General features: G+C 40.5%; 2 protein-coding genes and 4 long non-coding RNA genes across 6 annotated transcripts; 5 read left to right on the top strand and 1 right to left on the bottom strand.

Annotated features, from left to right (window-relative positions):
* Positions 1 to 85,101: 85,101 nt before the first annotated feature.
* LOC307150387 lies at positions 85,102 to 87,130 on the top strand. The gene is made up of 3 exons (XR_013819714.1): positions 85,102 to 85,320; positions 86,778 to 86,849; positions 86,981 to 87,130. It is a non-coding gene; the product is annotated as an uncharacterized lncRNA (long non-coding RNA).
* A 5,199-nt stretch (positions 87,131 to 92,329) lies between these two features.
* On the top strand, positions 92,330 to 93,549 carry LOC307150379. Its single transcript, XR_013819711.1, has 4 exons — positions 92,330 to 92,527; positions 92,674 to 92,735; positions 92,888 to 93,045; positions 93,388 to 93,549. It is a non-coding gene; the product is annotated as an uncharacterized lncRNA (long non-coding RNA).
* A 3,719-nt stretch (positions 93,550 to 97,268) lies between these two features.
* LOC307150402 (uncharacterized protein) lies at positions 97,269 to 100,959 on the top strand. Its single transcript, XM_079857613.1, has 6 exons — positions 97,269 to 97,666; positions 98,188 to 98,321; positions 99,050 to 99,197; positions 99,614 to 99,862; positions 99,948 to 100,206; positions 100,412 to 100,959. Exons 1-6 carry the CDS (start codon positions 97,293 to 97,295, stop codon positions 100,610 to 100,612), a joined length of 1,365 nt encoding a protein of 454 aa, XP_079713739.1. The 5' UTR covers positions 97,269 to 97,292; the 3' UTR covers positions 100,613 to 100,959.
* Positions 100,960 to 115,122: 14,163 nt separating this feature from the next.
* LOC307150696 (heparan sulfate glucosamine 3-O-sulfotransferase 3B1-like) lies at positions 115,123 to 248,090 on the bottom strand. The gene is made up of 2 exons (XM_079858129.1): positions 248,047 to 248,090; positions 115,123 to 115,866 (listed from the first exon to the last, which is right to left on the bottom strand). Exon 2 carries the CDS (start codon positions 115,857 to 115,859, stop codon positions 115,251 to 115,253), a length of 609 nt encoding a protein of 202 aa, XP_079714255.1. The 5' UTR covers positions 115,860 to 115,866; positions 248,047 to 248,090; the 3' UTR covers positions 115,123 to 115,250.
* Positions 149,130 to 184,172, top strand: LOC307150701. Its single transcript, XR_013819767.1, has 4 exons — positions 149,130 to 149,457; positions 174,808 to 174,994; positions 180,808 to 180,902; positions 183,960 to 184,172. It is a non-coding gene; the product is annotated as an uncharacterized lncRNA (long non-coding RNA).
* Positions 216,805 to 217,284, top strand: LOC307150705. Its single transcript, XR_013819768.1, has 3 exons — positions 216,805 to 216,884; positions 216,960 to 217,025; positions 217,128 to 217,284. It is a non-coding gene; the product is annotated as an uncharacterized lncRNA (long non-coding RNA).
* Positions 248,091 to 288,358: the final 40,268 nt, after the last annotated feature.

The following is a 288,358-nucleotide window of genomic DNA, read 5'->3' as shown; positions in this document are numbered from 1 at the left end:
AACTGAGAGCACAACTGTTAGTACAGCTGAAACAACTACACCAGCCACAACAACTGAGAGCACAACTGTTAGTGCAGCTGAAACAACTACACCAGCCACAACAACTGACAGCACATCTGTTAGTACAACTGAAACAACAACACCAGCCACAACAACTGAAAGCACAACGGTTAGTATAGTTGAAACAACTACACCAGCCACAACAACTGAGAGCACAACTGTTAGTACAGCTGAAACAACTACACCAGCCACAACAACTGAAAGCACAACTGTTAGTATAGTTGAAACAACTACACCAGCCACAACAACTGAGAGCACAACTGTTAGTACAACTGAAACAACTACACCACCCACAACAACTGAGAGCACAACTGTTAGTACAGCTGAAACAACTATACCAGCAACTACAACTGAGAGAACAACTGTTAGTACAACTGAGACAACTACACCAGCTACAACAACTGAGAGCACAACTGTTAGAACAGCTGAGACAACTACACCAGCTACAACAACTGAGAGCACAACTGTTAGTACAACTGAGACAACTACACCAGCTACAACAACTGAGAGCACAACTGTTAGTACAGCTGAAACAACTACACCAGCAATTACAACTGAGAGCACAACTGTTAGTACAGCTGAAACAACTACACCAGCCACAACAACTGAGAGCACAACCGTTAGTACAGCTGAAACAACTACACCAGCCACAACAACTGACAGCACATCTGTTAGTACAACTGAAACAACTACACCAGCCACAACAACTGAAAGCACAACTGTTAGTATAGTTGAAACAACTACACCAGCCACAACAACTGAGAGCACAACTGTTAGTACAGCTGAAACAACTACACCAGCCACAACAACTGAGAGCAACACTGTTAGTACAACTGAAACAACTACACCAGCCACAACAACTGAAAGCACAACTGTTAGTATAGTTGAAACAACTACACCAGCCACAACAACTGAGAGCACAACTGTTAGTACAGCTGAAACAACTACACCAGCCACAACAACTGAGAGCAACACTGTTAGTACAACTGAAACAACTACACCAGCCACAACAACTGAAAGCACAACTGTTAGTATAGTTGAAACAACTACACCAGCCACAACAACTGAGAGCACAACTGTTAGTACAGCTGAAACAACTACACCAGCCACAACAACTGAGAGCACAACTGTTAGTACAACTGAGACAACTACACCAGCCACAACAACTGAGAGCACAACTGTTAGTACAACTGAGACAACTGCACCAGCCACAACAACTGAGAGCACAACTGTTAGCACAACTGAAACAACTACACCAGCCACAACAACTGAGAGCACAACTTTTAGTACAACTGAGACAACTACACCAGCTACAACAACTGAGAGCACAACTGTTAGTACAACTGAAACAACTACACCAGCCACTACAACTGAGAGCACAACTGTTAGTACAGCTGAAACAACTACACCAGCCACAACAACTGAGAGCACAACAGTTAGTACAACTGAGACAACTACACCAGCTACAACAACTGAGAGCACAACTGTTAGTACAAGTGAAACAACTACACCAGCAACTACAGCTGAGAGCACAACTGTTAGTACAACTGAAACAACTACACCAGCCACAACAACTGAGAGCACAACTGTTAGTACAGCTGAAACAACTACACCAGCAACTACAACTGAGAGAACAACTGTTAGTACAACTGAAACAACTACACCAGCAACTACAACTGAGAGCACAACTGTTAGTACAGCTGAAACAACTACACCAGCCACAACAACTGAGAGCAACACTGTTAGTACAACTGAAACAACTACACCAGCCACAACAACTGAGAGCACAACTGTTAGTACAACTGAGACAACTACACCAGCCACAACAACTGAGAGCACAACTGTTAGTACAACTGAGACAACTACACCAGCCACAATAACTGAGAGCACAACTGTTAGCACAACTGAAACAACTACACCAGCCACAACAACTGAGAGCACAACTGTTAGTACAACTGAGACAACTACACCAGCCACAACAACTGAGAGCACAACTGTTAGTACAACTGAAACAACTACACCAGCCACTACAACTGAGAGCACAACTGTTAGTACAGCTGAAACAACTACACCAGCTTCAACAACTGAGAGCACAACAGTTAGTACAACTGAGACAACTACACCAGCTACAACAACTGAGAGCACAACTGTTAGTATAGTTGAAACAACTACACCAGCCACAACAACTGAGAGCACAACTGTTAGCACAACTGAAACAACTACACCAGCCACAACAACTGAGAGAACAACTGTTAGTACAACTGAGACAACTACACCAGCTACAACAACTGAGAGCACAACTGTTAGAACAGCTGAGACAACTACACCAGCCACAACAACTGAGAGCACAACTGTTAGTACAACTGAGAAAACTACACCAGCTACAACAACTGAGAGCACAACTGTTAGTACAACTGAAACAACTACACGAGCAATTACAACTGAGAGCACAACTGTTAGTACAGCTGAAACAACTACACCAGCCACAACAACTGAGAGCACAACTGTTAGTACAGCTGAAACAACTACACCAGCCACAACAACTGAGAGCACAACTGTTAGTACAGCTGAAACAACTACACCAGCCACAACAACTGACAGCACATCTGTTAGTACAACTGAAACAACTACACCAGCCACAACAACTGAAAGCACAACTGTTAGTGTAGTTGAAACAACTACACCAGCCACAACAACTGAGAGCACAACTGTTAGTACAACTGAAACAACTACACCACCCACAACAACTGAGAGCACAACTGTTAGTACAGCTGAAACAACTACACCAGCAACTACAACTAAGAGAACAACTGTTAGTACAACTGAAACAACTACACCAGCAACTACAACTGAGAGCACAACTGTTAGTACAACTGAGACAACTACACCAGCCACAACAACTGAGAGCACAACTGTTAGTACAGCTGAAACAACTACACCAGCCACAACAACTGAGAGCACAACTGTTAGTACAGCTGAAACAACTACACCAGGCACAACAACTGAGAGCACAACTGTTAGTGCAACTGAGACAACTACACCAGCCAAAACAACTGAGAGCACAACTGTTAGTACAAGTGAAACAACTACACCAGTCACAACAACTGAGAGCACAACTGTTAGTACAACTGAAACAACTACACCAGCCACAACAACTGAGAGCACAACTGTTAGTACAACTGAAACAACTACACCAGCCACAACAACTGAGAGCACAACTGTTAGTACAGCTGAAACAACTACACCAGCCACAACAACTGAAAGCACAACTGTTAGTACAAGTGAAACAACTACACCAGCAACTACAACTGAGAGCACAACTGTTAGTACAACTGAAACAACTACACCAGCCACAACAACTGAGAGCACAACTGTTAGTACAGCTGAAACAACTACACCAGCCACAACAACTGAGAGCACAACTGTTAGTACAGCTGAAACAACTACACCAGCCACAACAACTGAGAGCACAACTGTTAGTACAGCTGAAACAACTACACCAGCAACTACAACTGAGAGAACAACTGTTAGTACAACTGAAACAACTACACCAGCAACTACAACTGAGAGAACAACTGTTAGTACAGCTGAAACAACTACACCAGCCACAACAACTGAGAGCACAACTGTTAGTACAACTGAGACAACTACACCAGCCACAACAACTGAGAGCACAACTGTTAGTACAACTGAGACAACTACACCAGCCACAACAACTGAGAGCACAACTGTTAGCACAACTGAAACAACTACACCAGCCACAACAACTGAGAGCACAACTGTTAGTACAACTGAGACAACTACACCAGCCACAACAACTGAGAGCACAACTGTTAGTACAACTGAGACAACTACACCAGCCACAACAACTGAGAGCACAACTGTTAGCACAACTGAGACAACTACACCACCCACAACAACTGAGAGCACAACTGTTAGTACAGCTGAAACAACTACACCAGCAACTACAACTGAGAGAACAACTGTTAGTACAACTGAAACAACTACACCAGCAACTACAACTGAGATCACAACTGTTAGTACAGCTGTAACAACTACACCAGGCACAACAACTGAGAGCACAACTGTTAGTACAACTGAGACAACTACACCAGCCAAAACAACTGAGAGCACAACTGTTAGTACAAGTGAAACAACTACACCAGTCACAACAACTGAGAGCACAACTGTTAGTACAACTGAAACAACTACACCAGCCACAACAACTGAGAGCACAACTGTTAGTACAACTGAAACAACTACACCAGCCACAACAACTGAGAGCACAACTGTTAGTACAGCTGAAACAACTACACCAGCAACTACAACTGAGAGCACAACTGTTAGTACAACTGAAACAACTACACCAGCCACAACAACTGAGAGCACAACTGTTAGTACAGCTGAAACAACTACACCAGCCACAACAACTGAGAGCACAACTGTTAGTACAGCTGAAACAACTACACCAGCAACTACAACTGAGAGAACAACTGTTAGTACAATTGAAACAACTACACCAGCAACTACAACTGAGAGCACAACTGTTAGTACAGCTGAAACAACTACACCAGCCACAACAACTGAGAGCACAACTGTTAGTACAACTGAGACAACTACACCAGCCACAACAACTGAGAGCACAACTGTTAGTACAACTGAGACAACTACACCAGCCACAACAACTGAGAGCACAACTGTTAGCACAACTGAAACAACTACACCAGCCACAACAACTGAGAGCACAACTGTTAGTACAACTGAGACAACTACACCAGCCACAACAACTGAGAGCACAACTGTTAGTACAACTGAGACAACTACACCAGCCACAACAACTGAGAGCACAACTGTTAGCACAACTGAAACAACTACACCAGCCACAACAACTGAGAGCACAACTGTTAGCACAACTGAAACAACTACACCAGCCACAACAACTGAGAGCACAACTGTTAGTACAGCTGAGACAACTACACCAGCCACAACAACTGAGAGCACAACTGTTAGTACAGCTGAAACAACTACACCAGCCACAACAACTGAGAGCACAACTGTTAGTACAACTGAGACAACTACACCAGCCACAACAACTGAGAGCACAACTGTTAGCACAACTGAAACAACTACACAAGCCACAACAACTGAGAGCACAACTGTTAGTACAACTGAGACAACTACACCAGCCACAACAACTGAGAGCACAACTGTTAGTACAGCTGAAACAACTACACCATCCACAACAACTGACAGCACATCTGTTAGTACAACTGAAACAACTACACCAGCCACAACAACTGAAAGCACAACTGTTAGTATAGTTGAAACAACTACACCAGCCACAACAACTGAGAGCACAACTGTTAGTACAACTGAAACAACTACACCACCCACAACAACTGAGAGCACAACTGTTAGTACAGCTGAAACAACTACACCAGCAACTACAACTGAGAGAACAACTGTTAGTACAACTGAAACAACTACACCAGCAACTACAACTGAGATCACAACTGTTAGTACAGCTGTAACAACTACACCAGGCACAACAACTGAGAGCACAACTGTTAGTACAACTGAGACAACTACACCAGCCAAAACAACTGAGAGCACAACTGTTAGTACAAGTGAAACAACTACACCAGTCACAACAACTGAGAGCACAACTGTTAGTACAACTGAAACAACTACACCAGCCACAACAACTGAGAGCACAACTGTTAGTACAACTGAAACAACTACACCAGCCACAACAACTGAGAGCACAACTGTTAGTACAGCTGAAACAACTACACCAGCCACAACAACTGAGAGCACAACTGTTAGTACAGCTGAAACAACTACACCAGGCACAACAACTGAGAGCACAACTGTTAGTACAACTGAGACAACTACACCAGCCAAAACAACTGAGAGCACAACTGTTAGTACAAGTGAAACAACTACACCAGTCACAACAACTGAGAGCACAACTGTTAGTACAACTGAAACAACTACACCAGCCACAACAACTGAGAGCACAACTGTTAGTACAACTGAAACAACTACAGCAGCCACAACAACTGAGAGCACAACTGTTAGTACAGCTGAAACAACTACACCAGCCACAACAACTGAAAGCACAACTGTTAGTACAAGTGAAACAACTACACCAGCAACTACAACTGAGAGCACAACTGTTAGTACAACTGAAACAACTACACCAGCCACAACAACTGAGAGCACAACTGTTAGTACAGCTGAAACAACTACACCAGCCACAACAACTGAGAGCACAACTGTTAGTACAACTGAAACAACTAAACCACCCACAACAACTGAGAGCACAACTGTTAGTACAGCTGAAACAACTACACCAGCAACTACAACTGAGAGAACAACTGTTAGTACAACTGAAACAACTACACCAGCAACTACAACTGAGATCACAACTGTTAGTACAGCTGAAACAACTACACCAGCCACAACAACTGAGAGCACAACTGTTAGTACAGCTGAAACAACTACACCAGCAACTACAACTGAGAGAACAACTGTTAGTACAACTGAAACAACTACACCAGCAACAACAACTGAGAGCACAACTGTTAGTACAGCTGAAACAACTACACCAGCCACAACAACTGAGAGCACAACTGTTAGTACAGCTGAAACAACTACACCAGCCACAACAACTGAGAGCACAACAGTTAGTACAACTGAGACAACTACACCAGCTACAACAACTGAGAGCACAACTGTTAGTATAGTTGAAACAACTACACCAGCCACAACAACTGAGAGCACAACTGTTAGCACAACTGAAACAACTACACCAGCCACAACAACTGAGAGAACAACTGTTAGTACAACTGAGACAACTACACCAGCTACAACAACTGAGAGCACAACTGTTAGTACAACTGAGACAACTACACCAGCTACAACAACTGAGAGCACAACTGTTAGTACAACTGAAACAACTACACCAGCAATTACAACTGAGAGCACAACTGTTAGTACAGCTGAAACAACTACACCAGCCACAACAACTGAGAGCACAACTGTTAGTACAGCTGAAACAACTACACCAGCCACAACAACTGACAGCACATCTGTTAGTACAACTGAAACAACTACACCAGCCACAACAACTGAAAGCACAACTGTTAGTATAGTTGAAACAACTACACCAGCCACAACAACTGAGAGCACAACTGTTAGTACAACTGAAACAACTACACCACCCACAACAACTGAGAGCACAACTGTTAGTACAACTGAAACAACTACACCAGCAACTACAACTGAGAGCACAACTGTTAGTACAGCTGAAAGAATTACACCAGCCACAACAACTGAGAGCACAACTGTTAGTACAACTGAGACAACTACACCAGCCACAACAACTGAGAGCACAACTGTTAGTACAACTGAGACAACTACACCAGCCACAACAACTGAGAGCACAACTGTTAGCACAACTGAAACAACTACACCAGCCACAACAACTGAGAGCACAACTGTTAGTACAACTGAGACAACTACACCAGACACAACAACTGAGAGCACAACTGTTAGAACAACTGAGACAACTACACCAGCCACAACAACTGAGAGCACAACTGTTAGCACAACTGAAACAACTACACCAGCCACAACAACTGAGAGCACAACTGTTAGTACAGCTGAGACAACTACACCAGCCACAACAACTGAGAGCACAACTGTTAGTACAGCTGAAACAACTACACCAGCCACAACAACTGAGAGCACAACAGTTAGTACAACCGAGACAACTACACCAGCCACAACAACTGAGAGCACAACTGTTAGTACAACTGAAACAACTACACCAGCCACAACAACTGAGAGCACAACTGTTAGTACAACTGAGACAACTACACCAGCCACAACAACTGAGAGCACAACTGTTAGTACAGCTGAAACAACTACACCAGCCACAACAACTGAGAGCACAACTGTTAGTACAACTGAGACAACTACACCAGCCACAACAACTGAGAGCACAACTGTTAGTACAACTGAGACAACTACACCAGCCACAACAACTGAGAGCACAACTGTTAGCACAACTGAAACAACTACACAAGCCACAACAACTGAGAGCACAACTGTTAGTACAACTGAGACAACTACACCAGCCACAACAACTGAGAGCACAACTGTTAGTACAGCTGAAACAACTACACCAGCCACAACAACTGACAGCACATCTGTTAGTACAACTGAAACAACTACACCAGCCACAACAACTGAAAGCACAACTGTTAGTATAGTTGAAACAACTACACCAGCCACAACAACTGAGAGCACAACTGTTAGTACAACTGAAACAACTACACCACCCACAACAACTGAGAGCACAACTGTTAGTACAGCTGAAACAACTACACCAGCAACTACAACTGAGAGAACAACTGTTAGTACAACTGAAACAACTACACCAGCAACTACAACTGAGATCACAACTGTTAGTACAGCTGTAACAACTACACCAGGCACAACAACTGAGAGCACAACTGTTAGTACAACTGAGACAACTACACCAGCCAAAACAACTGAGAGCACAACTGTTAGTACAAGTGAAACAACTGCACCAGTCACAACAACTGAGAGCACAACTGTTAGTACAACTGAAACAACTACACCAGCCACAACAACTGAGAGCACAACTGTTAGTACAACTGAAACAACTACACCAGCCACAACAACTGAGAGCACAACTGTTAGTACAGCTGAAACAACTACACCAGCCACAACAACTGAGAGCACAACTGTTAGTACAACTGAAACAACTACACCAGCCAAAACAACTGAGAGCACAACTGTTAGTACAACTGAGACAACTACACCAGCCACAACAACTGAGAGCACAACTGTTAGTACAGCTGAAACAACTACACCAGGCACAACAACTGAGAGCACAACTGTTAGTACAACTGAGACAACTACACCAGCCAAAACAACTGAGAGCACAACTGTTAGTACAAGTGAAACAACTACACTAGTCACAACAACTGAGAGCACAACTGTTAGTACAACTGAAACAACTACACCAGCCACAACAACTGAGAGCACAACTGTTAGTACAACTGAAACAACTACACCAGCCACAACAACTGAGAGCACAACTGTTAGTACAGCTGAAACAACTACACCAGCCACAACAACTGAAAGCACAACTGTTAGTACAAGTGAAACAACTACACCAGCAACTACAACTGAGAGCACAACTGTTAGTACAACTGAAACAACTACACCAGCCACAACAACTGAGAGCACAACTGTTAGTACAGCTGAAACAACTACACCAGCCACAACAACTGAGAGCACAACTGTTAGTACAACTGAAACAACTAAACCACCCACAACAACTGAGAGCACAACTGTTAGTACAGCTGAAACAACTACACCAGCAACTACAACTGAGAGAACAACTGTTAGTACAACTGAAACAACTACACCAGCAACTACAACTGAGATCACAACTGTTAGTACAGCTGAAACAACTACACCAGCCACAACAACTGAGAGCACAACTGTTAGTACAGCTGAAACAACTTCACCAGCAACTACAACTGAGAGAACAACTGTTAGTACAACTGAAACAACTACACCATCAACTACAACTGAGATCACAACTGTTAGTACAGCTGAAACAACTACACCAGCCACAACAACTGAGAGCACAACTGTTAGTACAGCTGAAACAACTACACCAGCAACTACAACTGAGAGAACAACTGTTAGTACAACTGAAACAACTACACCAGCAACTACAACTGAGAGCACAACTGTTAGTACAGCTGAAACAACTACACCAGCCACAACAACTGAGAGCACAACTGTTAGTACAGCTGAAACAACTTCACCAGCCACAACAACTGAGAGCACAACAGTTAGTACAACTGAGACAACTACACCAGCTACAACAACTGAGAGCACAACTGTTAGTATAGTTGAAACAACTACACCAGCCACAACAACTGAGAGAACAACTGTTAGTACAACTGAGACAACTACACCAGCTACAACAACTGAGAGCACAACTGTTAGAACAGCTGAGACAACTACACCAGCCACAACAACTGAGAGCACAACTGTTAGTACAACTGAGACAACTACACCAGCTACAACAACTGAGAGCACAACTGTTAGTACAACTGAAACAACTACACCAGCAATTACAACTGAGAGCACAACTGTTAGTACAGCTGAAACAACTACACCAGCCACAACAACTGAGAGCACAACTGTTAGTACAGCTGAAACAACTACACCAGCCACAACAACTGACAGCACATCTGTTAGTACAACTGAAACAACTACACCAGCCACAACAAATGAAAGCACAACTGTTAGTATAGTTGAAACAACTACACCAGCCACAACAACTGAGAGCACAACTGTTAGTACAACTGAAACAACTACACCACCCACAACAACTGAGAGCACAACTTTTAGTACAGCTGAAACAACTACACCAGCAACTACAACTGAGAGAACAACTGTTAGTACAACTGAAACAACTACACCAGCAACTACAACTGAGATCACAACTGTTAGTACAGCTGAAACAACTACACCAGGCACAACAACTGAGAGCACAACTGTTAGTACAACAGAGACAACTACACCAGCCAAAACAACAGAGAGCACAACTGTTAGTACAAGTGAAACAACTACACCAGTCACAACAATTGAGAGCACAACTGTTAGTACAACTGAAACAACTACACCAGCCACAACAACTGAGAGCACAACTGTTAGTACAACTGAAACAACTACACCAGCCACAACAACTGAGAGCACAACTGTTAGTACAGCTGAAACAACTACACCAGCCACAACAACTGACAGCACATCTGTTAGTACAACTGAAACAACTACACCAGCCACAACAACTGAGAGCACAACTGTTAGTACAGCTGAAACAACTACACCAGCAACTACAACTGAGAGAACAACTGTTAGTACAACTGAGACAACTACACCAGCCACAACAACTGAGAGCACAACTGTTAGCACAACTGAAACAACTACACCAGCCACAACAACTGAGAGCACAGCTGTTAGTACAGCTGAGACAACTACACCAGCCACAACAACTGAGAGCACAACTGTTAGTACAGCTGAAACAACTACACCAGCCAAAACAACTGAGAGCACAACAGTTAGTACAACCGAGACAACTACACCAGCCACAACAACTGAGAGCACAACTGTTAGTACAACTGAAACAACTACACCAGCCACAACAAATGAGAGCACAACTGTTAGTACAGCTGAAACAACTACACCAGCCACAACAACTGAGAGCACAACTGTTAGTACAACTGAGACAACTACACCAGCCACAACAACTGAGAGCACAACTGTTAGTACAGATGAAACAACTACACCAGCCACAACAACTGAGAGCACAACTGTTAGTACAACTGAGACAACTACACCAGCCACAACAACTGAGAGCACAACTGTTAGTACAACTGAGACAACTACACCAGCCACAACAACTGAGAGCACAACTGTTAGCACAACTGAAACAACTACACAAGCCACAACAACTGAGAGCACAACTTTTAGTACAACTGAGACAACTACACCAGCCACAACAATTGAGAGCACAACTGTTAGTACAGCTGAAACAACTACACCAGCCACAACAACTGAGAGCACATCTGTTAGTACAACTGAAACAACTACACCAGCCACAACAACTGAAAGCACAACTGTTAGTACAACTGAGACAACTACACCAGCCACAACAACTGAGAGCACAACTGTTAGCACAACTGAAACAACTACACAAGCCACAACAACTGAGAGCACAACTGTTAGTACAACTGAGACAACTACACCAGCCACAACAACTGAGAGCACAACTGTTAGTACAACTGAAACAACTACACCAGCCACAACAACTGAGAGCACAACTGTTAGTACAGCTGAAACAACTACACCAGCCACAACAACTGAGAGCACAACTGTTAGTACAGCTGAAACAACTACACCAGCAACTACAACTGAGAGAACAACTGTTAGTACAACTGAAACAACTACACCAGCAACTACAACTGAGAGCAACACTGTTAGTACAACTGAAACAACTACACCAGCCACAACAACTGAGAGCACAACTGTTAGTACAACTGAGACAACTACACCAGCCACAACAACTGAGAGCACAACTGTTAGTACAACTGAGACAACTACACCAGCCACAACAACTGAGAGCACAACTGTTAGCACAACTGAAACAACTACACCAGCCACAACAACTGAGAGCACAACTGTTAGTACAACTGAGACAACTACACCAGCCACAACAACTGAGAGCACAACTGTTAGTACAACTGAAACAACTACACCAGCCACTACAACTGAGAGCACAACTGTTAGTACAGCTGAAACAACTACACCAGCCACAACAACTGAGAGCACAACAGTTAGTACAACTGAGACAACTAAACCAGCTACAACAACTGAGAGCACAACTGTTAGTACAAGTGAAACAACTACACCAGCAACTACAGCTGAGAGCACAATTGTTAGTACAACTGAAACAACTACACCAGCCACAACAACTGAGAGCACAACTGTTAGTACAGCTGAAACAACTACACCAGCAACTACAACTGAGAGAACAACTGTTAGTACAACTGAAACAACTACACCAGCAACTACAACTGAGAGCACAACTGTTAGTACAGCTGAAACAACTACACCAGCCACAACAACTGAGAGTAACACTGTTAGTACAACTGAAACAACTACACCAGCCACAACAACTGAGAGCACAACTGTTAGTACAACTGAGACAACTACACCAGCCACAACAACTGAGAGCACAACTGTTAGTACAGCTGAAACAACTACACCAGCAACTACAACTGAGAGAACAACTGTTAGTACAACTGAAACAACTACACCAGCAACTACAACTGAGATCACAACTGTTAGTACAGCTGTAACAACTACACCAGGCACAACAACTGAGAGCACAACTGTTAGTACAACTGAAACAACTACACCAGTCACAACAACTGAGAGCACAACTGTTAGTACAACTGAAACAACTACACCAGCCACAACAACTGAGAGCACAACTGTTAGTACAACTGAAACAACTACACCAGCCACAACAACTGAGAGCACAACTGTTAGTACAACTGAGACAACTACACCAGCCACAACAACTGAGAGCACAACTGTTAGTACAACTGAGACAACTACAACAGCAACTACAACTGAGAGCACAACTGTTAGTACAACTGAAACAACTACACCAGCCACAACAACTGAGAGCACAACTGTTAGTACAGCTGAAACAACTACACCAGCCACAACAACTGAGAGCAACACTGTTAGTACAACTGAAACAACTACACCAGCCACAACAACTGAGAGCACAACTGTTAGTACAACTGAGACAACTACAACAACTGAGAGCACAACTGTTAGTACAACTGAGACAACTACACCAGCCACAACAACTGAGAGCACAACTGTTAGCACAACTGAAACAACTACACCAGCCACAACAACTGAGAGCACAACTGTTAGTACAACTGAGACAACTACACCAGCCACAACAACTGAGAGCACAACTGTTAGTACAACTGAAACAACTACACCAGCCACTACAACTGAGAGCACAACTGTTAGTACAGCTGAAACAACTACACCAGCCACAACAACTGAGAGCACAACAGTTAGTACAACTGAGACAACTACACCAGCTACAACAACTGAGAGCACAACTGTTAGTACAAGTGAAACAACTACACCAGCAACTACAGCTGAGAGCACAACTGTTAGTACAGCTGAAACAACTACACCAGCCACAACAACTGAGAGCACAACTGTTAGTACAGCTGAAACAACTACACCAGCAACTACAACTGAGAGAACAACTGTTAGTACAACTGAAACAACTACACCAGCAACTACAACTGAGAGCACAACTGTTAGTACAGCTGAAACAACTACACCAGCCACAACAACTGAGAGCAACACTGTTAGTACAACTGAAACAACTACACCAGCCACAACAACTGAGAGCACAACTGTTAGTACAACTGAGACAACTACACCAGCCACAACAACTGAGAGCACAACTGTTAGTACAACTGAGACAACTACACCAGCCACAACAACTGAGAGCACAACTGTTAGTTCAACTCAAACAACTACACCAGCCACAACAACTGAGAGCACAACTGTTAGTACAACTGAGACAACTACACCAGCCACAACAACTGAGAGCACAACTGTTAGTACAACTGAAACAACTACACCAGCCACTACAACTGAGAGCACAACTGTTAGTACAGCTGAAACAACTACACCAGCCACAACAACTGAGAGCACAACAGTTAGTACAACTGAGACAACTACACCAGCTACAACAACTGAGAGCACAACTGTTAGTATAGTTGAAACAACTACACCAGCCACAACAACTGAGAGCACAACTGTTAGCACAACTGAAACAACTACACCAGCCACAACAACTGAGAGCACAACTGTTAGTACAACTGAGACAACTACACCAGCCACAACAACTGAGAGCACAACTGTTAGTACAACTGAGACAACTACAACAGCAACTACAACTGAGAGCACAACTGTTAGTACAACTGAAACAACTACACCAGCCACAACAACTGAGAGCACAACTGTTAGTACAGCTGAAACAACTACACCAGCCACAACAACTGAGAGCAACACTGTTAGTACAACTGAAACAACTACACCAGCCACAACAACTGAGAGCACAACTGTTAGTACAACTGAGACAACTACACCACCCACAACAACTGAGAGCACAACTGTTAGTACAACTGAGACAACTACACCAGCCACAACAACTGAGAGCACAACTGTTAGCACAACTGAAACAACTACACCAGCCACAACAACTGAGAGCACAACTGTTAGTACAACTGAGACAACTACACCAGCCACAACAACTGAGAGCACAACTGTTAGTACAACTGAAACAACTACACCAGCCACTACAACTGAGAGCACAACTGTTAGTACAGCTGAAACAACTACACCAGCCACAACAACTGAGAGCACAACAGTTAGTACAACTGAGACAACTACACCAGCTACAACAACTGAGAGCACAACTGTTAGTACAAGTGAAACAACTACACCAGCAACTACAGCTGAGAGCACAACTGTTAGTACAACTGAAACAACTACACCAGCCACAACAACTGAGAGCACAACTGTTAGTACAACTGAGACAACTACACCAGCCACAACAACTGAGAGCACAACTGTTAGTACAGATGAAACAACTACACCAGCCACAACAACTGAGAGCACAACTGTTAGTACAACTGAGACAACTACACCAGCCACAACAATTGAGAGCACAACTGTTAGTACAGCTGAAACAACTACACCAGCCACAACAACTGAGAGCACATCTGTTAGTACAACTGAAACAACTACACCAGCCACAACAACTGAAAGCACAACTGTTAGTACAACTGAGACAACTACACCAGCCACAACAACTGAGAGCACAACTGTTAGCACAACTGAAACAACTACACAAGCCAAAACAACTGAGAGCACAACTGTTAGTACAACTGAGACAACTACACCAGCCACAACAACTGAGAGCACAACTGTTAGTACAACTGAAACAACTACACCAGCCACAACAACTGAGAGCACAACTGTTAGTACAGCTGAAACAACTACACCAGCCACAACAACTGAGAGCACAACTGTTAGTACAGCTGAAACAACTACACCAGCAACTACAACTGAGAGAACAACTGTTAGTACAACTGAAACAACTACACCAGCAACTACAACTGAGAGCAACACTGTTAGTACAACTGAAACAACTACACCAGCCACAACAACTGAGAGCACAACTGTTAGTACAACTGAGACAACTACACCAGCCACAACAACTGAGAGCACAACTGTTAGTACAACTGAGACAACTACACCAGCCACAACAACTGAGAGCACAACTGTTAGCACAACTGAAACAACTACACCAGCCACAACAACTGAGAGCACAACTGTTAGTACAACTGAGACAACTACACCAGCCACAACAACTGAGAGCACAACTGTTAGTACAACTGAAACAACTACACCAGCCACTACAACTGAGAGCACAACTGTTAGTACAGCTGAAACAACTACACCAGCCACAACAACTGAGAGCACAACAGTTAGTACAACTGAGACAACTAAACCAGCTACAACAACTGAGAGCACAACTGTTAGTACAAGTGAAACAACTACACCAGCAACTACAGCTGAGAGCACAATTGTTAGTACAACTGAAACAACTACACCAGCCACAACAACTGAGAGCACAACTGTTAGTACAGCTGAAACAACTACACCAGCAACTACAACTGAGAGAACAACTGTTAGTACAACTGAAACAACTACACCAGCAACTACAACTGAGAGCACAACTGTTAGTACAGCTGAAACAACTACACCAGCCACAACAACTGAGAGTAACACTGTTAGTACAACTGAAACAACTACACCAGCCACAACAACTGAGAGCACAACTGTTAGTACAACTGAGACAACTACACCAGCCACAACAACTGAGAGCACAACTGTTAGTACAACTGAAACAACTACACCACCCACAACAACTGAGAGCACAACTGTTAGTACAGCTGAAACAACTACACCAGCAACTACAACTGAGAGAACAACTGTTAGTACAACTGAAACAACTACACCAGCAACTACAACTGAGATCACAACTGTTAGTACAGCTGTAACAACTACACCAGGCACAACAACTGAGAGCACAACTGTTAGTACAACTGAAACAACTACACCAGTCACAACAACTGAGAGCACAACTGTTAGTACAACTGAAACAACTACACCAGCCACAACAACTGAGAGCACAACTGTTAGTACAACTGAAACAACTACACCAGCCACAACAACTGAGAGCACAACTGTTAGTACAACTGAGACAACTACACCAGCCACAACAACTGAGAGCACAACTGTTAGTACAACTGAGACAACTACAACAGCAACTACAACTGAGAGCACAACTGTTAGTACAACTGAAACAACTACACCAGCCACAACAACTGAGAGCACAACTGTTAGTACAGCTGAAACAACTACACCAGCCACAACAACTGAGAGCAACACTGTTAGTACAACTGAAACAACTACACCAGCCACAACAACTGAGAGCACAACTGTTAGTACAACTGAGACAACTACACCACCCACAACAACTGAGAGCACAACTGTTAGTACAACTGAGACAACTACACCAGCCACAACAACTGAGAGCACAACTGTTAGCACAACTGAAACAACTACACCAGCCACAACAACTGAGAGCACAACTGTTAGTACAACTGAGACAACTACACCAGCCACAACAACTGAGAGCACAACTGTTAGTACAACTGAAACAACTACACCAGCCACTACAACTGAGAGCACAACTGTTAGTACAGCTGAAACAACTACACCAGCCACAACAACTGAGAGCACAACAGTTAGTACAACTGAGACAACTACACCAGCTACAACAACTGAGAGCACAACTGTTAGTACAAGTGAAACAACTACACCAGCAACTACAGCTGAGAGCACAACTGTTAGTACAACTGAAACAACTACACCAGCCACAACAACTGAGAGCACAACTGTTAGTACAGCTGAAACAACTACACCAGCAACTACAACTGAGAGAACAACTGTTAGTACAACTGAAACAACTACACCAGCAACTACAACTGAGAGCACAACTGTTAGTACAGCTGAAACAACTACACCAGCCACAACAACTGAGAGCAACACTGTTAGTACAACTGAAACAACTACACCAGCCACAACAACTGAGAGCACAACTGTTAGTACAACTGAGACAACTACACCAGCCACAACAACTGAGAGCACAACTGTTAGTACAACTGAGACAACTACACCAGCCACAACAACTGAGAGCACAACTGTTAGTTCAACTCAAACAACTACACCAGCCACAACAACTGAGAGCACAACTGTTAGTACAACTGAGACAACTACACCAGCCACAACAACTGAGAGCACAACTGTTAGTACAACTGAAACAACTACACCAGCCACTACAACTGAGAGCACAACTGTTAGTACAGCTGAAACAACTACACCAGCCACAACAACTGAGAGCACAACAGTTAGTACAACTGAGACAACTACACCAGCTACAACAACTGAGAGCACAACTGTTAGTATAGTTGAAACAACTACACCAGCCACAACAACTGAGAGCACAACTGTTAGCACAACTGAAACAACTACACCAGCCACAACAACTGAGAGCACAACTGTTAGTACAACTGAGACAACTACACCAGCCACAACAACTGAGAGCACAACTGTTAGTACAACTGAGACAACTACAACAGCAACTACAACTGAGAGCACAACTGTTAGTACAACTGAAACAACTACACCAGCCACAACAACTGAGAGCACAACTGTTAGTACAGCTGAAACAACTACACCAGCCACAACAACTGAGAGCAACACTGTTAGTACAACTGAAACAACTACACCAGCCACAACAACTGAGAGCACAACTGTTAGTACAACTGAGACAACTACACCACCCACAACAACTGAGAGCACAACTGTTAGTACAACTGAGACAACTACACCAGCCACAACAACTGAGAGCACAACTGTTAGCACAACTGAAACAACTACACCAGCCACAACAACTGAGAGCACATTTGTTAGTACAACTGAGACAACTACACCAGCCACAACAACTGAGAGCACAACTGTTAGTACAACTGAAACAACTACACCAGCCACTACAACTGAGAGCACAACTGTTAGTACAGCTGAAACAACTACACCAGCCACAACAACTGAGAGCACAACAGTTAGTACAACTGAGACAACTACACCAGCTACAACAACTGAGAGCACAACTGTTAGTACAAGTGAAACAACTACACCAGCAACTACAGCTGAGAGCACAACTGTTAGTACAACTGAAACAACTACACCAGCCACAACAACTGAGAGCACAACTGTTAGTACAGCTGAAACAACTACACCAGCAACTACAACTGAGAGAACAACTGTTAGTACAACTGAAACAACTACACCAGCAACTACAACTGAGAGCACAACTGTTAGTACAGCTGAAACAACTACACCAGCCACAACAACTGAGAGCAACACTGTTAGTACAACTGAAACAACTACACCAGCCACAACAACTGAGAGCACAACTGTTAGTACAACTGAGACAACTACACCAGCCACAACAACTGAGAGCACAACTGTTAGTACAACTGAGACAACTACACCAGCCACAACAACTGAGAGCACAACTGTTAGTTCAACTCAAACAACTACACCAGCCACAACAACTGAGAGCACAACTGTTAGTACAACTGAGACAACTACACCAGCCACAACAACTGAGAGCACAACTGTTAGTACAACTGAAACAACTACACCAGCCACTACAACTGAGAGCACAACTGTTAGTACAGCTGAAACAACTACACCAGCCACAACAACTGAGAGCACAACAGTTAGTACAACTGAGACAACTACACCAGCTACAACAACTGAGAGCACAACTGTTAGTATAGTTGAAACAACTACACCAGCCACAACAACTGAGAGCACAACTGTTAGCACAACTGAAACAACTACACCAGCCACAACAACTGAGAGCACAACTGTTAGTACAACTGAGACAACTACACCAGCTACAACAACTGAGAGCACAACTGTTAGAACAGCTGAGACAACTACACCAGCCACAACAACTGAGAGCACAACTGTTAGTACAACTGAGACAACTACACCAGCCACAACAACTGAGAGCACAACTGTTAGCACAACTGAAACAACTACACCAGCCACAACAACTGAGAGCACAACTGTTAGAACAGCTGAGACAACTACACCAGCCACAACAACTGAGAGCACAACTGTTAGTACAGCTGAAACAACTACACCAGCCACAACAACTGAGAGCACAACAGTTAGTACAACTGAGACAACTACACCAGCCACAACAACTGAGAGCACAACTGTTAGTACAACTGAAACAACTACACCAGCCACAACAACTGAGAGCACAACTGTTAGTACAGCTGAAAAAACTACACCAGCCACAACAACTGAGAGCACAACTGTTAGTATAGTTGAAACAACTACACCAGCCACAACAACTGAGAGCACAACTGTTAGTACAGCTGAAACAACTACACCAGCCACAACAACTGAGAGCACAACTGTTAGTATAGTTGAAACAACTACACCAGCCACAGCAACTGAGAGCACAACAGTTAGTACAACTGTTAGTACAGCTGAAACAACATCACCAGTCACAACAACTGAGAGCACAACTGTTAGTACAGCTGAAACAAGTACACCAGCCACAACAACTGATAGCACAACAGTTAGTACAACTGTTAGTACAGCTGAAACAAGTACACCAGCTACAACTGAGAGCAGAACTGTTAGTACAGCTGAAACAACTACACCAGCCACAACAACTGACAGCACAACTGTTAGTACAGCTGAAACAACTACATCAGCCACAACAACTGAGAGCACAACTGTTAGTACTGCTGAAACTACACCAGCACCAACAACAACTCTCGCTGTAGTACAAATAATTCTGGTGTTCCGCTCTGAAGCTGAATTTACAGATGACCTCAGTGATTCAAAGTCTGATGCTTTTAACAACAGGGCTCTGCTTGTTCAGCAATATGTGAGTGAAAACCCACATACTCTGTTCACTATATAATCCTTGAGTGAATAAACAGCAATTATATTTAATTACAAACATTACATATTTATCATGCATAGCCTATACATAAGTGGTTATTGTAACTGCCTTTATTTTTTTTACAGTTAAAAGCCTTCTACAATAAATATCGCTCCTTCCTAAGAGTCTCCGTCCTACTATTCAGGTAAATACATTACATTGTAATGCTGCATATTTTATCTACACTGCTTATGTGTGCTGATTTTATATGCAGTGCCAAGAGTGCAATTAATACATGAGGTGGGGATAATAAGAATGGTTTCCAAATGACAGTGTTTCTAAATAATTTATTCCAGCAAGGGGTCAGTCATTACCACAACAAGACTCACTTTCGATGCTACACAGGATGTGCCATCAAATACAGAAATTGCCTATGCATTATTGAGAGACACAGCAACTGTCAATGCCCTTAATATAACTTTTAATTCAGTTGACGTTAATGGTACAGGTAGGTCTGACAACACATAAAAGCAAATTGTCTAAATAATTTCTCTCTCTCTCTCTCTCTCTCTCTCTCTCTCTCTCTCTCTCTCTCTCTCTCTCTCTTTATCTATCTATCTATCAATCTATCTATCTATCTATCTATCTATCTATCTATCTATCTATCTATCTATCTATCTATCTATCTATCTATCTATCTATACTGTGTGTGTGTGTGTCTGTGTGTGTGTGTGTGTGTGTGTGTGAAAGTGTACAGTTAAAACAAAGTGTTAAATCAAAGATAGTTTTAGCTGAACTTAAAATTATTTGGAAATTAATAATGACTTACACAAGTATTCTTAAAAACATCAATCTCCATACTACTTCTTTCTTTTGTCAGTGCTGTCACGAGTTCCATCTAAACTGTTCATTTTTTTCCTGTATCAGAATATACAATGGTAACACCCTCTACTGCTGAACCAACAACAGAATACTCAACAGCCACAACAACTATTGATGTATCATCCACCACTAGTGCAGCAGATTCTACAACAGAGTCACAAACAATATTGACTACTGAATTTGAGAGCACAATTGCTAGTACAACTGAAACAACTACACCAGTCACAACAACTGAGAGCACAACTGTTAGTACAGCTGAAACAACTACACCAGCCACAACAACTGAGAGCACAACTGTTAGTACAGCTGAAACAACTACACCAGTCACAACAACTGAGAGCACAACTGTTAGTACAGCTGAATCAACAACACCAGCCACAACAACTGAGAGCACAACTGTTAGTACAGCTGAAACAACTACACCAGCCACAACAACTGAGAGCACAGCTGTTAGTACAGCTGAAACAACTACACCAGCCACAACAACTGAGAGCACAACTGTTAGTACAACTGAATCAACAACACCAGCCAGAACAACTGAGAGCACAACTGTTAGTACAGCTGAAACAACAACACTAGCCACAACACCTGAGAGCACAACTGTTAGTACAACTGAAACAACTACACCAGCCACAACAACTGAGAGCACAACTGATAGTACAACTGAATCAACAACACCAGCCACAACAACTGAAAGCACAACTGTTAGTACAACTGAAACAACTACACCAGCCACAACAACTGAAAGCACAACTGTTTCTACAGCTGAATCAACAACACCAGCCACAACAACTGAGAGCACAACTCTTAGTACAACTGAAACAACTACACCAGCCACAACAATTGAGAGCACAACTGTTAGTACAACTGAAACAACTACACCAGCCACTACAACCGAGATCACAACTGTTAGTACAGCTGAATCAACAACACCAGCCACAACAACTGAGAGCACAACTCTTAGTACAACTGAAACAACTACACCAGCCACAACAACTGAGAGCACAACTGTTAGTATAGTTGAAACAACTACACCAGCCACAACAACTGAGAGCACAACTGTTAGTACAACTGAAACAACTACACCACCCACAACAACTGAGAGCACAACTGTTAGTACAGCTGAAACAACTACACCAGCAACTACAACTGAGAGAACAACTGTTAGTACAACTGAAACAACTACACCAGCAACTACAACTGAGAGCACAACTGTTAGTATAGCTGAAACAACTACACCAGGCAAAACAACTGAGAGCACAACTGTTAGTACAACTGAGACAACTACACCAGCCAAAACAACTGAGAGCACAACTGTTAGTACAACTGAAACAACTACACCAGCCACAACAACTGAAAGCACAACTGTTTCTACAGCTGAATCAACAACACCAGCCATAACAACTGAGAGCACAACTCTTAGTACAACTGAAACAACTACACCAGCCACAACAACTGAGAGCACAACTGTTAGTACAACTGAAACAACTACACCAGCCACAACAACTGAGAGCACAACTGTTAGTACAGCTGAATCAACAACACCAGCCACAACAACTGAGAGCACAACTCTTAGTACAACTGAAACAACTACACCAGCCACAACAACTGAAAGCACAACTGTTAGTACAACTGAAACAACTACACCACGCACAACAACTGAAAGCACAACTGTTAGTACAACTGAAACAACTACACCACCCACAACAACTGAGAGCACAACTGTTTCTACAGCTGAATCAACAACACCAGCCACAACAACTGAGAGCACAACTGTTAGTACAACTGAATCAACAACACCAGCCACAACAACTGAAAGCACAACTGTTAGTACAACTGAAACAACTACACCACGCACAACAACTGAAAGCACAACTGTTAGTACAACTGAAACAACTACACCACCCACAACAACTGAGAGCACATCTGTTGGTACAACTGAATCAACAACACCAGCCACAACAACTGAGAGCACAACTGTTAGTACAACTGAATCAACAACACCAGCCACAACAACTGAGAGCACAACTCTTAGTACAGCTGAAACAACTACACCAGCCACAACAACTGAAAGCACAACTGTTATTACAACTGAAACAACTACACCAGCCACGACTGAGAGCACAACTGTTAGTACAGCTGAATCAACAACACCAGCCACAACAACTGAAAGCACAACTGTTAGTACAACTGAAACAACTACACCAGCCACAACTGAGAGCACAACTGTTAGTACAACTGAGACAACTACACCAGCCACAACAACTGAGAGCACAACTCTTAGTACAACTGAGACAACTACACCAGCCACATCAACTGAGAGCACAACTGTTAGTACATCTGAGACAACTACACCAGCCACAACAACTGAGAGCAAAACTGTTAGTACAACTGAAACAACTACACCAGCCACAACAACTGAAAGCACAAATGTTAGTACAACTGAGACAACTACACCAGCCACATCAACTGAGAGCAAAACTGTTAGTACAACTGAAACAACTACACCAGCCACAACAACTGAAAGCACAACTGTTAGTACAACTGAGACAACTACACCAGCCACAACAACTGAGAGCAAAACTGTTAGTACAACTGAAACAACTACACCAGCCACAACAACTGAAAGCACAACTGTTAGTACAACTGAGACAACTACACCAGCCACATCAACTGAGAGCAAAACTGTTAGTACAACTGAATCAACACCCGCCACAACAACTGAAAGCACAACTCTTAGTACAACTGAGACAACTACACCAGCCACATCAACTGAGAGCACAACTGTTAGTACATCTGAGACAACTACACCAGCCACAACAACTGAGAGCAAAACTGTTAGTACAACTGAAACAACACCAGCCACAACAACTGAAAGCACAACTGTTAGTACAACTGAATCAACACCAGCCACAACAACTGAAAGCACAACTGTTAGTACAACTGAAACAACTACACCAGCCACAACTGAGAGCACAACTGTTAGTACAACTGAGACAACTACACCAGCCACAACAACTGAGAGCACAACTCTTAGTACAACTGAGACAACTACACCAGCCACTTCAACTGAGAGCACAACTGTTAGTACAACTGACACAACTACACCAGCCACAACAACTGAGAGCACAACTGTTAGTACAACTGAGACAACTACACCAGCCACGTCAACTGAGAGCACAACTGTTAGTCCAACTGAAACAACTACATCAGCCACAACAACTGAGAGCACAACTGTTAGTACAGCTGAAACAACTACACCAGCCACAACAACTAAGAGCACAACTGCTATTACAGTTGAAATAATTACACCAACCATAACAACTGAGAGCACAACTGTTAGTACAGCTGAAACAACTACACCAGTCACAAAAACTGAGAGCACAACTGTTAGTAAAGCTGAAACAATTACACCAGTCACAACAACTGAGAGCACAACTGTTAGTACAACTGAGATAACTACACCATTCACAACAACTGAGAGCACAACTGTTAGTACAGCTGAAACAACTACACCAGCCACAACAACTGAGAGCACAACTGTTAGTACAGCTGAAACAACTACACCAGCCACAACAACTGAGAGCACAACTGTTAGTACAACTGAAACAACTACAGCAGCCACAACAACTGAGAGCACATCTGTTAGTACAACTGAGACAACTACACCAGCCACAACAACTGAAAGCACAACTGTTAGTACAACTGAGACAACTACACCAGCCACAACAACTGAGAGCACAACTGTTAGTACAGCTGAAACAACTACACCAGCCACAACAACTGAGAGCACAACTGTTAGTACAGCTGAAACAACTACACCAGCCACAACAACTGAGAGCACAACTGTTATTACAACTGAGACAACTACACCAGCCACATCAACTGAGAGCACAACTGTTAGTACAACTGAAACAACTACACCAGCCACAACAACTGAGAGCACAACTGTTAGTACAACTGAGACAACTACAGCAGCCACAACAACTGAGAGCAAAACTGTTAGTACAGCTGAGACAACTACAGCAGCCACAACAACTGAGAGCACAACTGTTAGTACAGCTGAGACAACTACACCAGCCACAACAACTGAGAGCACAACTGTTAGTACAACTGAAACAACTACACCAGCCACAACAACTGAGAGCACAACTGTTAGTACAGCTGAAACAACTACACCAGCCACAACAACTGAAAGCACAACTGTTAGTACAGCTGAAACAACAAAACCAGCTACATCAACTGAGAGCACAACTGTTAGTACAGCTGAAACAACTGCACCTGCCACAACAACTGTTAGTACAGCTGAGACAACTACACCAGCCACAACAACTGAGAGCACAACTGTTAGTACAACTGAAACAACTACACCAGCCACAACAACTGAGAGCACAACTGTTAGTACAGCTGAAACAAGTACACCAGCCACAATAACTGAGAGCACAACTATTGGTACAGCTGAAACAACTACACCAGCCACAACAACTGAAAGCACAACTGTTAGTACAGCTGAAACAACAAAACCAGCTACATCAACTGAGAGCACAACTGTTAGTACAACTGAAACAACTACACCAGCCACAACAACTGAAAGCACAACTGTTAGTACAGCTGAAACAACAAAACCTGCCACAACAACTGAGAGCACAACTGTTAGTACAACTGAGACAACTACACCAGCCACAACTGAGAGCACAACTGTTAGTACAACTGAAAGCACAACTGTTAGTACAGCTGAATCAACAACACCAGCCACAACAACTGAAAGCACAACTGTTAGTACAACTGAATCAACAACACCAGCCACAACAACTGAAAGCACAACTGTTAGTACAACTGAAACAACTACACCAGCCACAACAACTGAGAGCACAACTGTTATTACAACTGAAATAACTACACCAGCCACAACAACTGAAAGCACAACTGTTAGTCCAACTGAAACAACTACATCAGCCACAACAACTGAGAGCACAACTGTTAGTACAGCTGAAACAACTACACCAGCCACAACAACTAAGAGCACAACTGCTATTACAGTTGAAATAATTACACCAACCACAACAACTGAGAGCACAACTGTTAGTACAGCTGAAACAACTACACCATTCACAACAACTGAGAGCACAACTGTTAGTACAGCTGAAACAACTACACCAGCCACAACAACTGAGAGCACAACTGTTAGTACAGCTGAAACAACTACACCAGCCACAACAACTGAGAGCACAACTGTTAGTACAACTGAAACAACTACAGCAGCCACAACAACTGAGAGCACATCTGTTAGTACAACTGAGACAACTACACCAGCCACAACAACTGAAAGCACAACTGTTAGTACAACTGAGACAACTACACCAGCCACAACAACTGAGAGCACAACTGTTAGTACAGCTGAAACAACTACACCAGCCACAACAACTGAGAGCACAACTGTTAGTACAACTGAAACAACTACACCAGCCACAACAACTGAGAGCACAACTGTTATTACAACTGAGACAACTACACCAGCCACATCAACTGAGAGCACAACTGTTAGTACAACTGAAACAACTACACCAGCCACAACAACTGAGAGCACAACTGTTAGTACAACTGAGACAACTACAGCAGCCACAACAACTGAGAGCACAACTGTTAGTACAGCTGAAACAAGTACACCAGCCACATCAACTGAGAGCACAACTGTTAGTACAACTGAGACAACTACACCAGCCACAACAACTGAGAGTACAACTGTTAGTACAACTGAAACAACTACACCAGCCACAATAACTGAGAGCACAACTGTTAGTACAGCTGAAACAACTGCACCAGCCACATCAACTGAGAGCACAACTGTTAGTACAACTGAGACAACTACCCCAGCCACAACAACTGAGAGCACAACTGTTAGTACAACTGAGACAACTACACCAGCCACAACAACTGAGAGCACAACTGTTATTACAACTGAAACAACTACACCAGCCACAACAACTGAGAGCACAACTGTTAGTACAGCTGAAACAACTGCACCAGCCACATCAACTGAGAGCACAACTGTTAGTACAACTGAGACAACTACCCCAGCCACAACAACTGAGAGCACAACTGTTAGTACAACTGAGACAACTACACCAGCCACAACAACTGAGAGCACAACTGTTAGTACAACTGAAACAACTACACCAGCCACAACAACTGAGAGCACAACTGTTAGTACAAGTGAAACAACTACACCAGTCACAACAACTGAGAGCACAACTGTTAGTACAACTGAAACAACTACACCAGCCACAACAACTGAGAGCACAACTGTTAGTACAACTGAAACAACTACACCAGCCACAACAACTGAGAGCACAACTGTTAGTACAGCTGAAACAACTACATCCGCCACAACAACTGAGAGCACAACTGTTAGAACAACTGAAACAACTACAGCAGCCACAACAACTGAGAGCACATCTGTTAGTACAACTGAGACAACTACACCAGCCACAACAACTGAAAGCACAACTGTTAGTACAACTGAGACAACTACACCAGCCACAACAACTGAGAGCACAACTGTTAGTACAGCTGAAACAACTACACCAGCCACAACAACTGAGAGCACAACTGTTAGTACAACTGAAACAACTACACCAGCCACAACAACTGAGAGCACAACTGTTATTACAACTGAGACAACTACACCAGCCACAACAACTGAAAGCACAACTGTTAGTCCAACTGAAACAACTACATCAGCCACAACAACTGAGAGCACAACTGTTAGTACAGCTGAAACAACTACACCAGCCACAACAACTGAGAGCACAACTGTTAGTACAACTGAAACAACTACACCAGCCACAACAACTGAGAGCACAACTGTTAGTACAGCTGAAACAACTGCACCAGCCACATCAACTGAGAGCACAACTGTTAGTACAACTGAGACAACTACCCCAGCCACAACAACTGAGAGCACAACTGTTAGTACAACTGAGACAACTACACCAGCCACAACAACTGAGAGCACAACTGTTAGTACAACTGAAACAACTACACCAGCCACAACAACTGAGAGCACAACTGTTAGTACAAGTGAAACAACTACACCAGTCACAACAACTGAGAGCACAACTGTTAGTACAACTGAAACAACTACACAAGCCACAACAACTGAGAGCACAACTGTTAGTACAACTGAAACAACTACACCAGCCACAACAACTGAGAGCACAACTGTTAGTACAGCTGAAACAACTACACCCGCCACAACAACTGAGAGCACAACTGTTAGTACAACTGAAACAACTACAGCAGCCACAACAACTGAGAGCACATCTGTTAGTACAACTGAGACAACTACACCAGCCACAACAACTGAAAGCACAACTGTTAGTACAACTGAGACAACTACACCAGCCACAACAACTGAGAGCACAACTGTTAGTACAACTGAGACAACTACACCAGCCACAACAACTGAGAGCACAACTGTTATTACAACTGAGACAACTACACCAGCCACATCAACTGAGAGCACAACTGTTAGTACAACTGAGACAACTACCCCAGCCACAACAACTGAGAGCACAACTGTTAGTACAACTGAGACAACTACACCAGCCACAACAACTGAGAGCACAACTGTTAGTACAACTGAAACAACTACATCAGCCACAACAACTGAGAGCACAACTGTTAGTACAACTGAGACAACTACCCCAGCCACAACAACTGAGAGCACAACTGTTAGTACAACTGAGACAACTACACCAGCCACAACAACTGAGAGCACAACTGTTAGTACAACTGAAACAACTACACCAGCCACAACAACTGAGAGCACAACTGTTAGTACAGCTGAAACAACTACACCACCCACAACAACTGAGAGCACAACTGTTAGTACAGCTGAAACAACTACACCAGCAACTACAACTGAGATCACAACTGTTAGTACAAGTGAAACAACTACACCAGAAACTACAACTGAGAGCACAACTGTTAGTACAACTGAAACAACTACACCAGCCACAACAACTGAGAGCAAAACTGTTAGTACAACTGAAACAACTACACCAGCCACTACAACTGAGAGCACAACTGTTAGTACAGCTGAAACAACTACACCAGCCACAACAACTGAGAGCACAACTGTTAGTACAGCTGAAACAACTACACCAGCCACAACAACTGAGAGCACAACTGCTAGTACAGCTGAAACAACTACACCACCCACAACAACTGAGAGCACAACTTTTACTACAACTGAAACAACTACACCAGCCACAACAACTGAGAGCACAACTGTTAGTATAGTTAAAACAACTACACCAGCCACAACAACTGAGAGCACAACCGTTAGTACATCTGAGACAACTACACCAGCCAAAACAACTGAGAGCACAACTGTTAGTACAACTGAAACAACTACACCACCCACAACAACTGAGAGCACAACTGTTAGTACAACTGAGACAACTACAGCAGCCACAACAACTGAGAGCACAACTGTTATTACAACTGAGACAACTACACCAGCCACAACAACTGACAGCACAACTGTTAGTACAACTGAAACAACAACACCAGCCACAACAACTGAAAGCACAACTGTTAGTACAACTGAAACAACACCAGCCACAATAACTGAAAGCACAACTGTTAGTACAGCTGAATCAACAACACCAGCCACAACAACTGAAAGCACAACTCTTAGTACAGCTGAAACAACTACACCAGCCACAACAACTGAAAGCACAACTGTTAGTACAACTGAAACAACTACACCAGCAACTACAACTGAGAGCACAACTGTTAGTACAGCTGAAACAACTACACCAGCCACAACAACTGAGAGCACAACTGTTAGTACAACTGAGACAACTACACCAGCTACAACAACTGAGAGCACAACTGTTAGTACAACTGAATCAACAACACCAGCCACAACTGAGAGCACAACTGTTAGTACAACTGAAACAACACCAGCCACAATAACTGAAAGCACAACTGTTAGTACAGCTGAATCAACAACACCAGCCACAACAACTGAAAGCACAACTCTTAGTACAGCTGAAACAACTACACCAGCCACAACAACTGAAAGCACAACTGTTAGTACAACTGAAACAACTACACCAGCCACAACTGAGAGCACAACTGTTAGTACAACTGAAAGCACAACTGTTAGTACAGCTGAATCAACAACACCAGCCACAACAACTGAAAGCACAACTGTTAGTACAACTGAATCAACAACACCAGCCAAAACAACTGAAAGCACAGCTGTTAGTACAACTGAAACAACTACACCAGCCACAACAACTGAGAGCACAACTGTTATTACAACTGAAATAACTACACCAGCCACAACAACTGAAAGCACAACTGTTAGTCCAACTGAAACAACTACATCAGCCACAACAACTGAGAGCACAACTGTTAGTACAGCTGAAACAACTACACCAGCCACAACAACTAAGAGCACAACTGTTAGTACAGCTGAAACAACTACACCAACCACAACAACTGAGAGCACAACTGTTAGTACAGCTGAAACAACTACACCAGTCACAAAAACTGAGAGCACAACTGTTAGTAAAGCTGAAACAACTACACCAGTCACAACAACTGAGAGCACAACTGTTAGTACAGCTGAAACAACTACACCAGTCACAACAACTGAGAGCACAACTGTTAGTACAGCTGAAACAACTACACCAGCCACAACAACTGAGAGCACAACTGTTAGTACAACTGAAACAACTACACCAGCCACAACAACTGAAAGCACAACTGTTAGTACAACTGAGACAACTACACCAGCCACATCAACTGAGAGCAAAACTGTTAGTACAACTGAATCAACACCAGCCACAACAACTGAAAGCACAACTCTTAGTACAACTGAGACAACTACACCAGCCACATCAACTGAGAGCACAACTGTTAGTACATCTGAGACAACTACACCAGCCACAACAACTGAGAGCAAAACTGTTAGTACAACTGAAACAACACCAGCCACAACAACTGAAAGCACAACTGTTAGTACAACTGAATCAACACCAGCCACAACAACTGAAAGCACAACTGTTAGTACAACTGAAACAACTACACCAGCCACAACTGAGAGCACAACTGTTAGTACAACTGAGACAACTACACCAGCCACAACAACTGAGAGCACAACTCTTAGTACAACTGAGACAACTACACCAGCCACTTCAACTGAGAGCACAACTGTTAGTACAACTGACACAACTACACCAGCCACAACAACTGAGAGCACAACTGTTAGTACAACTGAGACAACTACACCAGCCACGTCAACTGAGAGCACAACTGTTAGTCCAACTGAAACAACTACATCAGCCACAACAACTGAGAGCACAACTGTTAGTACAGCTGAAACAACTACACCAGCCACAACAACTAAGAGCACAACTGCTATTACAGTTGAAATAATTACACCAACCATAACAACTGAGAGCACAACTGTTAGTACAGCTGAAACAACTACACCAGTCACAAAAACTGAGAGCACAACTGTTAGTAAAGCTGAAACAATTACACCAGTCACAACAACTGAGAGCACAACTGTTAGTACAGCTGAAACAACTACACCAGTCACAACAACTGAGAGCACAACTGTTAGTACAACTGAGATAACTACACCATTCACAACAACTGAGAGCACAACTGTTAGTACAGCTGAAACAACTACACCAGCCACAACAACTGAGAGCACAACTGTTAGTACAGTTGAAACAACTACACCAGCCACAACAACTGAGAGCACAACTGTTAGTACAACTGAAACAACTACAGCAGCCACAACAACTGAGAGCACATCTGTTAGTACAACTGAGACAACTACACCAGCCACAACAACTGAAAGCACAACTGTTAGTACAACTGAGACAACTACACCAGCCACAACAACTGAGAGCACAACTGTTAGTACAGCTGAAACAACTACACCAGCCACAACAACTGAGAGCACAACTGTTAGTACAGCTGAAACAACTACACCAGCCACAACAACTGAGAGCACAACTGTTATTACAACTGAGACAACTACACCAGCCACATCAACTGAGAGCACAACTGTTAGTACAACTGAAACAACTACACCAGCCACAACAACTGAGAGCACAACTGTTAGTACAACTGAGACAACTACAGCAGCCACAACAACTGAGAGCACAACTGTTAGTAGAGCTGAGACAACTACAGCAGCCACAACAACTGAGAGCACAACTGTTAGTACAGCTGAGACAACTACACCAGCCACAACAACTGAGAGCACAACTGTTAGTACAACTGAAACAACTACACCAGCCACAACAACTGAGAGCACAACTGTTAGTACAACTGAGACAACTACACCAGCCACATCAACTGAGAGCACAACTGTTAGTACAACTGAGACAACTACCCCAGCCACAACAACTGAGAGCACAACTGTTAGTACAACTGAGACAACTACACCAGCCACAACAACTGAGAGCACAACTGTTAGTACAACTGAAACAACTACATCAGCCACAACAACTGAGAGCACAACTGTTAGTACAACTGAGACAACTACCCCAGCCACAACAACTGAGAGCACAACTGTTAGTACAACTGAGACAACTACACCAGCCACAACAACTGAGAGCACAACTGTTAGTACAACTGAAACAACTACACCAGCCACAACAACTGAGAGCACAACTGTTAGTACAGCTGAAACAACTACACCACCCACAACAACTGAGAGCACAACTGTTAGTACAGCTGAAACAACTACACCAGCAACTACAACTGAGATCACAACTGTTAGTACAAGTGAAACAACTACACCAGAAACTACAACTGAGAGCACAACTGTTAGTACAACTGAAACAACTACACCAGCCACAACAACTGAGAGCAAAACTGTTAGTACAACTGAAACAACTACACCAGCCACTACAACTGAGAGCACAACTGTTAGTACAGCTGAAACAACTACACCAGCCACAACAACTGAGAGCACAACTGTTAGTACAGCTGAAACAACTACACCAGCCACAACAACTGAGAGCACAACTGCTAGTACAGCTGAAACAACTACACCACCCACAACAACTGAGAGCACAACTTTTACTACAACTGAAACAACTACACCAGCCACAACAACTGAGAGCACAACTGTTAGTATAGTTAAAACAACTACACCAGCCACAACAACTGAGAGCACAACCGTTAGTACATCTGAGACAACTACACCAGCCACAACAACTGAGAGCACAACTGTTAGTACAACTGAAACAACTACACCACCCACAACAACTGAGAGCACAACTGTTAGTACAACTGAGACAACTACAGCAGCCACAACAACTGAGAGCACAACTGTTATTACAACTGAGACAACTACACCAGCCACAACAACTGACAGCACAACTGTTAGTACAACTGAAACAACAACACCAGCCACAACAACTGAAAGCACAACTGTTAGTACAACTGAAACAACACCAGCCACAATAACTGAAAGCACAACTGTTAGTACAGCTGAATCAACAACACCAGCCACAACAACTGAAAGCACAACTCTTAGTACAGCTGAAACAACTACACCAGCCACAACAACTGAAAGCACAACTGTTAGTACAGCTGAAACAACTACACCAGTCACAAAAACTGAGAGCACAACTGTTAGTAAAGCTGAAACAACTACACCAGTCACAACAACTGAGAGCACAACTGTTAGTACAGCTGAAACAACTACACCAGTCACAACAACTGAGAGCACAACTGTTAGTACAGCTGAAACAACTACACCAGCCACAACAACTGAGAGCACAACTGTTAGTACAACTGAAACAACTACACCAGCCACAACAACTGAAAGCACAACTGTTAGTACAACTGAGACAACTACACCAGCCACATCAACTGAGAGCAAAACTGTTAGTACAACTGAATCAACACCAGCCACAACAACTGAAAGCACAACTCTTAGTACAACTGAGACAACTACACCAGCCACATCAACTGAGAGCACAACTGTTAGTACATCTGAGACAACTACACCAGCCACAACAACTGAGAGCAAAACTGTTAGTACAACTGAAACAACACCAGCCACAACAACTGAAAGCACAACTGTTAGTACAACTGAATCAACACCAGCCACAACAACTGAAAGCACAACTGTTAGTACAACTGAAACAACTACACCAGCCACAACTGAGAGCACAACTGTTAGTACAACTGAGACAACTACACCAGCCACAACAACTGAGAGCACAACTCTTAGTACAACTGAGACAACTACACCAGCCACTTCAACTGAGAGCACAACTGTTAGTACAACTGACACAACTACACCAGCCACAACAACTGAGAGCACAACTGTTAGTACAACTGAGACAACTACACCAGCCACGTCAACTGAGAGCACAACTGTTAGTCCAACTGAAACAACTACATCAGCCACAACAACTGAGAGCACAACTGTTAGTACAGCTGAAACAACTACACCAGCCACAACAACTAAGAGCACAACTGCTATTACAGTTGAAATAATTACACCAACCATAACAACTGAGAGCACAACTGTTAGTACAGCTGAAACAACTACACCAGTCACAAAAACTGAGAGCACAACTGTTAGTACAAGTGAAACAACTACACCAGAAACTACAACTGAGAGCACAACTGTTAGTACAACTGAAACAACTACACCAGCCACAACAACTGAGAGCACAACTGTTAGTACAACTGAAACAACTACACCAGCCACAACAACTGAGAGCACAACTGTTAGTACAACTGAAACAACTACAGCAGCCACAACAACTGAGAGCACATCTGTTAGTACAACTGAGACAACTACACCAGCCACAACAACTGAAAGCACAACTGTTAGTACAACTGAGACAACTACACCAGCCACAACAACTGAGAGCACAACTGTTAGTCCAACTGAAACAACTACATCAGCCACAACAACTGAGAGCACAACTGTTAGTACAGCTGAAACAACTACACCAGCCACAACAACTAAGAGCACAACTGCTATTACAGTTGAAATAATTACACCAACCATAACAACTGAGAGCACAACTGTTAGTACAGCTGAAACAACTACACCAGTCACAAAAACTGAGAGCACAACTGTTAGTACAAGTGAAACAACTACACCAGAAACTACAACTGAGAGCACAACTGTTAGTACAGCTGAAACAACTACACCAGCCACAACAACTGAGAGCACAACTGTTAGTACAGTTGAAACAACTACACCAGCCACAACAACTGAGAGCACAACTGTTAGTACAACTGAAACAACTACAGCAGCCACAACAACTGAGAGCACATCTGTTAGTACAACTGAGACAACTACACCAGCCACAACAACTGAAAGCACAACTGTTAGTACAACTGAGACAACTACACCAGCCACAACAACTGAGAGCACAACTGTTAGTACAGCTGAAACAACTACACCAGCCACAACAACTGAGAGCACAACTGTTAGTACAGCTGAAACAACTACACCAGCCACAACAACTGAGAGCACAACTGTTATTACAACTGAGACAACTACACCAGCCACATCAACTGAGAGCACAACTGTTAGTACAACTGAAACAACTACACCAGCCACAACAACTGAGAGCACAACTGTTAGTACAACTGAGACAACTACAGCAGCCACAACAACTGAGAGCACAACTGTTAGTACAGCTGAGACAACTACAGCAGCCACAACAACTGAGAGCACAACTGTTAGTACAGCTGAGACAACTACACCAGCCACAACAACTGAGAGCACAACTGTTAGTACAACTGAAACAACTACACCAGCCACAACAACTGAGAGCACAACTGTTAGTACAACTGAGACAACTACACCAGCCACATCAACTGAGAGCACAACTGTTAGTACAACTGAGACAACTACCCCAGCCACAACAACTGAGAGCACAACTGTTAGTACAACTGAGACAACTACACCAGCCACAACAACTGAGAGCACAACTGTTAGTACAACTGAAACAACTACATCAGCCACAACAACTGAGAGCACAACTGTTAGTACAACTGAGACAACTACCCCAGCCACAACAACTGAGAGCACAACTGTTAGTACAACTGAGACAACTACACCAGCCACAACAACTGAGAGCACAACTGTTAGTACAACTGAAACAACTACACCAGCCACAACAACTGAGAGCACAACTGTTAGTACAGCTGAAACAACTACACCACCCACAACAACTGAGAGCACAACTGTTAGTACAGCTGAAACAACTACACCAGCAACTACAACTGAGATCACAACTGTTAGTACAAGTGAAACAACTACACCAGAAACTACAACTGAGAGCACAACTGTTAGTACAACTGAAACAACTACACCAGCCACAACAACTGAGAGCAAAACTGTTAGTACAACTGAAACAACTACACCAGCCACTACAACTGAGAGCACAACTGTTAGTACAGCTGAAACAACTACACCAGCCACAACAACTGAGAGCACAACTGTTAGTACAGCTGAAACAACTACACCAGCCACAACAACTGAGAGCACAACTGCTAGTACAGCTGAAACAACTACACCACCCACAACAACTGAGAGCACAACTTTTACTACAACTGAAACAACTACACCAGCCACAACAACTGAGAGCACAACTGTTAGTATAGTTAAAACAACTACACCAGCCACAACAACTGAGAGCACAACCGTTAGTACATCTGAGACAACTACACCAGCCACAACAACTGAGAGCACAACTGTTAGTACAACTGAAACAACTACACCACCCACAACAACTGAGAGCACAACTGTTAGTACAACTGAGACAACTACAGCAGCCACAACAACTGAGAGCACAACTGTTATTACAACTGAGACAACTACACCAGCCACAACAACTGACAGCACAACTGTTAGTACAACTGAAACAACAACACCAGCCACAACAACTGAAAGCACAACTGTTAGTACAACTGAAACAACACCAGCCACAATAACTGAAAGCACAACTGTTAGTACAGCTGAATCAACAACACCAGCCACAACAACTGAAAGCACAACTCTTAGTACAGCTGAAACAACTACACCAGCCACAACAACTGAAAGCACAACTGTTAGTACAACTGAAACAACTACACCAGCAACTACAACTGAGAGCACAACTGTTAGTACAGCTGAAACAACTACACCAGCCACAACAACTGAGAGCACAACTGTTAGTACAACTGAGACAACTACACCAGCTACAACAACTGAGAGCACAACTGTTAGTACAACTGAATCAACAACACCAGCCACAACTGAGAGCACAACTGTTAGTACAACTGAAACAACACCAGCCACAATAACTGAAAGCACAACTGTTAGTACAGCTGAATCAACAACACCAGCCACAACAACTGAAAGCACAACTCTTAGTACAGCTGAAACAACTACACCAGCCACAACAACTGAAAGCACAACTGTTAGTACAACTGAAACAACTACACCAGCCACAACTGAGAGCACAACTGTTAGTACAACTGAAAGCACAACTGTTAGTACAGCTGAATCAACAACACCAGCCACAACAACTGAAAGCACAACTGTTAGTACAACTGAATCAACAACACCAGCCAAAACAACTGAAAGCACAGCTGTTAGTACAACTGAAACAACTACACCAGCCACAACAACTGAGAGCACAACTGTTAGTACAGCTGAAACAACTACACCAGCCACAACAACTAAGAGCACAACTGTTAGTACAGCTGAAACAACTACACCAACCACAACAACTGAGAGCACAACTGTTAGTACAGCTGAAACAACTACACCAGTCACAAAAACTGAGAGCACAACTGTTAGTAAAGCTGAAACAACTACACCAGTCACAACAACTGAGAGCACAACTGTTAGTACAGCTGAAACAACTACACCAGTCACAACAACTGAGAGCACAACTGTTAGTACAGCTGAAACAACTACACCAGCCACAACAACTGAGAGCACAACTGTTAGTACAACTGAAACAACTACACCAGCCACAACAACTGAAAGCACAACTGTTAGTACAACTGAGACAACTACACCAGCCACATCAACTGAGAGCAAAACTGTTAGTACAACTGAATCAACACCAGCCACAACAACTGAAAGCACAACTCTTAGTACAACTGAGACAACTACACCAGCCACATCAACTGAGAGCACAACTGTTAGTACATCTGAGACAACTACACCAGCCACAACAACTGAGAGCAAAACTGTTAGTACAACTGAAACAACACCAGCCACAACAACTGAAAGCACAACTGTTAGTACAACTGAATCAACACCAGCCACAACAACTGAAAGCACAACTGTTAGTACAACTGAAACAACTACACCAGCCACAACTGAGAGCACAACTGTTAGTACAACTGAGACAACTACACCAGCCACAACAACTGAGAGCACAACTCTTAGTACAACTGAGACAACTACACCAGCCACTTCAACTGAGAGCACAACTGTTAGTACAACTGACACAACTACACCAGCCACAACAACTGAGAGCACAACTGTTAGTACAACTGAGACAACTACACCAGCCACGTCAACTGAGAGCACAACTGTTAGTCCAACTGAAACAACTACATCAGCCACAACAACTGAGAGCACAACTGTTAGTACAGCTGAAACAACTACACCAGCCACAACAACTAAGAGCACAACTGCTATTACAGTTGAAATAATTACACCAACCATAACAACTGAGAGCACAACTGTTAGTACAGCTGAAACAACTACACCAGTCACAAAAACTGAGAGCACAACTGTTAGTAAAGCTGAAACAATTACACCAGTCACAACAACTGAGAGCACAACTGTTAGTACAGCTGAAACAACTACACCAGTCACAACAACTGAGAGCACAACTGTTAGTACAACTGAGATAACTACACCATTCACAACAACTGAGAGCACAACTGTTAGTACAGCTGAAACAACTACACCAGCCACAACAACTGAGAGCACAACTGTTAGTACAGCTGAAACAACTACACCAGCCACAACAACTGAGAGCACAACTGTTAGTACAACTGAAACAACTACAGCAGCCACAACAACTGAGAGCACATCTGTTAGTACAACTGAGACAACTACACCAGCCACAACAACTGAAAGCACAACTGTTAGTACAACTGAGACAACTACACCAGCCACAACAACTGAGAGCACAACTGTTAGTACAGCTGAAACAACTACACCAGCCACAACAACTGAGAGCACAACTGTTAGTACAGCTGAAACAACTACACCAGCCACAACAACTGAGAGCACAACTGTTATTACAACTGAGACAACTACACCAGCCACATCAACTGAGAGCACAACTGTTAGTACAACTGAAACAACTACACCAGCCACAACAACTGAGAGCACAACTGTTAGTACAACTGAGACAACTACAGCAGCCACAACAACTGAGAGCACAACTGTTAGTACAGCTGAGACAACTACAGCAGCCACAACAACTGAGAGCACAACTGTTAGTACAGCTGAGACAACTACACCAGCCACAACAACTGAGAGCACAACTGTTAGTACAACTGAAACAACTACACCAGCCAAAACAACTGAGAGCACAACTGTTAGTACAGCTGAAACAACTACACCAGCCACAACAACTGAAAGCACAACTGTTAGTACAGCTGAAACAACAAAACCAGCTACATCAACTGAGAGCACAACTGTTAGTACAGCTGAAACAACTGCACCTGCCACAACAACTGAGAGCACAACTGTTAGTACAGCTGAGACAACTACACCAGCCACAACAACTGAGAGCACAACTGTTAGTACAACTGAAACAACTACACCAGCCACAACAACTGAGAGCACAACTGTTAGTACAGCTGAAACAAGTACACCAGCCACAATAACTGAGAGCACAACTATTGGTACAGCTGAAACAACTACACCAGCCACAACAACTGAAAGCACAACTGTTAGTACAGCTGAAACAACAAAACCAGCTACATCAACTGAGAGCACAACTGTTAGTACAACTGAAACAACTACACCAGCCACAACAACTGAAAGCACAACTGTTAGTACAGCTGAAACAACAAAACCTGCCACAACAACTGAGAGCACAACTGTTAGTACAACTGAGACAACTACCCCAGCCACAACAACTGAGAGCACAACTGTTAGTACAACTGAAAGCACAACTGTTAGTACAGCTGAATCAACAACACCAGCCACAACAACTGAAAGCACAACTGTTAGTACAACTGAATCAACAACACCAGCCACAACAACTGAAAGCACAACTGTTAGTACAACTGAAACAACTACACCAGCCACAACAACTGAGAGCACAACTGTTATTACAACTGAAATAACTACACCAGCCACAACAACTGAAAGCACAACTGTTAGTCCAACTGAAACAACTACATCAGCCACAACAACTGAGAGCACAACTGTTAGTACAGCTGAAACAACTACACCAGCCACAACAACTAAGAGCACAACTGCTATTACAGTTGAAATAATTACACCAACCACAACAACTGAGAGCACAACTGTTAGTACAGCTGAAACAACTACACCATTCACAACAACTGAGAGCACAACTGTTAGTACAGCTGAAACAACTACACCAGCCACAACAACTGAGAGCACAACTGTTAGTACAACTGAGACAACTACACCAGCCACAACAACTGAGAGCACAACTGTTAGTACAACTGAAACAACTACACCAGCCACAACAACTGAGAGCACAACTGTTAGTACAGCTGAAACAACTGCACCAGCCACATCAACTGAGAGCACAACTGTTAGTACAACTGAGACAACTACCCCAGCCACAACAACTGAGAGCACAACTGTTAGTACAACTGAGACAACTACACCAGCCACAACAACTGAGAGCACAACTGTTAGTACAACTGAAACAACTACACCAGCCACAACAACTGAGAGCACAACTGTTAGTACAAGTGAAACAACTACACCAGTCACAACAACTGAGAGCACAACTGTTAGTACAACTGAAACAACTACACCAGCCACAACAACTGAGAGCACAACTGTTAGTACAACTGAAACAACTACACCAGCCACAACAACTGAGAGCACAACTGTTAGTACAGCTGAAACAACTACATCCGCCACAACAACTGAGAGCACAACTGTTAGAACAACTGAAACAACTACAGCAGCCACAACAACTGAGAGCACATCTGTTAGTACAACTGAGACAACTACACCAGCCACAACAACTGAAAGCACAACTGTTAGTACAACTGAGACAACTACACCAGCCACAACAACTGAGAGCACAACTGTTAGTACAGCTGAAACAACTACACCAGCCACAACAACTGAGAGCACAACTGTTAGTACAACTGAAACAACTACACCAGCCACAACAACTGAGAGCACAACTGTTATTACAACTGAGACAACTACACCAGCCACATCAACTGAGAGCACAACTGTTAGTACAACTGAAACAACTACACCAGCCACAACAACTGAGAGCACAACTGTTAGTACAGCTGAAACAACTACACCAGCCACAACAACTGAGAGCACAACTGTTAGTACAACTGAGACAACTACACCAGCCACAACAACTGAGAGCACAACTGTTAGTACAACTGAGACAACTACACCAGCCACAACAACTGAGAGCACAACTGTTAGCACAACTGAAACAACTACACAAGCCACAACAACTGAGAGCACAACTGTTAGTACAACTGAGACAACTACACCAGCCACAACAACTGAGAGCACAACTGTTAGTACAGCTGAAACAACTACACCAGCCACAACAACTGAGAGCACAACTGTTAGTACAACTGAAACAACTACACCACCCACAACAACTGAGAGCACAACTGTTATTACAGCTGAAACAACTACATCAGCCACAACAACTGAGAGCACAACTGTTAGTACAGCTGAAACAACTACATCAGCCACAACAACTGAGAGCACAACTGTTAGTACAGCTGAAACAACTGCACCAGCCACAACAACTGAGAGCACAACTGTTAGTACAACTGAGACAACTACACCAGCCACAACAACTGAGAGCACAACTGTTAGTACAACTGAAACAACTACACCAGCCACAACAACTGAGAGCACAACTGTTAGTACAGCTGAAACAACTACACCAGCCACAAGAACTGAGAGCACAACTGTTAGTACAGCTGAAAGAAATACACCAGCCACAAGAACTGAGAGCACAACTATTAGTACAGCTGAAACAACTACACCAGCCACAACAACTGAAAGCACAACTGTTAGTACAGCTGAAACAACTACACCAGCCACAACTGAGAGCACAACTGTTAGTACAACTGAAAGCACAACTGTTAGTACAGCTGAATCAACAACACCAGCCACAACTGAAAGCACAACTGTTGGTACAACTGAATCAACAACACCAGCCACAACAACTGAAAGCACAACTGTTAGTACAACTGAAACAACTACACCAGCCACAACAACTGAGAGCACAACTGTTATTACAACTGAAATAACTACACCAGCCACAACAACTGAAAGCACAACTGTTAGTCCAACTGAAACAACTACATCAGCCACAACAACTGAGAGCACAACTGTTAGTACAGCTGAAACAACTACACCAGCCACAACAACTGAGAGCACAACTGTTAGTACAACTGAAACAACTGCACCAGCCACAACAACTGAGAGCACAACTGTTAGTACAGCTGAAACAACTGCACCAGCCACATCAACTGAGAGCACAACTGTTAGTACAACTGAGACAACTACCCCAGCCACAACAACTGAGAGCACAACTGTTAGTACAACTGAGACAACTACACCAGCCACAACAACTGAGAGCACAACTGTTAGTCCAACTGAGACAACTACACCAGCCACAACAACTGAGAGCACAACTGTTAGTACAGCTGAAACAACTGCACCAGCCACATCAACTGAGAGCACAACTGTTAGTACAACTGAGACAACTACCCCAGCCACAACAACTGAGAGCACAACTGTTAGTACAACTGAGACAACTACACCAGCCACAACAACTGAGAGCACAACTGTTAGTACAACTGAAACAACTACACCAGCCACAACAACTGAGAGCACAACTGTTAGTACAAGTGAAACAACTACACCAGTCACAACAACTGAGAGCACAACTGTTAGTACAACTGAAACAACTACACCAGCCACAACAACTGAGAGCACAACTGTTAGTACAACTGAAACAACTACACCAGCCACAACAACTGAGAGCACAACTGTTAGTACAGCTGAAACAACTACACCCGCCACAACAACTGAGAGCACAACTGTTAGTACAACTGAAACAACTACAGCAGCCACAACAACTGAGAGCACATCTGTTAGTACAACTGAGACAACTACACCAGCCACAACAACTGAAAGCACAACTGTTAGTACAACTGAGACAACTACACCAGCCACAACAACTGAGAGCACAACTGTTAGTACAACTGAGACAACTACACCAGCCACAACAACTGAGAGCACAACTGTTATTACAACTGAGACAACTACACCAGCCACATCAACTGAGAGCACAACTGTTAGTACAACTGAGACAACTACCCCAGCCACAACAACTGAGAGCACAACTGTTAGTACAACTGAGACAACTACACCAGCCACAACAACTGAGAGCACAACTGTTAGTACAACTGAAACAACTACATCAGCCACAACAACTGAGAGCACAACTGTTAGTACAACTGAGACAACTACCCCAGCCACAACAACTGAGAGCACAACTGTTAGTACAACTGAGACAACTACACCAGCCACAACAACTGAGAGCACAACTGTTAGTACAACTGAAACAACTACACCAGCCACAACAACTGAGAGCACAACTGTTAGTACAGCTGAAACAACTACACCACCCACAACAACTGAGAGCACAACTGTTAGTACAGCTGAAACAACTACACCAGCAACTACAACTGAGATCACAACTGTTAGTACAAGTGAAACAACTACACCAGAAACTACAACTGAGAGCACAACTGTTAGTACAACTGAAACAACTACACCAGCCACAACAACTGAGAGCAAAACTGTTAGTACAACTGAAACAACTACACCAGCCACTACAACTGAGAGCACAACTGTTAGTACAGCTGAAACAACTACACCAGCCACAACAACTGAGAGCACAACTGTTAGTACAGCTGAAACAACTACACCAGCCACAACAACTGAGAGCACAACTGCTAGTACAGCTGAAACAACTACACCACCCACAACAACTGAGAGCACAACTTTTACTACAACTGAAACAACTACACCAGCCACAACAACTGAGAGCACAACTGTTAGTATAGTTAAAACAACTACACCAGCCACAACAACTGAGAGCACAACCGTTAGTACATCTGAGACAACTACACCAGCCACAACAACTGAGAGCACAACTGTTAGTACAACTGAAACAACTACACCACCCACAACAACTGAGAGCACAACTGTTAGTACAACTGAGACAACTACAGCAGCCACAACAACTGAGAGCACAACTGTTATTACAACTGAGACAACTACACCAGCCACAACAACTGACAGCACAACTGTTAGTACAACTGAAACAACAACACCAGCCACAACAACTGAAAGCACAACTGTTAGTACAACTGAAACAACACCAGCCACAATAACTGAAAGCACAACTGTTAGTACAGCTGAATCAACAACACCAGCCACAACAACTGAAAGCACAACTCTTAGTACAGCTGAAACAACTACACCAGCCACAACAACTGAAAGCACAACTGTTAGTACAGCTGAAACAACAACACCAGCCACAACAACTGAAAGCACAACTGTTAGTACAACTGAATCAACAACACCAGCCACAACTGAGAGCACAACTGTTAGTACAACTGAAACAACACCAGCCACAATAACTGAAAGCACAACTGTTAGTACAGCTGAATCAACAACACCAGCCACAACAACTGAAAGCACAACTCTTAGTACAGCTGAAACAACTACACCAGCCACAACAACTGAAAGCACAACTGTTAGTACAACTGAAACAACTACACCAGCCACAACTGAGAGCACAACTGTTAGTACAACTGAAAGCACAACTGTTAGTACAGCTGAATCAACAACACCAGCCACAACAACTGAAAGCACAACTGTTAGTACAACTGAATCAACAACACCAGCCAAAACAACTGAAAGCACAACTGTTAGTACAACTGAAACAACTACACCAGCCACAACAACTGAGAGCACAACTGTTATTACAACTGAAATAACTACACCAGCCACAACAACTGAAAGCACAACTGTTAGTCCAACTGAAACAACTACATCAGCCACAACAACTGAGAGCACAACTGTTAGTACAGCTGAAACAACTACACCAGCCACAACAACTAAGAGCACAACTGTTAGTACAGCTGAAACAACTACACCAACCACAACAACTGAGAGCACAACTGTTAGTACAGCTGAAACAACTACACCAGTCACAAAAACTGAGAGCACAACTGTTAGTAAAGCTGAAACAACTACACCAGTCACAACAACTGAGAGCACAACTGTTAGTACAGCTGAAACAACTACACCAGTCACAACAACTGAGAGCACAACTGTTAGTACAGCTGAAACAACTACACCAGCCACAACAACTGAGAGCACAACTGTTATTACAACTGAAATAATTACACCAACCACAACAACTGAGAGCACAACTGTTAGTACAGCTGAAACAACAACACCAGCCAAAACAACTGAAAGCACAACTGTTAGTACAACTGAAACAACTACACCAGCCACAACAACTGAGAGCACAACTGTTAGTCCAACTGAAACAACTACATCAGCCACAACAACTGAGAGCACAACTGTTAGTACAGCTGAAATAATTACACCAACCACAACAACTGAGAGCACAACTGTTAGTACAGCTGAAACAACTACACCAGCCACAACAACTGAGAGCACAACTGTTAGTCCAACTGAAACAACTACACCAGTCACAAAAACTGAGAGCACAACTGTTAGTACAGCTGAAACAACTACACCAGCCACAACAACTGAGAGCACAACTGTTATTACAACTGAAATAACTACACCAGCCACAACAACTGAAAGCACAACTGTTAGTACAACTGAAACAACTACATCAGCCACAACAACTGAAAGCACAACTGTTAGTCCAACTGAAACAACTACATCAGCCACAACAACTGAGAGCACAACTGTTAGTACAGCTGAAATAATTACACCAACCACAACAACTGAGAGCACAACTGTTAGTACAGCTGAAACAACTACACCAACCACAACAACTGAGAGCACAACTGTTAGTACAGCTGAAACAACTACACCAGTCACAAAAACTGAGAGCACAACTGTTAGTAAAGCTGAAACAACTACATCAGCCACAACAACTGAAAGCACAACTGTTAGTCCAACTGAAACAACTACATCAGCCACAACAACTGAGAGCACAACTGTTAGTACAGCTGAAATAATTACACCAACCACAACAACTGAGAGCACAACTGTTAGTACAGCTGAAACAACTACACCAACCACAACAACTGAGAGCACAACTGTTAGTACAGCTGAAACAACTACACCAGTCACAACAACTGAGAGCACAACTGTTAGTACAGCTGAAACAACTACACCAGCCACAACAACTGAGAGCACAACTGTTATTACAACTGAAATAACTACACCAGCCACAACAACTGAAAGCACAACTGTTAGTACAACTGAAACAACTACATCAGCCACAACAACTGAGAGCACAACTGTTAGTACAGCTGAAACAATTATACCAGCCACAACAACTAAGAGCACAACTGTTAGTACAGCTGAAACAACTACACCAGCCACAACAACTAAGAGCACAACTGTTAGTACAGCTGAAATAACTACACCAGCCACAACAACTGAAAGCACAACTGTTAGTACAGCTGAAACAATTACACCAGCAACAACAACTGAGAGTACAACTATTAGTACAACTGAAACAACTACACCATCCACAACAACTGAGAGCACAACTGTTAGTACAACTGGAACAACTACACCATTCACAACAACTGAGAGCACAACTATTAGTACAACTGAAACAACTACACCAGCCACAACAACTGAGAGCACAACTGTTAGTTCAACTGCAACAACTACAACAGCCACAACAACTGAGAGCACAACTGTTAGTTCAACTGCAACAACTACACCAGCCACATCAACTGTTAGTACAACTGAAACAACTACACCAGCCACATCAACTGTTAGTTCAACTGCAACAACTACACCAGCCACTTCAACTGAGAGCACAACTGTTAGTTCAACTGCAACAATTACACCAGTTACATCAACTGTTAGTACAACTGAAACAACTACACCAGCCACATCAACTGAAAGCACAACTGTTAGTTCAACTGCAACAACTACACCAGCCACATCAACTGTTAGTTCAACTGCAACAACTACACCAGCCACTTCAACTGAGAGCACAACTGTTAGTACAACTGAAACAACTACACCAGCCACATCAACTGTTAGTACAACTGAAACAACTACACCAGCCACATCAACTGAAAGCACAACTGTTAGTTCAACTGCAACAACTACACCAGCCACATCAACTGTTAGTACAACTGAAACAACTACACCAGCCACAACATCTGTTAGTACAACTGAAACAACTACACCAGCCACATCAACTGAAAGCACAACTGTTAGTTCAACTGCAACAACTACACCAGCCACATCAACTGTTAGTACAACTGAAACAACTACACCAGCCACATCAACTGTTAGTACAACTGAAACAACTACACCAGCCACATCAACTGAAAGCACAACTGTTAGTTCAACTGCAACAACTACACCAGCCACATCAACTGTTAGTACAACTGAAACAACTACACCAGCCACATCAACTGTTAGTACAACTGAAACAACTACACCAGCCACATCAACTGTTAGTTCAACTGCAACAACTACACCAGCCACTTCAACTGTTAGTACAACTGAAACAACTACACCAGCCACATCAACTGTTAGTACAACTGAAACAACTACACCAGCCACATCAACTGAAAGCACAACTGTTAGTTCAACTGCAACAACTACACCAGCCACATCAACTGTTAGTACAACTGAAACAACTACACCAGCCACAACAACTGTTAGTACAACTGAAACAACTACACCAGCCACATCAACTGTTAGTACAACTGAAACAACTACACCAGCCACATCAACTGTTAGTTCAACTGCAACAACTACACCAGCCACTTCAACTGAGAGCACAACTGTTAGTTCAACTGCAACAACTACACTAGCCACATCAACTGTTAGTACAACTTCACCAACTACACCAGCCACATCAACTGTTAGTACAATTGAAACAACTACACCAGCCACATCAACTGTTAGTACAACTGAAACAACTACACCAGCCACATCAACTGAAAGCAAAACTGTTAGTTCAACTGCAACAACTACACCAGCCAGAACAACTGAGAGCACAACTGTTAGTTCAACTGTAACAACTAAACCACCCACAACAACTGTTAGTACAACTGAAACAACTACACCAGCCACATCAGCTGTTAGTACAACTGAAACAACTTCACCAGCAACAACAACAGAATCATCATTAGCCACAACAACTCCTACTGCAACATCCACCACTAGTGTAACAGAAACATCTACAACAATAAAATCGTCTACAATTACATCAACTTTTGCTGATAACTCCACTAGTTCCACCAGCAGTGGAGCAGTTACTACAACAGTGCAACCAACAGCTTCTTCATTCAACTTGATGACTCTCTCCTCAACAGCCTTTAAAAATACAACTCTTAGTACAGCCGAAATGTCTACAAGACCAACGACATCATTATCAGCGCTCATTACAAATATCACAAGTAGAGAAAATGACACAAGACCAAAAACAACAACTTCTGTTTTTACTTCATTAACTCCCTCTTCAACTACCTTTAACACAACGACTGGTAGTACAACTAGAACATCAACAAAATCATTTGCCTCAACCACTAATACAACCACTGCCACAACCACTAACAGCACTGCCTCAACCACTAACACAACAACAACAAGACCCTTGACATCTTCCACAACTCAAGTGGTTACAATTACAACAACAGAATTTGTACCTGTGTATATAACAGATCTGGTTTTCCGCTCTTTGGACACATTTATTCTTGAACTCAACGATTCAAACTCTCAGGTCTTCAAGGAAAGGGCTCTGCTTGTCATTACACAGGTGAGTTAAAATTAACATGAAAAAATAGATCATATCTTGACTGTACCTATTTAGGCCAAATCCAAGAGTTTGTTAGGGTATTATACTTGTTTAAATTGAGTAGTTTACCATAAATAAATGATTTTTTTATTTTTTTAATAATATACCTCTGGAAATCAAGTTATCATAAACTGTTGTTTCACAAACAAACGAACAAAAAGTTAATTCTGATTGTGGTTGTGACTCCCTATATGTTACAGCTTGAACCAATCTACAGAAAAAAATATCCTTCCTTCATCAGAGTGATTGTCATAAGTTTCAGGTAAAAATGAAATATTGCAACGCTCCTTTTTATGTGCGCTGTGTGTGTCAGTGTTCTTGAAAAAACAAACAAACAAGAGAATGCAGTATACAGTACTTATTATATAATGGTAATATTAAGGAATCCTACCGTATGTGACATTTTTCTATACTGTATATTCCAGACAAGGGTCAATCATCACAACAACACAACTGATTTTCAACTCCACGGTAACTCTCCCATCAGTTCAAGAGATTTCAGACACCCTTCTGACAGCAGTGGGAGAAGGAGGTGCCAGTCCACTGAATATACTTCCTGGATCAATTTCAGTCAATGGTTCAGGTAAGTTTACATTTTAAAACATATCTTGCACATTTGCAAGGCCTCAGAAACGGTCTTGCACTTTTGCTCCATAGAATAGTCATACGGATATAAGAATATGACACACAAAACATACAGTACATTTGGACTGGAATTAAATTTTTTTTTTTTAAAAGGTCCTAAGACCTTATATTCTGTTTATCTAATTTGTTCATCTTTTTCTTAGTTATTGCTACGACTGTAGCTGCTTCAACTACAGTTTCAAGTGGATTAAAGATTGAATCCAGTCTGCTCCGAACAACATGGCTCATTATTATGGCAATAATATTAAGGCTTTTTCTATAGATCATTTAACAATGAATCAACTAAGGATGTGATTTAATTAAAGCATGCTCTAACGAATTTGTTAGAGCATGCTTTGTATGTTTATTATGCATTATTTACAGTTGTAGCTCACTCTTAATATATATATTAGATGGAAATAATAATAAATGGCATATGATTGATATAACTTGCATTGATTTTCAAGGGCACAATTTGTAAAGAGAGAAATTATTATATATTAATCAATGGCTGTTGAAATCAATCCTATTTAGATTTTTTCCTTACAGTATTTTCATATGTAATGCTTTTGTTCAGCTCACTGCAGGTTAAATGCTCTTTATTCTCTTTTGTCTAGTATATGACATTGCAAGATCTTTTTTTTTTTTTTTAATAATCAAACAAACATATTTATTGAGTTCATATAATCCAAAATTGTTTGAAATGAAATGAGAAAGAGACGAAAATCAAGAAAATTTAGAAAAAAAATAAAAAACACATTTTTTATGTATTTGTTTACATCTAAATAAATGCATGTGTATATATCCACAATGAACTTATAATATATGGTTATTTTAAAAATGTATATGAAAAGTATGTATATTTATTTAAAATGTACAAGGTTTAATGTCAATTTAAATAAAGTCTTGATGCAACTTAAACCTGTGCACAATTTCTTCCATTTCAAACGGAATCTCTCAGGGCTCTTTATAGCTCTGTTAGGGGTTAACAGTTTAGGACCCAAGGACCAGATGTTTGAAAGAAGAAAAAAATAAGTTTTACTGAAGATAGTTGGCAGTTTCATCAGCAGAAGTCAGCTTCAAGACTCACACAGGAGTTCGTAGGCCGCCCCGCTTACAGTTACAAAGATCACAGCAGTTATACCATTTCCAAGGTCTAAACTACGTCATTGCTTACAGGTTGAATGATTCTGATTGGCTAAGAAATTGATAAACATAGTAATTTTCCACACATATACAGATAGACAGAAGCATATCTCCATAGATTATGCCGCTGACACTCGGACCCTGAAGTTAGGCACGTCGTGACTTTCCAGGTCGCAGATTTGGGTTACTGGGTGCCAGCATGTCTCGAACAACAACTCAGTCAATCTCCAACAATGCTGGTGGTTCCTTAACCTGTAAGCAAGAAGACTAACACACACACACCCGACACACATTTGGCCAGGCTCTTAACTATAAACAGGAGTCTCGTCTCAAAACATCAGGATAACAAGTTCTTTCTCTCAGGATAGGACACTTTAGTCTAAATGGAAAGCATAGGCTTTAAATGTCAAATGGTCCCTTAAACTATAGACTTCAATGACCCTATCTGTTTTAACATGTTAAAGACCTTTCTCAAACACAAAACCAGTCCCTATTTCATTTCTGGAAGCCGGAATAAATAGGCAAGCTTTGTTACTGCATTCAGATATCAAATACTGACATTAAAGAATGCATGAAAAGAACATTTCAGTAATCACACTGGTAACTTCTATAACAAAGTAAAATCTCCAGAGAAGTTATTCAACTCATTTGATATTTAGAACGAAAAAATATTGATTAATACCTTAATTATAATCACTCATTACATATATACATTGAAGCAGCAGTGGATTCCAATCCACCCCCTTCAGCTCCATTGAATATAATTATAAACTAAAAATGAAGGACTATGAGAAGATTTAATGCATTAATGAGGCCTGTTTTTTTTTCTCTCTCTCTCTCTCTTTATAGCAACATGACAAGTACTTAAGACATGGTAACAAGACATGTTTATGATATTAATGAGTTTAATTGATTGAAGGATTTTTTAACGTAACACACCTCTGACAGCTGAGTGGTCCACATAATATTATGTTCCTTACTTTACTTAACAATAGCCACTTAAACCACCTTACTAGCAATTTTATTAATTTTTATTTTTATAGAAATTGTATAGCCAGAGTGGGTAAATGACTGGAAAAGTAATGAAAGTGTCTTTAAAAAAAAACAACAACAAAAAAAACAACTCTCTTTAAAAAGTGTTTGAAATATTCTTAGTGTTGCAGCCAGTCGCTGACGCGCTCAAACATAACTCCTCGAGTCCGTTTCATTCCATTGAAGTTTTTTATTGCATGTCATGTGAATAATTGTACCTGAATTTCCAGTGGTTTTATTGTCCTACCGTACAGCAGGGAGGGTGATGGAGCTTTCAGTAAATAATCCAAAGCTTGTTACGGGATAAATGATCGGTCAAAGAAAATATACGGCTGCACCTCGCTAGCCACGACAAATCACTTTCAAAAAAACCGCGCTCCATGTTAGATTGAACCCATAAAACAGGTGCTGCAGTCACCTGTTTGCTGGTGGGCGGGTTCAGTAACGCACGCCTCCATGTTGCACTCATAGAAAAGCAAAATCAAAGCACTATTAAAGCAAAAAAATCTGAATATAAACAAATGTAACATAACCACACCAAACTATTGTTAACAAAACACATTATTATCATAATTCGACTCAAACCATAATAAAGAAAGCAAATCTGGCTCCAACATACCGGCCCCCAATTGTTCTGTGAAAAAACAGTACAATTACAAACATACTATAGGAGACAGATAATATTTACAGAAATGTACATCCAGCTTACCAACACACTCCTTTTTTTGTTAATTTTTTTTTTTTTTTTTTAGTATACATTTTTTTTTTTTTTTAGTAGACGCAACGCATCAGTTCATAAAAAATCAGTTCATCAAAAATCAGTGTAAAAGTCAAGTGAAAGAGCAAGAGAAAAGAGAGGGACAGAGAGATAGAAAAAGAGATAGAAAGAAGGCTCGTCAATCTCAGTCAGTGGCTTCCAGAAGTAAGGCAAGTTTTGAGATCGGCCTTATCAAGGTGCTGGTCTTGGTTTGCACCTCTACTTGTCTCACAAACCCCCTTCTATCTGGCAAAGTTCGGGTTACGCGGCCCATGAGCCACGAGTTCTTTGGAGCAGAGTCATCCACTATCAATATAATGTCTCCAACAGCAAGATTTCTCTGTTTTGTTATCCACTTCTGTCTCTCTTGTAACTCTGGCAAATATTCTTTTGTCCACCTCTTCCAGAAAAGATTTGCCATGTACTGCACTTGGCGCCATCTCCTCTTGCCATTGCAGTCATTTGAACTGAATACACCAGGTGGTAGGGAAGGCTTTCCTCTGAGAAGTAAGAGGTGGTTTGGTGTGAGAGGCTCCAAGTCTAGAGGGTCGTCAGAAGCTTTGCAAATGGGTCTGTCATTGATTATGGCTTCAACTTCACATAGTAAAGTAGCCAATCCTTCCTCATCCAGAGCCTGTTCTTGCAACAGGGCTCTAAGAACGCGTCTGACAGTTCTTATTGGTCTTTCCCAAATTTCACCATGATGGGATCCAGTGGGTGGGTTGAAAGTCCAGGATATGCCCCTTTTGAGCAATGCGGCATGGATCTTTGAATTGTCCAGATCTTGAATGGACTCTCGCAAGTCTCGTTCTGCTCTTACGAGGTTCGTCCCATTGTCTGATCTGATGGTCTTGACCATACCCCGTCTGGCAATAAATCGCCGTATAGCATTAATGCACAAGTCAGCGTTCAATGTATTGGCGACTTCCAAGTGTACAGCTCTGATGTTTAAGCATGTAAAGATCACACCATACCGTTTCAATGTAGTCCGTCCTCTTTTGATTTCAAAAGGTCCAAAGTAGTCGATGCCTACATTGGTAAATGGTGGTTCGTCCGGTGATAGTCTTTCTTGAGGCAAGTCCGACATGTACTGTTTAACTCTGACACAGCTTTCTCTTCTGCAGTGGACGCATTTGCTGATCACATTCCTAACTGCAGAGTTGGCCTTTGGTATCCAATACTTCTGTCTTAAACGTGAAAGTGTAAGGTTTCGACCACTGTGTCCGACAGTTTCATGAGCATGCCTAACAATGAGTGTCGTCACATGATGGTGTCTTGGCAGAATGGCTGGATGCTTGGCTTCAGATGGCATTTCGGACCTTACCAACCTTCCACCGACTCTTATTACACCGTCTTGAAGAGTAGGGGTAAGCTTTTGTATGTGACTGTTCTTTTTCACAGTCATTCCTTTTGTCAGACATTCCAGTTCATGTTTGTACTCCATAGATTGACAGAATTGCACTATAGCTTTTTCAGCATCCTGCAATGTTTCCACACACAGTAAACCTTTACTGCATCCTTCCACTTCAAGTGGCTCTTTACTTTCCTTTTTCTGTTTCCAAATCCTTTTCAGTTCTCCCTTTATCATCAACATCCAAGCAACAGCTTTGCATAGACGATGCCAGTCTGAGTAGTGAGTGATGAATTTTGTGATTGTTTTTGCAGATTCGTCCAAGGTGGAAATACTGATAGTGAACACTTTCACTTCTGGATCGTGTTGTGTCAGTCAATGTGATCTCTGGGAACTGTGGCCACTCTGCCTCCGGTTGCTGCAAGAATGCAGGGCCTTGTATCCACTTAGATTGTAAGAATTGTGTTGCAGACAAGCCTCTTGATGCACTATCAGCAGGGTTTATAGTGCCTTTGACATACCTCCACTGTGTTACTTCCGATGCTGCACGGATGATGGCAACTCTGTTGGCAACGAAAGTACGAAATCTAGATGTTTCATTTCGTATGTATTTGAGTACAGAGGTACTGTCTGTCCAGAAAACAGAAGGCTCCAGAGGGAGTTCAAGCTCTTCTTGCAGCACTTTGTCCATTCGTATTGCCATTGCAGCGGCTGTGAGCTCAAGCCTTGGGATGGTAATGGGTTTCAATGGCACCACTCTGGCCTTGCCCATGATAAAGGCACAACAAATCTCATGCTCATGATTTACAAGCCGTAGGTAAAATACAGTGCCAAAACCACTCTCACTCGCGTCTGCGAAATGATGAAGCTGTCCAGATATGAGGCCTCCAAACTGCTCAGGTGTGAAGCATCTCCTGACTTGGACATTCTCTAATAGAGACAGGTTGGATACCCATGTCAGCCATCTTTTTTCCAGATGTTCAGGTATTTGGTCGTCCCATCCTAGCTTCAAGCCACACAGTTCTTGCAATACCTGTTTTGCAACGAGGATGACAGGTGCCAACATACCTAGAGGATCATATATAGAGCTTATCATAGACAACAAGCCCCTTCTTGTCAATGGAACGTCTTTGAGTTGGATTTTGAAGACAAACGAGTCAGACTGCACACACCATTGAACTCCAAGAGCTCTTTCAATAGGCAATGCATCCTTGTCCAAGTCTAAGTCTTTCAGCTCCTGAGTTAAGCTTTGCTCTGGAAGGGATGCAAGCAATGTTCGGCTATTACTAACCCATTTGTTCAGCGTGAAACCACCTGAGGCACACAGTTGGGTGAGTTGTCCTGCAAATTGTACTGCCTCTTGCTCGGTATTCACAGACTTTAAGCAGTCGTCCACATAAAAATTCCTGAGCACAGTGTGTGTAACATCTGGGTCAAATTTGCCAATATTGTCTCTGGCACATTGCTGCAATGCAAAAGTCGCACAGCTTGGAGAAGATGTAGCCCCAAAGATGTGCACGACCATTTTGTATTCTTCAAGAGCCATGTCCAAGTCCCCATCAGGCCACCACAAGAATCTCAAGAGATCCGAGTCTTCCTCGGATACATGCAGCTGATGAAACATGGCTTCAACATCGGTAATGAAGGCAACAGGATTTTGGCGAAATCTAGTGAGGACCCCAATGAGATTGTTGGTGAGATCCGGGCCTTGTAGAAGTCACGAGTTTAGAGACACACCTTAGTAGGTAGCTCCACAATCAAATACTACCCTCAGTTTGAGTTTTTTAGGGTGGTACACCCCGTGGTGAGGAATATACCACTTTCGTCCTTCATTTGTCCTCTTTTGCTCCTCCTCTGATGGTATTTGGACTGCAAAGCCTTTTCTCAGAGTTTCAGCCATGAATGTTTTGTAGTCCTCATAGAATTTGTTGTTTCTCAACATCTTCCTCTTTAGACTTATAGCTCTTTGCTCAGCAAGGCAGCGGTTATTGGGAAATGCCACATCTGCATCCTTCAAGGGCAGTCCAATGCTGTAATGTCCTTCATGCAGTTTCACAGAGTTAGAGACCAACTGCATGAACATTTTATCCTCTTGAGACATCTCCAAATGCTCCACCTGCTGGCGCTCTGGGAAATCTACTTTCATTTGTTGCTGCAGCAATTCCTCAATTTTCACTACAGAAATTCTGTTTGCAGTAACATCCTTCTATGTGCTTTTCATGAGGGGTCCATTAACTGTCCATCCCAGAGTTGTTTTTATTGCATAGGGACCATTTCCCTGGCGGTTAATTATCCGCCATGGTTCCAATGCCTTAGGAACATTGTTTCCGATGAGTAGACCAATTTCTGCATTTATCTGTGGAATGTTCACATCATGGAGATATTCCCATTGAGCAATATCTTCCTGATTGGGGATGTTTTCAGCCTTTACAGGAATGTCAGGGTGCGAATATATCTCTGGCAAGTCAAAGAAGTCATCATTGTCCAGTCCACTGATTTCCATGTCTGCCACCACAGATGCATCAACCACTTTTTCCTTGTTCATTGTTCTTAACAAGATTCTTGTCCTTTTTCCAGTTGTCTGCAGTTGCCTCAGAAGGGATTCTGTGCAGAAGCTTGCAGAGCTCCCAGGGTCCATAAAGGCATGTGTGCAAATTACTTTGTCACTTTTCTTTAGTTTGACTTTAACCGGCACTATGGCAAGCTTGCATGCCGTGTCTCCGGCCCCAGTTTCTCTCCACATGTCTGCTTGACTTGTGTAGGTCTGAACATTGGCTATAGCCCCGTCAGTCTTCTGCACACTGGTCTTGTTGATGTGCAAGATAGTAGGATGCTTAAGAGAGCATACATGACAGGTAAGCCTACTTTGGCAATGTTTGCTCATGTGACCTACATCAAAACATCCAAAACATACTCCTTTTTTCCAAAGGAATTCCAATTTCTGTTCATGATTTTTGCTTTTCAGCTGTTTGCAAGAGCTTAGATGATGATCTGCACAGCAAAACAAACACTCTTTCACCATTTTCTTTTGTGTTACAGGACTGCTGCTACTCACCGGCTCCGCACTGGTTGCAAACCCAGTAAATCCATGTCTGGGCCTTCTTTCTCTGAGCATTGTTGTCTGTGCAGGTTCAGGTTTTCTTGCTTGTGTGGCATTCAGACTTCCAAACAACGGATGTGACAAGATCCTAGATTGTTGGGTCATGAAGTCTGTCAAGTCTGAAAACATTGCTCTACGGCCATTAACCTGTTAAGCCCGTAAACCCGGTACCGGGTTGGAATTGCGTTATTAAGATCGTTATTACGATCGTCCTTTAATATTTAAAGGTCCTGATGAAACATTAACAGTCATATGTGATATCATTACAAAGCTTAGAGCCTCTAATTTTCACACAAAACCATCATTTTTTCATTCATTTTACATATCGCATCATTTAAATGTTTAAATTCCTCCACCCGCAACCGAAATACCGATCAAAAGTAAGTGTGATTATGAATATGAATATTGATGTCATTGGTCAAATTAGATGAACAAAGGCAAGTCATATATCAAACAAAAGCTTTCTTTCTCAGGATTTTTGCTATATGGTTTATTTAGTTGACATAATACAACAGATCAAATGATTGCAGAATGAGTCGCGAAGTACATCTTTGATCTTTGTAAACAAACTAGGAGAAACGTTGCATTTCATCTCCAATTACAGCATGTCTGAGCTAAAAGTAGTCAAAAAGATACATAGACTTTCACCTTAGACTGTTTTCTTCAAAATGAGTCCATTTTCACCTTTATGTGAGTTTCGCTTGAGAAATAATCCATCGTTATGTCTCATTTAGTCCAGTAATGCAGGATCCTTATGAAAATGGCAGTCGATCCACATGATATGTCCACATGATATATGTTATCGCCGACGGATGATGACGAACTACGCATCATTGGAAAGCTAATGATCTCACCATTACGTGAACATGTCGTGGACACACCTTTCCTCTAAACCAACCAGAGTCTGAGATATTCAGCGCGCAATTTTACCTATATTCTGCGGCGCGCAGTTTGGACGCATTTAGAGTCGTGCACGCATTACAGTGCTCACTCTCGCACTCATTCACAAAATGTTAGACACATAATATTTTTTTCAGTGTTTGGTGACATCTAGTGGAATCAAATGGAACTTATAATAGGTAGCTGTTGCACACAATACCACAGTTATACACTTTCAAAGAAAGATTCAATGGAAAAAACACACAAAAGCGCCTACTTTTTTGTGTGTTTCTTTTGATATTTTAAACACATACAATAGTTTTTATTACATTTGACACTTGATTTTGTTTGTTTAAATGGTTTCCTATAAAATGACACCAATATTTTGCATTTACTTCACTGTATGTGGGTAAGGGGAGCCATCAGATTTGGGTATGTCCAATTTCATTCGGAATTCCAAAATTACCCAAAGAGTTTAAAGGGGGGGTGAAATGCTCATTTTCACTCAATCTCCTGTTAATCTTGAGTACCTATAGAGTAGTATTGCATCCTTCATATCTCCAAAAAGTCTTTAGTTTTATTATATTTATAACAGAAAAGATAGGCTGTACCGAGTCTTTCCGGAAAAAACCGAGCGTCTGGAGGCGGGTCGTGTGGGCAAAGCCAGAGCCATAGAGAGAATCCGTCGATCTGGGCTTTGTTTATAAAACATTCATCGTCGAAATGCAGGGAACAAACAGCATCCACTGTTCCTAACGCTGGGTTCTTTGGTAAGCTTTCCCTCACATCCAAAAACACACTTTGGAGACACTATGCAGCGCTGCCGATGATTTCCAGTTGAAGCGCGTTGAGGTGCGCGGTCTCGCTCTCCTCTAGTCGACGTGTGCGCGGCCGCGCTTTTCCAGGAGAAATGCTCATATAAGGAGTTCCACTCTGGTCTACGTCATTAGATCCACGGTCGAAAAAAAAACAGCCGAAACTTGTACCAACCCGGAAGTAAGATTTTCGGCACAGAAATTCTCCGTTATATGTCCAAAATATTTTTAAAAAACTTTGGCCATGTTAAGCATGAGAATCCATCTCTTTAACACTGTAAACAACTCTGAATACATGAAACACCATTGTACCCCCCCTTTAAGGGGTTAAGTTCCTGTAATTCATAAGCTTTTACTCGCCATCATTCTTGGATTTTGTATGGCAGTTTACTGAGAATGGCCTTCAAATTAGTTGGATGATCCAATTCTTCCAAGTACTGAACAGAAGACATAGCACTCAGACAACCATTGGGAAACACAGAATAAGTTTGTAATGCATCTGCATCCTCAGATCTAATCAATGGCCATTTGAGCACTTTATTCAGATATGAAGTGGCAATATTGTGCTCATCACCAAAGTGTCTTTTGAGAAGTTCCTTGGCTTTGGCATAACCTCGTTCCGGATCCATGAATTGGCAACTGCGCACAAGTTCTCTGGGTTGGCCAGCTGTAAATTGCTCCAGAAAATACAGCCTATCCTGATTGTTTTTAGTTTTCTTTTCAATTCCATAATCAAAAGCTCTTATGAAGAATTACAACTGATGGTAAGGAGTGTTGACCTTGTTGTGTAATGAAAGTTTCTGTAATTTTGTTTTGTTTTTCCATTAAAGTCATGACATCGTCAAATTCATTCCTTTTGGTTGTGTTTTGCAACACTGGAGGTTGTTGGTATTGTTTATCTTGTGGAAGTGTTAAATGGTCAACAGCTTTACGTGCATCTGCACCACGTGCTGCATATCCATGTTGAATATTTGGTAGAGCTTGAGAAGTAGAAGGCTTTGGATTCTGATGAGATGCAACATTTCTCTGTTCTCTACTGCCACCTACTGGAGGTAGGCTGGCAGGTGCAACGTAACTGGGATCCAAAGGTGCATAATGAGTCTGAAAAGGGGGGATTTTTGAACGAACAGATAAATCCTTTGCTGGTATGGCAGGTTTCCTTTGAGTGGATGTAGCTGGTTGAAAATTGTATGGTATGTTCCTTTCCAAAATTAATGGCAGTTGTGTGAACACAGGTGTTAATTGTTCTGCGTCCTCATCAAAAGTATGATGGTCAGAGTTGACTGTTCCAGTTGCCTGATGAGACAATCCAGTTTCTATGTTCTCATTTTGATTCATTCTTTCAGGGACAACGTGTTGCATTTCGTATCCTTTCACAAGGTTCAACTTTGCTGTATTTACAGCCATCTTAGTTTTTAACTCAAGCTCCTCCTTTTCAGCTTTGAGTGCAGCTTCCCTTCTCTCAAGAGCTTGCTTCTGTTGAAGAGCTTCTGCTTTAACAACCAGTTCCACTTTTTCACTTTCAAGTTGCACTTTAAGAGAAGCAATAGACGACTTGGATGAGGTAGAAGACCTTGATGACCGTGAGTAATGTTTAGATGACCGTGATGACCATGAGTGCTTTGATTTCACTTGGGAAATACTGTCTTTGGGACCAATATCATCCAGACCAGCAGCAATATCAGCAGTAACAGGAGCATCGACCATAACAGGAGCGTCACCAGTGTTTGCAATTTCATTTTCTGCCCCCTCAGCCTCATCATCAGTCATTTTTGTTTGCGACAACCATTTTTCAGCATAATTTTTAAATTCATTTATGACAGTCATTTTTGGCAAAAACCATTCATTTTGATCAATTTCAGCATTGTTTGGTGACAACAGCATTTTAATTGACTCATTTACTTCGTGCAAGTCATTATAAGCTTTATCAAACTCAGTTCCCATATTTAACTGGACTGTTTCCACGTTTTGTGCATCATTCATTAATGCCATGATTTCGTTTTTCTTTCTCGTCAAAACGCCCATTTTTGCACGTCGAGACGCTTTCAGTTTTGCCAGTCTCTCACTTTGATCAGCGTTATCATGACTCTCTTCCTCCATGTTCAATTAATCTCGTTTTACAACTCAAATATTTTCTCATTGCACTCCCAAATCTCAAACAGAAACGTCAGGAACTTCATATTCACAACGTGCGGGCTTGTTCATTCATTCAGCTGAGTTTTTTTTTTTTTTTTTTTTTTTTTTTTTTTTTTATTGCATGAACAACATTTACAGAACATGAACAAAAAAATAAAATAAAATTACAAAAAAGTACATAAATAAAAATAAAGATGCCAGGGTTAAAGATACACAAACACACAATACAAAAATTGTATGAAAACAAAACTAAATAGACCAAACAAACAATAAAAGGCTTTGACATTTCACAAAATCTGAAAAGTATTCAACAAATACATGGTTTTAACAGCTTTTTTGTTTGTACTGTCCTTAATGGAAACCATATAATTTTCTAATTCTTTCAATAGCACAGAAAAAAAAGGTTTCTGATTAGTAAATTTACATCGATGAATATGAAACTTAACTAAAATAATCAAAAGATTAATAATATACTCTTCCTTTACCAGACTCTTTTCATATGGGAAAAAACCAAATATAACATGTTCGTATAGCAAAAGAAAATTAAATCCAAATTTGTTATTTATAAATTTAGAAACTTCCCACCACAACCTTTTGGTGTATTGACAGTGCCAAAAAATATGAGGTACAGTTTCTGGTTGCAAATAACAAAATGAACAATTTACATCTATGTCTTTTTTAAATTTGGATAGAAAATGTTTAGCAGGATAAAATTTATGCAGTATCTTAAATGAAATTTCTTTGACCTTATTTGTAATCATATATTTATTAGGTAACAACCAGACCTTACTCCAATTAATATTTCCAATAAACCTTGACCAATAGGAAATGACATATGGTTTACCGACTAGCTCTTTTTGAAAAAGGGAGCGTATAGCCTTATTATTTTTGCTTGTCGAAAAACAAACTTTACCACAAATCGTATCAACTAGATGCAATAAAGACATACGTTTAGAGTATGAAATACCTCTACATAAAGAGACAATACCCGAAGAGATAGCACCAATTACAGAGGCAAATTCTTTAGGGGAAACAGGGAAGTTGAAGTATGAAAGAAACTCATTATATTGGCTTTCCAATGCCGTTGCCGTTGATGATAGGAGTATGCAAGTTTAGAACGCGTACAAACAGAGTCCATACAGACGGATGTAGATGCATATAAAATGTCTCTTTATTGCTTGTGCTCCATTACACATGATCGCAAACTTACTGTGACCTTTCCTTGTCCACATGTACACCCAAAGCCATACCTTATGGACCGCATACAACTAAAATCCACCTTACAAGCTACTCTGTCGTGCGGTCAAAAACTGTGTGCTTCCTAATCACCAACGCACACACCTGTTTCTCAGGGGATCTACTTATACACAGCACCACCCAGTGGACAAAAACGTTACTATCCCAAAAAATGGCTCCTACACACCGGCCCCTTAATTGAATATGACATATTGGCATAACAATTACAAATTCATACAAAATGGAGCCATACATACCAATTCAAGTTTTGTACCAATGTATGAAATGTATGACAAAAAACACTTGTTGAATGCCCTATTTTAGTCTACTTCTAATAAAAGGCTAAGCTTGCTAATTGGACGTTCTAAGATATTGCTTTTAGTTTGAACTTTTACTGAACGTACCAAGCCCTTTTTGTCAGGGAAGGTCTCCACGACTTTTCCAAGTAGCCATGAACCACGTGGTGCAGTAGAATCAGCAATAATCACAATGTCTCCAGGGGAAAAACTTCTTCGTTCTTTGTTCCACTTTTGTCGCTTTTGCAACAAGAGTAAGTATTCCTGTACCCATCGTTTCCAAAAGAGATTGGAAATATATTGCACCTGTCTCCATCTCTTTTTGGCATACAGATCAGATCTTTCAAACAACCCAGGCGGTAACGCAGGATTTCCTCTCATAAGCAGGATGTGATTGGGCGTGAGGGCTTCCAAGTCGCTAGGATCGTTGGATAGTTTAGAGATCGGTCGATCGTTCAAAATAGTTTCGGCTTCACACAAGACAGTCTGCAGGGCCTCGTCATCCAATGTTTGTTGCCGAAGGACTGCACAAAGAATTTGTCTCACCATTCGAATTATGCGCTCCCATACTCCACCGAAATGAGAGCCTGTAGGAGGATTGAAGCTCCATTGAACTCCCTTCTGCAGTAAGGCCCTTTGAACCCTTTCATTGTTTAATGCAGTAAGTGCCTCCTTCAACTCCCGCTCGGCTCCGATGAAATTTGTCCCATTAACAGACCTCATGTGAATGACCTGTCCACGACGACAGACAAATCTGCGTAAGGCATTAATACATGAGTCTGTATCTAGGGAGTATGCCATTTCCAAATGGACAGCTCTACTTGCCATACAAGTAAAAATCACTCCATAGCGCTTCACTTTACTTCGTCCCCTTTTTACTTCAATAGGCCCGAAAAAATCCACTCCAACGTTAGTAAAAGGTGGCAGGTCAGGGGTGATCCTTTCCACTGGAAGGTCTGCCATCTTCTGTTCACCCAACTTCCTTTTATAACGTCTACAGATGACACACTTGGAAATGATCTTTCTTGCAACAGAGTTGGCGTTTGTAATCCAATACTTGAACCGGAGCTTGGAAAGCATCTGATTTCTGCCACTATGCCCCAACTCTTCATGAATATCTCGAAGTATGAGATGAGACACATGCTGATCTTTAGATAGCAAGATGGGATGTTTCATTTCGATCGGCATAGCTGACTTACCAAGTCTTCCTCCCACTAGCAACAGTCCATCACACAATACAGGATCCAGACTATAAACATTACTGTTTCTTTTAACACCAACGTTTCTACCCTTGAGTTCAGCAATTTCCTCTTGGAATTGTTCCTGTTGACAGAAACGAATTATGCCATGCTCAGCCATAGAAAGATCCTCCACTGTCAAACTTTGTCTGCCCAGAGATGCTTTAAATTCCTGTAACTTTACATCCACCGCGACACTGTCAATCTGCCCCAAAGATAACTCCTTTCGTTTACGTCTCAGCTCCATCAGAAGTTTCTGCAGTTTCAAATACCAAGCAACTGCAACTTTTAGACGTTTCCATTCTGAGAAGAAATGAATAAGTTGACTTGTGGCATTCTGTCTATTCTGTACAACCATAGCACTGACTTTTAACCCTTTAATCTCTGGGTCATCAGTCGATATCAGATCACTTGTTGGAAAGTGTGTCTCACTCGGCTTCAAGAGAAAACTGGGACCATCAATCCATCGCTTATTACTCAGAAAATCTTTTGCTTTCAAACCACGAGATGCATCATCTGCTGGATTTTCTTTAGTGGGCACGTATCTCCACTGTTGAGGTTGTGTTCTGTCTCTTATGTACGACACCCTATTACCAACGAATGTATGAAACCGTTTGTCTTCATTCTTGATGTAATTAAGGACAGTCATGCTGTCAGTCCAAAAGACCGAATCTTCCAATGAAAGTTGCAGCTCCCTTTTTAGCATGACGTCAACTTTGACAGCCAGGACAGCCGCTGTAAGCTCCAAACGATGTATGGTCACCAGTTTTAGTGGTGTAACTCTGGCTTTGCCCAGCAAGAAAGCCACATGTACCTTGTTTGCACTATTATGCATCTTAATATAGGAAACTGTGCCGTATCCATCTTCGCAAGCATCGGCAAAGTGATGTAAACAAACATAGGAGGGCAATTCAAATTCCATAGGTTTAAAACATCGGTTTACCTGGAATCCTGCCATTCTGTCCAATTCGAAAATCCAATGGTTCCATTTCTTCTGGTGGATCGATGGTATAGCATCATCCCAACCCAAGTTCTGTCTGCACAACTCCTGCAAAAGTACCTTAGCAGGCAGAATAAGTGGTGCCAGAAAACCCAAGGGATCAAAGACGGAGCTTGCCACCGATAAAATGCCTCTCCTAGTGCATGGTTGACTTTTCAAGGAAGTCTTGAATTGAAAGGTGTCGGTTTCCACACTCCACTGAAGACCTAAAGCTCTCTCAACAGGCAATTTGTCCCGATCCAGATCTAGTTGCTGTATATCCTTAGCTCGGTGTTCCTCAGAAACTGACTGCAACACTTTGCGACTGTTGCTGATCCATTTTGTTAAACAGAAACCTCCTTTTTGACAGAGAACAGTAAGATTAGCAACCATAGAAATGGCCACTTCCTCAGAAGAGACGCTCTTCAGACAGTCGTCTACGTAAAAGTTATTGTTAATGGTGTCAATTACTTCAGCTGGAAAGTCTGCTTGATTGTCCTTTGCGGTCTGTCTCAAGGCATAACAAGCACAGCTCGGAGAAGACACAGCTCCAAAAAGATGAACTGTCATCCTAAATACGATGGGTTCTCTTGCCAAGTTTCCATCAGGCCACCACAAGAACCGAAGAAAATCTACCTCTTCTTCAGCCACTTTAACTTGATAGAACATTGCTTCAATGTCAGCCATGAAGGCTACTGGCTCTTGCCTGAATCTCATCAGCACACCTACCAAAGAATTGGTAAGGTTAGGGCCTTGCAACAATTGACTATTAAGTGATGTTCCTTTATAAGTTGCTCCACAGTCGAACACAACTCTCAGTGATCCCTTCTTGGGATGAAACACCCCGTGATGAGGAATGTACCAAACCTTGCCATCCACACGATCTAATTGGTGAGCTGGTACCTTCTCTGCATAACCTTTAAGCGCAACATCAGCAAGAAGATGAGAGTACTGTTCATGAAACCCTTTGTTTCTTTCCAGTTTCCTTTTCAGACCATTTAATCGTTGCCTAGCGACACAGAAGTTATCAGGTAACATGACATTACCAGTCTTGAATGGCAACTGTAGGCTATAATGTCCATCCTGGAGCATGACACTGCGGGTCATTATGTTCACAAACCGAAGATCTTCTCTTGACATTTCTTCCTTATCAGCAGTCCTTTCGTGAAATCATAATTAAACTGATTGTTGAGCATCTCTTCCAATTTAACCACAGAAATTCTGTTAACAGTAACCGCAGAATGCCCAGCTTCATTCTTGTGGTCACCGTTTCCCTCCAAGGTCCCATTAACAACCCATCCCAGTAGGGTTTTAATGGCAAATGGCCCATTACCATGACTGTTTATTATTTCATATGGCTCAATCACATTAGCTGCATTAGTTCCAATCAGTAAATCAACGCCTGCTTGAATGTGTGGTATCTTAACCTTGTCCATGTATGACCATTTGGATAACTCCTCCTGAGTAATGATGTTTTCAGAGTCGACAGGCATCTTCTGCTGTGTATATACGGCAGGAAGTGGGAAGAAACGGTTGGTATCTATTCCACTGATTTCCAGTCCGTCGATAACATTGCAGGAGACAGACTTTTCCTGACCCATGGTACGAAGAAGAATGTTGACCCTCTTTCCGCTCAGCTTCAGCTCTTTCAGTAGATGTTCTGAACAAAAGGTAGCTGAGCTTCCCGGGTCCAGAAAAGCATAGGTCTGCATCACGTTGTCACCTTTTATAGCTTTTACCTGAACGGGTATGATTGGCATCAAACTCCTCTCATTACCGGCCCCTGTATGACCGCAAGTTTGAGCAGACACTACTTTACGCCCTTTCTCCAACTCTTTCCCAGATACCTCCTTGCGATAGATGTGCAGGATAGTTGGATGCACTTCTCCACAAACCTCACATATCAAACGATTGTCACACTCCTTACTCATATGTCCTGTCTTTAGACAGCCAAAACAAATTCCCTTGGCTTTCAAGAACTCAATCTTGTCTCGTTGAGTCTTCTTCTTCAAAGTAAAACATCTTTCCAATGGATGTTGATTTGCACAGAACAAACAGTTTCCATTAGACTTAGATACAGGGCAGTATCCTTGCTGTACTGACCCAATGTCAGTCTTCTTATTTGGAATTGAAACAGCAACATCAGTGGCAAAACTATTCCCTTTAAATGTCTTGCGTACTTGGGTTTTGAATTTACCCGTGCCCTGTTTGTCCTGGATATCTCCAAACACAGGATCAGATGCCACCCTGACCTGTTTTTCAATAAACTCAACAATGTGTGAGAACTTTGCTCTGCCTTGACTGGACTCCATAATCTCACAAGCCTGAGCCCTCCATTGCTCTCTCAGCCTGTAAGGTAACTTTGTAACAATGATCTTCATGTTGCTAGGCATGTTAAGTTCTTGCATGTATGAAAGTTCATCGATGGTATTGCAACATGTACGCAAGAACAAAGCATAAGCCTGTAATCCCTGCACATCCTCTGCCTTTAAAGCGGGCCAGCCCAAGGCTTTCTCCAGATAGGCAGTAGATACCTTGAATTCATTGCCAAAATGTTCTTGTAGTAATCTTTTGGCCAATGCATAGCCTCTGTCTGGGGCCATATGCTGGCAACTGCGGACCAGATCTTTAGGCTGTCCTCTTGTAAACTGTTCGAGAAAATACAGACGATCCTTTTCATTATTAGTTTTCTCTTCAATGCCATGTTCAAACGCTCTGATAAATGCAATATACTGCAATGGGTCACCATCGAATACTGGGATCTCTCTTTTTGGTAAGATACGAGGATTTCCTTGCTGTTGAATGAGATAAGATGTTAATTCTTCTTGTCTTTTTAAGACTTCAAACAGTGGATCACCATAGCGAGGAAGAGCATGTGCCATTTGATCGACTCCCATATTGCTTTGTTGCACTTAAGCAGAATATTGGAAATCAGATTGTTGAGCTGTATGGAATATTTGTTGATTTCTCCATCCTTTCCTTTGATTCTCTGTTATGACTCGCGATACAGAGAGATCAGCTGCTCCAGCTGTATTCGATGGCTTTGAATTCACTGATACATATTCGTTTGCATCGGGATTCAAACACTTTGGCCGAGAAGAATCAAACTTAAGGTTATCAGTTTTATTAATCCCAATTGATTTTGATCTTGAATTGCGTGAACATTTGCTTGGATTATCAGACCTTTGCAACACAGCAATCTTTGCGTTTGAAGCTGCTATTTGAGCATCCAACTCCAATTGTTCCTTTTTCTGTCTCAAGTCCTCCTCCTGAGCTTCAATTGCATGCTTGGCCTTCAATGCAGCAGCTTGTGCCATAAGTGCAGCCTTTTCTGCCTCCGCTTGAATGCATGAAGATGCTATAGATGAACTGCGGTGTGAGCTGTGTTTACTACGTTTGGAGGTAGCATAGGACACGTTTGAGACGCTGTCTCCAGGACCAACATCACTACATACTTCACCCATTTCAGAGCTTTTCTGACCTTTTGCTATGTCTGATAACCATTTGTTCACCCGTTCAATTAACTCGTTATTTGGTATCATTTTGGCTTTAAACCATATTTCATGTTTTTCAGCTTCATCCACAGGTAAAATAACCAACAATGACTCGTGAGCTTCTTTAGCCTCTGAACATAACCTCACAAAATCTTCATAAGGCAAGCGTACCTCAGGTTCATACTCTTTGTTTTCATAGATTAACCTGTTAATTGACTCTATTAGTTTCTGAGCCTTGTTTAACTTAGCTTTTCTTAAATTTTGCAAAGTGTCAAGTTTTTCCATTAAAGCCTTAGCTGTTAATTTAACAGGTCTTTTCCCTCTTTCAAACTCGTTTTCAACATTAGACAGGTTTTGATTTGACTCATTAAACCCTTTAGCATTCATAGACATTTCGTTTTCCATTTTGCAAACAGCTGTGAACAAACATACAATTCAAACACACAAACAATGTTCGTCTGTCTTTGGCAACCAATGCATTGGAATTACGCAAATGTGTGCACACAATATCACATGGCCATGTTAATGCTGCAACAACGTACCTACAATCCAGTCGAACGATCGGCCCTTTAAACGGCCAGATGAGCGCGTGGTAATCCAATGATGACACCAACGAGAGAGGGAAATCTAATCCAAACGAATCCACCGAGTACAATCCAGCCAGACGTGTTGACGAGACGATCCTCACGTGCAGAAACAGAGAGACTTTATCCAAACAGCCTCCCTCGGTCCATTGAAACAAGCGTGTTGACTTTTACTCCAGATGATCTCCTTTATCCAGTGAAGCAGAGTTTTTGACTTTTATATTGGCTTTCCAATGCCGTTGCCGTTGATGATAGGAGTATGCAAGTTTAGAACGCGTACAAACAGAGTCCATACAGACGGATGTAGATGCATATAAAATGTCTCTTTATTGCTTGTGCTCCATTACACATGATCGCAAACTTACTGTGACCTTTCCTTGTCCACATGTACACCCAAAGCCATACCTTATGGACCGCATACAACTAAAATCCACCTTACAAGCTACTCTGTCGTGCGGTCAAAAACTGTGTGCTTCCTAATCACCAACGCACACACCTGTTGCTCAGGGGATCTACTTATACACAGCACCACCCAGTGGACAAAAACGTTACTATCCCAAAAAATGGCTCCTACACTCATCATAAGTCATTAAATACCCTTGATAATTCAACAACTGTCCAACCACAAGAATGCCCTCATCAAACCAAGTTTTCAAAAATATACTCTTATGTTTGTACAAAATATTACCATTATTCCAGATGTAATAATGATGTGGAGAAAAATTATGCTTGTAAATTAACTTCCAAGCCAAAAGTGCTTGCCTATGAAAAGCTGACAGTTTAACAGGAAGTTTCTCGATTCTGTAATCACACATAAGCAAAAATGGAAGACCACCAAGTTTGTCAAAAACCGTTTTAGAAATTATATTCCACACCGAATCAGTGTTTTTTAGAAAATATTTCAACCAGTTAATTTTGAAAGTGTTATTTAAAATAGAAAAATCTAAATAATCAAGCCCACCATTTTTATATGAATTAACAACTACAGATTTTCTAATATAGTGTATACGGTTTTTCCACAAAAAATTCAGCATAATTTGATCGATTATCTTATTTATTTTATTATCCGAGTGTATTGAGGAAGCTACATAAGTAAGCCTAGAAATACCTTCCGCTTTAGCCAGCAGAACCCGACCTTTGAGAGACAAGTCTCTCTGCAACCAAATATTAAATCTATTCTTTACTTTTTTAATCACCGGGTCGAAATTTTGTGAGATTCTCTCCTTCTCATTTTTAACCATTACCATACCCAAATAAGTTGGAGCATCCTTTACAGGGATATTACAAATAGTTCTGGAATGGCAACTTTTTAAAGCAAATAGTTCACATTTTTGTAAATTAAGGCAAAGACCGGAGGCACTGGAAAAAATTTCAATGATCTTGACAGCTGATTGAATTTGATCAGTATTTTTCAGGAAAAGAGCTGTGTCATCCGCCAACTGACTTATCAGGACACTTCTCTCTTCAACTTGAATTCCTTTTAAATTGGATGATTGGATAAAATAACAAAACACCTGAGCAACAATAAAAAAAAGGTAAACAGAAACTGGGCAGCCTTGCCTAACTCCTCTTTGCAAATCAAATCTTTGAGTAGTGCCATTATTTAATTTCACAGAACTATTTCCCCCTGCATAAAGAGTTTTCATGGCATTACAGAAATAAGCCCCAAACCCAAAGTGTTCTAAACAGTAGAAAATAAAAGGATGCTCAACAGAATCGAAGGCTTTGAAAAAGTCCAAAAAAAGTATAAAGCTATCATCTTTTATAAGGTCAGAATAATCAATAAGATCAAAAATAAGTCTAATATTGTTACATATATGACGGTTTCTCATAAACCCAGATTGATTTTCATCAATAATGGAATCTAACACTAATTTGAATCTTTGGGCAAATACCTGAGCAAATATTTTATAGTCATTATTCAACAGACTAATGGGTCTCCAATTATCAATAAGCAACAAATCTTTCTTGGGCTTAGGAATCAAACAAATTATACCTTGCGTCATAGTTGTAGGAAGCTGTGAGCACTGTAAGCTTTCAGAGTATACTTCAAAAAGAAACGGGGCAAGAATCTCAGAAAACTGCTTATAGAACTCCGTAGTAATTCCATCATTACCAGGTGATTTATTACACTTTAAACGTTCAATAGCTTGCTTAATTTCCGTAATAGTTATTGGAAAATCACATAATTTTTGGTCCTCCTCAGTAATTGTTTTTACATTCTTAAGCTGTTTACAGAAAGAAGTCATACTATTCTCACTGAATTTAGAAGTGTATAAATTAGAGTAATAATTATAGCAAAAGCTAGAAATTGCTTCAACATTATCTGTAATAGATCCATTAATATTCATTTTAGAAATAGAATTTAGTTTAGCCCTCGACTTTTCAAGATTAAAAAAATAAGCAGACATCTGCTCTCCATGCTCTAACCATTTTTGTCTTGATCGAATAAAAGCACCTTGTGCTTGCATTTTGTACATATTATCGAGCTCATTTTGCAGCTCTGTTAGACGCAATCTCTGTCCTTCTACCAGGTCCACCTCAGAAATGTTAGAAATAGCTAAGATTTCACTAACCACTTTCTCTTCCATAAGACGTTGTGATTTAACTAATGTGCTACTAGACTTCCTCAAATATTTTCCAATTTCAAATTTTAATAATTCCCAATTATGACTAAATAACCCTTCCTTTTTAGCTTTAATCCAATAATAATTAATGAGTTTTTCCAATTCCTGTTTAACTGCACTTAATTTAAGCAAAGAGCTATTCATTTTCCAGTATGAATTATATTTGTTACAATTTGTGTTTGGAGAAATATTAATTGTAATTAATATAGCCTTATGGTCGGTTAATGGTGTTGGCAAAACATTAACCAAAATATTATTCCCATCAAAATGGTTAGAGATAAGCCAAAAATCAATCCTAGAACGTCTACTGCCATCCTTGTTACTCCAAGTATACACAATATCGTCTAAATTTTTCTCTCTCCATATATCAATTAGATGAAATCTGTTCATAAACAGTTTCAAATTAGTATTTAAATTTGAAGGTCGTCTTGGAGGCCACCTATCTAATGACTTAAATGATTTAAAACAACATTGAAATCACCCCCTATAATTAAATAAGAATCAGGAAATTTGAATAACCAATGTGTAAGTCTTTCCTCCAACAAACATAATAACTGGTCATTATCAGATTTACAATTATATCCATAGATATTAACTACTATAAAAATGACACTAAAACATTTTATAATTAAGCATATAAAGTGGCCATTTTCATCACTATCCGCATGCAAAACCTCACCTCTATAGTTATTTTTCAGGCAAGAAACCCCTGCTGAGTGTTCTGTTCCATGAGATAGCCAAATGTCACTACCCCATTGTGATCATTCTTGAAAAAATACAAAGTCATTATTAAATCTCTTAGTGAACAAAAACAAAGCCTTACGCTTAACGTTATCTCTTAAACCCCTGGCATTCAAAGATATAATGGAAAATGACATAAACAACAAAGTTAACTCTGAAACAACAAAACAACTTATAACCTCTTATAACAGTCAGTATATTAAAATAAAGTTGGCAAAAAGGTCAACCACATAATATAGCACCATAAAGACTTGTATTTTGTGCAAATAAGCATCTCTTCAATAAAGAAAAAAAATAAAATAAAAAAATTCTCGCTTCAACCACTGAAACAGTAACTGTCCAAAAGTGCAAATATGCATATAAGATCACGCAAACACGCGTCTTATGTCTTCAACACTTAAACAGAATGCAACATGTCTTCAACAGCATTAGTTCCCAACTCAGTTGACCGTGAGGAGAATTTCACCTTGCCCTTGTACAAAGGCTCTGCCTCCAACAAAGTAAGCAGTTTTCCCAGCCGCTCGAGCTTTTTGAACTTCCGGCCACAGCTTCATCCTTCTCTCGCGATCTCCTTTGGAAAAGTCCTCTCTGAACTGCAAACCCTTGTCCCGCAAATACGAGGAGCTTTTGGCAGCCTTCCAAACTGCATCTCTGTAGGAGCGCGTGGAAAACTGTAGTATGGTTGCTCTAGGCCTACCGCTGCTCTGCTGCGCACTCCCGAGACGGTGAACAACATCAATGGCACCTGGAAGCTTATCACTTTCGCTGGGAAGAACAGCTCGACAAATCTTGATGACTTCTAGACGAATATTTTCATCAGCTGCCTCTGGAATGTCTATGATCTTCAGGTTGCCCCGTCTCATGTAGGTTTCTAGATCATCCATTCTTCTCTCCATTTTGTTAACCGGCTGTTCAATTTGATCCACGCGTCTCTCCAAGCACACCACCTTTGCTGTGACAGTCTTTAAATCAGACGACACAACATCCACTTTTTCTCTCAGGTCAGAGATCTTTCGCTCTATCGCGTCAGAGCGGCAGTTAATCAGCTGCGTTATGTTCGCCAGCTGAGAGGAAATATCAACACTCGTATTATCACTGGCCTTTTTTTTAGCATCTGGTGGCTTGCTTGGAGTAGCAGGCAGAGCTGGGAACTCCTCTTCTGCCAGGCTAAATGAATCCTCTTCGCTCATGCTGACAACATAATCATGCCCACTAACCATTGAGATTGTGCTTGTGCTAGCAGCACTAGCATTACCCTTTTCCTTTTCAGAACACGCTGAAAGCCCTCTTTTACGAACCATGGTGAAGCAAAATGAAGTTGTCAAAGATGTGTCGTGGATTTTTTCCTAAACCTAACTATCCGGCTCTATCTATTGGTTCCCGTCCCTGACGTCCCCACTCTATAGATCACCGGACTACCTGGCTCTATTTATTGGTTCCCGTTCTTCACGTCCCCACTCTATAGATCACCAGCTTTTAACTTAACCTAACTACCTAGGTCTCGTCTCCTGGCGACGACCCTACTCGGGTAGCTGATTTCTGAGTATCGTCTCCTGGCGACGTCCTCACTTTGAAATCTTACCTAATCTAACTTGTTTTCCCTAAACCTAGTTTTCTAAACTAGCTTCCTACCTAAACTAGCTTCCTGCGCAGGAATAAATTGACAAACAGACCTGCAAATATCCTTTAAATGCTTTAATCACGGCCAGGAGATCTTCCCGAGCAGTTCTCAGGGAATCTCTCCCAAGAAACAAGGCCGGAGGATCTCAGACAAATTCCATTGAGAATCCCACCGAAAAATACATATACAACAGTTTTTATAGAATAGAGGTATGGCATAAATTTCATGCTGCATTACATAATTTCCCCACTACTTGATTGGTTCTTCATATGCAAACCCCTCTGTTACTAGGTAAAGCAAACTCTGATCTTGTGATTACTTATCACAAGGTTTTAATGATGACTTAATTTTGTTCTAACAGACTTGTCTAGTTTCACTTCCCATAACTATTTTATTTTTACCCGTAGACACATACTCAGAGTCACAAGTTTTTCCCCAAAGAGTTTTGACACATTAAAAGCATATGAATGTTATTCCTGCAAGAAAAACAAATGTTAGTTGATTAATTAAAGTTGATTAATTAAAATCCACCACAGATGCAACAGACTATTACAGCTCAATAAAGAACCAGGACATCTAATTACTGCTTATAAGCACATTTATAGGACAACTTGGTGCAAGCACTCAAAATTGCGACCGTTCAGGCTGCCATCTTGGTCACGCCCCCCCATTCAGCTGAGATCGCTGCAAACTTTATCAATGAAATGACATCTGATGTTTAAAGACGCGCATCCAATGAGAATAGCGAATTTTAGTTCATTCAAGCAGAGTAGCAGGCCCACGATATGTTGAGATTTGCAAACAGAAGATCGGGTACAACTTAGTTCAAGCAAACAATTCCTTCTTCCAAATGTTCATGTTCTTTCTAAGGTTAGCAGGCAACACAAGCCAATTTTCTTTGACTATGAAATATTCTTAGTTGCAGCCAGTCGCTGATGCGCTCAAACATAACTCCTCGTTTCATTCCATTGAAGTTTTTTATTGCATGTCATGTGAATAATTGTACCTGAATTTCCAGTGGTTTTATTGTCCTACCGTACAGTAGGGATGGCTGACGCGAAACAGTCGTTCCGAAGCTTTGCGAGATCCCGAAGCGCAGATGGTTCAAAACACTGATCCGAAGCGTGATTCAAAACACCCATGTCACGTGACTATGGCCAAACGAAGCCTCGAAGTGTTTCACTAAGTGTTTCATCAGGTGTGGTCCGCCGAATCAGCGTTTGATTGACACGGTCGGGAACAGACCACGCAATCGCACATCTGTATAAAAGTGAAATCAACGCATATTGACCTCGTGGGTTTTTGTGAGAGGAGTTTGATTTTGAGATAGTGGATTTTTGGTGATATAGTGACATAGTAGGCTAGTCCTTCCACAGCAGAGAAATTAATATTTTTGAATAAAAATCTCTAAAAAAGTGAGACATTGTGGCTTGATTTCTTTTATTAATATTCATTTTGCAGGACCAAAATAACATTATGCACAGTGAGGAGCCTATAGGTTACAAGCTTCACATATTAGAAAAATACAATAATAAAAAAACAACACATTTTTTTTAATGGCTCATCAAGGTTGTTTCAGATCAACACCTGCAAGTGACCACTAGGTGTCACCGTTGAGACAGGTGTCGGATTGATTCGAAGCCTCGAAACAATATGGCCCATTTGGTTCAACTGTTTCATTGCTTCACAAAGCCTCGATCTGCCCACCACTACCGTACAGCAGGGAGGGTGATGGAGCTTTCAGTAAATAATCCAAAGCTTGTTACGGGATAAATGAGCGGTCAAAGAAAATATACGGCTGCACCTCGCTAGCCACGACAAATCACTTTCAAAAAAACCGCGCTCCGTGTTAGATTGAACCCATAAAACAGGTGCTGCAGTCACCTGTTTGCTGGTGGGCGGGTTCAGTAACGCACGCCTCCATGTTGCACTCATAGAAAAGCAAAACCAAAGCAATATTAAAGCAAAAAAAAATCTGAATATAAACAAATGTAACATAACCACACCAAACTATTGTTAACAAAACACATTATTATCATAATTCGACTCAAACCATAATAAAGAAAGCAAATCTGGCTCCAACAGTGTTTTTTGCATATATGTTTTTTTTATATCACCCTCTTTATTCAGGTACTGTACCACTTGCAAACAGTGAAAAGCATTTAAAAAAGAAAATATGGTGTACACTCTCAAATACTCTCATATGATCCATTTTCATCAACAACAAAATAATAAAGAGAAGCACTCAGTAAAATGAAATGCTAATAGTTTTGTTTTGTTTTGTTTTTTGTTTTTTTTAATCTCAGGTCTACATTCGTACATGCCATATTATACTTAACCCTTGTATGGTGTTCGGGTCTGTTGGACCCGATTTCATTTTTTATCAAAAGAAAAATGATACAATTAATTCTTTTTTCAAACTGAGACTCATTGGCCTTGGCTCATTTTCTGTGAGGAATATATATCAGAACACATTTTCAATGAAAACACACTGTAACACACTGACTGTACTTATAGCCTATTGCTTGTAATTGGGATGAAGTAAACATCTGTTGAGTATTTTAACATAACTTTTTTGATTGTGTTGAATTAAAAACCCAAAAATGCAGCGGGTCCACCAGACCCACGAACACTGGCTGAGTAACAAAAATATGAACACCACACAAGGGTTAATAGATATTGAGGTGTTTATGTACAGTACTGTCAATCTTAACATCAAACACCGTATTGTGGTGACTTATTTTTGTATACTTCCTCTACTAGGTATTGTCATTGTCACGGTGTGGGTTTGTGTCTTGTTCTTGTCTGTCATGTGTTCCCCTGTCTTTTCATGTTTAGCTGTCTCCCGTTATGTTGATTAGTCTTCCCAGGTGTCTTTGATTAGCCACGCCCCCTTGTTATCTTGTTTAGCTTGTTTGCCTTTGTATTTAAGCCCTGTGTCTAGTTCAGTCTTTGTGAGTTCTTGATGTTGTTATGTTGCATGGTGTCTGTTCTGTCACGGAGTCTTAGTTCAAGTTTATTCTTAGTCATAATTCAAGTTTATTTAATAAAACACTGTTGCATTTGGATCCTGCTTACTGCCTCTGCATCATAACAGAAGAGCTCACCACAAAATGGATCCAGCAGTTGTTAGCAACCAGGCCCTGAGAATTTTTTTTGCGTGGGAACGCAAATAACTTTGCGAGGGAACGCAAAAGTTTTGCGTGGGAACGCAAAGTTTCTCGGGGGAACGCAAAGGTTTTGCAAGGGAACGCAAAAGATTTGAAAAAAAAAATTTCTCCCAGCCTAAAATTTTTTCCACCACCACGTCCCTTTAGGGGCTCCGTAAATATCTATATGGAGGACAGAATATCAAAGGTTTGGAGGGTGGGCTCTTCTGATTCAGACCAGTATGTAACAACCAAGAACACCATTAACTAGCCTACATAGCAATCCACTAAAAACAACTGAGAAGCAACTGCATAGCAATGCTCTGACAAGGCTGTTTTTCATGATTCCAAGTCCAACTGCATTGTGCAAGTTGTCCAGCAGACGGCGCTTTTCTTCCCTGAATCTCTCCGGGTACAGTGTGTCATTTACAATCTTATCTGCAGTCTCCTGTTTGGTTGATCAGGGTGTGGAATGAAACAAGAAAGTTGAAGTTGATCGAGACGCTGAAAATACAAGTATCATGATCATCAAGTTTGATATTATTCTTATTGTACTACTTTTAATTTCCTGAAGGTAATACCGGTTTTTCTATGAAAACCAATGGTGTTAAAATGTTTGAATCGAGGAATGCGGAAATTTAATCTGATTTTCTTTATTGACGGATTTCAATAAAGTTCTGCATTGTTACTGTAATGAATATTCATGAAAATTCTGTCTATATTCCAAGTCTATTGGACATCGGCTGTTATAGATGAAAGAAAATTACATTATAACCTAACTATGCTGGTGAACGATCAATTCATCTGCTGTCATTCAAAATCCACTGATTATTAGAAATCTGGAAGTTTAAGGCAAAAACAAAAGTGCTGCATGGGGTATAAAATCTCAGTGCTCTTTGGTTGTGGGATAGTATATCTCTGAAGACAAGAATTCCAAGGCACTCGAATGTCAGTGAAAAAAGTTAAAAAGCCTTTATTTCATTCTTGGCTTGCTTTAAAAATTGGTGAGAAGTACACCTACGGCTACATGCCTTCATCAGGGTGTGTATAACAAACAACGTCTCAGTTCATTTAACAACAGCTAATTAATCAAATTAGAGACACCTGGTCACTCTGTGTAAAGCAACTAGAAGAGAGAGATAGAGAAAAAAAGAAGAAAAAAAAAAAGAAAAAGAAATTCGGAGAGTATCTCACACAAAAGTCATAAAGTATAAAAATATCATCATAAATATAAAGCAAGAGGAAAAAAAAAGAAAAGAAAAGAAAAAAAAAGGCAGGAAATTCAAATTGCATCTCTTACACAAGTCATAAAGTGTGAAACTATCATTATACATATAATGCATGAGAGAAAAAAAACAACATCTCACACAAAAGTAATAAATCATGAAAATATAATCATAAAAATAATGCATAAGAGAAAAAAAAATGTAAACAACATCAAGAACATTAACACAACACACAATTCAACAAACACATTCAATATTATACATACTCAATGAATCACCTCCTTGTATGAATCAACACTGGTCAAAATACATCCACCTGATAAATGTATACATCAGATAATTTGCAGTGAAACTATTTTTCCAAGAGAGAAAAAAACAAAAACAAAAACAAACAAAAAAAAACCTTACAGAAATGGTACAAAGTCTAGCTCTCCGTTTAAGCCTGGAAATGTAGTTGCTTTCAAAGTATAAATCCAGAAAGACTCTCTGTAACAACCTGTAACAATCCAGATTTATTAGAAATCTGGATTTTATACAATTCCACTATATCTAGACTGGATCATCATCCATTCAGGCTATCAATACAATACTGTAGGTGGCACCATGTCATTTTAAATGCACATCTATGCTCTAAAAATGCTGGGTTGTTTCACCCTTGTTTGAGTCAAATATACACTCTAAAAACTGCTGGGTTAAAAAATAACCCAACCTTAACCACACCGCTGGGTCACTATTGGACAGAACACGCGCTGGGTTGGTTTGACCCAAGTGCTGGGTTTTACCATTTAACCCATATTTCTGGGTCATTCATTTGACCCAACCAGTGGGTGGAATTAACCCTCTTGCTGGGTTAAGTCCTACTTATATGCTGGGTTATTTCGTGTCTCATTGCCTTAATAAAATTAGTAACAAATATTTGTTATATTACGAATATAAAATAATTATTGTCTCTGTAATACAACAAACCAGAGAGGCCACTGTAAATTTGATTTAAATCTCGTTTAATTGTTTTTTTTAAAAACATTTTTAATACATATCTTTAATAATTTTTATACAATTATTACAATTATACAATGTATACTTCTAAGGTAATAAAAACATAACGTTCATTAAGTAAGGTCTTTATACACCACTGAAAACATAGTTATGTAGGCCTATATGATATTGCATTTCTGTCAACAGATCCTCGTAAATATTACACAATGCACCTTTAAAAGTCATTAAGCAACTCATTTGAACTTATATGATTACGATTTCATTTATTAAGATGTGTTGATTTATTAAGAACAGCAACAAACATTTAAAATGCGACTAAATATCACGTGGGCCTGAAACAACTGTTGTCCTCAAATTTTACAGAGGAGGACTCTTTCCATTAATTTGATACAAGGTATGCTGGAGAAACTCCCAGGTGGGGAAACACTGCTTTGTGTATTTAACATCAAAAACAAAAAAAGCTTTGAAACAAAGATGAACAGCCTTCAGCAAAGACTCGGTCTCGATGGTGTGGCCTGGAACAATGGCAAAGGTCTGACATGTCCTCCTCGTCTCATCCTTGAGGCACAGAATATGCAGCAATGCTCCAGTCATCTCATTTTGTGAATATTCAACCATGTTGGTCCCCACCTGTTGATTAAACACAATCACTTAGAGTGTTGCAATATAACTAACATGCAAGTTAAGCTTTTTTTTTTTGTGGAAGTATCAAAAAAATGTTATTGCAAACATTACCAAATATGACTAAATGTGGCAAACAAACAAAATGTCTATTTAAATTCATTATTTGCAAACTGAATTATAGTAATAAAAGAGTACTTTGGACTAATATTTTCAACATTTAGGCAATAAAAGTAAAAATATTACTGTAGCTGTATATTACTGTAATGTTGATAGTGTCTTTCTTTAACATTAAAACTCACAAACCAACAAAGCTGCTCGTTAATCTCCTGACTGGCAGCCCTGATGATCGCCACGCTTAGATAATGTTACACAATAAAATGAAAGATGACATGCATGGTAGGGTATCATGTAAGTCTACATTTTTTAAGTTTTAAATATTGACGATCATTCTTAATAATTTTCTTCTCAAAACTGGCACCTGTCCATTGACAATCCAGGCGGAAATTCTTTAAACTGTTGCCTACTAACCAGGTCACAATGTGACGGCGCGTATCGTGATGTTATTCCTCAGTTCATTTTTTTCTGAACAATCCCGACAGACATTACAGAAGACACACGCAAGAGGAGACTATGCTGGAACTTACCCCAGTCGCTTCTTCTGACGAGTATTTATACAATATACCAGCAGACTTTCCACACACAACTCACTAGCTAGTAGCTACAATAGCCTCGAGACTAATTTCCCGCAATTTTACGTGCAAGCCCTGTGAGGGACTAAAATTATACCGCGCTTGTATGGATTTCATTCAAAACGCTTTCCTCACTTTTAAATACACAACGTCCACAATGAATACGATAATTACGTGATGAATTTACAATTTAAACTGCATATTTTAAAAAGGCTGCTGATATAGGCCTAGCTGGTTTACAATTAAGGATTTAACGATGCAGAATTTTGTCAACAAATCTAACCGGCTAACTTAGCTGTGGCTATTTAGGTTTCACAGAATAAATACGTTACCCCTCGCACTTCCATATCAAAGACTGTATGTTGAACAGTGAAATTAGCTTGCAGTTACCACAACTTTTTAAAAATATAGGTAAACATTATTAACTTACCATAAAACACTGCCTGCTCCGGTGTGGCCTGCTCCTCGAGTCTGAAGTGAAGATCCAGAAAGTTCCGCAAAGAATAAACCGGTTGCTGGGTCAAAATAACCCAACCAACTGTTTATTTGTAAATAACCCCCTTACAACTCATTTGACCCAGCATGAGCAACCCAATAATGTGTTTACAGTACCCCAAACAACCCAATATTTTGACCCAGCACAATCAACCCAACAATGTGTTTACAGAAACAACCCAGCATTTTTTTGAGTGTAGACAAACCCAACAGCTGGTTTACTTTTTTTTTTTTTTTTTTTTTTGCCTTTTGCCTTTTGCAATTATTATTATTATTATTATTATTATTATTATTATTATTATTCCTTCATTCTCATGTACGCAGATTTGTTTATGAAGACATTATAACATAGCTTTTGTCTTCCAAGTGTTGCAGTTTAAGGAAGTTATGGGTGTTCACCTTTACCCACCACACGTAGGACTCATGCCATAGACTTGATTGTAATGAGAAGAATGACAACAACCTCACTTGACTTGATCATAAAAGATGGCACTTAAAATCAAATGACTGTACTTATTCTTTTATTATAGCCCACTTACAGCTATACTTAGTAAAATGTCTCTCCTCTTCAATTCAACAAACGTCATTTCATGAAATAATTTTTTATATTTTACACAACCTAAATTGTTGGTTTTCCTATTATAACAAGACAACACATTTCAAGAAGATTCTTTCAAAAGGAAAACTGTCATCTCTTCGATAAAGTATAAATCTAATTTTGAGGAAACATAAGCTCACCGAATTTTTCAGAAATGTCTAATAGCCCTATAATGATTTTAAATGTAGCTTAATAAAACCATTTAGGCTGTAGTCATATTTTCAAACAAATTAGGTAAACATGAAGCCTTCTGATTAAGAAAAAGGACAAATTAAATGATAGTGAGTTCATGTCAGAAGCTCCACAGATTTGATTTTCAGGTGTATTTTTACATTTTACATTTTTCTCTATACCATATAAAAGACACTGTGCGTCATTATCCTTTTATGTCAAACATTCCTCTAAAGCAGTTAATTAAAATACATTGTCTGTCTGAATAATTGTTATTATAAGTCTAGAATAGATTTTTAGATTTTTTTTTTATAGAATAGAAACAATTGTTTTAAATAATAAAAAAAGAGCCATTTAGAAGGGGTTTATTTTTTTTACCACAATTATGTAAGGAAAAGTTGTAGAATATATTTATAAACTTGGTTTAGGAAATACACCAGGTTTATAGAATACTAAAAATATGCATGTCTCTGCACTACAAGTTTATCTGTTGAGTGTTGGGGCCAGTGACGCTTTCTTTGAGAATGACTGAGGTAAAACGCTCTTAGAAACGTCAAGGAAGTCGGTGAAACTGTGTCATAATGTGAGGAATGCTTAGGTAAACCTGGAGTCTTTTGTTTGACCTCTTGTTTAGTCATCTCACATGTGTAGAAATCATGATTATCAGGATAAGTGGGATCCTTAAAAAGTACATGCTCCACGATCATCAGAATATATAGTCTCAATCTGCCTGTATAATTAATGGGAAACTCTGTTTTTGATGTTGTTGTTTTTTGAAAAGTTTAAACTTTTTGTGTAATTTTCTATTTTCTTTCCACTAAAAGGCTATTCATGCAGTAATAACGACAAAGTCAAAGATTTATTCCTAAACCAAATTGTATGCAAGTGTTATTAAGGAATTGCTCTGTCCCGTGAATGACATACATTTATGTGAATGACATAAATTAAAAATGAGAAACAATATGGCTTTGTCAAGTTATTCAACAGTTTCTATAAATACGCCTGGCTATAATTCCTCTGATGGTCTTCGTTTAGCAGTCACACTGGGGGCCTTCCCGGTCATAAATGACCGGACACCTAAAAATGAAACTTCCTCCATCCCAGTAAAAACCAATGCAATTTATTTTTGTTCTATAATATTTATTCTTTTTAATTTAGAATTTTGAGACAATTTGATTGAACTTATTAATATTTATGCAATATTTATAGTCCATTTTTTGCCATTGAAAATAATGATTTTATTTTATTTATTTTTTTATTTATTTTTAAAAAAAAAATTCTATGCAGTATTTTCAGGTAAAATAGAGACTAGGCTTTCAGAAAAAAAATAAAATAAAATAAAAATTCATCAATTTATTAATCATAAAATTAAATTAAACATGATATTGCATGGGTTTACCACTAGATGCCTGTATAGCTCTAAATGGAGATGTTTGTGAATTCTAGTTGTTTTTGGACCAAATTACTTACTTTTAAGATGTGGATTGAATGTATTTTTTTTAGAAATTCTCAAATAATACTTTTTGCCAAGGTTTATAACATTTTATTAATTATTATTTTAATAATTTTAATAATTATTATATTAATTATATATACATATATTAATTATAATTATTATTTATTTTATGTTTTTCACTCTTGATGTTTTAGAGCTTCACCCCTTCATTGCTGAGCACTTTTTTTCTGCATCGTGGCTGATTTGTAGAGAATTTTTGTGTTTTTGTCAATTTCCCATTCATTTCCTATGGGGGTAATTTTGACCGAAGACCAAAATCATGACTAATTTTTTTACGACCACTTAGCATGCTCGGATCATGAACTCAAATTTTTTTGTGTGTTCACATACCTAATGCCAGAAAAGTCACCAAGTTTCGTAACATTCTGATGAAGCTGTGATTTTTAAAAATTCAAAACAGATTTTTGTAATCTGAATTTATTGGTGTGTATGTGTATAAGCGTGTGTTTGTATGTGTGTGTGTGTGGGTGGGTGTGAATTTTTTGCACTCTTGATGTTGTAGAGTGTCACCCCTTTACTGCGGTGTACTTTTTTTTAGAATCGTGTCCGATTTGTAGATTGTACAGACAAAAATTCAGAGAATTTTTGTGTTTTTGTAAATTTCCCATTCATTTCCTATGGGTCGGTCATTTTTGACCGAAGACCACGAGTGTGACTCTTTTTGTTTACGACCACTTAGCATGCTCGGATCATGACCTCAATTTTTTTTTGTATTCACATACCTAATGCCAGAAAAGTCACCAAGTTTCATAACCTTCCGATGAAGCTGTGATTTTTAAAATTTCAAAACAGAAAATTATTCGGTCAGAAATGACCGAGGACCATCAGAGGGTTAATTGTTGCGCAAACCACACCTTTTAGACACCCACAATACAAAAGATAAAAAAAAAAAAATCTCACGGTGTCTGGCAAGGTACATTCCATATAGCTTATCTGTGCATATCAGGGAAGTAAAAAAGCCCAATCAGGACGTCATTGAGTGGTATTTAAGAAGAAGCGGCACAGGTTATTCAGGAGACGTGAAAAATTGGAGTACTAGTACTTAAGTAGGCTACTTACCAGTGCTTAAAGCCACTGTGACGACAGCGGATTACAAACCAACATTATAATAATCTACCCAAGAATTGGTAAGGATATTTTATTTCCCTAAATATATTTGTGTTAATTATATATTTATATTATAAAGTTCTTTTTATTGCTGGAAATAGTGCAAAGAGACATAATAAATATTAAAGCATTTCTATGTTAATGACATATTGAATATAATATGATAAAATGTACCAGGTTTTTTTGTCTTTGACAGAGATTGGAGTTGTCTATTTTGTATAAAATGTGTCTGGTCAGAATATTTAAGCGGTCACAGGAAACTGCAGTTACAGTATGATATTCTGTTCACAAAGTAATTAATTTATCTTGATATTGATTAGAAAACGTATTATCTATTGGACATGCCCATTATCAGGCATCCATTTGTTTACTGAACCATTTGTGTTTAATATTAAGGAGTTATAATAAGACAATATTGTAGTTTGGATAGCGATTATCAATTGGAATTTGCGTTCAATTTTGTGTGATAAATAGAAGTTAAAAACTAATCATGATGTCAAGATGTATGGTGTCCAAAATCCTTCAGTTGGAGTAGAACAAGGACATGAATAGATAAGTGTTAATTCTAGAGTGTAAACTTTTGCATGGTAATTTACTGTCATTTCTGATGTTGGGTAGAGGGTGGAGAATTGTCCAAATAATTTAATAGTTTGTGGATTAAGTTTATTCTAACTGATGTTGTTTCTTAACTGCATCTGATGTTGGTGTCTGGCATTGTCTGACATTTGTTACAGTAAAGTGTGATATATATGCTTATGAATGTATGTAGATTGCTACAAAGTCTGTTACTGAATACAAATTACAAAATAAAAATTGTAGTTAGTAATCTAATGTATTACATTACACATTTTAGGTAATATACTTTACTTTTTGATTACTTTTGACCTACCTCATTTATCTATTGAAGCTTGCTTCTGCCCCGGAATGAAAAAAAAGAAATAATGATCTCACAATTCTGAGATTATATCTGAATTTGAGAAATAAAGTCATGATAAAATAAGTCATGTGATAAGATTTCCGTGAGACGTTCCCTATTGATGATAAAATTTGTCCTTGATTTCAGTTGAAAATGTACCACTTTAAAACACTATGGAGAAAGTCAAACATGATCTAAAACAGCCACATAAACTAAAAAAAAAAACCTTATAAAATGAGGGGAAATCATCATCCTACACCAACATAAATTCGAAAGCTTTAGAAAACTATGGCCACCTTTACTATAATTTATCATGTTCTATTGTATTTATTGTGGTAAATTTTGACTAACTTGTAGAATTTATAATAGATAATCCACTGGGACCTTGTTAAATGATTCACACTTCAACACCCCTCAATGTTCAAACTAAAACAACTTGGAACTGAGGGAGACACCCATATTTGGGAGTGCCGGCACTATTTTCCCACTTCAAGCATTGACTGTGTATAAATAGTGTACTGTATGTGTATATAAACTTTGTGCATATTGCTTGCTTTGCAGACTCTTATCGTCACCACTGGACTTTTCCCAGAATGAAGAGGAAAGCTTTTATTATCATATGCATTTTTATTGGTAGGTGAATTTAATCATACTCAGAAAAAACAATAATATTGCTTCAATACACTTGTGGGTAAAATATACAAGTGCAAAATATGAAATAGAAAAAAACTTTAAAAGTACACTAACTTTTTGTTTTTTTCTAGCAACAGTCCAAAATGCAACAACTCTGACCACAACATATTCAACATCATCTGTTAGTACAGCTGACACAGCAACTCCCCCAGCTACAACATTGTCATCAGCAGTCACAACAATTCTTGCTGAAACATCCACCAGTACTGTAGTTACCACAACACCACCACAAACAACAGCTGAATCCTCCACAACACCTACAACAACAGCAGTGTCCTCAGCAACCACTACAGTTCCTGCTGGAACATCCACCACTACAGTAGGAGAAACCACAACACCACAAACTACTGTTACAACAGCTGAATCCGCCACAACAACTACAACAGCAGTGTCCTCAACAACCACTACAGTTCCTGTTGAAACATCCACCAGTACAGCAGGAGAAACCACAACAACACCACAAACTACTGTTACAACAGCTGAATCCTCCACAACACCTACAACAATAGCAGTGTCCTCAACAACCACTACAGTTCCTGCTGGAACATCCACCACTACAGTAGGAGAAACCACAACAACACCACAAACTACTGTTACCACAGCTGAATCCTCCACAACACCTACAACAACAACAGTGTCCTCAGCAACCATTACAGTTCCTGCTGGAACATCCACCACTACAGTAGGAGAAACCACAACAACACCACAAACTACTGTTACCACAGCTGAATCCTCCACAACACCTACAACAACAACAGTGTCCTCAGCAACCATTACAGTTCCTGCTGGAACATCCACCACTACAACAGGAGAAACCACAACAACACCACAAACTACTGTTACAACAGCTGAATCCTCCACAACACCTACAACAATAGCAGTGTCCTCAACAACCACTACAGTTCCTGCTGGAACATCCACCACTACAGTAGGAGAAACCACAACAACACCACAAACTACTGTTACCACAGCTGAATCCTCCACAACACCTACAACAACAACAGTGTCCTCAGCAACCATTACAGTTCCTGCTGGAACATCCACCACTACAGCAGGAGAAATCACAACAACACCACAAACTACTGTTACCACAGCTGAATCCTCCACAACACCTACAACAACAACAGTGTCCTCAGCAACCATTACAGTTCCTGCTGGAACATCCACCACTACAGCAGGAGAAATCACAACAACACCACAAACTACTGTTACAACAGCTGAATCCTCCACAACACCTACAACAATAGCAGTGTCCTCAACAACCACTACAGTTCCTGCTGGAACATCCACCACTACAGTAGGAGAATCTACAACAACACCACAAACTACTGTTACAACAGCTGAATCCTCCACAACACCTACAACAACAACAACAGTGTCCTCAACAACCATTACAGTTCCTGTTATAACATCCACCACTACAGTAGGAGAAACCACAACACCACCACAAACTACTGTTACAACAGCTGAATCCTCCACAACACCTACAACAACAACAGTGTCCTCAGCAACCATTACAGTTCCTGCTGGAACATCCACCACTACAGCAGGAGAAATCACAACAACACCACAAACTACTGTTACAACAGCTGAATCCTCCACAACACCTACAACAATAGCAGTGTCCTCAACAACCACTACAGTTCCTGCTGGAACATCCACCACTACAGTAGGAGAAACCACAACAACACCACAAACTACTGTTACAACAGCTGAATCCTCCACAACACCTACAACAATAGCAGTGTCCTCAACAACCACTACAGTTCCTGCTGGAACATCCACCACTACAGTAGGAGAATCTACAACAACACCACAAACTACTGTTACAACAGCTGAATCCTCCACAACACCTACAACAACAACAACAGTGTCCTCAACAACCATTACAGTTCCTGTTATAACATCCACCACTACAGTAGGAGAAACCACAACAACACCACAAACTACTGTTACAACAACTGAATCCGCCACAACACCTACAACAACAGTGTACTCAGCAACCACTACAGTTCCTGTTGAAACATCCACCAGTACAGTAGGAGAAACCACAACAACACCACAAACTACTGTTACAACAGCTGAATCCTCCACAACACCTACAACAACAACAGTGTCCTCAACAACCACTACAGTTCCTGTTGAAACATCCACCACTACAGCAGGAGAAACCACAACAAGACCACAAACTACTGTTACAACAACTGAATCCGCCACAACACCTACAACAACAGCAGTGTCCTCAACAACCACTACAGTTCCTGCTGGAACATCCACCAGGGGTCCGTTCTTCGTACGTGGCTAACTCACTTAGCTGGATTTGATTGTTGGCGATTTGGCATGATCTTGGATTGTTTGGTTCTTTGAAGCTCATCCTAGACTTATTGTCATAGCAACAGGTGCGCAATCTTAAACCTGCTCGCGAGCAGGCTTATTTCATGTTAACAGGATTAGATCCCGGATTCATAAACGGAGCTGATACGGGAAGTCCAGCGCAGCGCGATAGTGCACTTTCTGAGATATAGCCTATATTTTTTCTCGTGTTCGTGAGATTGTCGTTTTTTGTCGCTTTTAGGTTTAAAAAACAGTTTTAGTTTTTTTGTGGCATTTCCAAGCCACTTAAGACCCAATGTTGTAAAGCAGTTTTTTTTTTTTTGGCTATCATAATTTTTTATGAAGACCATGCCGATTACAGATATGTCACTCAGGCTTCACTAACGTGATTGGTAGCCTACCATAGACTATAGGCTAGCTAGACCATAGAATGCCATCAAGGCCTCAGTGAAGGGGATTATGTGAACAGAAAGGGGATTCACAATGTTAATGTGCAGCTATTGGGATTCTTAATATTCCAGAATTAGTAATATTAAATAAAATTTAAAAAAAGGCAGTTGACTAAAATCTTCCATATCACAAATGTTACCCTGGACCACAAAACCAGTCTGTGTAATTTTTTTAAATTGAGATTTATACATCATCTGAAAGCTGAATACACGTTATGATAGGACAATATTTGGCCGAGATACAACTATTTGAAAATCTGGAATCTGAGGATGCAAAAAAATCGAAATATTGAGAAAATCGCCTTTAAAGTTGACCATTTCTATTGGCGATAGTGCTGCATCCATTCACACAAATAAATGTTTTATATATTTAAGGTGGGAAATTTACAAAATATCTTCATGGAACATGATCTTTACTTAATATCCTAATGATTTTTGACATAAAAGAAAAATCTATCATTTTGACCCATACAATGTTTTGTTGGCTATTGCCACAAATATACCCGTGCAACATAAGACTTGTTTTGTGATCCAGGGTCACAAATGTGAAAGCAAGATGGCCAGGATCTGTGCATGACTTAAGAATTTTCAGAGATTCACATTTATGCACATTATTTGAAAGTGGTAAGTTCCACAATTAAATATCAAGCTCACTGTATTACATACACTTATGCTGATCCTAACAGAACTGCATTTTTTCATAGGTGATTATGACATGTTCCTGCCTGCAGACAGGTGTTTTATGACCCCATTCCCTGACCCAAACCAGTTACAATGCAGCTCTAGCCAGGACAAGAGCACACAATGAAATGAACTTTGGCTAACTAAAGGGAAGATTTCAGTGTCTGAAATGTCTGAGGGTTGCACACCTGACAGGGCCTGTGATGTTGTTGCATGTGCCATATTACACAACATTGCCAAAAAAAAAAAAAAAAAACTTTTCATTGAATGTTTAATAAAAGACAAATATGCTTAGTTCCTTGAGTTTTATTTCAATTGTTATTTGTAAAGAAAAGCCAGTGGTCTAGTCAAGAGCCTGCAACAAGAGATATTAGACACATGCCTCATGCAACAAATAAAAAGGAAAAGTTGGCTATACACTGCCCACCTGTAGGCCTATGTCTCCTCTGTCTGTGCAGACTCTTCTGTAGGCCTTTCTGTAGATGTGGAATCCTGCAACTTATATTGCAGCCATAAAGCATACAAGTATAAATTAAGTAAAGTTATTTATGCACTTGCAGGTAGGCTAGTTCCTCCATATGACAGTTATCTGAGAGGGTTTATTCACTGTCCAGTGCAATGGAAACAAATGGACATTACAAAGTCTTATACTTTCTTTCCTTTGGAAAGTTAGAAAATGTCCTTACTGCACATATTTCAGCCACAAAAGAGGAAAACACAATGTCATTACAATGAACTACACTGGGGAAAAATGTGATCAATAACTCATGGCAAAATATTTTTACATGAACATAAGTTTATCAGTTTTCACTTTCACAAGTCAAAGCAATTCATCATTGCTCAAGATTTAACAGTTGAAATGACTATACAGCCTTAATTTAATGCAGCAAAAATGATTTGTGTAGGCTACTAAGATCTTTTCTCAGCCTTTTTCTTGGTTGCTTTTATAAACAGAACACCATTTATTTAACAGTGCCTTTTATAAAAGAGACTATAATATAACAAAAAATTACCATTATGTAGAATATTTTTGTACTTCACTTTTATTTGTTCCCATGTTCTAGTGTGGTGACTCTGACATTACAATGCACAAAGTAATTATGCAATTATTAAAATACAAAAATATAGGCTAATAAGTGATAAAAACATCTAACATGGCCACTTATAACGGATTTAAATTGTCTGCTAATTTTTGCCAGCCCTCTCTCCTGGCTTTTGCAGATTTTGAGGTGTTCCCTGGCGTTTTGATTAAACATTAAAATTCCGAATAAACTTCGACTATTAGTTCTTGCTCTGCTGAGGAGAAAAACTGAGCGCGCTCTTTGGCCACGCTGAGCAGCCAATAGCAGCGTTGCTGATCAATGTTTCTACTATCGATACATATCCCCTTTTAACCAGCGCATGAACGCGCAGTTATCTCAGATAACTCAATCCAGCGATACTAATCATATCCGGCAAGTGTGTTCGAAGAACCGAGTTAGCCAGATCATGATTCGCACGATGATATCATCTTGGATGTGTCATTTGATCTCGGATGTAATAAGCAACGTACGAAGAACGGGCCCCACTACAGTAGGAGAATCTACAACAACACCACAAACTACTGTTACAACAGCTGAATCCTCCACAACACCTACAACAATAGCAGTGTCCTCAACAACCACTACAGTTCCTGCTGGAACATCCACCACTACAGTAGGAGAATCTACAACAACACCACAAACTACTGTTACAACAGCTGAATCCGCCACATCACCTACAACAACAACAACAGTGTCCTCAACAACCATTACAGTTCCTGCTGGAACATCCACCAGTACAGTAGGAGAAACCACAACAACACCACAAACTACTGTTACAACAGCTGAATCCACCACAACACCTACAACAATAGCAGTGTCCTCAGCAACCACTACAGTTCCTGTTGAAACATCCACCACTACAGCAGGAGAATCTACAACAGCATCTACAGTTTCAACCGCATCTACAGTTTCTACAACTTCTACAACCACTACATCTTCCATAACAACTACTGCAGAAATACCTACGGTGTTAACAGATCTGGTGTTTCGCTCTTCTGACACATTTATAGAAGCACTCAACAACCAAAACACTGAGGAGTACCAGAATAGGTCTAAGCTTGTCATAAATCAGGTGAGTTCAAATCTATTTACTGAATTTACTGGAACACACTAAATGATACTTGATTTTTAAGCTTATAGTTAAAAGAAGAGACAATAATAATGTAAACAACACTCATGTATTAATTGATGTCTGTAATTGTTTATTATCTGTTCCAGCTTGAAGGAATTTACAGACCCAAGTATGTTAACTTGCTCAGAGTGATTGTCATAGGATTCAGGTAAATACACCATATTGCAATGCTGCTTATTGTGTGTGTGTGTGTGTGTGTGTGTGTGTGTGTGTGTGTGTGTGTGTGTGTGTGTGTGAAAGAGTGAGTAAAAAAGAAAGAGAATTTAAGCTAACAATTATTTCAACATTTATATATTCCAGCCCAGGGTCAATCATCACAACAACTCAAATAGTCTTCAGATTCGACCAACCAGTCCCCTCCGTTCAAGAGATTTCAAACACCCTCTTGACAGCAGTTGGAGAAGGAGGTGTCGATCTACTGAAAATAATTCCTGGATCAGTTTCAGTCAATGGTTCAGGTAAGCTCTATTACTCCATAGATTTAAAGTCTTTAATAACTTTAGTATAATGGAAATCGGACACACAAAACCTAATTTTTACTATTCATCTATATTTGTTATTGTTTTTTCCTAATTTTCACTGTAGTGACATTGTACTTACTCAAATAAGTACTGAGTGATATTAATTAACTGCATGTACTTACTATAGAGTTACGGTTAGGGTACATAATGCCCTATGTACTGCATGTACTATAGTAAGTACATGTAGTAAACGTGTAACTACTTCACCTTAAGAAAAATTATAACCAAAAAAAGCTTTCTATTGGGATATCCAATTAATTTGCATATCTTTTATTACAGCTTCAACTACAACTATAGCTCCTATGGCAACTACAGCTTCAAGTGGATTAAAGATTGAATCCAGTTTGCTCCAAGCAACATGCCTCATTATTATGTCTAAAATATTTAGGCTTTTCCTATAGATCCCTTAACCATATATCCAACCAACAGAATACAACTAGACCCGATGTAATAAATTAAACAAAGATCAAATGTATTTCTTATTATAAGGTAGGCCTATAGCCTATAGTATTTGCCATTGTATCACTCTCTTAAATAATGGTATAGGGCAATATAAAGATAAGCTTGATGTAGTGTTCCTTAAGAATACAATTTCAGATATTTGTTAAACAGCAGGCTGTTTTCTAGAGGAAGTGGATCTTTTTCCTCATGCATTTTCTAATGTTTGTTTTCAAATTTTTAAATATTATAAAAGTTGTTTGTTTAGTTGTTTTTAGGATAACTACTGGTTATACTATTTATAAATGTTGTAATGTGTCATTTTATTTCAATCAAATAAAAATATTTATTGTTTATATGGTTCAAAATATTTTGCTTTCATTGCTAAACGTGTGTCAGGTGTTTAGAGAATTTAACAATTAATTAATTAAATGAATTGCTGTTGATGCAAATAGATTTATCAGAAGATTTTAGAAATTCGTAAAGGAGGTAGCGGGTTGTGGTGAGAAACAACAGACAACACAAGTAATGCCGCGTTCCAGGCAACCTGTAACCCGTGTTTTTCCAACTCGTAACTGGGAGTACATCGATCTAGTACGAGTTCACGGGTGGGAAGTCACGGGTTTGACTGCCGTTCTAGTGCACTTTCACGGGTATAAGGTTGGAAAAACACGGGTTACAGGTTGCCTGGAACGCTACAAAGTCGTGGTTTGAAGTCGTGATTTACGTGCTCAAAAACCTGCCTGGAACGCAGCATAAGATGCAAACTGGTATGTAATTAGATTTCCAGTGAGAATAATAAACAGGTTAAATACAATAGCAGGCAATAATACAAATCTCAAGCATGGAAATCTCCCCTTGAGAGTGCACTCTACTTTTATCCCAAAAAGAAAAGAAATGTACAGACCGGTAAATGCAATGACAAAAGGAAATAAAATGAAAGAAACAAAAAAATAATGAATAAAGTTGTGGTTTCTTTTTTTTTAAACACTTTGCTCAAAATATCACAAATATCAATTTCAATCAAATGTATGGCTTTGGGTAACCATATACACCATCAAGAGTGTTCAATGCTCTTCAAAGCACTGATCAGTTTCCTGTCAGTCCCTGTATTTGTCAATCTCGAAAGGGTACTTAATAGTCTCTCATAGGAATTGTCTTGCTTAAAGGGTTAGTTCACCCAAAAATGAAAATTCTGTCAGTAATTACTCACCCTCATGTTGTTCCAACCGCGTAAGACCTTCGTTCATCTTCGGAACACAAATTAAGATATTTTTGATGAAATCAGAGCTATGACTCACTCCTCCATAGGCTGCTATGTGACCGAAACTTGCTGGCCCAGAAAAGTTATTAAAGAGATCGTTAATATAGTCCAAGTGACTCCAGTGGCTCAATCTTAAGTATATCAAGCGACGAGAATACTTTTTGTGCGCAAAAACAAACAAAAATAACGACTTTATTCCACTTTTCATTTCCTTCTCTCTGGGCCTCGTAGTGTTTTTGCGCTGCGCGTCTGTGTTGCACGTCATCACGCATCACACACATGACCGGCGTCGGCCAATAGTGAGCCTACGTGGTGACGTGAACAGACGCGCTGCGCAAAAAGACTACGCGAACCAACTAGAGGCCCAGAGAGAAGGAAATGAAAAGTGGAATAAAGTCGTTATTTTTGTTTGTTTTTGAGCACAAAAAGTATTCTCGTCGCTTGATATACTTAAGATTGAGCCACTGGAGTCACTTGGACTATATTAACGATCTCTTTGATGACTTTTCTGGGCCAGCAAGTTTCGGTCACATAGCAGCCTATGGAGGAGTGAGACATAGCTCAGATTTCATCAAAAATATCTTAATTTGTGTTCCGAAGATGAACGAAGGTCTTACGCGGTTGGAACAACATGAGGGTGAGTAATTACTGACAGAATTTTCATTTTTGGGTGAACTAACCCTTTAAAGCAAGACTGGAGAAGGAAAGAAAGGATATTGTCCTCTTCTTTATGAATTGTTGTCCTTTTTCTCTGTAGCAGATTCGGGTGGCTCGCCATCAAACGTAAAATTTCACAGGATATCGCAGAAGATCACAATCCGTAGAACCAAGGAAAGAATAGAAATACAAGGAAGAAGAAAAGAAGAAACAAAGAAAAAACCTGGCCTGATCACAGACCAGAGCATTAATTTAGTGATTTCAGAAATAATTTCACATCAAAGATCAAAACAATCAAAATAAACAATTAAACACACAACTATGTGTTTCAAGACATTATATATTACACTAATTTACCTCTAGAACAATCCTATTCGTCTTTCTCACACAGGCGCATGTGACCAATAATGGCGCCGGTGAACTGAAATGGAGGAATAACCACGCGGTTCACTATGACCACACTTATACTCATTTAGAATGAAATAGTAAAATTAAACAATAGAACATAGCAATATTAATTTTTCACAAGAACATTTAATCCTATATTAATCATTTACCTCTATATCAATCGTCTTTTGCTTTCACCCAAGCTCGTCTCACAGGCACGCGTCGGCCAGCAATGGCGTCGGTGAACGAGGAGTAGCCATGCGATTCACTATATAAGCCTGGAGTGAAATGTGACTCAACAACATTCACTCAGCTTCTCCATACGCTGCACGGTATGAAATTAATCAAATTAAAGTTTTTCTACTTTTCTTCTAACTATATACTTTTAACTTTGATCGACTCAAGTCTTCCCTCAGCTCTCGCTCTTCGTTGCGCAGGTGCGTCCACACACACAGCGCGTGATGACGAAGCGCGCTCATTGGTCAATCACAAATCAACTAATAATAACTTAAAACTTCAACTGTTTTACTTAAATCGTTTTTACACATCACTTTTCAACTTTTATTAGGGGAAAATCATATAACTAAATTGTGTAAATTAAATAATTAACTTTATTTAACCTGTGTTACACATGGCTTCTTATGTAGCCTACACAATTAAATGTTATAATGCAACTAGTCACATTTTCGTCATTCTGCATAATGGTTAAACCGATTATAATGATTATTTTGTTAAAAAAATAAATAATTGTTGTTATTTTAAAAATGTATTAAGTCGCAGCAAACAGCGCAAGCGGCTTGTGACAGAAAACAGACTGGCTGAAGGACACTTTCATTTAAAAGGTAACTAAACCCCTGGTCAGAGCCTGACTCCACCCATATGGAGGACCAGGAGTGCCACTTAAAAATAAAATGAAGAATCAATTTATCAATTTAATAATTCAAACATAAAAATGTATATAATTAAATCACTTTTAAATGGACAAATTAATAGACATTTTTAAAGTTGTTTATTTTATTCATGTTTTAAAATGTATTTTAATAAAACCATAAAACAATAAATAAATAAAAACATTTTAAATGTATGAATAAATAGACACATTTAAAATTGTTTTTTTAATTCATGTTTTTAAACGTGGATTAATAAAACAATAAAAAGTACATTAATAAATCGTTTAAATTGGCAAACCTTTTCTCTCTCTATTTGCCAGATGCTTTTCTTTGTCGTTTTGCCAAATGCTTTTCTTTATCCATTTGTCAATCGAGTTAAAAAAATGCCATTGGACAGTACACACGTGGGATCAACCAATCAACTTTCGCCTCAATTTGAAGCGCCAAACTGTCATTGGACAGTTCGAGATCAAGGCTTTATCCCGCTTTAATTTACTTCTGTGGGCTTCTGTGGCGCCATTCTTGAACGGTATAATTGTTGTGCAAAAATGTCTGGTGGATCTGATCGTGTTTGGAAAGGGATTGTGGATGATTTGCTAGCTTTAGCTGATTTCTGCGAAAGAAATTCTCCTCTCGATCATCATTTTGTATATAGGAGAGTTTCACAGTTGAGGGAAGACGTTGCAAACGCAGCGGATAATTGTGGCTGTACAATTAATGGAAGGATTTGGGTCACGTTTGATGAGGCACAGAGTGTCATTCAACGTCTGAGTCCCTCGGACTGTAGCAGCCGTCACGCTATTGCTGTTCCAAGCATTCTTGAACAACACCAGTTGTTGGATGTACCAGCAGAAGAGACGGCAAGATGTATCGGTGTGTCGCTAAGGACAGTCCGACGAAAACTTGCACGTGATGGCTTAAGGTATGTAAAAAGAAAATGTTGTAACTTTATCAATGTTTCCAGAAAGAATATTGCGTTTAACTACAGCGGTCAATCGCATGACTGACCTTATGTAAGGGATACAATCGTTTTTAAATCAATAAACTCCCTTTTAAATCAATATTTTGTGTCAAATTATGAATACAATTGTGAATACAACCCCTTCAGGCTGATTCAAGACCCCTTCGCTTTCGCTATAACAACCGCCTTATCCCTTACATATAAGGTTACAGCATGTAGAAACCATATACGGTAGAAATAAACATTAGGCTGGATATTTACTACAGTTAAGTTGGTTACGTGAAGAGGAGGAGGAGGAGGAGGAGGAGGAGGAGGAGGAGGGGTGGGGGGGTGGGGGGCGGGTTGGTGAGACGGCTCTCGAATGTATGTGAGTGCTTTAAAGGGCAGTGAAGTCGGAATTTGTTAAAATATTATAATATAATTGTATTATGTAAAACTTGTGTGTAATGCCTTACTATAATTAAAACATGCTTTGTTTTTAGGAAACGTGACTTGTACACCTCCATTACGAATGAGGAGTTGGATAGAATAGTGGCGGAAATACACCACAGATACCCCAATGCTGGCTACAAGATGATCTTGGGACACATAAGATCCAGGCAACTTCATATTCAAAGTAGGAAATGTAGCAAATATTAACATTTTAATAATCTAATGTCTCATCCAAGTTTGAAATTAACAGATATTTTCGGCCTTTTTTCTTTTGGCTGAAAACCAATAATGCCATTTTGGCTGAAAAATTTCGGCAGCTGAAATTTTGTTGCATCCCTACCATTGGCTTTTTCCATTTAAACCTTTACAAAATTCCTTTTTGTATGTTTTTGGGATTATTCCTATATAATCCGATAAATAGGATTTAATGGTGTTTCATTGGTCCCCATCTGCCAGAAAACATCCCACCAATAGTATCCATCACATACCAGTAGGCACTATTATAGTTTCCATTATAACCAATAAAACCATTCAATTTTCTATTGTGTTTTGGGCAGGCAAATGTGGGTGAAAAAATAACAGTGACGAGTGACAGCAAATCACTTGCCAAGTTATGTTTCACTTTAATGGGAAGATTAAATCAAACCAGCACAAATTGAGCGCAATTACTCAATGCGTGAGTCATATACTGTATGTTTTAAATACAGTCTAATTGCACATCATCTGCATGTATCTGATGTACTTTAACATAGATAGCCATCACTACGCAAGAAATAACAATGCGCCGCTAGTTCATTTGAGTCAGATTTAAATTATGTAAAACTTGCTTAAAAAGGCATCCAAAATGTGCAGTTTCCCTTAAAAAAAATGCAAGATCTAACATATGAATATTATTGTTATAATCTGTTGCAGGACACAGGGTTTTAGCATCATTAAGACGAGTAGATCCGGAAGGAATGGAACTGCGCAGGTTACGTCTTAGGACGGCCCGACGCCGACGTTACAGTGTACCAGCTCCCAACAGTGTGTGGCACATTGATGGGAATCATAAACTTATTCGGTTGGTGTTAAGCATTTTTTTGGTAAAGTTAATGGTTAATGATGCTAATGTCTAGGGTCACACATAATCTGCTCTCTTACACACCTAAATATAATCCTTTACACATGTCTACATAAAAAAATTCCCATCAGTCACAAAGTTATATTATATTCTGATAGATCTGAAAGAATACATGCAAAAAAGTCTGCATGCATGATCTTGCCCTACTTGTTATATGTAATGATTTCATGTTATGCTTTTATTAACATAAGTGAATATGTGGTTTAGGAAGAAAGCCATTCCTTAAAACCTTTCCTGTACTATTGGACACAAAAGCATGTTCAGTGTTGTAGCCATTGCATAGTTTTTGTGTGCGACAAGTTATTTAATACATGTTGTATTCTTAAATGAGTAACTTTAAATACTTAAATTTGCAGATGGAGAATTGTTATCCATGGGGGAATCGACGGCTTTTCCCGGCTTGTGGCGTACTTAAAAGTTGCCACAAACAACAAGGCTCAAACAGTGCTGCAAAGCTTCCTGTCTGCTGTACAAATATATGGTGTTCCCTCTAGAGTGCGTTCTGACAAGGGGGGAGAAAATGTAATGGTTGCCCGCTTCATGATAAGAACCAGAGGAGCAAACAGACATTCACACATCACAGGAAGAAGTGTGCACAACCAGAGGTAGGCTTGTTAACTTGTAGCCACATGAATAGCGTTTTCCTTCGCTGAACTGTTTGAAGTTGAAGTTTGTTTTTTTTTATGTAAGAATTGAGCGGTTGTGGAGAGATGTCTTTGACCAAGTAACAGACCTCTTCTACACCACCTTTCGTCGGTTGGAAGATGAAGGATGGCATAATCCGGACCAGGAAGTGGACTTGTTTGCCTTGCACTGGTCTTACATGCCACAAATTCAGAGGCATCTACAAGAATTTCGGAGTGCCTGGAATAGTCACAGTCTAAGATCTGCTGGCAACAGAACTCCACTGCAGCTTTGGTCAAATCATGAGAAGGAAGGCTCAAATCAGGTAATTATGCAGTGGGTTTAGTTAATTACTTTGCTTTTATAGAAGGATGGCCCATTTTTTTTTTTTTTTTCATTTATTATTTCTTCACTGATAAATTGACACTGGAAAATCTATGAGTAAAAATGTAAACTTAAGTACTGATCAATTAATTTAATTTTTTTAATTAAGTTTTCTAAATGATTTATTCATATTGAAACTGTTGTAGATTGACATTGATGATGAAGTCAGGGAAGATATTCAAGGGCAACAAGCAGAAGGTGTTCATGTTCCTGAGTTGGATCTGCCTCGAGGCTTGACCGAAGAAGAGCTGGCAACACTACCAAACCCGGATGTACCTTTCTCAGATGCATTATCTGTCTACATGGAAACCGTTCTTGCTGTAAAACAAATGATTGGTGAATCATAGTCTTCTCTTTTAAAGGTTTAAAATACTTTAGGCTGAGATATTGTATATGTGCATATCAGAAAGACATTGTATTTGTTGATCAGGAATCACAGACACAGTAATATCTGAAAAAGCATTTCATTTAATCTTTTTTATGCGTTAACACGCTGTAAACAACATTTTAAACTCATTAAAAGTTGGAATTAACAATGTCAGTATGACGAGATTAACTCATGCATCAATTATTAATGTGTTAATGTTTATATTAGGGTTTTTTTGCTAATGCTTTCAGCAATGAACAAATCTTGTAGTATGAACTTGACTGGTTATAGTGCATTGTCACTGAGCAATAAAACAGCTGAACAACTAACATTTCATGTTGTCAAAAAAAACATAGCATTTTCAAACAACAATGCATTTAAACTCCACCTCTAATGAAATTTACCCCATATTTTACTCACCCTCATGCCATCCTAGGTGTATGACGTTTTCCTTTCTTCAGCCAGACACAATTGGAGTAATAAATACAGTTCTGACTGTTCATAGCTTTGTGATAAACAATTCAATATGAACTGCTAGGATTTTGTTAAATGTTACTCCACATGTGTTTGGCTGAAGAAAGGAAGATGTTGTACACCTATGATGGCATGAGGGTGAGTAAATTATGGGGTAAATTTCATTCATGGTTTAACTATTCCTTTTTAAAGGGATACTCCACTTTAAGATGAAAATTCTGTCATCATATACTCACCCTCATGTTGTTCCAAACCTGTATGAAATTCTTTCTTCTGCTGAACAGAAAGGAAGACATTTAGAAGAATGTCAGTAACCAGACAGTTTCTGGTCCAATTGACTTCCATTGTAGGAAAAAAATATATACAATGGAAGTCAATAGTACCAAAAACTGTCTGGTGTCACTAATCTTGCATCTCAATGATCGCATTACATTTACAGGAACTAGTTTCTCAGCAGCGGCAAAATTTTACTTTGCTCTGGTTAGTACTGCGCCGAAAAGTACAGAAAACACAGAACAGAAGCGCACTACAGTTGGAGCTAGCTAGTAGTAGTCTCGGTTGCCTAGGTAACTTAATATCACTCTGCCGCTGCTGTAGACTGTGCTAATAAATACAGGGAACAAAGTATAACTATTGCAATGAGATGAAAGGGTAGTTTGATTTCTAACATTATTCTCTCAACAGACATTTACATCGATAGTCTGGCGTTATAATTTATTTGCTTTTGGTGTACTGTGGAGTGGGTAAAACTGTTTTAATGGCAGGCTAGCAGTTACCGTTGACTCGCGCTAGCCTAGCACCGGCGAACTATGCACCTGGGAGGACTGGGTGAAAATTTTTGAACACTGTCTCCACTGATAAATAACACCCAGGCTAACTTGGAAATGAGGTCCGATGTCCAAAATCCTGAACCACCCCTTTAAGATGATTGTGCGTTAAGCGTCTGCGACTTACTTTCACTTTGATTTGCGATAGTTTGCACGTTGGCTTGATGCTCAGCTGCTCATCTGCGGTGATGCGTTCTGCACTGCAGTAGCGCCGTCATATCTGGCTATAACATGACATATAGCCTATAACACGCTCTCACACGTTTATTTTTTAGCATTGTTGGGAGGAGTAAAATTTACATATGTGGTTTCAAAAACCACCAGATGCATTTACTCTTGTCCAGTTTCGTCTGGAATGCGGCCCAGACCACCTCCTGATGTGGTTTGAGCGATCGGATTCAAATCCGTGTCGAACGCGTTTTGGAGGGCATTTACACCTGGTCTTTTCACGATCGGATAGCAATCCAATCAGAGAAAACGCATGAAGTGGCAAGGTGTAGGCCTAAACAGCCCCCAAGACAGCACACCACACACTAACAGATTTATTCACAAACAACCAGATTCCCGAGTGTGAATATGGGAATTCGCACAAAATCTCTCGTGGTCAAACGTGACTTTAGAGTAAACAAACATGGCGGACGACAGGCAAGAAGAAATGGTGATGATCGTGTTTGGACTCCTTTTTACAGAAAAATGTTTGGATGATGTCATGTTGCATGGGCGCCGTAAAGGGGTGGAAGGTTAGGACGATTCTAAGGGCCCAGGCTGATTTAGGGCCCAGAAGAGCAGACCCCCTTTTTCTTTTCTTATTTCTTTTCTCTTTTTTATACATACATTAAATGTGCTAGGGCCCCTCATGCACTAAATGTGTATTTTATCCGTTTTGTCCGTAAGTACATAGATTTAATATTTAAAAAAATAATGTATTTACTGTTTCAGTCACACCCCTCCCCCTCACAATGGTTCATTCCACCTGCGCTGTCCGAGCTACGATCGCTAGTGTAGCGTCTCTTGCTTATTGCACTTGCTATGATGCAGCGCAGACAGTGACACACGCAGGCATGTCACATCAAAAGTCAGGGCATCAAAAACGGAAAGAAAAGAAGGAAAGAGAAGACAGAGAACGCCGAAGTCGACAGTATGTCACACAGTTTTTCAAAAAGAAAGGTAGCTTGCCCTATTCCTGTATTCCAAAACTTATTTTTGTTGCTACATGACCTGCCTTTATCTAGCTAGCTTAGTAAAATAATTACTGAATTATGATTTACATCCAACAATAATAACATCTCTGCTGTCTCCGGGTTATCATGTCTCGTAGACAGATTCAGCGGCTGCTGCACACCCACGTCCTCCTTCCCCCACGTCCCCCGTCCCCGTCTCAGCCGAACAAGGTGAGCCTGAGCGCGAAACTTCACGAAGATTGAACCCCCTAAACATGTCTTATCTACTGTGTTCGCCACATGATGATAACTTTACAAAACAAAAAGTAATCTACACGCTTCAAAAATTACAAAATCAGTTTGCCGTGTAAGATGCAGCTGCAGAGTATTTTTGGGCAGGTCTGCATAGTTTTGCGAATATTTTGCACACTGCCTGTGACCGTTATCTGAGAAAAAAATTATCTGAGGTCTGCTATGTTGCAGGATAGACTTTGTCTGTCACGGTATGCAGAGAGAGAGAATCCAAAAGGCGAAAAGCAGGTAAATAGCTTTTTAATGGAAATAAGGCAAAGCCGCTATGGCCGATCAAACAAAGGAAGTTCAAAATATAAATGTTCTGGTAGAGAGTGAGAGAAACTCAAGCGGCAACTGAAGCGGCAGGTCCGGAAGGCTTGTGAATAGCGAGACCAGGAAAGCTGGTGAGGTGTCGGACCCTCTGCGACTCTCCACAGCTGGTAACTGGGCAAAGCACAAGTCAGGTAACACACAGCAGATACAGACCGGACTGGACTGGACTGGACTGGACTGGACTGGACTGGACTGGACTGGACTGGACTGGACTGGACTGGACTGGACTGGACTGGACTGATCTTCTGTTGGTAGAACACAAGAGTCAGCATTTACATGACTATAATAATCCGACAGAGAAGAGGAGAAAGATAGAGCTAGAAATAGAGAGACTAATGACAGGAGATAGAGAACAGGTGTGAGGATGAGAGAACGAGGAACAGCTGAAGGAGATAACGGGTGAGTGAGAGATAACAGAGAAACAGGAACAGAAAGAAGCCAGCAGATGGAGACAGAGATAGAAAAAAGAAAAGAACCAGGATCATGACATTGTCACCTTGCCATACTATCCATTGAAAGCAAACTGGCAAGAAAGCTGAACTTTGATGATTTGATACATGATTTTGCCAGAAGAAAGGCACGCCGCTGGGCCATTATAAAGTGATGTTGAACATAACTTTGTTAGACCTGGATAACAAACAGTTGATGTCTGGTTCAGTACTTGTTTAGTCCTGGACTGATTTAACTATGGGTTAGTTCTAGCTGATGTTTCCTGATTGAGCAGTTTGACCCAGCTAAAGCTTGTTCATGTAAAGTATATGTCAGTATGTGTACATTATGTTCTGTTGTGCTTGCAATTGCAATTGAGATAATAAATGTTCTCCCTTTTATGTAAACAAGTACATATTTCTATATTTTTTTCTTGTTTTTGTAGGCTTTGTACTCATCTTTAGACATTTTAACTATGCAATGTGCTAAGTATCTTTTTTAAAGTATACAGGGCATGTTTATTGGGTTTAATTTTATCTGTAAAAAATGTAGGGGGCCCAGAAATTTTGGTTTCCATAGGGCCCAGAATTTCTGGCGGCACCCCTGCATGTTGCTTTCATCAGCTCACTTTCTGATTTGGTATCGTTTCATTCCACGGTGACAATCTACAGAGTACAGAGTGTTTGTCCTCGGGGTTCGCACCACACAACGGGATTTCTGATCAACATGTTGGATATTTACGATTTGAGAGCGGTACGGCTCCAACATTCTTCCGAGCACATTCACTCTTAATACACATCACACCATCACCTGTTGAACCATCAAGCATATAAAGAAATTCCAAGATGGCTCTTTCCATCTGATGAAATGAAAAAAAAAAATAATTCTTTAAAGGGGACATATCATGCTAAATGCACTTTTTTAGCCCTTAAATGCATTTTGTTGTATATTTGGAGTGTTTAGAAGTACAGAAAAGATTAAATTATTCTCTTCAGGTGCTTCGTTGATATCTTTATATTCTGTTTTGGTCATATTTTTCAACCTGTTCCGATTTTTCTGTTATCTATGACGTTTTTTGAACTATCATGTCACAGTATTTGCAGCGGAACTGCCAAATAAGGACATTGACTTCCGGCCCAACACTTCGAGCGATCCTCCATTATTATTTCTCGCTGCAATTTTGTAGTCCAAGCTAAAGGATGCAGAAGTTATGAGAGGGTAAGTTAAAATGTTCGGTTGTTGGATGTAGTAACCCACACGCTTCATTACACCGTCTAATGTAGATGAACTGCCGCGCTTGTGGCGCATGTTTAACTGAAAGAACGAGCAGAGAGAGAGAGACCCGGTCTCGCGCGCGCTCGCACTCTCTCTCGGAGCCGGGCGAAAGTGTAAACAAGACATCACCGTCTCCAAACTAGACGCTGTCTTGCTCTCTCTCCCTCGCACATATTAATCAAAATAAATCGACACGGTGGTAAAAGGTCGGAAGACCAAAGTTTCATGTATAAATACAGTAACACACCATTGCGATACATCCATATGAAGACGTTGTTCTGCAGGTTCGTCGTCTTCATTTTCATCTCGCTCCGGCTCCAACTCTGGCTCGAACATCTAAGGCTGGCTGGACAAGTCTTCCGTTGTTGACATTTTGTTAATAACGTGTGAATAAAAAGTTTCTGTGCCGCTAGATAATCCTATCTCTGCTATCAGACTACAAAAATGGCCGAACGGGGTGGAGTTGAACCTCTGCATCCTGGAGAGGGGGCGGGGTATGAAGTGTCTCAATTGTATTTAAAGAGACCGCACCAAAACAAGTTGCTCTCAGACGCACATCAGAAAAGGGGTAGAAAGGGGGCCCGTGGAGCTATAATAATGAGGAATTCAGACCCAAGCATTGCAGTTCCGCTTTATATAGACCACAAATGTATGATTTATATGTAAAAAGGAACAATTTAAAAGCATGATATGTCTCCTTTAACAAGGATGTCCCTGATTAAAAATGATCAGTGTTGGGTGTAACGCGTTACCAAGGGCGTAGGTTTGATTTTGAAATTGGTGGGGACGGGGACATCCCCTGAAGCTGAGCTGCATCTGTCATTAAAGGGACAGTTCACCCAAAAATGAACATTCTGTCATCATTTACTCACCCTCAAGTTGTTTTAAACCTGTATGAATTTCTTTCTTCTTCTGAACACAAAAGAATATATTTTGAAGAATGTCGGTAACCAGACAGTTGATGGACCCCATTGACTTCCATAGTAGAAAAAAACCCTCAATACTGGTTACCGACATTCTTCAAAATATCTTCTTGTGTTCAGCAGAAGAAAGAAATGCATACAGGTTTGAAAAAACTTGAGGGTGAGTAAATGATGGCAGAATTTTCATTTAAAAGTGAACTTACAGCAATTAACTGTTGGCATATTTGTTTCACATCAATAATGTCCAGTTTGTCCTGTTGGACACGACACACAGCAATACTGTTAAGTGTCACTTACGAGCCATTGTTCTGAGCCATGTTTTCAGTGTCCTAAGAGCACTGACACTTCTTTCAGCCTCAGCTGATGAGACTGGGATGACAAGGGTTTCAACTTCATCAAACATTCCTCTCATTTCAACAAGATCAAGCAATGTTGTGTTTTTATGTTTTATGGGGACTTTTTACAGACATAATGATTTTATACTGTACAAACGGTATATTATATCCCCCTCTAACCCTGCCTATCACAGAAAACTTTCTGCATTTTTACATTTTCAGCTGTTTTCCAAAAATAAATAAATCCCCACAAGGACAAGTATTTCGGATATTGCCATCTTTGTGGTGACATTTTGTCCCTATAATGTAGTGTTACACACACACACTTAAAGCTACACTGCGTAACTTTTTTTGTTGATTCTTAGCAAAAAACACTTAGTTCTTTCAAAAATATATGTGCTCATTAATGTATATTTACTTCTTTCAAGTAATAAAGTATTCTCTTAAGTTTATAATCTGCCATTGAAAGTACATACGGGTGAGGGGTTCGTATGCCGGTCACTATGAAGGTAAATCAGTAGCAAAACTCGAGAGCACGTAGATGTGAATTTGAGAACTTGTACAATAAATATTCGTACTTGTACATGAACATTTACACTCACAGCTCAAATGTGAAAACTTGTAAAATAAAAATCTGAAGTTGAATGTTGAAATTTGCACTCGCAGACAATAGTCACAAACCTGTATTCTGAATCTGAAGCTGCAGACAAGTAGACACAAATGTGTAAAATGCCATTCACAGAAATACAACGACAGACACAAACTTGTAATATATATTTTGCGTTTAATCTTACATTCACATTCGCGGTACAACCTCCATTAGGCACTTGCAACTTCTCAAATCTGTCACTGCAAGTTCAAATTTCGCGCCTTGACTTTTGCTACTCTTTTCACGATATATCAGGTGCAAAACTAACTTGTGCACTTGAAACTCAGAGGCGGTGAGAGAGAAAGGGGGCGGGAGGAGGGGGGGGGGGGGGGGGTCAAAGGAGCCGTTTTATTGGTTGGCACCTAGCCAATGAAATGGGACTTCGATGATGTCACGAAACCCACGTGCACTGAAACGCTATTAGTCTGCTCTTGAGAAGCTGCGCTGGCTGACTGCTCTATATCTTCTGTTCCCCTATCTGACCACTGCTTTATTAATCTCACCTTGAAACCCAGTAATAATCACAAACGAAACAAGGGTTATTGGAAACTCAATGCCAGCTTGTTACAATCCGAAACGTATAGCCAAGGGGTTAAAGACATAATTTATGAAATTATTACTCAAGACTCCAACCTTCTGTCTTATTGCTCCAAATGGGAATTTTTAAAATTCAGAATAAGAAACTTTTCAGTATCTTTCAGTAAACAATTGCAACAATCTGCCCTTTTAGAGGAGACCAATTTGACAAGAGAGATAAGTCTCTAAACATGCTTACGGATACTGACAAAAGAAAATTACTTACACTACAAACCAAATTAGATAATATAAATACAAGAAAAGCAAATGGAGCCTTCATCCGATCCAGAGCAAAATGGATCGAGGAAGGAGAAAGAAACTCTTCTTATTTCTGTAGATTAGAGAAAACTTGCCAGGAAAGAAATAACATGGGAACACTGGTCATTAATGAAAATGAATGCTCTGATCCTAAAACTATATCCAATGAAGTTTATTCCTTTTACAGCAACTTATATTCTTCTAGATTCTCAGCTAATGCAACAGAGTCCTTCTTTAATAAAATCAGAGATTTTATTCCCCAGATAAATGAGGACTTCCAAAATACATGCGAGGCAGAGATCACGTATAAGGAGCTTGAAAAGGCGTTGCAATGTCTGACTTCTGACTGCTCCCCTGGCCCAGACGGCCTGACAGCTAACTTTTATAAACATTTCTGGGAGCATATCAAAGCATTTGAAACACTTAAAGAAGCTTTAAACAACCAATCACTTCCACAGACGTTGAGGCAAGGTGTAATTGTTCTCATTCCAAAACCAAACAAAGATCCCAAAGTCTTGGACAATTGGAGACCGATAGCACTATTAAACAATGATTATAAATCAATCAGACCTTAAAGAGGGTCTTCCTCAAATAATAAGTGACACCCAATCAGGATTTATGAGAGGTAGATCAATACACAATAACGCTCGCCTTGTCCTTGATTTACTTGAGTATAATGAGCATAAAGGACGATGGCTTTATCCTTTTTTTGGATTTTTATAAGGCGTTTGACACAGTAGAACACCCCTTTATTTTTAAGGCTCTGGAACTCTGTGGTTTTGGGGAAAAACATATTCATTTTATTGATGCCTTAAAATTAATTGAAGCCCCTTTACTGTTGTTTTATTACTTTTTTATCCTTTGTTATTTTATCTATTGCTTATTATTTATTTATTTATTTATTTATTTATCATTATTTTACTTTAATTTACTTTCTTCTCCCTAAAGTGTGTATGTATTTTTACGTGCTCCGTTTCCTGTTAGCACTGATATTTTTGTGAATTCTGACTAAGCCAGTTATTGTTGTAAATTTTACACCTCAATAAAAAAAAAGAAAAAGAAAAAAAGAAAAAAGAAAAGAAGCTGTGCTGGCTGAGTTCTCAGGCTACTCTCGAATCGCTCTCGCGGTACTTTGATGGCATACGCCACAGTCACGTGGCGTCGGCGCTGTGTCAAGTCGGACAAAATTTCTAACCAGCATGTCTGCTTCAAGTCAGCCGCCGATCGGTCTGCGCAGAGCTGCATGAAGTCAAACAAGCCTAATGTTTACCTGTTGCCGAGCCCCGACTTCACGTAGTGATTAGGCTTGTTTGAGATGCGCCTTATTGCCTCGCCTGAAATGTATGCGAGAGTAGGCGGCTGCAGTGAGGGGAGGAGTGAAAAAAGCGCAGGCAAGCCGGACAGTTACTCTCTTCTCGCAGTGGATCAGACACCTGCGAGATCAAAGATGGATATCGCGGGATTCACGCTCGTGCACAGTGTTGCTAATAAACTGGATGTAATTTAAGTTATGTTGCTTTTATATGAAAATATGAACAAGACACCCAAAGTACTTATTTAATTCCATTCCAAATACGTGTTTATCCATCATTTTTTACTTTAATACAGACATATATTTATATATATATATATATATATATTTATATATATATATTTTATATATATATATATATATATATATATATAATGACATCACATAACCCATATAGAGATCCCACTGTCAGAAAGTTTGGGAATATTCGCTCATAATTTATAGCCTACACATAAAAACATGATATCAGAGTTTTAAAATCAAACATTTTAAAAGAGAACAATACAACATGGTTGTTTAACCAATGAGCATTAAGCTGTGTCGTCAGCAAGTCGTTTCCCATCGTGCTTTTGATCAGCGCAGTCGGTGGAGAGCAACTGCGCTCGACTGCAGAATCCGACACGTCCACCTTGCCTCGTGAGAGTTTTTTTACATGCGTCAGCAAGACATCAAAGCAAGGCGGACCGCACTCGGACACATTTCTAACCGGCATGCATCTCGCGCTGATCACCGGTGACACTTAAGGGGAATAGTTCTGCCATTATTTGCTCTATTAAATAATTATTGCTTATTTCCTCATGTCGCTACAAACCCGCATGCTGGCATCTCTTTCATGGGACACAAAATAATTTTTGAAGAACGCACATTCTGCAATGTTCTTACATGTTTATTTATATTTCAAACTCAAAGTATGAGGTTTAAATTTATATTAATACACATCTATATTAATAATGTGTAAAGGAAACATTTTTAGGTCATGTGAACTGGTCAAATTTTTTTTACGCTATTTCACCATTTTAAATCACTTTTTGACTTCACTAGTTGCTCTTAAAAGTCTTTCAGAGACAAAATAAAATATTTAAAGTGTGTATATACATGCCTATATATACTGTATAACTACGTATATATATATATATATATATATATATATACACTAAGCAATGACAAAATTGTATTTTGGCTATTCTTTTATTTTAGTATAATTGAGATACTATTAGTACTATCAACAGTTTGAATTAGTTTTTATTTTTATATATTTCTACATTTTAGTTAAACATTTAGTAAATAAAACATTTTTATTATTATTGTTAACATGTAATATAAATTTTATTCATTTTTATTTCAGTTTTAGTTATTTTAGTACATCAAGAAAAGCAAAAACAAAACAAAAAATGAAAAGGAGAAATGATTCCTTGGCATACTGAGAAAAAGTGAAAAACAAGTTTCACTTTATTTAATAAATCTGCTTTTAATTGATTTGCCAACTCTACCATTCACATTTGACAGTTTTGCTTTACAAGGACACTGTAAAATAAAGCATTACCCTTTTTGTAAGTTAATTTAGCTATTTTTTACTTTCATATAAAATAGCTATATATATTTATATATATATAAACCCCTGCACTGTGTATGGATTGTATTTTCTTTCTTTTTATTGTATCTATTTAATATTGTGCCAAATAAACTAAACAAACTTATCAAAACTGCAGCTTCATTCTCAATAACCTTAAACTGATAAATAGTCTGAACTCTTGTGTGGTTGTCAACAGGAATATCATGAATATCAGTGTGTTAGGTACTTAAGAGTCTCTCCAACACTTGAATGCTGATACTTGACCTTTATTTCAGGGTCACCAGTCGTTCTTTTTAAGCCAAGGAGTTGAAAAGTTTTAATCTGATGGAGATTTTAGCACTTTTAGCACTAATCTCACTGTAGTCCAGAGCTCTGACAGCAAGATCTGAACATCAGCCATCACGAAACACAAAGAGAGAGCTGAAGACACACACACAGAGAGAGAGAGAGAGAGTCTGGTGAGATGAAGAGGCCGAAGCGAAGCCTGTTTGCATTTGAATGCAGTCAGTCAGCTGCAGAACAGGATAACATCTCAGCTTTCGCTGATTTGGTTCTGGCCAAAGGGACACAAAGAAGACTTTACAAGAGGGAAGCACTGCTGTCATCCTGAACTTTTGATAATTTAGCCAATGTTATGAAATGAGTAGATGATAGTTTGTATTTCTTTCAGATTGCTTCTCATAAATAGACACCTCAGGTAACTTCAAACTGATGAAAAGCATGAAAGACCTCTAAGTGTATGTGTTTTCACCTAGAATAAAACAGTAACATTGTGAAATATTATTACAGTTAATTGTAACTTTTTTCTAATGTAAAATTTTGTGGAAATCATGATACATTTTATTTTTCAGGATTCTTTGATGAATAGAAAGTTCAAAAGAACAGCATTTATCTGTTTATCTTTTGTCACTTTTGATTAATTTAATGCAAACCTGCCCGAATAAAAGTATTACTTTCTTTTTCTTCTTCTTCTTCTTCTTAAAAAAAAAAATCTTACTGAGCCCAAACTTTCCCAAAATCCCCGAAAACATTTTTCTGTTGCTCGGGGCATGATAAAAAGATAATGTTAAAGAAATACTAAATAGGGAACTGTGTGTCTTTTCAGTATAGATTAAAATCATGCTTTAGGCTCTCCACGTCTTCATATAAACCCACACGAGCCACGTTAATCTATCAGGATTTGGAAAATGCTGTAAATCCTCCATTAAATAACATTTTATGGATGTTTGGAAGCGAGCAGCACTCGATCTGGATTAAATCATAGTGACGGGGGACTAAATGGATGATGGCACACCGCAGTGGAACTATAAACTTAAACAGACAATTATTGATTTTGATATTTTTTTAGGAATGAAGAGTCTGTGTCTCGATCGGTAACATTAATGCAGGGAGAGAAGGGTCTGTGTGGCCGGCTTTGGTGGTCAGCGCTTTAATATGGTATGGTGTGGGAGGTCATCCAGGAGTCAAGGGTCAAAGATTACCATCCTAAAGGTCTCTATGACCCTTGCAAATTGATTGCTTACACATCAGAAATCTTCAGCTCAGAATGTCAACTTCACATTTAGCCTGGCCGGCACTGACAGCTACACTCGTTTACATCTTCCTCTTTCCATTTTCGTCACTGGAACACTGAAAACAGTTTAGTTGTGAAATGTATATAACACACACACACACACACACACTTATATGTGCGCTTCTTGGCAATATAAATGTTTTCTACTAATTATGTACTGTCGTGGATTTTTCCCTAAACCTAACTATCTGGGGCGTCTGCACTCGACACCTGCCTTAATATCCGGGGCGTCTACACTCGACACCTGCCTTAATATCCCTGGCGTCTACACTCGACACCTGCCTTAATATCCCTGGCGTCTACACTCGACACCAATACCTTAACTCTCTGGCTCTGGCGTCTTCAGTCGACAACTGGCCAAGTTTCTAACTAACTTGCTTCCCTAAACTAGCTTCCTGCGCAGGAATAAATTGACAAACAGACCTGCAAATGTCCTTTAAATGCTTTAATCACGGCCAGGAGATCTTCCCGAGCAGTTCTCAGGGAATCTCTCCCAAGAAGCAAGGCCGGAGGATCTCAGACAAATTCCATTGAGAATCCCACCGAAAAACACATATACAACAGTTTTTATAGTAAAGAGGTATGACTTAAATTTCATACTGCATTACATAATTTCCCCACTATTTGATTGGTTCTTCATATGCAAACCCCTCTGTTACTAGGTAAAGCAAACTCTGATCTTGTGATTACTTATCACAAGGTTTTAATGATGACTTAATTTGTTCTAACAGACTGTCTAGTTTCACTTCTCCTTTTTGTTATTAATATACATAGACACATACTGTCACAAGTCACAAGTTTTTCCCCAAAGAGTTTGGACACATTAAAAGCATATGAATGTTGTTCCTGCAAGAAAAACAAATGTTAGTTGATTAATTAACGTTGATCAATTAAAATTCATTCACAGTACATTATCTCTATACACCGTAAAACTTATTGATCAGCAATTACAAACCTCAGCAATATTTGATCACAGAGAACAGTAAAATGAATAAAATGTGTGCAGACACTGTTTCTATCATGTTTATTTATTATAATGTTTGTAGAAAAAAAGCTGCTCATTGATTTCAATATATATTTGGACACTGACAAATCAAAAAAATCATAAATATAAATGATAGCAATTTACAGCAGAAGCAGATCTTTGTTTTCAGTCAGCAGATATTGTCTTAAGAATAATGCATAGTCCAGTATTTGTCCCTGTATAATTATTGAGAAAATCAGCTATTTAAAATAAGACGGGGGTTAAATAGCTCTAATTCACTATGAAACCATATCCTAAGAGAAATATACGAATAATCATCTGTCGTTTATTTGGTGATTAAAGTTTATGTTGAACGTTCGCTGGTTCCTGTCTCCTCCTTCCCTGAGCCTTTAACGTTTATTACATGCCTGTTTTAAATCCATTTAATGATGAGGAGTGTTTGAGTGAGGAAGTAATGTTTCAATGCATTAATTTAGGGTTTAAAATACACTTAATATTTGAGAACAACACTTGAACTGACTTGAGCTGAGTAACGACACTATTGACAGTCTTCTGCCAAGCTGCTTATAGCTGATTTGAACTCATTTTACAATTTAAACTTTTACACAGTAAACTTTACACAGAACTCAACTGAATTGAGCTTGACTGAACTGAATTAACAGTTTGTAGAGATGCTTTTCAAATCAGAATTAGAATATATATATTTGATGAAGTTTGCACCATTGATTCTCTTACCATGAAGCAGCTTTAAAACAATCTGTATTATATAAAACGCTATATTAGAGCCCCTAAAAGTGACATGTTGATTGAAAAAAAATAAGAACTGGGAGGGAAAAATATATTTAAATATAGCTATTTAAATAATAGTGACTTGATTTTTTGCTTCTCACTAGCCCCTTTCACACAGCAATCCTGGTAAATTACAAAATTGCCAGAATGACTTTACCAGTATACACAAATATGCTGTTCACACAAGCAACTTTTTACCGGTAAGAGATCATTCACACATCCGCCCACATGAGGAGAAGTGCTTTAGTTTCACTATCTGTTCAATTTGACAACATTTTAGACGTCTGAGTGAAAGGTGTAAGGGGATGATCAAACAGAAAGCGTGTTTGCTCTTAAAAACACGAGATGCGCATAATAGTATCCAACTGCAGAGCCGCAGCGCTGACGAAAGGAAAAGAAGGTCGGGTCTCGAGTACAACACGTTGAAAAAGCTCAGAGACGTGGTGCCACAGTCAAAGATGATTGCATATTTAAATAGAAAAAGTATTAAAAAGCTTACTGTAAACTCACTGAGTAATCAAGTCATCTCAATTAGAACTTTATGATTGGCCCAAAGCAGAGTTCTTGTAAGTGATCATACCGGTAATCTTCATTCTGCATTCACACAGAGTATGTGTATTACTGGTAAATAAGGGAATTTATGGGTATTTTTGAAAAGGTCCTGTTCACACACGATCTATTATTGGTAATTTACCAGTAAAGACTGAATGTGTGAAAGGGGCTTTTGTCTTTTTGGGCCAGAACACACAATATGCACCATGAGCTTTGACTGTACACACTGTGAAGGTGCTGAAAATCACTAGACAGTTTCATAGCTTTCTGCATTATCAAAAAGGGTACTGGCAGCAACTCTTTACTCCCAGCCAAAGTCCTGGCCAGTCATCTGGTAGAACTTCATGTTGAAAGGCCTGTAGAAATCCCTGAGTCTGTGCAGCACCTCCGGCGGGATGTGCGGATGTGGTCTTCCTTTCGTCTTCCCCAAGCATCGCGGTCTGCTGCTCCCCTCCGGCTTTTTGAGGCACGGGAAGCCTTTAGTCTGGTTAAAGTAGAAGTGCTTATTGGTCACCACTCGTTTGAGTCCCAGGAAATCCTGCACCCTGCCCATTTCTCCCGCCGGATCCGTCACCAGCTTCTCGCCGCTCACGAAGAGAAGCTGCGCGAGCGGGAAATACCTGAGCCAGTTCTCCAGGTGTTTGGAGTAGATGCCGATCCTCACGGCGCTCCAGGACGTGTCGATCAGACCCGTGGTGGAGTTCTTAAAGACCAGGTTCTGGAAAGATGGCAGGCCGGGGTTTTTGGTCAGAGTCTGAGTGTAGTCTGACACGGCCCGGGTCACGGGGTCACGGCGGACCACCACAATGAGTTTGCGGCTCATGGAGAAAACTCGGGAAGGGGCTTCACGTGTGATGAAGTAGCTGGGTGTCTTCTCCATAGTTATCTGGCCGTCTAAAGTACGAGGCATTAGGTTCCTACAGAAAGAGAATGTAGAGAAAGTGTCATAATGGAGGTCACTAAATGGTTTGAAACACCTAAATATTGCCAATATGCATTAGAGTTTTAAAGTGTTTGTATAATGCTCATTTACAAGTTTATAACTTCATTTGTGTGGTCTGGTAGATACATTTACATGATTTTTACATGAAATGTTCTTTGAGGACGGGCCAAAGTTGCCACGGTATGTGAAATGAGCAAATGGGTTCCAGAAGTAAAAATCCCATTCATTTTATCCATAGGGGAATTGATTTTTAACCATAACTTATAACCCGTTAAAAACAGACATACTGTAAGCGACCAGGTTGTTAAACGATGGTATATGCTTAGGCAGAAGCCATCAGTCTACATTATTTCAACTTGTTTAAAAATATTATTCCAGGAAAGAAATCTCCACCAACCAGACAATGAAAATAAATGAATGAAAAAATGAATGGGAAAATGCTTCCAGAACCAAGGCCTTAAGCATGTTGATAAAGCTACACTCTAATAAGGCACAAGTATAAAAAAATATGTATGCATTATGGGATTGTCTTATTGTCTTTTCTTTTCTGTCATTATTTACTCAACCTCATGTTGTTCCAAACCTGTATGACTTACTTTTTTTTTCTGTGTAACACAGACTAACTTACCTTGAAGAAGTCATACATGTTTGGTTTGGAATGACATGAGCATGAAAGAAATGATGACAGAATTTAAATGTCTGAAAGGACTGTGCCTTTAGGGATGCTGCATTAGAATCTGGCCAAATCATAATTATGCTGGCTTTCAGAACAGCATTTGCATTTGGAGTGCACATAAATGTCGTCTAAATAGGCAGTTCACTAGGTTTTGGGACAGAAACTATGTGTAGCTTCACCTATGTTGTCCAAACTAAATATTGAACTGCAATTTTAAGCAATTCTGCTAAATGAAAAACTTTATTAAAAGTGACTCTGGAGATGTGATAATTGCCACCATTTTCAGCTTTCGCCAGCGGATGAAGCTGTCACAAAGGTTCAGTTCATTATGATGAAAGATGTTCTTTTTATTATCAAAAATATAAAACAAGCACGTCTCTGATGAGGTCACTGTTGAATTACTCACTCTGTCCTGAGTAATGCAAAGTGTTGTTAAATAAACATTAAAGTTGACTTTATTAAAAGCCAGCCTAGTGGAATGAACGAGAAGGGAGTGGTGAGTTACTAAGAAAGAAAAAAGACGAAACCATGACAGCTCTTAGCAGTCATTTCCTGATGCGTTTCATCCCCAGAACGCCTGAGCACATTTTGTGCTGATTTGATGATTTTTACGAGATCCTCGTTTAACAGTTTAATAGTTTTAATAGTTAAAGCTATAGTAGGTAATGTTGGAGAGCTAGCAAGATTTGAAAGCGGCACCTCTTCTAAGCTCCACCCCCTCCCGTCAGTACTCTGTCCAAAGCTACGCCCCCACAAACATGAACGTGCATCCACAGTCGGAGTCAGCTGCAGGTCACAGGAAAGCCGAGTATTTTTGTCATGTTGGAATAAATATTTTGAAATGATAAATGCCTTTCCTTTACCATTTCAGCATAAACAAGCTATTACTTTTCTTACCTCCTTACATGCTAAATGAATAATGACAATGAATGTGGTATAACACTTTTTGTTTTATAAAAAAAAAAAAAAAACGAACAAGAGAGACCTAAGAGAAATACTTTTTTAAGTAAGTATCTGTACTTTCGCTGCTTTTGATTGTCATAAACAATCTGTATTTACATATAATAAATAAGAAATATATATATATATATATATATATATATATATATATATATATATATATATATATATATATATATATATATATATATATATATATAAGAAAAGGAGTGTCCAGGGATGACTGACAGGTCAGGCTTTGCATGAGGCGTCGTCTGCTGTGGTGATCTACTCCTTTGGCAGTGATTTACCTTTAGGAAGAATATCACAATTACACATCTGACAATAATTACTGCATCTCAAAGACACACAATGAATGACAACACAACTTTGTTTCCATTTCACACAGTAACAAACATTTCTTCTCGTAGCTAACAAAACACATAACAGTTATGCCACATCACCACAGTTGTCCCGTTTATAAGCAATATATTAACGTAATTTTATCACAATTATAATGCAGACACTTGCGACTATGGCTGTGCAATATGTTCAAAATGTCATGTCCTAAAAGTCAGATAAGCAGACCTGTAACGCAACTGGCTTACACCGACAGAGAAGCTAATGTTAGCATTGGGCTAATACTAGCTACAAAAGTAGCTACGTTGCCTAACGTAACATATATCATGGAAATAACAAATCCCCCCGAAGCAAAACAAATAATTACCTGTTCAGCAGAAAGATCGCAACCTCGGCATCGCTTTTCAGCTCCCTCAGTTGTCTCCACCGTTCAAATGCTGCAATGTTGACGCGAGTTTGTCCTCTGGCTTTATCCAGTGCCTGTTTTGTTGCAGCCTTTTCTGCCTCCGATTTTCTTTTTTTAGGCTTTTTATCAGGGCGAGCGGTTACCAGCAAAGCTGGCATTGGTAGATTTTGCTGCATTTTCTCTTCCATTGTGCCGCAAACTCCTGCTTACTCGGTGTAGTGAGCTGAATGTTTCCGGGAACGGTGACATGTGTTGAGTGCACGCAGGGCAGCGCGCGCAGTGGGGCTCGGGCACGAGACATGAAGGCAGCTGATTGGTTCTTTACATTCGCACCGAATGGCAGTGATTGGTCAGAGTTTTTACTGTCCTGCAGCTGCTACAGAGGTCTGATTTTTTTCATTCCTTTTTCTGAACACATAATGTATTGACTACTCTCAGGATGGAAGGACCATTTCACCCAGTATAAAAAAAGTGTTTCTGAACAGGATTACCTACCCTAGCTTTAAGTCTGTTAGTCAATGTTTTCGACAAGATTTTAAAATCAACACATAACAGTGAAACTTGTCTCCAGTTTTTTAGGCATCCAAGGTCACCTTTTTTGGGGATCAATGTCAACATTGCTCTCCGGCAACTTAAAGGCAGAGTCCCTCCATTAATGCATCCTAAAAGGACATCATACAAATCTTGGCCCATTAGTTTCCAAAAGGATTTGTAAAATTCCACTGAAAGTCCATCTAACCCAGGTGACTTCCCGAGGCTCAACTCCTGAACAGCCTGTGAAACCTCAGAAAAGGTTAAAGGATTGTCAAGCTTTAACCTTTCATCCTCTGAAATGTTTGGCAAATCCTGTAAAAATTGGTCTGTTGTTGAGTCATCACACTGGTCAGAACAATACAAGTCCTCATAAAAAGAAATTGCACGAGACTGAATCTCTTGTTGATTAGTTGTCACTCGGCCATTTGGAAGTTTCAATTGATGAAATTGTTTTTGCTCCCTTGGCTTTTTTTCAAGTCCAAAAAAAAAAAAAAAAGTGGTGGGACTGTCCATTTCATTAAGTTGGGAAAATCTAGTTCTTAAAAAAGCAAATTTTCCTCTTTCCTCCAACAGATTTTTCAACAGAAGCTTATTCTCTGTGATGTGATCAACAGCAGTTAAGTCATCACGAACATTCCTGACGCTTTGTTCAAGGATGCTTTGTTCGAGAATCTTCATTTCTTCTTTTAGGCTTCCGATACTTTGTGCAGTATATTGTTGGCAAAAGATCTTTATATGGACTTTGCCAATATCCCACCATTGACTTAGTGACTTAAATCTATTATTCTCTTCTCTCCAAGATTCCCAGAAAATATTGAAAGATTGAAGAAAATTGTGATCTTGTAAAAGTCTATTATTGAAATGCCACTGTGATTTATAGATTTTAGAAGATACAACAGAGACAGACATTGAAAAATAATGGTGATCAGAGAGAAAAGAGGGAGAAATACAACTATTAAAAAACCTATATCTGTGTCTTTTTCTAACATAGAACCGATCTAATCTGGCTCCAGACAATCTATTTGAATTTCTCTTTAACCAAGTATATTGTCTAACCCCAGGAAAAGCCTCCCTCCATAAATCAACAAGGTCATGGTAATCAATCAGGTTTTTCAAAATTCCAGCAGAATGGATGGGGTTCATCATGATTCCGATCTAAAAATGGATTTATTGTACAATTAAAATGCTTAATGCTTACCTTGTAAAGTCATCTTTGCAGAGACATTTAAAGATTGACAATCTGCATTCAACACCATGTGTGTGTGGCGCCTAAAAGACATTATATGCTTCAACTCAGGGTTTATTAGGCCAAGAGGAATCATCTTTATAGGCCCCACTAATTTGCCGTAGCGAACAAGTAAGCCCTCTAATGAGTCATTAGGAATAAACGGGGGTTAGATAACATCACTTTTTTTGCCAGATTAGACAGCGGTAAAACTGACAAGAAAACATCCCTTACAGACAAACCACGCTCAACCAAACCGTCTACCATAGACTCATCTTTAAGAAAGACAACAATGGCTTTATTCATTCTAGATGCCGATAAGATATTACGCGCAACTCATCTCCAATAGCATTTAAAACATCTTCGACTGTGATTGATTCGTCCGGTGTAGCAGTCGATTCTGTTCCCTACAGGAATTTGTGTTCCCCCTCAAAGAGGCATGTCTGCGCATGCTTAGCAGATGCATCAAACCACAACTGGAAGTACGGAAAGCGAAAAAGGCCAAAAGCATTGGCGCACCATTCAATTGTCAGCATAATAAAATGGTTCTCACACTCCAGTAATATTTCTGACAAAACAAAACAAACTCAATGCCTCATATGATTGTCTTTATATTATTATGTCTGTATTATTTATAAAGATTGCAAAACGTCAGAGATGACAGGTTTATGAAATACAACTTTGTAAACAGTATACAAAATGTATTAATATGTTAAATGTCACCAAAATACACATGAAAAAAAAAAAAAAGATTTTATCATATTATTGTCAAAAGGTAAACATTTTCAGGTGACACCTTTTATGTTCCCTGTATGAAAATAAATAAATAAATAAATAAATATGAATAAAACCATATTGCTATTTTTCTTTAATATTTTTCACATGCAAGATACATGGGTGCAACATAACATTCTAGTAATTAATTAACAATTTCTGAGGGCACTAATTAGCTTTAATTAATCAAGTTAATCAATGGTGTTATAAATTGGGGAGATGACCACACAACATTGTCACCTGAATTTCTGTTCTTGCTGGCACATTCCAACAATGGATCCAAAAATGTATGAGGAAATCATGAGCTATAAAACTCAAGGCACATATCCATTTGGTATAAAAAAAGACCATAAATATGTGATTCGCAGACGTTGCTCCAATTTCCAAATTCATGGTAAGTAATCTATTCTAAATTATAATTATTTTTGAAAGTGAAGATAACATAACTCCACAGACAGGAGTGAGGTATAGTAATACACCAAGACTTGATAGAAACAAAAAACCCATACTTGTCCATGGACTATAGCCTTCTTGGCAAATAGATCATAAAATATTAACTATCCTGCAATTTCAGTTTAAAATATCCTATTTCTTTCATTAGGCATTCAGAACCTCCGTGCAGGTTATTGTTTAGACTTTACTAACAATAAAGCTATTTCAATAGATGGTCAACTTTACTACATCTCCTCAAAAAAATTGTATAGGTTTGAGGAAAAAAGTGGTCATTGGACAAAAAGAGGCCAACCAAATATTCACAGAATGCCATGCCAGCCCCTATGGAGCACACTGTGGAACAGAAAAAAACAAGCTTGCCATTAAGCGAAGTTCTACTGGCCTGGAATGGGGGTGGACATTGATAATGGGTAAATACTAAATTATTCCTTTCTAACTTTGTTGTGAAACATATGAATGTATTATGTTTTGGAATGCATTTCTCATGTGCTTATTTCTGAACATCAGGTTTTGCAGTGTGCCCAGTGCCAATTTAGCAGACTGTCCATCAAGCAGGAGCCCAAGTACATCCCAATATCTGTAAGCTTGTCCCAGTGGCGTAGGTTTGATTTTGAAATTGGTGGGGATGGGGACATCAATATAAATATATTTTAAGTTTTGATCGAAATTATTGCTAAGGATATATCAGTGTCACTGGATATTGGTAGGGACACGTCCCTAGCGTCCCTACTAAATTCTACGCCCCTGGCTTGTCCACAGATGTGCATAGGATTTGAGACTGGTATTTCATGAGTGCACATAATTTAAATGTATTTATTTTAATTAAGGTGGATAAGCCTCTGGAACTGCTAGGCATGGATTTAGTGGGGAAAGCACACGTCAACACTACACTACAGTTTTGCCGAAGAAGACAGTTCAGTTTAGATCAGTTTAACAAAACGAAGCAGTAAAGTGCTAAAAAAATGAGTTCAGAAAGTGAAGGTGAGGACAGTGGAGGGGCGAAGAGGAAGGTTCATAGTTTAATTATGGTCTAGTTCAAAATGTGGACTGTCGGCATATAAGTTAAGTAGCCAGACTTCCTCCAGTTAGTGTGAGCGTATTACACAGCTTGTTTAAATTGGCTGTAAAATATTTGGAAAATAAAATAGTTGGAAAATAGCTATATTTTATGCATTTAATTCGTGTACGATAATTTTTCTCAAAAAACGATAATTTTGAGGTTTTGGTACGATACTTCGACATTTCTAATCTGGCAACACTGGAGTAGAGTAGTGTTGTTCCGGTGTCAGTCTGTCATCTGCTGAAACGCTGTCGAGATGCATTGTCCACTCTGCACTTGTTAATAAAGATTCAAAGAAATTTACCTCCATGTCTCCACATTTATGATGCACCAAAGGATATCACATAAATGGCGACGAGGATAAAAAGGCACTATGGAACCAGGCTGAAAATTGTACATGCAGAGAAGGGCAGACTGTGGATAAACACGACGGCAGCGCTGGTAGGAACGGTGAGCCCTTTTGACGGTGAGACACAATTATGGGAGGAATACAGTGAAATGCTGGAATTTTTCTTTCAAGCAAACGAGATTACCGACGCTGATAAAAAGAAAGCAGTGCTATTAAGTGGGGTAGGTGCAGCCAATTATAGTTTGTTGAGAAGTTTTCTGTGTCCCATGACTCCAGGGGAGAAAACATATGGGGAGTTGATAAGCGTGCTCAAAGCTCATTTCAATCCAAAGCCGAGTGAAATTGTGCAAAGATATCAGTGTAATTCACGCACACGGAAGAATGGAGAGACTGTTGCTGACTATGTGGCGGAGTTGAAAAAATTAGCACAACATTGTGAGTACGGGGCAACGCTTTCGCAAATGCTGCGTGACAGACTTGTGTGTGGAGTGAATGATGACAGGATGCAGAGACGGATATTGTTGGAAGTGGACTTAAACTTCGAGAAAGCACTTAATATCTGTCAAGCAATGGAGTCGGCAAACAAAAATGTAAAAGATTTACAAGGAATGTTAACAGATGAGACAGCGCAAGCAACGAGGATGCTGAAAGGACAAACATCGGTGCATAGAGTGTATTCAGCGGAAAAGAAAGGCCCAAAAAAAGACTTTGTGTGTTACAGATGCAAAGGAAATCATGCGCCCGAGGAATGCAGGTTTGTGAATGAACTCTGTCATAAATGTTGGAAGCGTGGACACATAAAATGAGCATGCAGGTCGAAGCAAGCTGGGGCTAGTTCACAGAAAGCACCGTTCAAAGGACAAAGAGTGGAGAGAAAGGAAAAAGAGAAAGGTAGGAGGTCACATTTAGTAAAAGAGGAGGAAGTGAGTGATGCAGAGGATGCAAGCGACATCAATACAATTTACAGTGTATCACAAAGCCTACCTAAAGTGGCTCCTATCACACAAAAGTTAAAGGTGAATGGCATGGAAGTGGAGTTTGAAGTTGACACAGGATGTGGTGTCACAATCATCAGCAAGGAGCAATACTCCAAACTATGGAAAAGAATAGACATGCCCGAGTGGAGATCATGCAATCTGAACTTGAAGACATATACATAAGATGGGGGGGATGGGACAAGTCACAGGAAGAGTGATATGCCAGGAAGTAGAAAACAAAACTGGCGATGGTCGTAGTAGAAGGGGCAGGGCCAAATTTGTTGGGCCGTGGCTGGCTAAGAGACTTAGGGCTGCTGCCACAGCTGGTAAATAAAGTAACAACAACTCCAGCTCTAAAATTGTCAGATGTTTTAGACAGGCACACTGAAGTGTTCAAAGAAGAGCTGGGACAGCTTAAAGGCACCACAGCGAACATTCATGTTAACCCCGAAGCCCAGCCACGATTCTATAAGCCTCGACGTTTACCCTTCGCAGTAAAACCCCTGGTGGAGGCAGAGCTTCAAAGTTATAGAACCAGTACAGTTTTCAGAATGGGCAGCACCCATTGTACCTGTGAGGAAGCCAGATGGCTCAATTCGAATTTGTGGGGATTATAAACTCACAGTCAACAGAGCATCCAGTGTGGAACAATATCCTATTCCTAAAGTGGATGATTTGTTTGCACAGTTAGGGCAGAAATTCTCAAAGCTGGACATGAGCCATGCGTATCAGCAGATCATGCTTGACACAAGTGCAAAGAAATATGTCACTATCAATACACACAAAGGACTGTACACTTACTGTAGGTTACCATTCGGGGTAGCGTCAAGCCCAGCCATCTTCCAACGCACCATGGAACGAATCTTGCAAAACATGCCACACGTCACAGTTTATTTGGATGACATTTTAGTCAAAGGGACTAGTGACGAAGAACATCTAAGAAACCTGGACGAGGTATTGTCTCGGCTAAAAAGAAGTGGGCTGAGGCTGAAACGCAGCAAGTGTGAGATCCTTGGAGAGGAGGTGATATTTCTAGGTCACAAATCAGTGCCGCAGGTGTGCAACCAGTCGCAGAAAAAGTCAAAGCGATCCAGGAAGCCCCCACACCGCAGTCTGTGAGTGAACTGAAGGCTTATTTAGGCCTGTTGAACTATTATCATAAGTTCCTGCCTAGTCTATCCACCTTGTTAGCACCATTACATGCACTGTTGAGGAAGGAGACAAAATGGACATGGGGCTCTGAACAAAAAGAAGCCTTCGAGAAGTCAAAAGATCTTCGGATTTGTGTCACGAACACTGAATGCAGCTGAGAAGTATTACTCTCAATTAGAGAAGGAAGGTCTAGCTGTCATTTTTGGTGCAAAGAAATTCCACACATACTTGTATGGGAGGCAGTTCACCATTGTAACGGATCACAAACCGTTGATTTCATTATTTAATGAACTGAGAGAAGTGCCACAAATGGCATCGCCATGTATACAGAGATGGGCTGTGACATTGGGTGGATACGAATACACCATTGTTTACAAAGCTGGCAAGGAACATCAAAATGCTGATGGACTAAGCAGACTGCCTTTAACAGAGAAAGGAGTAGAGACTCAAGCGGAGGAAGAAAGAGTACTCCTACTTGAAGAAAATGATGTGCCCCTTGTCAAAGCAGAACAAGTGAGAAAATGGACAGACAAAGATGCAGTTTTAGCTCGAGTGCGAGAGTATGTGCTCAGAGGATGGCCAAAGAGAATGGACGAGTCCGTTTTAGGAGCATATACTAAGAAACGAGAGGAACTCAGTGTACAGGGAGGCTGTGTTCTGTGGGTAGCGCGAGTGGTGATTCCCCCGCCGGGCCGCGCAGCTCTATTGAAACAATTACACATCAATCACCCTGGAATAACCCGAATGAAAGGTTTGGCACAAAGTTACATGTGGTTGCCACAGATGGACGCGGAAATAGAAGGCATGGTAAAAACTTGTGCCACATGCCAAGAGAATAGAAATTCTCCACCCTGTGCACCTTTACATCTGTGGGAGGTGCCAAATCTGCCATGGAGAAGAATCCACATTGATTATGCTGGTCCGTGGTTAGGGAGAATGTTTTTAATCGTAGTGGATGCCTACTCTAAATGGCTAGACGTGTTCCCGTTAAACAAGTCTACCTCTGCTGTAACCATTCAATGCCTGAGACAAAGTTTTAGCCAACATGGGATACCTGAAATGGTGGTGTCGGATAATGGCAATAGTTTCACAAGTGCAGAGTTCCAAGAGTTCATGGCCCGAAATGGCATCAAACACATCACCACAGCACCGTATCATGCAGCTTCTAATGGACTGGCTGAACGGGTGGTGCAAACGTTCAAAAGTCTAATGAAGAAGAGCACAGGAGATTCCATTGAGACAAAGCTTGCTAAAGCATTGTTCAGTTACAGGATCACACCACAGTCGACTACTGGGAAATCTCCTGCGGAACTGTTGTGTGGAAGAAAACTAAGGTCTACCTTGGATCTCATCCATCCTGACTTTAAAAGTCAAGTGCAGGAAAAACAGCTGAAGCAAAAATTTTACCATGATCGACATGCTAAAAAGAGACAGGTGACTGAAGGTGACCAAGTGTACACTAAGAACTTTGGTTCAGGGCCTATCTGGATTCCTGGCACAGTTCAGAAACAGATGGGACCGGTGTCCTGTACTGTTGCACTTGGAAATGGCCAGATAGTGCGCCGGCACAAAGATCAAGTGAGGAACAGGCATGTTGTGCCTTCAGAGGAAACTCTGGAGTTGGAGGAAACATCTAAGATAGAGGGGGACGAGTTAATATCAATCGCGGGTGTCACAATTTCCAAAAACACTAATGTGAAGCAGACAGAGGAAACGACCAAGGAGGTGTTAAGGTCAGAAACTCCTTTGGTGAAAGACAATTTAGAGTTAAGGAGGTTGACGAGACAGAAGAAGACTCCGAGTTACTTACATGACTATGAGTAGCAGAGGTGGGTAGTAACGAAGTACATTTACTTCGTTACATTTACTTGAGTACTTTTTTGGAAAATTTTTACTTTTAAGAGTAGATTTAAATGTGGGTACTTTTACTTTAACTCGAGTACATTTCTAATGAAAAAACTGTACTTTTACTTCGTTACGTTGGGCGACGTTCATCTTGTTACTTTATTTTAATGCAATATGTGTTGTTAAATGCGTAGTTTATTCCAAGCGCACTGTATCTTTTTTTCTGGGCTTGAGCGATGCTCAATTCACAAATGAATCACTCTTTTGAGTCGATTCTGTTCAAAGACTTCATCAAACAACAAGTTAGATCTGTCTAAATCGGTTCGCGAATCAGTTTGAATTATCTGTTCAGTTCCTGCACGCACTGAATCGTCTGAAGCGATTTCAATTCACACTCGACTCGGAGTCGTTTAAGGACATCAAGAGCGTTAGATGAAGTGGCAGTGGACCTACAGTACAGTCAGTGAGAGCAAATCTTCAAATGTATCATATTTTTGCCAGCAATGAAGATCTTTGTTAGTTGAACATCTTCGTAAGCTGTCTGTGAATGAATGATTCCACAGGACGATACATTCGATTTCATTTCACTCAGGTAATACATTTTACAACCAAACAGATTATTAGGCCACGATAGCACTACTAGAAAGTATGACATTACCTGTTTTTTGGACATATACATTCATTTATACATTAAATAAGCTACCATTGTTCACAGTTTATGAACACCCGCCATCCCGCGGTAGTTTGTGTGTACTGTTGCGCAGTGGTGTGCGAACTCGACTTGAAAACGAATGCCTTTGCCTGCCGTAGACACAGTTAACCAGTTTAAACATGCTTGCAGAAATATACATTTGATTATATTTTGGAGAACAGACAGAAGAAGATCCGTCGATGTACTTTTATTTGTTTTTTTTGTGTTCAGATGTTAAGTAGCAGTCATGAGCGCGAGCACATGTGAAGAGTTTTAACTCGTTCTTCTCTGTGTCAATTACATGCCTTTGAATGCAACACTCTGCAGATTCACTTTATTTCGACATTGTCTAATAATCCAAATGTATAAGTTACTATTATACAAACCAATGGACAGGCAATGATTTTCGGGCTATACAGATGGCAGAAATAATGCTTACGCCTCTCTTCTGTTTTTGTTGCAAAGATAGCTACTTATGATAATAATAGTCATTTAAATAAAAAAAAAAATCTAAATAAAATCGTTTTATATATACATATATATATATATATGACGACTTCAAAGGCAAAAGCCTCTAAGTACCATCTGAAATTTTCTTCTAAAAGAGCATTTTTATCAAGCTTGTATGTTTATGTTGTTATTTCACTTAAATGGCAATGAAAAGTACCTAAATTAATTGTCACTAAAGTGAAATTACTGAACTTAAATATACGAGCTTGATAAAAATGCTCTTTTAGAAGAAAATTTCAGATGGCACTCAGAGGCTTTTGCATCATGAAGTCTTCATATATATGTATATATATATATATATATGCACTGCATAAAGTGCATCTACGCGGGTTCACGCAGTCTTTCCTCCCTCACCGCTGAATGCCAGCGATTACTAATTCGTGAAATGCACTCCCGCTGGTTGAGCGCGGTAAAGTTCGTTTTAGGTTCGATATTAGCCGGACATTTGTTCTATAGGGTCGGTAGTCTAACAAAGATATCAATAGCAAGATTAGTTTTAACATTATGTGACCATTGTATATCGACATGATGAAAATATTAATTCAAAATCATTCGTGCATTAATGCTGCATAATTATACCTGAGAATGCTTTGACGAGTTTCCACAGCGCACGATGCTAAAGGGAACGTCTGCCAATTCCACCAACTGCGGTAAACGTAGTCTATAATTTGTATTATTTAAAATTACTTTTAACATTTAAAAACAGACGTTTTCAAATTCCAAAGCTTGCAGAAGGTTCCTAATGGCAACACTGACTTAGGCTACAGCTTTCCTGGTAGCCTTGAGTGAATTAACTTGTCTAAGAAAATGATTCATAAAACGTATAAATATCAGTTGAGCCTATGTTTACTTTCGTCACTGACACAGACGAAAATGAAAAGACTAAGTTCAGCTTTAGGAGGGGATCTAAACAGGCCAGGATAAGAAGACTGAGAGAAAAATAAATATGAAGATGAGGAGAGAGCAGGTATTGACATATAATCTAATGACAAGGTTTTAAAGCTAGCCAATTTCTTATAATTTTTTTGGCCTTCAAAAGTCCTTAATTGCACATATGTAGATCAGAGAAATCCAAATTTTCTCGGAGGAGCATGCCCCCCAACCCCCTGACTACACCGGGGCCTTGAGTCTTGTTGCCCAGGGCACAGGAAATTGTTAATCCGGCCCTGGGCCTAGGATCCGAAGTAACTAGGAACTCGCTACTTGAGTAGTTTTTTCATTGGATACTTTTTTACTCTTACTCAAGTAACTATTAAGATTATTACTTTTACTTTGAGTAAATATTTCTATAAGTACTTGTACTTTTACTTGAGTACAGTTTTTGGATACTCTACCCACCTCTGATGAGTAGTTAGAAGTGAGTTCCCCAGCCACAGGGCAAGAGCTGAGCTGTACTGTACACATATTAATTATTGTTTGAATCATTTTTATATATGTTGCCAGGGTTGAGAGAGTATACTTAAAATTAGTATTTAGTGGTTTTTTTTTTTTTTTTTTCTCACTCAGGTGTGTACATGTTTGTATGTATCTTATATTTGTCACGGGTGACAAAATGCTGGGAAAAGCGGAACCTTTTTTTTTTCTTTCCATGCTCCCCGAGGGGAATTATTTTGGTGTAACGCCTCACTCCGGTTCCGGGTGTAGCGGAGATATTAGCTGTGTCCCAATGTGAAGACTGCATCCTTCGAAGGCTGCGGACTTCAAACGATGCAGCCTATGCGTCCTCCGAACGACGCTCCATGTAGCCTTAGTAGGATTTCCTAATTGTGCAGCCAGGTGTTCCCGATTACCGCTCCAGGCGCCAAGCAACGGTGCGAGAGTATGCTGCCATCCTGATAATTCATTTGATATAATTGAGTAAACTCTATGGAGCCAGAATTGGCTATTGTCATTTTTATGTTTTATATTTTACTGGAGGACATGGTATTAAGGATGTTTCAGGTCATGTACTTTCGGCTTAGCCGAAGATTCAAATGTTCATTTATATCTTACCTTGATGCGATTTTGTAGGCTAGTGTATTCTTTAAATGGGCCTTGGTAAATATATTTACACAGGTTTTCAACCCTATTTGAATATAAAACTCAGTTGAATATAAAAAGTCCAGTGCGAATGTTACTCCCGCTCTTCATTGGCAGCTGTCAGTCACTGTTGCTAGGCGACAAGAACAGTCCTCCGTAGGCTAGACCGGTCCGAGCGCTTCAGATGCGCCCTTTGAAATGGGACGGAGCTGTAGTTAGCAACAATTTGTTAATATTGTGACAATAGGCCTACATTTACTTTAATTTTCAAAATAACCAGTGGTGGTATGTAAGGAACTACATCGTTAATACTCGAAGTGATTTTCCCACACAGGACAGCAACACCAGTGGCGATTCTAGGGGGTGGCCTGGGGTGGCCGGGGCCACCCCTGAAAGCTCATTGGCCACCCCTGTGGCCACCCCAGATCTGATAGGTAGTTGGTCAAGTTCGTCAACACAAGAAATGAGAAATGTTGTCAATCAATGATGACAGCTGATCAACTGATTTAGGGCCAGTTCAATTTTTTTAACTAACACAGTAACGGTCAAACTGAGACTTTGAGAGCTGATTTCTGCTCAGCGGACGTTTGGCCATGCAGGTCAGGTGACTTATGAGATGAAAGTACGTGCGCTGCACGGTGCACCTGCTGCTGCTAGTCCGTGAAACAAGAGGACGGTGACGGTCACACAGTTGCAACAATACAACAACAATAAAAACGCTGGAATCAGTCGATTGAGAGGTATGGTCGGGACCCAACGCAGCAGAGTGCGGCTCGGGAATATAGATCTGATGGCCGAGTGCGGGCACGGGCGGTAATGCACTCGTGTGTGCTGGTTGCGGGAGAGTAAAACGATTCGCGGGACTCCCGCAAAATAGAATCTATAAAATAGAATCTATTATCTATAAATTGAACATCTAAAAACAAATAAATTGTCATTCATCTGTTGCACAAAAGCAACAAGAACAACTAAAACAAAATAGAAACGATTTACAGGCCAGAGTCTCTATTTATAACATGTTTGCAACAATGTAGCCAATCACAGACATATGTGTTGATTTCTTGAACGCAGTGGCCAATCAGAGGCATTTAAGATAGAATCCCCTCACAACTCAAAATGGACTTTTTGTTCAGTGCTGATTTCTGCATAAGCTACTGGCAAATCATCTGATTATAGCAAACAAAGTGTATATATTATGAAAGATTAATTATGCAGCCAGTTTCATTGATAATAACAGAGATTTGTGAGATCACGATGAACTGAGATGTCAGCTTTTTAGGAATTATTAAGGGAGAAATCCGTCCTGCGCAGGTCTCTAATGTAGACTTTAAAAAGTAAGTAAGAATCTAAGTAAGAATCTTTATTGTCAATGTATATCAAGTATACAATGAAATTGCAATGCTCTACGGCCAGTGCATAATAAATATAAAAATTGTTAAAACAATAAATAAATATATAAAAAATATAAGACAGAATTTAAGAATATATAAGACAGAGACTACAGCTCACTCCATATTGTCCACATGTGTTATGAATTGAAAAACAAACGACTAACATTATATTTACATTAAAAGTAGCCTAGGCTGCAATCTAGTGTATGTGAACCTTTTTGCAGATAAACACAAGTGCATTTTCAGACAAGTTAATGGACAAGTTAATTGAGTAGCCTAAATCATATTCCCACTACGGTAATTAATAACAGACTATAGTAAACACATTTCCTAAATAGGCCTGTGACTGTATCTTACATTTTATGAAATAGTACCATTATTTAAAAATAAAGTTTGCACTTTGTTACTATTATTAAAATCCTCTATTGTTCATAAGAGTTTGAAGGTTTACATAACATTACTTTATAGTAGGCTATAAATGGCCACCCCACTCTAGTTTTGTGTCCCATCTTGGCCACCCCAGTAAAAATGTCCTGGATACGCCACTGAGCAACACTACAAAATTATGTTATTTTACAATATGATGCATTGTTTTACAATAAACTACACAAAAGTATATAGTTTAAATGTATCAACCTTGAAAATATTCAGAAGTAAAATGCAACATATGCAGTAATATAAAAGCAGAACCATCATAAAAACCCTGACAAGGTTTTTTTCCTGCAGAATTCCTTTACTTTTACTCTTGATGCCTTAAGTACATTACAGTATGCAAGATAATTTTGCTTAACTAAGGTTTAAAATATATGACTAGTAGTTTTTCCCCAATGCGGTATTAGTGGTTATTAAAAGTACTTTAGTGTAATAAAGTATCTCAATATTTATTCCATGAGTCAGCCCTGCAAACCTGTTGGTAGACAACTTCACTGGATAGTGAAAATATGCAATCAAACACTCTGAAGACCATCCCAGATGATGTCCCACCAGCAGGAGGCCTTACCCGGGTCTCTACTGTGGAGCCCATCCCAGTCCAGCAGCACACTAGGGTCTCCCACTCAGCTGAATAAAAGTCTACATCATTTTTTCTTATTTTATGTACTGTAAATTTAAATGTTTATGTTGATTTTGAGATGTTTAACGTATGTTGTAAATAGTTGTGGGAAAAACGTTATAGAAGAATTTTTCATGTAGAAATTATGACTGTGACTGTGAAAAACTGAAAAATAAACAATGTCCAGAGCAATGAATTCTCTTTTATTTACACATTTAAAGTTGCATTTTTTTTTTTTCCTTTTAAAAAATATAAGTGAAAAAAGTTAAAGAATATATATATATACATATTTCTCAATCATTCTTTCAAGAAGAGAAAACAGCCTGTCCATTCTCTCCAGTGCTCTCCTCGCCTCTGCAGTCCCATGTCTTCTCTAATCAAGTCCAAAAACTCGTCCCCTCTGCTGATGCTGGTGCTGCTGCTACCCCTGGCTCCTCCTCTTCTTGGTCACACACAGCTGAACTCGGCCCTGGTGTGTCCTCAGGGATTGAGGCAATGAGGGTGCAATCATCTCATCCATGAGGACAAACCAGGGCCAAGTTTCAGCAGTGGGTTTCCCACTCACACCCTCTCCTGTCCCAGGACACGTGCAATCCTAAGGCAGAGCAAAATAACCATGGCTTTTTAACAACAACAGCACATACATTTCAGCAAAGATGTGATCTCAACTTTCTTACTATGTATTTTTAAAATCATATTCATGTTCAGAAATCATATTCATGAATACTCAAATTTGGTTAAAACCTTTGTAGACATAGCAGCACTACAAAAACACATACAAGTGAAACCCCATTGCCTTATCTACAGCTTTTCCTATTGTTGTGGGCTTTATAGGGTGAGTGATATTTCTTATTCACACAAGTTAGATAGACTAGTGCAAATATTACAATAAAATTTAATTTAATTTATTTAGTTTATTTATTTATTTTAAATTGCAGTTTAATAAATTGAGCTGTCTGCTCCTTGCTCCCTGAAACAATTATTAAACTATTAGCTCAAGTTTTGCATCAGACCACCTGACAAATGAAGCCACCACGCAATGGTGACGAAGGAGTTATGGTTAAGTTTATAAGAAAGAAAAACTTGTGGCTTTTAACTCAGGTTTCACTAGCTATTTGAGTAAATGAAAACATAATACTTACATTTAAATGTGAATTTGCCGTCCACCAGCGAACTCTCGGCCGTCATTTATTTATTTATTTATTAATAAAAATGCTGTCGTCACCGCCGCGCGATGAATTATGGGGTAGAATAGGGTAAGATAGTCCGCAAAGTGTCCATTTATGTATCCTTCCTTTCACGGGGAAACGAAGGGTGCATTTGGCGTCGCTTTAGCCTTCGTCGCGCCGCGATGACGCAACCGGCCTTCGAATACGGACTTCGGAGGATGCAGAATTGAATTGGGACAGCCTTCATCGCGCCGCGGTGACGCAATCGGCCTTCAAATGCGACCTCCGAAGTGTGCAGCCTTTGAATTGGGACATCCTTCGTCGCTCCGCTGTGACGTTTCGACGCGCCGCTGTGACGCAATCGGCCTTCAAATACGGCCTTCGGAGGATGCAGACTTCACATTGGGACACAGCTATTGTCCAAACTAATTACCGCCGATGCACGACAGGTGTGAGGGAGAGAGGAGCGGTGTTTGCACAGGCTTTCCGCTTCACAAGAGGAGGATAAAAGAGCCATTCGAAGTCGAGTTGAGGTCGGCCCTTACGTCGCATGTTGGGAAAATTATGGAACGGATGATTGTAGAAAGAATGACATTTTATATAGAAAGTAAATATCTTTTATCCCCTTATCAAAGTGGGTTTAGGAAAGGACGGGGAACAATGGACTCTGTGGTTTGCTTGGAAACAGAAATTAGGAAAGCTATGATAAATAAGGAATCGGTTATGGCAGTTTTCTTGGATGTGGAAAAAGCTTATGATATGGTATGGAAAGAGGGGCTATTGATTAAATTAGATAAAATGGGTATTAAGGGAAGAGTTTTTAATTGGGTCAAAAGTTTTTTATCTGAAAGGTATATTCAGGTTAAAATTGGTGCTTCAGTGTCTAATAAATTCAAAGTGGATAATGGCACCCCGCAGGGTAGTGTGATAAGCCCATTACTTTTCTCTATTATGATTAATGATGTTTTTAGTAAAATAAGGTATGATATTGGGAAATCATTATTTGCTGATGACGCTGCCCTTTGGAAAAATGGTAAGAGCTTGTTGTTAGTTCAAGAGAAGATACAGGAAGCTGTAGGTTTAATTGAAGAATGGTCTTATTCATGGGGTTTTAAATTTTCAGTGGAAAAGACAAAGATGATGGTTTTTACTCAAAAGAGGGATAGGGTGGCTAAGGTGTTATTGTATGGGAATCAAATTGAGCAGGTAAATTACTTTCGGTTTTTAGGGGTAACATTTGACTCTAAACTAACTTGGACAGAGCAGGTAAGGATAGTAGAGGAAAAGTGTAAGAAGATTTTAAATATAATGAGGTGCTTAACTGGGATAGAGTGGGGTTCTAGTAAAGGAGCCTTAAGAGGGATATATGTGGCTTTAGTAAGACCAGTGATTGAATATGGAAGTATAGTGTTTAGATCTGCATCGAAAACATCATTAAAGAGACTGGAAATTATACAAAATCAAGCACTACGAATTTGTTGTGGAGCCATAAGGTCCTCTCCGGCTTGTGCAGTGCAAGTTGAGGTGGGCGAGCTTCCATTAAGTTTAAGATTTGAGCAACTGATGATGAACTATTGGACTAATCTAAAAGGGCATAATGAAAGATGGCATCCTACAGTTAAATGTCTTATTCCTTGTTGGGAAAGTGGGAAGGCTAAGATAGAATGTTTTGCTTGGGCATCTAGTAAAATAGCAATTGAAATGAAATTGCTGGAGAATAAGTTCAGTCCTATTGTTCCTTTTTCAAGTACGCCGCCTTGGTTGTTTTCGCCACTAATTATAGACTTCAATATTCAAGGAGAAATAAAAAGACTTAATGGGAAAGGAAACTGGGTAGAAAAAGTGGAGGACAGAATAAGGTCTATATATAATTCATTTATAGCTGCATTTACGGATGGTTCAAAAGATCCTAAGAGTGGTGTTACTGGTTTTGCATTCACTATTCCAGAATTAAAGATAAATGTTAAGGAAAGAACCTCTGATCATTTGACAGTATTTACTGTGGAAATGTTAGCTATTTTAAGGGTATTACAGTGGGTAGAGGAAAACAAAATTACCAAGGTGCTAATTTGCTCGGATAGTTTATCAGCATTAATGTCTCTTCAGTCGTTTTCATCTAATAGTAGACTTGATATTGTGTACGAAATTTATGAGACTGTATATAGACTGCAACATAGTAATGCAGCGGTCAGAGTTTTGTGGATTCCAGCTCATAGGGGGATTGAGGGAAATGAGACAGCAGATATGTTGGCTAAGCAAGCTTTGAAACTCGACAGAATTACAAAAGTGGCACTAAGTAAAGCTGAAGTTAAAGAAAAAATAAAGGAAAATATTATGAAGACATGGCAGAGACAATGGGATGAAGGGAAGAAAGGGCGACATTTGTACAATATTGTGCAAGAAGTAGGGAAAAGGAAATTTATAGATCGATGTACTAGAGAAAGTAGCATTATTTCGAGGTTGAAATTAGGACATACTGGATTAAATAAAACTATGTATTTATTGAAAAAGCACCCTTCAGGTTTGTGTGATTGTGGAGGGGGAGAGGAATCAGTTGAACATGTGATTAGTGAATGTGTTAAATATGGAAATCAAAGGATAAAATTAAAAGAGGAATTACTGAAATTTGGGGAAAATGTGTTGAACCTTAAAAATCTTTTTAAAATTGGAGAGCAGGTAATGGGAGCTTTGTTTAACTTCTTGAAAGAAACTGGTTTAATGAAAAGGATTTAATTGAGTGGTGAAGTTATTATAAAGGTAGAAGGTAAAGTGAGTTTTTTTTTTTTTTTTTTGTCGCTTGTGATGCTTGCATTTTTGGCCCACACTCCAGCACAGTAGGTGGCGGTTATGCACCTTAAATGTCGGTTGCCACCCGCCAATAAAAAAAAGAAAGAAGAAGAAGAAGAAGAAGAAGAGTTGAGGTCGAGGTTGGAACTGGTAAAAGTCAATCGGTGTTCAGTTGATCAGTTGTTTGGCTGGGTCTCTGTCGTTGTGTTTTGGGGTAGAAGATCTCCTGTTGAGTGCTTACATTTGATGCTGTAATCCTGGAAATTCGTGTAAGTGAAGAACTGCCATTGGAGTCTGTCGTTTAGAGCTGCTTGTGGAATATTACTGGATTGAACTGCTGCTTGGATCTGCGCTGGAAGAGGAAGCGAGAAAGATAAGTGAATTAATTACATCGTTGAATCAAATGTAAAGCTTGAAGAAAAGACTGTGAATGTGAAATTTACTATTGAGGAGGACATCTGTTTCAGATACGCTGGAGAGGAATTGAGAGTTGAATATTTCCATTGAAATGCATGGATGAAGCGAGGCTTCTGATCAGCCCTACTGTGTGAGTGATTTGCAGTTGTTTGCCTTACCTGATGCACGCTGAATTAATGCTGTGGATTTGTAGTGAACACGAGTGCTGTGTGCTATGCTGAGAAGAGTCTCCCAATGCCTGCTTTCATTCTTGTGAAATGATCTACTTGTCTCCATCTAAATCCCAGAACGATACAACTGAACTGGTGAAGTAATGCTTTGTACTGTCCTCTCTTCCACTGAATATTGTCGTGAAGTAATTCCTCATTGAAGGCTCCTGTTAATCCTCTCCCTCTCTCTGGAAGTACAAGTCTCGTGAAGAACCGTATGGCTGTGGAAAAGTCTGAATCATTATACTTACTGACCGAGCTCTGAAGATGTACAACATCGCTGGTAAAGCTGCCTATTGAGTCTCTCGTTAATGTCTGATGAAAGAGAAGATGTTAAGAGAAGAAACCTTACCTGTTACCTACCGTCTGAGTCCTGCAGATGTGCAGCAACGCTGTGAAGTGAGTTTTAAAGTCACAATTCCCCTCTCACGTTCTGATAAGAGAAGCTGCTGTTAAGAGAAGAAATCTTACCTGTTACCTACCGTCTGAGTCCTGCAGATGTGCAGCAACGCTGTGAAGTAAGTTTTAAAGACACGATTTCCCTTGCATGTCCTGATAAGAGAATCTGCTGCTGGGCGAAGAAACATTGCCTGTTACTTACCGTCTGAATCCTGCAGATGTGCAGCAACGCTGTGGAGTAAGCCTTCCCAGCCACTAGTACACCATTGGGTCTCGAAGACAGTGGATAATCGATCCAGCGACTACTCCGGTCGAATAGCCTTAGAAGACAAGAGTTGCTTATTCTTTCCTCAAGTTGATTATTATTCAATAAAGATTGTTACTTGTGAACTCAATTACTTGCCTCCTCCTTTGTCCGTCTGTTGCGTGCCTGTGGTGTCGGCTCCTCACGGTGGTGTCTGGAGTCAGGGGCGGCTGGTCATCCGAGTCCGCCCCGGCCTGCACCGGTGACACATTAGTTAAAAGTGTTAGGGTAGGGAATTTGTTTTACAAACAGTTTTTGTTATATTGATTGAAGCTCTCTTCACATCAATAAAAGGTCTAAATATTAAAACATGGATATCTTCTGTGAAAGTCTCAGGACCAAAAAATATTCGTACAATGATACGATGGTGCTCAGAATAACCTTTATTTAACCATGAGAGAACCTCACTGAGATTAAAATCTCTTAAACAGGAGTGTCCTGGCCAAGATAGGTGGCCCAGTTATACAAATACACATATAACAATAAAACAATACACAATAAGATATCATTAAAAGTACAATCTATGTACTTATGCTGGATGATCTAATGTTACTGGTGGGCAGCAAAACTGGCCAAAGCTTTAAAAAATGATTGTGATTTTAACGGTAAAAGACTGTAAAACTGCTACAGTGAAAAACTGTTTGATTTAGTGTAGTAAATCAGTAAAATACTGTTAAATTTAAGGATTTTGGAAGTGAAAAAAAAAAAAAAAAAACCGTAAATTGACATTCCCACAATTCCATGTGTGACACTTCATATTTGATGTAGCCTATGTTTTGTTGAAATAACTATGTTTCTTCATTTTTCTTAGTTTTTTCTAATCATTTAAGTACATTAGGGTTTTATGTTATATATTTAATGTTGTTAAATTAATGTTTATCACATTTTTTTTTTTTTTTTATTGTTGGATGCAACCACAGGAACCAGTCAATAAAAACAATGAAAATTGACATTCAGCATTGCATAAACAGAAGATTAAACCTAAAATAAAGCCACAAAACTTGGTTGCATCAAGTTTTGCCTTAAAAGGTATGCAATACTGTATCCTTAATGCATCTGAGATTCAGGATGTGTCACAGTTTCTGGAAATCGTCCAGTATCAGGACAATGCTAAATGCCCACAAACGCCTGACATAAATTTACAGTATTTTACAAATTTGGCAGAAGGACCCTGGGGAAAAAAGTCCTGGCACAGTGTATATTCAATGAACTATATGCTATGGTGGTGTGTGCAATGAATACAGTTTCTGTGACAAATGTGTAACTGCTGACTGAACCAAAGCCAAAGAGCAAAACTACATTTATAAAACCGATGTAAATTTATATGTGACCAGATAGCGTCTCTGCAGCTCCTATAGACATCTCAATGCACACATGCAGGAATATAAAAGTAAAAACAGATTGTACAATGGAAATCTGTTCAAATATGCACCACACAGAATTTTAAGTGACTCAATATGGAGTGTGTAGCAGCATAATGAAGCTTTAAGACCGGCCTGGAGGAAACCACATCCCTGGCTGAAACCACATCCCTGGCTTGGTGAACAGCCCACCGTATGAGCAGCTTTAACAGTCAGTCGCAGAAGAACGACTGCAGCTGCACAATTCAGAGGTTAATGTCTTCAACCACTTTTTTTTTTTTTTTTCGCCTGATTAATCATACTTTTTTATTGGAAGTATTCAAGAGGGATATACTGGGCTTTTCTCTATATTTCAGCAGTAGAAGACGAGGCATTTCTGCTGAGAAGCCATGCATCAAAAACAACTATCTATGCCGTTGTGGTTAGTGAACAACTTGGGACAAGCCTAAGCTTTCTTTCTCTTGGCCTAGACAGTAACTTACCCACTCCAAGTTATTCCTTAGGAAATTATTCTCCAGCTAACCACATCATAAAAATAATAATAACGAAAAATAAAAAAATTCATAAGCAAAGCTAAACGCATTTCTCACAGACTTACAACTCAGCCAGGTGTGTCCATGAAAGACACACAGAAAGTAAAAAATAACGGGCACTATAGTGGATTAAGCTAGCCAATCAGAAACCCTCTCTGTCAGTCATGATTTTGCATATTCAGATTTGCTGACAGGATTATCTTAAGTACATTTGGAGGGTGGGGTTTTGAAGAGAGGGCGTGCAGATGAAATGAGCAACATAGCAGAAGCTTACAAAGCAGCTGAAATTGCTTCCCAAAATTTTGTTCCTGTGTTTATCAAATTATTAGGTTAATGAAACACTATTAAAAATAAAGGTTCCCAAAGAGGGGGTTTCCCAGAAATCCCATAGAAGAATTTTTGGTTACCCAAAGAACCTTTCAGTGAATGTTTTTCTTAGTGTGAACAGTCTAAAGAACCTTTTTCCCCACTATAAAGAACCTTTTGTGGAGTGGAAAGATTCCATGGATTCTTCACGGGAACAATCAATAAAAAACCTTCTTTTTTTTTTTTTTTATAGGCCTCTTTTCCAATGCAATTTCTTTTTATATCTGAGATCTGTTAAGATTGTTTAGTGCCACATATAAACAGATCTCCTATCATTATTATCAAGAGACCCTGCATTTGGTGCAACAAATTGTTTTAGGACATGATGGTTTTCATCAGTTGCTTCCTGACTGTTCTTCTTCATTACGACTCTGAGGATATAGATAACTCATCTATCTCTGTTCTGCAGCGCTGATGGTTTCTTCCACACCACTACCCTCAGCCCTGATCAATCAATGGCTAGTTTAATGTTAGAGATCTGGGTCATATGGGAAATCAAGCCTGTCAAATCGGCACTCTGACTTTGTGAAATGTATGGCTTTAATATCTAAATTGAATGTGTAATGCAAAATGTAAATGTATTCATTAGCATCAGACACAGATTAACTGAAGAAACATGTGCTGAAGATTGAGTGCTAACGCTTTTTCTAAGACAGTTTGTTGGAATTCTGCCTAAATATCAACTGTTGTTTTAAGGCATTTCTTCTGGAATTTATTTTATGACAAATTTGCAAAAAACTAGATGTACCGCATCGCGGTACAAAATATGACCGCCGCTCAGGCCTGCACTGGCTTTCCACAAAAATAAATGACGTGGAGTAATTTGGCTGTATTGCGTGTTTATGTATATACCTAAAAAAAGTAGTAGTATGTGCATGTCTGTCTGTGTGTGTGTGTGTGTGTGTGTGTGTATGTGTGTGTGTTTGTGTATGTGTGTGTCTGTGTGTGTGTGTGTGTGTGTCTATGCGTGTATGTATGTGTGCGTACATGTGTGCGCATGTGTGTTTGTGTGTGTGTGTCTGTGCATGTGGATTTGTATGTGTGTGTATGGGTGTGTGTCTGTGCGTGTGGATGTCAGTGTGTGTGCATGCTTGCGTTTGTTTGTATTCCTGCATGTGTGTGTGTGACAGTATCATCCTAAACCAGCAACCCTTCGCTCAACAGCACCATCTACAGGCCGATGAGTGTACAGTCACTAAATGTGCACATAAATGAATTTATTTTATACCCCCCCATGGATGAAATTCTACGAAACTTAGCAGAGGATACCCCCAGAGGATGTCAAGTTAATCATACACATGAAATATGGTGCAGTTCTGAACATCTCCACTGAAGATAGGGGCGATTAAAGCAGAATAATATTGCATTTTCATTTTTTATGGGAGGGGCGCAAATCACAAATGAGTGATTATGGGCTAGGTTGATGTGGGCCCTTAAGAGCAACATACCATAAAAATTTCTTCATCCTCGGTGCCACGGTTCAGGTAGTTATTTAGGAAAAACTGCATTTTTTTGGGTTTGGGGGGGCCCAGCGCGGGGGGGGGGGGGGGGGGGGGGGGGGGGGGGGGTGGAGTGGCCCCCGGGGACCAAACGAAATTTTTCCGTAGAAGTCTAGTGGGGCTACATGCCCACCAAATTTCATGTTCCCCGGTGTTTCGGTGTCCCTGGTATCGTTGACGAAAAATTTACGGGGGCCCCAGCGCAGGGGGGAAGTGGCCCCCGGGGACCAAACGAAATTTTTCCGTAAAAGTCTAGTAGACCAACATACCATAAAAATGTATTCATCCTCGGTGCCACGGTTCAGGTAGTTATTTAGGAAAAACTGCATTTTTTTGGGTTTGGGGGGGCCCAGCACGGGGGGGGAGTGGCCCCCGGGGACCAAACGAAATTTTTCCGTAGAAGTCTAGTGGGGCTACATGCCCACCAAATTTCATGTTCCCCGGTGCTTCGGTGTCCCTGGTATCGTTGACGAAAAATTTACGGGGGCCCCAGCGCGGGGGGGGGGGGGGGGGGGGTTTGCCCCCGGGGACCAAACGAAATTTTTCCGTAAAAGTCTAGTAGACCAACATACCATAAAAATTTCTTCATCCTCGGTGCCACGGTTCAGGTAGTTATTTAGGAAAAACTGCATTTTTTTTGGGTTTGGGGGGGCCCAGCGTGGGGGGGGAGTGGCCCCCGGGGACCAAACGAAATTTTTCCGTAGAAGTCTAGTGGGGCTACATGCCCACCAAATTTCATGTTCCCCGGTGTTTCGGTGTCCCTGGTATCGTTGACGAAAAATTTACGGGGGCCCCAGCGCGGGGGGGGGGAAGTGGCCCCCAGGGACCAAACGAAATTTTTCCGTAAAAGTCTATTAGACCAACATACCATAAAAATTTCTTCATCCTCGGTGCCACGGTTCAGGTAGTTATTTAGGAAAAACTGCATTTTTTGGGGTTTGAGGGGGCCCAGCTCGGGGGGGGAGTGGCCCCCGGGGACCAAACGAAATTTTTCCTTAGAAGTCTAGTGGGGCTACATGCCCACCAAATTTCATGTTCCCCGGTGCTTCGGTGTCCCTGGTATCGTTGACGAAAAATTTACGGGGGCCCCAGCGCGGGGGGGGGGAGTGGCCACCGGGGACCAAACGAAATTTTTCCGTAAAAGTCTAGTAGACCAACATACCATAAAAATGTCTTCATCCTCGGTGCCACGGTTCAGGTAGTTATTTAGGAAAAACTGCATTTTTTTGGGTTTGGGGGGGCCCAGCGCGGGGGGGGAGTGGCCCCCAGGGACCAAACGAAATTTTTCCTTTGAAGTCTAGTGGGGCTACATGCCCACCAAATTTCATGTTCCCCGGTGCTTCGGTGTCCCTGGTATCGTTGACGAAAAATTCAGTAAGGTGACGGAAAAAAAAAAAAAAAAAAACTTTGACAATCCCTATATGACCGCTTTCGCTAGCTACGCTAGCGGCGGTCATAATAAATATCAAATTCTTTCTAAAATTCTGAAATAATTAAATGTATATGTATATGTATATGTATATGTATATGTATGTATGTATGTATGTATGTATGTATATATATATATATTTATATACAGTGTATCAACTTCAGTCGTTTAAATAATAAATATCTTTCCTCATCATTTCTAAGAGTCTTCTGTGACAGCACTCACAAGACAAAAGATAAACCTATATCCATCACAAAAGAGTATTCTCTTAAAACACGGGTCTTAAAGCATAGACCTTTAGCCAAGCACCTCGGAGCATCATAAAGAATCTCAAGAGCTGAAAGGCAGCAGCAGTTTGTCAGCGAGACTGAATATGCACAGGTTAATTAACTGTCTCTATGCTTAAGTGCAATACAGTTGCAAGGAAGAATCGATAATCAGCACGTCTGCATTCATCATTGATTGGGAGGCGACTTTTATTCCACACAGTGATTTATGGAGTCATGAAAAGGTGCAACCAGAGTCGGGTGGGGGAGGAAGGATTTTTATGGATTAATGAACAGAATTAAAGAACATGTAATGGATGGACATGTTAATCAGAACATATTAGCCATTCATGAGAAAAAAAGTAGCAATAAAAAATATAGAAACAGCTTTCAGAAGGTTTTTATGATCTTCAGGTTATAGAAATAAGTTACAATTCTTTCTAAAATATTATAATTATTATATAATTACATTGATTTGATTGCATATAATACAATTTAATATTTGTTACTTATAATAATTAATAAATAATACAAAAATTCAAGTTTTTTATACGATTACGAAAATAGAGTATTTAGACATTTTTCACTGTTGTAGATTACTATTTGTTAACAATGTAAATTAAAATAAAATGACAAAATAAATAATCAAATTAAAATGTTTGACTAAACACCTGTATACTATGTATGCAATTTGAATGTACAATGTACAATATTTCACATAGTCATGACCTTTTAATGAGTAAAGAATATGAAGACCTAGTCTCTCTCTCTCTCTCTCTCTCTCTCTCTCTCTCTCTCTCTCTCTCTCTCTCTCTCTCTCTCTCTCTCTCTCTCTCTCTCTCTCTCTCTCTCACACACACACACACACACACACACACACTCCTCCATGTAGGGCTTCCAGCTGGCATGCACAATAGCTCAGCTGTCATTACACATCTGCACACACACAGAATACCAGTGGTGTTGACAAGACTGATATTGAATTATACGTTAGAAAAACCCCGTACATGGGTTGATTGTTTACATAAGGCTGTCACCACATGCTGGAACAAATGTGTGCAAGTGCGTGAAAGAGAGAGAAATCATCAGGCTAAGCCTCAAAGTCGCTTCACAAGCTATAGCTGTCTTCAGCAGAGAGGAAATGCATCATAAATGGTCCATGTCTATGATTATTAACTCCATAATAAAAACTCTATCTTCATTTACTCACCCTCATGTCATTCCAAACCCATTCAGGTTCTATCAAAAAAATAACAGTATACGAATTTGGAAAGTGAGAAAATAATGACAGATTTTCATTTAGGCCCAAAGTAGGAAAGACGTGTATAAGATATGATTCCCATGTGTCTGCTTTCAGGTTGGATGAGATGAGAGACAGAGAGACAGTCAATCCACAGACATTATATTGACAGAGGGCTGAATGTCCTGCCGATGAGACATGACTCTAAACTGGGCCGGTTATTGACAGGTGATGAACCAAGTGGCATTCAAATAGAGAGGAAGAATCAACTGCTGATCATGCAGACACACGTATAACTGCTTGATGGACAGTCTGAACATGCCGTTTTATAAGAAGTCTCAGTGTGAAAACTCTTTTGATGAGTTAATTAAACCAATAATCTGGGCTGGAAGACTTTACGACAGAAACTTTATGTGCCTCAGATATGCATTTCAATCTGGATAAATTACAATGTCTGTTATAAAATTGGGCTTAAAACTTCTGGTGGCTCACTTAATTACCACTCTTAACATTGGTTTTGATAATCCCTATAGCCCTATAGTATAAATATGATAATCGCCTGACTCCTGAGGAAACTCTTTAGTCCCTAAGTTGTTTGACACAGAAAGATTGATGTAAGTGTCATAGCCTGAAGCTCGCTGCCGCTTCTCATCTTCCACGTCTGTCGCGTCCTGATCGAGGAGCTCGCGCACGACGGAGCCGTTCCCGTGCGCGTCCGGCTGGAGTTTTTCCCTTCCTTTGGGAAAAGTTTGCTTCTGAAACTCTGATGCACGTGGACTCGGCATGGAATCGCAGTATCCAGTGAGACAGTAGAATAAATAGGTGAATATAAGGATCATGGTAAAGAACACGGACACCTTGGAATGCGCTTTCAGGTGTCCGAAGTCGAAACTCGTTGTCCAACATCCCATGAGTGTCTTTGCTTCGCAAGACATAACACGTTAAACGGAGGAATCATGCCGTATTAAATGTAAAAGAGTGACTTTTGGTTTGCAAGACTGAACATTTAGTGAGATTTACTCACGCATTAAAATCACTAAATCAAATGCACAGCATTTGCGCGATCATGTTTTATCCATAGATGTAACATAACGAATTATAACTTGTCATGTTCTCTTTGTTGAACTGACTTCTTTGGCTTGGAGTCTCGCAGTCGTGCAGCTTCGGGTGACCAGGGTTACCCATTCATCTCCCACCCGTTTTTAGTGGGAATCCACGCCCTGCCTTCCGAGTCCCACCCCTTTTCCTCAAATTGCTTTTATGACTTTCCTAAGCAGTTACAAATCCATTAAGTACTGTTAAATCGATGAGAGTTAGAGAGCTTGTTTTATTTGCGGATAAGAAAAGAACAGGTCAAAGTTCACAGCTCTTACTGCATAAGAGAGATAGTGAAATGTTATCTCTGGTATTTTTATGGCATGTACTTTCCTACATAGGCAGTGGAGATGAAGAGGTCAGTCAGTGAGCGACACCTGTCCTGCAGGCCACACACTCGGCGGAGACAGTCTGTTCCTTCATCTGGTCTCTGGTGACTTAAAACTTAGCAAATCACAATCACCTCAGTTCACACACACACACACACACACACACACACACACACACACACACACACACACACACACACACACATGTCTGATTCACTATCTTTGTGGGGACTCTCCATAGACGTAATGGTTTTTATACCGTACAAACTGTACATTCTATCCCCTTACACTGCCCCTGCCCCTAAACCTACCCATCACAGGAAACATTCTGCATTTTTACTTTCTCAAAACAACTCATCCTGTGTGATTTATAAGCCTTTTGAAAAGTGGGGACCGCTGGCTGGTCCCCACAATGTAGGTGATCTCAGGTTTTACTATTCTTATGAGGACATTTGGTCCCCACAATGTAATATAAACAAGGGCACACATACACACACACACACACACACACACACACACACTACACTAGAATATTGATTTTAAAGTACTTTTTAGACTATGTTTGACTGTTCCAATAAAATAAACAATATGACAATAACATAAAAATAAATAACAAATAAACCAGGGGTTTTCAAACTTTGTAAATAAAAAGTATAGCCTTATTTATATTTTAAGAAGGGGACCCCTGCAAAGGTATAACCATATTTGAGGTTTCATATTTTTAATACATTCATTTATACTGAGGACACCCTTGTAAAAAATATGTATATATAGCCTACCAAAATCTATTTGATACATTTATTTTTTTATTTAAGTATACTACAAATAAATGTACATATTTATAATATAAATACCCTGCAACTGTACTTTTGGTATACTAAATTGATATATGTATATAAAGTCTGCTAAATTGTAATAAATAATTTTGTATTTGATGCACTGTAGTTTTCTGGAAAGGAAAAGGCCCAACTAAAGATATAATATACGTAAGTGTATTTGATTGTGCTAAAATTGAACTATACTTTAGGAACACTTTAAATATCTTGCATTTAAAGACTGATTTTATACAGTGAACATACTGTCCTTAATAATAGTGATATTAAAACACATTTTAGGCTTAATATAAAGAAATGTGCATTGTGCAATGAAGAAGTAGACCTACTCTAATAGTTTGATTATTATATTTATATCAGTAAGTCTCAAGCAATATGTCAGTAAATATGTTAATGAATTGTACTATTGTACTGAAATAAGTTTAAAATATATATGTATGAAATAAATGTATTTTAAATACATTTTGGTATAGGTTTTCTTTCACATAGGGTATGGAGAAATACAAACAGCAAGTGTGGTATTATAAACACGACAATTGACTAACAAATAATTTACTTTTATTTATAATAAAACAAAAGCAAATGATTAAAATACTGTCTATTTACTTACTGTAGATTATAAGAAAAGCTATTTCACTTCAATTCAGATTTCACAATAAATATTATTATAAATCAGGTTTACAGAGAGATGCTGCTAAATACTCTGAACAAAACAAAAAAAATTCCCTCCAAAAATCTAGTCAGTATTTTCTCCCAAAACTTCTAAAATCGATTTGCCAAGCGTTTTCTCTCAAATTTTCAATGGACCCCTTATGAATTTGAAAATCACTGCTCTTAATATTCAAGACTTACTTTGCTGTACACACAACCCTTAAAGGGACAGCTCACCCAAAATACTCACCCTCAATTTGTTCCAAACCTGTATGGTGTTGCGTATGAGTTTCTTTTTTCTGCTGAACACAAAATAAGATGAAGAATGTCAGTAAACAGTTGATGGACACCATTGTCTTCCATATTATGAAAATAAATACAGAAGCAGAAGAAAGAAATTAATACAGGTTTGGACTTGAGGGTGAGTAAATGATGACAGAATTTTAATTTTTGGGTGAACTATCCCTCTAATTGGAGTTTGGAACAGTAATATATTTATACATATTTTTTTCTCTGAATTGTGCAGCTCAAATAAGGGTTTTTGGTGAAAAAGATGCACAATCGCCCTCACAATTACAGATGCTTTTCTGCCAGTCTCGAAATTGTTCAGAAAAAAAGATGATTTTGGCAACACAGTCTTACTTTGGTTGACAATCTTTACTCTTGTTAACGCTGCAGGACAGGTGTCATTATGGTCCAGACTCTACGGAGCCTGCAGCAAGGCTAAAAACAACACTGCCTAACAGTGGCCAAACACTCTGTCCACAGCACCCCCGTGACAAACTAACGATCATGTCATAAAATGGGATCATTAAGACTTTACAGCAATACTGGACAGTTCTAGACTCAAAACCTCTTCTAGCTTCCGGCAACAGCATGTTGATTCTACAAAAACAATGAAATCAACAAGCTGTCCCTATACATAAGCTACTCTTGTTTCATGGCTTTTCTGCAATCGACTCGGCATAATTCTGGAAATCCTATCACACGGGTCTACAACAAACTTTCTAGACCTACACTCTTAAAATGAAAGTTTTTTTATTGACATCTATGGCTTCATGAAAAACCTTTCCATCGCACAAAAGGTTCTTTATAGTGACAAAAGGGTCAAAGTAAAAGTAAAAAATGGTTCCCCTTTTGGAAGATTTCTTTTTAAAACTGTAGAAGTTTAATAGAGAGTTTTAGTTGTATTACTTTTCTAAGCAAGCATTTCAAGACAAAAAATCTGCAAATATTCCCATATATTTACATTTAAAGGAGACACAAGAAATCTATAGAGACCATGATATTAGAGATATTGACATTGGCCAGAGAATCCACCCAGATTACAATGAAGCATTGTCAGTTTAGGTTATCAGTTTGGGTTATCATACACAGACCTATATGAGATAACCATTGTCTGCATGAGGGATAAAAAAGGCAGTTCTGAAGACGAATAAGTGTTTCATAAGTGTTTTCATAATAAGTGTTTCAGGCTACATATTTGAGGAAGACCACCAGGGAGCTGCCACCCACAAACACGTGACTGATGACCTGGCAACCTTTCCACTCAGCGTATTATAGTTCAAGACAAAATTATATCATTATTTATCATTATAAAATGTCACTTAAAATGAGCTCAAGCTTACCAGAGCTGTCAACAAGACAACAGTTGAAAAACAAGCCATATAATTATTTAAAAGGGCTTTTATTATTATTACACAGTATATTTGATAGATCTCAAATAAGCAATACTGATCTGAGAGGAATCATTTACAGTTGATTTCATAATGCGTGTAAAAACATAAACAGCAGCAGCCAAACCAGTTCTTTACTAGTGAACTCTGGCAACCTCGGAGCGTGTCAGTATATTGTTCGCTCGCTCAAAGCTATGCACTGCTACAGGTCTGACTGGTTACACAAGATTAAAAATAAAACTTCTTTTGGTTTGTCAAATTTATTGAAGGCAAGGTATTTTGCCTCCAACTGGCTGTTTATGCGTCATCTAGCCTATTTGAGATACCATTTAGAAGATGCTTGTCATTCGCATTGACTGAACACTAAATGCAGGAACAGTGTTCACTGGAATAACTTGAGGATAAATGCTTTCCTTTAGGTCAAAAGTCTAGTTAAGTCACCCTCATTTATATAGAGCTGTTGGAAAGGCGGAGCTTAGCGCACCTGTCAATCATCGTCCTGAGGTAAAATGAAGCTAAAGAAAAACTCGTACGGGACCGGGAGAAATAACCCTTATTTTGTGTGCTAAAGTGTGCGTCTATTACTGATTGTGAGTATCCGTTTTGATCAGCAGACAATCATTATTAATCATAGTATTTCATTTTGAGGCAATTTGGTATTTGTCCGCTGTTATGGAGGTAGTTTGAGTGAACAGTGTGAGAACTAAGATAGCGCGTTCAGCGCATTCACGAGCTGTGTTTACAATATAATATCACAGTTGAGGATATCGTCAGCCTGTTCCGTACCTGTTTATTCATGTTACTATAATACTATACTTAATTATTTGTTAGTTCTTTTGGGGAGTTCTGTATAGTGCGCTGTGTGATATTCATTGTCAGTTTATGGACACTTTCGGTTTCAACGTGCCTATTATGTTTACTTAAACAATAACAGCGCCAAATTGCGTTGTATTGGTCAATGGGAAGTTGAGTTATGTGCATATTATAACATTGTATTGTGTAATGCAATGTGATGTATAGTGTGATTTATTTTGATATAACAGTCAAGTCATGTTATAGCCTATTGATTATTTCTTTATTTATGTTGAACCACACATACATGCCTCACACAGACAAACGAATCCTCAGTGTTCAATAAACCCCTTTGATCGAATCAGACTGTCCTGATCCATTCCTGTGTTCTGATCGACACACCAAGAGGAAGGCTAGAGACATTAGAACCACCCCAGAACACAATCCTGATCTAACTATTTAACAAGGGCTTTATATAATACAGATTGTTTCAAAGCATGCAGCTTTACAGTGATAACAGGAAAATAATGCATTTCGGCTGTTGTTCAGCTGAAATCAGTCACTGTTGATTCAGTTCTGTTGTAAAGATATATATGCCGTACAAATATACCAACAAATGGGGTGGGAGGGTGGGCATCCTGGACTCCAGGACGGTCCAGGCGGAGCAGGCTGGTCAGGGGGCCATGGCAGAACCGACCCTTTGGGCAGCCATGGCGGAGAAGACCCTTCGGGCGGCCATGGCGGAGACGACCCTTCGGGCGGCCATGGCGGAGATGACCCTTTGGGCTGCCATGGCGGAGACGACCTTAAAGTTAGAGCTTATTTAGAGATATCAGCCGAATGGCTTAGTGCAGGCGCTAACGGATCCTAGGCTGTCTCTTGTAAATTACCGCACTAATAATGGCCAGAATGGTACCAAACTTCTACAGTAGTACAAATAGGTTCTGTACTCATAAAACGAGGCATTGGAAAGTTTGTAAGTACATCAGGAGTTTATTTAAATAACACTTGCCTGGCGGCTCATGCTACTGCTAACCTGGACGTCGAGGTCACTTCCGTGATTTGGGAAAAGCCCGTAAAAGTCCTGGCAGAAAGCGATGCATAAGGATGTAGTCATCCGGCTGATTTCTGATGGCTTGTTTGGCTCGAGGTCATGGTGCAAAGGACCCTAGGTAGATTTTTACTCCGAACCATCCCTTTAAACAAGAGACTGGCAACAACATCAAACGAACATACTGTAAACAAAACACTGCAGTTTTCTGAAGAAATGAAAGTAAAAAGAACAATAGAAACGGCAAGAGAATGAAACAAAAACCTGTGCTGTCTTATTTCTATTTCAGGGACAGGTTAATGCACTGGGTATCGTAAACATATATATCTTGTAAAAACTATTGTTTATTTTGATTTTGTTTAATCCATTGCATTAACTAATGTTAGCAAAGTGAAAATTATTGTAAAGTGTTATCATGCTTGTTTTTTAGCAAATGTCCTTAATCACCTTCAGCCAGATGTGGCATTTGTTTTCACAGCTGGGGAGGTGTTTCTTCAATATTGCATGCCTGCACATACACACGAACACACATGCATAAACTTGTGCACTTTATACTGACACTCAAACACAATTTAATCTGCATGCTCAATCAGTAAAGGGTGAATGAGGGCAGATCGCATCAGCTAATGGTTCAGAAACAGCAGCACATGTCGTGATAACATGTGTAGAATTATAAGGTTCTATCTCCACTTTTGGTCGAAATTGAGTTTTTGACATAATCTGATCCATTAGGTGTTTATTAATGCCTGTGTGGTGTTATTTTTGTAAAAAAATATTTTGTTAGTAGTTATTAATAAAATAAAAAGGTTCCATCTCTCCATTGCCAGCTGGGATGTAAAAACTTTGATGCTCAATATCTCAGAACTACCCTAAACGGAGATAGAACCTTATAATTCTAAGCTCACGATGTACAGAACTTTACAAAGTCACCTGCCTCATAATGCAGAAGAGATAAGTGCGGACTACCTATTCTGCACAACACCTGGATATTCTGGCATCTTAGGGATCACCCACAACAGCTAGTTATTAGTTTAAGACTTTGAAGGTTTTAAAGACAAAAAGTGTCTAGCATTCAATGCACTGCTGCGATTGCCTGAAAAACACTGTGTATTTCTTGGACCTCAACACAGTGTTTGCACATGAAAGCTGAAGTCTATGGTGGCAAAGTCAGTCTTCTCTACAGTGTATGGTATGGAAGGCCTGTAGTTAGCCTTAAGTATAGGGAAGACATGAATTACATTACAGTGGATGGGTGTAGCAGTCAAGAAAAAGAGGAGAAGGAGAGAAAAGTAGAAAGAGAGAGAGACTCAAAGGGATTTTCAATTGGCATGTCGGGGCAGTACATCTTGCAAAGTACCTTGGAACCTTAAAGGTAAAGTGTGTAATTTCTGTGGCGGAAACAGAATTTCTAAAGTAATAATCTCTGTTTTTTAAGAAGTTTTGTGTTTGGCGCCGCTAGTAGTGGAAATAGTATTGAAATCACAGGTAACACTTTACAATACGGGTGCACTAATAAGCATTAATTAATGCTTAACTAATGCACAGATAATCATGTGTTAATGTATGACTCATTAAGAACTAAACCATTAATTAATGATTACTGTATCAGTAACTAATAAAGATTCTAAATGACTAATAGATTAAGTAATATATGAATTGTTATTAATTAAATGTGTCATAATGTATTAATTCCTTAATAACTTATTTTATTAACTAAAAGTGTAAATTAATACGTTAATACCACAGTTGGTCAAGGCAATGTACTTCAACTTCCAGTTGTCTGCTTTAATTAATCATTAACTAATAATTTGCAAATGTATCATTATGTTATGACTTTACTTGTTGAGGCACATAACTATTAACTAATTGTTAAGTAATATGCCATTTTGGTTTTGACATCCACACTAAGCCATGGATTTAAATCTCCAACCATCTACAACCAAGATTTCACTGAGTCTGATGAACCTTGTTGTTCATGCACAGGAATATGTCAGGTTAAGCTTGAGGTCGTGGTACACTGAGAACATGCGGTCGAGTGCTGCTATTTCATAACACTGTGTCTGGACTGGACAAAGACAACAGAGCGTCCATTATAGTCAGTGATACTACAGTGGCACTACCCCGACAGTAAACCGATGCCACACTCTATTTCTGACGTACTCCGAGCTCTTGCGCTAGTTCTGTTACGAAGGACAAATGGACTTGCGATCGTCTGTCATGTCCAGTGTAGAGCTGGTCTCGTCCAGTGTAAACACAGTGTAGCAGTAAGGAGTTCAGATTCTGGTGTGCTGATATTTGTGTGCAGCCCAACTCACCCATCCTTCACACACATTCACGGACATTACATTCACTGCATGTGCAAACTGTCAAAACCAAAATGGCATATTACTTAACAATTAGTTAATAGTCATGTGCCTCAACAAGTAAAGTCACAACATAATGATACATTTGCAAATCATTAGTTAATGATTAATTAAAGTAGACAACTGGAAGTTGAAGTACATTGCTTTTTACCAACTGTGGTAATTAACGCATTAATTTACACTTTTAGGTTAAAAAAATAAGTTATTAAGGAATTAATACATTATGAAACATTTAATTAATAACAATTCATATATTACTTAATCTATTAATCATTTAGAATCTTTATTAGTTACTGATGCAGTAATCATTAATTAATGGTTTAGTTCTTCATGAGTCATACACTAACACATGATTATCTGTGCATTAGTTAAAGGTTGTATCAGTGATTTCAGGCCCAAAAATAAATGATCACATTCATCTAATCTTTCCTAACGATCCGCTAGCTGCCCGCCCCATAAGCATGCCGTCAAAAGCGGGCAGCTAGCGGATCGTTAGGAAAGATAAGATGAATGTGATCATTTATTTTTGGGCCTGAAATCACTGATACAACCTTTAAGCATGAATTAATGCTTATTAGTGCACCCGTATTGTAAAGTGTTACCAAATTACACACTTCACAAGTCAATGTGAAACGCGGTTCACCATTTTACTCCTGTACTCTGCTGTATTTGCAACTGAAATGGGATATAAAAAAAATATATTAGAGCTACATTAGCCACGTTTCCATTACCCTTCAAATTGAAATTGCGAATTGAAAATATGCCCAATGGAATGGCACAATTTCGCAAAAACAAAAAAAAGTTTTTATGCTCGCATGAGGTGGTTTTTCAGGCAATTCGAAAAAGGAATATTTTGCAAAACTGCAATGGAAACAGTTTTTTCACATTTACAGGTCACCTGGCATACATAAAAGTCACATGATTATTATTTAAAGAAGGAGCGGTATGTTTGGACAGAAGACGAGAAAGAGTTTTTCATTAAACTCATAAAAGACAAAAGTATTACGGGAACACTGGATTCTAAACAACAAAGAAATGCCACAATTTATCAAGACCTTGAAGCAGACATGAGGGAGAAACACCTCATACGTGCCGCTCCAAGGTATAAGGGGCTTTCCTTGCTATTAAAGCTTGGAAAACACACCTACGTCTCCTTCGATGAAAAATAATGGTTAGTGCGGTGACTGGTATATACGTAAACCTACCAACGTCCTTTGCCATGATTTTTGGAATGACTTATCGTGAGAGGAAAAAATGACCATTTAGCATATAACATATGTTAATGGAAACTCCGTCATTTCGCAATCGTTTTTTTTATCGACATTTAGAAAATATGGCAAAAGTTTTGCGCAAATCGTCTCGGGTTACGACTGTAACCCTTGTTCCCTGAGAAAGGGAACGAGAACTGCGTCGAATGACACTTTGGGGGAACGCCCCTCAGCATAGCGCCTCTGAAGTATGAATGAAACTAAACCAATCCTGATTGGTGTTGCGTCATGACGTAATGTGTGACGGCATATGCGGAAGCTACAAAAGGACGCCGGCACACAACAGAGATAGCTTCTGTGATGAAGCAAGCGCTCCCAGGCAGGGAGAGGCGTGACGAAGGGACGCAGTTCTCGTTCCCTTTCTCAGGGAACAAGGGTTACAGTCGTAACCCGAGACGTTCCCTTTCGAGTGAACTCGAACTGCGTCGAATGACACTTTGGGGGAACGAGTACCCACTATGCCACAACGAGCCCTGCCTGTCCTAGTGTGAAGCTGCGCACAGGCACACTTAGGACGAGAGCACAAAGGTGCCAGGTGTCGATGTAATGTCCAGGCTGTAAAATCTAATAAAAGTGTGAGGGGTGGCCCATCCTGCTGCATCGCAGACTTCTTGGATCGGGGCCCCTGAGAGGAGGGCTCTAGAGGACGCCATGCCTCTGGTAGAGTGAGCCCTCACGGCCAGAGGTGAAGGCAAATTGTGCACCTGGTAGGCCATAGATATAGCATGGACAATCCAGTTGCTAATGGTCTGTTTTGAAGCAGGAAGCCCTTTCTTGGGCGACCCGAAACACACTAACAACTGGTCTGACTTCCGCCATGAGGAGGACCTCTGGATATATATTTTGAGCGCTCTGACAGGGCAGAGCAGATGAAGTCTCTCCTCATCCGCCGTCACGTGAGGTGGAGGATGAAAAGCCTGCAGAACTGTAGGCCGTGCCACATTAGATGGCACCTTAGGCAAATAGCCTGGCCTAGGATGTAGAATGGCTTTGACGTTACCTGGAGCAAACTCCAGGCACCCGTTGGAAATAGAGAGCGCATGGAGATCTCCTACCCTCCTCAGAGAAGTAATGGCCAACAAGAAAGCCACCTTTAGAGAAAGGTTCTTGGCCTCAGCCGACTCCAGCGGTTCGAAGGGGGCCTCAACCAACCCTTCGAGAACCACCGCCAGGTCCCAAGTGGGAATCCTGGTACGAGCCGCAGGTCTCATCCTCCAAGCCCCACGGAGGAAACGTGCGACCAACTGCTGTCTCCCCAGAGGCCCATCACTCAGAGGAGCGTGGAAAGCCGAAATGGCAGCCACGTACACCTTGAGAGTGGACGGGGTAAGACCAGCCGAGAAGCGATCTTGGAGGAACTCCAGCACTGAAGCCACTGGGCAGTTAACTGGGTCCACCTCATGCTCTCTGCACCATATGGTGAAAACATTCCATTTTAGGCCGTACAGTTTCCTCGTGGAGGGAGCTCTAGAGCTGAGTATGGTCTCTACTACTCCTGCTGACAGGCCAGCCTCTCGGTACTGTGCCCCCTCAGGGGCCAGACCCACAGTTTCCATAGTTCGGGCCGAGGGTGAAATATTGAGCCCTCTGCCTGTGTCAGCAGGTCCCTCCTGATGGGAAGCTCCCATGGAGGGCCGTCGAGGAGTGATATTATGTCTGAGAACCATACTCGGGCCGGCCACAACGGGGCTACCAATAATAGACTGATCCCGTCGCGACGAACCCTCTCTAGAACTCCCGGGAGCAGAGCGATCGGGGGAAATGCATACAGACGCAGCCTCGGCCACGTCTGTACCATGGCATCCAACCCCAGCGGGGCTGGATGTGTGAGGGAGAACCACAGTGGACAGTGAGTCGTCTCTCGAGACGCGAATAGATCCACTTCCACTGGGCCGAACCTCTGACATATTAACTCCACCACCTCGGGATGGAGTCTCCATTCCCCGGGCCTCAGCCCCTGCCTCGACAGGATGTCTGCTCCCTGATTCTGATTCCCTGGGATGTATGTTGCTTTGAGAGACAACAATTTCCCCTGGGACCACAGGAGGATCTGATGCGCCAGTCTGCATAGAGGGCGAGACCTCAGACCCCCTTGATGGTTTATATAGGCGACCACCGACATATTGTCCGTCCTCACAAGGACGTGATGACCCTTGAGGTCCAGCAGGAACACTGCCAACATTTCCAGGCAGTTTATATGCCAGGAGGAATGATGGTCCTGCCATAGACCTCTCATAAAGCGGTTGTCCATGACCGCGCCCCAGCCTGTGAGAGAGGCGTCTGTCGAAACGGCTTTCCGGCGACATGACGCTCCCAGCACGGGACCTTGGGACAGAAACCAAGCTCTCTTCCACATAGATAGGGAACGAAGGCATCTGCGCGTAACCCTGATCATGCGAAATGGGTTTCCCCTCGGGGAGAACCCCTTGGTTTTCAACCACCACTGCAGGGGCCTCATGTGCAGGAGACCGAATGGAATGATATTGGATGCTGCTGCCATGAGACATAACACTCTCTGAAAATGTTTTACAGTAATGGCCTGGCCTAGCTTTATCCTGGTCACCATGGCCAGGATGGATTCGATCCGTGCAGGAGACAATTGTGCCCGCATCGTGACCGAATCCCACACCACTCCCAGAAACGTGGTTCTCTGGGCTGGTGCCAACACGCTCTTTTTCGTGTTGAGTCTCAACCCCAGGCTCTGGATGTGGGCAAGGATGACATCTCGATGCCGAACTGCCAGCTCTTGTGACTGGGCCAGGATCAGCCAGTCGTCGATATAATTGAGGACCCTGATACCCTGAAGCCTCAGCGGTGCTAGAGCTACGTCCATACATTTTGTAAATGTGCGAGGGGAGAGAGCTAGGCCGAATGGAAGAACCCGATATTGGTACGCTTCGCCCCCGAAAGCGAACCTCAGGAACCTCCTGTGAGACGGAAGGATGGAAATGTGGAAGTATGCGTCCTTCAGATCTATCGTGACAAACCAATCCTCGGATTGAATTTGGCTCACGATAATGGGAATAGTGAGCATCTTGAACCTGAATCTCCTCAGAGAACGATTCAAATGCCTGAGATCTATTATCGGACGCAACCCCCCATCCTTCTTGGGAACTATGAAGTAGCGGCTGTAAAACCCGGACTCCCTGTCTGGAGGAGGAATACGTTCTATAGCCTCCTTTACCAGCAGGGAATTTACTTCTTGTTCCAATACCCGACTCTGCTCTGGGTCGACTACAGTCCAGACCACCCCGTTGAACTTTGGTGGGCGGGAACCGAACTGTAGTCTGTACCCCTTTTGAATGGTGCGCAGAGCCCAAGGAGAAATATTCGTGAGATTTTTCCATGCATCGAAATACTCTACTAAGGGAACCAGCCTCTCGAGGCTGGCTTCGGGTATTAATCGGGATTCGTTCTTGGCCCCCTGAAGCGGATCTCCGGCAGGGTTCGACCGAAAACGATTCTCGATGTGCGGACGCGAGTGCTGCCTGGCCGCAAGCCTGTGGGGCGGACAGTGCAGGGCGCGTTCGCTGGAAACCGATGCGTCCCGAAGCGCACTTGGCGGCTGGAAGTCGACATCGATTTCCTGCGGGCTCCGTGGAGGAGGCGACCTCGATCGCTCCCCCACGGGTTGGGCCGCCTGCAGAGGACCTAGGCTGGCTAGGACCTCTTTGTCGAAGCCTTTTTCGCCTGCAGGACGGCCCTCAGGTCGCCCTGCTTAGGTTGAGGCTTCGGCTGAGAGCGTCGTCTATGCCCCCATGCTGTTTGAGGGGGGGCTCTAGAAGCGACGCTCTCCTTTTGCGCCTGTCTATAGGCGGAGGAGCTGGTGGATGGCTGCGGCTGCCCACTGGGGGCAGGCTTCTTAGGCTTGGAGTGGCGAGGGAGATATTGTCTGAAGGCTGCAGATTGTTTCTTCGCCTCCTGAAACCTGTCGACGACGGTGTTTACTGAGTCGCCGAACAGGCCAGAAGGCGAAATCGGGGCATCAAGGAGGAAAGCCCTGTCTTCCTCCTTGATGCCCGACAGATTTAACCATAGGTGCCTCTCCGAGACCACCATTGCCACCATGGAACGGCCAATCGTACGGGCCGTCTCCTTGGTGACTCGGAAAGACAAATCTGCAGCCTTCCTCAACTCCGCAATATCTTCCGGAGTTGGCCCCTTGCCCTCATCAATATCCTTAAGAAGGTCGGCCTGGTACGCTTGTAGTACTGCCATTGTATGCAGACTAGCACCAGCCCGACCCGCAGCCATATAAGCCCTGCCCACTAACGATGATGTTTCACGGCACGGTTTAGTGGACAGCACCGGGGTTTTCAGGGATGATGCAGACTCGGGGGCTAAATAGGTGGCAAGCGGCTGTTCCACCCGAGGCATCATCCCATAACCGTTCTCTCGCCCCCCCCAAAATATTACTATAATTTAAAACAGGGGGGTTGGACACGCGAGATGAGTGTGGCTTGTTCCACGATTTACACAACTCGTTGTGTAAATCGGGAAAGAACGGCAAACCCCGATGATGAGGTTGCTCTCTGTGCTGCAGGAAACGCTCGTCCAACTTGCTTTTAATAAGCGTTTCCTGCCTCTCATGTGGCCAACTGATATTAAGACGGGCCACTGCACGAGAGACAACCTCCACCAGCTCCTCATATGCGGGGATATGGGGTGGCGAATCATCCCCAAAATCCCCGCCTTCGATGCTGAGCACGTCTACTTCCTCAGAAGCAGACAGCTCAAGCATCGGGCTCTCCACTCGTGCGGTAGAAGCCGCCGAGCAGGCTTCCGCGCGAGGAGGGAGAGCATCGGAACTGGCGGATGAATCACGAGAGCGTGCCTCGGCAGTCTCGGGATCCCCCGCCAGATCCATTTGCGAGCCCCATGAAGAGCGTTGCCGCGCCGCCTCAGCGAACGCGGGTCCCGCACCACGAGGCTCGCGAGCCTGGCCATCATCATCGAAGATGGCCAGATGGGAGCGCAGCACACGGATTGTTAATTTTTCACAATCCTCGCAAGCAGCCGCCTCGAGAGCTGCCCGCGCGTGCTGCGCTCCCAAACAGTGTACACACAGTTGGTGTGTGTCCCCACCCGTGATATAACGTGGGCAGGGATGCACACACCTCCTGTATCTGCTTTTACTCGCCATTTATATATATGCTTTGTGACTGTGACAAACAACGCCAAATATGACATACAAGAACAGAGAGCGCTTGCTGAAGAACAGAAAGCTATCTCTGTTGTGTGCCGGCGTCCTTTTGTAGCTTCCGCATATGCCTTCACACATTACGTCATGACGCAACACCAATCAGGATTGGTTTAGTTTCATTCATACTTCAGAGGCGCTACGCTGAGGGGCGTTCCCCCAAAGTGTCATTCGACGCAGTTCGAGTTCCCTCGAAAGGGAACTGTACTGGAAACGCGGATTCTGTATCCATCTGAAATTGACCGGTAAAAGTGGGAGTCACCAGAATTGAGCAGAAGTGTTGAAAAAATAAGAGGGATTCATAATGTCATCTGAAAAAAAAAAAAAAAGTATTTCTGAGGCAAAGGAAGTTATAACGTGATTGAAGAATAAAATGATAAATAATTATTTTCTTTGGAATGATCCACACTGATGAATTGTTCAAAATAAGACTCAGAACATGTATTAATTAATTTAATTTTGAATACGTTAATTCTAAGGTCAGAAAACATTTATCAGAATTGAGATGTTGAATGAGAGAGCAAACAACCATGTACAGTAGTCGATCCATAAATCCCTGACTCCAATAAAACATTTTTAATATAGCAGTTAACTGTAGTAAAGTGCTTTTTTATTATCCAATAAATGTCAGTTGTTTTAACAGTTTTAATAATCATCAAATGATTCTTTCTGTGCTGTTATTTCAATATTTCCAAAATTAAAAGAGCTTTTTTAAATACACTTAGAGCTTATAGACCACTATACACGGTTTTAGATGTGTATACAAGAGAGGAAAAAAATAATAATGTTCATGCCAGAGGAGGCTAAATTGGAGTTTGAATGAAGAGAATGACTTTTTTTCAGATTTAGTTTTAAAAACTACACTGTATTTTCTCCCCGTGGCCAATAAAATTAAAGTTACTTTATTAAATATTCATTCATGAACATTTTCAGTTGTATGTGACTCTTGGTGATTTTATGGGCCATCTCCCAATCATTAGTGATGATTTTTCTGGGGTAGGTCACCAGGGTCTTTCTTCAACCCTCCTCATTACATGGCTTGGGACACACACACACACACACACACAAGCTATAAGGAGGAGAGGAGAGAGAGAGTGATAGAGCCAATTCAGTGCATGGGGATTATTAGGAGGCCATGATTGGCAATGGCCGATGGAGGGAATGTGGCCAGGATTACCAGGGGTTACACCCCAACTCTTTACGAGAAGTGCCATGGGATTTTTAATGACCACAGAGAGTCAGGACCTCGGTTTCTTTTGACAGTATAGTGTCACTGACACTATACTGGCGCCCCCTACTGGCCTCACTAACACCTCTTCCAGCAGCAACCTGGTTTTCCCAGGAGTCTCCCATCCAGGTACTGACCAGGCTCAGCCCTGCTTAGCTTCAGTGGGCAACCAGTCTTGGGCTACAGGGTGATATGGCTGCTGGACACATGGGCTGTGTCCCAATTCAAAGGCAACATGCTACTCTGACGTCAAAGGCCACACCTTCGAAGGTCGGACTGAGCGTTGTCAAATGGGACGGTCTAGCCTACAGAGGACTGTTCTTGTCGCCTATCCACTGTGACAGCTGTCGTTGACAATAATGTCTGTACTGGCCTTTTTTGAAAGTTATACTCAACTGCCTAAATAAAAAACATGGTCACCGTGGCCCATTTATGTACATAATAAAGCATATAAATGATATAAAATTGCCTCTTGGTATGATGTAAGTTAACACTTGAACCGCTTTATATATATAAATATATTATTCTTTATTTTTTCATTGTATCATTAGACAAATTAGATTATTCAAGTAAGTGGATGAGACTGCGAAGGGTCCATCTGTTGCATCCTGGCAATCCATGAAATGAAGGGCACATTTCGAGCCATAAGTTAACCATATCGACACCACCCTTTAACCAGAAACCCCAAAACTGAGCCATAACCCAGCCTAATCTTACCCAAACCATGTGAACAAATAAGGCACAAGAAAATTCAATTCTCAAAAATAGTTTATTTAACAATAGGCACAAGCCAATAATAATAAATTATTATTTTCTATTTTTTTTAGTACATTCAAAGCTTAACATCTTATTACCACCTCAAAGTGCATTTATTTTCAAAATGTTCTGGTCTGTCTTAAACAGTAGTTTACTTATTGTAGTAATGCACAAGCCAAAAAATAAATAAAAATCTCCTCCATCTCTATCAGGAGCAAGCTGAAGCCATCTTTGTATTGTTGCTTCTATCTCCTGATCAGTGGCATGTGTCAGACGATTTTTTCACGGCATCTTTACAGACCGACAAAATCTATTTCCTCGCTGGCACACCTTCCCTGTTATCAGTCTCAGAGAACATTTGTTGTAATCCTTTTTTTTTTTTTTTTTTGCTGAACTGTGCTTATCTATTTGAGATTCAGATCTGTGGCAGGTGCTCAGACAGCTAATACTCCTGTCCTTTACATACCTGCTTTGAAGTGCTACATCACAAAAAAAAAATAATATATTTTCTATGTTCTTGAGTTGCAGCACAGATCTTTTGATGGATTGTTCATTTGTGACCCTGGACCACAAAACCAGTCACATGGGTCCATTTTTGAAATTGAGATAAGCTTTCCATTGATGAATGGTTTGTTGTCATTATATATGACAATATTTGGCTGAGATACAACTATTTGAAAATCTGTAATCTGTTGGTGCAAAAAAAAAACCCCGAAACATTGAGAAAATCACCTTTAAATTTGTCAATTTATGTTCGCAATTGTTCTGCATTCACATACAAAAATAAATGTTTTATATATGTACAGTAGGAAATTTACAAAATATCATCATGGAACATGATCTTTACTTAATATCCTAATCATTTTTGACATAAAAGAAAAATCAATAATTTTGACCCATACAATGTATTGTTGGCTATTGCCACAAATATACCCGTGCGACTTGTGATGTGATCCAGGGTTACATTTGATCTATAGCCACTTTTGTGCTTAGGGGGGCAAAAAAAATAAATAAATAAATGCATATATACAGTATATATACAGTATATGCCAAAATGAACTTTTTAGCCTTATCTACCAACACTGCACTGTTAAATGGCGCTGTACACAGTACAGTAAAAACAGTACAGCAGTACAGTACAGCTGCAGTACAGCAGCACAGTACTGTAAAAACCTACAGTTAAAAAAAAAAAAAAAAAACCTGCATTTTTATATTTAGTCAAGTCATGTCAAGTCATCTTCATGTTTTGGCTTTACAGCGGTTCTTTAAGAAAGCCATTTTCCAGCTAAAGTTAGTTTTGATTGATTCGCTTCCGTCGCAACGATCATTTGTTATTAAATTAGGGGCCGCTAAGACGACACCATTCTCTCTACACAAACTTTTAACGCGAACCTGCGAGAAACGCTGATGGTGTTCACATGCGCATTAATAATTGGTTCTATAGTTATGTGCGTTTGAATATATGTGCGCAGGTTTGTAATTCCCTACAAACCAAGCCTAAACAAAGTACTGGTGTTTCCTTATAATTTTGATACAGAATTTTATTTTATTTTATCGATTCGGTGTAGATACGCAAATTGAGTTTTCTCAACGCTTTATCTGTAGAGTGGTAAAGGGATCCTCCATAGGGAGAGACTAGTTGGCACTTCAGCACTGCATTGTCATCGGGTCCAGGCGAAGGTCCTTCATCAGATCTGGATACAGCCTGGATCCGGCAGGCTGCGGGAAAACCTCGGAATAAACAAAGACACTAAAATTTGCGTAGATGCCATTCTTCTCATGATGTAACGAGTACATCAGGATTTATGGGAAGTTTTCCCGGTTCCAGCTGACCTAATCTATGCAGCCTAACATTGAATTATAGAAGTCTATAATGTGTTATGTGAATGCTAGGTCAAAGAGATGTGTCTTTAATCTAGCTTTGAACTGACAGAGTGTGTCTGCTTCCCAGACAATGGTAGGAAGACTGTTCCAAAGTTTTGGCGCTAAATAGGAAAAGGATCTACCGCCAGCAGTCGATTTTGATATTCTAGGTATTATTAACTGGCCGGAATTTTGAAATCGCAATAGACGTGAAGGACTATAATGCGTTAAAGGGGCATTCCACCCATTTGAACATTGTTTTTTATTTAAAGTGGGTCATATATGTAGTCGAAATGTGAAATAAATTTTGAATTTGGTGCCTTCGTGACCGAGGAAAGACAAAAAATAACTTCAGGACGCATTTGTATGAAAGACAACAACTCCCACAATGCACCACACTGCACAGCTCCGCAAGCCACTCCCACTAATCCAGAACAGCGCATATCTGCCTTTAAGAGAAATCACTCTTCCGTCTACAAGGCTAGCTACCACTAGAGCTTGAAATTCATTTCACATTCACACAAAATGTCTAGTTAGTTGGCGAACTCATTAGTGCATTACTCCTTGTTTGTATTTCTTTCGAAAAGGTGAATTATTGCATGGTACCTGGATGTTCAGTCAGAACATATGCGGTGCGAAACTAGGATAGTTCTCAACATAAACGTCCGTGTCCTCGTCTGATTCAGAGATTTCGTCCAGGAGAAATTGTCATCGTTGAAATTCTTTGCCGCAGACGGACTCTATCTCTGTGTTCGTAGTTGCATAGTGAGATCACCGGCGCCACCAGTCCGCCCTAACTCGAGCCAGTCCGGGCTCCTCGTCCGCAGCAGGCAGGTCTTCTGCCTCGGTTGCTCTTCGCTATAATGCGGCTTGTAAAGGTAGCCACAAACACCTGATTCAAGCATCAGACTTCCGAAATCCTCTTCTTCTATATCATATTGAGCACTCTCCTCCGCTATTGCCATAACTTTACATCTGTCTCCACAGCGCCTGTTAGCTTAGCTTCAAACAAGATGGAGGATATTGCTTTCAGTTTCAGAGAGTAAAGTCCCACCCACTGATCTGTAATAGGTCTGTAGCGTGAGCGGGTCCCGCCCCCTGGGAAAGATGAGGAACGAGTGTCTGTAGTCTCAACAGAAATCCCCCCCTCTTACACTTCCTCCTACAATGACGCAAAATGACGATTTTTGCGTCATTGTAGGAGGAAGTGTAAGAGGTAAATAACGGATTTCTCCCGTCTCGGGAAAATGAGAGAGTGTTGCACGACCATTCAATAGTATGACTGGGTTTCTAACAATGCAAAGCTTAATGCAAATGGGTGGAGTGTCCCTTTAAGAGCTCGCTCAAGTACTGCGGAGCTAAACCATTAATGCTTTGTAAGTAATCAGCAATATTTTAAAATTGATGCAATGTTTAATAGGGAGCCAATGCAGTTTTGACAGAACTGGGCTAATATGGTCCTACTTCCTGGTTCTGGTAAGAACTCGAGCTGCTGCGTTTTGAACTAGCTGTAGTTTGTTTATTAAGCGTGCAGGGCAACCACCCAGTAGAGCATTACAATAATCTAGCCTTGAGGTCATGAACGCATGAACTAATTGTTCCGCATTTGTCAATGAGAGCATATGGCGTAATTTAGATATATTTTTAAGATGGAAAAATGCGGTTTTACAGATACTAGACACGTGACTTTCAAATGAATGATTGGTATCAAAGAGCACACCCAGGTTCCTAACCGACGACGAAGACTTAACAGAGCAGCCATCAAGTGTTAGACAGTATTCTAGGTTAGTACGTGAGGACGTTTTTTGTCCTAATAATTAGAATCTCTGTTTTTTCAGAATTTAGAAGTAGGAAATTACGAGTCATCCATTTTTTTATATCAGCTATGCATTCCGTTAATTTTGTGAATTGGTAAGTTTCGTTAGGTTTTGAAGAAATATAGAGCTGAGTATCGTCGGCATAACAGTGAAAGCTAATTCCATGTTTCCTAATGATATCTCCTAATGGTAGCATGTACAGAGTGAACAGCAACGGTCCTAGTACTGAGCCTTGTGGTACGCCATACTGAACTTGTGATCGATAAGACATCTCTTCATTTACTGCTACAAACTGATAACGGTCAGATAAGTATGATTTAAACCATGCTAGTGCAATTCCACTAATGCCAACATAGTTTTCTAGTCTATTTAAAAGAATGTTGTGGTCAATGGTGTCAAATGCAGCACTAAGATCGAGTAACACTAATAGAGAGATACAACCAAGATTGGATGATAAGAGCAAATCATTTGTGACTCTAATGAGAGCAGTCTCGGTACTGTGGTACGGTCTAAATCCTGACTGAAAATCCTCGCAGATATCATTTCTTTCTAGAAAGGAACACAGTTGTGAAGATACTGCTTTTTCTAAAATCTATGACAGAAAAGGTAGATTCAAGATCGGCCTGTAATTGACTAATTCTGTAGGATCAAGTTGTGTTTTTTTAACAAGAGGTTTAATCATAGCCAGCTTAAAGTTTTTTGGTACGTATCCTAGAGACAAAGATGAATTAATGATATTAAGAAGAGGATCTATGACCTCTGGGAGCATCTCTTTCAGTAGCTTAGTCGGTATAGGGTCTAACATACATGTTGTCGATTTAGATGATTTAACGAATTTAGTAAATTCTTCCTCTTCTATAGCAACGAATGAATCAAATTTTTCCTCAGGGAGACTACAATGCACTGCCTGATGTAATAGACGGTTGCATAGTTATAATTTTGTCCCTGATATTATCAATCTTATAAGTAAAGAAGTTCATAAAGTCATTACTGCTGTGTTGTTTGGAAACTTCGGTGCTTGAAGCTTTATTTTTCGTTAGTTTAGCCACCGTTTCAAATAAATACCTAGGATTTTGTTTATTTTCTTCTAATAGGGTTGAAAAATAAGCAGATCTTGCAGCTTTTAAAGCCTCTCTGTATGCAATCGAGCTCTCTTTCCATGAAATGCGAAATATATATATGCTAGTGCAATTCCACTAATGCCAACATAGTTTTCTAGTCTATTTAAAAGAATGTTGTGGTCAATGGTGTCAAATGCAGCACTAAGATCGAGTAACACTAATAGAGAGATACAACCAAGATTGGATGATAAGAGCAAATCATTTGTGACTCTAATGAGAGCAGTCTCGGTACTGTGGTACGGTCTAAATCCTGACTGAAAATCCTCGCAGATATCATTTCTTTCTAGAAAGGAACACAGTTGTGAAGATACTGCTTTTTCTAAAATCTATGACAGAAAAGGTAGATTCAAGATCGGCCTGTAATTGACTAATTCTGTAGGATCAAGTTGTGTTTTTTTAACAAGAGGTTTAATCATAGCCAGCTTAAAGTTTTTTGGTACGTATCCTAGAGACAAAGATGAATTAATGATATTAAGAAGAGGATCTATGACCTCTGGGAGCATCTCTTTCAGTAGCTTAGTCGGTATAGGGTCTAACATACATGTTGTCGATTTAGATGATTTAACGAATTTAGTCAATTCTTCCTCTTCTATAGCAACGAATGAATCAAATTTTTCCTCAGGGAGACTACAATGCACTGCCTGATGTAATAGACGGTTGCATAGTTATAATTTTGTCCCTGATATTATCAATCTTATAAGTAAAGAAGTTCATAAAGTCATTACTGCTGTGTTGTTTGGAAACTTCGGTGCTTGAAGCTTTATTTTTCATTAGTTTAGCCACCGTTTCAAATAAATACCTAGGATTTTGTTTATTTTCTTCTAATAGGGTTGAAAAATAAGCAGATCTTGCAGCTTTTAAAGCCTCTCTGTATGCAATCGAGCTCTCTTTCCATGAAATGCGAAATATATATAAAGGATTAAAATTATTATTTTAATTATTATTTCGCTTTTATTTAGGATTATTTAGCTTTTTTCCCCTGACAAACATCCCAGGTCATTATGTCACTCACAGCATCATGCCTCTAAAAGAAAAAAAACCTTTCTTTACATGCATGTTTTGGTGGTGTAATGTAAGTTATATCTACTTTTTTACTCACCAAAGCCAAATTTGAATCACTTTTGGCACTTAGAGTTCATTTTGGACCCTGCAGGGGGAATGCAGCATATCATGAAAGGCATTTTTTTATTATAGATCTCTAAGTGAACAGAGGTGGCATACAAGTTCAAATGATCACAAGGTGTTGACAACCTGATGCACAAAGATTCAGAAGTAACAATTTGTAGAAAATAGAACGCCTACAATCAAATGTCACGATGAAAGGAATGTCACAACGTTCCTAAGCTACATTATTTGCTGTTGTTGAATCACATTGCACAACCTATAGTGTCACTTTCACACCAAATTAATAGGTACAGGTTCAGTGGTAATATTATGAGTTCCTTAGGAACGATGCTTGAATGTTAGCTTCTTTGTGATGATTTTCTCTGCATTGTGATTTATACAGGTGTTTATGTCAGTAAAAATTATGCTCAGACAAGTAAAGAGCTATCATTCTCATGCAAGTTGCCAGGTTTAGGTTTGGTTAATCTCCTACCAGTGATATTACATATTACACAGAAGTCAAGCCTGCCCTCTTCTGGAACGATTCAAGCTAATTTGAGAAAAGGCCAAGTGTATTCATACTACAACAAATATTATTAATTTATCAAACACTGGGCCAGATATTGTGTTAGTGCTGTACATATTATTATATAAGTATAAGTATATACTTGGAGGCCACATTCCCTCCATCGGCCATTGCCAATCATGGCCTCTTAATAATCCCCATCCACTGAATTGGCTCTATCACTCTTTCTCTCCTCTCCACCTATAGTTTGTGTGTGTGTGTGTGTGTGTGTGTGTGTGTGTGTGTGTGTGTGTGTGTGTGTGTGTGTGTGTGTGTGTGTGTGTGTGTGTGTGTGTGTGTGTGTGTGTGTGTGCGTGTGCGTCTGTGTCTGTCTGTGTATGTGTCCGTCCCAAGCCATGTAATGAGGAGGTTTGAAGAAAGACCTGGTGACCTACCCCGGAAAAGTATATATTGGGGCGGCAGTGGCTCAGTGGTTCGTGTAGGTTGTCTACAAACCCCGGTTCCAACTGACCAAGTGTCGAGATGTCCATGAACAACAGGCACACAACATCATATGACATTGATATTCAGTTGAATTTTGGTTGCGACGTCGGATGACTAAAATCCAACATCACCTCAACGTCTAATGTCAACGTTAAGCTGACGCCCAATACCGACGTCAGCTGAAGTTGATATTTTGTTGTTTTTAGGTTGTGTTGTAAAGTTACCCAAAATCCAACATCTCTATGACATCATAATGGTAATGTCCACACAACGTCAAATTCTAACATCATTAGACGTTGATATTTTGTTGGTTTTAGGTTGTGGTATTAACTAACCAAAATACAACGTCAAGCCAACGTCTCCTGACAAGGTCATATTTGCGTCAAACACTGACATTTAGTCGTGAGGTATGGTGACCAAACCCCAACGTCACCTTGACATCATAATGTTAATGTCCACTAAACGTCAAATTCTAACATCATTAGACGTTGATATTTTGTTGGTTTTAGGTTGTGGCATTAACTAACCAAAATACAACATCAAGCCAACGTCATATTTGCGTCAAACACTGACATTTAGTCGTGAGGTATGGTGACCAAACCCCAACGTCATCTTGACGTCATAATGTTGACGCCCGCACAACGTCAAATTCTAACATCATTAGATGTTGATATTTTGTTGGTTTTAGGTTCTTCTTGGATCCTAAAATCTGTACCCAACCCAAATCACTTCTTACCCAAACCTGACGTGCATAAATTATTTTATTTAAAGAAAAACCCAACCCGAGTCAGACCCGAGTCCAACCCAACCCGACAGCATTTCTTTTCTAACCTGACTGGACCCAAACATAAATGGCACTGACGTGTGCACAGCAAAGTCTGTCAAGAAGAATCCCGGTGTCCTTCTGACTTATTTGGCCGCTGCTCCATTATTCATTTATTTACTTGAAGCCCTACATGAACACGCAGTGTAATGAAGCGAGTGCCTTTTCCTGATGGATCTCATAGTTACAATGGATTTCTGTGTGCAAGGTTACAAACATTTGTTCCTTTTCTACACGCATTTCTAAAAAAATTCACTTGACATGAACGCGCAAGTACGTGCGAAGTGCTGAAATGTCAATCACTCATCACTGTAACTTCAGTACATCCTATAATTTAATTGTATCTTATACCTGACCTTAAGATGATCGTTGAAACGGTAGGCAAAAAAGTGGAGCAACATCTAAATGCGCAAGCAACCTTACGTAGAGTCCATTGCATGTAGAAGTGCGGATTCAGAGAGAACTTAATAACGCTGTCATAGAATTGTTTTAAATAGCTAATAAAGTTTTGTTAAATGCCTGACATTTTAAAAGAATTCGGGTCTTCTCAGGTCCATATTGAAAAAGCACATTTAGATGCCAGAGACCCGAGGCCACTAATACCGAACCCGACCTGTGTCCAAGGCACTCGTTTAAGTTTTAGACCCGAACTCGAGTTTTCGGATCAAAGTGCACCCGTGAAGACCTCTAGCATGGTAACCAAAACCCAACGTCTCCTTAACGTTGTAATGGTAATGTCCACACAAGGTCAAATTCGAACATCATTAGACGTTGAAGTTTTGTTGGTTTTAGGTTGTGATATTAACTAATCAAAATCCAACAGATATCCAAAATCCTCAAGATAACGTCCTACTGACGTCAAAAACTGACAGTCATGAGGTATATGATGACCAAAACCCAAGGTCTCTTTAACATCATATTGACATCAAATACTGACATTTAGTCGTGAGGTATGGTGACCAAAACCCAACGTCTTCTTGATGTCATTATGGTAACATCCACACAACATCAAAGTCTAACATCATTAGATGTGACATTTTACAATTTACTTGTGACATTAACTTACCAAAATCAAACGTCAAGCCAACGTCATATTCACGTCAAACACTGACATTTCGTCATGAGGTATGGTGACCAAAACCCAACGTCTCCTAAACAACAATGTTAACATCCACACAACATGAAATTCTAACATCATTAGACACTGATATATTTTGGGGTTTTAAGTTGTGTTGTAAAGTAACATAAATTCAACATATTTCCAACATCAACATCTGCTAATTCTAACATACCTAGATATTTTCTTGGTTTTAAGTTGTGTTGTAAAATACAACACTGTGCCAACGTCTCAAGCTAACGTCATATTGATGTCAAATACTAAATGTGAATGAATGTGTTGTTGGGTCACAATCTCACTTCTAAATTGTTGTGAGGTATGGTGGTCTAAACCCAGCTATGTCACAATGTTAACATCTAGACAAACAACATTCCATTATTAGATGTTGTTGTTTTGTTGACTGCACATCATGGTTACTAACCAAAACACAAACGTCAGCATGCTAATGTACATATACATCTAAAATAGGATACAGGCAACATTAGACATATTTGATATGATTTCAGTTGTGGTGTTGGGTAAGATAAATCAATGTCTAAAATACCCCAACTTCATACTTATGTATAATACAGACTGAAGTCTTTGTGACCTAGTAAATGTCAAGCTTCCTGTAAGCATGGCTCTTTATTTTATTTAAGGTGATAGTTCAGATTATCCATAGATTTTCTGGTCCATGCAAGTGTAATAGATCAAGCTGACCTAGTGTGTTCCCTGTCAGAAGAACAAGCTCGACTTCACCAGGACAGGAGTGTGCTGATCTAAAATGAATGAACTACCTGAAGCAAGCAACTGAAAGACTGTCGTGCGCACAACAACACACATTGGTTCGGGATTTATTAATGGTTTATACTTATTTCTACAATTATATAATGAATCCTAAACCACCTTGTGTTGTTTTGCATTTTTTTAATATAAATATATCAGCTGGGTTGCTGCTCAAAATTATGTTGTTTGCAGGTGTATCCACTTTATTCATTTTGGAGCAGCACACTCCCAGTAAGGTGTTCTCACAAGAGAAAATACTTTATGGTTCAAATTGGGATGATCTACATTATGGAACAGCAAATACATTGTGTGGGTGAAATGTGAACTACCTCTTTAAGTTGTGCCTTTGGGTAATGATCAAAATCTCCTAAGTCACAATACAGCAGTTTGTCAGCGACTAATGAATACAGGTAGTGACAGCGTAACAGTAATCAACATCTGTATAGCATAAGTCAAACCACCTGACAAATGTTTTAGCTGTTTTATCAGGGCTACTTATCAGGTGAGTTGGACCTCATGACCCTGAAATTTTGGTTATAGCGTTTATAACACATGGCCTTAATTTGGATTCCATGAGACACAGACGTACATTGCATCCATAATTTATTTATCAAGTTGTGCTTCATAACAGTGCAGCTGTCAGACAAACGCAGTAATTATTATTAGTATACAATAATGATGATAATATGAACAACAATAATAATAAAATCAATTTAGCCTATTGACGTGTGTAAAAAAAAAAAAAAAAAAATTGCAGGTAACCCAAGAAATTTGAAATGAATTCCTAACCAATCACAACTAGGCATCAATTTGAAATTAATTCCTAACCAATCACAGTTAGGCATCAAAGACCTCACTCCAGCTGTTGTACTGCGCGGGCTGGGCACTGCATAGTGCACACATTTCAACATCCTGACACACCTGCTGTGGACGATGAGTGAACACAGATAAGGAAAATATAAATAGATATGGGTGTTTATTAGGTTTTTTTCTCGTTTTTTTTCCCCTTTTCTGTGAGGCAGCAATGGATTTTTGTGAACTGTCGCGATTTTCCACCTAGCCTACTATTTAACTACCAGAGTACCTTTAATAATGTAGTTAAAAGTGACTTAAATATAATAACTATATAGTACAAGTAGCCTAGTGATAGGAAAGTCGCCTCAGCGCACATTTTTCTGACTGAACTGCACGTGCGCCGGCTGTCCGGTTATAGAGCTGTCCCACCCATCCGTAAAACCCCAAGTGGACCTCTAGGTTGAAAAATCGTCAATGCAAGTGAATGGGAGAAAATAATTATTTTCTGATCCCGTTTGAATTGTGCCATGAATGTGAACATATGTTGTCTGTGAATTTTTTATATAATTTTTCATGTTACGAGTTTGACAGTATATTGTTGATTATTTGGCTAGCAGTTGTGGAAAAGACATAACGAGAAAGACTACATGTCGCCTATGTGACGTCACCCCATAACACATTTTCCCTCCACTTGTCAAATCACGGTGCTAATGCTGCGATAATTTATGGAGACAGATGGAGATGCCTGTGTGTTTTGTACCCAAATGTCACCATTCAAACCAAATGGGCTGTTCTTTCTTCAGATTCGCGTCGAAAGCAGCGAAGAGTTGTAGTCCACAAAGTGCTCTCACACAAAGTCTAACCGTATCAAACTTCTACCAGCTAAATTGTAGCATTCTTTACAAGAAAAATTATATAAAAAATTCACAGACAACATATGTTCACATTCATGGCAAAATTCAAACGGGACCAGAAAATAATTATTTTCTCCCATTCACTTGCATTGACGATTGTTTTACGGATGGGCGGGACTTACCAGCTCTATAGGCCGCAGTTGTTGGGGGAGTCGGGGAAACGTGACTAGCACGTGAAATAAATGCATTCATTTATATCAATTTTACGGAGCCCTCCACATGACACGCATAATAGTGGCCATAGGTGTCCTTTGCCGTGGATTCTAGATCACTTTATTGTGTAAAATGTGCTAGTCACTAGTGGGTCAATTTAAAGTGTCAAAAGATTTTCGACATGCCAATTTTAAAATACAAAAAATAATAATATCTATTACAATTGTTCTAACATTAAGACTGTTGTGTACACATAACTACTGAGTGTTTATTCATATAGATGAATTGGTCGTAGCCTTAAAAAATGTCATGTGGTGCGAACGTGATTTATCTTATTTTATTTCCTTAACATGCTTAATAATTTATTTTTTTACAAGTTCTGGTAACACTTTACAATACGGGTGCACTAATAGGCATTAATTCATTCTTAACTAATGCAGAGATAATCATGAGTTAAAGGGATACTTCAGGATTTAGCATTAAGCTTTGTATTAGTAGAAAAACTGTAGTATTTTCGAATTACTGTGCTTTCCACCCTCATATCCCCCTGAGAGGAGAGATTTATGTATTTTTTATCTGGAAAAAATCCTCCGATGACGCAAAAATCGTCATATTGCGTCATCGGAGGATTTTTTGGCCAGAGGCTAAAGACTGCAGCCAGTAGGAGGAGCTGTTCCGCATTTGTTCAACCCGCCCATAGAGGGTGGGATCTCACTCACAGAATGTACACATAGTTCAGCCGTCTTTCTTTGGAAGCTAAGTTAACAGGCTCTTGTTCTGTGGAGAAAACTGAGTAGTAGGGGTTACCATCCTCTTTTTCCTGGACATGTCCAGCCGTCGAGATCGTCCAAAATGTCCGGGATTCTGCTTTTGCTTTCTGCAGTCGCCATTCATTGTTTACATGCACACCTTTTGTTTCAATCTAACTGAATTCATTCCGATTGGTGAATCTGAATGTAGTGTTTACATGAACGCTAAACAAGTGATCGGTTGATGTGCGTTTTAACATTGCTAAGAAAATTCCCGCTCCTCCGTGAGAGATGCGAGACTGGGGCGTCTCAGTAATGACGCCACCGGCCTCGCGCCGTTCTCCCGCGGCCCTCAGCCTCGTCCTGCTCGCCACAGTAAACATAATGAATGGCGACTGTAGAACGCAAAAGCCGAATCCCGGACATTTTGGGCGATCTCGAAATCCAGGGCAAACTCATCACGGAGACTCGCTAGTAGCCTAACCTTGTTGTTTTCAACTGCGCTCTCTTACCGGTAGGCGTGGCTTGGGAGTGGCCTCCTAGGGCAGCGAAGCAAGTGCATTCTGGGAGTTGTTGTCTTTCATCCACATAAGCCAAAAATACATTTTCTGGCTTTTCTTAGTCTAGAAAGCTCCAAATTCAAAAATAATTTCACATTTCTTCTACATAAATGACCTATTTTAAATACACATTCATCTTTCCAGAGGTGAAGTATCCCTTTAATGTATGACACAATTATTACTGCATCAGCAACTAATATGGAGTCTAAATGATTAATAGATGAATTAATATAATAGTAATTAATTAAATCTGTCATAATGTATTAATTCCATAATAATATATTTTATTAACTAATAGTGTCAATTAATGTGTTCATTACCACAATGGGTCAAAGCTAATGATTTGCAAAGGTATCATTATGTGTCCATTAACTAATTGTTAAGTAATATGTCATAGTAAAATCCATAGTGTGGATGTCAAAACCAAAATGACATATTACAATTAGTTAATCATTTGTCTTAAGCTGTAAATTTACTCTATGATTCTTGTAGCCCCCCGGCAAATTCAGGAGCCCATCTCAGAAAAGCAGACCAGACCACCTTCTCAGGGAGGACCATCTCTCCAAACAAAACAAAGTCGAAGATTTTGGCAGGTGAACAGGTTCACCTGTTGATCAGCAATCTACGCAAAGTCAACCAACACATGGGAAACATTCCCCGTACCCAATCCCAGAATCAAGTAAGTATATAGTAGTAGTTGTGTGTGTGTGTGTGTGTGTGTAGAAATGTCAAATCATTTGAATGGGTTAGTGTTAAAAACTTAGACCCACTTAAGGGCCCATGTCATCCTCAGTTATAATATAAGGGAAAAATATGATTTGTGCATTTTACTTTTGCTTTCAAATTGGCAGCAATTGCTTGAATGGTGGGTTCTGTCACAAATACAGCCTCTGTGGTTCCCTCCGATCACCATCAGCGGGAACCATCTCCCGAGTATTAACTCTTTTCGAACTCCATTTCCCATAATTCCCGTGTCTGGGATTGATCACCTTCACAGGTGTTACTCATTATTATGACTATTTAAGCCAGCTTCTCCTACTTCTCCTCGCGAAGTCTTGTTTTGCCTTGCTAACATTTCTGAGCGTTTCCCCGTATTCTGTCTTGTTGATTTACCTGGACTGTTTATCGTCTCTGACCCATTTCTGCCTGCCTACCGACCTAGTGCTTCGTTTATCTGGATTATCCCTCTGTCTGCCTGCCGCCTGTCCTGTTTATTACTTCTGTTCTACGATTACGAGTTACGATCTGTCTACGCTGTTGTATCCACTGTTGTTTGACCCACGCCTGTTTGACTATTCTTTTGAAGTATCTAATAAAGCTGCACATGGATTCCAATCAGCCTGAGTCTCCGTTACAGAAGACTTCGCCACACACAGATCCAGCGGCTTTCCAACAATTCTCCACAGAGCTAAGCGCTCAAGCCTCTGTCTTGGCAGTACACCAACAACAGCTCGTTCGTCTCACCTCGCTCACGGAGGACCTGGGCAAAACGCTTCAAGCCATCCACCCGTTACTAACTGAACGCGGTATCCCTCCGCCCAGCCAGCCACCATCAGCCGCCGTTTCCACGCCACCGATCACCGCTGCCAGTCCACGCTTGGCGTTCCCCGAGAAGTTTGACGGTTCGCCCACCAAATGTAAGGGTTTTTTACTCCAATGCAAGATGTTTGTTAAACAACAACCATTGCTATATCCCACTGAGGACAGTCGCATAGCTTTTGTTTGCTCCTTGCTCACGGGAAAAGCTTTAGATTGGGCGACCGCAGTTTGGAGTGAGGATTCTGCTACGTTTCCCTCCTTCACTGATTTTCTGCAACGCTTCAGGGAGGTGTTCGAACATCCGACAGGCGGTAAAGAGGTTGGTGAACAGTTATTAGCACTTCGACAAGGAACGAGCTCTGTCGCTGAATATGCTTTAACGTTTCGGACACTCTCTGCTCAGACTGGCTGGCAAGAATCTCCTCTTAAACTGCTGTTTCGTAAGGGATTGAATACCGATCTGCAATCCGAACTGGCATGTCGGGATGAGGATAAAACTCTTGATCAATTCATTGAGCTGGCCATACGGGTGGATAATGTAGTGAGAGTTCGACGTCCCTTCCGTCAGTTTAGTCCCACTGTTGCACAGACGTCTGAGACCGAACCCATGCAAATCGGAGTTACACAAGTTACACATCTCAGCACGGAGGAGAGAGAGAGACGCATACAGCAAAATTTGTGTCTCTATTGCGGTCTTCCGGGCCACATGAGATCCAACTGTCCCACTCGACCTCCACGCAGATCCACTATGGTGAGTAAATCTGCCATTCAATCTACTAGTTTTGAAATACCTGTGTCAGTTGAAATTAGTGGTCTAACTATCCATACTGATGCACTCATAGACTCAGGAGCTGCTGGTAATTTTATGGACCTGTCGTTTGCTAAAATTCATCATATTCCTCTTGTTCCCTGTGAATCTCATGTGGCAGTGGCGGCATTAGATGGACGTCCGTTGGGTTCCGGTCAGATACAATTCATCACACAGGCCATCTCACTCACCATCGGAGTCCTGCACACAGAAACCATACGCTTCTTCATTTTCCAATCTCCGCGCAATCCGATCATCCTGGGTCTCCCCTGGCTAGAATCACACAACCCCAGTATCTCCTGGACGGACAAACAAATTAAGCAGTGGTCAGATTTCTGCCATCAACATTGCCTGCCTCCATCAATTCAATCCACATCTCTGAAGGAACCACCAACCACACAACTCCCAGAGGTATACCGAGATTTGGCTGAAGCCTTCAGTCAGTCCAGAGCCACTCACCTACCACCTCATCGGTCCAGTGACTGTGCTATAGACCTGCTGCCAGGTACAGTTCCACCCAAGGGGAGGGTGTTTCCACTATCTCAACCCGAATCAGAGGCTATGCAGGCATATATTGATGAGGAATTAACCAAGGGGTTCATTCGTCCCTCTACTTCACCAGCATCCGCAGGATTCTTCTTCGTAAAGAAGAAGGATGGGGGTCTCCGTCCTTGCATCGACTACAGAGGTCTCAATGACATTACTGTCAAGTTCCGCTATCCGTTACCGCTAGTACCAGCCGCCCTCGAGCAGCTCCGTAAGGCTAAAATCTTCACTAAACTTGATCTACGCAGCGCTTACAATCTAATTCGCATCCGGGAGGGTGATGAGTGGAAGACCGCCTTCTCCACGACGACTGGGCACTATGAATACCGGGTAATGCCCTTCGGCCTGGCCAACAGTCCCTCTGTCTTTCAGGCGTTAATCAACGACGTGTTCCGGGACATGCTGAATCGTTATGTCATAGTCTATATTGACGATATCCTCATTTATTCCGATTCCCTGGAGGAACATCTGAACCACGTTCGTGCTGTATTGCAACGTCTGATCTCCCATCAGCTATACGCCAAAGCAGAGAAGTGTGAGTTTCATCAATCCACAATATCATTTCTGGGCTACATCATCAGTGCAGGCGGGATAGCTATGGATGATAAGAAGGTTCAGTCAGTCCTTAACTGGCCCCAACCAAGAACGCTTAAAGAGATGCAACGCTTCCTAGGATTTGCCAACTTTTACCGAAGGTTCATTCGAAATTTCAGTTCAGTTGCAGCCCCATTAACCTCCATGACCAAGAGGGGACAACAACGTCTATCTTGGACTCCTGAGGCCATCAAAGCTTTCCAAAACCTTAAGGAGAGATTTACCTCAGCCCCCATTCTGCATCACCCGGACCCGGACCGTGAATTCGTTGTGGAGGTGGATGCGTCCAACACGGGTCTCGGCGCTGTCCTCTCCCAGCGTCATGGTGAGCCGCCCAAGTTATATCCATGTGCTTTCTATTCACGTAAACTCAATGCAGCCGAACAAAACTATGATGTAGGAAACCGTGAGCTTCTGGCCATGAAGGCCGCTTTCGAGGAATGGCGTCATTGGCTAGAGGGCTCCAAATTTCCCTTTTCCGTACTCACCGATCATCGAAATCTCGAATACCTCAAAACTGCCAAAAGACTCAATTACAGACACTCAAGATGGGCTTTGTTTTTCACCCGCTTCAATTTCACCGTCACCTATCGACCTGGCTCACGCAACACCAAGGCGGATGCACTATCACGTTTACACGAATCTTCCACATCTCCGACTACCAACGAATCCATCATTCCCACTTCCATAATTCTCGCACCAGTACTATGGGACATCATGACCGAGATCTCGGAAGCCCACACCAGGGAACCACCACCAGCTGAATGCCCACTAGATCGCACCTATGTTCCGCAGGCATTGCGTCAGAGAGTCCTTCAACAGGTCCATACCTCTCTCAGCTCTGGTCATCCAGGCATCACAGCCACCGTACAACTTCTGACCAATCGCTTCTGGTGGCCGTCCTTACAGGCCGATACTATTCAGTACATACACAATTGCCAGATCTGCAACACTACTAAGTCCTCACATCAACTACCTGCCGGCCTTCTTCAACCTCTGCCTATACCACAAAGACCATGGTCTCACATAGCCTTGGATTTCATTACGGATCTGCCAGTCTCCAGGGGTCACACCACCATTCTCACAGTCGTAGATCGATTCTCCAAATCCTGTCGCCTGATCCCTCTACCCAAACTACCCTCTGCTCTAGAAACTGCTGAAACCCTCTGTGAACAGGTCTTCAGGTTATATGGTCTTCCTGAAGACATTGTATCTGACCGGGGCCCTCAATTCACCTCCCGCGTTTGGTCTGCCTTCTGCAAGATGCTAAATATAAACGTCAGTCTAACGTCTGGATACCACCCTCAGGCCAACGGCCAGACCGAACGCCTGAACCAAGAACTGATCCGCTTTCTTCGATCATACTGCCACCGCAACCAGTCTGATTGGAGCCGCTATCTGTTGTGGGCCGAGTACGCTCAAAACTCCCTTCGCAAGCCTGCCACTAACCTCACCCCATTCCAATGTGTGCTGGGATACCAACCACCACTCTTCCCGTGGTCCGGCGAGCCCTCCAACCTACCTGCAGTTAATGCATGGATCCAACGTTGCGAAGCAACCTAGGACGCAGCTCATGTCCATCTTCAAAGAGCTGTTCGTCGAACCAAGGAACAAGCGGACCGCCATCGACGTCCCAGTCCGGTATACCAACCCGGCCAGTGGGTCTGGTTATCCACCCGCAGACAACCTTGCAAGAAGCTCAATCCCAGGTTCGTAGGTCCCTTTCAAATCACTAAACAGATCACACCAGTTTCATTCCGTCTATCTTTGCCTTCTGAATACCGTATCTCACCCACTTTTCATGTCTCTCTGCTCAAGCCCGCTGGTGGACCGAGAGGAGCGGAGATCCAGGAGGAGGCTGGTGACCAGAGGGCTCCCTCCATCATCATCAACGGCGAGGAGGTCTATCGTGTCAGAGAAATTCTGGACTCTCGTCGCCGGGGTAGAATTCTGCAATACCTCGTGGATTGGGAGGGGTATGGTCCCGAGGAACGCTCCTGGGTCGACGCCGTCGACATTCTGGACCCCTCACTCACCACTGACTTTCATAATGCTCATCCTGATCGACCTGCCCCAAGGCCCAGAGGTAGACCCCGGCGACGGTTACCTCCTCGTGTCAGGAGCCACTCGCAAGGGGGGGGCTCTGTCACAAATACAGCCTCTGTGGTTCCCTCCGATCACCATCAGCGGGAACCATCTCCCGAGTATTAACTCTTTTCGAACTCCATTTCCCATAATTCCCGTGTCTGGGATTGATCACCTTCACAGGTGTTACTCATTATTATGACTATTTAAGCCAGCTTCTCCTACTTCTCCTCGCGAAGTCTTGTTTTGCCTTGCTAACATTTCTGAGCGTTTCCCCGTATTCTGTCTTGTTGATTTACCTGGACTGTTTATCGTCTCTGACCCATTTCTGCCTGCCTACCGACCTAGTGCTTCGTTTATCTGGATTATCCCTCTGTCTGCCTGCCGCCTGTCCTGTTTATTACTTCTGTTCTACGATTACGAGTTACGATCTGTCTACGCTGTTGTATCCACTGTTGTTTGACCCACGCCTGTTTGACTATTCTTTTGAAGTATCTAATAAAGCTGCACATGGATTCCAATCAGCCTGAGTCTCCGTTACAGGTTCATTATTGATCTTAATGTAAAACAAAACAATACAGTACAATGACAAACTTGCTTAAATAGGCACTTTTACATTTCGTTTTCAAACCTAAATCTTCCGTCATCATCTCGTCAGTCAGCTCCTCACTAACGCTGCATTGAGCAGACAATTTCAGGTTTTAAGTGTAGCGTCTGTTCTGTAACTTTTTCAACCTTTTAGGACCCACACTAAAACGTTGTGTTTTTGCTCACCCCCGAAAGTGTCAATTTTAACATGTTATAAAACCAGTGTGACATCAAGATATGACAAACCTACTAAACTATAACAACCGCTTCATAATGTGTTGTATATAATTAATTATTTGGACATTTAAATCCTCTTTCTTTTGTATCCACAGGTTGATGACAAATGAGGTAATGGCCAGTTTCAATATGAAGTGTGGGAAGGGGAAGCTTGCCTTCACCAAGCTCCATCTTTACAATGTTGTCACAGGTAAAAAAACAAAACAAAAAAAAAAGTACCTTTCCGTTTGATATCTTTAATTTTTCAGAACTCTAACGTAGGGGTGGGCAATCTGACAATTTTATATCGTGATCGATCTTGAAGACGTCCACGTTCGACTTTTCAAGCGAGTCTTGGAGATCGCAAACTTTTATGTCCTCATAACAGCAGGACTTTTATTTTGACGATAATGTGTCCCCAGTGAAGCTGACTTTTATTTTTACTGGCGACCCTGAGCACACAGCGCTCCTATTCTTCGTCTTCATTAGTTTATGGTCTCTGTTTAACAGTTTTGTCTAATACGTTACTGGATAGAACCTGTTGTTGGATAGAACAAAAAGTAAACTGTATATGAAAAAGTATTATAGTGTTTGCTTTTATATTATTTGTAACAGAAAGGCAAACACTATTAATACTTTCTCATTTACCATGAGCATTCAGCAAATATACGCATTTATATCATTTAAACAAATCTTTGAATATTTAAAAAACATTTAATTTCACAGTCCTTGCAGACTTAGTCGAATCCAGCTGTCAGATATTCTGAAGTGTGCATAGACGGTCAGTCCGTGTGAATTAGTTCAGCTTCACTGGGGACACATGATCGACAAACTTTAAACCCTTGATTTCAAACTATGCTGGGGCTATATTCAGTTGCCCTCTGTCATATTCATGTCATTTACACTGTGTGCTAAATGTAAAATGAGTGTCACCATGTCTTTATTTGAAAAAAATATGATTCGTAGTGCGCACAAACTTACTTGAGTGCCCAGTTAAAGGACAAGTTCGGTATTTTACATTTAAAGGCCTGTTTTCAGATCATTTCTGATGAAATAGAACGGTTAGGATTGAAATTTGGACACATGCTGCTGGCACCCCAGCAGCATACTATGCATCCTGATAAAGTTCCCTTGGCCTTGGAATTAAAATAGCCCCACATCATCACATAGCCTTCACCATACCTAGAGATTGGCATGGTTTTATTTCAGATAGCCTAATAGCTGGTTTGATTTGCATTGAGAGATGATCTTATGGAAAGTACTCCATGCCAATCTCTAGGTATGGTGAAGGCTATGTGATGATGTGGGGCTATTTTAATTCCAAAGGCCAAGGGAACTTTATCAGGATGCATAGTCTCCTGGATCCATGAAGTAACTGGCCTTTAAAAATAAAAATCTGCCTGCCTCTATGAGAATTTAACATAGGGGTGTCCAAACTTATGCACCCTGTATTTTAAGGAAGAACATTTATTTATTTACGATACATTATTCACTCACAAAAAAAATTGGTGTCCTTAAAGGTTGGATTTTTCCTAATTTTTTTAATTAAGGCATTAAGTTCAATTTCCAAAAGATGATTTTTTATTCCTCTTTTTAGTCAACTTGTAACGGTGGCAGCCCCAAATCAAATTTGACTCAATAAATTTAAATTGTTCGGGCGCCAGACAAGTAAAACTTGTCAAGTAAAAAAAAAAATATAATGAAGTTAAATTTCCCCGAAGATAACTCAAACCACTGTTACACAAAAAACGAAAATAAATTCCTTCAAATACCCACAATAATATAGAATAGGGCTTAAATGACACACAGTCAGAGATTGAAGGGTTTGGTCAAAAATATATTTTATGAAAACGTTTTGCAAAAAAACAATAAAAAAAAAACAATAAATAAAAATAAACTACAAAGTTAAATTTTCACAGAGTCTGTATTTTTTTCTTTTACCTCACATGACAAATAACAAAAGATGCAAGGCAAACAGACAGTAAGTAGGTTGCTGTTCAAGTTCAGTTCAAGATTTCACAAACAACAACAAAATCACGATAGTCCTTGATTCACCATCATGTCTTAAAGTTCGTTCTTTTTTTTCAAACTCAGTTTGTGTTCAATTTTCAACCAAAATAAAGAAATGAAAGAAAAAAAACTCAAAGAAAAATAAATACTTCAAACGAGTGTTTGTGTATGGGTGTGTGCGTGTACAATGAGCGTGTATGTGTGTGTGTGTGGTGGTGGCTGCGTGAAGCAGTCTGTGTAGCGGCCGCAAATCCTGGGCCGGGGAAAGAGTTTGGAGACTTGGCGTGAGTTTGGAAACTTTTGGCGTGAGTTTGGAAACTTTTGGCGTGAGGTTAAAAGATGATGGACATCACCACTAGTACCCGAGGCAGGCGAACGAACCAGGCTGGATTGTGTTGCACCAGGCAGGCGAACGAACCATGCAGTAGAGCTCAATTTCTCCGTCACTTTGGCGATCGCACCCAGTCAGAGCATGCACAGAGATTCCAGCAAAGAATAGTACGACCTTCAGCTTCAGGTAGCGTGTGTCCCACTCCGATAACAACCTACACTTTGTTTTGTTTTTACTCGTGCCTCCTCTTCTGTTTCTAGCTCTCTTTTATATTAAATTTCCTCATTGGTTTCCGCCCATTAGAAAAAATGAAAAGCTGATATGGATTTCTTCCATATCGCCACAAACTTTAGCATGGGTGTCTAAACTTATGCATATCACTGTATATAGGATGTCCTACCGTTTGTCAATACATTTGCATACCTCTACGCAACTTGTTTGCAAAAACAAACATGTCATCAGCATGTTCATTGTGCAGAGAAAGTGAGAATAGATGCCAAACATTAGCAGTTCCTCTTGAACCAACAAGTGAAAAAGGTTTTATTTAAAAAAAAAAAAAAACTGATGACATTATATTATTGCAAAATGTTTTTTTTTTTTTTTTGTTGCTTTTTTTCATTATTCACATTCATTATTATTGTTATGTCTCACCAGTGACTAAGACATGAGGTAATCTAAAAGCGTTGCACTTTCCTCCACCAACTCTGTCTCTCCTCCTGGCTCTTTGCAGAGGAGGCATGGCTTTGGAGACACTCTGAAGGGAGGGTGGGATCGTATGCTTTCAAAGCTAGCTTGCTATTGCTAGCCTCTGTGAAATTTCCCACCCTAGCTTTAAGACTGTTTGCAATATTTATTGTTTTAATGCTTACTGTAGTGCATCATATCCTATATTCCCCATACATTTTAATTTTCTAATATTTCTTACAGAGAGTGTCCAGAGGACTTCAAAGGAGACGGAGGCAAACATTGGAGCGGTTGTCGCCTTATGTTTAAAAAATATGCCCCAGACAGGGTGGGCGGAGGTGGCAGGAAAAACATTTGTACGATTTTAGAATAAGGATAATGTTAAATATAAATGGTTATTGTTGAAATCCTTCTGTTAAAATAATGTAAATAAAATAAAATAAAAGGTTATTTTATAATCCATTTAATTTCTTTGTCATTTATCTAATAAACAACATTTGTGGATTCCAGTTTCACTAAGATTTTTAAGTTACTTTTCTGTTTGCTCTTGTCTTAAGATAAATACTTTTGGGTTGTCTCGCATTGGATCTTGACCTCTCTTCGATCTTGTTGTTACATGAAGTTTCATGTATGTTGATTTTTATTTTACAACGAAAACCTGGCTTTGCTAAAAGTTTGATGTCATGCCAACAAAATAACCATATATTTCTTTAAAGGGATAGTTCACTTTGAAATTAAATTTTGGTATGTTTTAGCTTACCTCAAGGGCATCCAAGATGTAGGTGTCTTTTTTTCCGCAGTAGTTTCAATTTTGATATTTTTAGGTCAAAACGTTCTTGTCTGTCAGTCATTTAATACAGGTCTGTGGTCACTGTCTCAAAGAGCATGCACAGAGTCCAAATTAAAACAATTCCCCATCGTCCAAATTAAACAATTCCCCATCGTAAGAACACATTGATGGCCTAAGACACGAAACGAGCGGTTTGTGTGAGAAAACGAACAGTATTTATATCGTTTTTACCTCTTATACACAGTAGGGTGCATCAAAAAACACAATTCTTGAATTTTGATATGGCTGGGTGCTAAAAGTGTTCCAATATATGTAGAAACAACACATGCAAAATATTTTTCCAGTACATGATGATTTAGGGGTGCCACCGCACATCTGTTTTTGTTGGATAAAGTGGTTAACAGTGCTCAATGGTCACCATGGAGATCTGAGGTAAACAATACTACAGCTCAAGAAAACTGAGGTGATCTTTCTGTTTGAGGTGATCTTTCTGTGTGGGGTATGTATTATTACATATTACTATCATATCTGTAGTTGTGTCTTTGTATACTTATTTATCCTAAGTCATTTAAGTCATATTTATAGGTATTTGGTGCTCATTACATCTATCTAACGTTAGCTAGCAACAGTTTGCTAACCACAGTTAGCTATCTATGTTAGCTAAGCTATTAAGCTTAACATCAACAGTATTCTAGAGTGGACAATGTCATATTCAGAGTATACAGTGGGGAGAACAAGTAGTTGATACACTGCCGATTTTGCAGGTTTTCCTACTTACAAAGCATGTAGAGGTCTGTATTATCATAGGTACACTTCAACTGTGAGAGACGGAATCTAAAACAAAAATCCAGAAAATCACATTGTATGATTTTTAAATAATTTGCATTTTATTGCATGACATAAGTATTTGATCACCTACCAACCAGTAAGAATTCCGGCTCTCACAGAACTGTTAGTTTTTCTTTAAGAAGCCTTCCTGTTCTCCACTCATTACCTGTATTAACTGCACCGGTTTGAACTCGTTACCTGTATAAAAGACACCTGTCCACACACTCAATCAAACAGACTCCAACCTCTCCACAATGGCCAAGACCAGAGAGCTGTGTAAGGACTTCAGGGATAAAATTGTAGACCTGCACAAGGCTGGGATGGGCTACAGGACAATAGGCAAGCAGCTTGGTGAGAAGGCAACAACTGTTGGCGCAATTATTAGAAAATGGAAGAAGTTCAAGATGACGGTCAGTCTCCCTCGGTCTGGGGCACCATGCAAGATCTCACCTCGTGGGGCATCAATGATCATGAGGAAGGTGAGGGATCAGCCCAGAACTACATGGCAGGACCTGGTCAATGACCTGAAGAGAGCTGGCACCACAGTCTCAAGGAAAAACCATTAGTAACACATTACACCGTCATGGATTAAAATCCTGCAGTGCACGCAAGGTCCCCCTGCTCAAGCCAGCGCATGTCCAGGCCCGTCTGAAGTTTGCCAATGACCATCTGGATGATCCAGAGGAGGAATGGGGGAAGGTCATGTGGTCTGATGAGACAAAAATAGAGCTTTTTGGTCTAAACTCCACTCGCCATGTTTGGAGGAAAAAGAAGGATGAGTACAACCCCAAGAACACCATCCCAACCGTGAAACATGGAGGTGGAAACGTCATTCTTTGGGGATGCTTTTCTGCAAAGGGGACAGGACGGCTGCACCGTATTGAGGGGAGGATGGATGGGCCATGTATCGCGAGATCTTGGCCAACAACCTCCTTCCCTCAGTAAGAGCATTGAAGATGGGTCGTGGCTGGGTCTTCCAACATGACAACGACCTGAAACACACAGCCAGGGCAACTAAGGAGTGGCTCCGTAAGAAGCATCTCAAAGTCCTGGAGTGGCCTAGCCAGTCTCCAGACCTGAACCCAATAGAAAATCTTTGGAGGGAGCTGAAAGTCCGTATTGCCCAGCGACAGCACCGAAACCTGAAGGATCTGGAGAAGGTCTGTATGGAGGAGTGGGCCAGAATCCCTGCTGCAGTGTGTGCAAACCTGGTCAAGAACTACAGGAAACGTATGATCTCTGTAATTGCAAACAAAGGTTTCTGTACCAAAAATTAAGATGCAATAAAATGCAAATTAATTACTTAAAAATCATACAATGTGATTTTCTGAATTTTTGTTTTAGATTCCGTCACTCACAGTTGAAGAGTACCTATGATCAAAATTACAGACACTTCTACATGCTTTGTAAGTGGGAAAACCTGAAAAATCTGCAGTGTATCAAATACTTGTTCTCCCCACTGTAGATGACTCATGTGTATTGAGAGTAGCATTGTAGTTGTTACATTAAATTAACAGGGTAAGGCCACGTGAACATGTCCCATTGACCTCCATTCATTTTGTCTATAGGACAAATGAATGGAGAATCTTGAAAGTTGAATTCAAGAACGGTTTGACCAAAAAATATCAAAATTGAAACTACTGCGGAAACAAAGACACCTACATCTTGGATGCCCTTGAGGTAAACTAAAACATACCAACATTTAATTTCAAAGTGAACTATCCCTTTAAGTTGGAATTTGACAGCTGATGTTGTGTTTTGAATGATATCTGGCCCAACATGTGAGTTTGATGTCTAGCTTAACATTGGGTTCTGACGTCAAACTGATTTCCATTTTCAACCAAAATGCAACCTCCAACATGGGAGGTTTACCCAACATCGAGTTGACGTTATAACCCAACGTCAGACTGACGTTTACTTTCAATGTTGGACAGACATTGCATTTTGGTTGAAAATGATAATCAGGTTGACATCATAACCCAACGTTAGATTGACGTCTAAATCAAACGTTGGATAGACATTGCATTTTGGTTGAAAATGAAAATCGGGTTAACGTCATAACCCAACATCAGAATGACGTCAATATCCAACGTAGGAAAGACGTTGCATTTTGGTTGAAAATGAAAATCGGGTTGACGTCATAACCCAACGTCAGTCTGACGTAAATATCCAACGTTGGAAAGACGTTGCATTTTGGTTGAAAATGAAAATCGGGTTGATGTCATAACCCAACATCAGTCTGACGTCAATATCCAACGTAGGAAAGATGTTGCATTTTGGTTGAAAATGAAAATCGGGTTGACGTCATAACCCAACGTCAGTCTGACGTCAGTATCCAACATTGGAAAGACGTTGCATTTTGATTGAAAATGAAAATCGGGTTGACGTCATAACCAAACGTCAGAGTGACGTCAACTTCCAACGTTGGACAGACGTTGGATATTGACGTCAGACTGACGTTGGGTTTTGACGTCAACCCGATTTTCATATCCAACTAAAATCAAACGTCTGTCCAACGTTGGAGTCCAACGTCAAAATGATGTTGAACTGACGTCCAGTGCCTGCTGGGCACCTAACCCCAGTTGCTCCCGACGAGCTAGATGGCGCCTTGCATGGCTGACACCGCCGTCGGTGTATGAATGAGTGAATGAATGGGTGAATGTGAGGCAATATTAAAAGCGCTTTGGTGGCCATAGGTCTGTTGAAAGCGCTATATAAATGCAGTCCATTTACCAAGTGTGTGAAAATCAGATGCACAGCCTTTGATAACCATGTTTATTTTGTTGTGAAAACTATGGTTAAGGTAAATAATAAAAAACAACCATACCATAGAATTGTGCTTGTGAAATGTAATGGTTTGTGACTACATTTGGATCATGACCCCACCATTTGAGAACCACTTGGCTATAAAACATTAGCACTACATTTAGGATTTATTTATCATCTCTGTACCCATTGTTGATTGTCTTGTGTGTCACTTCTATGGTAGATTAAATAGGGTGGAGCTGGCATAGTGGTTACGGCTGGTAACCACAGGGTTGAACTTTCTGTGCTGGTTTTTGGAGGGGAAACGTGTGGATTTCATGTGGTCATCATATTTACGTGTATGGGAGCACCATAGGTTTTGAAACAGCCTACATTTTGCATGTCATCTTTCATATATATATATATATATATATATATATATATATATATATATATATATATATATATATATACTGTGGGAATTTCTTATGTGACTCTGCCAATTTACTATAACTGTGTGTTGACATACATGTACATGTATACATGTAGCTCATCAGGTTTGTTTACCTTTCGCACTTTACACATTCTGTCTTTCTAAATGAAAGAGAAATCAGTTTATTGTAATGTATTGTTTATTGTAACAATATTGAACAATTAGTTGGCCTTTTCTATTAATGCGAGGACAAGATATGTGTCACACACTCTCTCAATTATACTGTGTACTGTTTTGTCAGGTAATGTAAGTAATATATATATATATATATATATATATATATATATATATATACACACCAATTAAGAAATTATTAGTGTGGCACGCAGGTGATGCTCATTAGCAATTATTAGCCCCCGTGTATCACGCCACTCCAATGTAGCAAAGTTGATAAATAAAAACTATTGTACAAATTATTTTTTGAAAAAATTCTCCTTTAAGGCGTTTTTGACAGGTGGCAGAAACTTTTTACAGTAGGCCACTGTATCTTTGCAGGTTGGTTACAAAATGTAGAGATCTGAAATATTATCTTTCTGTGGCAGAATAGCTATATTATATCAAAATCAACTCCATAGGTCAGAATTTCCATAGGTTCCATCCACCATAACATTAAAATTATCTCAAAGAAAACGGGCAAATTTGTGCCCAGGGTATCTGTTCATCCAGTGACTGAACTAAAAACAAAAGAGATATCACAGTATCATGTTCAGTACAAGCACTTTGTATAATTTAAGCTTGTATTGTTAACTCTGAGTGATGCTAAGAATATTTTTTATAATAAATACATCTTTCAAGCTATACAGTAAAATATTTTATCAAATATTGTTGTGGACAATGAGGGGACCTTGAAGTCAAAAAGACTGAGATCTCTTACTGTTTGGCCAATTATATTGTTATCCATGTTAACTGGTATAATCTGGACACCCCTTAATTGCATTCGAGTCATGCGCCTGTGTGTCACCTTTTCAAAGTCTAGTTGAAAGATATGCTAATCAAAAATACAAGTATCCTGCTAGTCAAGTTTGATATAGTTTCTTGTTATTTTAAAACATGACAGCAGCAACAATACTTTAGAACTGAACTTCCCGAATAAAATGCCAATGCTTGCGAAACAACAAAAAAGAGCCACTCCTGAGAAAGTGTGTCATGAGTATGAGTCAGCGAGGACAACAAATTTGACAAGCCTACATCTTTGCAATAGTTTGCTGCGTGGGTATGTCCTTAATGTATTTGAGCTTGGGTTATGCAGTACATTTTTTTCTGACTGCAATTCACTAAAGGAATTCACTAAATTCACCTAAGTAGGGGGAGACCGGGTATGGTTGTAACATTTTTTACTTCAGTATACTTAACTCACTGATTTTTTTTGGCTATAGTGCTGAAACTTTTATACAAAGTACCCGAAATTGTTTACTACAAAAGGCACCAATTCAAACCTCTGTACAAATATCACAGCCCCTATGAGTTAATGTCAAATACATGGTGTGCCTTTGTTACAACCCACCCCACTACCGTGCCCGGTGTATAGGTTGTAATACTGAGGCAAGTTGTAACAATTAGACAAAAGAAGCAAAAACAGTGGCCACACCATGAAATATGTGTCAAAAACAGGTTTATTGACACAATCCAAAAGAATAATCTAAAACAATGCCTCTCTCTCTATGACTGACCATAACTTATCCACTTTCCGTTTTGAGTGTGTGCATGTGTGCGTGTAAATTAGTCTCCCAGAACTATTATTAACTATTAGATCTTAACAATATTTATGCTTATGTGGCAAGAAGCGGAATTGGCTCTCAATAAATAATCTACCTTATGGTGATAATTGTCGACTACGCCACCCCAGAATACTGGGGACTAACAGCCCTAAGGGCGCACAGGTTCGTTGATCAAAGGATGAGTGAGGAGACGTGAGTCATATTGAAAAAAAAAGAGAAGTACACTTTTATTTATCAACATTGAAAGTATAAATAATTAAAACGTCACAGCAAGATTCTTAGAATCAATTTTACAGTAACGTGCACAATATGTACCAGACACATATAACAACCACAAACCTATATTTAAATTGAGCTAGTTGACCAGGAGTGGAGGCACCTGGAGACACGGGCTAGCTGCCTCAATTAGAAGAACCCCAGGAACCCAACTAGGTGTAAATCACCACACGCTAACAGCTAGCCTCCCCACTCCAGTACCCCCAACTCCTGCACAGAAAATAAATATAAACCCAACAAACTTATAAAAGACAAATATAACACAGCAAACAAAAACAAAACACAAATGACTTATCTTAAGGAAACAAAGAGAAATTAAAAGCACAACTTCACTGAGACTCAGCAATTATAAATTACAATGCACAGAATATGAAGTATGAAAAACAATAAACATTCATAAACTCAATATGCTGATGCACAATCAGAAGATCAAGCAGGTGGCAGCTGGTGAAGACAGACCAGCCAGCAAGCCGCACCAGCCCCGACCCAGGCGCGTCACGACACCGCAACAACATGCACACAGTTACTATAAACTAAACGTAGAGGCAAAACAGCAACGTAGTCACAATTAGGCGCTTCACGAGTTAATATTGACGCTCAATCCCATTGAGTAGGCAGGGAGGACCCTCAGATCGCAGGATGGTCATCGTAAACAAACCATTCATGGTCGCACACTATGCGGGAATGCAGCCGCTCGATCCGAACAGTCATCGTAAACAAACCATTCATGGTCGCACACTATACGGGAATGCAGCCGCTCGATCCGAAACATACCGCTGTGATAAGTAGACAGCGAGCGCACAGCAGACGGAAGACAAGGACACAGTCTAAACCGTCGACGGCAACAGATGACATGACGGCAATACCAAGACGCATATCCGGTCGCCAAAACGCACTTTTATACTCCATACAAGGGCAGCCAATAAGCCACACGCATGCGCACGATCTCCCAATAGGTGGAGTTATTCCACCCTGCTACACTTAAGCCGTTTCTCAATACCAAGTACGCAAAGTTCGGACTTGGGTCCTTGGCAGTTCGGACTTGACAAGTTCGACTCAGGAGAACGAACTCCCGAGGACGGGAGGACACAAGTCCGATAATTCTGCAAATGGAACAGCGGCGTACTTGATCGCGTCACTCAGCTCGCTCTGGCTACACCGGTTATCTCTGTATCTAGGCTACAAATAAAACAAAATATGTTATAAACCACCACTCTGCCTCTTTTCATTTAAAAAAATCTTAAACATAATGGCCAGTGGCCACACAAATGTGGTTCAGGCAACGCAATTGATTATCTTCACTGCATATTTATAACAACACGAAATATAAAGCACAACCCTGACTCTTGATGAATGATGAATAAAAAAAAACATAATATTGATCATTAAAACTAACATTTAGCAAAAAGAGACAGGGTTGTGTCATTTTATTTTATTATAGTATGTACATACAGTGAAGAGAATGTAGGCAACATGTAGGCTATAATAAAATATTTTATATGTTTTAAATATATAAAATAAAATGACATAACCTTTTTTTGTTAAATGTCAGTTTTAATGATCAATAATAACCATTACAAAAGTATTAGTAGCCTAAAAGGTATAAGAAGCTATACAATAGTAAAGCAAACGATTCAGTCAAACAAAAGTCAGCTCTCTAGGCTACAACGTTAAAGTTAAATTGACTAAATAAAGCTATGAAACTTCACTTTGCCCTCAGCTTAACGTTTTGCCAGGGAACAATTGAAGAGTTCAGATGCAAAAGCCTCTAAATGCCGTCTGAAATTTTCTTATAGAATGATCATTTTTATCAAGCTTGTATATTTAAATTCAATAATTTCACTTAAATGGCAATGAAGATTACCTATTAATTGTCATTTAAGTGAAATTACTGAACTTAAATATAAAAGCTTGATAAAAATGATCATTCTATAAGAAAATTTCAGATGGCATTTAGAGGTTTTTGCATCTGAACTCTTCAATTATAGATTAATGAGACAAATTAAATAAATAAATAAATCGCCCGTTAGATATACACAAGACGATTTATATCTCACGTTAAACCACTAGACTAGAGACATCCGAGCTAGCGGCAAGTCAGCACTCAGCAGCACTAGCCGAGAGAGGCTGTTCTCGGCGGGGTACGAGCGCCGGGCGTCCGATTGCCTGGTTCTCACAACTCCGAAACCGTCAGATCAAATTTTCAAATAGGCGCTATCTTTATAAATAAACCAAAGATTTGATCTTTAAACAACTACATTCTCGCCTGAAATACTCTTAAAACTACATTTCGTGACACAATTACAGCAGTATTTTTAAATTACGCGGGGTTTCTCCTCTGCTATTGACGCTTGCTGGTTGGTGTGAGATGCATTCTGGGATACCTGGCTGTCTCAAGTTCGCACAAGTCACCTCTCGATGCATCCTCGGTAAAAGGGGCGGATCAAGAACACATCCGGGGATTTGAACTGGACTTGGCTAGATGTGAACTTTGAATTGGAACAGTACTTGGGCAGCGACTGATGACGTTTCACAAGTCCACAAGAACACAAGTACAGACAAGAGCGCATATTGAGAAACGGCTTTAGTTAAGACTCGACTCCAGTGTACCTGTGTAAAGAATGTTTTTTTTAAGTCTAACAAAAACTCTCTAATTCTCATCGTCACAATGGTGACAAATGAAAGTTTTTAACCCTATAGTGCAGGCTTGGTGGGCCCAGAGACTGCATAGGGCACATTTTATGCCTAGATTTTGGGCTGTCCTAGACGAAAGATGACCAATCGTGGTGATTTGTGGCAGAGATGCTCACAAGTCTCTGAGCTAGAGTCCAAGTCAAGTCTCAAGTCTCTGAGCTAGAGTCCAAGTCAAGTCTCAAGTCTTTGAGCTAGAGTCCAAGTCAAGTCTCAAGTCTCTTGTCGTTATAATAAGTGTGCATTACGTACAGCGACCCATCCAGGCTGCTTAGAACACTGCATAGCTATAAGGAATTCAAAGCATGTAATATGTTATTATGACTTTATTTATTAGCATACAGTATCAGCTTTGATTTTGGTATATAATCAGTGTAAACAGGCTATTGCAACATGACAAAAACTGAATTTTATTAGGTTTAGTGGCAACATGTTACAATGTTAACATGGTACAATTTCTGGTAAGCTACATTTTGTTATTATTGCTTGACACAAATTTTACGATTTCAATTAAATTTAATTCTTGTGATTTGATTTAATATTTGGATAAATATTAGGTACACAATATAGGTGTTAATTTTTCTCAAGAAAAAAAAAAAACTCACCTAATGATGTAAACATAGCTACAAAGAGCCCTATCAACTGGTAGTATTACTTGGTTAAAAATAACTCAAATTAAATATAATGCATTTTTTTATTATAATAACTACTTTAGTAAAAGTAAAATAAAATGCGTCAAATAAAAATATAATAAATACGTAATATTGTACACATATTTAGCAAAATACTCTCTATAGCTCTTTTTTTTTCTAGCCAACTAATGTGATAGCCCATATTATGGTCATTAAATGGCTTTTCTGAGGTAAATGTTATGTGACATATTTGTTCTCCAGCTGTTTTATTGACCCTTTTCCGCGGATGAAAAACACTGATTGATCGATATCATGTATGAGGATGGAATATACATTTCGGTAAGTTGTACTGTATCGTTCAGTGTTCGTGTTTATTTACTATTAGCTAGTAGAAAGCGCCGGTTCACGTGCCGTTATAGGGATCTGTCACGTCACATTTACAAGCGCCAAAACGGTATTTATTGTTTGAATTTCGTAATAGAATTGACAGAATTTGAGAGCTGAGTAATGGAGCAAGTAACAACCTGAGTAAGTAGGCTAACCTACTCTGTCTAGTCTGTCGGTCTCCATGTCCTCTTTGCTTCGCGATTTTTCTGTGCGTGAGAAAATGGATGTGTGGCGTGAGAGCGTGTGAAAAGTGTCAATCGCGTTTTATTAGTCTTACGGTGAATGCGTGACAGTTGGCAGCTCTGTTGAAGTTTTTAAACCCAAAGCTTACGATGAATGGCACAGCAGCCAGCGGCCGGTGCAGTCGACATGTTTGTTGTCCTCTCATGTGTGGCCGCGCGCAGCAGATACATAGTAGCCTACTTCACGTGTTACGTAGGCAGGTTATAGGTAACGGAGGGAGGGGAATAACAGCAAGCTCATCAGACGTTTCCTAAAAATAAACATTGTTCACGAGTCCCGCAGCTCGAGTCCGAGTCGAGTCTGAAGTCTTTCGAGGATGAGTCTCAAGTCGAGTCTGAAGTCACTGTGTGTGCGACTTAAGTCGCACTCGAGTCCGAGTCTCAAACTCGAGTCCCCATCTCTGATTTGTGGCTCCTAAACGGTGGTCGTACAGTGAGAGAGGTTCAAAGACGCCCATTGTCACGGTCTTGCGACCAAAGATAGACTACAATAATTTTCTGAGAGTGTCACAATCTTACAGTGTGTTTGCTGCTACGACCTACATTTACTGACTAGCCAATAAAAAAGTAACATGAAATGGTGTATTGATCAACGCGACATGGCACGAAAACTTAAAACTACTTACCTCAAGCTCCATTTGCAAAATCGGCATGTCAAGTTGGCCTCTTTTCCCAAGCCATGACAGCATCCATATTCTCCTCTTTTTTCAGCGCACATAAAAATCACAATTGCCAAAGTGCGATTCATCTTGCTCTATTTTCTTTACTATTAGCACATGCTGATGACGTTTTATTCTTCTATACTAACTTCCGTCGTAGCCTACGATTCAATGTCATCATCATACAGTCTACATGCATGTCATACCCAAGTTTATTAGATCCATGTCGTACAGTGTGATTTGTAATGATCTTACAGGATTGCTGAAATCACACTCTAGCAGGGATTACCCAGACTTCCTTTGGCTCTGAGCTTTTCATTGTCTACGTTCTCATAATTCTCTTCACTGGCTTTCAGCATTGTCTTCACAACTGATCTGCCCTCCTTTGTAACCCCATTAGTTGCTTTAAAAAAAAAGTGGGCAGGCACACCTCTATCTGTATCTCTTTTCATTTTCTTGGCATTCTGCAAAATTATTAAAAACAAACTGTTCTTAGTTGTTAGCAAGGGGATGGATGTAAGTTAACACTTTTAAAAGTTGCGTTACTTTTTTCTTTATTAAATCTGCATGTGCCTATTTCCAGCCTTGACAACCATTCATATAGGATCCGGGAGGATGTGGCTAAACAATGAAATTATCATAGCTTATCCCTGATTGATGGAATTGGTGGTTTTACAACCCTCCCCATGTTACAACCATACCCAGTCTCCCCTATGAGGAACGTTTCATTAAATAAAGTTTCCTGCGGTTGAGATACATCATGCAAACCTACGGAGCCCCTAAAGGGATGTGGTTGTGGAAAAAAAATTAGGATGGGAGAATTTTTTTTTTCCAAATCTTTTGCGTTCCCACGCAAAACTTTTGCATTCCCCCGAGAAACTTTGTGTTCCCTTTCAAAAGCTACAATTGATGGTGCGCTGCTTAGCGCATTGGGAACGTCTTTAATCGTGACCTGCTGTGAATATAGTGTGTAAACCAAGCCGCAATCTCCCTGTCTCTCTCTTGAAACACGGAAGTGAATTAAACAGCAATTCATCAACTGTCCGCTTGAGGCTGGCTGCAAAAGTGAGTCAAATCTGCATCTCCCCCATGTTAAAATGCCCAACTTTACAGCAGAAAAAAACATGTTTACAGCCTGGAGCAAAAAAGTGGCTTTGGTCTATACAGCTAATTTTGCCCTTCATGACAATTGTGAGGGGGGTGAATTTTTTTATAACTCATCCGTTTAATTTATATTAAGCCAAATTTCTGCATAATTAAGGGTGTCCACTTTTGAGTGACAGGTGGATTCCCGCTGCAGTGGTCATTAGGCATCATTAGCCGTTTGTCTGCTGTTTGTTAGCCATCACATTACCTCAGCTAATTGTCTGACTGTAAAAATAAATACAATCGGGAGTGACGCGCTACCAAGATGGCGACGGTCGGCCACGCCCACTTTAGGCTTCAAAAACGGTCTTCAGAAACCTACGGGTGACGTCACGGACACTACGTCCATATTTTTTTACAGTCTATGGTGTAAACACGTTGATGGAATCAACCGGAAGTAATATAGCCTCGGTCGGTGACATCATCGGCGCGCACCCGCGACACAAGGCTATAATTAGATGAGCCACAGGTGCATCGTCAGGTCTTTTGTCTTCAGAGACCTCTCTGTGTTTGGTGTGCAAGCATCTATTTCCTCTCTGTCTACTACAGATCTTGGTTAGGAGATATTTAGTTTTACATCTGGCAGTGTGCAGATTTTTTCTCTTTCTCATCTCTGAACGATCTAATAAAAGAGTTTAAAAGTCAAAAAGAGAAATGAGTCAGCAAAGTAAGCGCTGTGTCCCTCCATGTTCTCGTCCTATGTCAGAACTGGATACACACGCTTACTGCTTTGTGTGTTTGGGGTAGGAGCATGCGATCACTGCATTGGAGTCAGGAGAGTACGAGCATTGTGAACTGTTCACAGTTAAGATGCTTCGTGCTCGTCTTGGCTACTTTCAGTCCGCACCCGCATTAACATCGTGGGGCTCCCAAATGGATTTGGCTGACGAGCAAGAGACGGGTCCGTCCCTTTCGCTTGCTCACTCACCAGATCCACAAGTTCCCTCGCGTGATCCCAAAGTGCACCCCGGTGCTTCTTCGGCTCACGCAGGGGACGATGATGAATCTCTTGGGTCTACAGACTTCGAGCAGCCAACCTCTGAGCATTCCTCGCACGTCGATAAGTCCGTCGAGGAATTACTCGAGGTGGTTACTGTTACCTCCAGTATCTCTTCACCCGGGAGTTCTAGCCAGAGTTTGCCAACAAGGGTCTTGCCTCTTACTGATAGCGGCGCGTTGGCCGAACAGAGTATGGTCCTCAGAGATAATATCTCTCCTCGACGGCTCGCCATGGGCGATTCCTTACCTAGGCTATATTACCTTCTGTCCCAGGCAGAGGGCACGATATTCCATGCCAGGCCCAACCTGTGGAACTTTCATGTTTGGCCCCTGATGGGTACCAACTTAGGGACACTGGGCTTTCGCCTGCCGTTATTGAGACCATTCAAAGAGACCTCCTCTACTAGAAAGAGTTATGCCAACAAATGGGGTGTCTTTGAAAGGTGAAACGTACATAATGCAGATCCGGTCAACTGCCAGATTGCTTCAGTTCTGGACTTCCTGCAGGAAAAATTATCAACAGGCACATGCCCCGCCACTCTCAAGGTTTATGTGGCCGCTCTTTCGGCTTGCCACGCCTTGGTTGACGGGGTGCCACTCGGGAGACATCCTCTGGTCGCTCGCTTCATTCGTGGGGCCAGATGACTGAGGCCTCCCGTAAGAACCAAGATCCCTTCATGGGACTTAGCTATAGTCCTCGAGGGTCTGGAGACCCCCTTGGAACCTATATTGGAACCTATAACCTTGGAACCTAGAAAAGATATTTGCGTTCCCACGCAAAACCTGTTTTGAGCTCGGACAGACACTTCCTGTTCCTGTTTACAATCACAGTAACCTAAACAACGAGCTACAACCCAATTCTCCTCAAAACGAGCTTTATAATATAATTTTGTCTCTAACCAGCCGAATGAGAGACAAGTCCAAATAAGGGGCCGTCTACAAAGTGCAAATCCCAAAATCCTTCTGCACATTTTATATTATTAAACATATTCAGTAGCTTCACTGTGACACACTGTACTGTCACCAAATTCAGTTCACACATCACTGCTCTCCTGCTGGTTATACTACAATACTTAGTTTGATAAAATAAAATAAAAAAGCATAATTTTTATGATTATTTATTATGAAATAAAATCAATAACTTAATTTTATACCTTTTTAGAAAAAAATATTCAATAACTTCACACTGTTATACAGAGTAATGCCATCAAATTCAGTAAGCAAATATAATGCAAAACCTATGGTTGTAACTATTATGTTAGCTGCGTACGGTACCAATATAATTTGTGTAAAGAATAGGCCTACTTATTTTTTATGTGCAATTACTTCCCAAACTAAGTGTTGTATAACCAACATTAGAGCAGTGATGTGTGAACGAAATTTGGTGTGTTACAGTGAAGTTATTGAATATTTTTCATAATATAAAATGTGCAAAAGCAGTGTAGTATGACCACCATTGATGTGTAAACTGAATTGGGTGGCCCTACATTTTGTAACATTGAAGTTAATGACTATTTTTGTATTTTTGACTATGAGTTGATGCTGTAGTAGTTTTTTGGGTTATATTGCACTTTGCAGACGGTCCCTTCGAACTTGTCTCTCAGCCGCCTGCTCATAGAGATCCATTTAGCCAATATTATAAAAGCTTGTTTTGAGGATAATTGGGTTGTAGCTCGTTGTCTAGGTTACTGTGATTGTAAAGGTGTCCTTTGTGTTTTAACAACGTTTAGCTCAAGAATAGGGAAGTTCGAATAGCCTATGTGAATATTGCCAACTTTACTGAACTCCTTGAGTTAAGCACTGACCGCATTTCTTTATATTTGAATCCAAGTTCAAACACTATGAAACGCTCCATTAACGTACGGAGCTCTGAAACACTGCCAGCGGGACATTAAACAGGAAGTGTCTGTCCGAGCTCACAACAGGGGCACGTTCAAGTTCAAAACGGTGCGCAACGTTTTGCTACGTTTTCCGGGTTGAACGTCATGTTTCCTGGAAACGGCGTGCACCGGTGTGCAACGGGTTTTGAGATCAAGCGGCAACCTCCCCGTCTCTCTCTTGAAACCAACACGGAAGTGAGTTAAACTGCAATTCATTGACTAGCCGCTTGAGGCTGTTGTCAAAAGGGAGTCAAATCTGTATCTCCCCCATGTTAAAATGCCAAATTTTACAGCAGAAAAAAACGTGTTTACAGCCTGGTGTCTGTATGTGGCTTTGGTCTATACAGCTAAGTTTGCCCTTCATGACAACTGTGAGGGGGGTGAATTTTTTTATAACTCATCCGTTTAGTTGATTAATATTTAAAGTTCTGCATAATTAAGGGTGTGGCGTGGCCACTTGAGTGACAGGTGGATTGCCGCTGATGTCAATGCTAGCCGTTTGTCTGCTGTTAGCCGCACTTCACCTCAGCAAATTTTAGCTGCTGAACTTGCCATCTCTGCAGTGTTTGTGCTTTTTTTCGGGATTATTTCATACAATTTAATACACCCATTACTTCGCCCACGGTTTAGGATTCCGTCGTTGTCGTCGAGTATCGTTCGAGAGAACAACCAGCGCTGTATTTCAGTTGTTTTCCTCTGTGAACATGCACTAATGGATGTCTGACAATTTCGTTGGTTTTTGGGGTTTTCAGATTTAAAAACGTCAATAAAGGCTCGTTCGTTCTGCCCTGCGGGAACAGATAGATTATATGCTGTACCGTCAGATGAAATCATGCAGGCTTCGGCGCTTTCTCCGTCCGTGCAATAAATGCACATCCACGAATGAGTGCGGATTTTCTAGCTCATTTACTTGATCTTCATAGGCAGTATATCTATGATTTAACCCATTTGAGAGGTGGCCAAAATCAGAATTTAAAATGTACTGAATAAGCTCTCTACGAACTTGACGAGCGATGCCGCGCTGACGGACCAAAGACTATAAAAAAAGTGACTGACGTATGCACAAATCACTGTCACACACACACACACACACACTCAAGAGTAATATTAACTTAAGTTACTGCATAATACATTTTCAACTAGCAGAATAGTACAGAATCACGATACACAGTCTCACTTGTAGCCATGTCTTTTAACTATTATAATATTTCGAAGGGCAAAAATAGGAACTTTTAATTGGCTTTACATCATCAACTGTCACTAGCGCGAGGCCCTGTGCAGTCGCGACTTGGTACTGTAAGCAGCATAACGTTATAGCATTACCTCCTTAGAGCCATAGAGAGAAAGAGTTGCGACACTCTTTGATGTCGCCGCTATGGCTGTCACGTGGTTCATGTAAGCCCCAATAGTTCCAAAACATACGCTGGCTGTCATGTTCTTCTATGGGACAGACAGCAGCGATTGCATTATTGAACGGTAAATATAAAATAAAACACACGCCCAAGTACTTTTTCAGCTGTTATTGCATTATTGCATTTTATTAATATCAGTTTTGCATTTGGAGATAAGTTTTAGGCTATATTTTTGGAGGGAAAAGCTTAGTGTTCATGTTCGCATGGGTAGTAGCACTGGCTTTAGCGGCTCTAACTTAACTATTCCATATCATTCATCTAATGATGGACGTCTCATGATATTTATTTCTGGGCTGTATTAGGCTATTGATTCCTGTGATTTTGCTTATAAATTCCAATTCAGCCATTAGCCTACCTTCGTGATCACGCAAAGAGGTCTGCCGTGGCGGTCCGTTCAGAGTTCGCTTAAATATTTTTTATTAAACAATGACAGACAACAAAAATGTGTGCTTGTGTGAGTGTGTGTGAACAAGAAAAACAAAAACCAGGGGCAGGTGATCCATGAAACTGACAGGACTGGTGATGGTCATAACAATCCTAGAGGTCCAGCATTGTTCTCACAAGCCGCTTCACTCAAGACAATAAAACATAATGAAAAGTTAGTATATCCCAAAAAATTAAATAAAATAAAAGTCGCTATAAAGGTGGTAGCGATTCATTACCGAACTCTTACTGTCACAGCTGACGAAGTCGCACTAGCTAGCAGGCAGTGCTTGAAAATTGGTTGAAACAACCAACATAAAATATAAATAATTACGCTGTGCATGTACAAATGAAGACCAGTATAAGCATCGCAAAGGGCCTCTGATACAATATAGACAGTTGACAATTCAAAAGAGGTTGATATTTCAGCAACTTAACTCTGGAACAACTCGACGCGCAGCAATGCAAGTGAATGGTGTCCAACGCCCAAGTGACAGTGTTTGGAACTATTCCGATCTTCAAATCCCGGAAGTAGGCGGTTAAAAGCGGCGCCATTTTTTACAACGGAGGTCTATGGGAGTGTCGCAACTCTTTCTCTCTATGGCTCTGTACCTCCCCAGCCTGAGCTAACCATAGACAGTATATGAGCTAACTGATTTCAGATAGACAGGCTCCTGAGCTCCACTCACGCCCCGCCTCTTTGCCCATTTTCTGTTATCCGGGAGTGACGCGAGGTGACGCGAGGCCAAGATGGCGACGGCCGGCTCCGCCCACTTTAGGCTTCAAAAACGGTCTTCAGAAACCTACGGGTGACGTCACGGATACTACGTCCATATTTTTTTACAGTCTATGTTTGAGATACGTTTTCTCTTGTTTGGTGGGTGTGTCAGAACTGCAGTCCAATCAGCACAGCAGCAACATGTATATAAAGCACGTGGTATTAAAGTGAACTCGCCAATGGGTTCAAGGAAAGTAATTTACAAATGTGTTCGATGCAGCTCGGTATACGCAACAACTGAGGATATTAGAAGACATGTTTGTCGTAAGTTTTATTGTAATATAGGATATCAACATAATGATGTAGTTGTTTATATTTTTAGCTTCATTGCAAGTGTATGATATTTGTTATAGAAATAAACAATGGTAATTAAGTGCTTTTCCTTAAAAATAGAAAGAAAATACAGGGTATTAAAACAGTATGAACTACAAATAAAGTCAGTATGTGAGGCTAAATAGATGTGTTTTAGTCTGAATAGGGTATATGTCGAACGTCGCATTACGAAACCGGAAAACAGAACGCATCGCTTCCGGTTCAGGTCTTTTGTATGTGCTTCTTGCATTTTTTTACTGTTTTACTCAAGATAACTTAAAAGGAGCGAGCAAAGATGATCATAACCAATGTCCCTCGCATGTGAAGATCGATATTTAAAAGTAAAAAAAAAATATATATCTTCACACTAACGTTTAGATATTTAAATAGAATAAAACGCCAATAACAAAGTGAGATAGGTAGGTTAGCTGATTACCTTAAAATTCCATAGATATCGGCGTCAGTTCATACGGCTGTTAACACTTTCTATGACAAGCGGATGCGATGAGACCAGGTTTCCGGTTTCGTCATGCGACGTTCGACATATACCCTATTAGGTAAGATGTGTGCTTCCATTTCAGTTTCAGCAATCCCTTCACTCGATTGGGATGTTCTTTTTTGTTCTGGGCGGCAAGTGCAGTAACTGTAACATCGGGCATATTTTGTAGTATTAAACACATATTTATACCGACTTCATCAGGCTCAGAAAATTCTTCACAAAGAATGGCCTTCTCAGCTGCCATAGTTGCAACTCTTGCGTCATCAGAACAGTGTGTTCAACGCGTCACCGTTTCTGTCTAAAAAACGTTGTGCAACGTTTTGTCGGGGCTGAACGCAGCCCAGGTTTCGCGTGGGAACGCAAATATACGGTGGCCGAGAGAGCTCAACGCGCTGCAACTGAAGAAAACACATGCAAATAGAAAAACACCTGCAAATTAAGAAAACATCTTCATCAGTTTCACAACACATGTGTGCTCCAAATACTCACAACACAACCAAATACAGAAACGCGATGCAAAAGTTCACAACACAAACAAATACAAAAACGCGCTGCAAATAGAACAGAACACAACGGAAATGTTTCCGGGGAACCCAATAAGTGACGGACCCGGCTGGGACGTGCTTACAGCAAAGAGTATAGAGCATCACAGTCCCGCCCACAGCCGGTGCCCGAAGTAAAAATTCAATACAATTTCTCCATTGACAGTTGGGGTATAAGCCATAAAAACGTAACCATACATGGTAGACTTAAAACCAGCTACGGCTGTACTAAGCGATTGTATATGCTCATATAACTGCCAAAAGTTCATGGGGCACTAACCTTGTTTTGAGATAAATGCCTTTTATTCGCGATGTCTTGGAGAAGTACTTCATTACCCACAATCCTGAACAATCCCACAATCCCACAGTGATGCATCTGATTGGTGGAGCTCGTGTAACTGTCTGGTTAAACCCCGCGAAAGTCCGTGAAGACTGAAGATCATAAAAAAAAAAAAACTTGTGTTGCGTTTTTTGCACGGTAGATTGTGCAATCATGATCTCCTTGGCTGCCATGATGGCTTTTTTCAAGGAGGAAAACAAAAGTGTTAAAAGGGGTGAAAACCACTTCAAATCGGGTCATGTAGTTGAGTGTAGCGTGTCGGAGGGTCAGCTTGTGGGTTTTGTAAGGGCCAGCATGAGGGACAAGACTTACAAAGTTGTGGTGAGTTTTGCAGGGAGATGGCAACGTTAGTTAGCATTATCGTTCACTTTAGCTAGGCTACTGTAGCCTTCATATGGTATGAGTCATATCAAGCATTTTATGATGCCACTGTCAAAACAATATTTAGCTTAGGCATACCCAGAGCCATAGAGAGCTCTTCATGCATTTACTGAACATTTGTGTAATAATTCATGGCAAGTTAATAAACTGAATATGATGCACTTTCTGGTTTGCTGACCATCACTTTTTAATTTTCACTTGTTGTTATTAAGAAAATACATTAAATGTTATTAAAATTAAGGATGAAGTATAACTTCATGAATACAGTAAAATGAGCATTGACCACAAGTGGGAAATTGTTGAGGCATTTGTCAGCAACCTGCCCGTGGGCCGCTGAAACTGATGAGCAGAACGCCGCGGACCGCCAGATCGTGGCATCATGTGTTGATCACTGAGCGGTGATTGCAGTCAGGTGCAAAGGTACAAAGCACTGCACCATGTTGCTAACGTTATCGTTAACCGCTTTTCACACACGCACACAATATAAAATACACGATGATAAATATAAAATACAATACACAATACCTATAAAAAACACTATTATTTACATGATTACTACTGAAAGAACTGCTATAAACTGCACAAGAAAAAGTTCGCGGGGCTGTCGTCAAATTTGAAAGTCGCTCTAAAGGCTCTTTCGCGGTTGTGGCTTCAGTCAACTTCAGTGAGGCGCGGTGGTTTATGGGATGAGTAGTTCCTTCGCTCGGAAATGAAAATATGTACACAGTCTTGTACCTTTGGCTTTTTTTGAATTTTCTTGTCGTTTTTTCACTCGAAATGATATGTTGTATGCCTATGAGTTCAGCCGTAGCTGGTTATCCTCAGACATGCTCTAAAACTCTTTAGATACGGATTTTCCAAAACGTCAATGGGAGAAATGAATGGGAAATTTACTTCCGGCACCTAAGCGCTCTCGGGCTGTGGGCGGGACTGTGATGCTCTATAGAAGCCCAAGAGGCGAAACTCAATAGAACGCTCCATAGCAACAGTTGCCCCCATGACGTGACGGCGCGGCCGCCATTATGGACTGAAAACTGAAGGAAAACGCCGAAAAATAATGGGAGTCAATGGCACTGAACCAACTTAACATAACAAAAACTTAACATAACTTTTTTTTTTTTCTGGCCGTCATATCTAAATATGGCCTAATTACCCTTAGGAAAATAGTATTTTGGGACAAAATATTACTATAGAAGTACTATAAGACTGCTATAGAAATACTATAGCGGCTCTAGGATACTAACTTAGAGATACACTACATACTTCTGTGATGTTCTGTAATACCTCTATAATATTTTAAAGCTGCTATAGTATTTCTATTGTAGTCTTATCGTACTTCTATAGTATGTCCCAAATTACTATAGTATTCCTATAAGATTACTATAATATTTTGTCCCAAAATACTATAAGATTCCTATAGCACTTTTTCGTAAGGGTATGTCCCCCACCGAATCGGCTTCATTAGCCTACCACTTACGGCTTGCAAAGATACAATTATAAAATTACTGCAAACCTTTAATCTATCAATATTTATGTTCTATTATGCATTTTCCTTGTTATATGAATAATAGAAATTCATGAAATAATATATAGGCAGACACACAGTAATAAGATATTTATTCAAATGTTGATTTTGAAATTAGTGAACATCACCATATATATGATTTGGAAAAATAAATAAATAAAAATAAATAAAATTATAATTGGGCTTCTATACTCTTTGCTTACAGCTGTCTACTTTTATTATTATTTAATTTTTTTGCAAAACATACAGAGATGACACGTTTATGACATACAACTTTGTATACAATATACAAAATGAATTTACAATATGTTCAACGTCATAAGAATACTAAAAAGAACAATGAGCTGAAGACTAAAATAAATAAATAAATAAAAAAAGAGAGAGAAAAAGAACATGAGGGAAAGACATTAATCTATACATCAGTTACATTGTACACATTTTGTCATGTTATGTTAACATAAGTGGTAACACTTTACGGTAAGGGTACATGAATTATCATGAATTCATGTATAAATTCATGCATGAAATATGCATTAATTCATGCATTATTATCTCATGAATCATCAGGAACTAATCAGAACAGTGACTTCATGGATGAACAACACCTTAATTAAAACATTAACTAAGATGAGTACATCATCATGAATTATGATTTATTACGCATGATCATGATGTTTTCTTTGTTCACACAAAAAATTGGTCTTTACCACCCATTGTGGATAAAGCTATGGTTATGGTACATGAATCATCATGAATTCATGCATAAAAAAGTATTAATTCATGCATGCAAGACTACTCTTCGAATTATTAAAGGAATGTACAAAAATCCACATTATCTAATGCATGCATACAGGCTAGAACAGTATATCAATTAATGTGAGAACTTTTTTTCTGAATTATGATCTGAGTTATCCAGCATGTTCATGTCTTCTTCATAGCCTGCAGGTAAATGGACAGACCCCAAAATTGGCCAATCACAGCACATAACATACGAATTCTGTTGGCGTTCAAATACTAGTCATCATTAACTAAGCATTATTTATCAATGATTTCATCATGTGTGTGGCCCCTCAACTAAAGTGGTGACTTGGTGCTTTGAAACACTGATGAACAATGTGTTTTCATTATGATCTGAGTTATCCAGCATGTTCATGTCTTCTTCATAGCCTGCAGGTAAATGGACAGACCCCCAAATTGGCCAATCACAGCACATAACATACGAATTATGTTGGCATTCAAATACAGTAGTCATCATTAACTAAGCATTATTTATCAATGACTTCATCATGTGTGTGGCCCCTCAACTAAAGTGGTGACTTGGTGCTTTGAAACACTGATGAACAATGTGGCATAACTGTGAAATTACATGAATATGAACATGAAAGTTCAAGTCTTTGCAAACAATGTACTGTGGACAAATGGACTTTGATCTTAACTGTACTGCTTTATTCTTAAACGGTATAAACCAGTTAAAAACCATAAAGCTGTTTAAAAAAAAAGTTTCACAAACAGCTTGATCTCTATTTGGGTAAAGAGTCACCTTTTAACGTATAAAGCAACTGATGTGACTCCTCCATATCATGAAATTGTAACAGCTTTATGGTTTTGTAAAGAGTTTTCAGATATACAGGCACTTAAAATAAAGTTCATGGTGTATACTGAATTCCTTCTCAGCTCTTTCCAGCTGTTGATTTAACTGGTTTATACCGTTTGGTTTCAGAATAAAGCAGTAAAGTTACATAACATTATTACGATTTTACAGCTAAAAAACGTACGTTAAACTATTTACGAATATTTCATATCATAAAGATATCTGTATAATTTCCCTTTTACCATTTAATAGATTATAAATGTACGATCCCTTAACCCTAACTCCACACCTAAACATACCCATTTTATAGATAATATTAAAAGGATAAAACGTAATGGACAGATATGTGTAGGGAAATGGCAGCTTTATTAACAATGTAGCATTAAAAGATAGTTTGAGCCACTAATCCTACCCCTACCCCTAAACCTAACCATTTCTTAAAACTACGTAACTACAATTATAAATTAAAACAACAGACAGACAATCACAATTAATCATTTATTTATTGAGAAAATGTCAAAACCGGTACCAAAAGTCGTTCACATGACGATGTGTCGCAGTCCTCTCTGGCAGTATATAATAGTTATGTATGAGGTAACGTTACAGAGCAGAATTTAAGTTATTAATCCATGAAAATGTTAATCCGGTTTCGGTTCGCTGTTCGCTCTGTGAAGGCGCGCGCGCGCGCTTCTCCATTTCAAATGTAGTACACAACAAACACGGCATGTCGCAATCTGTGACGAAGCATGCGAGAGCCAATGAGCGTTTGATATCACTGCCGTAAAACATGTCGTAACGCTTCGGGCGCAATTTTTGAATTTGAATTCACCACGAGCGCGGGATGCCGGGATTTGACGTTGACGGTCTCTGCCGAGAAATGGAGATGAAGATCACTGGATAAAGGGCTGCATTTGGATCTGTTTCTTGCAAACAACGTATGGATTCTAAAGATTTGGATCACATTAAGCTAATAAAATTGATTTCTTTTGTGAATTTATGTTGTGTTTTAGTGTATTATGTGTCAAAATATTAATGCCACGATTTTAATATGCATAAGTTAAATAGGAATACGCCTAAATTTGTACGTCGTTGTTTGTATACGTTGTTTATAAGTAAATAAATTACGTTTTTGTGCTGTCCACTGTCAGTATTATACGTTTCTGTGTGTATAAAACATAAATAAATGTACGTATGGTAGAACTACACTTTACTCATGAGATCACGTTGCAAGTTAAGATCAAAGTCCATTTGTGTCCACAGTACATTGTTTGCAAAGGCTTGAACTTTCATGCTCATATTCATGTCATTTCACAGTTATGCCACATTGTTCATCAGTGTTTCAAAGCACCAAGTCACCACTTTAGTTGAGGGGCCACACACATGATGAAGTCATTGATAAATAATGCTTAGTTAATGATGACTACTGTATTTGAATGCCAACAGAATTCGTATGTTATGTGCTGTGATTGGCCAATTTGGGGGTCTGTCCATTTACCTGCAGGCTATGAAGAAGACATGAACATGCTGGATAACTCAGATCATAATGAAAACACATTGTTCATCAGTGTTTCAAAGCACCAAGTCACCACTTTAGTTGAGGGGCCACACACATGATGAAATCATTGATAAATAATGCTTAGTTAATGATGACTAGTATTTGAACACCAACAGAATTCGTATGTTATGTGCTGTGATTGGCCAATTTGGGGGTCTGTCCATTTACCTGCAGGCTATGAAGAAGACATGAACATGCTGGATAACTCAGATCATAATTCAGAAAAAAAGTTCTCACATTAATTGATATACTGTTCTAGCCTGTATGCATGCATTAGATAATGTGGATTTTTGTACATTCCTTTAATAATTCGAAGAGTAGTCTTGCATGCATGAATTAATACTTTTTTATGCATGAATTCATGATGATTCATGTACCATAACCATAGCTTTATCCACAGTGGGTGGTAAAGACCAATTTTTTGTGTGAACAAAGAAAACATCATGATCATGCGTAATAAATCATAATTCATGATGATGTACTCATCTTAGTTAATGTTTTAATTAAGGTGTTGTTCATCCATGAAGTCATGAATGAAAAACGTTGAACTCGTGTTAGTTCCTGATGATTCATGAGATATTAATGCATGAATTAATGCATATTTCATGCATGAATTTATACATGAATTCATGATAATTCATGTACCCTTACCGTAAAGTGTTACCAAATAAGTTTCATAAGAAATGTTAGAATGCATAGATATCATATAAAGGGGCTAGATGTCTCGTCCGCGCTGCTGGCCAATGGAGCTCGACATCCGCACACGGCGGCCATCTTACGACAGGGTGCTCGCTCACTCATAACATGGTGCATGTACTTTTAAATAACCATAACTTGCTCAATTTTCTACCGATTTTCAAACGGTTTGGTTTGTTATAAACGTCAGAGATGTAGCTATTATACTGCATACATATGAATAATTATGTTCAAAATGTTTAAGCATTCAGAATTATAGCCACGTTAATAACGTTTGTAAGAAACCAAACCGTTTGTAAATCCGTCCAGATTTCAGCGAGATAAGAGGATTTGTGTGCGTGCTGCTCACTCACCTTAAAGGGATAGTTCAGGATTTTAGACATGAATCTCTATAGCTTCCCCATAAGCAGTGTGGTGCATTGACCATGACTTACCCCCGACAGCGTCCTGTGAGCCGAGCTCCGGTCCAGTTTTGGTCAAGATGAAATTAGTCCGGCAAGTTTGCTGGGGTCACGGCAATAAAGCTTTTTTCTTCTCAAATCAATATGTGTTCAAAAGAGTGATATATTTGCGTCACTAAAACGTTGTCTATGGAGAGGTCAGACCTCGTAATGGCTTGGCACTATTTTCTCCCCTGTCATATCACTGCGCGCTGCCGCTACCTACAGCCAGCTGCGAGCTGCGCAGGCGCACACCACTTTTTCAGTTGTTCGGCAGTGTTTACAGCAGTGTTTACGTGCTCAGAACAGCTACACGAACGAGCTAACATAGCTACTCACCAAGAGCGATCAGTTTGTACAAGCTCCAGCTTCAACTTGTTCAACTTCTCTGTCCATCCTTTCTGTCCTTTCTAACTCCATCTGGCGTAACTCGTCATCTGTGTATTCAGGTTCGTAAAGATATCCTTTTGGCTGTGTGTCGAAGTCAATGTTGTCATCGTCGCTGCTGTAGTCAGACATGTTATCGTTCTCTTTACGAGCTGTAAACAAAGTGACACGTGCGCGGCTCCCAGCTGGCTGTAGGTAGCGGCAGCGCGCAGTGATATGACGGGGAAGAAAATAGTGCCAAGCCATTACGAGGTCTGACCTCTCCATAGACAGCGGTTTTGTGCTGTAAATATATCACTCTTTTGAACACATATTGATTTGAGAAGAAAAAAGCTTTATTGCCGTGACCCCAGCAAACTTGCCGGACTAATTTCATCTTGACCAAAACTGGACCGGAGCTCGGCTCACAGGACGCTGTCGGGGGTAAGTCATGGTCAATGCACCACACTGCTTATGGGGAAGCTATAGAGATTCATGTCTAAAATCCTGAACTATCCCTTTAATTCACAGAGCCCTGTCCTAAGATGGCCGCCGGTGATGCCGGAAGTGACTCCGCCTTAAGACATCTAGCCTTTATATGATATCTATGTTAGAATGCAGCTAGGGTCCAAATATGAGACGGCAAGTTTTAAAGTTGAGACACTCACACACAGATATAACGCATATTTTAAAAACTTTGTTGTATAAAATGTATTTATTTGCAACAGTTATGTTAACAGCAATAATACTATATTTCTGGTAAGAACAGCTTCAGCTGATGGACACGCTGCATTGTCATGGGAACATCCCATTTGAAAATAATGAGAAAATTACGTTGTCTTTCGTTGCTCCCTTCATCAACATTATGGCACACAAGTGCCCCGCTCCCTCCAAAGTGCCAAATTCAAGGGCTCTGCCGTCTGCCCTTTTAAGAGAGTAAGGCATAGGTAAAGCTTGCGAGCAAGAACAGAGAATGTCTAATAGGAAGAGAATTGGCACTCTCTGCTTACTTCCGGTTTCTGGACTGGCTGCAGTAACACGTCTCTGTCCATGCGGGGGCGCTCGCAGGCGAGTGCAGAATGAATGGAGGTCTATGGCGAAAAACCCTCAAAATCCACTTTTCTCAGGATATAATTTTTTGTCTAGTAATTTGAATGTTGTATTCGAAAGGAGATGCAAAGAAATTACACATTGCTGGGTGTTAGATTTTTTAGAGTCACTTATTTGGTTTAAAAAGTCTTTTAAAATGTCAATGACGTCAGAATGCTGACGTCATTAGCAGAATGCTAGCGTGTTATGGGCAAAAACAACTCAACCTGTAAGAAATCGAAAAGAAATAAGTACTCGTTCATTCAACTTTCGACCTATAACCCATGTTGAACTTGCAAAACCTACAATAAAATCTGAGATTTCTCAACGGCAATCGGGTGAAAGAGACACATTTAGCCGTCTAGCCCCATAGACTCCCATTCAGTCTGCACTCGCCCGCGATCACCTCCAGTGGAATTCTAATGGAACTGCAACCAAGATTGATACAATGGGGCTAATAGCAGAGAATGTCTAATAGGAAGAGAATTGGCACTCTCTGCTTACTTCCGGTTTCTGGACTGGCTGCAGTAACTCGTCTCTGTCCATGCGGGGGCGCTCGCAGGCGAGTGCAGAATGAATGGAGGTCTATGGCGAAAAACCCTCAAAATCCACTTTTCTCAGGATATAATTTTTTGTCTAGTAATTTGAATGTTGTATTCGAAAGGAGATGCAAAGAAATTACACATTGCTGGGTGTTAGATTTTTTAGAGTCACTTATTTGGTTTAAAAAGTCTTTTAAAATGTCAATGACGTCAGAATGCTGACGTCATTAGCAGAATGCTAGCGTGTTATGGGCAACAACAACTCAACCTGTAAGAAATCGAAAAGAAATAAGTACTCGTTCATTCAACTTTCGACCTATAACCCATGTTGAACTTGCAAAACCTACAATAAAATCTGAGATTTCTCAACGGCAATCGGGTGAAAGAGACACATTTAGCCGTCTAGCCCCATAGACTCCCATTCAGTCTGCACTCGCCCGCGATCACCTCCAGTGGAATTCTAATGGAACTGCAACCAGGATCGATACAATGGGGCTAATAGGAAGTGCCAAGGCTCTCCGTAGACGGGCTCTGCTAATAGGAAGTGCCAAGGCTCTCCGTAGACGGGCTCTGGCAATAAGCACGTCCCAGCCGTCCGTCCGTCACTTATTGGGTTCCCCGGAAACATTTCCGTTGTGTTCAGTCCTATTTGCAGAGCGTTTCTGTATTTGTTTGTGTTGTGAACTTTTGCAGAGCATTTCTGTATTTGGTTGTGTTGTGAGTATTTGGAGCACACATGTGTTGTGAAACTGATGAAGATGTTTTCTTAATTTGCGGGTGTTTTTTTCTATTTGCATGTGTTTTCTTCAGTTGCAGCGCGTTGAGCTCTCTTGGCCACCGTACTAATATCTTTGCGAGGGAACGCAAAAGTTTTACGAGGGAATGCAAAAGTTTTGCGAGGGAATGCAAAAGATTTGAAAAAAAAAAAAAAAAAAGATCCCATCCTACATTTTTTCCACCACCACATCCCTTTGGGGGCTCCGTACAAACCAGTTTGTCATGAATTAATTGATAGTTTTTAAAAGATGTCTGGTAATGTATGGGATCAATATCCCGTCAAAAGGATTGCGGTCACGGATGAAAAAATAATAAGCGTGAATAAAAAAATTAAAAACACATGTAAAAATATATTGCACAAACTGGAAAAAAGCAAAATGATCAGAATAGCAAACAAACTGGTCACGGATCGAAATATAATAAGCGTAAATCAAAAAATAACAAACATGAATAAAAGCTTTACGCACTAAAAAAACTTAAACTTAAAGTATAATGTTTTCTTAAATATTTTGGTTTCCTTGATTTTTATTACTCTATACCAGGTGTCACCAACCCTGCTCCTGGAGGGCTACAGTCCTGCAGATTTCAGCTCCAACCCCAATCAAACACACCTGGACCAGCTAATCAAGCTGTTCAGGGTTGCTTGATAATTACAGGCAGGTGTGTTGGAACAGGGTTGGACCTAAAGTCTGCAGGACAGTAGCCCTCCAGGAGCAGGGTTGGTGACACCTGCTCTATACTTTGTGCTTACTTTTTTGTACGCTTGTGCTGTTTTTCTCTTTGCTCTTCTTTCCACGTTCTGCGCTTGCTCTTCCAAATGTTGCCGTTCAAGTTTCATGTAAATTAGGGTGGGCTTAAGCGTCACCATTGGTCTACTAGTTCTAGATTGACAGCTCCTCCTCTAGCCAATCAATCGAAGAGGTGAGTTGACGTCATTCCAATGCGACCCATGACTACTGATGCTATTGTATTTGTAACGGTCACCAACTGGAGTGCCCTTGAGGACCAGAGGGCACTCCACACCAGACTCTCACGTTCACTCATCAGACTACATCTCCCATCATTCTCTGCCTGGACTCATCAGCACTCATTATCACATTCACCTGTAGCTCATCTTCTTGTTTAGTTCACCCCTTATAAGCCTGGTTCAGCCCTTCACTCACTGCGAAGTTTTGTATGTTGTTGCACTGCACTTCTGAGCGTTTTCCTGGGTTTCTTGTCTCTTGTTTTTTTTTGGATTTCTTGCCTGTCCCGTGGATTACTCTTGTGCCTCTGATCCCTGCCTGTTTTGTTTTGTTTTGTTTTGTTTTGTTTGTTTGTTTGTTGGTTTGTTTGGACTGTCTTTCTGTGCTTGACCCTCTGCTTGTTGGATTACGATTCTGGATAACCCCTTTAATAAAAGCTGCATTTGGATCCTCTACCCTCATGTCTCAGAGCAGTTCGTAACAGTATTGATATGCAGTGATTTATTACATACTTATTGAGTTTACTTACATAGCTATGTAAGGCCCGATATATTGGTCCAATCTGCCGGTCCGCCAATACACGGGGAAGGTTATCACGTGCTCTGTCCTCACTCATGCAGAGTATTGGTTGGTTAAATTTACAATACATTTAGTTATGTATTCTCTCGTTAATTCATCTGACTCCATAAATGAAAGGGTTTTAATGATATCTGTGGATCATTAATCATGGGTGAATGTTTGACTATTCCGTTTAACTCTTCAATGAAAATAATATCAAAGTCAGTTAGAATAATCAAATGTAACAATTTATTATGTCAGGTAAATGTATCATGCCAATTCCATAATCAATTCAAAGATAATCGATACAAAACATCAAATGCTCTGGAATAGAGAGAAGATGCAAACCCAACATTAAGAAATACGTGAGGCTGAGAGATCTATATCTCTCAGCCTAACGGACCGATCTGAAGTACAGAAAAAGGCCCCGAACTCTCTGCTGCATCTCATTAAATAGTCAGACCTCTTTCACATGGAAACATGTGCTAACAAAAGAAATTTGCATGCAGTGGTCGCACCTTCATGGGGGTGGGTGACCATTTGCTTGAGAGACCACCTTCCTTTGTAAGTCAGTTATCCATAAACTCTTAAAACCTTATTACCTTTTTATTTTATCTATCTGGATATGAGATATCTGTACCACTCACTTTGAGACATTTCAAATGACACCAAAAACATAACAGTCAATGATAAACATTCACATTAAACCATATTCTTGTGTGAGTTCTTAGTAGTTTGCGGAAGTGAGGTCGTATGGGGGAGGTCAAATGGTAATTAGCCCTTTGTCTCAGACCAGGGCCTCAACCAGTATTTTCAGTCTTACAGCTACATAATTGCATATTAATACTTTAGGATTAATGTTTTAAATATAGTTTTACATGAAAATTAGCAACAGCAACATGAAAATTATTTAAAAGATAAGGGATAGATAACGTAGTTTGCCTATGTTGCTGCCGTCCTGCAGAGTTTATCTTTAACTCTGATAAAAACCTCACCTGTCTGTAGTATTAATAATCCAGAAGACAATGATTAGCTGGTTCAGGTGTGTTTGATCAGGGTTGGAGGTAACTCTGCACCCAGGACCGACATTGCAGATCCTTGTTAAAGATTAAATATGAAAGTAAAACAGCCAGTAGGTGTTGGCAAGTTACTGTCTTTACGAGTGAGTCATTTGTTCAAACTTCTCTTTCAAATCGGGAATTCTCTGATGAAACACTGTTGTGTTGCTCGGAGAAGATCGACTCTCGTGGTGCCAGGTCCAGAGGTAAGTGCCTTAAAGGTGAATATGATGGATCGTCAGACAAGCACAACTGTGGCAGGTCGTCGTTAGGATGACGAATTTAACGAAAACGGATCGCCAGGTAGACGTACATACCATTAACAGGTCACAATTTTTAATGTGTTTAAAGTTTTTATTCATGCTTGTTATTTTTTGATTCACGCTTTTTATATTTTGATCCATGACCACATTGTTTGCTATTCTGATCATTTTGCATTCTTTTTTTCAGTTTGTGCAATTATTTTTTACATGTGTTTTTAAATGTTCGATTTACGCTTATTATTCCGTGACCGCAAAACTTTTGACGGGATATTGATCCCATAGTTATGAGCTGCATTTCTTTATTTTAAAATATGCATACAAATTCACTTCTTGCATATTTGTTGACATTGGCTGCGTCCGAAACCACCTACTTCCCTACTATATAGTAGATGAAAAACAGTGCAGTATGTGACAAAATTAATTATGTCTGAATTCACAGTACTCATAAAACAGTAGGTAAACACTGTAGGTATCTGGATGACATACTTTTACCAGTGAGATTCTTAAGTGTGCATACAATGAACACTTTACTAGGCCACAGGAGAGGATTTGTGAATGGCAGGGAAGCAACACAACTGACGCTGGTTGGTCACATGATAATGACAACATGAATTACAATGTCCGAATTACATTCATACTACACACACTCATATATAGAACATAATGTTTTAGTGGTTGTGAAGTAATTACTTGTTCAAAGTAAGTACTACTCAAGAGAGTATGCGATTTCGGACACAGACAATGCAACAAGGAAAACAGGAATTAAACACAGGAAATGAATCCAGAAACAATAGGAACAGAAAAAAAACACTTCAACATAAGAGTCCACAAACATAAGACGGGGAACACAAGACCATAAACATGACATGTCCATTCCATCAGATGATATTTATAGAAAATATTGATAACATTATGACTGTCGTAATATAGAAATTATGAATTGGGGCTCAGGTTAGGAAGCAGACAGAATGGCTAAATCGACCGTCTGCTAGCAGTCCAAGGTCAGATAAATCCCATCACATAGAGCCTCTTTCATCATCATATAGAGACTGTGTCTGTTCCCCGAATTAGGTCATACAAAAAACTTTCAAACCCATCTAAGGGTAATAATTTAATTGATGTTCAACAAATAAAAAACAGATATAATACAAATGAGCAAATGATAAAGCTTGGGTTGCTGAATATTAGATCCCTTACTTCAAAAGCACTTATTTTTTAATGATATTGTAATGGGGTGACCCTTCTAGGGTTTTCCGTTCTGTGTAGGTGGATGGAGCTGGGCAGAAGTTAAGCTCACGGCCCCTTTAAAAATGCGGAGATTCCCTTTTACTTCCGTTTTCTCTCCGGCATGGTACGCTCACGGCCCTTTAAAAACGCGGAGATTTCCTTTTACTTCCGTTTTCCTTTCGGCATGGTACGCAGGCTGCATTCTTTTGTGTCGCAAAAGCAATCTATTATGCATCAAGCATTGAGTGTGTATTAAGTGTTGTAGACCTGCATAAGTTGGAAATCCCTTTTTTAACTTTTGCCGTGGGCCTGTGGATGTTCAATTGCATTAACATATATCAAGGTATGTTACTGCATTGATATGTTGCTGCAATTATTCTTTAATAGCGCCGTTTTTAATGATGACTCGTTTATATAGTGTGATCGAGGCAGTATTGGTGGTTTGTTCACCGTTCTCACCGAGGGCCAGTCAATTGTGCTGCAGGTAAGTTTATATGGTATTTTGTAAGTTGTTTGTTAACCAGAGATGTAATTTTAGATATAGTGTATGCGTGGTTAATGACCAAATTGAGTAACTATTTTATAGAAATCTGCCCGCTGTTGTTTTGCTGCTGTGTGGCGGCTCGTTACTGCGACCCGTGGTGCTGTGCTGCGAAGACTGAAGAGGGTGCGCGCTCAAGTCCCACCACGGACTACTGTGATTTAGAAGCGCACGTGTGTGTTGATGCGAACGTGTGTTTGTGCGAGCGCAGTCAGCGCACGGTTGTGTGAGCGGGGTTTTATGTGTGTGTGCGTGTGTGTTGATGCGAGCGTGTGTTCGTGTGAACACGTTTGATGTGAACGAGTCTTTATTTAAGTGTGTGTTGAGGCGAGTGCGTATTTGAGTGAGCTCGGTGTGAACGCGTGTTTGTGGTGGCGTGTGTGTGTATGGAAGTGTGTGTGCGTGTGCTGAGATGATTAGGTATTGAATTATTTATTTGTTATATTGGTTGATTTAATTGTATTTTCTTTAATTTGATATTTCTCTTTTTGTTTCTTTTTTATTTTTTTTTTATTTTTTTTGTGGCTAATTGTGTTCTTGAGTACTGTGGGTGGTTATTGCCACCGCTCTTATCTACTGTCAATTCCTTTACAACTACCATGGGCTATTAGCTGCTGGGATTGGGAGGATTTATTTAATCCATTTATACTTTGTTGTTTATTGTGTGGATTGTGATTTTTGGTTATACATTTGCATGAAGGTGTGAATTGAGGTGGTTTGAATTTAATTTATTTGGATATTTTGTTTTCATTTTTCTTTCTCTTTCCCAAATGTGACTTATCCCAAGGGATATTGCTATTGATATTGACTGTCCAAGATCCAATTTTACAGGTGGCCACTTTATGACTTATTCTTTTCTTTTGTGTGAATGTTGTTGTATTTGTAACTTGTGTATTTTTCTATATTTTTTGTATGATTATCCTTTTACTACTTTGGTGTCAAATAAAGATTGTACGCATCTCTGCTTGTTTTTTCCATTTATTTGGAAACCCTGTAGTTGGGAGCATTTACAAAACATATTCTATATCTTAGGTGGCAATAGCCTCTGCTCACAATATGACTACAGACTATAACCTAGATGTGCTGTGTTTGACAGAAACCTGGCTAAAACCAAACGATTACATTACTTTGAATGTGTCCACCCCGCAAGATTACTGTTATAAACATGAGCCTCGTCTGAAAGGCAAAGGGGGAGGTGTTGCTGTAATTTATAGTGAAATTTTTAGAATTACTAGAAGTCTAGTTTCAAATATAATTCTTTTGAAGTGTTGGTGCTTAATATAGCAATATATAGTGTAAATGATAAATCACTTTTGAGATTTGTGCTGGCTACTGTATACAGGCCACCAGAGCACCATACAGACTTTATCAAAGAATTTGCTGACTTTCTATCAGAGTTAGTACTGGCTGCAGATAAAGTCCTAATTGTTGGTGATTTTAATATAACGAAAAAGATGCATTGGGATTGGCATTTAAAAACATTCTTAACTCTATTGGAGTTAGACAACACGTGTCAGGACCTACTCATTGTCGTAATCATACTCTAGATCTAATATTATCACATGGAATCAATGTTGATGCCGTTGAAATTCTGCAGCAGAGCGATGACATCTCAGATCATTATCTAGTCTTGTGTAAAATTCATTTAGCCAAGGCTGCAAAGCCGACTACTGTTGTGAATTTGGCTCTTTTCTTTAATTTATTTCTCTTTTTTCCCCCCCATATATATATATGTACAGTACTACATATTCCACAATTCCAAGCAGACTACACTACTAAATATAGTACACTACATTACACATACACCCCCTGGTTAAGGTCTATGGGTGCTTCTCAATATCCCTCCTCGTCTCCTCTCTCCTCCGTCCTCCATCCTATGACCCGGAAACCGATCGAGCACAGCCATCTTGAAGGACATCTCAATTCTCTAATTGCACCGCGAGGAGTCGAGGATCGAGGAGTCAGGAGGCTTCCTGAGGAGTCGTGAGTGAGGATACACAGGTGTATCCTATACGGAAGAGTTTTATCGACTAAAACGTGACGCACGTATAAATTCTCCTCCCCCTTCACATCGGTCACAATCATTTTGATTTATACTTTACTTTTGCTGTTTATATAAACCACACATCTCACATATTTCAACAGGGTATCTTTCTTTATTATTATTTATTATGCATTTCTTAAGTAAACAAATTTCAACAACATAAGGGCAGATCCTCTGAGCGCTGCTGATGACGCGATGAAGTGACGCTCGAGTGATCAAGTATTCCAATGTATAAAAAAAGCTTTCATTCGATCCCTCCGTCCTCGCGTCTTTTCCTTGCAGCCTTCCCTCGCATCCTACAGGGGGTGGAGCTGAGACGCGAGGAAAGGAAGCGAGGAGAGGAAACGAGGATACACAAATAAGAATTGAGAAGCACCCTATAAGTAGGCCTCACTTCCTTCCTTAGTTTTTTTTGCATTGGTGAGGTGTGGGTGTTTGAATGGAGACCCAACCATGTCATTTGGGTCCTTTCCTTAAGATGCGTTAAGTAAGTTTGTTTTTGCCAATTGTATTGTTTGAATTTATTTATTTCAATTGTTTGGATTGAGTATATATATGTTATGTTTGATGAATTATATGACTTTGATTTCCTTTATTGTATCGTTTGTAGTGACTTAAAACCATCTTGTACATCCAATCCATCCTGTCCATCTGTTAAGGGGGGGGGGGTGAAATGCTATTTCATGCATACTGAGTTTTTTACACTGGTAAAGAGTTGGATTCCCATGCTAAACATGGACAAAGTTTCAAAAACTAAGTTGTACGTTTGAAGGAGTATTTTTGTTCCAAAAATACTCCTTCCGGTTTGTCACAAGTTTCGGAAAGTTTTTTTCGAGTATGGCTCTGTCTTACGTAAGATAGGGCGGAATTTCCTTATATGGGTCCTAAGGGCACTTCTCCGGTAAGATCGCGGCCGCGCGCGCACTCGTAGACCAGAGCAAGAGAGTGAAAGCAGTTCGCCATCAAAGCGCCCTGCCCGGCTTTTGGGAAGTCAATGTCACCAAAGAAGTGTGTTTTTGGTTGCCAGGGCAAGACAACCCTGCACAGATTCCCAAAGAACCCAGCGTTAAGGAACCCGTGGATGGAGTTTGTTTTCCTGAGCATAAACGGAGTTGTGTAAGACTTTTGTTCCCTGCATTTCGACGATGATTGTTTTATAAACAAAGCCCAGATCTACGGATTTGCAGATCGTCTAATGCTTAAGGATCGAGCAGTCACAATGATAAAGGTTCGCGGTCGTGCGTTGGAACCGGACGGTGAGTAAAACTGTTTGTTGAACAAATGTCTCTGTGTGTTGTCACTAGCTTGGCGCGTTAGCACAGCTAAGCTTCGCCCACACGGCCCGCCCCCAGCCGCTCGGTTTTTTCCGGAAAGACTCGGTACAGCCTATCTTTATGTTAAAAATGTAATAAAACAAAATACTTTTTGGAGATATGAAGGATGCAATATTACTCTATAGGTACTCAAGATTAACAGGAGATTGAGTGAAAATGAGCATTTCACCCCCCCTTTAACGTCTATTTACAACGTGTGAATCTGCAATCCCTGAACTTTATGCCATGTGAATTACCCAAGACTTAATCATCTTGAACTGAAAATAAAAGAGAGCAAAGGACTGGTATTTGTCCCGTGTTTTAATCAGACACGCCATCAGAAACCTAAAATTCTCGGGACAGCAGCATTTGTCCAAATTTTAATCTTAACCGTTCTATTTCATCAGAAACGATCTGTAAACAGGGCTTTAAGTGTAAAATACCGAACTTGTCCTTTAAGGGTATGCTTGGAGAGATGATGTCTAGAATGTCACAGTTAGTTGTTTCTTCTAAACATTCTGAATTTTCTGTGTCTTTTGATGATGCTTCTGATGATGATGAAAATGCCTTTGCTAATGCATCTATTGTTCAAGAATTGTGTGCATGTATTAAGAAAGCTGAACAGAAATCAACCTGTGAGAAATGTAATTCCTCAACTGTTCCTTCATTGCTTCCATTGAGTAGGCCTAGTTCTTTGCCTCTTCCTCCTTCCTCACTGTTACGTAGTCCACCCCAACATATGCACACACATGAGATAACATCACAACTACAATCAAGTAGTATGTTACAACCTTCTATTGTTCCATTGGTTCCTGAGCCTTCTAATAGTCATTCCCTTCAAGTGCAAACATCACCAGTGTTGGTACAACCACCTGGTTCACCACAGCCTGGTTTACCATGTAGCCCTTTTTCCCCTTACATAGCTCATACTCAGTTATCCTCACAAGTAACATCAGCACAATTATCACCTCAGCCTCGGTATGCTGTTTCCCAGTATTCACAGCCATTAGGACCATCTTCTAGCTTGGCGATTCCTCATGTATCCTCAGCTAATGTAGGTCCTCATATTCAATCACAGTCTGTAGGTTATGTAGGGAATCCTGTTGTACAACATCCTGCCCCGTACATTCAACCAATTGTTCCCACAACTGCAATTCCATTTCCTCATCCTTATCCATATTCCCAGCCATATTATGCTTCATATCCTGTTCCTTCCTATCCTACTTCTCGTGTTCAGGGACCTTCCTTTCCTTTCTTGGTGAATGACGACCCCCAAGAATTTGCAATGTTGCAGTTAGCCTTGACAAATTTGTTGTCACTCCATGAGCCAGAACATTACAAATTCCATATCTTGCTGGATCATTTAAAATTTTCTCCAGCTCGTGATCTAGCTCTAGTTTATGCTAACGATCCTAGGCCTTACAGTATGGCTCTTTTGGCACTACAACAGAAATATGGGCAACCACATCAACTAGTTTTGAGAGAAATCAAAGCCATTCTAGCTCTCCCCAAGGTGAGACCAGGTGACAGCAGAGCATTTAGTAGCTTCGCACTAAAGGTTCGAGCTTTGGTTGGCATGCTCCAATCTTTGGGCCAAGACCAAGTTAAGTCCGAATTATCCTGCGCTTCTCATGTACAGCAGCTACTCAGTAAACTACCCACAGACCATGTGACCAACTTTGCCCGTTATGCCCGTACGATCCTAAAGGGTCAAAGCTACAACCTGATTAACTTTTCCGCCTGGCTCCAAGAAGAGGCTGAGTGTCAAGCAATGGCTGATCAGGTTAGTGACTTTCCAAAACCACTCTTGAGTAAACCTCAACCAAAGTCCTATGTTAACACTCAAACAGTCTTGTACGGAGGCAACGGTAATTCTGATGTGCCAAGATCCACAAATAAGAAACCCCAGAATTTGAGAGATGGTGAATTGAGTTCCAAGTATTCATGCGCATATTGTTCCAGTAGAGATAATTTCATTGGCCTGTGCCCCTCTTTTAGATCTCTAGAAGACACCAGGAAGGATGCATGGATTAGAGAGAACAAAAGATGCTGGAGATGTGGGCTTAACCATCTAGCTGTCAACTGTGACTTGAGAAAACCCTGTCCACAGTGCAAAGGCAGACATCTTGGTATCCTTCATGGAGTCAATTGTCGTGATCAGGATAACGGTACATTCTATCTTAGTCGCCTTGGAGGTTCTGGCAAGGTACTGCTTAAAGTTGTTGAAGTACTTCTCCATTATAAAGGCAGATCCTTGCAAACCTATGCCATCCTGGATGATGGATCGGAACGTACCATGTTGCTACCTCAAGCATCTGATTATTTGGGCCTTACTGGGGTAACTGAGTCTGTAATTGTTAGAACTGTACGTCAAGACACTCTTGCACTTGAAGGCTCTTCTGTAACCTTTGAAATATCCTCCATGGCCAATCCAGAAAAGAAGTATTCCATTTCCAATGCCTTTTCTGCTGCAAGATTGGGGCCGGCAGAACAGACTTACCCTGTTGAGATCTTGCAGAGACGTTTCAGACATCTTCGAGTCTTACCCCTTCCAGCCTTTGCTAATGTCCAACCACTTATTCTTATTGGTGCAGACTACCCACACCTGATAAATCCAATTGATCAGGTGCATTTTGGGCCTCCTAAATCCCCAGCTGCAATTCAGACCAGGTTAGGCTGGGTACTTCAAGGCCCAATACCAATTCCTAACACTGATGAGATGCAGTGTCTCTTTACCATCGCTAATCCACTAGAAGAACTTCGCCATGATGGAGAAATTATGGAAAGTAGACATCCTTCCTTTCAGAAATGAGAAAGTCATTACTAGGTCCTAGCAGGACCAAGAAGCTATGGACTTGTTGGGCTCCAGGTCTAAAAGAGTTGATGTGGATGGTGTGCAAAGATATGCCACTCCGTTATTGCGTGCTGCCTCCGCCATGAGGTTACGAGCCTCACCAAATGCAGTTATGTCTTCCCTCAGATGTATCGAGCGACGCCTCCAAAGAGATCCTAAAACTGCTACTGTGTATGACCAGGAAATTGCTAAGTTGAAGGAGTCCGGTTACCAAAGTGGAACTTTCTCATGACTCATCTAATGAATCATGGTATATTCCTCATCATATTGTGGAGCATAATGGGAAAAAAAAGAATAGTCTTCAATTGCTCCTATCAATATAAAGGTGTGTCACTTAACAGTCAACTTCTTCCTGGTCCACAATTGGGCCCTTCCTTACTTGGTGTCTTACTCCGGTTTCGTCAGTGCCCAGTGGCAATTAGTGGGGACATAAAATCCATGTTCCATCAAGTAAGGCTACTACCAGAAGACTCGTTCTCTTGTACGCTTCCTGTGGCGCAACATGCAGAGGTCAAATCCACCTGACATCTACGAATGGCAAGTTTTGCCCTTTGGGACAGTATGTAGTCCATGTTGCGCAACATATGCTCTACAAAGGCAAGTTCCTTGATCATCAAGAAGGATATGAAGATATAGTGAATTCTGTACTTCAGTCATTCTATGTGGACAACTGTTTAGAGAGTTTCCCAAATGTGCAAACTGCTAAGAACTTCCTAGACCGAATGCATTCTTTACTGATGAGTGGAGGATTTGAAATCAGACAGTGGGCAAGTAACCAGCCTGATGTTGTCAGACATCTTCCTCCTGAAGCCAGGTCTGAGAGTGCTGAACTGTGGATCAATCAAGATCGTTTGGATCCTAAAGAAGGAGCTCTGGGTCTGAGTTGGCACTGTCCCTCTGATTCATTAGGGTATCGATCCCGAACTGTGGAGTATAAAACCACAACCCTGCGCAATATATATATATAAAGTCCTCGCCAGTCAGTATGATCCCTTGGGTTACATAACCCCCTTTACAATGCGAGCTAAAGTCATCATACAACAATGCTGGATGAAGTCCCGGGGCTGGGATGATCCCCTTATGCCAGATCCTATTCAACAGGCCTGGAAGGCTTGGGAAACTGAGCTCCCTGACCTGTCATTGATACAGCTTCCTCGTTGTTATTTAACTTTACCTTCCAACCAAATCACATCCAGAGAGTTGCATATTTTTTGCAACGCTTCAGAGAGCGCATATGGGTCAGTAGCCTATTTGCGAATGGAAACTGACAAGGGTGTGGTACATACTTCCTTCATCATGGCAAGATCTCGAGTTGCCCCCAAAAGGCAAATATCCATCCCTCGTCTTGAACTTCGCACTGCTCTAACAGGTGCACAGCTTTGTAAACTCCTGCAGAATGAATTGACTAATCCTTTGACAAATATTGTCCTATGGTCCGATTCGACAACTGTCTTGTCTTGGCTGCACTCCCTCTCCTGTTGTTACAAAGTTTTTGTAGCTAATAGAGTCACTGAAATCCTGGAACTCACTGATCCCTCTTCTTGGAGGTATATTCCTTCTGCACAGAATCCAGCAGATGACATTACAAGAGGTAAAACTGTTGTTGAGCTAGCCAAACCTGATCATAGATGGCGACAAGGTCCAATGTTTCTGAAATTTTCTCCACATGAATGGCCTAAAAATCTAGTATCTAGATCTGCTAGTCCTGATCCTGAGCTCCGCAAACCACTCTTTTGTGGGTTAACACAATTGGATGATTTTGTACTCCCAGATCCTTCCTGTTTCAAATCATGGTCAGAGCTACAGTTCGCAACAAATGAGTTACTGCGACGACATAGGGAGGACCCTTGTGACGCCTCTTCAGTCCAAAATCTTCTTTTGAGACAAGCCCAGCGACAAAGTTTTCCCTCTGAGTACCAGTGTTTAAAGGAAGGAAAGCCCATTGAACCTCAGAGTTGTCTCCTTACACTTTCTCCTGAATTCAATGAAGAAACAGGACTTATTGTAGTGGGTGGTAAGCTCAGACGTGTAGAGGATATGGAACCTGGAATGGTTTACCCAATCATCCTCGACCCCAAACATCCATGATCCCATTTAATTATCAAGGACTGCGACGAGAAACTTTTCCACCCTGGTCCAGAGAGAGTTTTCTCAGAACTTCGGCGCAATTACTGGATAATTAGAGGGAGACAAGCCGTAAAAAAAACATCAGTGGTCTTGTTTACAATGTAGGAAGTGGAGAGCTAAACCATCTATCCCTCAAATGTCAGATCTTCCACTCTCCAAGCTCCGGTTGTTCAAACCTCCCTTTTGGTCCACAGGAATGGACTGTTTTGGTCCCTTCCATGTCAATATTGGCCGTGGAACGGAGAAGAGATGGGGCATTCCGTTTAAGTGCCAGACCACTCGATGTCTGCATCTTGATTTGTTGAGCAGTTTAGATGTGGACAGCTTTCTAATGGCCCTACGCCGTTTCATTTCCAGGAGAGGTAGGCCGTATGAGATTCTTTGTGATCAAGGAAGTAATTTCCGTGGAGCTGCAAGATAATTAAAGGAAGCTTTCCAGAACCTTACCACTGAGTTACAAGTCAAGCTGGAAAATCAGCAGATTAAATTCAAGTTTAATCCACCACAAGCCCCTCATTTTGGGGGGTCATGGGAAAGAGAGGTCCGTTCGGTTAAAACAGCTTTGCGGGTGGTACTTGGCAGTCAAACCGTATCAGAGGAAGTCCTACGGACCGTTTTGACAGAAGTTGAAGGAGTGTTAAACTCAAAGCCACTTGGTTACGCCTCTTCAAACATTTCAGACCTTGACCCCATCACTCCAAATCTCCTCCTCATGGGGCGGCGAGATTCTTCTCTACCTCAGGTGATTTATGCCAACACTAAGCTCCTTGGCCGCAGATCTTGGCGCCAGCCAGGTCCTCGTTGACCAGTTTTGAACCTCCTTTATCTGATATAATTTACCAGGTCAGCAGCTCCGTCAAAAATGGAATCGAGAACAGCCTAATCTAAATGACTCTGCTGTCGTGTTAGTAGTTGATTCTCAACTTCCAAGAGCATCATGGCCCATTGGCAGGGTAATACTTCTCCTACCTAGTCAGGATGGGCGTGTCAGAGTAGCTGAGATTGTTATTAATGGAAAAACGTATGTACGTCCAGTTGCTAAGTTGATTCCATTCCCTGAAACAGATGAGTAATAGCAAATACATCACTGTATTTGGGGGCGGCTGTTGTGTTTTTCCCATATATATATGTACTACATATTCCACAATTCCAAGCAGACTACACTACTAAATATAGTACACTACATTACCCATACACCCCCTGGTTAAGGTCTATAAGTAGGCCTCACTTCCTTCCTTTGTTTTTTTTTTTTTGCATTGGTGAGGTGTGGGTGTTTGAATGGAGACCCAACCATGTCCTTTGAGTCCTTTCCTTAAGATGCGTTAAGTAAGTTTGTTTTTGCCAATTGTATTGTTTGAATTTATTTATTTCAATTGTTTGGATTGAGTATATATATGTTATGTTTGATGAATTATATGACTTTGATTTCCTTTATTGTATCGTTTGTAGTGACTTAAAACCATCTTGTACATCCAATCCATCCTGTCCATCTGTTAACATCTGTCTATTTACAACGTGTGAATCTGCAATCCCTGAACTTTATGCCATGTGAATTACCCAAGACTTAATCATCTTGAACTGAAAATAAAAGGGAGCAAAGGACTGGTATTTGTCCCGTGTTTTAATCAGACACGCCATCAAGTTTCTACAACTCTGACGAACTTTGGGTATTTAACATCTGATATCCAATAACTATGTGTTACAAATATGTTAGACCTATGACTTCTGCCACTAAAGATTGCTTTACTAATAAACTTCCTGATCAGTTTCATCATCTCAGCATCCCAGATAGCTTAAAAGAACTCGATATTGCGACAGAAACTTTTAACTCTCTCTTTTCCAGCACTTTAGACACAGTTGCTCCGTTGCGCTTTAAGAAGATTAGAGAAAATAGTCCAACACCATGGTACAACGAGCACACTCGGGCCCTTAAGAAAGCAGGCAGAAAAATGGAGCACAACTGGAAGAAAACAAAACTAGAGGTATTTTGCATTTCATGGAAAGACAGGCCTTAAAAGCTGCTTGTGGAGCAGCTTTAAGGCCTTAAAAGCTGCTTGATCTGCTTATTTCTCTACCCTATTAGAAGACAATAAACAACACCCTAGGTATTTATTTGAAACAGTGGCTAAACTAATGAAAAATAAAGCTTCAAGCCCAAAAGTTTCCAAGCAGCACAGCAGTAATGACTTTATGAACTTCTTCACTTATAAGATTGAAAACATCAGGGAGAAAATTATTACTATGCAACCGTCTACTACAGTATCGCATAAGGGAGTGCATTGTAGTCTCCCTAAGGAAAATTCGATTCATTCATTGCTATAGAATAGGAAGAATTCGCCAAACTCGTTAAATCATCTAAATTGACAACATGTACAGTGGGGAGAACAAGTATTTGATACACTGCCGATTTTGCAGGTTTTCCCACTTACAAAGCATGTAGAAGTCTTTAATTTTTATCATAAGTACTCTTCAACTGTGAGTGACGGAATCTAAAACAAAAATCCAGAAAATCACATTGTATGTGTCACGGTTCACACAGGGAACAGACGAGATGGTAAGTTTAATATGTTTATTAGCAGAATGGATCGGACACAGCGTGAATGGTGAGTAAACAGGAAGTAGAGAATCAGATGAAGCTTAACTGAATGGTAACCAAGTCTCTCTCTCTTTCTTATCCAGATGAAGTTTCTGATGACGGAATGAAGACTGGCTGAAGAGGATCGGGATCAACGGTGAGTATGCAGGTAGGTAAAGTCGTGTAGGAAGGGAGTCTGTGTGTCTTGTATTAACGTGTATAGACGAGACCAGACGAAGAGTGAAGGGAGAGTGCTGAATATATAGGGCTTGTTAACGAGGGAGTGCAGGTGATGATGATGGCTGAATGAGTGCAGGTGTGCCAAGGAGGATGATGGGAAGTGTAGTGCACACACAGATGAGGAAGAAGACGGTGAATGTGACAGTATGATTTTTAAGTAATTTGCATTTTATTGCATGACATAAGTATTTGATACATCAGAAAAGCAGAACTTAATATTTGGTACAGAAACCTTTGTTTGCAATTACAGAGATAATACGTTTCCTGTAGTTTTTGACCAGGTTTGCACACACTGCAGCAGGGATTTTGGCCCACTCCTCCATACAGACCATCTCCAGATCCTTCAGGTTTCGGGGCTGTCGCTGGGCAATACAGACTTTCAGCTCCCTCCAAAGATTTTCTATTGGGTTCAGGTCTGGCTAGGCCACTCCAGGACCTTGAGATGCTTCTTATGGAGCCACTCCTTAGTTGCCCTGGCTGTGTGTTTTGGGTCGTTGTCATGCTGGAAGACCCAGCCACGACCCATCTTCAATGCTCTTACTGAGGGAAGGAGGTTGTTGGCCAAGATCTCGCGATACATGGCCCCATCCATCCTCACATCAATACGGTGCAGTCGTCCTGTCCCCTTTGCAGAAAAGCATCCCCAAAGAATGATGTTTCCACCTCCATGCTTCACGGTTGGGATGGTGTTCTTGGGGTTGTACTCATCTTTCTTCTTCCTCCAAACACGGCGAGTGGAGTTTAGACCCAAAAAGCTCTATTTCTGTCTCATCAGACCACATAACCTTCTCCCATTCCTCCTCTGGATCATCCAGATGGTCATTGGCAAACTTCAGACGGGCCTGGACATGCGCTGGCTTGAGCAGGGGGACCTTGCGTGCACTGCAGGATTTTAATCCATGACGGCGTAGTGTGTTACTAATGGTATTCTTTGAGACTGTGGTCCCAGCTCTCTTCAGGTCATTAGCCGCGTTTCCACTGTCGGGCCAGGGCCGGGCCAGGGCTTTAAACGGGCCGTGCCGGGCTAATAGCCTCGGGCCAATAGCACCGGGCCTGCGTTTCCACTGTCGGGCCAGAAGCTCCACAGCGCTTCACTAAAACACGCCCGTAACACGCCTCTCTGGAACAACGCCACACTAACCCATCCTTTCACCAACAAATGGAAGTTTTATCAGAAAACTAATCAGAAATCACTGGAAACAGCGTTGAAAACAAACACGATAAAAGCGGCCGTTTGCTAGCATTTTTTTTGTTTGTTTACTTGAATATTAAAAACCCATGCATCGATGTTTTACCACAGATTTACAATAAAAAGTGATACATTGATAATAATGAATTAATTTATGTCAAAATTGCACATTAGTCACTCAGAAATAAATTACCGTTAGGTCTATTTCACAAAAGAAAGAGGACACACTTACTTTTTCAGTCGCGTCTGTTTCTTTATCATATTTACATCACATTTAGAAAAAAATGATAATTTCTACAACTTTATGCCACGACCTGAGGAGCTTTAGCAATCTCTCGACTCCCATACAGATATTTCAGTCAGAGAAACAGAGGAAGCTCCCGAAAAAAAAGTTACTTTATTTTATGATAGTCCGGTTTAAAGAGACGAGACGTAGGCTATGACAGATAAAATAAAAACATGACTGTCATAGCCTTTAATGTTGGTCTGATTTCTTCAAGCGTTCGCTATGTTTTTTTTTATATGCGTATCTTCAAGCGTTTACTATGTTTACTATGGTAACGGTTAGCGCGCATAGTCTTTTGCATCACAAACAGAAGGCATTCAAACATGAACGCGAGTTAAATTATTTTATTTTTAAGTCTTTAATGCTGACAGAATCATCCGGCGCTGGTAAACTCCTCCTCTGTTGGTAACCACTCCTCTAGCCCGAGCTGGCCCGCTTTGGCCCAAGGTATTCGACGGGCCAGAAATCCTGGCCGTTGGCCTCGAGTAAGCCCCGATCCAGCCCCGGAAGTGACAGTGGAAACGCGACTGGCCCTGGCACGCACTAGCACGGCCCGGCCCTGGCCCGACAGTGGAAACGCGGCTATTGACCAGACCTTGCCGTGTAGTTCTGGGCTGATCCCTCACCTTCCTCGTGATCATTGATGCTCCACGAGGTGAGATCTTGCATGGTGCCCCAGTGCCCGGTCATCTTGAACTTCTTCCATTTTCTAATAATTGCGCCAACAATTGTTGACTTCTCACCAAGTTGCTTGCCTATTGTCCTGTAGCCCATCCCAGCTTTTTGCAGGTCTACAATTGTATCCCTGATGTCCTTACACAGCTCTCTGGTCTTGGCCATTGTGGAGAGGTTGGAGTCTGTTTGATTGAGTGTGTGGACAGGTGTCTTTTATACAGGTAACGAGTTCAAACAGGTGCAGTTAATACAGGTAACAAGTTCAAACAGGTGCAGTTAATACAGGTAATGAGTGGAGAACAAAATCGGCAGTGTATCAAATACTTGTTCTCCCCACTGTATGTTAGACCCTATACCGACTAAGCTACTGAAAGAGATGCTTCCAGAGGTCATAAATCCTCTTCTTAATATCATTAATTCATCTTTGTCATTAGGATACGTACCAAAATTTTTTAAGCTGGCTATGATTAAACCGCTTGTTAAAAAAACGCAACTTTTTTTAGAATTAGTCAATTACTGGCCGATCTCGAATCTACATTTTCTAGATACTAGAAAAGGTGGTATCCTCACAACTATGTTCCTTTTTAGAAAGAAATGATATCTGAAAGGATTTTCAGTCAGGATGTAGACCGTACCATAGTACTGAGACAGTTCTCATTAGTGTTACAAATGATTTGCTCTTTTCATCCATATTAGTGTTACTCGATCTTAGTCCTGCATTTGATACTATTGACGACAACATTCTTTTAAATAGACTCGAAAATTCTGTTGGCATTAGTGGAATTGCATTAGCATGGTTTAAACTTATCTGACCGTTATCAGTGAGTAGCAGTAAATGAAGAGATGTCTTATCGATCACAAGTTCAGTATGGCGTACCACAAGGCTCAGTACTAGGACCGTTTCTGTTCACTCTGTACATTCTACCCTTGGGAGATATCATTAGGAAGCATGGCATTAGTTTTCACTGTTATGCTGATGATACTCAGCTCTATATCTCTTCACGCCCTGACGAAACTTACCAATTCACAAAATTAACGGAATGCATAGCTGATATAAAAAATTGGATGACTAGTAATTTCCTACTACTTAATTCTGAAAAAACGGAGATTCTAATTATTGGACAAAAAACTTCCTCACATAATAATCTAGAAAACTGTCTAACACTTGATTGCTGTATTGACTCTGTCAAGTCTTCATCGTCGGTTAGGAACCTGGGTGTACTCTTTGATACCAATCTTTCATTTGAAAGTCACGTGTCTAGTATCTGTAAAACCACATTTTTCCATCTTAAAAATATATCTAAATTACGTCATATGCTCTCATTGACAAATGCGGAACAATTAGTTCATGCGTTTATGACATCAAGGCTAGATTATTGTAATGCTATTATGGGTGGTTGCCCTGCACGCTTAATAAACTACAGCTGTACGTTCACACCGCCGCCGACTTGAGCTTCCAAAGTTACCGGAAGTCATTCATTTTCAATGGAAGCTGGCTTCTCTCAGCTGCATGGAGCGTCAAATCCATCGGCGTCGCGTTTTGGGCGTTTTGAGCGACCAGAGCGTCAATCAGAAAGTTTAAAGTAGCTCAACTTTATGGTAATGAGCTATGAAGCGGGTTCAGCGGCAAGCAGCGGCAAAACGCCAGCAACCAATCGGAATATAGACGTCCTTCGCGCTGGCTGATTCCGGAGAAACATACAATGTAAACTTTCGTTCCTACCAAAACATTAGTTCCGAGAAAATGGAGGAGAAGCTGATCATCGCCGTTGCTGGGTTTCCTATTATTATCGGATTAATTGCACAGTTTAACCATCATAGAGTGAAAGTTTATCATTTGCAGGTGTTTTTAAGTCCTGTCAGTTTAACAGGGTGCGCTTGACAGGGCATATATAAGAACGAGCAGAGAGAGCGAGAGAGAGCCCCGGCCACGCGCGCGCACTCACTATTATTAATAATAATAATAATAATAATAATAATAATAATAATAATAATAATAATTGCTAATTATTCTTTTTTTCCCGACCAAATGTGACCAAAACGGTTATAAAAATGCTGTCATTATAAAAGGTTTCTAGTGTCAATGTATTGCTTGTTTTTTCTGTTTACATTTCATGGTGTGACACTTCTCTTCTCCCATGATCGAAAATAGAATGCTGCTACGTCAGAGCGGCCAAAGCGCCAACAAGCTTCCCCGTACTTTTTGACAAGCGTCCTTGACAGGGCGGCCAGAGCTTCTTTGCAGCTCAAGTCGGCGGCGGTGTGAACGTACAGCAACTGGTCCAAAACGCAGCAGCTCGAGTTTATACCAAAACCAGGAAGTATGACCATATTAGCCCTGTTCTGTCAACACTGCATTGGCTCCCTATCAAACATCATCTAAATTTTTAAATATTGCTGATTACTTACAAAGCACTAAATGGTTTAGCTCTGCAGTACTTGAACGAGCGCTTAACCCATTATAGTCAAGTCAAGTCAAGTTTATTTATATAGCGCTTTTCACAATACAGATTGTATCAAAGCAGCTTCACAGTATTAAATTAAAATAATACATCAATGTTTGTTTCTAGTGGAAAACGTCCACGTTTGGTAATGCTGATCAATAGTATTGTTGATTGATTAATTCATTAAATATCCCCAACTGAGCAAACCAAAGGCAACAGTGGCAAGGAACCGAAAAAACTCCATCAGGTGACCTGATGGAGAAAAAAAAAAAACCTTGGGAGAACCCAGGCTCAGTCGGGGGCCAGTTCTCCTCTGGCATCTATGAACTAGAGGTCGGATTTAACTGTAAGATTAAAAGTATTATATGAATGCCTGGCTGAAGAGATGCGTCTTTAATCTAGTTTTAAACTGGGAGAGCGAGTCTGAGCAACGAACAGTATCTGGAAGACTATTCCAGAGTTTTGGAGCTAAATGTGAAAATGCTCTCCCTCCTTTGGTGGACCTAGATATCCTAGGTATGACCAAAAGCCTCGAATTTAGTGATCTTAAAGAGCGCAATGGATTATAGGGCGATAGAAGGTCCGTTAAATAGACTGGAGTTAAGCTGTTTAGGGCTGTTTAGGGCTTTATAAGTCAGTAGCAATACCTTGTAATTAATACGGAACTTTATAGGTAACCAATGTAGTGATGATAAAATTGGTGTTATATGATCATATTTTTTTGATCTAGTAAGAACTCTAGCAGCGGCATTTTGGACTAACTGTAGCTTGTTTATTAAGGATGCAGGACAACCGACTAATAAAGCATTACAGTAATCTAGTCTCGATGTCATGAATGCATGAACTAACTTTTCTGCATCAGAAACTGATAGCATGTTACGTAGCTTAGCAATGTTTCTAAGGTGGAAAAAGGCTGTTCTTGTAACATGAAATATGATTTTCAAAAGACAGGTTGCAGTCTAGTATAACACCCAGGAGCCGGTTGCACCAACAGGGCTTTACTAAGCCTGGTCCTAACTGCTAAGTAGGTCTTAGTTAAGACCAGTCTTTAAAGCTGACTTAACGTCAGTTGCATCAACCAAACTTAAGCCTAGGCTTAACTACGCCTGGTCTTAGCGTTGCGCGTTCATGTGAATGACCACGGAACTATAGCAGTTGACTAGCAGCGTGCGTTGCTAGGTTACGCTGTAAACTATCTTCCGCTGTTTTGTTAACTTGTAGCCGTATCAGTCGACACGCGGTGGATTTGTGGACATTAATCATGTCTCCAACAGTGTTTTGAAACGCACCATTTGCATAAAAACATAGCGCTATTAACAGCTGTACTGCTGGTGTCAATGCTGCGTTGTGGTTAGACACAAACTGTAACTGTTTATCTCTCCGACAGAATCGAAACCTCATTGTAACAATGTAAACGTCCAATGGATTGCTTCTGTCCCTAATAACTCTCTCCCGTCTAATTTTTTGTGATTGATACATGTATCCCTTGTGCTTTTTGTTTAATAATAATAATAATAATAATAATAATAAAAACTCTCTCCCGTCTAAAAGCCCGCTATGTCTTTACTGCTGAGTTATCAAGTGGTTACTATAGAAACGCTATCTGTCGGATAACGGCTATTAACGCTATTATATGCCTAGATTTTGAATTTACACCTGCTACTGACTAGGCGTAAGATTTACGTCCGGTCTTAGTGAGAAGAGGATTTAAGCCTGGATGGTGCAACTGTCGTAACTTTTAGGTCGGACTTAGAATGCTGAGTTAAGACCTACTTACCTTAAGACCAGACGTAAGCCCTGTTGGTGCAACCGGCTCCTGGTCTTTTACTGTAGAGGACAAAGTGACAGGACATCCTACTATGTTAAAGTTGTAGTGTGAGAGGTTTTGTGGGTGTTTTTTTGAACCGATGATTAGTACCTCTCTCTTGTCTGGATTTAATAAAAGAAAATTGCACGTCATCCAATCTTTTATATCTTTAACACACTCTGTCAATTATAGTCCTTCACGTCTATTGCGATCTTAAAATTCCGGCCAGTTGATAATACCTAGAATATCAAAATCGACTGCTGGCAGTAGATCCTTTTCCTATTTAGCACCAAAACTTTGGAACAATCTTCCTAACATTGTCAGGGAAGCAGACACACTCTGTCAGTTCAAAGCTAGACTAAAAACACATCTCTTTGACCTAGCATACGCATAACACATTATAGACTTCTATAATTCAATGTTAGGCTGCATAGATTAGGTCAGCCGGAACCGGGAACACTCCCCATAAATCCTGATGTACTCGTTACATAATAAGAAGAATGGCGTCTATGCTAATATTAGTCTCTCTGTTTATCCCGAGGTTTACCGCAGTCCGCCGGATCCAGGCTGTATCCAGATCTAATGAAGGACCTGCGCCTGGACGCGACAACAACACAGTCCTGAAGTGTCAACTAGTCTCTCCCCTGTGAAGGCCTCCCTCCCCTCCCTTTACCTCTCTACAGATAAAGCATTGTCGGGATAATTCCGGTTTGCATGGCTACGCGAAAGCGATAAAAATTCTGTATTCTATATAAATTTTGTATTCTGTATTATAAAGGCCAGACAGGTGGTTTGTTGAGGGTTGATTTGTATAGGACTACACGCCTGCGCACATATACTCAAACGCACATACCTATAGACTGAACTCGTGGTGTGCATGTGCACGCCATCAGCGTTCTCACTGGTTCGCGTTTTTGAAGTTTGCGCAGAAAGAACTTAAAGTCCCTGTAAAGTCAAAATTAAGTATGTGTTCTGAGTTTGTCACACCACAGAAAAATGTGTTATTAGCCACCCAGCCAAATTTGAATGATAAAAAAAAGCAGCCAAGTAAATAAAATAAGCTATCAAAATCTTGAAAAAATTAGCAGTGGTCACTGCTCTCAAACGCTGGTGGCGTGTCCGCTGGCTGCGCTGAAACCATGCCCACTCGCGGGAAAGATGACTCGCGGGCACGCACTGCCGATGATGGCACCAGTTGTCGGCGCGACGGGAGGATGAAAGCCGAGGCGGGAGATAGTCGGCTCGGCCCCATTTACCAGTAACAGCGTATTATCAGGGTATTCCAGTTGTCTCCGACGAAAGTTTATAAAACTATCCTGTGTAAAATGATCACTACAGAGGCGGGTGTTGGTGGTGATCCTCGATCAGCTCTCCATCAAGGTGGCTCTTCACAAAATTAATCCACCTCTTGTTGATGTGATCGTTGTTCGGAAATTTAAATGAGGACGCCGATCTGTTTTGTAAGTGATCGCATCCAGGTAATATGCATTTCCGTGACGAAGGCATAGCTAGCTAGCAAACTGTAGGCTGAAGTAAATAATACTGACAGTAACTTGCGATTGAGCGGCGAACTGATAGGCGAGGGGGCAGCCTCAGGGGCTCCAGTGCGTCATCAAGTATGGGCGTGTCCAGGAGCTCAGGGGCTCCAGTGCGTCATCGAGCCCCCGTTTTAGCCCCGCCCAAAAAATCCGGAACACAGCAATGGTGAAAAACTGTTTAACGGTCTAACTCCACAATTCAGTACTTCACAGTTCACAGTCTTTGTAATATGTTTAAGCATAACATTTCTAACATTTTTAATGTGTTTAGAATTTCTTTTAGAATTGCCTTTACAGGGACTTTAAGAGTTTTCTGTTAAAACGGTGTCATGTAAGCTGCCCCTAAGTTAATAGCTAATGATCGTTGCAATGGAAGTGAATCAGTTAAAACTAACTTTAGCTGGACAATAACTTTATTCTAGAGCTGCTATAAAGCCAAAACAATCTCTGTTACTTTAATTTCCTATTATCAATGTAAAGCCGCTTTGTAAAAATAGTGTAGTATTGCATCCTCCATATCTCCAAAGAGTCTTTAGTTTTAGCAGATTTATAAAAGACTAATACAGCTGTACCGATTCTTTCCGAAAACAGTCAAGCTCCTAGAGGCGTGCCGTGCCCATACAAGGACTTCCGCTCTTTATGATATCATTCAGTACCATACTCGAAAAAAAACTTTCTGAAACTTACGTCCAACTCATTTTTTGGAACTTTGGCCTTGTTTAGCATGAAAATTCAACTCTTTAACAGTGTAAATAAGTCAGAATAGCATTAGACATCCCAATGTTAAAATCAGCAAAATTATGCATTAGTCATTGCTAACATAATTAAAAGCTTCATTAAAAACCGACAATCAGTAATTTGTGCAGTTCATCTTAAAATTTTCTTTGTATTGCAGATCCACAATGTGTGAGAATGGAAACGTAGTGCTGATGAAGGTTTGTGAGGTAAAGTAAAGATTACTGTTACTAGGAAACTCAGAATAGAAGACCAGGAGATTTGGTTGTATGGGGCATCTCGCCCGGGGGGCGGGGTTACATCCTGCGCCACATCTCTCATGCGGGTTCTCGTCGACTAGGGTCAGCGCGCACCAGCGGGGACCCGTCAAAGATTCTATAGTTTTTCCAACCGTCTCTGGACTCGTCTGTTGAGTGGGAAGTTAACGTTACCCTGTGTACATCTTTTTGCACGATGGAGGGTAAGTTTTTATTTTATTGTTTTCCTGTTTAGTTAAGATTTCGACTGTTAGATAGAGTTAGATAGATTAGCTAGATAGAGTAATCTTGACCAACTTCAAATTACGTGGTGCAAACCTGTCCTCTTTCGGTGACCATAGTTATTGTAAGACTTTTCTAAACGTAATTATTACAGTATAATTTACTGCTAGCTAACTTGGTTTAAAATGCTAACGTTAGGTAATCTTGGCCAACTTCAAATTACGTGCAAACCTGTCCTCTTTTGGTGAAAATAGTTATTGTAAGACTTTTTTTAAACTTCTCACCCCTGTAGTCTTACAGAAGCCTCATCTGGTTTGCACCCCTGGTTTGTGTTAACGAAATATTAATGTTTTATAGATCTGCCTTGGATCTGCCCACAGCAAGAAGCTGTGAGGGTAGTGAGTCAGAGGATGATTTGAAGTGTGTTTTCACAAGAATGGTCAAAGGGATGAGAGTCATTAACATAGTTTTTTTATATTTTAGATATGACACATACAGTGTAAAAGGCGATGCCTCCAGAACTACAAAAGAAGAGGCTATGAAAAGGCTAAAAGAGGATTTGGCTCAGGGGAGTCCACCAACATCTTCCTTCATACATGTCCGGATTCCGCTGGTAGAAGCTCATTTGAATCACATTATCGACAAAGGGTGTTGCTTTGGGAGGCAAATTCATCCCAAAGTGCGGGATAAAATACATGAGATGGTGGGATTGGGTATTACATCTGTCGCATTTGTTAAAAGAGCCCTAAAACAGTATGTATTGAAGGACCTGTGTCCCAATGACCAGCAGAGACCTTTTGAGGAAGACCAGGCCTACTTTCCTTCAAACATACAGAGCCACATACACATAGCCTTAGTGGCAGGCCGGTACTCCGCACTTGACCAGGAAAACCTAGAAAGAAAGATTGCTCAATGGGTGGAGGAAGGGCAGGGTAATCACTTTTTCTTCAGAAAGTGCACCGCTGGAGAAGATGGACAATCAAATCAGTTCCTCTTTGTCCACCAAAACCAAAAGCAAGCCAGGCTCCTTCAGCGATACGGGGACATGGTTTTACTTGATGCAACCTATAAAACTTCAAAATACTCTTTACCTCTTTTTTTTTTTTGGTTGTGAGAACAAATGTGGGTTATAAACCTGTTGCGGAATTCATATGCGAGACTGAAACAACCAGATCAATCACAGAAGCCCTTGAACTCCTGAAGAGATGGAACCCTGAGTGGAGACCAAGATATTTCATGACTGACTACAGGTTAGGGTACCACAGACTAATGCTTAAACGTGGCCTAAAACCCCCCTATTTTCCCTAGAGCCTTCTGCTAGATTATGATATCTGTTTAGTTCTACTTTGTTTTTCAGCATGTTTTTGTTGTTTGTCATTTCTTAGCTAATACTTACTGCAGCACTTTGAGATCTGTTTCAGATGTAAAGAGCTACACAATACAATGCATCATCATTATTATTATTATTATTATTATTACAGTGAACAGGAAATGCAGGCCATTGCCCAGGTATTCCCTACAGCGGAGACACACCTGTGCACCTTCCACCGGGAACAGGCCTGGCTCAGGTGGACAAAAGATGGTGAGTCCTGGCTCCAAGTCTAGATAGGCACACACACACACACACACACACACACACACACACACACACACACACACACACACATACACACACACACACACACACACACACACACACACACACACACACACACACACACACACTCACACACTCACTATGTAGTTAAAAATATCTTAAAATCCTGAGTAAAACCTGTTCTATGTAAGGGATAATGGATGACACGGTGGTCTGTTAACATAAATTAATGCACGGTCGAGGTTGTAAGACGGCCCCGACGCAAAGCGGAGGGCCGTTTAAACCTCGTAAGTGCATTAGTTTATGTTAACAGACCACCGTGGAGTCCATTATCCCGCTTATTCCACTGTTGCCACTTGCGCTGTGTTCATTTCATGTTACAATTTAAATGTTTTAATCGCTAAAACGGTCTTGTTTGTAGAACTACTTTCTTCCGACACATATCAACTAATTTCTCAACTTGCAGGACAAACTGCCGTTACTAATTCTAAATGGATGGTTGCTACGGCCAAAGGCCAGTCGTTAGTTCTATCTCTCCCGTTGTCAAGCGGGCGTATCCCAAGATTCTGATGAACTTTAGCTTTGAAACATCGCTATTTTATTTAGCCTGCTGCCATCCATCTAGCTAAAAGCCACCTCTGTCATATTCTACAATGTTGCTATGTTCTGAACGTCTGCATTTTACAGTTTGGATACAACGTGACAGTTAATTTAAACTTCACAATGAGTTCGGCGAAGTAATATACAAGTGTGATACGGCCAAAAATATGGATCTACTTCATAGGTGTTCAAATAACATAATGTTAATGGTTGTTCTAAATTACGTAGGACAATGGGAAATTCAACCAAGCAGTGGAATAAGTAGATGTAATGAATATGTTTTGTTTAATTGTGAAATACAATGCGAATTACTGATTTAATGACCAAATAATTGTGACTTTAGGGAAGAATAGCCTTGCCGACAGGGAACAGGGAGAACTGTTACATCTTCTTCGCAGCATTGCTTGGGCCAGAACAGAAGAGAGCTGCTTGGTAGCGATAGAGAATTTAAGGGAGAGTAGAATATACCAAGACAGTGAAAAAGTGAGGACGTACGTCGAACAGTGGTGGATTTCCATCAAAGAGGTAATATTGTCAAGTGCTAGGATTAACTAGGCTAATAGATGAACATTTCTAAAGAAGAAAGGGTGAGTTGGTGGTTAGTTAAGATAGATAGATAGATAGATAGATAGATAGATAGATAGATAGATAGATAGATAGATAGATAGATAGATAGATAGATAGATAGATACTTTATTGATCCCCAAGGGGAAATTCAAGACTTCAACAAAATAATTCTGAGTACTGAATCCAAAGGGAGGGGGGTGTTATATATTTTTAGATTGAATTATTAAGTGTTCTTCTGGTTCCTTTTCAGAAATGGTGCAGAGCTTATGCTCCAGACGGCTTCAATGTTTCAGTGACCACAAACAATGGCGTGGAAACAATTAACAAAAATCTCAAAGCATTTATTTAAAGATCTCTGGCACTGGGACAGTGTGTTCTCTCGTCGAAACTATTGTAACACAATTCATCCCAGAAAAAAACAAAGGCTACGAGAGCCTAAATTACCGGTATAGAACATGCCACAAAGCATACAGCAAGGATGTACCAGCCTTTCTCCAAAACCGTCCGAGAGAAATTGTCCTACACTGTCTGAAGAACATCACTGCAGCTTCCCATTTCAGTGCCCAGGATATAGTGGAGAGAAATGATGGTACATGTCTTGTCAGGAGTGAGCAGTCAAACACATTTCATTCTGTGGACCTCACAAAGCCGTCTTGTGAATGTGAAGCTTTTCAACTTTCTTACCTTCCCTGCAAGCACATTTTTGCCATTTTTAGTAACACAAAGCACTCATGGGATTCCCTGCCCCTTATTTACACACTGTCTCCATATCTGACACTTGATACATTTGACGATGTAAGAGGGGTAGATGGATCCAGTGGAGCACAGAGCCTGGAGAATGGAGAAGCACAGAGCCTGATGCAAGTTGGAAGCCGAGGGGCAGAGAGCACAGAAGATGGAACAGAGAGCCTGGTGCACGACGAAGGGGCAGAGAGCCTGGAAGATGGAGTAGGCTGCCGGGTGCACGATGAAGGAGCAGTGAGCCTAAAAGACATTATGCCACAGCGGATCAAATCTGCACAACTTAAATTGAGAGAAGAACTAAAGATGTTTAGTGATGACACATATTTATGCAACGACCTGGAAACTCTCACAAGGTCAACAGAAGTACTGATCAATCTAAGAAAATCATTTGTAACCCAGTGCAGAAGAGAAAATGGCCTCATGTTAAATAACCAAAAGGAAATAGTTATGGTTAGAAAGGACTCTGAAGTTCTTCGGGCTCTTCCAGCTAATAAACGAAGGGTAGCAAAAACCAAGAAAAGGAAATGAAACCAGGGTATGTTATTTTTCTGCTGGTTATATTTTGTTAAAATGTTAACATTAAGCCATTGGTCCAGTTGTCCATTGCTCCCATTGCTATCTGTAACAGGTAGGACTTAATTATATTTGCACACTTTAAGTCCTAACCCTAAGCTCTTCTTCACATGTTGTAGGACTCGATCCTCTTCCGGCTTCGAGCAACACAGAAGGCGCACCAGGTCTCCTGACAGACAGACAAGTCTCTCATGCTTCCATGGGCAACACAAGCAACGCCTGGGTCAAGAAGCCTGGTGAATAGGACCTGTACTGAAGGATCAGCACAGCCACACTGCTTCACTATGTCTTGTGACTGCCCTGTGAATGAGTCTGGTTCTTCAGCGTTGTGGTCAAACTGGAGGTCTGGGGGTTCAAAGCCAGGTGTCATGACAGCTCTGTCTTTTCCCTACAGGTGTCAGGAGTAGGATGGCTTACCGTGAGGTCTTGAGAGGCGTGTCAGGTTTCAGCCGTTGGAGGCCCACCAGTTAGATGACCCCCTGTGTGAGTGTTGCCAGAGATGGGTGAAGCCCTAGCATGTGGATCTCCACAGGAAGGAGAGGTATGGTAGTGGTGGGGTGTGTGAGAGACACCCCTGTGCACCCAGCGCATGGACAGGCCTCCTGAAGCGTAGGAGTCTGTGACAGGGTGCTTTCCATAGTGGTTGAGGATGTACTCTGATGGTGATGCCAACTAGACATGTTAACATGCATTAATATGAAACGCGACGTGGCCATTGTAATTAAGGCTACAGCACATCTTGTACAACTTAAACCCTTGGTAGCTAGGTAACTAGGTTCACTAAACAAAGACTATGGAAATTAAACATCACTTTTCCATCAAAAAACGTGTAGTAAAAAAACATAACTTATTCGATTTAAGACCTAGGTTCGCTAGCTAGTTCTGTGCCTGCCTGTGTGCGCTATGGTGCGCGCTGACCCTGGTCGACGAGAACCCGCATGAGAGATGTGACGCAGGACGTAACCCCGCCCCCCCGGGCGAGATGCCCCAAAATTTATGAGTCCCTTGTATCTTCAGCAGGATTCATTATTGAGAGGACGAGCTGTTGGTGGCTGCAGTCATCAAGTCTAACTAAGACAGTGTACATTGTAGTTTATATAGATTTTAGTGGGAAGTGCTTAGATATGGAGACGCATGCAAATGAAGTGTCCAGGTTTAGGAACCCGCCCTAGACTCCAGAGTGTTACCAATCCCAATCAAATCAGCATAACTATTCAACGACTGGGACACGGGGCTCCAAAAGCCATTTAAAGACAAAGGGTGTGAGTCTCAGTAATCTGACTCATTTAACTTACAATAAAGAGAACAGGACTGGCAGGAATCTATTGCTGGAAACTTTGCTTAGCAGCTGATATCATCATCATCATAACCTTGCTAAATTCAGTGTACTCTACCTTAGTTTTTTATGTTATGTTATGTAAGGACATGAGAGCAGCAGATCTTAAACAGATTCTCTAATTTGTAATCCTACACTGTATTAGAATAATATTGTGAATAATCATTGCTACTGGATAAAAATGATATATTATATTATATTATATTATATTATATTATATTATATTATATTATATTATATTATATTATATTATATTATATTATTCAATATAAAGCACTTCTCCGAGGCCTGGTTTCACATCATCTGTGTCCACCACATCAAATGTGTAGTTTAAAGAAGTCTAAAGTGGAGAGTGGTTCACAGTTACACCCACCACACCCATCTATTCATTTCTGAGACTTGATTGTAATGTCATGAACGACAACTACTTGATTTTACTTTACTTAAGCAATGTGACACTTCAACCGAAATTACCTTAAGACTAAACTTATTTATGCTTCTTTTATGACTTGTATAGTTGCTTATTGCTTGTTACATATTTTAAAAATCTATTTCAATACTTATATTCAATAAATATCTCTGAAATGTTACAGAAATGTTTAATGTCCTAATAATTATTTTAATGAGATTTAAACTAGGTCAAAATTGCAAACAAATTACACAATATGAAGACACCAGTTAATGCACTACCGATCAATAAGAAACTGACAAACTCGTTTAGAGAGTACCTGTGCATTACTTTCAAAATCGGGAAACATTCCCACAAGAAGTGAATGTGAAGAATGCTTTGGTTAACCAGGTGTCTTTTGACATCTCTAATGAGTAGCAAGCATGAAGGTTTGACGTAGGAAAAATAAACATGCAAATGCAAATGAGCTTCATGATGATCTAAATGAAAACATGCATGTATGCTCACACCTGACATCAATCCAAGTCTTACAGATTTTTGTATAGCTTTTTGTTTATTGTTTAATTCAAAGAAAACTCTAAATGTAGGCTTGTAATTTGTCCTGTATCATTAAAAAAGAATAGACTGTTTATCTAAATCATTTTTTTTATGTTTGTAATATACATATATAAAATATTGGCATAAATGGAAAATGATCCTCAATCTCATTTTTAAGGTTAATCAATGTCTTTTGGTAGCATAAGCTAAATGTGTATAGATTAAGATATATTTCCAATATGGGTGCTTGATTGTCATAAAACATTAATGACAAGATAATTATGCCGAAAAGGAATTCAAAGCATCATAAAAAAAAAAAAAAAAAAAAAAAAAAACAAGGCAATATGGATTAAGCATATTTTTTCTTTCATGACAGAAATTTTAATTTATCATTTAATTTTTTCACTTACTTTTTAAGTTACAATTAGATAAAAAATATAATCTTTGTGTCTCAATAATAATGACAATCAGCAAACAAGATAAGCTTCTGACATCACAAAAAATATAAAAGTGTCAACAAAAACAACAACAGCAGCAAGTCTAAAAAAAAAGAAAAAAAAAAAAACCTCTAGACAGTAGCAATCTCAACACAATTTACGAATTATAAAAATTCCATATCATATAATACTGTCACATTTAGATTTGTTGTATTAACCTTTTAGAGAGAGGGCATGTCAAGTTGCTTAACATCCTCTATTTATAAACCTGGGATATTTTCTTTAGAATCACCACAGCTGTAATTAATTAGTGTGCAAACAATACATACTGTTGACGCATGAACAATGCAAAAAACAAAAACAAAAAAAATCAAAAATCAAAGCCTCAGCCAAGAAGCATTCCAATAGCTTATTTGTGCATTTCAATGAAGGCAAAAAACAAAACAAGAAAAAAAACACCTCCGTCAGGTTGCCACATTCTATTTAAGAGGCAGTATTGACACAGGTGAGTCTAAATCTTGAGCACAGCATAACGTGGACTTGAAGCACTTGAGCCAACAGTGGAATAACAATTTTCTTTTTACATTTCAGTGTTCAATATATTTGCTCAAGGATTGGTAAGGGCTTTTTTATTGTTATATTATTATTATAGATGTTTGTGTTATTAATTATGAAGAAAGCGGGAAATTGTAACAATACATTTCTGTAATTAGAAAAAAACACTTAGCTGTGTAGATATGCTGTAGTCTGTATGATTAAAGTAGAAGTGTGTAGAATGTGTCCTGTAAATGTATTCTGTAAGGTTCTCAAGATGAATTTCTTCTTTTTACACAAGGACTTGAATTTTTAAAATTCTGTAACACTTTTAACAGATACTTTGCTACTACTTCTGATTCGGTGTAAAATTTTGTGAAATTGTTTCAATATTAAAGTATTGTTTGAAGTTTAGGGTTATTCTAGCTGACAGTTGTATGAACCGCCACTGGTTGTTCCTAGTCTGCAGTGATGTTTTTATATGTTTGTGCTTTGTTTTCATCCAACATCTCTTTGATGATGGAAAATGTGTATGTATAAAAAAAATTTTTTCAGTGATATATTGCTTACTTTCCAGACTCTTCTTCACCACTTGACCTTTACCAGGATGGAGAGGAGAACTTTTATTATAATATGGATTTTTATCTGTAAGTGAATTATTAATTAATTAATAATTCAATTAATGAATTAAAAACAAAACAAATATTATTTTTGTGGTATTTTTTTTCTCACTTCAAGATCTGAAGTGAGGAGATACTGAGGATATAGTTCTGATGATATTCTTAACTCCTAACGCAATTGGCCAGTTTAACTTCTCAGGGAAAACCAGGGACTCATGAGCTGTGTCCCAAAGTGAAGGCTGCATCCTTCGAAGCCGTATTTGAAGGCCGGATGGCCGTATTTGAAGGCCGGTTGCGTCATCGCGCCGCGACGAAGGCTTCCCTGATTCAAAAGCGACGCCAAATGCACCCTTCGTTTCCCCGTGAAAAGAAGGATACATAAATGGACACTTAGCGGCCTATCCTACCCCCATAAGTCATTGCGCGCCGTTGACGACAGCATTTATTTATTTATTTTTAAAGGCGGCCGAGACTAGAGATCGGTGGTGGACAGCAAATGCACATTTAAATGTAAGTATTATGTTTTCATTTACTCAAATAGCTAGCGAAACCAGAGTTAAAGTTTCTTATAAACTTCTTAACTCCTTCGTCACCATTGCGTGGCTACATTTATCAGGTAGTTTTAGGCAAAACTTGTGGTAATAACGTTATTAGTTTAACGACCTATTTGTAATATTTGCACTTGTGTATTATAAGAAATATCACTCACCCAATAAAGCCCAAAACAATAAGAAAAGCAGTAGATAAGGCAATGGGGTTTCACTTTTATGTGTTTTTGTAGTGCTGTCATGCAAGCTATGTGGTTTTAACCAAATTTAGTATACAGAAATATGATTTCTTAAGTATTTTGTATGCATGTCTTGATGTGTCATATTTTGCAGTGTTAACAATGCACTTAAGATTGCTCCTCTGTGTTAAGTACCCTTTTCTGCTTTTTTAGAACAATTCAGGAAAAAATGGGTCTATATATATGGATCTATATATATATATATATATATATATATATATATATATATATATATATATATAAAGAAATGTAATACACACATCTTTGCTGAAATGTATTGTCCTGTTGTTGTTAACAAGCCATGGTTCATTTGCTCTGCCTTTAGGATTGCAAGTGTCCTGGGACAGGAGAGGGTGTGAGTGGGAAACCCACTGCTGACACTTGGCCCTGGTTTGTCCTCATGGATGAGGTGTTTGGACAGAGGCATTGCACCAACCCCCCTGTCCTCATCGCCTCAATCCCTGAGGACACACCAGGGCCGAGTTCAGTAGTGGGTGCCCACAGTGAGGAGGAGCACCAGCACGAAAGCGGCGAGACAGGACGAGTTTTTGGACTTGATCAGAGAAGAAATGCAACTACAGAGGGAGGCAGAGGCGAGGAGTGCACAGGAAAGAAGGGAGAGGATGGACAGGCTGTTTTCTCTTCTTGAGAGAATGTTTGAAAAATATATATATATTCTACATATTCTTGTTTAACTTTTTTCACTTTTATTTTTTTAAAAGAAAAATTATGTACATTTATTTTTATGCAACTTTAATTGTGTAAATAAAAGAGAATGAATTGTTCTGGACATTGTTTATTTTTGTAATGACAGTCATAATTTCTGCATGAAACAAATTCTATACCTTTTTATTTTTTCAAATAAAATTGGTAAATGAAAATCATTTGTTCTTTAGGCTACATTAAAGTACTTTTTCCAACCATTTACAAAATACGTTAAACATATCAAAATCAACATAAACATTTAATTTTACAATACATAAAATAAGAAAAAAAAGATTTTGACTCTATTGAGCTGAGCTGCTGGACCGGGATGGGCTGCCCCTGGTAAGGCCTCCTGCTGGTGGGACATCATCTGGGATGATCTCCAGAGTGTTAGAGTGCATATTTCCACTATCCATAAGTTTTTTAAAGTTTTTTATATTCAATTGGGTTTTGTATTCAAACAGGGCTAAACCGAAAATACATGATCCGGCAGCGCCGGGGCTAAAAAATCCTCACCATGTCCTCCAGTAAAATATAAAACATAAAAATGACAATAGCCAATTCTGGCTCCATAGTTGTTTACTCAGTTATCAAAATGAATGATCAGGATAGCAGCTGTCCTCTCGCACCGTTGCTTGGCGCCAGGAGCGGTGATCTGGAACACCTGGTTACACAATTAGGAAATCCTAGGAAGGCTACATGGTGCGTCCTTCAGAGGACGCATAGGCTGCATCCTTGAAGTCTGCGTCCTTCGAAGGATGCAGCCTTCAACATTGGGACACAGCTAACGAAACCCAAATGCGGCTCCTCAAGGTAACGACACATAATAGTAAGAATCAAGTGTACGTAAACTTTTGAACGGGGTCATTTTTATAAATTCAACTTTTATTTCGTCTTGTGGACTATATGTAAAAGTATTTTATGTAAAATATCTCATTCAGGACAGTACTAAATGAAAAAATAACATGCATTTTGTATGATCTCTCTTATTTTGTTAAAATAATTAACATTTTGAATATTCTGCAAGGTGTATGTAAACTTTTGACAAGGACGGTATGTATTTAGGCACATTAAAAAATTAATAGACAAGAAGAATTTAGAGATTAGCACGTAGTGTTCTTTAGATTGTAAATATTATAACGCCACCTTGTGGCTGATTCTTGTCAAATGTATACAGCTTGTGTGGATTAAGATTTTGAAAAAAGAACCTACCTTAATCAAATAGTTTCATAGTTACTCTTGCACATCCTGATTTTTGCAGAGTTAGACACATTCCAGGGTCAACATATTTTGATGATCCTGGAAAAACATTACGGTCCAAAAATGTATTTATAACCATATCCCTACCCTTAAACCTGCAGCAACAACAACAGCATTGTCATCAGCCACAACGCCTGAGAGCACAACTGTTAGTACAAGTGAAACAACTACACCAGCCACAACAACTGAGAGCACAACTGTTAGTACAACTGAGACAACAACACCAGCCACAACAACTGAGAGCACAACTGTTAGTACAAGTGAAACAACTACACCAGCCACAACATCTGAGAGCACAACTAAAAGTACAGCTGAAACAACTACACCAGCCACAACAACTGAGAGCACAACAGTTAGAACAACTGAGACAACTACAATAGCCACAACAACTGAGAGCACAACTGTTAGTACAACTGAAACAACTACACCAGCCACAACAACTGAGAGCACAACTGTTAGTACAACTGAAACAACTACACCAGCCACAACAACTGAGAGCACAAGTGTTAGTACAACTGAGACAACTACACCAGCCACAACAACTGAGAGCACAACTGTTAGTACAACTGAAACAACTACACCAGCCAAAACAACTGAGAGCACAACTGTTAGTACAACTGAGACAACTACACCAGCCACAACAACTGAGAGCACAACTGTTAGTACAACTGAGACAACTACACCAGCCACAACAACTGAGAGCACAACTGTTAGTACAACTGAAACAACTACACCAGCCAAAACAACTGAGAGCACAACTGTTAGTACAACTGAGACAACTACACCAGCCACAACAACTGAGAGCACAACTGTTAGTACAAGTGAAACAACTACACCAGCCACAACAACTGAGAGCACAGCTGTTAGTACAACTGAAACAACTACACCAGCCACAACAACTGAGAGCACAACTGTTAGAACAAGTGAAACAACTACACCAGTCACAACAACTGAGAGCACAACTGTTAGTACAACTGAAACAACTACACCAGCCACAACAACTGAGAGCACAACTGTTAGTACAACTGAAACAACTACACCAGCCACAACAACTGAGAGCACAACAGTTAGTATAACTGAGACAACTACACCAGCTACAACAACTGAGAGCACAACTGTTAGTACAAGTGAAACAACTACACCAGCCACAACAACTGAGAGCACAACTGTTAGTACAACTGAAACAACTACACCACCCACAACAACTGAGAGCACAACTGTTAGTACAGCTGAAACAACTACACCAGCAACTACAACTGAGAGAACAACTGTTAGTACAACTGAAACAACTACACCAGCCACAACAACTGAGAGCACAACTGTTAGTAGAGCTGAAACAACTACACCAGCCACAACAACTGAGAGCAACACTGTTAGTACAACTGAAACAACTACACCAGCCACAACAACTGAGAGCACAACTGTTGGTACAACTGAGACAACTACACCAGCCACAACAACTGAGAGCACAACTGTTAGTACAACTGAGACAACTACACCAGCCACAACAACTGAGAGCACAACTGTTAGTACAACTGAGACAACTACACCAGCCACAACAACTGAGAGCACAACTGTTAGTACAACTGAGACAACTACACCAGCCACAACAACTGAGAGCACAACTGTTAGTACAACTGAGACAACTACACCAGCCACAACAACTGAGATCACAACTGTTAGCACAACTGAAACAACTACACCAGCCACAACAACTGAGAGCACAACTGTTAGTACAACTGAGACAACTACACCAGCCACAACAACTGAGAGCACAACTGTTAGTACAACTGAAACAACTACACCAGCCACTACAACTGAGAGCACAACTGTTAGTACAGCTGAAACAACTACACCAGCCACAACAACTGAGAGCACAACTGTTAGTACAGCTGAAACAACTACACCACCCACAACAACTGAGAGCACAACTTTTACTACAACTGAAACAACTACACCAGCCACAACAACTGAGAGCACAATCGTTAGTACATCTGAGACAACTACACCAGCCACAACAACTGAGAGCATAACTGTTAGTACAGCTGAAACAACTACACCAGCCACAACAACTGAGAGCACAACTGCTAGTACAGCTGAAACAACTACACCACCCACAACAACTGAGAGCACAACTTTTACTACAACTGAAACAACTACACCAGCCACAACAACTGAGAGCACAACCGTTAGTACATCTGACACAACTACACCAGCCACAACAACTGAGAGCATAACTGTTAGTACAACTGAAACAACTACACCAGCCACAACAACTGAGAGCACAACTGTTAGTACAACTGAGACAACTACACCAGCTACAACAACTGAGAGCACAACTGTTAGTACAACTGAAACAACTACACCAGCAACTACAACTGAGAGCACAACTGTTAGTACAGCTGAAACAACTACACCAGCCACAACAACTGAGAGCACAACTGTTAGTACAGCTGAAACAACTACACCAGCCACAACAACTGACAGCACATCTGTTAGTACAACTGAAACAACTACAACAGCCACAACAACTGAAAGCACAACTGTTAGTATAGTTGAAACAACTACACCAGCCACAACAACTGAGAGCACAACTGTTAATACAACTGAAACTACACCACCCACAACAACTGAGAGCACAACTGTTAGTACAGCTGAAACAACTACACCAGCAACTACAACTGAGAGAACAACTGTTAGTACAACTGAAACAACTACACCAGCAACTACAACTGAGATCACAACTGTTAGTACAGCTGAAACAACTACACCAGCCACAATAACTGAAAGCACAACTGTTAGTATAGTTGAAACAACTACACCAGCCACAACAACTGAGAGCACAACTGTTAGTACAACTGAAACAACTACACCAGCCACAACATCTGAGAGCACAACTGTTAGTACAACTGAAACAACTACACCACCCACAACAACTGAGAGCACAACTGTTAGTACAGCTGAAACAACTACACCAGCAACTACAACTGAGATCACAACTGTTAGTACAGCTGAAACAACTACACCAGCCACAACAACTGACAGCACATCTGTTAGTACAACTGAAACAACTACACCACCCACAACAACTGAGAGCACAACTGTTAGTACAGCTGAAACAACTACACCAGCAACTACAACTGAGAGAACAACTGTTAGTACAACTGAAACAACTACACCAGCCACAACAACTGAGAGCACAACTGTTAGTACAGCTGAAACAACTACACCAGCCACAATAACTGAAAGCACAACTGTTAGTATAGTTGAAACAACTACACCAGCCACAACAACTGAGAGCACAACTGTTAGTACAACTGAAACAACTACACCAGCCACAACATCTGAGAGCACAACTGTTAGTACAACTGAAACAACTACACCACCCACAACAACTGAGAGCACAACTGTTAGTACAGCTGAAACAACTACACCAGCAACTACAACTGAGATCACAACTGTTAGTACAGCTGAAACAACTACACCAGCCACAACAACTGACAGCACATCTGTTAGTACAACTGAAACAACTACACCAGCCACAACAACTGAAAGCACAACTGTTAGTATAGTTGAAACAACTACACCAGCCACAACAACTGAGAGCAAAACTGTTAGTACAACTGAAACAACTACACCAGCCACTACAACTGAGAGCACAACTGTTAGTACAACTGAAACAACTACACCACCCACAACAACTGAGAGCACAACTGTTAGTACAGCTGAAACAACTACACCAGCCACAACAACTGAGAGCAAAACTGTTAGTACAACTGAAACAACTACACCAGCCACTACAACTGAGAGCACAACTGTTAGTACAACTGAAACAACTACACCACCCACAACAACTGAGAGCACAACTGTTAGTACAGCTGAAACAACTACACCAGCCACAACAACTGAGAGCACAACTGTTAGTACAACTGAAACAACTACACCAGCCACAACAACTGACAGCACATCTGTTAGTACAACTGAAACAACTACACCAGCCACAACAACTGAAAGCACAACTGTTAGTATAGTTGAAACAACTACACCAGCCACAACAACTGAGAGCACAACTGTTGGTACAACTGAAACAACTACACCACCCACAACAACTGAGAGCACAACTGTTAGTACAGCTGAAACAACTACACCAGCAACTACAACTGAGATCACAACTGTTAGTACAAGTGAAACAACTACACCAGAAACTACAACTGAGAGCACAACTGTTAGTACAACTGAAACAACTACACCAGCCACAACAACTGAGAGCAAAACTGTTAGTACAACTGAAACAACTACACCAGCCACTACAACTGAGAGCACAACTGTTAGTACAGCTGAAACAACTACACCAGCCACAACAACTGAGAGCACAACTGTTAGTACAGCTGAAACAACTACACCAGCCACAACAACTGAGAGCACAACTGCTAGTACAGCTGAAACAACTACACCACCCACAACAACTGAGAGCACAACTTTTACTACAACTGAAACAACTACACCAGCCACAACAACTGAGAGCACAACTGTTAGTATAGTTAAAACAACTACACCAGCCACAACAACTGAGAGCACAACCGTTAGTACATCTGAGACAACTACACCAGCCACAACAACTGAGAGCACAACTGTTAGTACAACTGAAACAACTACACCAGCCACAACAACTGAGAGCACAACTGTTAGTATAGTTAAAACAACTACACCAGCCACAACAACTGAGAGCACAACTGTTAGCACAACTGAAACAACTACACCAGCCACAACAACTGAGAGCACAACTGTTAGTACAACTGAAACAACTACACCAGCCACAACAACTGAGAGCACAACTGTTAGTACAACTGAGACAACTACACCAGCTACAACAACTGAGAGCACAACTGTTAGCACAACTGAGACAACTACACCAGCAACTACAACTGAGAGCACAACTGTTAGTACAACTGAAACAACTACACCAGCCACAACAACTGAGAGCACAACTGTTAGTACAACTGAGACAACTACACCAGCTACAACAACTGAGAGCACAACTGTTAGTACACCTGAAACAACTACACCAGCAACTACAACTGAGAGCACAACTGTTAGTACAGATGAAACAACTACACCAGCCACAACAACTGAGAGCACAACTGTTAGTACAGCTGAAACAACTACACCAGCCACAACAACTGACAGCACATCTGTTAGTACAACTGAAACAACTACACCAGCCACAACAACTGAAAGCACAACTGTTAGTATAGTTGAAACAACTACACCAGCCACAACAACTGAGAGCACAACTGTTAGTACAACTGAAACAACTACACCACCCACAACAACTGAGAGCACAACTGTTAGTACAGCTGAAACAACTACACCAGCAACTAAAACTGAGAGAACAACTGTTAGTACAACTGAAACAACTACACCAGCAACTACAACTGAGATCACAACTGTTAGTACAGCTGAAAAAACTACACCAGGCACAACAACTGAGAGCACAACTGTTAGTACAACTGAGACAACTACACCAGCCAAAACAACTGAGAGCACAACTGTTAGTACAAGTGAAACAACTACACCAGTCACAGCAACTGAGACCACAACTGTTAGTACAACTGAAACAACTACACCAGCCACAACAACTGAGAGCACAACTGTTAGTACAACTGAAACAACTACACCAGCCACAACAACTGAGAGCACAACTGTTAGTACAGATGAAACAACTACACCAGCCAAAACAACTGAGAGCACAACTGTTAGTACAGCTGAAACAACTACACCAGCCACAACAACTGACAGCACATCTGTTAGTACAACTGAAACAACTACACCAGCCACAACAACTGAAAGCACAACTGTTAGTATAGTTGAAACAACTACACCAGCCACAACAACTGAGAGCACAACTGTTAGTACAACTGAAACAACTACACCACCCACAACAACTGAGAGCACAACTGTTAGTACAGCTGAAACAACTACACCAGCAACTACAACTGAGATCACAACTGTTAGTACAAGTGAAACAACTACACCAGAAACTACAACTGAGAGCACAACTGTTAGTACAACTGAAACAACTACACCAGCCACAACAACTGAGAGCAAAACTGTTAGTACAACTGAAACAACTACACCAGCCACTACAACTGAGAGCACAACTGTTAGTACAGCTGAAACAACTACACCAGCCACAACAACTGAGAGCACAACTGTTAGTACAGCTGAAACAACTACACCAGCCACAACAACTGAGAGCACAACTGCTAGTACAGCTGAAACAACTACACCACCCACAACAACTGAGAGCACAACTTTTACTACAACTGAAACAACTACACCAGCCACAACAACTGAGAGCACAACTGTTAGTATAGTTAAAACAACTACACCAGCCACAACAACTGAGAGCACAACCGTTAGTACATCTGAGACAACTACACCAGCCACAACAACTGAGAGCACAACTGTTAGTACAGATGAAACAACTACACCAGCCAAAACAACTGAGAGCACAACTGTTAGTACAGCTGAAACAACTACACCAGCCACAACAACTGACAGCACATCTGTTAGTACAACTGAAACAACTACACCAGCCACAACAACTGAAAGCACAACTGTTAGTATAGTTGAAACAACTACACCAGCCACAACAACTGAGAGCACAACTGTTAGTACAACTGAAACAACTACACCACCCACAACAACTGAGAGCACAACTGTTAGTACAGCTGAAACAACTACACCAGCAACTACAACTGAGATCACAACTGTTAGTACAAGTGAAACAACTACACCAGAAACTACAACTGAGAGCACAACTGTTAGTACAACTGAAACAACTACACCAGCCACAACAACTGAGAGCAAAACTGTTAGTACAACTGAAACAACTACACCAGCCACTACAACTGAGAGCACAACTGTTAGTACAGCTGAAACAACTACACCAGCCACAACAACTGAGAGCACAACTGTTAGTACAGCTGAAACAACTACACCACCCACAACAACTGAGAGCACAACTATTACTACAACTGAAACAACTACACCAGCCACAACAACTGAGAGCACAACTGTTAGTATAGTTAAAACAACTACACCAGCCACAACAACTGAGAGCACAACCGTTAGTACATCTGAGACAACTACACAAGCCACAACAACTGAGAGCACAACTGTTAGTACAACTGAAACAACTACACCAGCCACAACAACTGAGAGCACAACTGTTAGTATAGTTAAAACAACTACACCAGCCACAACAACTGAGAGCACAACTGTTAGCACAACTGAAACAACTACACCAGCCACAACAACTGAGAGCACAACTGTTAGTACAACTGAAACAACTACACCAGCCACAACAACTGAGAGCACAACTGTTAGTACACCTGAAACAACTACACCAGCAACTACAACTGAGAGCACAACTGTTAGTACAGATGAAACAACTACACCAGCCACAACAACTGAGAGCACAACTGTTAGTACAGCTGAAACAACTACACCAGCAACTACAACTGAGAGCACAACTGTTAGTACAGATGAAACAACTACACCAGCCACAACAACTGACAGCACATCTGTTAGTACAACTGAAACAACTACACCAGCCACAACAACTGAAAGCACAACTGTTAGTATAGTTGAAACAACTACACCAGCCACAACAACTGAGAGCACAACTGTTAGTACAACTGAAACAACTACACCACCCACAACAACTGAGAGCACAACTGTTAGTACAGCTGAAACAACTACACCAGCAACTAAAACTGAGAGAACAACTGTTAGTACAACTGAAACAACTACACCAGCAACTACAACTGAGATCACAACTGTTAGTACAGCTGAAAAAACTACACCAGGCACAACAACTGAGAGCACAACTGTTAGTACAACTGAGACAACTACACCAGCCAAAACAACTGAGAGCACAACTGTTAGTACAAGTGAAACAACTACACCAGTCACAGCAACTGAGACCACAACTGTTAGTACAACTGAAACAACTACACCAGCCACAACAACTGAGAGCACAACTGTTAGTACAACTGAAACAACTACACCAGCCACAACAACTGAGAGCACAACTGTTAGTACAGATGAAACAACTACACCAGCCACAACAACTGAGAGCACAACTGTTAGTACAACTGAGACAACTACACCAGCCACAACAACTGAGAGCACAACTGTTAGTACAACTGAAACAACTACACCAGCCACAACAACTGAGAGCACAACTGTTAGTACAACTGGGACAACTACACCAGCCACAACAACTGAGAGCACAACTGTTAGTACAGCTGAAACAACTACACCAGCCACAACAACTGACAGCACATCTGTTAGTACAACTGAAACAACTACACCAGCCACAACAACTGAAAGCACAACTGTTAGTATAGTTGAAACAACTACACCAGCCACAACAACTGAGAGCACAACTGTTAGTACAACTGAAACAACTACACCACCCACAACAACTGAGAGCACAACTGTTAGTACAGCTGAAACAACTACACCAGCAACTACAACTGAGAGAACAACTACAACTGAGAGAACAACAACTGTAGAGAGCAACTACAACTGTTTCAGTACAACTGAAACAACTACACCAGCAACTACAACTGAGATCACAACTGTTAGTACAGCTGTAACAACTACACCAGGCACAACAACTGAGAGCACAACTGTTAGTACAACTGAGACAACTACACCAGCCAAAACAACTGAGAGCACAACTGTTAGTACAAGTGAAACAACTACACCAGTCACAACAACTGAGAGCACAACTGTTAGTACAACTGAAACAACTACACCAGCCACTACAACTGAGAGCACAACTGTTAGTACAACTGAAACAACTACACCACCCACAACAACTGAGAGCACAACTGTTAGTACAGCTGAAACAACTACACCAGCCACAACAACTGAGAGCACATCTGTTAGTACAACTGAAACAACTACACCAGCCACAACAACTGAAAGCACAACTGTTAGTATAGTTGAAACAACTACACCAGCCACAACAACTGAGAGCACAACTGTTAGTACAACTGAAACAACTACACCACCCACAACAACTGAGAGCACAACTGTTAGTACAGCTGAAACAACTACACCAGCAACTACAACTGAGATCACAACTGTTAGTACAAGTGAAACAACTACACCACCCACAACAACTGAGAGCACAACTGTTAGTACAGCTGAAACAACTACACCAGCAACTACAACTGAGATCACAACTGTTAGTACAAGTGAAACAACTACACCAGAAACTACAACTGAGAGCACAACTGTTAGTACAACTGAAACAACTACACCAGCCACAACAACTGAGAGCAAAACTGTTAGTACAACTGAAACAACTACACCAGCCACTACAACTGAGAGCACAACTGTTAGTACAGCTGAAACAACTACACCAGCCACAACAACTGAGAGCACAACTGTTAGTACAGCTGAAACAACTACACCAGCCACAACAACTGAGAGCACAACTGTTAGTACAGCTGAAACAACTACACCAGCCACAACAACTGAGAGCACAACTGCTAGTACAGCTGAAACAACTACACCACCCACAACAACTGAGAGCACAACTTTTACTACAACTGAAACAACTACACCAGCCACAACAACTGAGAGCACAACTGTTAGTATAGTTAAAACAACTACACCAGCCACAACAACTGAGAGCACAACCGTTAGTACATCTGAGACAACTACACCAGCCACAACAACTGAGAGCACAACTGTTAGTACAACTGAAACAACTACACCAGCCACAACAACTGAGAGCACAACTGTTAGTATAGTTAAAACAACTACACCAGCCACAACAACTGAGAGCACAACTGTTAGCACAACTGAAACAACTACACCAGCCACAACAACTGAGAGCACAACTGTTAGTACAACTGAAACAACTACACCAGCCACAACAACTGAGAGCACAACTGTTAGTACAACTGAGACAACTACACCAGCTACAACAACTGAGAGCACAACTGTTAGCACAACTGAGACAACTACACCAGCAACTACAACTGAGAGCACAACTGTTAGTACAACTGAAACAACTACACCAGCCACAACAACTGAGAGCACAACTGTTAGTACAACTGAGACAACTACACCAGCTACAACAACTGAGAGCACAACTGTTAGTACACCTGAAACAACTACACCAGCAACTACAACTGAGAGCACAACTGTTAGTACAGATGAAACAACTACACCAGCCACAACAACTGAGAGCACAACTGTTAGTACAGCTGAAACAACTACACCAGCCACAACAACTGACAGCACATCTGTTAGTACAACTGAAACAACTACACCAGCCACAACAACTGAAAGCACAACTGTTAGTATAGTTGAAACAACTACACCAGCCACAACAACTGAGAGCACAACTGTTAGTACAACTGAAACAACTACACCACCCACAACAACTGAGAGCACAACTGTTAGTACAGCTGAAACAACTACACCAGCAACTAAAACTGAGAGAACAACTGTTAGTACAACTGAAACAACTACACCAGCAACTACAACTGAGATCACAACTGTTAGTACAGCTGAAAAAACTACACCAGGCACAACAACTGAGAGCACAACTGTTAGTACAACTGAGACAACTACACCAGCCAAAACAACTGAGAGCACAACTGTTAGTACAAGTGAAACAACTACACCAGTCACAGCAACTGAGACCACAACTGTTAGTACAACTGAAACAACTACACCAGCCACAACAACTGAGAGCACAACTGTTAGTACAACTGAAACAACTACACCAGCCACAACAACTGAGAGCACAACTGTTAGTACAGATGAAACAACTACACCAGCCACAACAACTGAGAGCACAACTGTTAGTACAACTGAGACAACTACACCAGCCACAACAACTGAGAGCACAACTGTTAGTACAACTGAAACAACTACACCAGCCACAACAACTGAGAGCACAACTGTTAGTACAACTGGGACAACTACACCAGCCACAACAACTGAGAGCACAACTGTTAGTACAGCTGAAACAACTACACCAGCCACAACAACTGACAGCACATCTGTTAGTACAACTGAAACAACTACACCAGCCACAACAACTGAAAGCACAACTGTTAGTATAGTTGAAACAACTACACCAGCCACAACAACTGAGAGCACAACTGTTAGTACAACTGAAACAACTACACCACCCACAACAACTGAGAGCACAACTGTTAGTACAGCTGAAACAACTACACCAGCAACTACAACTGAGAGAACAACTACAACTGAGAGAACAACAACTGTAGAGAGCAACTACAACTGTTTCAGTACAACTGAAACAACTACACCAGCAACTACAACTGAGATCACAACTGTTAGTACAGCTGTAACAACTACACCAGGCACAACAACTGAGAGCACAACTGTTAGTACAACTGAGACAACTACACCAGCCAAAACAACTGAGAGCACAACTGTTAGTACAAGTGAAACAACTACACCAGTCACAACAACTGAGAGCACAACTGTTAGTACAACTGAAACAACTACACCAGCCACAACAACTGAGAGCACAACTGTTAGTACAACTGAAACAACTACACCAGCCACAACAACTGAGAGCACAACTGTTAGTACAGCTGAAACAACTACACCAGCCACAACAACTGAAAGCACAACTGTTAGTATAGTTGAAACAACTACACCAGCCACAACAACTGAGAGCACAACTGTTAGTACAACTGAAACAACTACACCACCCACAACAACTGAGAGCACAACTGTTAGTACAGCTGAAACAACTACACCAGCAACTACAACTGAGAGAACAACTGTTAGTACAACTGAAACAACTACACCAGCAACTACAACTGAGATCACAACTGTTAGTACAGCTGTAACAACTACACCAGGCACAACAACTGAGAGCACAACTGTTAGTACAACTGAGACAACTACACCAGCCAAAACAACTGAGAGCACAACTGTTAGTACAACTGAAACAACTACACCAGTCACAACAACTGAGAGCACAACTGTTAGTACAACTGAAACAACTACACCAGCCACAACAACTGAGAGCACAACTGTTAGTACAACTGAAACAACTACACCAGCCACAACAACTGAGAGCACAACTGTTAGTACAGCTGAAACAACTACACCAGCCACAACAACTGAGAGCACAACTGTTAGTACAGCTGAAACAACTACACCAGCCACAACAACTGAGAGCACAACTGTTAGTACAACTGAGACAACTACACCAGCCACAACAACTGAGAGCACAACTGTTAGTACAACTGAGACAACTACACCAGCCACAACAACTGAGATCACAACTGTTAGTACAACTGAGACAACTACACCAGCCACAACAACTGAGAGCACAACTGTTAGTACAAGTGAAACAACTACACCAGTCACAACAACTGAGAGCACAACTGTTAGTACAACTGAAACAACTACACCAGCCACAACAACTGAGAGCACAACTGTTAGTACAAGTGAAACAACTACACCAGCCACAACAACTGAGAGCACAACTGTTAGTACAGCTGAAACAACTACACCAGCCACAATAACTGAAAGCACAACTGTTAGTATAGTTGAAACAACTACACCACCCACAACAACTGAGAGCACAACTGTTAGTATAGTTGAAACAACTACACCAGCCACAACAACTGAGAGCACAACTGTTAGCACAACTGAAACAACTACACCAGCCACAACAACTGAGAGCACAACTGTTAGTATAACTGAGACAACTACACCAGCCACAACAACTGAGAGCACAACTGTTAGTACAACTGAGACAACTACACCAGCCACAACAACTGAGAGCACAACTGTTCGTACAACTACACCAGCCACAACAACTGAGAGCACAACTGTTAGTCCAACTGAGACAACTACACCAGCCACAACAACTGAGAGCACAACTGTTAGTATAACTGAGACAACTACACCAGCCACAACAACTGAGAGCACAACTGTTAGTACAACTGAGACAACTACACCAGCCACAACAACTGAGAGCACAACTGTTCGTACAACTACACCAGCCACAACAACTGAGAGCACAACTGTTAGTACAAGTGAAACAACTACACCAGCCACAACAACTGAGAGCACAACTGTTAGTACAGCTGAAACAACTACACTAGCCACAACAACTGACAGCACATCTGTTAGTACAACTGAAACAACTACACCAGCCACAACAACTGAAAGCACAACTGTTAGTACAGCTGAAACAACTACACCAGCCACAACAACTGAGAGCACAACTGTTAGTACAACTGAAACAACTACACCAGCCACAACAACTGAGACAACTACACCAGCCACAACAACTGAAAGCACAACTGTTAGTACAACTGAGACAACTACACCAGCCACAACAACTGAGAGCACAACTGTTAGTACAGCTGAAACAACTACATCAGCCACAACAACTGAGAGCACAACTGTTAGTACAACTGAGACAACTACACCAGCCACATCAACTGAGAGCACAACTGTTAGTACAACTGAGACAACTACACCAGCCACAACAACTGAGAGCACAACTGTTAGTACAACTGAAACAACTGCACCAGCCACAACAACTGAGAGCACAACTGTTAGTACAGCTGAGACAACTACACCAGCCACAACAACTGAGAGCACAACTGTTAGTACAGCTGAAACAACTACACCAGCCACAACAACTGAGAGCACAACTGTTAGTACAACTGAAACAACTACACCAGCCACAACAACTGAGAGCACAACTGTTAGTACAACTGAGACAACTACACCAGCCACAACAACTGAGAGCACAACTGTTAGCACAACTGAAACAACTACACCAGCCACAACAACTGAGAGCACAACTGTTAGTACAACTGGGACAACTACACCAGCCACAACAACTGAGAGCACAACTGTAAGTACAGCTGAAACAACTACACCAGCCACAACAACTGACAGCACATCTGTTAGTACAACTGAAACAACTACACCAGCCACAACAACTGAAAGCACAACTGTTAGTATAGTTGAAACAACTACACCAGCCACAACAACTGAGAGCACAACTGTTAGTATAACTGAAACAACTACACCACCCACAACAACTGAGAGCACAACTGTTAGTACAGCTGAAACAACTACACCAGCAACTACAACTGAGAGAACAACTGTTAGTACAACTGAAACAACTACACCAGCAACTACAACTGAGATCACAACTGTTAGTACAGCTGTAACAACTACACCAGGCACAACAACTGAGAGCACAACTGTTAGTACAACTGAGAGAACTACACCAGCCAAAACAACTGAGAGCACAACTGTTAGTACAAGTGAAACAACTACACCAGTCACAACAACTGAGAGCACAACTGTTAGTACAACTGAAACAACTTCACCAGCCACAACAACTGAGAGCACAACTGTTAGTACAACTGAAACAACTACACCAGCAACAACAACTGAGAGCACAACTGTTAGTACAACTGAAACAACTACACCAGCCACAACAACTGAGAGCACAACTGTTAGTACAACTGAAACAACTACACCAGCCACAACAACTGAGAGCACAACTGTTAGTACAACTGAAACAACTACACCACCCACAACAACTGAGAGCACAACTGTTAGTACAGCTGAAACAACTACACCAGCAACTACAACTGAGAGAACAACTGTTAGTACAACTGAAACAACTACACCAGCAACTACAACTGAGATCACAACTGTTAGTACAGCTGTAACAACTACACCAGCCAAAACAACTGAGAGCACAACTGTTAGTACAACTGAAACAACTACACCAGTCACAACAACTGAGAGCACAACTGTTAGTACAACTGAAACAACTACACCAGCCACAACAACTGAGAGCACAACTGTTAGTACAACTGAAACAACTACACCAGCCACAACAACTGAGAGCACAACTGTTAGTACAGCTGAAACAACTACACCAGCCACAACAACTGAGAGCACAACTGTTAGTACAGCTGAAACAACTACACCAGCCACAACAACTGAGAGCACAACTGTTAGTACAACTGAGACAACTACACCAGCCACAACAACTGAGAGCACAACTGTTAGTACAACTGAGACAACTACACCAGCCACAACAACTGAGAGCACAACTGTTAGTACAACTGAGACAACTACACCAGCCACAACAACTGAGAGCACAACTGTTAGTACAAGTGAAACAACTACACCAGTCACAACAACTGAGAGCACAACTGTTAGTACAACTGAAACAACTACACCAGCCACAACAACTGAGAGCACAACTTTTAGTACAACTGAAACAACTACACCAGCCACAACAACTGAGAGCACAACTGTTAGTACAGCTGAAACAACTACACCAGCCACAATAACTGAAAGCACAACTGTTAGTATAGTTGAAACAACTACACCACCCACAACAACTGAGAGCAAAACTGTTAGTATAGTTGAAACAACTACACCAGCCACAACAACTGAGAGCACAACTGTTCGTACAACTACACCAGCCACAACAACTGAGAGCACAACTGTTAGTCCAACTGAGACAACTACACCAGCCACAACAACTGAGAGCACAACTGTTAGTACAGCTGAAACAACTACACCAGCCACAACAACTGACAGCACATCTGTTAGTACAACTGAAACAACTACACCAGCCACAACAACTGAAAGCACAACTGTTAGTACAACTGAAACAACTACACCAGCCACAACAACTGAGACAACTACACCAGCCACAACAACTGAAAGCACAACTGTTAGTACAACTGAGACAACTACACCAGCCACAACAACTGAGAGCACAACTGTTAGTACAGCTGAAACAACTACACCAGCCACAACAACTGAGAGCACAACTGTTAGTACAACTGAAACAACTACACCAGCCACAACAACTGAGACAACTACACCAGCCACAACAACTGAAAGCACAACTGTTAGTACAACTGAGACAACTACACCAGCCACAACAACTGAGAGCACAACTGTTAGTACAACTGAGACAACTACACCAGCCACAACAACTGAGAGCACAACTGTTAGTACAACTGAAACAATTGCACCAGCCACAACAACTGAGAGCACAACTGTTAGTACAGCTGTAACAACTACACCAGCCACAACAACTGAGAGCACAACTGTTAGTACAGCTGAGACAACTACACCAGCCACAACAACTGAGAGCACAACTGTTAGTACAACTGAAACAACTACACCAGCCACAACAACTGAAAGCACAACTGTTAGTACAGCTGAAACAACTACACCAGCCACAACAACTGAGAGCACAACTGTTAGTACAACTGAAACAACTACACCAGCCACAACAACTGAGACAACTACACCAGCCACAACAACTGAAAGCACAACTGTTAGTACAACTGAGACAACTACACCAGCCACAACAACTGAGAGCACAACTGTTAGTACAACTGAGACAACTACACCAGCCACATCAACTGAGAGCACAACTGTTAGTACAACTGAGACAACTACACCAGCCACAACAACTGAGAGCACAACTGTTAGTACAACTGAAACAACTGCACCAGCCACAACAACTGAGAGCACAACTGTTAGTACAGCTGTAACAACTACACCAGCCACAACAACTGAGAGCACAACTGTTAGTACAGCTGAGACAACTACACCAGCCACAACAACTGAGAGCACAACTGTTAGTACAACTGAGACAACTACACCAGCCACAACAACTGAGAGCACAACTGTTAGTACAACTGAAACAACTACACCAGCCACAACAACTGAGAGCACAACTATTAGTACAGCTGAAACAACTACACCAGCCACAACAACTGAAAGCACAACTGTTAGTACAGCTGAAACAACTACACCAGCTACATCAACTGAGAGCACAACTGTTAGTACAGCTGAATCAACAACACCAGCCACAACAACTGAAAGCACAACTGTTAGTACAACTGAAACAACTACACCAGCCACAACAACTGAGAGCACAACTGTTATTACAACTGAAATAACTACACCAGCCACAACAACTGAAAGCACAACTGTTAGTCCAACTGAAACAACTACATCAGCCACAACAACTGAGAGCACAACTGTTAGTACAGCTGAAACAACTACACCAGCCACAACAACTAAGAACACAACTGCTATTACAACTGAAACAACTACACCAGCCACAACAACTGAGAGCACAACTGTTAGTACAACTGAAACAACTGCACCAGCCACAACAACTGAGAGCACAACTGTTAGTACAGCTGAAACAACTACACCAGCCACAACAACTGAGAGCACAACTGTTAGTACAACTGAGACAACTACACCAGCCACAACTGAGAGCACAACTGTTAGTACAACTGAAAGCACAACTGTTAGTACAGCTGAATCAACAACACCAGCCACAACAACTGAAAGCACAACTGTTAGTACAACTGAATCAACAACACCAGCCACAACAACTGAAAGCACAACTGTTAGTACAACTGAAACAACTACACCAGCCACAACAACTGAGAACACAACTGTTATTACAACTGAGACAACTACACCAGCCACAACAACTGAAAGCACAACTGTTAGTCCAACTGAAACAACTGAGAGCACAACTGTTAGTACAGCTGAAACAACTACACCAGCCACAACAACTAAGAGCACAACTGCTATTACAGCTGAAATAATTACACCAACCACAACAACTGAGAGCACAACTGTTAGTACAGCTGAAACAACTACACCAGTCACAAAAACTGAGAGCACAACTGTTAGTAAAGCTGAAACAACTACACCAGTCACAACAACTGAGAGCACAACTGTTAGTACAGCTGAAACAACTACACCAGTCACAACAACTGAGAGCACAACTGTTAGTACAACTGAGATAACTACACCAGCCACAACAACTGAGAGCACAACTGTTAGTACAACTGAAACAACTACACCAGCCACAACAACTGAGAGCACAACTGTTAGTACAACTGAGACAACTACACCAGCTACAACAACTGAGAGCACAACTGTTAGTACAACTGAAACAACTACACCAGCCACAACAACTGAGAGCACAACTGTTAGTACAACTGAGACAACTACAGCAGCCACAACAACTGAGAGCACAACTGTTAGTACAACTGAGACAACTACAGCAGCCACAACAACTGAGAGCACAACTGTTATTACAACTGAGACAACTACACCAGCCACATCAACTGAGAGCACAACTGTTAGTACAACTGAAACAACTACACCAGCCACAACAACTGAGAGCACAACTGTTAGTACAACTGAAACAACTACACCAGCCACAACAACTGAGAGCACAACTGTTAGTACAACTGAGACAACTACACCAGCCACAACAACTGAGAGCACAACTGTTAGTACAACTGAAACAACTGCACCAGCCACAACAACTGAGAGCACAACTGTTAGTACAGCTGTAACAACTACACCAGCCACAACAACTGAGAGCACAACTGTTAGTACAGCTGAGACAACTACACCAGCCACAACAACTGAGAGCACAACTGTTAGTACAACTGAGACAACTACACCAGCCACAACAACTGAGAGCACAACTGTTAGTACAACTGAATCAACTACACCAGCCACAACAACTGAGAGCACAACTATTAGTACAGCTGAAACAACTACACCAGCCACAACAACTGAAAGCACAACTGTTAGTACAGCTGAAACAACTACACCAGCTACATCAACTGAGAGCACAACTGTTAGTACAGCTGAATCAACAACACCAGCCACAACAACTGAAAGCACAACTGTTAGTACAACTGAAACAACTACACCAGCCACAACAACTGAGAGCACAACTGTTATTACAACTGAAATAACTACACCAGCCACAACAACTGAAAGCACAACTGTTAGTCCAACTGAAACAACTACATCAGCCACAACAACTGAGAGCACAACTGTTAGTACAGCTGAAACAACTACACCAGCCACAACAACTAAGAACACAACTGCTATTACAACTGAAACAACTACACCAGCCACAACAACTGAGAGCACAACTGTTAGTACAACTGAAACAACTGCACCAGCCACAACAACTGAGAGCACAACTGTTAGTACAGCTGAAACAACTACACCAGCCACAACAACTGAGAGCACAACTGTTAGTACAACTGAGACAACTACACCAGCCACAACTGAGAGCACAACTGTTAGTACAACTGAAAGCACAACTGTTAGTACAGCTGAATCAACAACACCAGCCACAACAACTGAAAGCACAACTGTTAGTACAACTGAATCAACAACACCAGCCACAACAACTGAAAGCACAACTGTTAGTACAACTGAAACAACTACACCAGCCACAACAACTGAGAACACAACTGTTATTACAACTGAGACAACTACACCAGCCACAACAACTGAAAGCACAACTGTTAGTCCAACTGAAACAACTGAGAGCACAACTGTTAGTACAGCTGAAACAACTACACCAGCCACAACAACTAAGAGCACAACTGCTATTACAGCTGAAATAATTACACCAACCACAACAACTGAGAGCACAACTGTTAGTACAGCTGAAATAACTACACCAGTCACAAAAACTGAGAGCACAACTGTTAGTAAAGCTGAAACAACTACACCAGTCACAACAACTGAGAGCACAACTGTTAGTACAGCTGAAACAACTACACCAGTCACAACAACTGAGAGCACAACTGTTAGTACAACTGAGATAACTACACCAGCCACAACAACTGAGAGCACAACTGTTAGTACAACTGAAACAACTACACCAGCCACAACAACTGAGAGCACAACTGTTAGTACAACTGAGACAACTACACCAGCTACAACAACTGAGAGCACAACTGTTAGTACAACTGAAACAACTACACCAGCCACAACAACTGAGAGCACAACTGTTAGTACAACTGAGACAACTACAGCAGCCACAACAACTGAGAGCACAACTGTTAGTACAACTGAGACAACTACAGCAGCCACAACAACTGAGAGCACAACTGTTATTACAACTGAGACAACTACACCAGCCACATCAACTGAGAGCACAACTGTTAGTACAACTGAAACAACTACACCAGCCACAACAACTGAGAGCACAACTGTTAGTACAACTGAGACAACTACAGCAGCCACATCAACTGAGAGCACAACTGTTAGTACAACTGAGACAACTACACCAGCCACAACAACTGAGAGCACAACTGTTAGTACAACTGAGACAACTACACCAGCCACAACAACTGAGAGCACAACTGTTAGTACAACTGAGACAACTACACCAGCCACAACAACTGAGAGCACAACTGTTAGTACAAGTGAAACAACTACACCAGTCACAACAACTGAGAGCACAACTGTTAGTACAACTGAAACAACTACACCAGCCACAACAACTGAGAGCACAACTGTTAGTACAACTGAAACAACTACACCAGCCACAACAACTGAGAGCACAACTGTTAGTACAGCTGAAACAACTACACCCGCCACAACAACTGAGAGCAACACTGTTAGTACAACTGAAACAACTACACCAGCCACAACAACTGAGAGCACAACTGTTAGGACAACTGAGACAACTACACCAGCCACAACAACTGAGAGCACAACTGTTAGTACAACTGAGACAACTACACCAGCCACAACAACTGAGAGCACAACTGTTAGTATAACTGAGACAACTACACCAGCCACAACAACTGAGAGCACAACTGTTAGGACAACTGAGACAACTACACCAGCCACAACAACTGAGAGCACAACTGTTAGCACAACTGAAACAACTACACCAGCCACAACAACTGAGAGCACAACTGTTAGTATAACTGAGACAACTACACCAGCCACAACAACTGAGAGCACAACTGTTAGTACAACTGAGACAACTACACCAGCCACAACAACTGAGAGCACAACTGTTCGTACAACTACACCAGCCACAACAACTGAGAGCACAACTGTTAGTCCAACTGAGACAACTACACCAGCCACAACAACTGAGAGCACAACTGTTAGTACAGCTGAAACAACTACACTAGCCACAACAACTGACAGCACATCTGTTAGTACAACTGAAACAACTACACCAGCCACAACAACTGAAAGCACAACTGTTAGTACAGCTGAAACAACTACACCAGCCACAACAACTGAGAGCACAACTGTTAGTACAACTGAAACAACTACACCAGCCACAACAACTGAGACAACTACACCAGCCACAACAACTGAAAGCACAACTGTTATTACAACTGAGACAACTACACCAGCCACATCAACTGAGAGCACAACTGTTAGTACAACTGAAACAACTACACCAGCCACAACAACTGAGAGCACAACTGTTAGTACAACTGAGACAACTACAGCAGCCACATCAACTGAGAGCACAACTGTTAGTACAACTGAGACAACTACACCAGCCACAACAACTGAGAGCACAACTGTTAGTACAACTGAGACAACTACACCAGCCACAACAACTGAGAGCACAACTGTTAGTACAACTGAGACAACTACACCAGCCACAACAACTGAGAGCACAACTGTTAGTACAAGTGAAACAACTACACCAGTCACAACAACTGAGAGCACAACTGTTAGTACAACTGAAACAACTACACCAGCCACAACAACTGAGAGCACAACTGTTAGTACAACTGAAACAACTACACCAGCCACAACAACTGAGAGCACAACTGTTAGTACAGCTGAAACAACTACACCCGCCACAACAACTGAGAGCAACACTGTTAGTACAACTGAAACAACTACACCAGCCACAACAACTGAGAGCACAACTGTTAGGACAACTGAGACAACTACACCAGCCACAACAACTGAGAGCACAACTGTTAGTACAACTGAGACAACTACACCAGCCACAACAACTGAGAGCACAACTGTTAGTATAACTGAGACAACTACACCAGCCACAACAACTGAGAGCACAACTGTTAGGACAACTGAGACAACTACACCAGCCACAACAACTGAGAGCACAACTGTTAGCACAACTGAAACAACTACACCAGCCACAACAACTGAGAGCACAACTGTTAGTATAACTGAGACAACTACACCAGCCACAACAACTGAGAGCACAACTGTTAGTACAACTGAGACAACTACACCAGCCACAACAACTGAGAGCACAACTGTTCGTACAACTACACCAGCCACAACAACTGAGAGCACAACTGTTAGTCCAACTGAGACAACTACACCAGCCACAACAACTGAGAGCACAACTGTTAGTACAGCTGAAACAACTACACTAGCCACAACAACTGACAGCACATCTGTTAGTACAACTGAAACAACTACACCAGCCACAACAACTGAAAGCACAACTGTTAGTACAGCTGAAACAACTACACCAGCCACAACAACTGAGAGCACAACTGTTAGTACAACTGAAACAACTACACCAGCCACAACAACTGAGACAACTACACCAGCCACAACAACTGAAAGCACAACTGTTAGTACAACTGAGACAACTACACCAGCCACAACAACTGAGAGCACAACTGTTAGTACAGCTGAAACAACTACACCAGCCACAACAACTGAAAGCACAACTGTTAGTACAACTGAGACAACTACACCAGCCACAACAACTGAGAGCACAACTGTTAGTACAGCTGAAACAACTACACCAGCCACAACAACTGAGAGCACAACTGTTAGTACAGCTGAAACAACTACACCAGCCACAACAACTGAGAGCACAACTGTTAGTACAACTGAGACAACTACACCAGCCACAACAACTGAGAGCACAACTGTTAGTACAACTGAGACAACTACACCAGCCACATCAACTGAGAGCACAACTGTTAGTACAACTGAGACAACTACACCAGCCACAACAACTGAGAGCACAACTGTTAGTACAGCTGTAACAACTACACCAGCCACAACAACTGAGAGCACAACTGTTAGTACAACTGAAACAACTACACCAGCCACAACAACTGAGAGCACAACTGTTAGTACAACTGAAACAACTACACCAGCCACAACAACTGAGAGCACAACTATTAGTACAGCTGAAACAACTACACCAGCCACAACAACTGAGAGCACAACTGTTAGTACAGCTGTAACAACTACACCAGCCACAACAACTGAGAGCACAACTGTTAGTACAACTGAAACAACTACACCAGCCACAACAACTGAGAGCACAACTGTTAGTACAACTGAAACAACTACACCAGCCACAACAACTGAAAGCACAACTGTTAGTACAACTGAAACAACTACACCAGCCACAATAACTGAAAGCACAACTGTTAGTATAGTTGAAACAACTACACCACCCACAACAACTGAGAGCACAACTGTTCGTACAACTACACCAGCCACAACAACTGAGAGCAAAACTGTTAGTATAGTTGAAACAACTACACCAGCCACAACAACTGAGAGCACAACTGTTCGTACAACTACACCAGCCACAACAACTGAGAGCACAACTGTTAGTCCAACTGAGACAACTACACCAGCCACAACAACTGAGAGCACAACTGTTAGTACAGCTGAAACAACTACACCAGCCACAACAACTGACAGCACATCTGTTAGTACAACTGAAACAACTACACCAGCCACAACAACTGAAAGCACAACTGTTAGTACAACTGAAACAACTACACCAGCCACAACAACTGAGACAACTACACCAGCCACAACAACTGAAAGCACAACTGTTAGTACAACTGAGACAACTACACCAGCCACAACAACTGAGAGCACAACTGTTAGTACAGCTGAAACAACTACACCAGCCACAACAACTGAGAGCACAACTGTTAGTACAACTGAAACAACTACACCAGCCACAACAACTGAGACAACTACACCAGCCACAACAACTGAAAGCACAACTGTTAGTACAACTGAGACAACTACACCAGCCACAACAACTGAGAGCACAACTGTTAGTACAACTGAGACAACTACACCAGCCACAACAACTGAGAGCACAACTGTTAGTACAACTGAAACAACTGCACCAGCCACAACAACTGAGAGCACAACTGTTAGTACAGCTGTAACAACTACACCAGCCACAACAACTGAGAGCACAACTGTTAGTACAGCTGAGACAACTACACCAGCCACAACAACTGAGAGCACAACTGTTAGTACAACTGAAACAACTACACCAGCCACAACAACTGAAAGCACAACTGTTAGTACAGCTGAAACAACTACACCAGCCACAACAACTGAGAGCACAACTGTTAGTACAACTGAAACAACTACACCAGCCACAACAACTGAGACAACTACACCAGCCACAACAACTGAAAGCACAACTGTTAGTACAACTGAGACAACTACACCAGCCACAACAACTGAGAGCACAACTGTTAGTACAACTGAGACAACTACACCAGCCACATCAACTGAGAGCACAACTGTTAGTACAACTGAGACAACTACACCAGCCACAACAACTGAGAGCACAACTGTTAGTACAACTGAAACAACTGCACCAGCCACAACAACTGAGAGCACAACTGTTAGTACAGCTGTAACAACTACACCAGCCACAACAACTGAGAGCACAACTGTTAGTACAGCTGAGACAACTACACCAGCCACAACAATTGAGAGCACAACTGTTAGTACAACTGAAACAACTACACCAGCCACAACAACTGAGAGCACAACTGTTAGTACAACTGAAACAACTACACCAGCCACAACAACTGAGAGCACAACTATTAGTACAGCTGAAACAACTACACCAGCTACATCAACTGAGAGCACAACTGTTAGTACAACTGAAACAACTACATCAGCCACAACAACTGAGAGCACAACTGTTAGTACAGCTGAAACAACTACACCAGCCACAACAACTGAAAGCACAACTGTTAGTACAACTGAAACAACTACACCAGCCACAACAACTGAGAGCACAACTGTTAGTCCAACTGAAACAACTACATCAGCCACAACAACTGAGAGCACAACTGTTAGTACAGCTGAAACAACTACACCAGCCACAACAACTAAGAACACAACTGCTATTACAACTGAAACAACTGCACCAGCCACAACAACTGAAAGCACAACTGTTAGTACAGCTGAAACAACTACACCAGCCACAACAACTGAGAGCACAACTGTTAGTACAACTGAAACAACTGCACCAGCCACAACAACTGAGAGCACAACTGTTAGTACAGCTGAAACAACTACACCAGCCACAACAACTGAGAGCACAACTGTTAGTACAACTGAGACAACTACACCAGCCACAACTGAGAGCACAACTGTTAGTACAACTGAAAGCACAACTGTTAGTACAGCTGAATCAACAACACCAGCCACAACAACTGAAAGCACAACTGTTAGTACAACTGAATCAACAACACCAGCCACAACAACTGAAAGCACAACTGTTAGTACAACTGAAACAACTACACCAGCCACAACAACTGAGAACACAACTGTTATTACAACTGAGACAACTACACCAGCCACAACAACTGAAAGCACAACTGTTAGTCCAACTGAAACAACTACATCAGCCACAACAACTGAGAGCACAACTGTTAGTACAGCTGAAACAACTACACCAGCCACAACAACTGAGAGCACATCTGTTAGTACAACTGAAACAACTACACCAGCCACAACAACTGAAAGCACAACTGTTAGTACAGCTGAAACAACTACACCAGCCACAACAACTGAGAGCACAACTGTTAGTACAACTGAAACAACTACACCAGTCACAAAAACTGAGAGCACAACTGTTAGTAAAGCTGAAACAACTACACCAGTCACAACAACTGAGAGCACAACTGTTAGTACAGCTGAAACAACTACACCAGTCACAACAACTGAGAGCACAACTGTTAGTACAACTGAGATAACTACACCAGCCACAACAACTGAGAGCACAACTGTTAGTACAACTGAAACAACTACACCAGCCACAACAACTGAGAGCACAACTGTTAGTACAACTGAGACAACTACACCAGCCACAACAACCGAGAGCACAACTGTTATTACAACTGAGACAACTACACCAGCCACATCAACTGAGAGCACAACTGTTAGTACAACTGAAACAACTACACCAGCCACAACAACTGAGAGCACAACTGTTAGTACAACTGAGACAACTACACCAGCCACAACAACTGAGAGCACAACTGTTAGTACAACTCAGACAACTACACCAGCCACAACAACTGAGAGCACAACTGTTAGTACAACTGAGACAACTACACCAGCCACAACAACTGAGAGCACAACTGTTAGTACAAGTGAAACAACTACACCAGTCACAACAACTGAGAGCACAACTGTTAGTACAGCTGAGACAACTACACCAGAAACTACAACTGAGAGCACAACTGTTAGTACAACTGAAACAACTACACCAGCCACAACAACTGAGAGCACAACTGTCAGTACAGCTGAAACAACTACACCAGTCACAACAACTGAAAGCACAACTGTTAGTACAACTGTAACAACTACAGAAGCCACATCAACTGAGAGCACAACTGTTAGTACAACTGAGACAACTACACCAGCCACAACAACTGAGAGCACAACTGTTAGTACAACTGAGACAACTACACCAGCCACAACAACTGAGAGCACAACTGTTAGTACAACTGAGACAACTACACCAGCCACAACAACTGAGAGCACAACTGTTAGTACAAGTGAAACAACTACACCAGTCACAACAACTGAGAGCACAACTGTTAGTGCAACTGAAACAACTACACCAGCCACAACAACTGAGAGCACAACTGTTAGTACAACTGAAACAACTACACCAGCCACAACAACTGAGAGCACAACTGTTAGTACAGCTGAAACAACTACACCCGCCACAACAACTGAGAGCAACACTGTTAGTACAACTGAAACAACTACACCAGCCACAACAACTGAGAGCACAACTGTTAGGACAACTGAGACAACTACACCAGCCACAACAACTGAGAGCACAACTGTTAGTACAACTGAGACAACTACACCAGCCACAACAACTGAGAGCACAACTGTTAGTATAACTGAGACAACTACACCAGCCACAACAACTGAGAGCACAACTGTTAGGACAACTGAGACAACTACACCAGCCACAACAACTGAGAGCACAACTGTTAGCACAACTGAAACAACTACACCAGCCACAACAACTGAGAGCACAACTGTTAGTATAACTGAGACAACTACACCAGCCACAACAACTGAGAGCACAACTGTTAGTACAACTGAGACAACTACACCAGCCACAACAACTGAGAGCACAACTGTTCGTACAACTACACCAGCCACAACAACTGAGAGCACAACTGTTAGTCCAACTGAGACAACTACACCAGCCACAACAACTGAGAGCACAACTGTTAGTACAGCTGAAACAACTACACTAGCCACAACAACTGACAGCACATCTGTTAGTACAACTGAAACAACTACACCAGCCACAACAACTGAAAGCACAACTGTTAGTACAGCTGAAACAACTACACCAGCCACAACAACTGAGAGCACAACTGTTAGTACAACTGAAACAACTACACCAGCCACAACAACTGAGACAACTACACCAGCCACAACAACTGACAGCACATCTGTTAGTACAACTGAAACAACTACACCAGCCACAACAACTGAGAGCACAACTGTTAGTACAACTGAAACAAGTACACCAGCCACAACAACTGAGACAACTACACCAGCCACAACAACTGAAAGCACAACTGTTAGTACAACTGAGACAACTACACCAGCCACAACAACTGACAGCACATCTGTTAGTACAACTGAAACAACTACACCAGCCACAACAACTGAGAGCACAACTGTTAGTACAACTGAAACAAGTACACCAGCCACAACAACTGAGACAACTACACCAGCCACAACAACTGAGAGCACAACTGTTAGTACAGCTGAAACAACTACACCAGCCACAACAACTGAGAGCACAACTGTTAGTACAACTGAGACAACTACACCAGCCACAACAACTGAGAGCACAACTGTTAGTACAGCTGAAACAACTACACCAGCCACAACAACTGAGAGCACAACTGTTAGTACAACTGAGACAACTACACCAGCCACAACAACTGAGAGCACAACTGTTAGTACAGCTGAAACAACTACACCAGCCACAACAACTGAGAGCACAACTGTTAGTACAACTGAGACAACTACACCAGCCACATCAACTGAGAGCACAACTGTTAGTACAACTGAGACAACTACACCAGCCACAACAACTGAGAGCACAACTGTTAGTACAGCTGTAACAACTACACCAGCCACAACAACTGAGAGCACAACTGTTAGTACAACTGAAACAACTACACCAGCCACAACAACTGAGAGCACAACTGTTAGTACAACTGAAACAACTACACCAGCCACAACAACTGAGAGCACAACTATTAGTACAGCTGAAACAACTACACCAGCCACAACAACTGAGAGCACAACTGTTAGTACAACTGAAACAACTGCACCAGCCACAACAACTGAGAGCACAACTGTTAGTACAGCTGTAACAACTACACCAGCCACAACAACTGAGAGCACAACTGTTAGTACAACTGAAACAACTACACCAGCCACAACAACTGAGAGCACAACTGTTAGTACAACTGAAACAACTACACCAGCCACAACAACTGAAAGCACAACTGTTAGTACAGCTGAAACAACTATACCAGCTACATCAACTGAGAGCACAACTGTTAGTACAACTGAAACAACTACACCAGCCACAACAACTGAGAGCACAACTGTTAGTACAACTGAGACAACTACACCAGCCACAACTGAGAGCACAACTGTTAGTACAACTGAAAGCACAACTGTTAGTACAGCTGAATCAACAACACCAGCCACAACAACTGAAAGCACAACTGTTAGTACAACTGAAACAACTACACCAGCCACAACAACTGAGAGCACAACTGTTAGTACAACTGAGACAACTACACCAGCCACAACTGAGAGCACAACTGTTAGTACAACTGAAAGCACAACTGTTAGTACAACTGAATCAACAACACCAGCCACAACAACTGAAAGCACAACTGTTAGTACAACTGAAACAACTACACCAGCCACAACAACTGAGAACACAACTGTTATTACAACTGAAATAACTACACCAGCCACAACAACTGCAAGCACAACTGTTAGTCCAACTGAAACAACTACATCAGCCACAACAACTGAGAGCACAACTGTTAGTACAGCTGAAACAACTACACCAGCCACAACAACTAAGAGCACAACTGCTATTACAGCTGAAATAATTACACCAACCACAACAACTGAGAGCACAACTGTTAGTACAACTGAAACAACTACACCAGTCACAAAAACTGAGAGCACAAATGTTAGTAAAGCTGAAACAACTACACCAGCCACAACAACTGAGAGCACAACTGTTAGTACAACTGAAACAACTACACCAGTCACAAAAACTGAGAGCACAAATGTTAGTAAAGCTGAAACAACTACACCAGTCACAACAACTGAGAGCACAACTGTTAGTACAGCTGAAACAACTACACCAGTCACAACAACTGAGAGCACAACTGTTAGTACAACTGAGATAACTACACCAGCCACAACAACTGAGAGCACAACTGTTAGTACAACTGAAACAACTACACCAGCCACAACAACTGAGAGCACAACTGTTAGTACAACTGAGACAACTACACCAGCTACAACAACTGAGAGCACAACTGTTAGTACAACTGAAACAACTACACCAGCCACAACAACTGAGAGCACAACTGTTAGTACAACTGAGACAACTACAGCAGCCACAACAACTGAGAGCACAACTGTTAGTACAACTGAGACAACTACAGCAGCCACAACAACTGAGAGCACAACTGTTATTACAACTGAGACAACTACACCAGCCACATCAACTGAGAGCACAACTGTTAGTACAACTGAAACAACTACACCAGCCACAACAACTGAGAGCACAACTGTTAGTACAACTGAGACAACTACAGCAGCCACATCAACTGAGAGCACAACTGTTAGTACAACTGAGACAACTACACCAGCCACAACAACTGAGAGCACAACTGTTAGTACAACTGAGACAACTACACCAGCCACAACAACTGAGAGCACAACTGTTAGTACAACTGAAACAACTACACCAGCCACAACAACTGAGAGCACAACTGTTAGTACAACTGAATCAACAACACCAGCCACAACAACTGAGAGCACAACTGTTAGTACAGCTGAAACAACTACACCAGCCACAACAACTGACAGCACAAATGTTAGTACAACTGAAACAACTACACCAGCCACAACTGAGAGCACAACTGTTAGTACAACTGAAACAACAACACCAGCCACAACAACTGAAAGCACAACTGTTAGTACAACTGAATCAACAACACCAGCCACAACTGAGAGCACAACTGTTAGTACAACTGAAACAACACCAGCCACAATAACTGAAAGCACAACTGTTAGTACAGCTGAATCAACAACACCAGCCACAACAACTGAAAGCACAACTCTTAGTACAGCTGAAACAACTACACCAGCCACAACAACTGAAAGCACAACTGTTAGTACAACTAAAACAACTACACCAGCCACAACTGAGAGCACAACTGAGAGCACAACTGTTAGTACAGCTGAATCAACAACACCAGCCACAACAACTGAAAGCACAACTGTTAGTACAACTGAAACAACAACACCAGCCACAACAACTGAGAGCACAACTCTTAGTACAGCTGAAACAACTACACCAGCCACAACAACTGAAAGCACAACTGTTAGTACAACTGAATCAACAACACCAGCCACAACAACTGAAAGCACAACTGTTAGTACAACTGAATCAACAACACCAGCCAAAACAACTGAAAGCACAACTGTTAGTACAACTGAAACAACTACACCAGCCACAACAACTGAGAGCACAACTGTTATTACAACTGAAATAACTACACCAGCCACAACAACTGAAAGCACAACTGTTAGTCCAACTGAAACAACTACATCAGCCACAACAACTGAGAGCACAACTGTTAGTACAGCTGAAACAACTACACCAGCCACAACAACTAAGAGCACAACTGTTAGTACAGCTGAAACAACTACACCAGCCACAACAACTGAGAGCACAACTGTTATTACAACTGAAATAACTACACCAGCCACAACAACTGAAAGCACAACTGTTAGTCCAACTGAAACAACTACATCAGCCACAACAACTGAGAGCACAACTGTTAGTACAGCTGAAACAACTACACCAGCCACAACAACTGAGAGCACAACTGTTAGTACAGCTGAAACAACTACACCAGTCACAACAACTGAGAGCACAACTGTTAGTACAGCTGAAACAACTACAGCAGCCACAACAACTGAGAGCACAACTGTTAGTACAGCTGAAACAACTACACCAGCCACAACAACTAAGAGCACAACTGTTAGTACAGCTGAAACAACTACACCAACCACAACAACTGAGAGCACAACTGTTAGTACAGCTGAAACAACTACACCAGTCACAAAAACTGAGAGCACAACTGTTAGTAAAGCTGAAACAACTACACCAGTCACAACAACTGAGAGCACAACTGTTAGTACAGCTGAAACAACTACACCAGTCACAACAACTGAGAGCACAACTGTTAGTACAGCTGAAACAACTACACCAGCCACAACAACTGAGAGCACAACTGTTATTACAACTGAAATAACTACACCAGCCACAACAACTGAAAGCACAACTGTTAGTACAACTGAAACAACTACACCAGTCACAACAACTGAGAGCACAACTGTTAGTCCAACTGAAACAACTACATCAGCCACAACAACTGAGAGCACAACTGTTAGTACAGCTGAAACAACTACACCAGTCACAACAACTGAGAGCACAACTGTTAGTACAGCTGAAACAACTACACCAACCACAACAACTGAGAGCACAACTGTTAGTACAGCTGAAACAACTACACCAGTCACAAAAACTGAGAGCACAACTGTCAGTACAGCTGAAACAACTACATCAGCCACAACAACTGAGAGCACAACTGTTAGTACAGCTGAAACAACTACATCAGCCACAACAACTGAGAGCACAACTGTTAGTACAGCTGAAATAATTACACCAACCACAACAACTGAGAGCACAACTGTTAGTACAGCTGAAACAACTACACCAACCACAACAACTGAGAGCACAACTGTTAGTACAGCTGAAACAACTACACCAGTCACAAAAACTGAGAGCACAACTGTCAGTACAGCTGAAACAACTACATCAGCCACAACAACTGAGAGCACAACTGTTAGTACAGCTGAAATAATTACACCAACCACAACAACTGAGAGCACAACTGTTAGTACAGCTGAAACAACTACACCAACCACAACAACTGAGAGCACAACTGTTAGTACAGCTGAAACAACTACACCAGTCACAACAACTGTTAGTACAACTGTTAGTACAGCTGAAATAATTACACCAACCACAACAACTGAGAGCACAACTGTTAGTACAGCTGAAATAATTACACCAACCACAACAACTGAGAGCACAACTGTTAGTACAGCTGAAATAATTACACCAACCACAACAACTGAGAGCACAACTGTCAGTACAGCTGAAACAACTACATCAGCCACAACAACTGAGAGCACAACTGTTAGTACAGCTGAAATAATTACACCAACCACAACAACTGAGAGCACAACTGTTAGTACAGCTGAAATAATTACACCAACCACAACAACTGAGAGCACAACTGTCAGTACAGCTGAAACAACTACATCAGCCACAACAACTGAGAGCACAACTGTTAGTACAGCTGAAATAATTACACCAACCACAACAACTGAGAGCACAACTGTTAGTACAGCTGAAACAACTACACCAACCACAACAACTGAGAGCACAACTGTTAGTACAGCTGAAACAACTACACCAGTCACAAAAACTGAGAGCACAACTGTCAGTACAGCTGAAACAACAACACCAGCCACAACATCTGAGAGCACAACTGTTATTACAACTGAAATAACTACACCAGCCACAACAACTGAAAGCACAACTGTTAGTACAACTGAAACAACTACACCAACCACAACAACTGAGAGCACAACTGTTAGTACAACTGAAACAACTACACCAACCACAACAACTGAGAGCACAACTGTTAGTACAACTGAAACAACTACATCAGCCACAACAACTGAGAGCACAACTGTTAGTACAGCTGAAATAATTACACCAACCACAACAACTGAGAGCACAACTGTTAGTAAAGCTGAAACAACTACACCAGTCACAACAACTGAGAGCACAACTGTTAGTACAGCTGAAACAACTACACCAGTCACAACAACTGAGAGCACAACTGTTAGTACAGCTGAAACAACTACACCAGCCACAACAACTGAGAGCACAACTGTTATTACAACTGAAATAACTACACCAGCCACAACAACTGAAAGCACAACTGTTAGTACAACTGAAACAACTACATCAGCCACAACAACTGAGAGCACAACTGTTAGTACAGCTGAAACAATTATACCAGCCACAACAACTAAGAGCACAACTGTTAGTACAACTGAGAGAACTATACCAGCCACAACAACTGAGAGCACAACTGTTAGTACAGCTGAAACAACTACACCAGCCACAACTACTGAAAGCACAACTGTTAGTACAGCTGAAACAACTACACCAGCCACAACAACTGAGAGCACAACTGTTAGAACAACTGAATCAACAACACCAGCAACAACAACTGAGAGTACAACTATTAGTACAACTGAAACAACTACACCATCCACAACAACTGAGAGCACAACTGTTAGAACAACTGAAACAACTACACCATTCACAACAACTGAGAGCACAACTATTAGTACAACTGAAACAACTACACCAGCCACAACAACTGAGAGCACAACTGTTAGTTCAACTGCAACAACTACACCAGCCACTTCAACTGAGAGCACAACTGTTATTTCAACTGCAACAACTACACCAGCCACATCAACTGTTAGTACAACTGAAACAACTACACCAGCCACATCAACTGTTAGTTCAACTGCAACAACTACACCAGCCACATCAACTGTTAGTACAACTGCAACAACTACACCAGCCACATCAACTGTTAGTTCAACTGCAACAACTACACCAGCCACTTCAACTGAGAGCACAACTGTTAGTACAACTGAAACAACTACACCAGCCACATCAACTGTTAGTACAACTGCAACAACTACACCAGCCACATCAACTGAGAGCACAACTGTTAGTACAACTGAAACAACTACACCAGCCACATCAACTGTTAGTACAACTGCAACAACTACACCAGCCACATCAACTGTTAGTACAACTGCAACAACTACACCAGCCACTTCAACTGAGAGCACAACTGTTAGTTCAACTGCAACAACTACACCAGCCACATCAACTGTTAGTACAACTGAAACAACTACACCAGCCACATCAACTGTTAGTTCAACTGAAACAACTACACCAGCCACATCAACTGTTAGTACAACTGCAACAACTACACCAGCCACATCAACTGAGAGCACAACTGTTAGTACAACTGAAACAACTACACCAGCCACATCAACTGTTAGTACAATTGCAACAACTACACCAGCCACATCAATTGTTAGTACAACTGAAACAACTACACCAGCCACATCAACTGTTAGTACAACTGAAACAACTACACCAGCCACATCAACTGTTAGTTCAACTGAAACAACTACACCAGCCACATCAACTGTTAGTACAACTGCAACAACTACACCAGCCACATCAACTGAGAGCACAACTGTTAGTACAACTGAAACAACTACACCAGCCACATCAACTGTTAGTACAACTGCAACAACTACACCAGCCACATCAATTGTTAGTACAACTGAAACAACTACACCAGCCACTTCAACTGTTAGTACAACTGAAACAACTACACCAGCCACATCAACTGAAAGCACAACTGTTAGTTCAACTGCAACAACTACACCAGCCACATCAACTGTTAGTACAACTGAAACAACTACACCAGCCACATCAACTGTTAGTACAACTGAAACAACTACAACAGCCACATCAACTGAAAGCACAACTGTTAGTTCAACTGCAACAACTACACCAGCCACATCAACTGTTAGTACAACTGAAACAACTACACCAGCCACATCAACTGTTAGTACAACTGAAACAACTACACCAGCCACATCAACTGTTAGTACAACTGAAACAACTACACCAGCCACATCAACTGTTAGTACAACTGCAACAACTACACCAGCCACTTCAACTGAGAGCACAACTGTTAGTTCAACTGCAACAACTACACTAGCCACATCAACTGTTAGTACAACTTCACCAACTACACCAGCCACATCAACTGTTAGTACAATTGAAACAACTACACCAGCCACATCAACTGTTAGTACAACTGAAACAACTACACCAGCCACATCAACTGAAAGCAAAACTGTTAGTTCAACTGCAACAACTACACTAGCCATAACAACTGAGAGCACAACTGTTAGTACAACTGAAACAACTACACCAGCCACAACAACTGAAAGGACACCTGCTAGTACAGCTGAGACAACTACACCAGTCACAACAACTGAGAGCACAACTGTTAGTACAGCTGAAACAACTACACCAGCCACAACAACTGAGAGCACAACTGTTATTACAACTGAAATAACTACACCAGCCACAACAACTGAAAGCACAACTGTTAGTACAACTGCAACAACTACACTAGCCACAACAACTGAGAGCACAACTGTTAGTACAGCTGAAACAACTTCACCAGCAACAACAACAGAATCATCATTAGCCACAACAACTCCTACTGCAACATCCACCACTAGTGTAACAGAAACATCTACAACAATAAAATCGTCTACAATTACATCAACTTTTGCTGATAACTCCACTAGTTCCACCAGCAGTGGAGCAGTTACTACAACAGTGCAACCAACAGCTTCTTCGTTCAACTTGATGACTCTCTCCTCAACAGCCTTTAAAAATACAACTCTTAGTACAGCCGAAATGTCTACAAGACCAACGACATCATTATCAGCGCTCATTACAAATATCACAAGTAGAGAAAATGACACAAGACCAAAAACAACAACTTCTGTTTTTACTTCATTAACTCCCTCTTCAACTACCTTTAACACAACGACTGGTAGTACAACTAGAACATCAACAAAATCATTTGCCTCAACCACTAATACAACCACTGCCACAACCACTAACAGCACTGCCTCAACCACTAACACAACAACAACAAGACCCTTGACATCTTCCACAACTCAAGTGGTTACAATTACAACAACAGAATTTGTACCTGTGTATATAACAGATCTGGTTTTCCGCTCTTTGGACACATTTATTCTTGAACTCAACGATTCAAACTCTCAGGTCTTCAAGGCAAGGGCTCTGCTTGTCATTACACAGGTGAGTTAAAATTAACATGAAAAAATAGATCATATCTTGACTGTACCTATTTAGGCCAAATCCAAGAGTTTGTTAGGGTATTATACTTGTTTAAATTGAGTAGTTTACCATAAATAAATGATTTTTTTATTTTTTTTATAATATACCTCTGGAAATCAAGTTATCATAAACTGTTGTTTCACAAACAAACGAACAAAAAGTTAATTCTGATTGTGGTTGTGACTGCCTATGTTACAGCTTGAACCAATCTACAGAAAAAAATATCCTTCCTTCATCAGAGTGATTGTCATAAGTTTCAGGTAAAAATGAAATATTGCAACGCTCCTTTTTATGTGCGCGGTGTGTGTCAGTGTTCTTGAAAAAACAAACAAACAAGAGAATGCAGTATACAGTACTTATTATATAATGGTAATATTAAGGAATCCTACCGTATGTGACATTTTTCTATACTGTATATTCCAGACAAGGGTCAATCATCACAACAACACAACTGATTTTCAACTCCACGGTAACTCTCCCATCAGTTCAAGAGATTTCAGACACCCTTCTGACAGCAGTGGGAGAAGGAGGTGCCAGTCCACTGAATATACTTCCTGGATCAATTTCAGTCAATGGTTCAGGTAAGTTTACATTTTAAAACATATCTTGCACATTTGCAAGGCCTCAGAAACTGTCTTGCACTTTTGCTCCATAGAATAGTCATACGGATATAAGAATATGACACACAAAACATACAGTACATTTGGACTGGAATTAATTTTTTTTTTTTAAAAAGGTCCTAAGACCTTATATTCTGTTTATCTAATTTGTTCATCTTTTTCTTAGTTATTGCTACGACTGTAGCTGCTTCAACTACAGTTTCAAGTGGATTAAAGATTGAATCCAGTCTGCTCCGAACAACATGGCTCATTATTATGGCAAAAATATTAAGGCTTTTTCTATAGATCATTTAACAATGAATCAACTAAGGATGTGATTTAATTAAAGCATGCTCTAACGAATTTGTTAGAGCATGCTTTGTATGTTTATTATGCATTATTTACAGTTGTAGCTCACTCTTAATATATATATTAGATGGAAATAATAATAAATGGCATATGATTGATATAACTTGCATTGATTTTCAAGGGCACAATTTGTAAAGAGAGAAATTATTATATATTAATCAATGGCTGTTGAAATCAATCCTATTTAGATTTTTCCCTTACAGTATTTTCATATGTAATGCTTTTGTTCAGCTCACTGCAGGTTAAATGCTCTTTATTCTCTTTTGTCTAGTATATGACATTGCAAGATCTTTTTTTTTTTTTTAATAATCAAACAAACATATTTATTGAGTTCATATAATCCAAAATTGTTTGAAATGAAATGAGAAAGAGACGAAAATCAAGAAAATGTAGAAAAAAATAAAAAAACACATTTTTTATGTATTTGTTTACATCTAAATAAATGCATGTGTATATATCCACAATGAACTTATAATATATGGTTATTTTAAAAATGTATATGAAAAGTATGTATATTTATTTAAAATGTACAAGGTTTAATGTCAATTTAAATAAAGTCTTGATGCAACTTAAACCTGTGCACAATTTCTTCCATTTCAAACGGAATCTCTCAGGGCTCTTTATAGCTCTGTTAGGGGTTAACAGTTTAGGACCCAAGGACCAGATGTTTGAAAGAAGAAAAAAATAAGTTTTACTGAAGATAGTTGGCAGTTTCATCAGCAGAAGTCAGCTTCAAGACTCACACAGGAGTTCGTAGGCCGCCCCGCTTACAGTTACAAAGATCACATACCATTTCCAAGGTCTAAACTACGTCATTGCTTACAGGTTGAATGATTCTGATTGGCTAAGAAATTGATAAACATAGTAATTTTCCACACATATACAGATAGACAGAAGCATATCTCCATAGATTATGCCGCTGACACTCGGACCCTGAAGTTAGGCACGTCGTGACTTTTCAGGTCGCAGATTTGGGTTACTGGGTGCCAGCATGTCTCGAACAACAACTCAGTCAATCTCCAACAATGCTGGTGGTTCCTTAACCTGTAAGCAAGAAGACTAACACACACACACCCGACACACATTTGGCCAGGCTCTTAACTATAAACAGGAGTCTCGTCTCAAAACATCAGGATAACAAGTTCTTTCTCTCAGGATAGGACACTTTAGTCTAAATGGAAAGCATAGGCTTTAAATGACAAATGGTCCCTTAAACTATAGACTTCAATGACCCCTATCTGTTTTAACATGTTAAAGACCTTTCTCAAACACAAAACCAGTCCCTATTTCATTTCTGGAAGCCGGAGTAAATAGGCAAGCTTTGTTACTGCATTCAGATATCAAATACTGACATTAAAGAATACATGAAAAGAACATTTCAGTAATCACACTGGTAACTTCTATAACAAAGTAAAATCTCCAGAGAAGTTATTCAACTCATTTGATATTTAGAATGAAAAAATATTGATTAATACCTTAATTATAATCACTCATTACATATATACATTGAAGCAGCAGTGGATTCCAATCCACCCCCTTCAGCTCCATTGAATATAATTATAAACTAAAAATGAAGGACTATGAGAAGATTTAATGCATTAATGAGGCCTGTTTTTTTTTTCTCTCTCTCTCTTTATAGCAACATGACAAGTACTTAAGACATGGTAACAAGACATGTTTATGATATTAATGAGTTTAATTGATTGAAGGATTTTTTAACGTAACACACCTCTGACAGCTGAGTGGTCCACATAATATTATGTTCCTTACTTTACTTAACAATAGCCACTTAAACCACCTTACTAGCAATTTTATTAATTTTTATTTTTATAGAAATTGTATAGCCAGAGTGGGTAAATGTCTGGAAAAGTAATGAAAGTGTCTTTAAAAAAAAAAAAAAAAAAAAAAAAAAAACCTCTCTTTAAAAAGTGTTTGAAATATTCTTAGTGTTGCAGCCAGTCGCTGACGCGCTCAAACATAACTCCTCGAGTCCGTTTCATTCCATTGAAGTTTTTTATTGCATGTCATGTGAATAATTGTACCTGAATTTCCAGTGGTTTTATTGTCCTACCGTACAGCAGGGATGGTGATGGAGCTTTCAGTAAATAATCCAAAGCTTGTTACGGGATAAATGATCGGTCAAAGAAAATATACGGCTGCACCTCGCTAGCCACGACAAATCACTTTAAAAAAAAACGCGCTCCATGTTAGATTGAACCCATAAAACAGGTGCTGCAGTCACCTGTTTGCTGGTGGGCGGGTTCAGTAACGCACGCCTCCATGTTGCACTCATAGAAAAGCAAAACCAAAGCACTATTAAAGCAAAAAAATCTGAATATAAACAAATGTAACATAACCACACCAAACTATTGTTAACAAAACACATTATTATCATAATTCGACTCAAACCATAATAAAGAAAGTAAATCTGGCTCCAACATACCGGCCCCCAATTGTTCTGTGAAAAAACAGTACAATTACAAACATACTATAGGAGACAGATAATATTTACAGAAATGTACATCCAGCTTACCAACACACTCCTTTTTTTGTTAATTTTTTTTTTTTTTTTTTTGTATACTTTTTTTTTTTTTTTTGTAGACGCAACGCATCAGTTCATAAAAAATCAGTTCATCAAAAATCAGTTTAAAAG

The sequence above is a fragment of the Squalius cephalus genome (genome assembly GCF_949319135.1).
Source record: "Squalius cephalus genome assembly, chromosome: 2".
Classification (NCBI taxonomy): Eukaryota; Metazoa; Chordata; class Actinopteri; order Cypriniformes; family Leuciscidae; genus Squalius; species Squalius cephalus.
This window is presented reverse-complemented; position numbering and strand designations above follow the sequence as displayed.

Bases quoted from the DNA above. Each gene is read 5' to 3' on its own strand.
- LOC307150402 (XM_079857613.1), top strand. From the start codon at position 97,293: ATGTCTGGTGGATCTGATCGTGTTTGGAAAGGGATTGTGGATGATTTG. The intron at 97,667-98,187 runs GTATGTAAAAAG...CTTTGTTTTTAG, and splicing joins CTTGCACGTGATGGCTTAAG to GAAACGTGACTTGTACACCT. The intron at 99,198-99,613 runs GTTGGTGTTAAG...TTAAATTTGCAG, and splicing joins GGGAATCATAAACTTATTCG to ATGGAGAATTGTTATCCATG.
- LOC307150696 (XM_079858129.1), bottom strand. From the start codon at position 115,859: ATGCCTCGTACTTTAGACGGCCAGATAACTATGGAGAAGACACCCAGC.